At 42.8% G+C, this 288358-nt stretch overlaps 2 long non-coding RNA genes across 4 annotated transcripts; both read right to left on the bottom strand.

Moving 5' to 3' along the window:
• Positions 1-57347: 57347 nt before the first annotated feature.
• On the bottom strand, positions 57348-214096 carry LOC123846603 (uncharacterized). 2 transcript variants are annotated; one of them, XR_008506351.2, is made up of 5 exons: positions 212755-214096; positions 212209-212306; positions 60522-60657; positions 58615-58747; positions 57348-57715 (listed from the first exon to the last, which is right to left on the bottom strand). It is a non-coding gene; the product is annotated as an uncharacterized LOC123846603 (long non-coding RNA). The 2 variants fall into 2 exon arrangements; XR_010412494.1 differs by lacking the exon at positions 212755-214096 and adding an exon at positions 212591-212697.
• An 8-nt stretch (positions 214097-214104) lies between these two features.
• On the bottom strand, positions 214105-285758 carry LOC135364780 (uncharacterized). 2 transcript variants are annotated; one of them, XR_010412496.1, is made up of 5 exons: positions 285586-285758; positions 274790-274874; positions 233942-234072; positions 217699-217813; positions 214105-214724 (listed from the first exon to the last, which is right to left on the bottom strand). It is a non-coding gene; the product is annotated as an uncharacterized LOC135364780 (long non-coding RNA). The 2 variants fall into 2 exon arrangements; XR_010412495.1 differs by lacking the exons at positions 214105-214724; positions 217699-217813 and having other exon boundaries at positions 233276-234072.
• Positions 285759-288358: the final 2600 nt, after the last annotated feature.

Raw genomic sequence — 288358 nt, 5'->3', positions numbered from 1 at the left:
ATTATGAACAGCATAAATATCCAACAATAGTTAAGTAAATTAAGATTTGACATCTAAGTAGAATGTTATTTCACTATTTTTAATTACGTATACAAAGAGTTTGCAATAATTTGGGGCAATGTTTTTTTTTTTTTAAGATTTTATTTATTTATTTGACAGAGAGAGACACAGCGGGAGAGGGAACACAAGCAGGGGGAGTGGGAGAGGGAGAAGCAAGCCCCATGCTGAGCAGGGAGCCTGATGCGGGGCTCGATCCCAGGACCCTGGGATCATGACCTGAGCTGAAGGCAGACGCTTAACGACTGATCCACCCAGGCGCCCCTATTTTTTAATACTTCTGAATAAGCAGTAGATAAAGCTATATAGGCAGCATGAATTCAACTATGTAAAAAGAAAAAGCATATATAGAAAAAAAGAGTAGGGGCGCCTGGGTGGCTCAGTTGGTTAAGCGACTGCCTTCGGCTCAGGTCATGATCCTGGAGTCCCGGGATCGAGTCCCACATCGGGCTACCTGGTTGGCAGGGAGTCTGCTTCTCCCTCTGACCCTCCTCCCTCTCATGCTCTCTGTCTCTCATTGTCTCTCTCGCAAATAAATAAAATCTTAAAAAAAAGAAAAGAAAAAAAGAGTAAAACTATAAAGAAATAATAAGAGCCATTGTAAGGACAATGATAATAATGTTAGCAACTAGCACTTAGTGAGCATTTGCTATGTGCCAAGCATTGTTGTGCTTTACACACACTGATTCATTTGATGCTCACAACAACCTTATTATCTCGATTGGGTTATAATTATTCCCATTTTTAAGATGAGGAAACTAAATCTCAGAAAGTTTAAGAGACCTGCCTAGAATCACCCAGGATGTCCAATGACCGAGTCTGAACATTTTAAAATAATGAAAAGAGTCCCCCATAATAATCATCCTATTTCCTGGTGATATGATTATAAGTGATCCTTTCTGTGTTTTCCTATTTTCTGAACTGAATATGAATAACTTTGATAAACAGAAAGAAAAGTCTCATCTGAAAAGAATCTGTTGTATATAATTTAAGTTGACCAAATTCTTAATAACCATAGGATTAAGAAGAAATTGACCACATTTTGGGGGCACCTGGGTGGCTTCCAGCTGACCTCTTTCTAACATGTTTCCAGCAAAACTTTTAATAGTTTGAGAATAAAATCCATCCATGTTGAAAACCATATATATTGGCCATCTCTCCCAGAAAATTCTTCTATAGTTTTACCTTTTCCAGAATGTCACACTAGTGAAATCATATAATATAGAGCCTTTTCAGATTGGCTCCTTGTACTTATCAATAGCATTTAAGATCCACCCACCTAAGCTTGTGCATGGCTTGATAATTCATTCCTTCTTATTCATGAATAGCATCCCATTGTATGGCTACTCCACTATGGGTTCAGTCCTAAACTATGCCAACACTGTCTTCCATCCCTGCCCTCACCACCAGAACTGAAAGTATTTGGAGCATTTTGTATTGTTCACTCCAGGGGATCCTGATGCTATGGAAACCTGATTGTCTTCTGGCCACACTTCATCACCACTTCTGGGCACAGATATAGCAATAGGAGGAGTGATCCTGAGCACCAGTGATCCAAGGTCATTCCTATGCTCTATCTCTCAGACACAACATCCCTAATGCCCACTTGAGCAGAAAGATGTTGGTTAAAATTGTGGAGAAATTTTCCACCTGACTTTTATAACAAAAATGTTTTAAGCTTCTCTTCCTGTCTATGACATAATTCAAAATTCTACAAGCATTAAGTATATCAAGCATTAAGAAAGATGATCAGGATCCAATATCCCCAGTGGCTTCCCACTTCAACAGGGTAATCTGAGTTCAACTCAGGTAAGTACAGCTCGACCTGCAGCATAGCCTGCAAAGTCATGTGGTTGCCCTCTGTTCTCTTCCTCTTGAACATCTTTGCTCCTCCATGCAGTCCTCCTGCATGTGTGTCTGTCTGGATTGCCAAGGCTTCAACTCCAGCCCCAGCTATACCTAACCTTACAGCTATGGTCCCCATTACTATCTGACCAGTTTAGGCTCTCTGTCTCAATTCCCAATGTCTGTGTATAGTAGAAACCATCTGAAGTGTCTGTCCAGAGTTTGAACATGCCCTATCATCTACAAACTTGTGCATCAGCCATCCATGTTTAGAATCCAGCCATTGTTGATTAGGACAAAGAAAGACCCCAGAACCAAAAAGAACTAAACATGTTCTCTTTCTTGAGAATTTTGGAATGTAAATTAAGATCAAGAATTGGAAGCTGACAATGATACCAAATGAAGCACTTTAGACTAGGAGTGTTTTTCACATTGTGGAACACAATATTTTTCATGAAAATGAAAAAAAATTAGTGAATGATGACTATCACATTTTGTCAAAAAAAACTAAATAGAATAAAATATATGATATGAGAAAATAATATAGTGCATTGCGCATAGTAAGGATAAATATTATTTCATGAAACTTTTGTTTCAATTTTATATGTGCACTTTCTAGGGCAACCATAAAATGTAATTATTCCTGTGGGTCATGGTTAAAAAGGGTAAAAAGACCCTGTTCTATAGAAAATGACCATAAACTCCAGATGTTACTTTCTCAGATCCTTGTGCAATAGTTCTTTAGTGTGAGGGTAAAAGGGAACAGTTAATCCAGCTTGCTTTGTGTTCTATTATGGACCAAAATAACCTTAGCTAATACACCTGAAACAAGATTCTGTTTGGCTGAGCTCCATTCCAGGGTCCACCCATCATCCAAGCACCTCTGTTGCTATAATGAAATTACATGATCTGTAGGGCTGCCCATTCCAAGTCATGAGTCAGACAGGTTCTCCAAGAAGGTTATGTGCATGGACAGGAAATGCCAGGGATCCCACTGGACTATTTTCTAATCAAAAGTAGTAATCATTTGATGATGTGGAAGTGAGCAAAAGTTACAAGAAAAGAACCAGGTTCTTCTGGAATATGTACAGCTTAGGACATGCCTCACAATATCTTTCTGGATTCCTTCTCTAAGGACCTGGCCTTAACTTCTGTTTTATATTTGGATTCCCTTTACATCGAGTGTCAGCATATATATAAGAATGGGAATGCCTATGAAGTCTGGAATTGATACCAATTGGATTACTACTTAAGTCAAAAATCTCCCATCTCTGGAAATAGCTTATAAATACATATTTAGGACCCCTGTGTTTACATCTGTGCCAGATATATGACCCTGATTCCTTGGTCATAATGCAGTGGTCCAGGGGTGAGCCACAGGTCATTCACCATTTTCTTTCCAAATTTTCAAACTGAAACTGAGAGATGCAGGTCACAAGACAATGGCAGGAGATTGGGTACTATAAGCAACTGAATTTCCCAGGATCTGGACAGAGCCAGTTTTTAGTAGGAGAAAATAAAGGAATAAGTTCAGGGACAGATGGAGAGAGGATACTAGCAACATGCAAGTCTCTGGTTCCAATTTACTTGGGGACCCATTGTACTTCTGCCCTTCCCACAATTATATAAACAATACCCTGAGGGTCACTCAATGAATGCCAATTCATAAGCTCAGGAAGTCACCCAGTGCCACTCTGCACACATAACATTGCCATTGCTTACATTGTGTCACATTGCCTCTGAATTTCTTTAAGGCTTACAGGACAGAATCACCTTAAGGAACAAAATGTGACCCAAAAAATAAGTTTTACTACAAAATGGCATTTTCTTGGGAGATTCCACAAAGGATTTTCCTAGAGACTCTTAGTAAGAAAGCTAATTCAAGTTGCGTCTCTGTCACTTCAGAAAAATATTCTGATTATATTATAGTGACCTGTCCAATGCCTTTCTAAAAATAAATCTGTTGCCAAAGTTCAGAGAATCTCAGCAAAGCCAGATATCAAAGAAAGTGCCAATAATCAGCAATACTAAATGCCATGTAGTATGGTAGGCTGCTCCAGAACCCACTTAAAAAGTAAGGAAACTGAGGGGCACCTGGGTAGCTCAGTCGGTTGAGTGTCTGACTCTAGATTTTGGCTCAGGTCATGATCTCAGGGTCTTGGGACTGAGCCCCATGTTGGGCTATGTGCTCTGCAGGGAGTCTGCCTGAGATTCTCTCTCTCCCTCTGCCCCTTCCCCGCCCCCAAATAAATAATAAATCTTAAAAAAAAAATAAGGAAACTGAGATCCTAAGGCAACATCTTTGGGGGCACTCAGATGCTAAATGGCTGCGGTGGGAGTACAATGCAGGTCTATTTGAAACCAAAGCACAGGGTTCCCCCCAACCCCCAATCACTCTTGGATGTCTGCTGACAAGACAACCTTACCAAGGACAGCTCCTGGCTGCCTCATGAACAGTTTGTCATGTCACTTAACCGAAAAGGTATGGTAATGCTGGCTTACTCAAAGAATCTTCCTAGGGAAGACAGCTTTTATCACTGTTGGTCTTGATTGGGCCCCAGGTTGCTGGAGCTGTTCATAATGACTCCCAGTTAGAACCATTACTGCATGATGAGGTGTTTAATTTATAATGTGAATCAGGGGCACACGCTGAATAAACTGAGATGTATTTACAAGGTTCTTTCCAAGCCTACAGTACCTACTGGCTCTTCTTAGTCCCCACCCTGCCACCCCCCAGAGTACATGTTTCCATAGAAACAGATGCCTGGTGCTGTGAAAAGGAAATTTTAGTTGTGACTGGATCTGCAGGATGAAGCCCCCAATGCCTACGGAGGCAGCAACAGAAATGCCGGCTTCGGAGAGTTGCTCCTGGCAGGTAGTGGAGCCAGGCCTTGGGGTGCAGTGGAGTCAGGAGCAGGAGCCCTAAATAAAAGGGGTGATGAACTGATTTCAACAATCATGTGCCTCTATCCTTGAGAACAGCTGAGGGCACGTTCTTCCAGTTTCCTTGTGGGTTATGGACTTGCATGCCCTGCAGCCTTTGATTATGGTTCCCTTGGCGGTTCCCTCCTCTTGTCCCCATGGTCTCAGTGCTGAGTACACACTGTGTCCACATGCGCCGTCCATCTGGCACAAGGCACGATCGCAGAGGTGACCATGAGCCTCCTTCTCCCCAGTGTCCATCTCCCTATACCCAGATTTCACCGCCACGGGACACTTCCCTGTCCAACAAAGAGTTTATGAGCTTTGGCCTCAGACAGACCTGGGCTCAAACTGCAGTTCTTTCATTTACTGCTTGGGAGAGAGAGCTGCTTGGAAGGAAGCTACAGCAGGGTAGGGGGTTGAAGACTGGAGGGAGGTGGCCCTATTTGAGCAAGGGTGAGCACACCAAGCAGGGACATCTCCCTGAGAACACTCTCCTGTCCCTCACTCTCTGGTTTGTGTTGGAGCCATAATGCCTGGGACCCCTAAAAACTACCTCTCTCAGGGAACCAGATTGATCTAGAAGTCACTCTCAGATCTCTGGGTCTTAGATCCTTCCTGAAGCCTTACCAGAGGCCAGCCTTACAAATGGGGCAGCATCCTTGTTCCCACTCACCCTTATTCTGATGCACCTAAATACTTTTGTTCTGCCAGCCTGCAAGGCTCAGCCTCAGGCAGACAAGGCCTCTTACTAGGGCTACTTATGAGCTTGAATGGGTTCTCAGTCTCTAAGTCATAGACTGCATTCCAGCTTCTCCTGCAACTGGAGCCAGCCTCAAAGAGTTTGAGGAAAGAGCACATAGGTCATATGCTGGTGGGCATATGCGGGGGAGGGCACAGACACAGCCATCACTGGCAACTGAGACCTCCCAAAGTGAGTTCCCAGACCTCTCTCTAATTTCTTGTACTACTCTGCCTTTCTCTCAGTTCACTTTCTTTCTGTTCCCTTCCCTTTATTCTGCTTCTCTTTCTTCTTCTCCCTTTCCCTCTTGCCATCTCTCCCTTTCTCATCTTTTCCCATGCTGCCCCTATCCCTGACACTTGCCCTCACCCTGGCTTTGAATCTTTCTGACTCCCTCTATCTCCCACTTTTCTGTGTCTCCTGAAGTTATGGGCCCTCTTCCAGAAAGCTGGCAGAGGCCTACAGAGCCCCACCTGTTGGCCAAGCTCTACCGATCCTTCATACCCCAAAGAAGAAACCACGTCATCTCCCATGAGCAGCTTATAATCCAGGGGACCACAGATACCCCTGTGCTAAGGGAAGCTGGACAGCCCCAGGCTCACAGCAGAGTGCCCTAGAGATGCTCACTGCACTCCTGAGAGGGGCCCATCCTAGGAAGGCCATGCCATGACAGCTCAGCCCACAGGGGGAGTCTCAGGCAACTGCCAGCCCCCTTGCTCACTCATACCACCCCCACTGCTTACCACTTAATGCCAGTCCTTCAGGTGCTGTCACAAAGCTGTCACATAGTCCCTTTCCCATCCCAATTTTCCTGTGGCCAACAATATGGAGAGGGTGACTGGTTACCTCCCTGTGAGTCTGACTGGAGCTGTTTAAAGCCTCATTCCCCAAAGGCTCCAAGGAGAGCTGTGATCTTCGAAGAGGCCCATGTAATTATCCATGTGGGACCACCTACACGGGGGCCCTTGAGCATGGCTCTTGGCCTTCCCGCTCACGTGTAATTTAAACAGAGGCATTTTCTTCTCTCTGTTGAATTAAAGCTGAAGGACATGACCTTCTGTCAGCGCTGACCATGAGGAGCCCTGGGGGAAAGGCAGCCCCAGCCCTGGGTTTGGGTATTGCTAATGATTTCCTCTCAGCACCAGGGACAGCATCTTGGTGCAGCTAGGCCCAGCCTGGGGCCAGCATTGCTCCAGCCTTGCCTGACTTCCCAAAGAGATCCTCCGATCAGTAGCCATATTAAAGGAGAAATAGATGTGGTAAGAGCCATCAGACTTCTCCAATGACAGATGTGTAAATCCAGCTGGGAGGGACTGGGGCAAGTCCAGACAAACTGAGCCCTCCCCCACAGTCCCTGTTCTGAAACTTTCCACTCTGACTTGTTTCCTTCAGGCATATCTTTAAAGCCCTTAAGATAACTCTGGACAGGTGTGCATACATTTATGTGCGTGCATTTTCCTGGGCTCCTGAGAGGAGTGTCTGGGCACGTGTTCATTCGCAGGGATTTTTTTTTGTAGGATTTCTAGGACTCAATTAGATGAAGGCCACTATGAAGCACTCACCATAGGGCTTGAGTAATAATTTGTCTCCTTCCTCCTTCACTCTCTTTGATCTCTTCTTTAGAAGTTAGAAGAGGGTTGCTTTATAAACTCTTTTCTGTCTTATAATTGTTGTCATTCTCTAAATTACCACAGTAAGTTGAAATAAAGAGTATTTTACCTCCCTGTTTCCCAACACTGGAGGAGGGCAGCAGAACAGAAGTAATTGGCGAGTAGAAAAATTATTTCTTATTCAGTAAGATAGCTGCATCCACTCAAACCTTTTTTTCTCTTTTTAAGTCGCTGTACAAAAAAAAAAAAAAAAAAAAAAAAAAAAGGTTGTTTTATAGGATTTTATGTAGAAGGGAAATAATAGAAAAATTCTGTAGAAATCATTGACAAGCTTATTTTGTTTGTTCCAATAGGCAGGCAGTTTTCCTGTCAGATACCATAGAGGGTGAGTGCTTTGAATATACTCCTTTGGATATTATGAGCAATTTGCAACAACAATTACTTAAAATATTTATTAAAAATTTGGGGAAAGTTGTCTCCCAAAAAGTATGTAGGTAAGTATCAAAATGTCTGTTTCTGGAGGGTGGGTCTAATACTAAAAAAAAAAAAACTTCAAAACAACTGAATGGCCTGCATTAAAATTATAAAGGAGATCCATAATAAAAAGGCTCCAAGAATATGGAAGTAAAATTAAAACATAAGGGTAGTTTTGCCTTTGTTATACACATCCTCTTTAGGTCAGTTTAGTGGTCAGAGAAGTCTTGCCATATCTATGAAATATAGTCAGAACTTGAAACTTAAGTCAAAACCAGAATTCAGACTCTGATTCATCCATCTTTTTTTAATACCATGATCCAAAAGTAACAGAGTAGCACAAGTATTGATGTGCGTTTATGCTAAGTGTTGACCACATACCAGACACTGTGCCTTAATTGAATTATCCCAGCAACACTGGGAGGTGGTATCAGTACCCCGTTTCACAGATGAGGAAACTGAGGTTCAATAATTTGTTCAAGGTAACAGAGTATGAAGCAGTGTTGGTGCTGGAACCCAGGACCATCTGACCCAGAATCTAAGCCATAAAATTACACTCTTGTATTTGGAATAGCACTGTAGCTACCCTCAGTGGATGAGTGGAAGGCAGGATATCTCTGGGGCCCAGCCACGCATCTAATGCCCCAGACTCTGTTTCCTGGACTGATGAAACTGATCCTTGAGACAGGGACTGCGCATTATGGTCCTGAGAGAGGAGCATGCCAGTTTGTTGTTTCCACAATTCCCAGGGCCTTCCTACTCCCCACTTCCTATCCCTTCCACTCTTCTCAGTTCTGCAACACCACCTCTCAATGCTCCCCAGAGCCAGGAGGAAGTAATCTGGTGAAGCTGGGTTGGGGGGGTATAAATCTTAAATATCCACTTGGAGCTGTAGATGGAGGGAAAGAGAGATGCAGAAAGGGAGAACGGTGCTGCCTTTGGCAACTCAGAGGTTTGAGAAGGAAATGGAGAGAAGGCTTCCTAATATAGTTTCTAAGCCTTTATTTCCTCCTGGAATTACAAAGAGGATGTTCATGCTAGAATAACACCCCAAGAGACTATTTAGTTCAATTTTTTCAACTGACAGGTTGAAGGTGAGGCTCAGAGGCCAAGTGAACTTCCAGGGGTGGCAGAGCAGGTAAACAGATCACAGGTGGTTAAACAGCATGGAGGTGGCAGAGCAGAGACACAACGAGGAGGCAGAGACCTGCTCCCCAGCTGAGCATGTGATGCAGCCAACTGGCCCAGCCTCATGGCCACTGTGATGGTTAACCGATGTGTCAACTTGACGGGGCCACAGGATGCCCCAATATCTGGTTAAACATTATTTCTGGGTGTGTCCATGAGGGCATTTCTGGAAGAGATTAGCATGTGAATTGATGGATTGAATAGAGCAGATGTCCCTCCCCAACGTGTATGGACAGTATCCGACCTGTTGAGGGCCTGACTAGAACAGAAAGGCCGAAGAAGGTTAGATTCTCTCTCTGCCTAATTACATGAGCTGGGACAGGAACCTTCTGCCCTCAGCACTATAGGTTCTCAGGCTTTCAGGCCAGACTGGAATCTACACATCAGCCCTCTGGCTCTCAAGCATTCAAACCACACACCAGCTTTCCTGGTTCCCCAGCTAGGAAATGGCAGATCATGGGACTTCTTGGCCACCATAATCACCTGAGTCTATTCCTTACAATAAACTTCACTTATTGAAATTAACCTCGTATTGGGTCTGTTTCTCTGGAGAGCCCTAATACAGCCACTTTCACTGCTTTCCCACTCTATCGGAATATACATGAGAGACCACCCCACACTGGCTTAAGCAAAAAGGGAAGTTTATTGGAGGCTCTCGGTGGTTTGCCAAGCCGAATTTAAAGAAGACTCCAAGAACCAAGCTTTGGGGAGAAAGAAATCTGGATCATTTCAGCCTGAGATACAGAACCAAGAACTCAAATGCCACCAGGATTCCTTTTACCCATCCCTTATCTCTGCTTCTCTTGGAGCACTGGCTCTATTCTCTCCTTTACAGAATTGATTTCTACATGGGGCAAGGGACAGAGCTGCTGGCAGGTCCGCATTTATACCAAGGCAAAAAAGCCATTTCCAGAAGGACATTGGCTGGTCTCTGTGTCACATGCCCAGCCCTGTGTGTAGGGAGGTGGGAATATTAAGACAGACATCCCTCATTAGAGCCACATCATAATACTGAGAAAGAATCAATTACTCCAAAAACATAGGGATGTTTGAACAGAAAGGAGGCTCTTCCCCCCTCTATTTGTGCCATGTGCATGCAAATGGAGCAACAGAGCACCCAACAGTGACTGTAACTGGGTAGGGCCTTGACATAAACTTAGAAACTGCACATTGACCTTGTTCATGTCATAACCTTCCATAGAACAATCTGAAGGTTTATTTGCAGGAAAAGTATGTGCATGTTCTGGCCAGAGTTCAAAGGACAAATGTCCACACTAAAATGGTGAGTTGGTTTCCACAGGAGCATTCAGATAAGAGATGAGGCCACAGTTGTCCTAGGATCCGTATTGGATGGGGGTAAAATGTTAGGTATGAGGGGTAACATAGATTTTACTTCTCAATTAAAAATTGTTGGGGGCCTAGAGGCAGAGTTGCCTTGGAAGTCAGTTTAAAGCCTCTATTTCCAGATGAGAGAACTGCAGCCCAGACAGAGGAAGCAACTTATCAAAAAATGCACAGATTAGTATTTGGACTTAGGACTAGAAGCCAAAAATTCCAGAGCCCAGAACTGTGTTCTTTCCCTGAAGTTTCTCCCTATGAAGGTCCATTACTCTGAGCCACCCAACCTTAGGTGCTTTTTTCCAATCCCCTTAGATAGAACTGGGAGGAAAAATCAATAACCCCCTCCCCTCTCTAAATCTCCCTATAATTTCCCAGGATCATGGGACCCCAGCAGCAGCATGCTTATGGTAGGGATGGAGAAGGAGAGAAGGAGTAGCGTTCTGCTACCCCACCCCCAGAACAGGGGGGGGGGCTTCCTACCCTCCAGGGCAGCCCCAGACAGTGGCCAGTCACTTGGGCACCCAGCCCTGACCCCTCTGTGGCTGTCCTCTTACAGTGGAGGGAAAGAAGGTAGAGGTGGGGGAAAAATGTGGGAAGAAAGGAAAAGAAGAAACAAATAGTAAGGGAAAATGAGGGAGACAGAGAGGGATCACAGAGAGGGATCAAGGGGAAGAGGAAGAAAGAGAAGAAGAAAAAGACAGAAAGAGACAGAGAAACATGGATGGCCACACACACAGAAAGAGACCAAAGATGACAATGAGTCAGAAGTAACGACCACAATGATCTCAGGGTCCTGGGATTGAGCCCCACACCAGGCTCCCTGCTCAGCAGGGAGTCTGCTTCTCCCTCTCCCTCTGCCCCTCCCCCTGATTGTGTGCATTCTCTCTCTTAAATAAATAAAATCTTTAAAAAAAGGAAGTAAGACCACAGGGAGAATGTGAGTTATAGAATCATGACCCTACCGAGGATAAGGGCCTTATCCTTATCTGACCAGGAGGATGACCACCGATAAACCTCTGCAGAAGGAAAATGAGCTGAGAGTGAGTCTAGCATAATTTCCTTCCATGGATCACCCAATTACAGCTTTTTACTAACACCTAAATAGCTCTGCAGCCAGAAGCTGAGAGTGATACAAAGTCACTCCCCTACCATACTTGCCCACAGGCCCTGAGCCTAATTAGGGAAAGCTTCATGCAGTAAAAGGCCATTGACTGATGAGAATCATTCATCCAATATATTTTACTCTGTACCATATTGCCTTCCAGTTGGCAACAACATCATCATCATCATCATCATCATCATCATCATCATCATCATTACTCCCCCCCTCCTTCATGACTTCCTCTTCCTCCTCCTCTTTCATTATCATCATCACCATTATCACCATCACCACCATCATCATAATCACCATCATCATCATCATCACCATCACCACCATCATCATAATCACCATCACCAACAACATCACCATCATCATAATCATCATCTTCAAAGCAACTTTACTGAGTGCCTACTATGTGCTGGGCACAGTATTAAGTATATTGTGTACACTACATCTGATCTGGACAACAATTGTGTGAAGGAGGCCTATTTATATCCCAGTTTCGCACAACCAAGCCAAGCAATCACAAAAGTTAAGTAACTTTCCTGAGAACAAATAGCTGCTGAATGTCAGAGTCAAGCCTCATACCCATGGAGCCTTTTCTATTCCAAAGACCCTAGAATGAGCTTAAAGAAAAGAACAAGGGACCTATAGCACTTTGTCCAGAACCCTCCACCACTGCAACACTCTTCCCATTTCAGATGTAGGGACATTGCTAAGTATCAAAGGGGGCTCTTTGCCCAAAGGATTAACTGCCTTTTAGAGAAGTTTAAATGAATCTAATTCTGTTCAGTATGTATGTTCTTTGCACTGGGAGCCCACATGCTTCCCAGACCCTAATTGACTTGTACCTTCATTCATTCAGCAAATATTTGTGGAGTACCTGCTTTGTGTCTGACACTATTCTAAGTGTTCAGAATATATGTATGAACAAACTAGACAGAGCTTACAGTCTAGTGAAGGGAGATCAAATACAAAAAAATAAGCAGATCAATACGCAATATAAACACACATAGGATTAATTGAACTAAATGTAGATGAACAAAAAAGTAAAAGGAGAGAAAGCAATGGAATGTGCTATTTCAGATCCTGTGGTCCCTGGCAGCTCTCTTAAGAGGGGATATTTAAGCAGAAGCCTAAATGAACTGAGCAGCTGAGCTATGAGTACATCCAAGGGAAGATCAATCCAGGCAGAGAGAAGAGCAAGTGCAAAGTCCCAGGGGCAGAAGAATCCTGTTTGTGTTCAAGGAACAGTGAGGAGGCCAACATTGCTGGAGAGAAGATGAGAGTGGTGAGGATGAGGAAGACCCAGCAAAGAGACAGTGAATAAGCACCAATGAGGCAGGAGGGAGCCAGAGAGTGCAATATCCCAGAAACCAGAAGAAAAAAGTGTTTCAAGGAAAGAGGGATCAAAACTTTCTCCAATGATGTTAAATGCCCAGGTCCCACTCGCTTCACCTGGGCCTCTAAGAGTGCAGCTAAAGCAGTCGGGTCATGTGATAGCCTAGGTGAGAGGTGGAGTTTCTATAACCTGGCTGTCCTGACATCAGGCCTTTGAGTGGGACTCTGAAAAAAGGTCAATCCTGAGAAACTGCAGAGCAATCAGTAGCCCAAAACAAAATTCTCCAGGCCTTGGATATTTCTCCCAGGGCATGCACTCCTTCTAGAACAAGGAATGTGCCTGTATGCCACATGGTTAGTTGGAAATCACCACAGATCCTGTGGCCAGAGTGGACCATTGGATGTATCTCAGCCCCAAGTTGCTTAGAGTTCCAGAATACAAAAACATCTCAGTGTTATTTAGGAATACTGTGGTTTGTTAAATAACATACATGATATCAGAAAAATGGGCCAAGTCTAAAATCTGGCCTGTACTCCCCACTTCCACAGGCTTTCTATATCCCTTTCAGGTCACGGGCCCAGCTACAGGTCTGTCACCTACAAGTAACTGGGTAGAGTTAACTGACTTCAACATGGATGGTTAGGACCTAAAACTAACTATAATATTATAAAGATAACTGTTATATTCCTCTTCCTGGTTTTAGCTCTCCCTTGAATAAGTTTCTTGGTTCTAAACTAACAAGAATAGGAGCTTCAAAGAAAATTCTGAAGAATACAACTTCTATAAATGATCTCATTTCAAAATATTACCACCACTACAAAATCAATGCACAGAAATCAGTTGTATTTCTATACACTAACAATGTGACTGAAGAAAGAGAAATTAAGGAATCGATCCCATTTACAATTGCACCAAAAACCATAGGATACCTAGGAATAAACCTAACCAAAAAGGTAAAGGATCTGTACTCTAGAAACTACAGAACACTTATGAAAGAAATTGAGGAAGACACAAAGAGATGGAAAAACATTCCATGCTCATGGATTGGAAGAATAAACATTGTGAAAATGTCTATGCTGCCCAGAGCAATACACATTCAATGCCATCCCTATCAAAATACCATCAACATTTTTCACAGAGCTGAAACAAATAATCCTAAAATTTGTATGGAATCAGAAAAGACCCTGAATTGCCAGGGGGATGTTGAAAAAGAAAAAGAAAACTAAAGCTGGGGGCATCACAAATCCTGACTTCCAGCTCTATTACAAAGCTGTGATCATCAAGACAGTATGGTACTGGCACAAAAACAGACACATAGACCAATGGAACAGAATAGAGAGCCTAGAAATGGACCCTCAACTCTATGGTCAACTAATCTTTGCCAAAGCAGGAAAGAATATCCATGGAAATAAGACAATCTCTTCAACAAATGGTGCTGGGAAAATTGGACAGCCACATGCAGAAGAATGAATCTGGACTATTCTCTTACACTATACACAAAGATAAACTCAAAATGGATGAAAGACCTAAATGGGAGACAGGAATCCATCAAAATCCTAGAGGAGAACATAGGCAGAAACCTCTTCAACATTGGCCACAGCAACTTCCTTCAAGATACATCTCTAAAGGCAAAAGAAACAAAAGCAAATACGAACTATTGGGACTTCATCAAGATAAAAAGCTTCTGCACAGCAAGGAAAATAGTCAACAAAACTAAAAGGCAACCTACAGAATGGAAGAAGATACTTGCAAATGGCATAAGAGATAAAGGGCTGGTATCCAAGATTGATAAAGAACTTATCAAACTCATTACCCCAAAGACAAATAATCCAGTTCAAGAAATGGGCAGAAGACATGAACAGATACTTCTCCAAAAAAGACATACAGAGGGCCAACAGACACATGAAAAAATGCTCAACATCACTTGTCCTCGGGGAAATACAAATCAAAACCACAATAAGATACCACCTTACACCAGTTGGAATGGATATAATTAACAAGACAGGGAACAACAAATGTTGGAGAGGATCTGGGAAAAAGGGAACCCTCTTATACTGTTGGTGGGAATGCAAGCTGGTATAGCCATTCTGGAAAACAGTATGGAGGTTCCTCAAGAAGTTAAAAATAGAGCTACCTATGACCCAGCAATTGCAATACTGGGTATTTACCCCAAAGATACAGATGTAGTGAGAAGAAGGGTCACCTGCACCCCAATGTTCATAGCAGCAATGTCCACGATAGCCAAACTGTGGAAAGAGCCGAGATGCCCTTCAATGGATGAATGGATAAAGAAGATGTGGTATATTATATATACATATATATACATATATATATATATATGTATATATATATACACCATAGAGTATTACTCAGCCATCAGAAAGGATGGATACCTACCATTTATATCGACATGGGTGGAACTAGAGGGTATTATGCTAAGTGAAATAAATCAATCAGAGAAAGACAATTATCATATGGCTTCACTCATATGTGGAACATAAGGAATAGTGCGGAGGACCACAGGGGAAGGGAGGGAAAACTGAATGGGAAGAAATCAGAGAGGGAACCAAACTATGAAAGACTCTCGACTCTGGGGAAAAAACTGAGGGTTGCTGAAGGGAGGTGGGGGGGGGGATGGGATAACTGGGGGATGAGCATTAAGGAGGGCACGTGCTGTGATGAGCACTGGGTGTTATATGCAACTAATGAATCATTGAACACTACACCAAAAACCAATGATGTACTTACTATATGTTGGGTAATTGAATTTAAATTAAATAATAATCATCATCATAATAATAATCATAATAATAATAATGGAAAAAAAGAAAAAGAAATATGACCACCACTTACAGAGGGTTTATGGGGGCAGGAGTGCACTTGCTTTACTGGAACTAACTGGACCAACCTCAAACTAGGACATGTGAGCCTGGCTGAGTACCCGTCCTTAGGAGACCAACACTCCCCTAGCTGGCATCCTCTGAGGACATCAAGGATGTGTTTCTTACTATAAACCAGAACCAACTGCTTCATCTTTCTCTGCCTCCAATGTCTCATAAAACTCCCAGTTTTCACCTCCAACAACCAACTGGTAGAACTCAGCAAATTTTGAGTTCCCCTAAAAAGTCCAAACAAACAAAAGAATTTGTATACCAGATGGATGCACCCTAGGCTATCCTGGAGGACTGAGAAAAGGTTAACATCACAGATCCTACAACAAAAAGCTTCAAAAGCCCCTTGGGCATTTCTATTCTCCCAAGTTTTGGACTTCCTTAACCTTCCTTAACCTTAATCTTGGGCCCACAACCTGGCCCACCCACGCCACCCCCACTTCTCATTCCCAGACTTCAGGCTCTTCTTTCTTCCCCAATCCTATCCTTGTCTTCTGCATAGCAGTCCAGCAACTCCTTTTTTTTAAGAGCCATTTTAGGTTCACAGCTAAACTGAGGGGAGGGTACAGAGATTTGCTATATACCCTCTGTCCCCAACACGTGCATTCCTCATTATCAACATTTCCCACCTGACTGGTACAGTTCCCACAATCTATGAACGTACATTAACACATCATAATCACCCAAAGTCTATAGTTTAATTGGGAGTCACTCTTGGTGTTGTACATTCTATGGGTTTAGATAAATATCTAATGACATGTATCTATATCATATCTATATCAGAGTACTTTCACTGCCTTAAAAATCCTCTATGTTCTACCTATTCATCTCTCCCAAGCCTTGGCAACCACTGATATTTTTACTCCTCCATAGCTGTCTTTCCCGGAATATCATATAATTGGACTCATACTGTATGTGGCCTTTTTTAGGTTGGTTTCTTTCACTTAGTAATATGCATTTAAGTTCCTCCATGTCTTTTCATGGCTTCATAGCTCTTTTTTTCTTTTTCTTTTTCTTTCTTTTTTTTTTTTTTAAACACAGAATGACATTCCATTGTCTGGATATACCACAGTTTATGTATTCATTCACCTAATGAAAGACATTTGGTTGCCTCTACATTTTAGCAATTATTAATAAAGCTGCTATAAATATCAGCGTGCAGGTTTTTGCGTGGACATAAGTTTTCAACTCCTTTGGGCAAGTATCAAGGAGTATAATTGCTGGATTAAATGGTAAGAGTATGTTTAGTTTGGGGGAGCCTCAGTGACGGTTAAGCCACCAACTCTTGGTTTTGGCTCTGGTGGTGATCAAGGTCGTGGGATCTAGCTCTGCGTGGGGCTCTGTGCTCAGCGTGGGTCCCCTTGGGACTCTCTCTCCCTCTCTCTCTGCACCTCCCCGCTGTGTGCTCTCTTTCTCTCGCTCGCTCATTTCGCTCAAAATAAATAAATCTTTTTAAAAAGTATGATTAATTTTGTAAGAAACTGCCAAATTGTCTTCCAAAATGGTTGTGCCATTTTGCATTCCCATCCTCAAAGTATGAGAGTTCCTGTTGCTAAACTTCCTCACCAGTATTTGGTGTTGTCAGTGTTCTGATTGTGGCCATTGTAAAAGGTGTGTAGTGGTATTGCATTGTTGTTTTAATTTGCATTTTCCTGATAACATAGGATGTGCTTTCATATGCTTATTTCCCACCTGCATATCTTGTCAGGCAACCAGTGGGTTTTTTTGTTTTGTTTTGTGTTTTTTGTTTATTTGTTTGTTTATGTAACTTGAGCATGTTCTTGGGGAGCTATCTCCAGCTCCAGACACATAGGATGTCTTCTTTTTTCATTATAACCAAAGACCATTTCTTCTCCTTCTGAATCTGTGTGTGCACCTAAGACCCACATCTGAAAGACATCGTCTTTATCTCCTCCAATCATGACCCAAGGCCCTAGGAGACAATCATTATTTCTGACAATTGATACGGTTTGTAACATAATCTTGCACAGTAACAGGAACAGCTACCATACATTGGGCACCAGCTATGTGGTAGGCACTCTGCTAATCACTCGCAGTACCTAAATGTTTTGCCATCTGTACAAAAGCTGCAGGATATAGCTACTATCATTGCCACTTTATAGTTGAAGGAGCTGAGCCATACTGCTAATAAGAGGCAGAGCCCATTGTTCTGAGCACACCGTTTCTGGAAAAATAAGTATTGAATGTTCACACCCCTCCTAGCATTTCAGTGGTCCAGAAGCACGCTGTTCACCCCTCAAAGAGATCAAGAAACATCTCTCCCTGTCCTGACATTCATAGGGACAGATCTCTTGGTTCTGGAAGGCAACCTTTGCTACTTCGAAGCTCCTGGGTTCTATGCAATGAAACGTTTCTTACTGTTATTTTTTGAGCCAGTTTTTTTTTTTTTTTTAATTATAGACCAGAGGTACTGTGTGTTCCATGAACAGTCATCTTACTGACATGTTATTCTGAAGCTTGACTTCATTCACCACGACACATGCTGGTTATGAAATATACAAGCAAACAGAGTAGTAATGAAGTGAGGCCAGGGAAGGATTAAATTGGAATCTGAACTAATGCCAGCTAAGAGACCCTACCTCCACTTTGTTATGATTATTATGTTTAATAAACAATCACTCAAGCTCCACAGAAAGAGAAACTATCAGAGGCCCGGCAGGGGAGCCATAAAAGAAATGCTTTAAACCCTGAATAAAAACATGTTTGTTCAAACCCAGAGCTGGTCTTTTTTTTTTTTTCTTTTAATTCAAAATGAGTGCAGCGAACTGTTCAACACCTTAGAGGTATTGAGAGGCATAAAAGTGGAGCTAGAGTTTGCAGAGAGGAGGCAGGGGCCCACTCTTCTCCTCCTCCCGGCAGAGTCCTGGCTATGGAAGGGAAGACATGAGGGCTTCAAGGAGGAAGTCGGAGCATAGGTCCAACAGGGTTACCACCTGATGAACTCAACTGATAGCTCTTCTTTGTCTCCCAAATACTTAGAAATACTCTGATCCCCCATGAGGAAAATGAGCATAATCCACCCAGAACTAAAGAGATCAGTGCAGGAGCACCTAAAAGAATGGATGTCACCCCAGCTGAAGAAGGCAGACATGGACCTGGACCTCAAAGCAAAGCATAGTGGAAGGGGAAGCCACTGTTGTCAAATTATTAATATATCTGAGAAGAACTGTGTGTATGGGAAGAAGTTTGTCTGCATGAAACTTAGATAAGGAGAAATCATGAGCAACAATGTATTAACATTCCTCAGTACTGCCTGGTAGACAGAGTACACCTAGTAGATGAGTCATCTTTAGTCACTGGAGAGATCACTCTTTGCTATGTGTAAGTGACATTGAGGCGGACCTAACCAGACACCACCTGTGCTATGACTTTACACTTTTCCAGCTACATCTTGGAGGCAACTGTATTAATCAGGGGCCCACCAACACAGCACGGCACACTCCAACCAAGACAATTCAAAGAGGTGTGGATAGAGTAAGGAAATCACAATTGACTACTAACATTGCCCCCCTGGGACTGAAAGGGCAAGGAAAGGGGGCACTCATGAGAACCAAGAGGTAAAGAAGTCCCAGGCAACCTTTAGGGAAGGAGCCAAAGAAATAACTTACCCTGATCACACCCTCCTCCCTCTGATCACTCAATGGTGGTCTTCATTATACTACCCCAACCAGAAGCCAGTGGGAAAGAGAACATTTTGATACAATTCCTATAGATCATCTTCCCTGGGCAGAGAAGGCTGGAGAGAGAATTTAGAGGGACAAAGGGAAAGTGTCTAGTCTAGTATCATAGCAGAGCAAATCTAGCACATACTGTAAAATTAACATGAGGCTACATTTACATTCTGGCCCTGCCATTTAGAGCTACATGACCATAAGTCAGTTATTTCACTTCTCCAGCCTTCAGATACTACATCAGTAAAGTAACACTAGTATAATTTCCCCAGTGTTGCTGTAGGATTAAAGGTTGCATTAGACATCTTGTCTGCCCTCTCTCACATCCACTCTGATTACTTCTTTGTCCTGGCCATTGCTGAGGCAGGAAACCCAACCTAAGTTTAAGAACATGTTCGGGGGCACCTGGGTAGCTTGTTGGTTAGGCATCCAACTTTTGATTTTGGCTCAGGTTGTGATCTCAGGGTCTTGGGATCGAGCCCCACACTGCACTCTGAGCTCAGCAGAGTCTGCTTGTCCCTCTCCATCTGCTCCTCCCTCTTGTGCTCTCTTTCTCTCTAAAGTAAATAAATAAAATTTCAAAAAAAAAAAAATGTTTGTACTCAGCACACGGTGAACACGCAATAGACGGTGGTTCTGAAGATGATAATGATGATTCCCAATTGCTCATAGAGTTCCCAGATATTTGGGAGGGTATGATCTAGGTGGAAGGAATATCCATATCCATCACAACACAAAGTCGTCCGGCATCTGGTCTTTGGTGAGTTTGGGTTAGTATGAGTGAGTCTCAAGACTGATTGTGGGTGGGAGCCCTGATAGTGTTCTCAGGGCTCAGACAGAGCCCTAGGAGCCCCGTGAGGCTTGCACTTCCTAGGCCCTGGCCCATGCTGCTAGTCTTCCATGCTCTGACATCTCTGCCAAAACTCATATTTGTGTAATTCTAGAAGGAAACACCTGTCTCTGGAGGAAATGAAGCCCACTTGCCAAGGAGCCCCCCTAGCCAGTCCCATGGCTCTGGAATTCTTTTCCTCAGCTGCCAAGATTGTAGGGTCTTGAGCTTTATCCACATGGGGCCTTGGAAAGAAGAGCCAGCAATGAAGAGTCGGAGCTATTCTGAGAGTAATTGATGGCTTCACAAAAGCTTCCATCTGCTTTCCCACTGTCCACAGAATGGCCCTGTCTTTGAAAGAGCCTGGACCTGGCATCAAACCACATGAAAGGTCAGAACACAAACTTTTACTGAGGTCCACTGTGCCAAGTATTGGGCAATGTGCTTTGCATGATTTATTTTACTTAATCCCTACAACAACCCGACTTACCCTGCAGTCAGTAGCACTGCCCCCATTTTGCAGAGAAGCCAGAAAGGCTCAACGGAGTTATGTAATTTGCTCAAATAACTAAGCAGCAGAAATGACATTCGAACCCAGCTCCATCTGACTCCAAGAGCAACACTCCCCTATTTGGAGTAAGAATAGCAATGCAAATAACCCATTCTGTTTCAATCTCATAATAAAGGATGTTGTGGAAAGAGTAGGAAAGCAAAAATACTTAACTCAAGTATGTTCCATTTTTCTAACTTAGTATGTTCAATCCTCTTCTTATCTGCACTTCTAAGAGGAAGAGCAGATAGAGCAGTCCAAACAGCAAAAAGGGTACAAGAAAGAGGCTCCCAAGCTTTTGTGTCATCCTCAGTGTAGACCTGGAGATGTCAACTCCCAGGTCTCCTCCACCTGTGGGGGTTGTGGGAACCCAAATGTCAGAGGGGGAAATAGGCCTGCATTGTCTGAATGCAGCCCCATACCCTGGCTTCCAGGAAGCAAAGGTTGGCAAAATGCACTAATGAGAGGAACCCTTCAAAGCCCTTTCTGTGTATTACTGAGAGGCTCAATGTGACACTATGAAAGGCTTGCAATTGCTTTCTTTCACTGGAGATGTATGCCGTAGCCCACGTTTCTCCATTCTCATTTCCTCTCATAAATCACAGCAAGTACTGTGATTTGGAAACCGCGCATAGCATAAGCTGAATGTTTATGTGCCATCTCTTTGTTCATAAAACCTTCACTAATTACTAATGAGGCCAATAAATTTGGACAGCTACTCTTACCAAAAAACTATTTTCCCATTCGCAGCTTCCAAGGAGAGTCTGCTCTAGCTAGCATGTTCACCAACAGCTGAGCTCTGTGGACTCCGCTCCCCATCTCCATGAGCTACATAGATGGGGAAGCCATCCCAAGGTGTTTCCTTGGTGTTCCAGAACCAGCTCTGTTCATGATTCCTTTAGGTTTCACCACTGTGGGCTTAGGGCCCCACCTATGTGACACCAACAATTGTACTTTTAAAGAAAGGCATCCTGTAGGACTCTGGTGTGATCTCTGATGTGTCTAAGAAGTGGAAAATAAGCTTTAGGTATGTTGGTTTTCCCAAGACAATGAAGCACAAGTTTCCATTGGCATTTTTGAAAATAGTTTCCTTTATTTTTTTAAATTAATTAATTTATTTTTATTATTATGTTACGTTAATCGCCATACATTACATCATTAGTTTTTGATGTAGTGTTCCATGATTCATTGTTTGTGTATAACAACCAGTGCTCCATGCAGACTGTGCCCTCCTTAATACCCATCACAGGGCTAACCCATCCCCCTACTCCCCCAGAACCCTCAGCTTGTTTCTCAGAGTCCATAGTCTCTCATGGTTCGTCTCCCCCTCCGATTAATAGTTTCCTTTAAATATAACTATACGAACTTCTTTTTTTTTCTTTAGAGAGAGTATACACACAAGTAGCAGGGTGGGGGGCAGTGAGAGAGAATCTTAGGCAGGCTCCACGCTCAGTGCAGATCAAGCTCCACATGGGGCTTGATCTCACAACTCTGAGATCATGACCGGAGTCAAAATCAAGAGTCAGCCGCTTAACCAACTGAGCCACCCAGGTGCCCCTAACTATATAAACTTCTGATTTTATAATTCAGAGTAATTTTAACACCACACTATTTTCATGATAAAGGTTTCATAATTCATTTTAGTATCCGAAAGACCTAATGACAACATCTCTGCCAGCCCCCACTCTTCCTTTTCAGACAAACTAAGATCAATCTCCTTTCCTGTAAGCGCCCCCTACAAAGGCGTGACACAATGATTATTGAGGCTACGGGCTTCGCTAGACCATGAGCTTGGGATCATACTGTCTCAGAATCTCCTTCTGAATCATACTTTACACTTTGGCATCATAGCTTTGCCTCATGCTCAGGCTACCCCAAAAAAGAGTGATAAAAAGACCTGTCAGTATATTCAGTAAAGAATTTGAGGAGGACACTGCCAATCCACCACTCAGTATGTCCCACATAGAAAATGAAGTTGATTACTATATTTTTGTGTTTAACCTGGGCACTAGGAATCTTAGAAATGAATATTCAACTCATCAGTAGTGAATATTTAAGATTCTCCAGTCTCTACTTCTGGATTCTGACACACACACCCCAGCACCACCACCCAGCAATCGTGCCCTTGCGTCCTGATTTAAATTTTTCTGCTCCTGGGATTTATTTCTTTACAGCACGCCAACTTTATTTTACATATTTTTGAAAGCTAACTCTTATGTTTTGTGGCATCAAATAAATAAATATTGTTTAACGGGTATTTATATTGTTCTCCCTTTGTAACAAGAACTGATTGAATTAGTTTCCCACTAACTTCTGTGTTCATTTTAACACTTCAAATAACTTAACATCAAGCACTTAGAATTAGACTCTGCTTTATGTTGGAAAACAAAAACATGCCTGAGTAGGTTAAGAAAGTTATTGAAGAAAATCAATAAGCCTAGAGATTGTTCCATTATTAAGGTTCCATTTAAAGCTCCCATTTCACCGCGGGGAGTGAGGGAGAGTCAGGGAGCTGAGGTGTTCTGATTCACAGCAAAAGAATCTCTCTGTTTGTTGTATTTCTTTTTCTGTGCCACTGTCAGTTTTAGAGGATTACATAAAATTTGGGAAAGAATGACAGATGCCTGTCATTTTGAGACAGTTTTTGCAAGCTCAGCCTTTCTGATTTTAGTGTTCTTAAAAATGATTGGCAGGTGAAAGTGGAGTTCTACCAAGTCATATACTCTAGGAATAACCCAACTCTCCAAATATTTCCCGTGACTGATGGGCTTACACCTGCTGCAATACAGAAGATGCTACAGCACATCTCTTGACCGGCAACCTCGGGGCCCCAGCGACAGCACCCTGAACAACAGGCTGTAGGAGCTTCCGGAGCACATGGCCAATGAAGACATATGCCAAGTAGCAGCAGTTTAGAAAAGCAGTCCACACAGAAGGCAGGATATGTGCATCTTTGGATCTGGCACTCGAAGGAGGGACAGGATGGGTAAAAGATTAGGCATCTCCATTTTAAGGAAATGAGTGTGATTCGACAAGATCCTCAAGTCTTCAAGTATGAGAATGTAAAGTACAAAGGTAGGCTAGCCAAAGAAGAATCTGGAGACAAAAAGAAAAAAAATCTAAAGTACTCAGCCATGAACAACTGGAAAGACATACCATGTTCTCAGATAGAAGCAATCAGTATCACAGAAATCTTAAATTAATTAACAAATTTGATGGATTAGCAACAAAAAAAATAGCATCAGATTGTTTTCTGGAGCCATGTTCATTAATGATAATATATATTTGGAAGAATAAGCATGCAAGAACAGCCAGAAAAATCCTGAAAAGGAAGAGTGGGGCTGGCAGAGATGTTGTGGTTAAATAAATACTAAAATTAATTACAAAAACTTTTATGATTAAAACAGTGTGGTGTTGATGCATAAGTAAACATATGCCAAAAGGACAATAGGAAATCCAGATACAGACCCAATTTTATATGGAAATTTAGTGTACAAAAAAGTCAGTATCTCAAATCAGTAGAGAAAAAAAGACTATTTAATAAGTGCTATTGAGATAATTAAATAATGATGTAAGTAAGACTGGATCTATTCCTCATATCATGTTCAAATATGTATTCTAAATGGATCAGGTAGTTAAATGTAAATAAAATAATAAAGTAAAATCTTACAGGTACTTATAAAAGGGGGAATGGGAGCGAATGCCCCCATAATCTAGGAGTAGGGGAAACTCTCCTACCTATGACTTAAAATCCAAATGCAATAAAGAAAAGGATTTATATGCTTGGTATTACAATAAAAACAAACTCCAGGAAAAAATAACTATATGAAATTTCAAAAGCTGAATGTCAAATTGAGAGAAAGATTGTAATTTATATCACCAAGGGTTAATATCCATACTATAAAAAGGGAAAAAGACCAAGAAAAATCTCATAGAAAAATGGCAAGAGACTCAAAGAACCATTTCAGAGAATAGAAATGTCCCTTAAGCATAGGAAAAGATGTTCAACCTCTCAATTAATAAGAGACATGTAAATCAAAACTACACATATAAAATTTTTCAGGTTGACAGAATTCCAAAAAGTTTGATAACATACTCTTGAAAAGTCTATGAGGAAATAGGCATTTTTATCAATGGTTGGTGGGAATACCAAATGAAAAAGCCTATGTGGAGGGTAATTTGGCAGTAAATTTGGAGGGTAAAATTTCATGTACTTTTAACCTTTCATTTGGCAATCCAACTTCTAGGAATCTATCGGGATGGTACAATGGCAAAAGCAAAGGAAAAAAAAAAAACAATTCCATAAATCAACTGCAGAGATACTCAATCAACAAAAGCCTGGAAATTATCCAATGTCCATTTACAGGAGAAATTCTGAATGGATTATGGTGCATCTACACAGTAGAGTACCAAGCAGCCCCCAATCCTGCTATGAAATGATCTCCAGGATATATTATTGTCTGAAAAAGGCAATGCAGACAAAAGTATCTCTAGCATGTGATTATTCATCTAAGAAGAGGTGGATACGGATATAGAACTATTTGCTTTTATTTTTTAAATGGAAGGATAAACAAATAAACAAAAATGTTTGTTATTTGTAAGACTCAATGTAGAAACAGAAGGGCAAAGGTGAAAGAGAAAGTGTACTTTTTGGATCTACAGCTCTGACTATGGAATTCTGTAAAAATTTTTACATGATTATGAAACAAATTTTTTTAAAAATTTTAAAAATAAAAAGATGAATGAAACAAAGGGACACAGCTCTATGGTGGCATACCACTATCATGGGATAACACAAAGAAAGTACTTTTGGTGATTTCAAAACAAAGTACTTTGAACAGATGCAAAATAAACACAGTTGTGTAAAATCCTATGGTCCTGAATTTAGATGGAAGTGTCAGTATGAGCCCAAGATGATTTCAACTTTAAAATCGTTCCTAACTTTATTTACATATTAAAAAGCCTAGAAATAAAGATTAATCCGGCAGTAATGAACACCTTTGTGCCCAGATTGTGGTCTCAAAATACCACTTCCCACTAAAAGGAAATAGGACTCCTTGACTCCAGGTCTAGAGCAAGAAATGTATAAGATGTACTGAATATCTCTTAATACCTGAAACCAAGGAATATCTTAAAATCCATTAAGAGCCTGCCAAAATGATTGAGGAGTCACCTTGAAGAATTTCCCACTGGCCAAAATAGCATAATTTGAGCATCAAGAGGATATTAATACAATGGATTGAAACACTTCAAATATTCTTTTTTTTTTTAGATTTTATTTATTTATTTGACAGAGAGAGAGAGAGCACAAGCAGGGGAATCAGCAGAGGGAGAGGGAGAAGCAGTGTCTCCACTGAGCAGGGAGTCCGATGGAGGACTCGACCCCAGGACCCTGGGATCATGACGCTTAACTGACTGAACCACCCAGGCACCCCCACTTCAAATTTCTTAAGTCCATTAGTTCAAGGTTATGCTAAAGGGAAAAAAATCCCTTCATTGGTCAATTTTGGAGGATGCTAGGTGACTGACTCACTATTTTCAAAACTGGTAATTGAAGAAAAATAATCACACACTTATTTAACCTTTCCTATACAAAATATATCTCTGGGTAAGAAAACAGGTGACGAAGGGAAGTTTTTCTTTAAAGAAATGTTCTAGCCAGTAAATGAAGAAGGAATGATGTTATTATAAAAGCACAATTTGGGGCACCTCAGTGGCTCAGTCAGTTAAGTATCTGGCTCTTGATTTTGGCCCAGGTTCATGATCTCAGGGTTATGAGATTAAGCCCCACCTCAGGCTCCACTCAGCAGGCAGTCTGCTGGAGATTCTCTCTCTCCCTCTCCTTCTGCCCCTCCCTCTGCTCACACACTCTCTTTTCTCTCTAAAATAAATAAATAAATCCTTTTTTTTTTTGCACTATTTTACAAAACCATAATGGAATGATAGATCTAGGCAATGATCATCAATAGCTGTTAACATCATAAAAAGAGAGTCAACCTCATATTACATGGCAATTGATAGAAATACACATTACCACCTTTGAATCAGTCTTGCCAAAAAAATCAAAACTGAGTCTGATCAAGCCTCTAGATATAACTACAAATTTACAGGAAATACAGGGGACAGAGGACCATGTAATCAGCAAAATCCAGTTCTGTTTTATGGAATAAATGATAGAGTTTCCTTAACAAACCACAAAGGGGAAATAAGAGGAAGGGAGCACCTATAGATTAAACCAGGGGTCAGCAAGCCATGGTCTAGAGGCCAAATCTGGCTACCACACTGTTTTTGTAAATAAAATTTTTTTAGAACACAGCCATGTCCACTCATTTATGAATTGTGTATGGCTGTTTTTGTGCTATAATATGATGCTAGAGTTGAATAGTTGTGACAGATCACAAGGCCCCCGAAGACAAATAATTACCAAGTGGCCTTTTACGAAAAAAGTTTGCCAATCCTCTATTTTATTTTTTTAAGATTTTATTTGTTTATTTGTTTGCTTATTTGTTTGCTTAGAGAGCAGCAGGAAGGGCAGAGGGAGAGAGAGAATCTCAAGCAGACTCCCTGGTGAGTGCAGAGCCCAATGTGGGGCTCAATCTCCGGACCCTAAGACCATGACCTGAGCCAAAATCAAGAGTTGGACGCTTAACTGACTAAGCCACCCAGGCACCCCTGCGAATCCCCTAATTAAAAACTTTTAAATGATGTATCAAATAATTATAATACGTGGGCCATATTTTGATCATGATTCAAACGAAGAGTTTGAAAAATAAAAGGGATCGGAAAATGACAGTTAAAGGACATTTGAGAGAGTCTGACTAGTAGGAAAGGTAAAGGAGTAGTAGGCACGTGCATTAAGAGATCTGGGACTATGTGGTCATATAGCACAATTGCTGCTGGGAAGCCAAGAAGAGATGCATCCAAAAAAATCCCAGCACATTTGCTAAGGAGATACACTGAGTCACCTTAGTGGGAGCAATGTCAGAGGAATGACAGAAGTAGAACCCAAAACATATCCGAAGGAAATGAAATCACCACCTCGAAGCAATACCTGCACCCCCATGTCATTTCAACCTTATTTCCAATAATCCCACCAACGGATAAAGAAAATGTGTGTGAATACACACACACCCACACCCCCCCCACACACACACAGGAATATTAGCCATAAAAAAGAAGGAAATCCTGCCACGTGTGATAATGTGGATGAACCTGAGGGCTTTATGCTAGAGAAAAAGACCAATACTATATGATCTCACTTATATGTGGAATTTACGAAATCTGAACTCATAAATACAGAGAACAGATTGGTGGTTGTGGGGGTGATAGGTAGGGGAAATGGGTGAAGGTGGTCAAAAGGCACAAACTTCCAGTTATAGAATAAATAAGTTCTAGGGGTATAATACACAGCATGGTGACTAGAGCCAACAATACTCTATTTCCATATTTGAAAGTCGCTAAGAGAGTAGATCTTAAAAGTTCTCATTTCAAGAAAAAAAATAACTATGTGAGCTGACAGATGTTAACTAAAGTTATTGTGGAAATCATTTTGCAATATATGCACATGCTTTCCATCTTAAGCTTATACAAGGTCATATGTCAATTACATCTCAGTAAAGCTGGGAAGGAAAGGTAGAAGCCCAAAGCACATGAGCACTACTTTCTCAGGTACTCTCCTGAAGGGAAGAAATGCAGATTGCTCTTGTTAGAGTTTCAGCAGTTGAGAAAGGAGAGGGAGGATCTGGCAACTGGAGAAAGGAGCCAGCCTCTGAATGCTGAGAGAGACCTACGAGAAGCTGATAGTGGGGACTACAAGCCCTCAACCAGGAGCAGAATGTTGACTATTTCAGGCCAAAGCCTGTCAATTAAAACTCAAACCAAAACAAAAAACCTTGGGATTGCAGTCTTTGTAATCACTTTGGGTATCAAAAACTGGTCTCATCAAAGTATCTGAGGTGGACAAAGACAGCCAGCACTTAGCACAGAAGCTTGCACACATAGCACGTTGGCAACTTTGAATTAGAAGTCCAAGAAAGTAAGAACGTCTGCTGACCTCAGAGAATAAACGTTCTATTCATCACCATTTGGGCAAAGACCTCCTATCACGAGGGAACCCTCAGTTAAACCTGTGGACTTCAAAATCACACAGAGGGGCTATCTTAGCATCAAGCTCCTTTTCTCAAGGGGCTTCTGGTCTTTTTTGGAAAGAGCCCCTGTTTTTGCAGACCAGCAAGATCCCAGAACACCCTCTGCCCTACAAAGCTGAAATAGAAAGCAATTTGCAACTGAATAGCTCTGCTTTGATGATTTGGGATCCCCCTTAACATTGCCTTTGATGGGTTTCTTTCTGTCAGTAGCTACAATATCACTTTCTCTAATTAACTCTGATGTTTCCTTTGAGCTTTTTTTCCTGAGAAGGAAAATCATGTTTAATTCAGAAGAGCTATCATTACCTTGATGAATGGAAAACAGCTCCAAGCCACAGGCTTAAAGACAAGCAATAAAATCAAAATGATTACATCCCCCTGGTATGGCCCTATTCAAGTCCTTCCTACAGGTAGTTCCCTGGATCAGGGGTAGGGGGAGTGGGGTAGGAGGCATGAGGAATAAGGGAAAGGTTAAGGAAGGCAGCAGCTTCTAGACCAAGGTTTGGCCTGGGCTACAGCACCCAGCTAATAAAACAATTAGATAACCTGAAATTTACTGCCTATGGAGCAAACTCAAGGCATACATCTGCACACAAGCTTTTTTTTTTTTTTTTAAAGATTTTATTTATTTATTTGAGAGAGAGAGAATGAGAGAGAGAGAGCATGAGGGGGGGGAGGGTCAGAGGGAGAAGCAGACTGCCCGCTGAGCAGGGAGCCTGATGTGGGACTCGATCCCGGGACTCCAGGATCATGACCTGAGCCAAAGGCAGTCGCTTAACCAACTGAGCCACCCAGGCGCCCCTGCACACAAGCTTTTAACCTCACTAGTTCGTACCCACCTTCTCCCCACCCATGGATTGTTTTGTGAATATACTGATAAATGACCTAGTTTTCATAAGGCACTTGGCATCTCGGAAAAGCACAATTAATATTACTTCATTTTTCTCTGAGTACCTCTTCCCAAACAAGACCTGTTGGACCTCCTTTGGCATACACATGACATGCTAACTCATTCAAGTGTTATACCCAACTCAAACCAAATTCATACCTTACTTATGAATATTCCCAATTTTGATCATGCATGGAGAGGTTGGGAGAATGGATAATCTCAAAAGCAGATTATAAAGAATCATCTGCATTTGGCTTAAAAACCAGATGGGGAAAAAGATTTTCTCGCCCAGATTTCCTTGACTTATCTCTTAGGCAAGAATTATAGTCTATTGGAATAATCTGAACATGCTGAGTGCCTAGTAGAGACAGAGTAGCCACAGATGACCTAGGGACTGTTTAACCAACACACTATTGAATTAGAAATTTCTTCACCTTGGCGTGTTACAGTTCAAGGTCCATGTGTCAAAATCAAATGTTGTTCTTTCATTGACCATGCCAAAAATATCATAGGATTTTTGACAGCATTGGAGATACGAGTACATTCTCCAGATCAGATTCCTGCCAGCATTTCCCTGGGCCTGGGCCAGGCCTGAATCCAATCAGCATGAAGGGCTTGATACATACATCCCTTGGGGAGATGGCACCCTTGCTCTACAGAATGAACAGGTCATCAGAAATGTATAATGATATGGAGGTTTAAAGATAAGTCTTTTCTCTTTAATATTCCTTCCCCCATAGTCAAGTCTTCCATTTGAAACCAAACCAATACTTTGTGGAATGGCCCCCTATTGCTCAATCCTTGTATCTCTCTATTCTTCAAATTAGAAGTGACTGTTCACTGTTCTGCACTGGGAGACTTGGCCACACATCTGTTCCACAGACCCACCTGACCCCAGAACCCGTGGTTTAGGGAAACTGTGCAATACCATTTCGCTATGAGCCCCACTGCATCCCCACCACTGCTAGCTCCAAAATCCTCTGTTCAAATGTGATCTTATTGGCTCGGGATAAAATTAGACCATCTCCTCCCCATTTCTACATCCTCTATCCCATCTCTGCTTGAGATCAAATCAGTGCTTAAGCAGCCCCTTCAAATTGCTAACTTGTAATGAGCTGCGATCAGTCTCACATTCTTTCCCAAGAAGGGCTGACAAGCGAGCTCTCTCACATTCCGTACTTGAAGAGTCACCTGTTGTCAACATTTAACACTATAAAAATGTTTGTTTAATGTCCTCAATTTGATTAACATTCAACCTCATTTAGCATATTATATGAGAGGGGCTCCACAAGGCACTGTTTTTCTCGACGTTTTTTTAAAACACTTTGAGATAAGTAATAGTCTTATGACACAAGTAAGAAAATCAAGATCAATTCTAGTCGCTTTCAGCCAGATCACTCTCTGGCTTATTCTTCAGTCATGGAAGCATGAACCCAAGTCTCTCAAATAAGCACTGCACAAAGCTACCTGTCACTGCTTCACTGGAGAATTCCAAAAGTTCCACTGAGGGCGCTGAGCCGATCCCCCTCAATTCATAGTTCCCCGGAGGCTCGCAATGGTTCTTGGTAGCCAGCTGGTTTGGGTCCAAGTCAAATATTACTCTGGGACCTTTTATCCTATGACTTCTCCATTTTTAGTTACCAATTTTGCTTCATCTTTTAGTTGGATGGAGTGAGTCCTCAAGAGTACTTTATGAAATTATATTTACGTAGATTTTTTTTAAATCTTTCATATCTAAAAATGTCTTTCTACTATGTTCCCTCTTGACAAAGAACTTGGTTTGGTTTGAAATTCTTGGGTAAAAATGTTTCTTCCTTCAATCTTTGCAGAAATTGCTCCATAATTTGGCTTTCATTGATGTATAAAAGAATCATGGTAGTCTAAGCCTTATTTCTTTGTGGGAACCTATTGTAATTTCTTGGCCAGATACTAATTGGATTTTTTTCCTTTAAAAATGTGCTTATATATATTTTCTTCTGTAGAGTTTCTACTTATGTGTGTTTCTTTCACTGACTTCTTTCAAGAACTCTATGATCCTTAGTTTTTTTATTAAGATTTTATTTATTCATTTGACAGAGAGAGACACAGCAAAAGAGGGAACACAAGCACGGGGAGTGGGAGAGGGAAAAGCAGGCCTCCCGTTAAGCAGGGAGCCCAATGCGGGGCTTGATCCCAGGACCCTGGGATCATGACCTGAGCCAAAGGCAGATGCTTAACGACTGAGCCACCCAGGCGCCCCTCGATGATCCTTTTACATATAATTTTTTGTTGTTTTCTTCTTTGCTTCTGGAAACTTTCTATTATGCCTTTGATTATCACTTCTCTTACTTTTGCTCCTTTAGAGACTTACTTATCTGACTACTCTTCATTTTCTGATGTCCCTGTGTAGGGTTGTTGTATACCAATAGACAGGTTTTGTGGACAGCCTTTGACCTATTTTCTGCTTGTTTAAGAGACGGTAAGTCCGTCTCCCTGAACTATAACTTAGGGGCCAGATTGATGGATACAGCCTTTGTTCAACTCTAGTTCTCATTAGCCAAGAGCCTCTTGTCTATTATAGGTTTGTTTTATTACATAGATTTCTTCTAATTTTCAGGTGATCTAAACAAATTGCACGGCTCCTCACCTTCCAGGATGCAAAGTGCTACTGTGGATGTCCCCATCACCACTCTCTACATAATTGTCTTCTAGAATTTGCTTTCACTGAGTAGCTAAGGAACAGAGGCCACTATCTGTCACAGATAGGTTTTGTTTGGCCTTCCCAGTGCTTTAAAAAATGATAATATTATTGAGCTATGAATACTACCCAAGTGGTCTACAGATTTGGTGCAATCCCTATCAAAATCTTGACAATGTTTTTTGCAGAAATAGAAGAATCCATCTTAAAATTCATACACCATCTCAAGAGACCCCAAATAGCCAAACAATCCTGAAAAAGAATGAAGTTGGAATTCTTGCATTTTCTGATCTCAAAACTTACAACCAAGCAACAGTGATCAAAACAGTGGATATTGGCATTAAGACAGACATAACTGATGAAATAGGATAGAGAACCTAGAAATAAACCTATATACATATACATATATGTCTATATTATATATAGTACATGTATTATATATGTATAATTTTGTTAGTATAACATATAGTATAAATATTGATTAATATAGCTATATATAGTATATATTATAAATATTATACATATATATAACACACACACTATATATATATTGTCAAGTGATTTTTAACAAGAGTGCCAAGACCATTTAATGGGAAAAAGATGACAGTCTTTTCAACAAATGGTGATGGGAAAACTGGATATTCACATGCAAAGGAATGAAGTCGGACCCTTACATTATACCATATGTCAACTCAAAATCTAAGACCTAAGCATAACAGTCAAAACAATAAAACTCTTCAAAGAAAATGTAGAAAGAAAGCTTCATGGCATTGGATTTGGCAATAATTTCTCACATATGACACCAAAAGCACAAAGGATAAAAGTAAAAGTAGGTTAATTGGATTTCATCAAAATTAAAAACTATTTGCATCAAATAGTTATTGTGCATCAAAACAACACTATCAACAGTTTGAAAAGGCAACCCATGGAACAGGAGAAAATATTTGCAATCCTACATGTGATAAGGAGTTGATATCCAGAATATGTCAAGAAGTCCTACAACTCAACAACTAAAGACAAACAACTCAATTAAAAAAGCAAAGGAAGGGGGCGCCTGGGTGGCTCAGTTGGTTAAGCGACTGCCTTCGGCTCAGGTCATGATCCTGGAGTCCCGGGATCAAGTCCCGCCTCGGGCTCCCTGCTCAGCGGGGAGTCTCCTTCTCCCTCTGACCCTCCTCCCTCTCATGCTCTCTGTCTCTCATTCTCTCTCTCGCAAATAAATAAAATCTTAAAAAAAAAAAAAAAAAAGCAAAGGAAGGAATAGCTTTTCACCAAAGATATAAAGATGGCAAATAAGCACATGAAGAGGTCAATATCACTAATCATTAGGGAAATGCAAATCAAACCACAATTATGTAACACTTCACACCCCCATTGGATGGCTATTGTCAAAAAACAAAACAAAAAATAACAAATGTTAGTGAGGATGTGGATAAACTGGAACCCTTATGCGCCACTGGTGGGAATGTAAAATGGTGCAGCCACTGTGGAAAACAATATGGCAATTCTTCAAAAAACTAAACAGAGCTACCCAACAATCCAGTAATTGGACTTTGGGGTATATACTTAGAAGAATTAAAGTGGGGATTCGAAGAAATAGTTGACATCGATGTTCATAGCAGCATTATTCACAATAGCCAAAAGGTGGAAACAACCCAAGTATCTATCGATGGATGAATGAATGCACAAAATATGGTATATATATTCAGTGCAATATTACTCAGCCTTAAAAAGGAAATTCTAACATATGCTACAACATGGATGAACTCTGAGAGGACATTATACTAAGCAAAAGAAGCCAGTCACAAAAGGAGATTGTATGATTCCACTTATATGAGAAATCTAGAGTAGCCAAACTCATAGAAACAGAAGGTTGGCAGGAGCTGGAGGTAAAGGGAAAACAGAAATTATTATTTAACGGGTATAGAGTTTTCATTTTGCAAGATGAAAAAGTTCTGGAGATTGATTATAGAAGAATGTGAATATACTTAACGCAACTGAACCATACACTTAAAAATGGTAAAGACAGTAAATTTTGTTATGTGTACTTTACCACAGTAAAATTTTTTAAATAATTTTAAAAAGGAATAAAATGCTGACACATGCTACAGCATGGATGATTAGACACTGTACTTAGTGTAGTAAGTCAGACACAAAAAGACAAATACTGTATGATTCCACTTATATGCAGTTCCTAGAGCAGTCAAATTCATAGACACAAAGAGTAGAATCCTGGTTGAGGGGAGGCTACAAGGGAGGAGGAATTAGGGATTTATTGCTTAATGGGTAGAGTTTCAGTTGAGAATGAAGTTCTGGAAATGCATGGTGGTGATAGTTGCACAACAATGGGAATATACTTAATGTTACTATACATTTGAAAATAGCTAAAATGGTATATTTTTTGTTATATATGGTTTACAATAAAGAGAAAAAAACAAAAAGGAATTGAATATATTGCTAACATTTGATAATCAAGAGATTTAACATAAAGTAAAAGAAGAGACAACCTGATAATCCTATGCCTGTATTCAAAGACAGTTACAATTGGAAATGAGCAGTGGTTGTCAGAATAGAACTAGGATCACAAATTCTTCAGCTCATGCCAGTTCCCAGTTCCCCCACCCCCTTACAGCACTCAGCATATTGCCTGCCTGGACCCTGGAGCCATTTGGGTTTATGGTCCCTCATATAGAAAGATATAAGCAGGAGGCAATAATTTTTGACTCTTGGACCACATGGAGTCAGCCTCCTTGCAGAAAATTGATGGTGATCATTAAGATGTTTTCAACTTTTGTCAAAATCTAGGATAAGAGTGAGGAGGTGGTATAAAGAGTCTTCTTATCTTTATCAAGCAATTACATCCAGAGGCCAACTTGAGTGGGACTTTTTCAAAACCATTTTCTTCACTTTGTGGTTAGTGGAAAGTCCCATCAGATCCTGCCTCCCTGTTAGAAGTTGTTGTCTCTGTGTGCATGTGTCTATGAGTTTGTATGTCTGCAACTGGTATTTTTGAAGTATTTCTTCTTGCAAGTTTCAGTCCACTCTGACTGTCAATTGAGGATATCTAGATCCTATTTTTGTCACAATATTTTCTATCCCTTATAGTTTTATGTCATAGGTAATATTTATAAATAGTCCTGTTAGACCTTTATTCACTTTTGTGATAGTCTTGAACAAGACAGGAAAGAAATAAAAAGGGTGGGCCAGTTTCTCAGAGGCTTCCCTCCATACCGGTATCTATTATTTAATGAATAGCCTTTGGATATCACTGGGTCACCAGTCATAATGCAACTAACCATAGTCTAAGCCCATTCTTATTTCTCCAAATTGTCCTTAAAGACCATGTCAAATGATCCCATTTGTCTACTACAGTTCTCTGATTTATCACTGTAGCATTCCTATCAAAGACAGGGCTTTTAAAAAAAGTATTAACCTCACAAAATTCCTTCCATACATGCTATGATAAGTCTGGGAAAGGGCAAAAGTTGTATGTGGCTGTAGCTGATGGAGTTTAAGGGGAAGTGAACAGAGTTAGGGGATAGCCAGAAATAGGGTCAAGCCAGAGATGTAGATGTTCTCCTTTTACTCTGTTTTACTGGTAAGAAATTTGTCTTGGGAGTAATAAAAATATATATAGTTTAAAAACCTCTTTAACATTTTTTTTCAGATGTTAAAAAATTCAGCACTTTGGGATCTATAAGTAACTATGAAATAATGCTTTTAGCTTAAGCATTAGAGCCGTCTCTGGGTGGGTGCAGGATTTATTAAATAATAGCCTCCCATGTATCTTACCACCAAGTATCTGGCCTTATCAGATACCACCATCTATTCAAGAAAGCCAGATTAAGTCCCACCATGCCAGCTTCTTTGCCATTCATTCTCTGCTGCTGCTGGAGAGCCCCAGTGCCTTTGCACCCCTGGTAACCCTGCCAGCAGCCAGCGAGTGAACAAAACCTTTGTTCCCCATCCTGGCAGAGGAGCACAGAAAAAGAAAGCAGATAGAGCCCAGGGAAGTGTTTCATCTGGGGATGTGTGTGACATCTTATTCTTCAAAAGCCAGAGGCCCACAGCGTTAATGCTATCCCCAGACTAGGGAAACTGAAAATACCTGCTCAGATTAGGTCTTGTGTCAAATGGCAAACTGGAGATGAACCTGGACAGCACGGTCACAGGACTCGATGGGAGTGGCAGTGGCAGAAAGCCTCCTGGCCCCCACTTGGGTTGGCTGGTGGCCACAGTGGAGCAGGTAAGCACAGCTGGGATGGAGCCATGGAGAACTCAGTGGTCCTCTCAAGGGGGAAATGGCCAAAACCAGCACATGACTTGTGTGTGTGCGTGAGCGTGTGCACACGCCCACGCACGTTCAGACAAGACAGAGCATGGACTTAGGTCTGAGACCACACTATCGGCTATTAAAAGCGATATTATCAACCCAGTTCTGCCAGAAACAGACGTCATGCCCCAAAATCACAAAAATCCACAGAGTGCTTAATAAAGGAACTACTGACAAGAGGGTGTGCAGCATGTAGGGGAATGACTGAGGGAAACCAATTCTTGAGTTAGTAGAGGTACTCCCTTTAGGTCTGAAGGAGCCAGGGGAAGGAACAGACAGAGCAACCCAGAGACAGAGAGTACGCCATGCTGGAGGCCCCCTGGCCGGGCTGAGCCGGGGGTCCTGCCGGCAGCCATGCAGGGAGGGAACCGAGGAATACGGGTCCCTCCTCATTCCTGCCAGTGCTCTATGTCAGCCCAGCCTGAGGACAGGGCGTCTTGGTGCAGCCTGTGCAGCCTCCCTAGTCCAGAGCAAGGTAGACATGGGCAAAGAGAGGATCATGGGGAGCAAAGATAAGCTTATTAGCCCAGGGAAGGAAAACTGCTCCTTTGCAGTGAATACAAAGAGAAGCAAAAAGGGTAGGCCAGGACTCACAGAGCAGTCCTAGATTCTAAACACTGAGAGAATAGTTTTACATAATTCCTAGCAATTCCATTCCTATTTGTGCCAGATACTTTCTTTTTTGGATACTTCGCACATTTTATTTCTTTTAATCTTCACAAACATGACATAAATATTACTATTGGCACATTACAAATGAAGAAACTGGAACTCAGAGATGCCAAGTAAGTGAGGAGGGAAAACTGGATTTAAACCCGAATCGCTCAGACCCAGGGTTTTGTCTGCTGAACCCATGTGGTAGGCTGCTATTGGGCATGAATGTAAATAATCAATGTCAAGGGGACCATCAGCAATAGGGCAGGGTGGCCTCCTTTAATCAAACAGAGACCATGAACTCTGTCCAGAGGCAGGAGGGCAACCTGGCTGGGGGTGGCCAGCAGGAGTTGGAAGGTATAAATGGTTGGGTAGGGGGTGGTGTTCTTGGATGCACTAATTACAGAACAAACCCTTCTAAGCCACTTTCTAGACTAAGAGAGATTTTATGCCACTTTCATCTTGAAAAAAATTAAACATGTTGCCACATTATCATGAGATCCCCAGCACATCTTGGTCAACTTTTTACTAAATTCATCCTGAACAATGAGTGTGGGCATGGTTGAAAGCTGGACTGCTCTCTTAGCTTTCATTAATTCAACCAATATTTATTGAACACCTACTATGTGCTGGACACTGCTATACATCTTCAAGATACAATGGTTGAAAGATACAGTGAGTTCTCGGTTTTAAATTCTCTTCATAGAAATACCTAGTATGGTTTCTGTTTTCCAGGATTGAGAAAGAGAGCCAGCAAAGTGCCCTGAAGTGGTAAGGAAACAGAAAAAACAGGTGAGTGTGGCTTAGAAGCTGAAATAAGACATAGTCTCAGGAAATGAATTAGGAAAGAGATATCTGAAGAAAAGCAAAGCTGGCGGCATCACAATTCCAGACTTCCAGCTCTATTACAAAGCTGTCATCATCAAGACAGCATGGTACTGGCACAAAAACAGACACATAGATCAATGGAACAGAATAGAGAGCCCAGAAATGGACCCTCAACTCTATGGTCAACTCATCTTTGACAAAGCAGGAAAGAATGTCCAATGGAACAAAGACAGTCTCTTCAACAAATGGTGTTGGGAAAATTGGATAGCCACATGCAGAAGAATGAAACTGGACCATTTCCTTACACCACACACAAAAATAGACTCCAAATGGTTGAAAGACCTCAACGTGAGATAGGAGTCCATCAAAATCCTAAAGGAGAACACAGGCAGCAACCTCTTTGACCTCAGCCGAAGCAACCTCTTCCTAGAAACATCGCCAAAGGCAAGGGAAGCAAGGGCAAAAATGAACTATTGGGACTTCATCAAGATAAAAAGCTTTTGCAAAGCAAAGGAAACAGTCAACAAAACCAAAAGACAACCGACAGAATGGGAGAAGATATTTGCAAATGACATATTAGATAAAGGGCTAGTATCCAAAATCTATAAAGAACTTATCAAACTCAACACCCAAAGAACAAAGAATCCAATCAAGAAATGGGCAGAAGACATGAACAGACATTTTTCCGAAGAAGACATCCAAATGGCCAACAGACACATGAAAAAGTGCTCAATATCGCTCAGCATCAGGGAAATCCAAATCAAAACCTCAATGAGATACCACCTCACACCAGTCAGAATGGCTAAAATGAACAAGTCAGGAAACGACAGATGTTGGCGGGGATGCGGAGAAAGGGGAACCCTCCTACACTGTTGGTGGGAATGCAAGCTGGTGCAGCCACTCTGGAAAACAGTATGGAGGTTCCTCAAAAAGTTGAAAATAGAGCTACCGTATGATCCAGTAATTGCACTACTGGGTATTTACCCCAAAGATACAAAAGTAGGCAGCCATGCAGGGAGGGAAAGGGTACGTGCACCCCGATGTTTATAGCAGCAATGTCCACAATAGCCAAACTGTGGAAATGTGGAAATGTTGTTATAGCAGCAATGTCCACAATAGCCAAACTGTGGAAAGAGCCAACATGTCCATCGACAGATGAATGGATAAAGAAGATGTGGTATATATATACAATGGAATATTATGCAGCCATCAAAAGGAATGAGATCTTGCCATTTGCAATGACGTGGATGGAACTGGAGGGTATTATGTTGAGCGAAATAAGTCAAACAGAGAAAGACATGTATCATATGATCTCACTGATATGAGGAATTCTTAATCGCAGGAAACAAACTGAGGGTTGCTGGAGTGGGGGGTGGGGTGGGAAGGATGGGGTGACTGGGTGATAGACACTGGGGAGGGTATGTGCTCTGGTAAGCGCTGTGAATTGTGCAAGACTGTTGAATCTCAGATCTGTACCTCTGAAACAAATAATGCAATATATGTTAAGAAAAAAAAAAAAAGAAGAAGAAGAAGGTAGCGGGAGGGGAAGAAGGAAGCGGGGGAAATCGGGAGGGGTAGACGAACCATGAGAGAAGATGGACTCTGAAAAACAAACTGAGGGTTCTAGAGGGGAGGGGGGTGGGAGGATGGGTTAGCCTGGTGGTGGGTATTGAGGAGGGCACATTCTGCATGGAGCACTGGGTGTTATGCACAAACAACGAATCATGGAACACTACATCTAAAACTAATGATGTAATGTAGGGGATTAACATAAGAATAAAAAAAAAGGAAAGAGATATCTGGCTCAGAGGTGGAATAAGAGAAAAAAAATAACAATTGGATTTAACTGTGTGTTGTTGAAGGCCTTCACTAGTGTTTAATCGACTCATTTTCTAGGTGAGGACCAAGAACATTACACTGACTCATTCTAGCTGCCTCAAGAATTGGGATAAGGCAAAGTTTTGCTTTAGCTTTGGAATAGCTGTTTGTGTGATTTTTTTTTTCCTTTTTAATACCTAAAAATATTTGACTGAGTCATTCATTTCAAAGATTTTATTATTAAATATTTGATACATTGTATCTTACAATGTAAGATATAAACATAACAAATACCCACAAACTCACCACCTGACTTAAGTTCTAGAACTTTCCCAGTGTTACTGAAGTTTTCTGTGTGAAAATCTGCAGTATATTTATATCCTTCCCTCTCCACCTAAAGGTAAGCAAATTCCTGAATTTTTTATCATTCCTTTGCTTTTCCAAATAGCTTTCATACATATGAAGTTATCCCAATTTTTTGCTCGTTTGTTTTTTAATTTACAAAATTATTATTTAAAATAAATTAAACTTTTTTTCCCCTTTTTTTGGAGATTCATCTATGTAATACATTTAATTCTTACTGTTGTATTATTATAGTATAATATTTCTCTGTATGATCCTAACACTATTTTTTCCCATTTTCCTCTCAATTGACATTTTTTTTACAGTTTTCTGATACTACAGATAATACAACTATATAGCATCATTGTTCATGACTCCTTTTCCATATGCACAAGAGTGTCCCTGTGTTGTAGAGAATGTCCAGGGCATAGGGAAAGGAGTAGGGTCCTTTCAGCTTTGCTACCTAATGCCAAATTATTTGCCAAAGTAATTTTATGAAATCAACATTCCTCTAATAGTTTATAAAAATTAGCATTGTTCCACATTCTTAGCAATTCTTTGTATCATTTGACTTTATTAACTTCTGCTATTCAGAGAGATATACATTGTTATCTGATATTGTATTTAATATGTATTTCCTTGATACTGAAGAGTTTAGGTATTCCTTAATATGTTTATTGCCACTGCATTTTTTCTTCTGTAATATGACTATTTGTATCTTTTGTTCATCATTGTACTTTGTGGATCTCTCTAATTTTTATTGAGTGTGGAGAGTTATTTGTATATTCTGGATATGAATAGTTTGTTAGTTATATCTATGAAAAGTAATTTCTCGGGTGCTGGGTGGCTCAGTTGGTTAAGCGTTGGACTCTTGATTTTTGGCTCCAGTCATGATCTCAGGGTGGTGAGGTCAAGACTCGCATCAGGCTTTGCACTAGGTGTGGAGCCTGCTTGGGATTCTCTCTCTCCCTCGCCCTTGCCCATCCCCCACTTGTACACTCTCTCTCTCTTTCTCTTAAAAAAAAAAAGTAATTTCTCACAGTTTATAACTTGCCTTTTTTTCCCTCTTTATGGTCTGATGAGCAAGCCTCTTAATTTTATCATAGTCACATTAATCAGGTTGATAGTTTGTGCTTTTTGTGTCTTGATTAAGAAATCCTTCCCTATCTCAAAGTCATACAAATCTTTTCTTATATTTCTTACTATATTTTTTTAAGTATTTCCTTTCTGATGAACATATTTAATCCACCTAGAATTGATTTTTGTGAACTATATGTGAATCTAATTCCATTTTCCATATATATAATCAACTATCCCAACACAATTGTTTTAACTGGTTATTTTTCATAAAAGCTTGCAATACTGGTTCTATCACAATTCAAGTTGTCTATTTTTTTTTTTTTTCATTTCTGGACTCTGAGTCCTCTTCTGTTGTTTTGCTTATCGATTCCTTAACCAGTTAATCTTAATAACTTTGTAACAAGTTATGACATCCAGTAGGGAATTTTCCATCAACTTTTTCTTCCTATCGAAGTGTCTTTGACTCTACTTGACATCTTCTCTTAATAAGCTTAGTAATCAGCTTGTTTGGTTCCAAAATAAAAATCCTGTTAGGATTATTATTCAAATCAAAGGGGTCCTTTTGGGGTGGATGGGGAATTGGCATTTTAAAATTATTGAATCTCCCTTTCAATGAACTTGGTATATCTCTCCATCAATTTTAATTTTCTTTAATATAATAAAATTACAAAATTTCCTCAACAGAGGTCTTATTTGCCCTTTGCTCAATGGATTCTTTGAGTCATTACATTTTTGGTTGCTCTTATTAAATTCAACTTTTAAAAAAATGACATTTTCTATTCTTTGTTGCTGGTATACAGAAATACAATTTATTTTTGGATGTAAAATTTAATGGTAGCAAATTTCAACTCATTTTTATTAGTTATAAATATTTCCTTTAGAATATTTAGGGTTAGCTATATTTACATTCATATCAATATAAATAGTGACAGTGTCTTTCTACTTCTAAATTTTTCTTTTCTTGTCTTACTGCATTGGCTAGGACCTCAGCAATAAGACTGAAGCTACTTAAATTACTTCTGATTTTAAAGAGAATGGCTCTAGACTTTCACCACTGAATATATTATATGCAGTAAGTGGTTGACAGATACCCTTTATTGGATTCAGAAAGTTTCTTTATACTCTTGATTTTCTAGTTTTATTTTTTTTTACTAAATGCATGTGAACATTATGGATAGATTCTCTATCTATTAATGGGCTTTTCTCCTTTAGTTCTTTAATGTGGTAAAATATAGTAATAATGATCTAATGTTAGGTCATCAATGTTTTCCTTGGACAATTCATATCAGACATGATACATCATCTTTTTCGTGTACTCTAGATTCATTTAACAAATAATTTAAGATTCTGCATCTATATTCATGAGTGAGATTGGCCTGTAATTTTCTTTCTTGTACTGTCATATAGTTTTGTTATTTTTCTTAGAAAATGAGATTATATTATCTAGCAGAATTTGTATATAATTAGAATAGTCTTGTTGCTTGAGTGTTTGTCAAAATTCAAATGTAAAAAAACATCTTAGTCTTTTGTTGTTGCTGCTTTTGTTTTTTAAGTGGGGAGATTTTTTTTTAGCCTCTGGTTTAATTGTGTTGGTTTTTTATTTCTTCTTGGTCCAATTTTGATAAATTACATTTTCTGGTAATTCTGTTTCTATTTTCAATTTTATAGACAAGTCCCATTTGTGTATAACTTATAATTTTTCATCTCTGTGCACATTTAGGCATGCCCTCTTTTTATTGTTAATATCGCCTTTCCCCTTTCCTCCTTATTCAATCTTTCTGAATATTTTTCAAGTGATCTTCTCAAAGAACCAACTTTGCATTATATTTCCTTTTTTCTGTTATTTTCTGTCTTTAGTCTTTATTAGTGTTCAAATTTCTTAAGTTGGATTCTTCGTTTATAGGCTTAAAATGCCCCCTTTCCTAACATGAGCTTGAATTACCACTTCTCTGCATCCCACAAACTTCAATATTTAGTGGTTCTATTACTTTTCCATTCTAAGCATTTTCTAGTACTCATTAGGATTTTATCTTTGACCTGTGTATTATTTAGAAGAGTATATTTTTAATTTCTGAACATGTAGGGCTTTTCAGCAAAAAAAAAATGCTATTGAAATCTATTAAAATTGCATTGTTGATGGAAAATATGATCTGTTCACTAATCATTCTTTCACTTTTGTTGAGCCTTGAGTAATAGGGACAATTTTGATGATTATTACGTTGTGTTTGGAAAAAACTACATTTTTTCCAGTTACTGAGTGCACAGTTCTATACTTTTCCATTAGACTAAGCTTGTTAATTGGGTTATTTGAATCCTCCATATTCTAATTATCCTTCACTATTTTTTTTTGTGTTTGACCTTGTATCACCAGGTTATACAACTCTAGGGTAATTGTTTACACAGAACAGTCTTCTCAAACTGGTTGCATTACTATCACCCATGAGGTTTTTTAAAATGCAGATATGTGTTGCTTGCCCTCATTCTAATTGAATCTCTCTCTCTCTCTCTCTCATAAGGCTTGGGAAACTGCATTGTTTAAAGGTTCCATGTGATTATAATGAACAATCAAGATCAAGTAGTTCTGTTTTTTTGTTTGTTAGATTTCACTTTATTGCATTCCTACTGATGACTTGCAAAATGAATTCACCTATCCATTAAAAGCCAGTCCTTTCATGAATCTATGCAATGGGCAAGAGATCACTAATATCTTTAAGACAGGTATAGATAACTATGACTCATGACTCTGTGCAATTTCCTGAGAAGATGAGAAAAAGGAAATTTAGTCTAGGAATAAAAACTGTAGACAAAACCTAGTCCTGGGTCCTTGGGAGATTAGCAGGAGATTCTCTCCACTTGTGATGCCTTACTCCTCCTATTAGATAATTACAGGCAAACACAGGGCACTAGTTTGCCAGGGGATGTAAGAAAGGCTTCCTGCAACAAACCCCTTCCAGAAGAGAACTGAGCATAGGTGATCTAGTGCGGGGCAAGGACCAGAAGCATTAAAATCACTTGAGGACATGTTAAAAATACACAATCTCAGGCCCCACCCCAGACTTCTGAACTCAAATCAGCTTTTAACAACATCTCCAGATAATTTTTATGTGTACACAACTTGGAGACACATTCTAGAAATCAGACAGATTCTGCATCTCTAACAAGCTCCTCAGAAATGTCAATACTGCTGGTGCGAGGAACACTTGGAATAGCAGGGTCCCTATCACAGGGCGTGTAAACAGAGGGGAAAAACCCTTAAAACCATTCAGGGATGCCCATATCCTACTAATGGCACCAAGGATGCTATGTGAGCTGAGGATGTTTATAAAACTCAAACACAACCCCTCCCCCCAGAAAATGTAACATAATATGGAAGTGCACAGATACCCTCTCCGTCGACCAACAGAAGCATCCAATTACCCAAGGGAAGGATGCTGGAAACAATTAGAACTGCTCACCTTCTTTCTTGTTTCCTCTATGCATGACAGGCTGCTCTCATCTGTATGACTCAAATTCATTAATTTTCCTCCTCAAATTCTCATGGACAGAGTGCAGCCTCCTGCCCTTTTCTGCCTTTCATTTCTATCATTCTGTTGTCTATTATCTCTAACAACCACACTGGGGAAGAAATCCACAGAGACCACATTCTCCTATTTAAATGAGCAACATATTTTCAGTTTGTTTTGTTTTTGTTTTTGTTTTTGGATTTAGCAACTGACATACAGGCAGCACTCATGTAGAAAACAGCTCTGCCTGGTTGATCTCAGGTCTGCCCATTTGGGCGGCATTTCTGAAAGTCAAGCTAGTATGGAGGGCAGGCAGGGCGGAACTCCGACCTTCCTCAGGGTAGGGGTAGAGTAGAAGCGGATCAGGGGTCTCTGCCATCACTAACCTTTTGCCAAAACTCCCCGGTCCCTCCTGGTAGGGGTGAAGTTCATCTCTCAGATTCTTCAGGATAGGCTCCAAATACAGTATTCCCTGAGTTTCTGAATATTTAAAATTGTTGTGTATAGCTCTGTTAACTTTGAGAACAGTTTGTCTGGACAGAAAGTCCTTGGCTATCTCTTATCTCTCCTTGCATTTCTTGAAAATGACATTCCTCTTTGTTCGTGCTTCATGGGTTGCTGGAAAGAAATTTGTTGCCACTCTGATTCTCTTTCCTTCATCAGTTATATGATCTTTTTTGCCTGGAGGCCCAGAGTTTTGTGGGTTTTTTTTTCTTTATCTTTAAAGTTCAAGTTTCACCAGGATATGTCCCAGAGCTGATCATTACTGATCAACCTTCCAAGCATACAGTGTAACATTTGATATATAGCTTTTTTTTTATTTACAGATTTTTTTAGGTTATAATTTTAAGTATTCGTTTCACCCCAATAATGAAATTTCTTCTTCAGAGATTCCAATACTTGGTACTTTGGATCCTCTTTGCCTGGCTTTTGTAACTGTTTTTCCTTATTGTTGTTCCAAACTCTCTTAATTGTATTTACTTCTTTCTTCTATTATTTCACTACATTATCCTTTGGGGATGTATAATTCAGTCTTCATTTCTTAGATTATTTGTCCTTTTTCTTCAAATAATTTCCTAAATTTGATCAACTGTCTTTCATTTTTTAAAAAGATTTTATTTATTTATTTGTTGGTGGGGGGTAGGCAGAGGGAGAAGCAGGTTCCCCACTGAGCAAGGAGACCGATGCGGTACTCGATCCTAGGACTCTGGGATCATGACCTGAGCTGAAGGCAGATGCTTAAACGACTGAGCCACCCAGGCATCCCGTCATTTCATTTTTGTTTTTGTTTTTAAATTGTTTTAGTTCACATCTCTTATGAGTTTTTAATTTTGAGTCAAAGTTTTTAATTCTGAATCAAAGTGTTCTTTCATATCTGAAAGCCTTTCATACTATTTAATTCCTGTTGGAGCATTGTGTTACCATTCTCCTGTTTCATTCTCATTGTAGGGAAATGTTTTCATTAGCTTAATAATATGCATTCAGACTTTCTGGGTTTTTTAAGCTGTTTTGTATGAATGTTGCTTTTCCTTTTCTTTCATTTTAAAATGCCTTCTACTTTTCGGGGCACCTGAGTGGCTCAGTAGTTTAAGCATCTACCTTCTGCTGAGGTCATGATCCCGGGGTCCTGGGATCAAGCCCCACACCAGGCTCCCTGCTCAGCGGGGAGCCTGCTTCTCCCTCTTCCTCTCCCTCTGCTCTCTCTCTTGCTTGCTTGCTCTCTCTCAAATAAATAAATAAAATCTTAAAAAAAATGTTTTTTAAATAAAATAGCTTCTATTTTTCTAGGTCAGCAATTGACTTCCTTCTATGTAGAGAGGTAAAACTCAGAGTCCACTGGGCTTCTTAGTTCACGAGCATCCTTCCCTCTCTTGGTAGAGAGAGTACAGTTTCTTTGGGGATTGAATCCTAAGAGGCTAGAGTATTTTCTGATTCACCGATCTTCTTTCATTTGTATAGCATGGTTTATTTCCTCTATTTGCTTCCTTCTTCATCTTTACCACCTAGCCACCGAGAGAGACCTATCTTTTTCAAGGGACCTGTAAAAAGGAAGCCTTCCCAGTACTGCTGCTCAAGTCTGTATGTTTCACCTCTTCAGTAACCAGCACTCTGACTTATGAAGACTCAGACCTGTTCCTGCATATTCTCACTTATGGTAAAACCCTCTTTCTGGAAGCAATTTTATCAGGGCCCCTCCCACTGCTGGGATCCACTGCACTCCATTCTTTCTGCTCTGTCTCTCCCTGCCCACACTGACATGCCCTCCACAGCAAGATTTACTGTGGGTACTTATTTCTCCATTTACATTGCATTCTCCCTCTGAGTTGTGCTTCTAAATAATTCAGGGGTCAAAGAAGAAATCGGGGGCGCCTGGGTGGCTCAGTCACTAAGCATCTGCCTTCGGCTCAGGCCGTGATCCCAGGGTCCTGGGATCTAGCCCTGCATCGGGCTCCCTGCTCTGCAGGAAGCCTGCTTCTCCCTCTCCCACTCCCCCTGCTTGTGTTCCCTCTCTCACTGTGTCTCTCTCTGTCAAATGAATAAATAAAATCTTAAAAAAAAGAAGAAATCAAAATGAAAAATTAGTATTTTGAACAAAATGAAGATGAAAACACAACATATCAAAAGTTCTGGGATGCAACTAAGGCAGTACTAAAGGGAAGTTTATATCATTAAACAGGGAAATTTTAAAAATAAGAAAGTTCCCAATTCAATGACCACAGCTTCTACCTTAACAGCTAGAAAAAGAAGAACAAATTAAAAGCAAAGTAAACAAAAGCAAAGAAACAATAGAAATTCAATTGAAATCAGTGAAACAGATAACAGAACAACAGAGCAAAATCAATGAAACTACATCCAGAATATATAAATAACCAATAAAAAGGAAATAATTAAAAAATTCAAAATGGGTCAAACATTTGAGTGGATATCTCACCCAAGAAAATATATGATGGCAAATAAACACATACACATTGGTCAATAGTCATTAGCTTAACATCATTAGTCATTAAGGAAATACGAATTAAAACCACAAGAAGAGGGCGCCTGGGTGGCTCAGTTGGTTGAGCGACTGCCTTCGGCTCAGGTCATGATCCTGGAGTCCCTGGATCGAGTCCCGCCATCAGGCTCCCTGCTCGGCAGGGAGCCTGCTTCTCCCTCTGACCCTCCCCCCTCTCATGTGCTCTCTGTCTCTCTCATTCTCTCTGTCTCAAATAAATAAATAAAATCTTAAAAAAAAAAAAAAAACACAAGAAGATTCCACTATACACCTATTAGAAACTTGAAAATTAAAAGTTTCTGACCATAAAAACTGTCATCAAGAATATGGAGAAACTGGACCTCTCATTCACTGCTGGTAAGAAATGCAAACCAACACTCTATAAAACAGATTGGCAGTTTCATGAATTAAAGGTAACATCTACGAAGGGCGCCTGGGTGGCTCACTCATGCAGCATCTGCCTTCAGCTCAGGTCATGATCCCAGGGTCCTGGGATCGAGCCCCGCATCGGGCTCCCTGCTCAGTGGGGAGCCTGCTTCTCCCTCTCCCTCTGCCTGCTGCTTCCCCTGCTTGTGCTCTCTTTCTCTGTCCAATAAATAAATAAAACCTAAAAAAAAAAAAAAAGATACATCTACCATATGATCAAGCCATTCCATTCCTAAGTATTTACCCAAGAGAAATTAAAGCATTTGCCCATATAAAGCCTTAGACATTAGTGCTATCAATCGCTCCAATTGTTGCGGCTAGCAACTAGAAACAGTAGGAATGTCCATCAACAGGATAAAGAAATTGGTGTATGTCGATATGATAGAATACTACTCAGCCATAAAAATGAGGAAGAAATTAATACATACAACATAGATGAATCTAAAATAATTACAGTGAGTGAACGAAGCCAGACAAAAAAGAGCACGTCCTATATGATTTCATTTATATTTAAATTCCAGAAAATGCAAACTAATTGACAATAACAGAAAGCAGATCAGTGGTTGCCTGGGGATGGGGAGCTGGAAAGCCAGAAGGGGTAATTACCAATAAGCACACTGTAGCTTTGGGGGTGACGGGTATTTCACTATCTTAATTGTAAAATGTTTTCATTGGCGGTCTCACGGATATATACATCTATGCAACCTATAAAATTATATACTCTACATATGTGCAGTTTACTGTAAATCAAATTACTTCAATAAAACATTAAAAAGTTTGAAAATGTAATGCCATTCATTCGAATGTTGTAGATATAAATAAAAAGGGAACTTAAGTGGGGACATAAGTCTATGTGCTGGTACAAGTGAATTTGCTCCTACAGTGATTTAGCACAAGGACCCTAAACATAAAATATGACTAGAAAATACAATGATGAATATCTGAAACTTGAATTGATTGAACCAATAACTTTATTAACTCCTAGTTCTTACTGTGTTATTCCATACAAAATAGGTTATAGATGCATGGGAAGAGAGCACACCCATACATGCACCCATAGACCTATACAAATTTCTAAGATTTTTTGACTTTAACAGAAGCACAGAAGTGGCCCCAGACAGAAACAGGCATAGCCTATCATGATGGACTCTTGTCTTGGTCTTGGGGCCTATGTCTCCAGTGACACTTGCAAGTCAGGGAGGGCCCAGCCAGAAGTACAAAGAAGCCAATTCTCACTTTTGCCACTTTTTCTTTTTCTTTCTTTCTTTCTTTTGGATTTACATTGCCACTTTGAACAAATACATACACTGAGAAACTTTTCCCTTTTCTTGAAGGAAATGTTTATATTTTTACAAATATATTTACACTCTCCTCATCGTTGAACCCAATTAAGCAAGGCTTGCAATGGCAAGGTCACATGCTCATCCAGGTGAGAAAAGAGGAAGCAGTGCCAGCTGTCCCCCCACCCCCAGCTCCCCAGGGATCCAGAACAGCCCCACCACTGCTCCTGCGAGCAAACCTCAGCTGGTGGTGGTATGAAGCCTTTCGTGCCTTGGGTTCATTTGCAAAAGTGCAATGTCTTCTATGGAAAAAAATAGCAGTAATAACGCTCAGTGTCTCCAAATTAATTTAGCCACTTAAGTCATGTAAGAAACCAAAAGAAAAGAGGCATTTTTCAAAGCTGTATTCCATATAAGGAACAAAAGGTACAAACTACACTATTTATTAATAAGACTCTTGTGATTAACGGAGACTTAATGACAAATATATTGTGCTCCCAGAGAATCAGAACAAGCTTTTGGTCAATTTTCAACAGCAAATACCCCCACCTGAAAGGACATGTGCATTCTTACTATTAGATGAAACTGCTAACTTGCAAAGAGGATGCATTGGTTCTTGGCATATGTGTAGTATTTATAATGGAAGAAGGACAGACAAATACTTGCGTTCTTTTAGAAGAGGTATTTGTTTGTGTAAATGATTATTTTAGGAGATGCACATGGGTAGAAAAAGTGTCTTACAATTACTATTATGGAATTTAAAAATGCAAGCTTTCCTTCCCTTAAAAAAATTAGGACATAATAAATTAGGAAATAAAATAATAAAACGTCCTCCTTTTGATCAAGAAAAATATGAAATAAAAAATAATGAGTTTGCTTTCTAAGCAGAGAATCAGCTTCTATAGTAGGAAAATTGTAGAGTCTAAAGTCCTTTGTTTGTTCAGACCCCATGTTATAAATTGCTTTTCTTTGCTGATAAGAAAAGCTAAGAATTCAGAATATTCATGATCCAGGAAACTAAACAAAAACCTGCCCGTTAACTAATCAGGTTGAGACAAATACGTAAGACTAAAATGTGATTCTATTCAATCATAAGTGACAAATTCCCTAAGTTGTGTTTTTCTGTCATTCAATATAAGGAGATAAGTATTTTCTTGTCAATTTTACTAATTAAGACTATTACATCGACAATGCAATCTTTATCCTTCAGTCTTGAGAGAATTGCTAGGAATCACAGGAACGTTTTCGCAGGAAAAGCAGAACGTGAGTTCAGGAGGGTGGCATGCTTTTTTTACCTCCGTTTTCATTCATTGGGCAGAGGTATCACCAATGCATTTTTCTGTCTGTCTTTACTCCAGAAAGGTAGAAAGAGCTACAGCAGAGTCTGGTGTAGAGGATAGCTATCAGAATCAATCATCTTCCTTTGGCCAAAGAGTTACAAAATTATTAAAGGCATCTGACAGCGTCAAAATCGAAATATTCTGGAAAGCTTTGTAGGTCTAAAGTCCGCTCTGGAGCGCCCCCTAGGTGTGATCGCCTCAGGCCAGAATGTGCACTTCAACACCAATCCCATTTTGCTATATACTTAGAGAAGTATATACTTAAATATATACTTATAGTATATACTTATATACTATACTTATAGGGGCTCCTGGGTGGTTAATAATAGTTCCTGATCTGGATTCTTTGTTGAGGAAAATATGGATTTGATGATTTCAACCCAGAAGTACATGCCTGTTTAGTATTCTACAGGAAGAAATGGACAAAGGACGTGATTCTGTTTTCCAAGGATAAAGACACATACACGAGTCTTCAAAATGAAAGATGTGATAAAAGCAATGCTTTCACGGGACTGATAATGCCAGCAAAGACGGCTGCCATGACTTCAGGTGGCTTGGTCAACTGGCATATCTCAGTGAGAGAGTCAGTTATCTCAAATACTCTGAACCGGGCATGTCAGCGCTGCCATAGCTGGTGGTTAATGTGGAGAATGATACACCCAGGAACTCCCAAGAAGACTACAGTGTGGTGCAAGCTGCTTGATCACCAAGAGTCAGACTGTCTCCAAAATATCTGAGTATCTCTTTTTTCTCAAAGGGGAGAAAATGATGATGCCATTCTTAACTTATATCTAAGTTCTGCAGTAGAATGTGACAGAGCTGAGCAAAACCAACAAGTGGGTTAAGAATGCACTGGCCATTCCCTTTCACATTAAAACTCTGAACCTTCCACTATTTGAAAGTGATACAGAGAAGGCATGGAATTGCTGGATTCATTCATTGAACGAACTTACTGAGTGTCCGCCATCTCCCAGACACTTTTCTTTTCTTTTTTTTTTTTTTTAAGATTTTATATATTTATTTGACAGAGAGAGAGACACACAGCGAGAGAGGGAACACAAGCAGGGGGAATGGGAGAGGGAGAAGCAGGTTTCCTGCTGAGTAGAGAGCCCGATGTGGGGCTCAATCCCAGGACCCTGGGATCATGACCTGAACCGAAGGCAGATGCTTAACGACTAAGCCACCCAGGCACCCCTCCCAGACACTTTTCAATGTACTTGTGATACAGCCGTGAATAAAAATCCCCACCTGCAGAGACCTTACATTCTAGCATGTGTAAGGAAGAGAGGGTCTAGGGAAGAGAACAACGTAGTAAATAAGTGAAACCATAGTAAATTAGAAGGCAGTAATTTCTATGCTTAAAAAAAAAAGTGCTGAGCAAGTTCACTAGGGGTCAGGAATGCCTGCCAAAGGAAGATGATGGGGAGGATGGTGCAGGTTTCGAATTAAAATAGGGTGATCTGGGGCGCCTAGGTGGCTCAGTCGGTTAAGCCTCTGCCTTTGGCTCGGGTCATGATCTCAGGGTCCTGAGATTGAGCTCCCTCAGTGGGGAGTCTGCTTCTCCCTCTTCCTCTGCCCCTCCCACCTGCTCACATGCATGCTCTCTCTCAAATAAATAAAATCTTTAAAAAAGATAAAAAATAGGGGCTCCTGGGTGGCTCAGTCGTTAAACATCTGCCTTCAGCTCAGGTCATGGTCCCAGGGTCCTGGGATGCAGCCCCGCATCGGGCTCCCTGCTCAGTAGGAAACCTGCTTCTCCCTCTCCCACTCCCCCTGCTTGTGTTCCTTCTCTTGCTGTTTCTCTGTCAAATAAAAAAAAAAAAAATCTTTAAAAAAAAAGATAAAAAATAAAATAAAATAGGGGATTTAAGCAGGCCATATTGAGAAGGTGACAACTGAGTAAAGGCTAGAGGAGGTGAGGAAGGAAAGTATGCAGATAATGGGAGGAAAGCAGAGGAGACAGCCAGTGTGGAGACTAGGAGGAGGCTGTCTGGGTGCTCAGAGGGCCAGAGGTGTGGACTGGAGCCACTGTGCATAGGGCCTCAGGAGATGAGGTCTGAGAAGTCATTGGCTGGACCATGCAGATCTTCTTATGACCCTGGCTTTCACTGTGAATGGAGACTTTGCAGGGTTTCCAAAGAGTGGCATGGTCTGGCTTAGATATTACATGGATCAGATATTTTGGCTACTGTGTTGAAAATTGTGCAGGAGAAAGGGAGGGTGAGAAGTGGTTAGAAAATTATTAGCCTACTCCAGGAAGGTAATGAGATATAGAAGTCTCGAGCCCTGGGATGGTAGTAGAGGAGGTGGAAAAAGTTTTGTTCCCTGGATATGTTCTGAAGGTCGAAAGCCAATGGCATTTCCTAGCGGAGTAGATTTCATATGTGAGAGAAAGAGAGGAACCGCAACGGCTCAAGGCTTCTTTCCCTGAGCAGCCAGAAGACCAGCTTTGCCATCAGCTGAGATATGGGAGCCTGCAGAAGGAGCAGGTGGAAAGGAGCTCATGTTGGACCTGTGGAGTCTGAGAGGCCCAAGTGTAGATGTTGAGTAGACTGCTGGATAAGCGAATCTGAAATTTAGAACAGAGACCTCAGCTAGAAGTGTACATTTAAAACTTGTTTGGATATAGGCATTACTCAGTGCCGAGAGACTGGTAAAGGGGTTTCAGTAGAGAGGGGATCAAGCCCTGAGCCCAGGGGCATTCCAGCATTAAGAGGTCGGGAAAGGAGGAGGAAGCAGGAAAGGAGACTGGGAAGAGTGGTTGGTGAGATAGAAGAAAAACCAAGCCGTTTGGTGTTCCAAAAGCCAAGCGAAGTAAGGATACAAATGAAAGTAGGGGTGGGGATCAGTACAATGTGGGAAATGTAGCGATGCAGCAACTCCTATTTCTGTGGACAGGACTCTGACAGCCTGCTTCACCCACACTGTTCCTTGCTTCAGGAAGCAGGGTCCTGACTTGCTACCCCTGACCAGTAATAAGGGCCGTGTCTGCACTGACAAATCAGGTAGCTCAAGGTTCTCCATCCGTAGAACTTCAAGAATTAGCCTGGCCCAGAGTCACATTCCTTCAGCTACTAACTACAAGGTACTGGAACTCATTTTATGCAGTATATTACAATGCTGGCCACCTGTTTAGAGAGGAAAATTCCAGAGCTGGTTCATTTCCATAATCAGCTCCGACTCACTCCCTTTCCCCACTGAGGATGTCACTTAGTCCAGCACATTCCACATCCAATCCACTCAAGTTATGACACCTCATGAGCAGGGACTGTCTTATCACTTCTTCATCTCACTGATCCCAGTGCAGCAGACTCTCAATGAGCATTTTGTCAAATTGAACTGAACAACGGGTACTTGGATTATCATATGTCTCTCTCCTGCTAGGGCAGAAGGAAAAAAAGCTGTACAGGAGGAATCTGCATTCTTTATATGACCTTGAATGGAAATAGTATATTTGTACTCCTGTCTTGGCCTGTGAGCAGTGAGGTTTCCGATCTAGATACAAACAATTAAGGAAAGGCAGAAATGCCCCAGAAGCAGGCCAGCACTGGATAAACTCACGCAGCACCTCTGGCCCCTTGACAACAAGGAATGTCAATTTCACCCGGAAGCCTAATGAGAGGTGGTCCCATCTCCAGGAATGATGCCTCTCACACATCCTGGATTACACATCTGCTGAGTCACACACAGGAATCACCACGCGGCCGTGTTCCTTGGGGCCTGGAAGCTTGATACACCCTCCAATCCCTAAACCCACTTCCCCTTCGTGGAGCAGCACAAAGGCACCATGGAGTGCAGCTGATTGCCTCAATAATCCAAGAGAGGCATTTCAGGTCTCTGATTTGAGGACATTGTTGTAAATGTCATTTGCATTGAGCAGAACAAACTGCCTTCATTCCATCCCTAGCAGAATGCAAAGAAAAGAAAATCGCAGTTAAGGAAATTGTCAGAGGATGGCTGAATTCTGATTTAGGAAAAGGTATACAGTCTCTGAGTTCTAGCAAAGGCAAAGAGGAGACAGGGCCATAGTAAAGAAAAATATCACTTGGGTTACTCCCAACTAATAGGATCATATAAAAGTGAAATGGAGAATAAAAGTACGTGATGTTGATGGATGATGATGAGAATTGAGTTAAAGAAAATAAGGGCTTTAAATCATACAATTCCCCAAATAACATTAGAAACCAGGGAACCAGATGTGTTCAAGTTTATCTGCACCAAATCTGAAAAACACTGGCAAGATTACTAACTGCAATTTCACAATGACATGCTGGGGCCCCAAAAGCAATTCTGAAGACAGCTTGTCTCCTCGCAGAGATAACAGACTCAGACATAATCCAAGTTCCTTCAAAGGGCCAATTCAGGGGTCACAGCCAAGATCAAGTTTGTAATTATAATTTCACCTTCTGCTGGCAGACAGCATGGAGTTAGAGGAGACACTATCCAGAGGGGAGTAATTTTCTCTATAAAATGATTGTCATTAACAGAGTTAAAGGGAAGATGACCACGCCTTTGTGATTTTCCAAGTTCTGATTTTAGGCTACCGTATCAAGTAGTAAACCACAAAATTTAAGGGAATCCAAGCTATTATCATGTTGCTGCAACTTTATGATCTTATAAATACCAACTAAAATACCCACAACAGGCAACATTTCTCTTCTTTTCACACAAGAAAATTTAAGAGTGCGTGGTGAGTGCACTACCTAGCCAACCCTTGCTGTTTGAGAGAGGGCGGTGTTTAGACTCTTAATGCTGCAGTGCAGAAACAGGACAAGTGTCCTTGTGGTTAGGCTGGGAAGCCGGAGCAGGACCCCTACTGCTATGGGAGCGGGGTCTTCCCTGGATGTCTTTCCAGGAAGGAAACATTCACTCAGCTCCTAAAGGCCACACGGCAGGCTTTGCACCTGCAGAATCAAAAAAGGAAACCTGTACTCAATTAGATCAACTCTCTTGTAATATAAGAGGTGGTGAAAGCGAGAGCCAGACGGGCGAGTGACCCTCCCAAGATTACAGAGTCAGTTAAGGGTAGAGCCCACGTTCAGTCTGATGTCCTAAATATTGTGGTACAGTTCCTACGTCAATATATTCGTTGTGGGTGATCATACCACCAGCCACCCACCTGCAGTGTCTGATATTAAAGGCTATTAGAAGAGAGAGCTGTGGAGACAGATATCTGACTTGGGCTTGCTATTTCCTGCTTCTTTTGTACTAATTACCACCATTACTGCAAATATACCAAGAAAGCGTTTCTTAGCATAATCTTTATACAGAGCCACATATTATATTACTTTGGGGAGATGTCTAATTACTGCCCCCCCAATTCCATCAGTGAGGCTAAGCAATATCTGTGTCTTTCCATATCAATATTGTTAGCTTCTGTGCCACAAGCAGAGATGTGATAATTATCACATGCAATCAGATCCCAAGCATAGAATGCAGTTTTCAAATATTGCTGAAAACCAAATCTGCTACATTCTTATGAAACCAAACTTAGCCATAGAACTAACAACATAGGCTTCTGTTGACCTACCTATGATTTGACATCTAAAAGAAAGTAAAAAGAGTAGGATGCCCCGAACTCAGAAGTCAGGGAGGCACCAGTCTTTATTCTCTACGTGGGGAATTCGGTTTTCAGTTATCATTGGGCTGTCTAATGGGTGAAGCAAAGACAGACTCAATAAATATGCGTTTTTGGCTCTTTGTATGTACCTGACATGGTTTATGGCCACTGGGGCCTCATTTCCCAGCCCAATTTGAAAAAAGCCAGTCCTATCTTGCTATTAATGATACCCATGATAAGAGGGATAAGTGTCTCTGCTGTCAATTACATCTCAAAAATAGCATGTTTGGGTAAAAATAAGCAAATACATACACACACGCTTTCAACTGAAAACAAATAGTAATAGCTAATCTTGGAACCAGCTCTTCTTCTGACTGTGGTTTCTGTGCCGACTATTGATTTGTGTTCTCAGAGAGAGTCAGATCCCAGCAGTTGGCCTCAGATGGCAAGTCAGTCTAAGCAAAAACTATGATTCTTCATTCCTCAGCATCTGACATTTAAAGAGAGTGATGTCTAATAAAGGTTTCTTGTCTGAGCTACCCCATTAAAAGGAAAGTATCTATCAGTCAGTCAGTGTGGGTTCACAATACCAAAGAGCCCTGGGACCCAGTAGGAGCAGGGGAAATCTGCAGGGGAGGCCCCATCAGACCAGCCCCCGTCCCCCTGCTGGGATGTAGATAAGGTTGTAGGACTGAGGCCGCCCTCCAACAGCCTCAAATGAACCACCTAAGTGACTCTCCTAATGGTGTTTCTGCTCAACACTGGAGGGCCTCACTGTTTTCCTTTAATGTAGAGGGAGAGGGAAAAAAAATCTGCCCCGTCAAAGCCACACAAGGGAATTCTCTTAAAATAAACAGTGAAATTTAACCGCAGGCTTTTCTTTCCATGGACATATTTTAAATATATATAATGTTAGATGGCTGCAGGAAAAATGACAAGTGTCTGTTTTCGTTAGACTCCCCAAGTGCATAGATCTAATTGACAGCATCTCCTAGTCATGGAGGAACTTCCAGCTCCAGGGTTTCCATAGCAACGTGTCCCCACAGCTGGCACTGCACGGCTCCAAGTCATCATTCACAGGAACCCACGTTCTAGACACCCTGTTAAGTCATCCAGGAATTTCAACATCCCAAAGCTTACCAAATCCAATTTCCCAAGCAGGTCGAGTTTCCTGCGTTGTGGGCTAAGCTTCCAATTCAGAACTCCAAGGATTCTTTGTTAAATTTATACGGGTTTCTTTTTTCCTTCCAGGCTGTCCCTGCAGCATAAGTATTGTATATTTTAAGGCTATAAGTCTTAAATTGTCCTGGTTAACTCTCTTTCATCTCCCTCTGATGAAGTAACATGACACCCTTCTCTTCTGGGAGGTACCGCTCCCCATGTTCAGTCACCTAAGATGAACCATTGCAAGGAACACTAGGTTCACAGGTCCCCAGGTGAGGTGGGAGGAGTGAAGAAGCAAGGCCTCAGAGGCCCAGGAAGGGGCCAGTAGGGGCTGCGCTCTAGAAGGCTCTCCACCTGCCCCACACCCAACGGCTGAGGGGCTGGAGCCCCCCAGAACGGTACCCTTTCCTAATGCAAGCAAAGACGAAGGGCATATGCACAGACATGACAGTATGTAACACACTTAGCACACCTTTCATTTCATCCTCAGAGCCTGATGACAGAATTCTTATTCGTCCTAAATTATACTGAGTGAAACCAAGGTTAAGCACCATGCTCAGGGCCACACAGACTATAAATGGCAAAGCCAGGATTTCAAAGTAAGTCCTCCAGCTGCCATGCCCACTTTTGGCCCACCATGCTCAACAATGTAGGAAAATATGCAAACTGGGAGTGCCCTGACCTCTTCAAAGGGGAATGCCTGCTGGACACAGAAAGGGTGGGTTCTGCTCTTAAAACCATCCAATTAGAGGAATTTCTCACTAACTGCTACCTGCACAGGGCCCACTGGCACTTAAAAATCCTTTGTCCCTTAAATGTGTATGTCGCCACCTTCTGGGCTGTGACACAAACAGGATCTTCGTATTTCACCCAGACGAAATGACAGCCACCCTGGTCGTTCTCTGTACATAATGCTCTGTGTTCAAACAAGACGGTTTGGATCCATGCTAATAGATTCTTATCAGTTAATTGAATAAGTCACTGTTCATTTACCTGGCACCTCTGACGGGATCTACAAACAGCCCTTCACAATCAAGATCTTCCGGAAATTAGATGGATACGTGAGTGGCTTCCTTCAAACCATACCATGCCCACAACGGGAAAGGCATGCTCAGGTCTCATATTCCTATGTGAGGGAAAAAAAAAGTATTTGTTAAGCATAGGACGAGGGTAAGTTTAGGACTTACCCACTGTCGCTTCTCTTAATTGAAATATTGTGTCACAAGGGCTTTGTCTTCATTATTTTTTTTTAATAAAGGAAGATTTTAATACATAGGGGAAGTATCTAAGTATGAAGTCAGTGGCTGAATGAATTGGGGAGACTCATCAGTCACTAACCGGTCCTCAGAAATGAGGATGTCTAATGTATGGCCTAGCAAAGAGGTGCTGATGACCATGAGTGACAGCTGAGCGGCTCAGCACCTCCCCTTGTAATTCACATACAACAGACAGTGATGAGCTTAAAGGCAAAAGGGCTGTAGACACAGAGGTCAGTGTCCAAAGCTTTGAAATGTGACAGCTCAAATACAGCAAAGGAAAAAATTTTTAAAAGAAAGAAGAAGAAAAGAAGCCAGAAGACCATTTATTCTTCATTTCCCCTTGGGAAAAAGGGTTTTTTTTCCAGGCATTCTCCCAAGAATCCTATCTTTTCCCCCCCTCCTAACTAAATCATCTGGTCAAGAACGTATCTCAGAATGTGCTCTTTCTAGTTGGAAATTCCAGCCACCCAACTGCAACCAAACAGGAGGAGGCATGGGGGGGAGAAAAGTACTTGTAGGCTTAGAGCAGGAGAGCAGATAGAATCCACTCATTTATTCATTCTTTCAAACAAATATTTATTCAGTTCTTACTCTGTGCCAGACACTGGGGACAGAAAAATAAACAAAATATTCCCATGAAACACACACACTGGTAGAAGAAGACATAGTAAACAGAAATATTTCTGTCAGGTAGCCATAAGGAGTGGTGGAAAATAAAATAAGGTAATGAGGAAAGGGTTTTTATTTTATACAGGGATGCTACAAAGCCCGCTTGATGAGATGGCATTTGACCACAGACCAGAAGTAAGGAAGCAAGCCATCTAGATATGCAAAGGCAAGAGTGATACAGCAGAAGAAAGAACCCATGCAAAGGCCCTGAGGTGCTATCAGAGTTGGTACTGTTTGAGCCAAGGAAGAGGGCCAAGGAGCTTGAGGAAAGTGACCATGGGTTATAGACTGGGATCCCTAGGAGCAGACTCTGAGAATGAGGTGATCATGTAGGAAGTCTATTGCAGGGCATGTGCTCAGGACCAACACATATAAAAGTAAAGGGGAGGAAGCAGGATTAAACAAAAGAAGTTGGACCACAATGTGATCTTTAAAAAAAAAAAAAAAAAGATTGTATTTATTTATTTGAGGGAGAGAGAGTGCGTGAGTGAGAGCAGAAGCAGGGGAAGCAGCAGAGGGAGAGGGAGAAGCAGACTCCCCACTGAGCAGGGAGCCCGATGCAGGGCTCAATCCCCAGACCCTGGGATCATGCCCTGAGCCGAAGGCAGTCGCTTAACCATCTGAGCCATCCAGGCGCCCCCACAATGTGATCTTGACAGAGAACTCAGGTGGCCCCTCAGGGAGCTCACAAGTTGGATGGCCCCTTAGAGTTGCCAGGCTCTATGCCCATGTATCCACCAGTCATCAGATGCAGGCTGCCCCAGGACAAGGGCCTGGCCTTGGGAGAAGCAGCTTTCCCCATTGATGGGCAATTTCCACAGGGGCCTAGAGGCTGCAGGGAATAATTCAGTCCTGATGAGGGGGACACACCAGAGTGTTCTCCACACCAAGGGGGAGAGTGTCAAATGGGTAAGCACAGAAATACACCAGGAACCGGATTATTCCAAAGCCATTAGTTAAATTTTGGCTTACCATGGGCAGTCATTGGAGGATTTGAGAGGACTTAGATGTTAAAAGGATCCTTCTAGCCGTTGGTCTGTGACAGACTGTGGGGGTGGTATGTTACAAATAATCACATCATTGGTACAGCACTTAAAGGAAACAAAAACTGTGAAAGAGAAAAAAAAATAAGTTCTCAGTAAGGGTAGCCAAGTCCCCCCAGAGTCTCAGGTGTTGTCGGGGAGCCCCTGCCAGCAGCAGAACAGGATGGAAGTGGCAGCAGAGAGCAGATCTAGACAGAGGACACGAGAACAAGGCTCAGCCATTCCCATCTGGAAAAGCACTGGAAAATCTTTCACACAGATGAATCAGAGGTTCAAATAAACTTCTTAGTGTGTTTGGGGCAAGAAAATAAAGAGGGTTAGAGTCTCTTTGAGGGTTCTCAGGACAGCTGAGAAGCTAGGTCCTGGTGGTGCTCAGGAAAGGTGAAATTCCTCAGGGAGCTATGAAAGAGAGAATGGGGCATCCTTCTGGTCCGGGGCCGTGGTTCTCAGAGTTGTGTTGTATCACAACGGTCTGAAGAGCTCACAGAGAACACAGCAGCCCAGGTGCATTTCCACAGCTTGGCCCTGGGTCTCCGTACAGCTCCTAGTTTCCCGGTGAGGCTGGTTCCCACAAAAGTTACAGAACCACTGAGTTGGGAGATCCCTGTATGGTGTGCCAGTATTCGGACGGGCTCCCCTCCCAAGGAAAAAACAACCAAAAGACACCACCGCCCTTTGGTTCCCATTCAAAAATCAGTGTCCATTAATGTCCACATATTATATGCAGCATTTCTGTCCTCTACCAAAAGGTGGGTTCATTATTTATTTGAAAGAGCCTCCAAACTGGTGAGTCTGCTTGGTGACAGGAGCAGGTGAAAGCAGAGTTGCCAAGACTTTGCTGCTGAGTCTCTGTTGGCACAACCCAGGGACCCACGGGTTCTACATAGGATGGGGGAACTGGGCACAATATGGTTCAAACCTTTAACACCTTCATAAAGAAAAATAGAATAAAATTGGCTACAGATGTCCTCCAATCATGAAACTATCATTGGGGCATGAAGTAAAAGTTTCTCCTTATATTCTTTTAAGATTTATTTATTTATTTTGAGAGTGAGAGAATGCATACACAGTGGGGAGAGGCAGAGGGATAGAGAATCTCCCAAAGACTCCCCACTGAGTGTGCAGTCTGACAGGGGCTCAATCACACGACCCTGAGATCATGACCGCCGAAACCAAGAGACAGACGCTTAACCGACTGAGCCACCCAGGCGCCCCTCTCCTTATTTTTTGACAGAAAAACAAAACTCAAGCAATCTGATTCCTAAGCAGAGGGGCTTGAAGCAGACCCTACAGGGCTCTCCTTCCATGTTATAATTAGAGGGCCAGACTCCAGGGGCCCCGGCAAGAAACACAGTGACAGCCCACTAATCCCCTCTGTTCCAGTGAAAAAGTAACACTCCTACCTGGTGGTGTCATGGGTCTCAGGCTGCATAAAGGGACTTTTTGGTAATAGGAATGCAACTTTATTTTTAATCAACAAGGAGTGGAAGGGGATGGGGACACAAAAATTTATGACAGATCTAATTTCATTTTCAAAAAACTTATAAACACTGACCCAAGGTCTACACGGCCTCAGTCAAACTCCCATGGATTAGTAAAGCTTACAGAGAGGCAACTTGCCACATAAAACCTCAGAAATATGTCCACCAATTATCCAACCAATTGAAAGAACAAGGCTTTATCCAGAAGACCAAGAGCTGAATTAAAGCACTGTTGCTGGGCGCCTGGGTGGCTCAGTTGGTTAAGCGACTGCCTTCGGCTCAGGTCATGATCCTGGAGTCCCGGGATCGAGTCCCGCGTCGGGCTCCCTGCTCCGCGGGGGGCCTGCTTCTCCCTCTCCCACTCCCCGTTTGTGTTCCCTCTCTCGCTGTGTCTTTCTCTGTCAAATAAATAAATAAAATCTTTAAAGCACTGTTGCTCAGCAACTATTTGATAAGTAGGTAAATTAGAGGGCGTCTGGGTGGCTCAGTGGGTTAAGCATCTGCCTTCGGCTCAGGGCATGATCCCAGGGTCCTGGGATCAGGCTCCCTGCTCAGAGGGGAGTCTGCTTCTCCCCCTCCTCCTGCCCCTCCCCCCTGCTCATGCTAAGACTCTCTCTCTCTCAAATAAATAAATAAACTCTTTAAAAAATATATCTAGGGGCGCCTGGGTGGCTCAGTCGTTAAGTGTCTGCCTTCGGCTCAGGTCATGATCGGAGGGTCCTGGGCTCGAGCCCCGCATGGGCCCCCCTGCTCAGCAGGAAGCCTGCTTCTCCCTCTCCCACTCCCCCTGCTTGTGTTCCTGCTCTTGCTATCTCTCTCTCTCTCTCTGTCAAATAGATAAATAAAATCTTTAAAAAAAATAAAAAATATATCTAATAGAGAACAAAACCAAGAGAAGCATAAACAGAGGACAAGCGTTATTGCTACTATACTATTTATTAGTAAATATACTATACTAATTTTTAAACTAAGTTATATTAACAATGGAACAACTGGAGTCACAGGCTAAATTACTAAAGAACAGAAAAGGAGAAGTTACAGAAAGAAGACAAAACGCAAGAACTTTTCATATGCCATCAAGAGTTTAGAATACTGCATTTCACTGCATGTGGATGATTACATGTGAGTGCTCCTTGCTGCCTGCAAACCATTGCTGTAATTGTTACAAACAGAATATTGATGCTCCAACCCTCACTGAGAATAAAGACAACAGGGCCTGCACAACAAAAAGACTAGATAAAAGAGAAACGATTATGAAGCTGTGTGCTGCTTGATGGGGTGACTAACTGGGACTGTGGAAAGAAAGGCAGTTGAACAGGTAGGGGAAGGGCAGCTGAACAATAGGAAACCCACAGAAGAGCCCAGGACAGCGGCTGCGAGTGCAGGAACTCGGCACTGAATAAAGTGCTTAAGGGCCAACCTGCGGCAATCCACCACCACCACCCCCGCCAGACGCCCCCGCCTGTGGCCAATACGCCCACCACCCCAAATATTCAGAGACCCTGGAGTATGCCCACAGGAACTCTGCTATGAACATATATAGAATTAAGCAAAATCTATGATACATACTATCTGTGCAGTCTTCACCACATAGCTCTGAAGAAGGTCACATGCTGGTTAGTTAGTATAGCAATTGGGTTTCTAACCCAGCCAATCTTATCATAAAGCTCCCTTTTAACTTATTATTTAAAAGACTTTATTTATTTGTTTATTATCTATCATTTATTTATTTAGAGAGAGAGAACATGCATGCACACACGTAGGAGAGAACAGGGAGAGGCAGAGGGAGAGAGAGAATCTCAAGCAGATGCCACCCTGAGCGCAGAGGACAACATGACCCTGAGATCATGACCTGAGCGGAAACCAAGAGTTGAACCCTTAACCCACTGAGCCACCCAGCGCCCCAATGTCCCCTTTGAACTTTTCACTTTCATGTTGTACTGTATAACAGAGATGAGAAAAGGGAAGCAGAGCACAATAACTGTAACGTTAGAAGATAATTTTTTTAAATTTTAAAATAGCAAAACTTACAGGATCCTGACCCAGCAGACCACATGTGTCAGATTAGAGCATTAGATGATTCTGTTACAATATAAAAGCAGAAATAGTGATGCTGAGCATTCCACTTAAAAATCTTAGGGGAGGTGCGCCTGGGTGGCTCAGTTGTTAAGCGTCTGCCTTCGGCTCAGGTCATGATCCCCGGTCCTGGGATGGAGCCCTGCATCGGGCTTCCTGCTCAGCGGGAAGCCTGCTTCTCCCTCCTCTACTCCCCCTGCTTGTGTTCCCTCTCTCGCTGTCTCTCTCTCTGTCAAAAAATAAATAAAATCTTTAAAAAAATTTTTTTTTAATTTTAAAAATCTTAGGGGAAAAATGGAAAATAACAGACGAATGACATAACAAAGTACACATAAACAAATAGAAAAATAGTAAAATTAATAAATCTAAAACCTGGTTCTCTGGAAATACTAATGAAAGAGACAAACTTGTGTTGGGACGAATGGAGACAAAGAAAGAAAAGCCTAAATCAAAAAAATTTGAAAGAAGTATGGAGATGGAGCTAGCCAAGTACAAAAGACTGCTTTAAATCATAAAGGAATATCCTGCACACTTATAAAATTCTGCCATTGAAAAGCTCACTGAAAAGGATAATTTCCCATAGGACTAAAATGCAAAAATTGACACAATAAGTAGAAATAGGAATAGGCTAAAAATTGATAGATAAATTGGAAAATTTTTAAGGGATTACTCAGAGAAAGGGCTGTTTTCCTCTATTTTGCACACCGACTTGTTTTCACACCTGGCACTCCTCCAAGTGGCAGGCAGACGTGGCAGACGCTTTCGGTGAAGGGCATCGAGGCTGGCTACCCAGCTGAGAGGTCATGGAGGAAACAGAGATCACAGATTCTTTCTCCAGTCAATATACATACTACTAACAAGCTAGATACAGAATAGGAGCTAAAGAGACACCAACAAATGGCCGTAGAAAGCTTGGGCTCCCAAAGGGGTCAACCAGTTTATGGTAATTAAAGGCTCACTCAGGAAATCCCTGCAAGGGTTTCTCCTTGGCTCAGAGCTGTGCTTGGCCCTAAAGCAGATGATGAGGCTAGGACCAGAGCAGCCAGTGAGCCATGAAAGGACCTATCCTCCTCCAAACTCACAGAAAGAGGTCATGGTAGTTAATGTGGCTCAGTGTTCCTGAAAAGCAAGACAAGGAATCACAGTGGGCTATAATCTGCTATACTGCTCAGCCCTGGAACCCTAAAGTTTCTTTGGGGTTTTATTTTTTTTTTAATTTTTAAAAAGATTTTATTTATTTATTTGAGAGAGAGAGGGGGAGAGAACACAAGTCGGGGAGAGAGGCAGAGGGAGAAGCAAACTCCCCCCTGAGCAGGGAGCCTGATGCGGAGCTCGATCCCAGGACCCCGAGATCATGACCTGAGCCAAAGGCAGATGCTTAACCAACAGAGCCACCCAGGCGCCGTGCCCCTCTTTTGGGGTTTTCTTAAACAAAGGAACCTAAATACCAGGAAAGGGATAGCAGGAGCTGGTGAGCTGGCTCGGTGTGGGCTTCTTCATGCTGCCTCCTGTCACCAAGCTGAGGAGGGGGACAGTGGCTAGACTGTTGGGCTCTGCTCCTCCCCCATCCACACAGAAGTCCAGCAGCACAGCAGAAGGAGGCCATGGGCAACAGTCAATAATTTTTCTCAGTTGTAACACATTTTAGAGAAATAAAGATAAGGGCCCAAACCAGATTCTCAGTCAAGACTCCGAACTGTAGACAGTGGGGAGTTTTTCTGGAATTTTGGAAAAATCATGTACTCTTTGGAAAGGCAAGCTCAAGAGGTCCTAGGCTAGGCCTTGAGAAATACCACCCAGAGCCATTATGGTTCCAGTTAGAAAGTTGCTACTGCCCGAACCCACACCCACATCACCTCTGACTCTCCTCCTGCCACGGAGTGGGTGCCCCATATCCTGCCTCGTTGCCCAGATGGCTCACATGTGACTGGTAGAATCTAAGTTGCGTGTCTACACCCTAGAGCAATGGAAGTTGGAAATGTAAGGGGGTGGTGGTAGTGGTGGTGGTGGTTTTACGATTTGTTGCAAGAAAGGCAGGATTTACAAAATAGATCATTGTCAAACTCTGAAGGGAGACGAAATATTTAGAGCATCTGTGAACAACCAATGTTGATTATAACAGCTGTGGGCAAGGCACCTCAGTTCCTCTCCTATAAAAGGGAGCATACAATAATCTCCCTTAAGTGATCCGAGAATTAAATACGTCTGCACGTTGCAGAGACTGACGCGTTATTCTCCCTGAGCGTCAGTTCACAAGGACACTTGCCCTAAATGTACATGCGAAATGGATACTGGCTCTTCCTGAGTGTGTTGCCACCACAAAGACAGCACATTTGAAAATGTCATTCCATATTCTGTCCTGGTGTAGACAAAACATTACCCAAAATATTCACAAAGAGTCTGGCTGTAAAGTCAAAATAGCTAACCAGTGACCCAAGAGGACACCCAACATAGAATTAGAAGCCACATCGCTTCTCCTTAAAAGGGCAAGAACACAGTAATGCTGCGACAGATGCTGCACCGTGAGTTCATGTCTGGCCAAGCCATGGAACAGGCACCGTGATGACAATGGCAGAAACCAAGGCAGTCCCCAGACACTGAGCATGTCTTCCGTGCTTTTTTCTTTTCAACGTTATCACACTGACTTGGTACATCAATCTTAGAGGATGGACATTATGGGTTCCCTCGTTTACAGATAAAACGCAGAGGTTGAGGATGTTCAAGGATTACTCCAAATGAGGAGGCATTAAGAGTTTGAAGCCAACTGTAGCTTGACCCCAAAGCTTTGCTCTAGCAAATCCTTGCCAGCTCTATGGCCTTCTGTGGCTTGGCTGTAGCCACGTTTCCTTTGCCCATATTCCACCTGTAGTGTGACAGGGCCTGCATGCCAGGTGATTCCTTCAGCTCCCCCTTCTTCAGAACTCCATGCTCCTTCCTCGCACTGACATTTTCCTGTTTTTCAAACTTGGTGTCGGAGTGTGACACAGTGAGCTGGTCTCTTCCTTGCCACTGAGCTCTGGGTTCTCTCAGGGCTCTGCTAACCACTTTTGGCCTGAACCCAGGGAAGCCCACACCCGGTAGCTGACCATAAGAAAGTGGATGGATTAACCACAAAAGGGGCAAATTTCACTTTTGGTCTCTTGGTTTCAGAGCATCCCTGTGTAAAACAGTTAAGGATACCAAGCGGAAATTGTCAGTGCATTTCAAAGTTCAATCACTCCCCCACCAGGCAAGTGTTCAGTGCTTATTCTCCTTGTGATTTCCAGCTTATTAGGGCTGCTGTGATAGCAGTCTGTGCTTCAGATCATTACTACTTGCTCCTTAAATGGAATCCGTTTGCTAAATATAACCAGGAACCTTCAGTAGTTTGCACTAATTATGTTGGGCTGCATTGTTAAGGTAAATAACAGAAGAAACACACACACACACACACACATGAAAGCCGTAATTTTCCTGTTTGCCCCAGACAGTAAGCGCTTTGGGCATTTTTTAACAGGCTTATCCAGTTATCTGTTCAATGCGATGATGGATCATGGGTCCTGCTCCAATGAGAGGCTCACAGCTGGGCAACAATCAATCACACTCTCCCCTCCTACTGAAAGGTGAGGAGCTGGGATTCCTCAGGGTGTAGATTTCAAGTTGGGAATCCAGTCACATGTTTCTCTTGGGAGGAGGCCATGTAGTAGGAGACTGGTCTGATTATCAGAGGCTCTACCATGTTTTTTTTTGGACAGCCCAGAACCATAGAAGGGGGAAAGGGACCTATGTCCTAGTCTCTCTGCTATTCTGTGAAGGGAAACAAGAGCTGTCTGGTCCAACAGTCCAATAGTCACCTACCAGACCAGTGGCTTTCTAAGCTCTGTGGAGGTTAGGATCTCGGAGCATCATGGGATCATAAATGGAGGAGCATTTTTTGAGCATGGATTGAGATATGAGTGGCTGGCCAGTCTATGGCTCTCCACCACTTTGTCAACCAGAGGATCCTCAGGATGGCCTGCTTGAATCCAGCACAGAGATTATAGTCATCAGTACTGTTATAGCATTGTATGGCTAGCCACACTCATGGTGACAGAGCATCATGTATACAGAAATTGAATTACTATGCTGTAACCTGGACCTAATGTAACATTGTGTGTCAGCTATACTTAAATTGTAAAAACTTTTTAAAAAAAGAACACAATTTGTTCCCTGTATTTGTTCCATTATAAAAATGTCACTTGCCTTCTGGGACCTCTCTTTCTTGTGAACTTAGAATATACTTCCCCAAACTGCCTCAGTTTGGCCCACGGTTGCCAAGCAACATTTTCATTCCAAAGCTGTGATAGATGGAGTGGGTACTGAGGCTCTGCTGGGCTTTGAAGAGTGATTTTTCACAGGCAGAAGATATGTGAGAAAGACACAGCCCATATCCCAACTGGAGGTCAACACTAGACCAAATTCTAGAATAGGGATTGCTGGGCCTTCCCCAACACTTCATTCCTTTTAAAGGACACCTACAAATTGTCGTTGTTTGTTACTGGGTGGGATAACGGTTCGTTGTTATGTAAGAAAACATTTGTGTATTTTAAGGATGTCATATTATCAAAGAAAATAAGAGTAAAATGACATGGTGTTTGGAATTTGCTCTAAAATATCTCAGCAAAGGAGAGAGATACCTAAAGCAAATGTGGCAATATCTTCATAATTGTTGAATCTTGATGATGAAATGCAAGGGTTCATTTTTTTCTTAATTTCCTTAAGTCAAATTTTTAATTTTTTTAAATTTGTTTTTTAGATTATTTTAAATCTTCCTTCAACTACTGCATATATATATGTATATGTACCTCAACAATCCTTGGAGAGATTGCTCTCTCCCGTAGAAGAGAAATGATCTAGAATGCACATAGCCAAAATGCCCCTGTGAAATGCTCAGGAAAATCTGAAAATGTTGAAAGCTCAGATGTCTTTGAGGTGAATTTCATCTCTGGCCATCAGCATGTGATGAAGAGACCAACGTGCTAAAACAACATTTCCAGAAAGCTCTTCTGCACAACACCAGGCTTATGACAAGCTCCAAGCAAGAAATGGTTCCACTGTCATGTACACTTAGGAAACAGATGCACATGGGCTCCTGCTTAGCGAGTGGTCATGGCCATTAGCACTTTAAAGGCTCGGCTGAATCCTTCAGGGACAAAAGTAAAAACACCCTGTTGTTCTCTTACCTTGTTCTGCTGGAGAGACTGAGAGAGGAGGGAGAGGTCCCGGGCCCTGGGAAAGGAAAGGAATGTACATCCATCCGTCCCTCCGGGCCTTCAACATATACCAGACTTTGTGTTAAGTGGCTTTCCTGATGTCCTGTCTCAGTAAGTCCTCATTATGCATTTGCTCAGCACCCTGTATTTCCCCAACTGGAACATGGATAATGCTTTACTCTTGACTTCCTGTTCAGTAACTGATCTCTCCTGTCATATCGTGAACTGCCCATGGGTAAAGTCTATATCTTGTGTTCATCACTGATAACTGCCATGGTCTCCTTTTCATATAACATAATTCTTACCAAATTATGGATGCTCCATAAATATTTGCTGGGTAAACAGAGGTGCTATCTCATTGAATCCTCAGGACGGCCAGAGGAGATATCAGTCTCCCAATTTTATAGATGATGGCTGGAGACAAGTGGAGATGAAATAGTTTGTCTCAACTCTTTACAACAAGGAAATGGCATATCTGGCATTCAAAATCAGTTTTGTTAACCCTTAATGTTCTTGTATCCCTTCACGCATAAAGATTGTAAAACAAAATGGCAGCAATTCTGAAGAATAGAGTAAGGAAAGGGAAAAGTAGTAACTTTGCAGTGGAAAAACTTGCAGTCGCTACCTTACCCAAAGTTAACATGGCCTGTGATAAGGACGCCCTGTGATATTATGTGATATCCTCTGACAGGACGTGATGAGAAGGGCACATCTCCAGATTTTTTCCCCGCAAGCCCAGACTTCCCTCTAATCATGAGAAGACATCAGACAAACCTACATTGATGGACATTCTACAAAATACCTGACTGATACTTTTCAAAAGTGTCAAGGTCATATGAGCAAAAGATTGAAAACCATCAGAGACCACAGACTGGAGTAGACCAAGGAGAAACGGCAACAAAATGCAATGTGGAATCCTGGGCTGGATCATGGAACAGAAAAAGAACATTAGTGACATAATAGAGGAAATCTGAATAAAGTCTGAAGCTTAGTGAACAATATCTTACCAATATTCACTTCTTCGTTTTAGTAACTGTACTTTGTTTGTGTAAGATTTTAACATTAGGGAACACAGAGTTTAGGAAGGGTATTGTGTTAGTTGCACATTGCCGCCATATTAAATTACCACAAACTTAGGACTGAAATAATACACACTTACGATCTAATAGTTCTGGAACTCAGAAGTCTGAACTAAAACTAAGATTTTGGCAAAGCTGCATTCCTTCTGGAAGCTCTAGGGGAAAATCTGTTTCTTTGCTTCTTTTTATTATGGTGAATTATACCTAGGACAAAATGTACCATTTTTTCCATTTTTAGGTGTTCAGTTCAATGGCATTAAGTACATTCACATTGTTGGCAACCATCACCACCATCCATCTCCCGAACATTTTAATCTCCCCTTACTGCCACTTTGGACCCATGAAATGATATGTTTACTTGCCTTTTCCAGCTTCTAGAGGCTACCTACATTTCTTGTTTCATGGCCACTTCTATCTTCACAGCCTGCAGAGCAAGCAAATCTCTCTTTGGCTCTCCAATCTGCCTCTCTCCCTTAGAAGGACCCCTGTGCTCACACTGGGCCCATCAGGATACTGTAGGATAATCTCCTCATCTCAAGATCTTTAATTTATTCATAGCTGCAAAGTCCCTTTTGCCATGTAAGGTGACATATTCACAGGTACGAGAGGTCAGACTTGGACATACTGGGGGAAGGGCATTATTCTTTCTCCACAGGTATTTAGGAACCATGTATTATCTTTGCAACTTTTCTGTAAGTCTAAAGTTATTTCAAAATAAAATGTTTTAAAAACACAGTAATAATTGCATGATCATCTATGATATACATAGATTGCTTCAAAATACATATTCACAAATTCTCAAAGTTGAATAGGAACTTAAAGATTTTTCTGTTATTGACCAAATTTTGACAGTCCTTAAGGAATGATAATATATGGAGTAATAGGTAAGTTTATCTGAAAGTGACCCCTAGAGATCTTTCTGGAAAATGCTTGGCACTGAGTTTGCTGAAGCCAAGAGCTCCTCCAGCCACTAAGTGCAATATCAACCCAGGGCAATATGAAAGTAATTGATTTAAAACCTGGATCTTGCACAGCTGGAAAAATATTTCTTTCCCATTATCTTCCCACAAAAACAGCTTCTGGAATCAGAGGTCTTTGACCTCAGGCCAAAACCAAAGAAGTGCTCTATAAAGAAAGTAGTTGAGGGGCATCTGGGTGGCACAGTCAGTTAAGCATCTGACTCTTGATTTAGGCTCAGGTCATGATCTCAGGGTCATGAGATCGAGTCCCTTGTGGGGCTCTGTGCTCAGCTTGAAGTCTGCTTGAGATTATCCCTCTCCCTCTGCCTCTCCCACTCATGTGTGCTCTCTCTCTCTCTCTCAAATAAGTAAGTAAATCTTAAAAAAAAAAAGAAAAGAAAGAAAGTAGTTGATGTTCCGGGGGGGACACCTCCTAAGATGAGTGTGATGAATTTGGAAGGAGAAGCTGAACAGAGTGGAACCAACTCCAGAACTTTCCAATAAACACTGAAAAAAGGGGATAAAGAAAGGAAAACCAGCAGAACAGCTATCCTGGAGGAAGTTCACCTCCCAGGCAAGGACCTTCTTATTATTTGGGCCATCATGGGGGGTCCCCAGCCTTCCAGCCTGCTCTACTCCTACATACCTAACAAAGTAGCCAGCCTCTGCAAATGCCTCTCCCACTTACAGCGTAGCCACAATTGACCTGTCCAGGCAAAGAAGATGCCTGGAAAACAGACCCAACTTTATCTACGAATATGCAACAATTTGAGTGTATGGTAGTGCAATTTACAGAGGTGAGGAAGATGAGGGGATATTAGTTTGTAGGAGGTGATAAAGACCAGGAAACGGACAGCGGAAATTCAGAATTCTCTTTTAGACATGTTATTAATGTGGGTATCAGAAACCAACATCAATTCTAGAAAAAAATACAACTGTTTTCAACACTTCTCTCAAAATCAAAATCTCTCCGATCAAGTTAAAAACAAAATACAAGTATATGCTTTTATAGGACAAAACCAAATCCAAATAACGTTGGAAAATGAAAATTAAAAGTACTCCAGGTGATAGTGGCTGCCTACAAAAGAAAATACCCAAGGGAGGTAGCCATTTTAGTATCAAAGGAGAATTCAAGGCAAAATGCATTAAGCAAAGAAAAGGTTACTTTACACAGATAGAAAGTATAACGTATAATGAAGACTAACAATCATGAACTTTCAGAAGGGAATGAATTACACGGCATCAAGGTGTAGGGCCAAAACCATTAGGAACGCAGGAGAAAACTGACAGAAACCATTACTGTGGAAGGCTTTTAGTGCTACCAAATGTCAAAGACAGATTAAGTAGGCCAAACACAAATAAAGTAAATAAACAAGTAAATAAGGACATGATGATGGTAAACAACATGATGAATGGAGGTGGAGGAACTCTACGGTACACACTTGGAATAGTAATCTTAACCTAGCTCCTGCTCTTTCTCCCACCTGCTCACTCCATTCACATCCTCCTCTTCCCTCCCCCGCTGCTTCTGGTCACCTCATTTTTTCTTAGAAAAGTGAGGAAACTGAACCATATATATATATGGTTCAGTTTGCTCCAAACCCCTATAGAATGACGGAGAACATAAATAAATAATCAAGGAAGTTAAGGGGAAAAAACATTCTGTGTTGATAGAAGAAGCCCTTCTAGCTGCAGACCCCAAGTGGTGCTGTTGCCCTTGCCCAAGGCAGAGCCCTGAGCCTTCTAGGGGATGGTTTAAGAACCTCTCTATGACCCTATTATTTCTATTCGAGAGGCACAGCCTGCCTTGGCCACTGATGGAACTTGATAGCTCATCAGCCTTTGACTTTGGGATGAAGGAAGAACATTTTGTTATTATCTGAAAATTGCCTCACTATTTTTCCTCCCATGTATGAGTTTTGTTATGTATCTTACAGGGATTCTGGACAGTTCTTCCTGATCTAACATCTTCCCAGATGAGACCTGGGAAGATCTGGTCTTGGCCTTTTGAAGTCAGACAACTGTGAAGTTTGAGGGAACAGTCTGTCTGACCAACCTCACTTTCAGTACCAGCTGCAAATGTTAGAGGTTCCCAAAACCACACTTAGGTTTGATGATTTGCTAGAAGGACTTACAGAACTTCCTGATAGCTGTTGCAGTTACGGTTTATTACAGGGGAAGGATACAGATTAAAATCAGCTAAAGAATGAAGCTCATAGGGCACCTGGGTGGCTCAGTCATTAAGCGTCTGCCTTCGGCTCAGGTCATGATCCCAGGGTCCTGGGATCGAGTCCCACATCGGGCTTCCCGCTCTGCGGGAAGCCTGCTTCTCCCTCTCCCACTCCCCCTGTTTGTGTTCCTGCTCTCGCTATGTCTCTCTCTGTTAAATAAATAAAATCTTTAAAAAAAAAAAATTAAAAAAAAAAAAAAGAATGAAGCACATAGGACAGAGTCCAGGGGAAGAACCAAACACAGAGCTTCCCCCTGTCTTCTCCCCATGGGGCCAGGACACAATTACTCTTCTGGCAATTATGCCTAACAATGTGAATGGAGTATTGCTAACCAGGGAAGCTTACCCAAGCCTCGTGTTCAGAGCTTTCACTGGGGCTCCATCATTTGACTGCCTACATGGTTGATCTCAATCTCCAATCCCTCCAGAGTTCGATGGATCCTGCTTGTCCCAAAGCCCCCACCAACAAATATCTCGTTGCTGGTCTTTCTAGCTTGGCAGTCCCCACCCTAAGACTGTCTAGTGTGGTCAGCTCCCAATCTAAATAATTTTGTTAAACCACCTGGCATGACCCAAGGCCCCACCGTAAACAAAGACACTCCTACCAGGCATGACATTCTAAGAAGACAAAGGCCAGATCTCTTTTTAGGCAAGATTAAATTCTTTTTTTTTTTTTTTTTTTTTTTTTTTTTTTTTAAAGATTTTATTTATTTATTTGACAGAGAGAGACACAGTGAGAGGGGGAACACAAGGAGGGGGAGTGGGAGAGGGAGAAGCAGGCTTCCCGCAGAGGAGAGAGCCCGATATGGGACTCGATCCCAGGACCCTGGGACCATGACCTGAGCCGAAGGCAGTTGCTTAACAACTGAGCCACCCAGGCGCCCCAAGATTAAATTCTTGACTACACAGAGGTACGAGGCCTACAGCTCAGGAACAGTGTCTGGAGAGTTGAAAGAGACCAGGGCCAGATGATAATGACGTAAATGTTAATAGCACTAGCTGGGATTTACTAAGCTTTTCTATGTGTCAGGCACTGTGCTACCTCCTTTCATCGAATACCTCGCTGAGGTGTCACCCCACCACCACCACCACAGAATAGGTGCTGATATTCTCCCCAGGGTGTGGGGGGAGGGGGTCATAAGGCCATGTGATCAGTTGGTCAGGTGTGCTGAGACTTGGCTCCTCCCTCTGTGGCCTCCACTTTTAAAGGAGATGGGCTGAAGGTGCCTTGTATACAGCAGTGACTAAAGCATGGACCAGCCTCAAATTTCTAGTGTTGGTCACTTTGGGCACCTGCTACTAGATGAAAGTCCATGAAGGCAAAGAGTCTAAACTGTTTTCTTCATTCCTGTGTCTTCAACCCTGAGAAAACTACCTAGCACAAAGTGAACACTCTATACATCTTTAGTGAATAAATGAAACTTATCTAGCTAAGCCTCACTGCCTAGTATTGAAGATAGGAGAAAACATATCTACCACTAGAGATGTTGAAAGGATTAGTGTGTTAATGCAGTAAGGCCCCTGGCACCAGGAAGTGTCCAGTAAAGATACCAATTACTGCCAGGGCCATGATTATTATCCAGCTCAACAGGGAAGAAGGTTTAGAAACTGATAGAAGCCCCCTTCAGGAGTGGAACATGTTTCCAGTTGGAGTGGATCCTTCTTTGTGCCCCTGCACATGAAAATCTTGGCAGGGCCCCAGGCAAGGCACTCCAGAATTGCAGAAAGAAAAAACAAGAACAAAGAAACCCAACACAAAACAGACCTCGTTCCTTCTTTGCAAACTGTGCTTTAAGCAATTCCTATTTATTTTCTAGTTCTTCATCTCCACTCACATCTTAATGCTTCCTCCCATTTCATTTTGATTTATCTTGTTGCTGTTCTTGGAATTTTTAAGATGTGTAATAAGTTTATTTTTAGCTTTCCTTTTCTAAAGTTGGTGGCATTTAGGCCTATACAGTTTCCTCAAAGTATGGACTTAGCTATCTATCACAGATCTCGCCATGATGTGTTCTCTCTTTTTTTTTAAAGATTGATTTATTTATTTGAGTGAGAGAGAGACAGAGAAGGGGGGGAGGAGCAGAGGGAGAGAATCTTGCAGCAGACTCCCCACCGAGCGTGGAGCCCAACGCAGGTTCAATGTGGGGCTCGATCTCATGACCAGAGCTGAAACCAAGAGTTAGACACTTAACCAAATGAGCCCCCCAGGCACCCTCGCCATGATATGTTCTTATCCCTGCTTTCCATATTTTATTTCCTGTCGAATCCTACAATTAACAGTTAATTTTTTAACTAAAATTCCGTATTTTTTTTTTTTAAAGATTTTATTTATTTATTCATTAGAGACAGAGAGAGGCAGAGGGAGAAGCAGGCTCCCAAGGAGCAGGGAGCCCGATGCGGGACTCAATCCCAGTACCCTGAGATCATGACCTGAGCCGAAGGCAGACGCTTAACCATCTGAGCCACCCAGGCGCCCTAAAATTCCGTATTTCTTGATTAGGACACATTTGAAAGTATCGGTTGCACTGGATTCCCAGTAGAAAATCTAAGTCTTATAAAAACTAAAGGCCTGAAGTTGAAAATGAGACACACAACACTCAGAGGCACAGCTACTGCATTTCCATCACAAAACCCCCAGGCAACGAGGCGGGCTGATCATTTGTGCGGGTCCCTCCCCGGAGGTCCTCCTTTAACAGGAAGACCCCAGGCTGCACACCTCATTCTAGAGTGTTCCTGCACTGGGAGTGAACCCCAAACTGGTGCTTAGGGACTGCTCAGCTCACTGTGGTGCATCTGTTAGTACTTGCAGAGAACACAATTGGCCACTGACCATGAGAATGAGACCCCTGAGAGCCACACTCACTACACCTAAAAGGAATCTTTACCTTATCATATTGCTACTATAAACTCACCTTTAAAACATAAGGAATTCTGGGGTACTTGGCTGGCTCAGTCGGTACAGCATGAGACTCTTGATCTCAGGGTTGTGAGTTCAAGCCCCATGCTGGACATGGAGGCCGCTTAAAAAAATTAAAACACAAGGAATTCTATCTTTATAGTTACTTATCTTTTTAAATGTTTTAGGAGAGGTTCCGCTGATCCACCTCCTCCAGGATGATGTTTCATTCCTGGGTTCATTATGAGGCAAGTTATTCTCTTCTTCCCCAGGCCTTAACCCTGGGCTGCACCCGTCCTAGGTGGGCACTGGCTTAATCTATGAGATGAAAAGCCAGCACTGAAGGTCCAAAGCCCAGCGCCCCACCCCGGAATCAGGCCCCAATAAATCAGTAAGGCTTACCTTAGCAAGATCCCCTGAATTTCCAAAGCAAGAGACCCTGGCCAGGGATGGAACCACAAAATTATCCCATCTTTCCCGCACACTGAGAATTCCATCACCTCCACGAAGGCCCCACTGACTCACTGTGGGAGCTTGGGCAAGTCATTTAACCTCTCTAGATCTGTCTCCTCATCTACAAAATGGGTGTAAGAGCAATCCCTCTGAATTGCTGTGATGGTTGAATGGGAGAATGTATGTAAAACACTCAGCATAGGATCTGACACATAGTAAGCGATGAATGTTAGCTTTTCATTATTATTTTTATGGTGGTGGTGGTTAAACCCAGACAAGGTTCCCAGATACTCTTTAATGCATTCCCAGCTATGGAGTAGTTGCAATAGCCCTGAAAAACAAACATAATTTCATAGAAAAATGGGAAGCCTTAAGTAGAGTGCTTAGGGGAGTAAGAAAAAGAAAAGCAGTATATATCTACCTGTAAATATAACATAAATATTTGTTAATATATGATTAATATAGACATAAATACAAATAGCATTTTGGCAGGATCTCCTTAGGGTCCCAGAACTCAAGGTCCCCAAAGTTGCTACGATGGCTTCTTATTTATAAGCTTTATATCAATGTGATCAGCTGAGTATGGAACCAGGAGTCATTTGTAAGTTCTTTAAAGTGTATCACATGGGATGCCTGGGTGGCTCAGTCAGTGAAGCGCCCGCCTTTCGCTCAGGTCATGATCCCAAGGTCCTGGGATGGAGTCCCACGTTGGGCTCCCTGCTCAGCAAGGACCCTGCTTCTCCCTTTGCCCCTCACCCTGCTCGTGCTCGCTCTCTCTCACTCTCTAATAAATAAAAATATTTTTAAAAAATTAAAAATAAAAAAAATAAAGTATATCACATATAAGGTTCAGTCAGGAATTAATGAAGGAATTAATGCAGATGATGTCTGTCCATTCTGTGTTTGATTTTAAGGACATCATGCTCCATGTCTGACAATCAGATTCTGTACTACTGTGGGTGATAAGCGAGGGTCCCTAAAAAATCAAGAGGGGTTTCCTGCTTCAGCACCACCAGACAAAGCAAGCTGGCAACCACACACACACACACGGCTCTCAGATGTATTTTAGCCTCAGAATGTTCTTGAAGAATATTTCATTTATTTGCCAACATAAAAATCAATTGTTACATAATTAACAAAGCTTGGGATGCCTGGGTGTCTCAGTCAGTTAAGCGTCCAACTCTTGGTTTCTGCTCAGGTCATGATCGCAGGGTTGTGAGATCAAACCCCGCCTCAGGCCCCGAGCTCAGTGTGGAGTCTGCTTGAGATTTTTTCCCCTCTGTGCCTCCCCCTGCTCGCACTCTCTCTCTCAATCTCTCTCAAATAAAGCAATATATAAAATCTTTTGAAAAAAAATTAGCAAAGCTTATAGTTGTAGTGGTGGGTATTTAATGTTGTCTACGAAATTTAGGAAAATGAATTTGGGTGTGTAGATTAATGTGACCCTTTCAAAAAACAGTTTGGTTACACACACACATACCCCTTTTGTTATATCAAAAGTATGAGGTATATGTATATACTTTGACCTAGTAATTACAAGTCTAACACTGCATCCTCAGGAAATATGCTTAAGTACAGAAAAGTATTTATTTTAAGGATGTTCATTATACTCATTTATAAAAATGAATATTGAGAAAAGCCTAAATGTTCAAAAATGGGGAATTACCAAGTAATTTATATTATCCCCACCTATTGGAATATTATGCAGCCACTGAAGTTGTTTATAAAGAGTTAGTTATAACAATAATGTAAAATCAATGTAGGCTAAAAAATCATAGTTATGAAAAAATAACTAGGCAGAGTAAAAAACTGAAAGAAATTTGGTTCAAATGTTATCATGGCTTATCTTGGGACAGGAAGCTTATAAGTAACATTTTTCTCCTCTTCTTTTTTTGTTTTCTAAATTTTATAAAATAAAGGTTTTTTAAATGAAACAATAGACTTTATTTTACTTTTTAAGATTTTATTTATTTATTTGAGGGAGAGTGAAAGTGAGAGAGATCACAGAAGGAGAGGGAGAAGCAGGCTCCCTGCTGAGCAGGGAGCCTGATGCGGGACTCGATCCCAGGACTCTAGGATCATGAACTGAGTCTAAGGCAGAAGCTTCACCGACTGAGCCACCCAGGCACCCCTAGACTATATTTGAAAAAAGAAAAAAATGAAAGTCTAAGAACTAAAGGAGAAAAGGAAGAAAAAGAAGGAGAGGACATTTACTTTCTCCTCGCTCCTCCTCCTGACCCCTGACAGGTCCTGACCCAAAGGACTTATCCCGAGGAAGGGCTTGCACACTGTGGGTACCTCACCAAGATTCAGCATCCCTCCACATCTGGCTTACTAAACTCTTAATAACTGGCCAGCTGGGGTAGGATTGTACTGTTTTCCAGCTCCAGTACAGAGAACAGGGTCTGAATACTTAATAAACATTGAACTAAACAGAGTGAGACCAACCCATGCGGGCCTGATTCCAATCATTCTTTCCAAGGGGACTTTCCATTTCAGTACCCATTGCCCATCCCTGGTGCAAGACAGGATCAAAGTTTCTTGCTGCCTCCCAGGCTGACTTACCCAGGAATCCAAATGTTTAGTCTCTCAAATAGCCCAGGACCCCCAAGACTGCCAACCTGTCCAGTCCGTCGAAACGTATTGCCAAAAATACAAACTATGATTTGGATAGACTGAAGACAAATTCTTGGTAATTCAAAGGAGGGAGCAAATCAGTATCTTCAGGGTAAACTCTACTGCTGTGCCACAAGATAACCTTAGGTTCCTTCCCTGCAAATCTCCTATTTATCACACATTCACCTCTACTCCCACGTCAAAAGCTTCCCCTTGGACAGCTCACATTCCTGCAAATTGGTGTCTATTTGTAGCAATTTGGTTTATTATCACTGGTTCAGGGTCAATTTAGAGCAGATTTTGGCAGGCTTTTGTGATACCAATCTGCCCCGTTGTTCTCCTCATGGAAGACACCTGCTTTGCCAGGAAGATGCATTAGTTGTGGGTGACTGAGTAAGAACACAGTTAAGCTGTCAGAGTTTCCACTGATCCCTGCTGGGCCTGGAAACAGTAAATCTCAGGGATGCCCATCTTTTATATTGGCCACAGAACCTATCCAAAGGGTCCTACTGCATTCCTTCCCACATTTAGTGCCAGAACATTCAGTAAAGACATAGGGCACTTAGCAAAGAGATCAGGACTTGAGAGTTCAATGGATAGTCTCTAGGATGGTTATTTCCTCCCCCATCCTCCCAGAATCATGGAATCAGCCTACAGTCCAAAGAGCTCCCAGAAGTCTTAACATTGCCAGACAGGTTGAAATGTCCTTCGTGAGGGTTCATCCTGGCTCCAACTTGGGTCTTGGAGAGGCTTCTATTTTTTGATGGCCAAGGTAATAAAGAGAAATGCATCACACATATCCTCAGCAGAGGATGACTGTCTCTGGAGATGGAGGGGGTCACATATGAGACTTCCTGAACTAATAAATGATGTCTTTCTATCAACTGTGCCGGCCTTTCCCACCACGAGTTATTCCAATTATAATCAGAGCTTCCAAGAAAAAGGGAGGGACCAATTCTTGTCCTTGGTTTCCCCCTCCTTATCCAGTTCCCAAACTACCAGAGACTGCAGCTGCTCCGCCCCTGGCCTGTAAGTCCCCCTTCATATGTGATGTGGTTTTGTGGGAAGAGCTCAAGCTTTGAACCCACATCCACATGGCCACAAATTTGGCTCTGACCTTCACAAGCTGCAAGACCTCAGGCAAGTTACTTAATCTTCGTGTTAGGTTCCACCTGACACCTTAGCGTGTGGGTTTTATACAGTTGTATCCCCAAAGACCTGATAATGTCTTCAGAGATATTAAGTTCTTTTAAATTCAATTAAGAAGCATTAAGATAGTTCCTTCCTTCGTCCTATACCAAGTCAACAAGGTCATTCAGGTCTCAGCTCAAGCATCATTTCCTCAAAGAGCCTTCCTGACCACCCGCTCTAAAGCACCCCACCCTCAGGGGCGCCTAGGTGGCTCAGTTGGTTAGGCAACTGCCTTTGGCTCAGGTCATGATCCTGGAGTCCCGGGATCAAGTCCCGCATCGGGCTCCCTGCTCAGCAGGGAGTCTGCTTCTCCCTCTGACCCTCCTCCCTCTCATGCTCTCTGTCTCTCATTCTCTCTCTTGCAAATAAATAAAAAATCTTTAAAAAATAAAATAAAATAAAATAAAGCACCCCACCCTCAGTCAGTCATGAGCACATCACCTTTTAGACGTTATTTTATTTATACATTCATCTATTCGGTTAGTTGCTCATTTTCTGACCTGTGATTCCTACAAGCTTTGTAAGAGCTGAGAGCTTACCTGCTCCCGTTGACCACTACATGCAGTGTATACAGCAGTTCCTGAAACACTGAGATAAACATCTGTTGGACAAACAAAGTCAAAGCGTGGGCTCTAGCTCAGAACATGTCACAGTGTGGAGAGCGAGAGGCACTGACACTGTACTTTGCTGTGGGACCAAGGCTTCGGGAAAGCTTCACAGGTAGATCACGTGGCCCTCTCAGCCGGCGATGGCTAACTTCATACGTCAGCTTGACTGGGCAAAGGATGCCCAGATAGCTGGTAAAACATTATTTCTGGGTGTGTCTCTGAGGGTGCTTACGGAGATGAGCACTTGAATCGGTAGATGGAGTAAAGACCACCCTCACCAATGTGGCAGCCATCATCCAATCTGAAGGCCTGAACAGAACAGTAGGTAAAAGAGGGAAACATTTGCTCTCTTTGCTTGAACCGGGACATACATTTTCTCCTGCCCTCAGACACTGGCATTCATGGTTGCCAAGCCTTCATACTTGGACTGAATTACATCAGCAGCTTCCCTGCTTCTCTAGCATGCAGATGGAAGATCCAGGAACTTCTTGGCCTCCATAATTGCATGAGCCTATCCTATTATATATATATGTATTATATATATATAATATAAATATAAATTTATATATATATACATATATATAATAGGATTGGCTATTATATATATATAGGCTATATATATATATAGGCTATATATATATATTGGCTATATATACATATAAATATGTATATATAGATATACACACACACACACAGTTTGTACAAATATATATATATTTATATTTATATTTATATTTATATTTATATTTATATTTATATTTATATTTAGAGAGAGAGAGAGAGAGAGACTCCTATTCTTTCTCTGGAGAACCCCAACTAATAAAGCTCCCTAGACAGGAGGTCTCAGCAGGTGGCTCAGAGCTCAGGAGTAAGAGCTGCTTTGCACAGAATTCACCTTAGTATGCCTCCACAATCTCTCAAAGTCTCTGGTAAGCAGCTGATCAAGGGGAGAAGCTTCCATCAGATCAGACCATGCTGAGACCCTCTCACTCTGGACCCCTTAGAGGATATCCCCAAGTGCTTCACTGCATAAGTCCAGAAGTGAAAAAAAGAGTAGGAGGAAACCTTTCTTGGAAGGGATGGTTGGAGGCAGAAAGAGCCAATTGCGTGTTTTCCCAGCCACGGAAATGGAAAGCACAAGCCTTGGGCATGTGCCACGGAATACCTTCTGTCTAGCTGGAGAGCCAGATCTGGGCTCAGTTATCAAATTCTGCTTAACATATATTTGTTGAAAAAGAGAAAAAGAAATCGATCTCTAGGAAGAGTAAAGGTTTTTGTTCTTTAGAGGAAACTAAACCAAAGTGACATTTTAAAACACATAGGTAATCTGGATAAATACAAATATAAAAATAAAGTGCCATTTTCCCTCATCAAATTATAATAATTAAAGTAATTCTCCATACTGACTCAGGTAAGATAAAATGGCATGCTCGTACCTGACTACTAGGAGAATAAATTAGTATAGAAATTGTGGAAAGGCATCTGGAATCCTAGAAATATTTACTCCAGGTCTGCCACCTAATGTTTGCGCAAGTCATGTTTTGCATAACCCCAAGGGCTACTATTCGCCTTGCAAGAACTGCAATGCAGTTACCGAGACAATTTTCCAGTAGATAGCAGCCAAGTGTCTGAAGGAAGGGCTGCCTCTTTTTAATGTGCACAAGGTCGCCCCATCAGCTACTGGCAAGGGTGGTTTACATACATGGACGCAGTGGCTCCATCTCTGTGGAATCCACACGAAGTAAAACATTGCCCAATATGGAAAATGTTTTATTTACAAAGATGTTCATCACAGCATTATTCAAAAATTGCAAACAACCTAAATGTCCAATAGTAGAGAAATGATTAAATTAACTGCAGTGTACACAATTGAAATTTATGAACTGCTTATAATAACATGAGAAAAAGCTTCTGTGATCTTATCATTATAATTTTATACGAATGGATACAAAATTGTGTATACAGCATGATTACTACTATGTAAGGCAAACAAAAAGTTTTAAAAGCTATTCATAATAAAAACGCAGGACGGTAATAAGCCAACATATCCACAGTGGTTGTTTGGGGATGGTAGGTTTGCTGGTGCTTATTTTTGCCTCCCTAATTTACTATATTTGACAAATATTTTAATGAGCATGTATTCATTTTATATTGAAATCTCCACCAATAACTATTTAGAAGCAGAGAAGAGTTAGAAATTAGAGGCAGAATCCAAGCCTTTTGAAATTCTGTTGCTGAGACTTGAAGACACTAAAACACCTGATGTGGTATTTTAGTATTTGTGGAAGATCTTTCAGTACCTGGGCCAAGGAAATTATTTTACACCACCTGCTCCAAGAACCCCCTATAGGAGCAGGAGCCTAAAGAAGGAGAGAGACTGCAGATGACATGAAACTATACATAGAAAATGCTAAAGATGCCACAAAAAAAGCTATTCAAATTGATAAACGAATTCAGTAAAGTTACAGGATACAAAATTAATATACAGAAATATATTGCATTTCTATTCACTAATAATGAAGTAGCAGGAAGAATAATTAAGAAAACAATCCCATTTATAATTGCACCAAAAATAATAAAACACCTAGGAATAATTTAACCAAGGAGGGGAAAGACCTATATCTGAAAACTATAAGACATTGATTAAAGAAATTAAAGATGACACAAACAAATGGAAAGCTATACCACACTCATGGATTGGAAGAATTAATATCATTAAAATGCCCAAACTAGGGCACCTGGGTGGCTCAGTTGGTTAAGCAACTGCCTTCGGCTCAGGTCATGATCCTGGAGTCCCAGGATCGAGTCCCACATCGGGCTCCCTGCTCAGCAGGGAGTCTGCTTCTCCCTCTGACCCTCCTCCCTCTCATGCTCTCTGTCTCTCATTCTCTCTCTCGCAAATAAATAAAATCTTTAAAAAAATAAAAAAATAAAATAAAATAAAATAAAATGCCCAAACTACCCAAAGCAATCTATGGATTTAATGGAATCCCTATCAAAACATCAATAGCATTTTTCACGGAACAAGAACAAATAATTGTAAAATGAGTGTGGAATTACAAAAGAGCCTGAATAGACAAAGCAATCCTGAAATAGAAGAACAAAGCTGGAGGTATCAAAATTCCAGATTTCAAGATATATCACAAAGCTGTAGTAATCAAAACAGTATGGTACTGGCACAAAAATAGACACACAGATCAATAGAACAGAATAGACTTTCCAGAAATAAACCCACATTTTATGGTCAATTAATCTATGACAAAGGAGGCAAGAATATACAATGGAGAAAAGACAGTCTTTTCAATAGATGGTGTTGGGAAAGTTGCATAGCTATATGCAAAAGAATGAAACTGGACCAATTTCTTACACCATACACAAAAATAAGCTCAAAATGGATTAAGGACCTAAACGTGAGACTTGAAACCATAAAACCCCTGAAAGAAAACAAGCAGTATCTCTTGGACATCATCCTTAGGAACATATTTATGGCTATGTCTCGTCAGGCAAGGGAAACAAAAGCAAAAATGAACTATTGGGACTACTCCAAAATAAAAGGCTTTTAAGCAGCAAAGGAAACCAACAAGAAAAAAAGCAACCTAATGAATGGGAGAAAATATTCGCAAATGATTTATCCAATAAGGATTCATTATCCAAAATATATAAAGAACTTATACAACTCAACATAAAAAAAAATCCAATTAAAAATGGGCAGAGGATCTGAATAGGTATTTTTTCCAAAGAAGAAATACATGTGGCCAACAGGCATATTAAGAAGTGTTCAACATCACTAATCATCAGGAAAATGCAAAGCAAAACCATGTAATGTAAAATACCATATGACCTAGTAATTCTACTTCTAGGTATTTATCTAAAGAAAACAAAAACATTAATTTGAAAATATATATGCACCCTCATGTTCACTGCAACATTACAATAGTCAAAATATGAAAGCAACCTAAGTGTCCATCAATGGATGAATAAGAATATGTGATACACATACACAATGGAATATTACTAAGCTGTATAAGAAAATGAAATCTTGCCATTTGCAACAACACAGATGGGCCTTGGGGGCATTATACTAAATGAAATAAGTCAGAGAAAGACAAATCCTATATGATTTCACTTATATGTGGAATCTGAAAGATAAAACACACAACAATAACAACAACAACAAGTTCACAGATACAGAAAATAGATTGGTGGTGTTGCAAAGGAGGCAGGGAGGGATGAAGGAAGGTGCTCAAAAAGTACAAACTTCCAACTATCAAATGAGTCATGGGAATGTAAATGCCCTGCATGGTGACTATAGTTAACACTGTACTGCATGTTTGGAAGGTGCTAAGAGAGTAGATCTTAAAAGTCTTCATTACAAGAAAAAGAAAAAAGACAAAAAAAATTGTAACTATGTATAATGACAGATGTTAACTAGACTTACTGTGATGATCATTTTACAACGTATAAAAATTCCCAATCATCATGTTGTATACCTGCAAATGACATAATGTTAATATCAGCTCTACCTCAGCCTCTTCCCTGGCTCACCTTAACACTGGCCAAGGCACACCACTGAAGGAAATGCCATAAAGATGCACCAACACTTCAGAATGTCTGTTTTGTGTTAACTCAGCCTGCAAGACAAATTATTCCCTCTGTCCCAGCCCTGCTCTTTGCATTTAAGCTACAGCTTTTCTTCTCAACCCTATCCACTTGGGTTCAACAAAACATCAACTGCACCTAAGCAAAATGGCTATAGACCCCAGTGCAGCTCCTGCTCAATGTTGCAGAAGATGTGAGTGCCATGCCTGCACATGAACCCTTGTCACAGCTGGGCTCTGAATCCCAAACACGGAGCTCAGGCCTTAAGAACAGTACAAACCACTTCCCAGAGAGAACCAACTGGAGGATCCTGCCCAGGTTAAGCCCTAGCTCACCACTGTATGGGTTGTCAGGAGGGGCCTTGAGCTCACTTCTAGACCAAGGTGGGAGGTGCCCTGAGGGCTTCTCACACCTGCCAGGGGACCCCTGCACTGCCTGGTATAAAATGACAGGCTGGTAACTGCTTCATTCTGGAAGGAATGGGAATTTGATGGGTGCAATTGTAATTTAGGGTGCCATTCCAAGACTGTGGTCAATGCATCAGTCATGGCTGAACACAAAGAAAGGGGGCAAAGAGGGCACTGTCCTCTGTACTTGACTATCACTGTGCATGGGACAGCACTGCCCTCCATTACCCATGTTGAGTGCTTGAGAGCCATGCGCCAAGGAATTGCTCCGTCATAACAGTACCTCTAACTGTGCTTTCTTGTTCTTTCTTCTGGTCACCAACCAAGATGATTTTGAATGCTTTACTTTAGCTAATGGATATAACAAGATGCAATGGTGTGAATATGCTTTTACAAATTCCACAAACTGCCTACCATTCAAGCTCTTGATATGCCTGCTCTGGGAGCCATTTCCTCCTCCATCAGTTGAGAATAATGACATAAAATTTGAGACATGTCTTCTCACGGTAAAGAGAGGGAAAGCTATACAGGCATACTGGTATACTCATTTTATTGCACGGTGAGGATACCATATTTTTTTTACCAAATGAGGGATGGTGGCAACCCCGAACTGAGCAAGTCTATCAGCACCATTTTTCCAATAGCATTTGCTCAGGTTGAGTCTCTGTGTCACCTTTTGGTACTTCTCACAATACTTCAAACTTCTGAGTTTGATGACTTTGAGAGATTCAAGACTTCAGTGGAGGAAATACCTGCCGATGTGGTGGAAACAGCAAGAGAAACTAGAATCAGAAGTGGAAGCTGAAGATGAACCTGAATTGCTGCAACCTCATGGTCAAACTTGAACAGATGAGGAGCTGCTTCTCATGGATGAGCCAAGCACATGGTTTCTGGAGATGGAATCCACTCCTGAGTGAGATGCTGTGAAGCTTGTTGAAATGAAAACAAAGGATTTAGAATATTCCATAAGCTTAGTTGATAAAGCAGCAGCAGGGTTTGGGAGGATTGCCTCCAAATTTGAGAGAAGTTCCAATGTGGGTCGGATGCTATCAGACAGCACCGAATGCTACAGAGAAATCATTTGTGAAAGGAAGAGTCAATCGATGCAGCAAACTTCATTGTTGTCTTATTTTGAGAAATTGCCACAGCCACCCCAGCCTTCAGCAGCCACCGCCCTGATCCATCAGCAGCCATCAACACTGAGGCAAGACCAGCCACCCGCAAAAAGATGATGACTCGCTGAAAGCTCAGATGATGGTTAACATTCTTTAGCAATAAAGTATGTTTGTAATTAAGGTATGTACATTTTAGACATAATGCTATAGCACACTAAGTAGGCTATAGTGTAAACACAACTTCTATATGCATGGGGAAACCAATAATTCATTTGACTCCTTTTATTGCAATATTCACTTTATTAACGGTGGTCTGGAACTGAACTCGCAGTACCCCTGAGGTGTGCCTGTATAAAGTAACAGGACCTGAGCAAGTTGTTAATTGCTTTTTCTATGCCAGACACCATGCCAGGTGCTTTCTATTAATTACTGCATACAATCCTCAGAAAGATGCCTGTGAAATAGGATTATTTCCACTTGCTGATGAGAAAATTGTAGCTGAAATACCTAACATTGCTTATTCAAAATCACAGAGCTAATAAAAGGAATATTCAACCCTCCAACCCAGTGCTCTCTGCCAAATGACTACACCAACAGGTCTTTTACTATATAAATGCACACACACAGACACATCGCAGGTACCCACTTAGAGGTAGACACAGAGGGCAAAAATACAAATGGAAGTCTATATGGCTTTGTGTATACACACCCGTCTGTATACACATTCTCTCTGGACTGAATGATGGGGACATAGAAGGCTGAAGCTCTTCATCTTTGGAAGTATTCATATGGGTAAGTGGTTCCATATGGTCTACCCAATAGCAGAAAATCAAGTTGAAAGTGGGCAAAGCAGGCCCTTTATCTGCACTGGCCTGGATTCTTGGCTACCTGAGCTGACAGTTGGCACATGAACCCCAAGGAGCCCTTGAACATCTGCCTGCTTGAGGGCAGTGGCTAGATCTGTGGCCAGTCAAAGACCTGTTTAGGGTTCTGGGTTTTTCATTCTCCAATGTCCTGTAACCTAATGCCTGTCCCAGTGGGGGTATGCTTGATCTTCTGAGTTAGAATGCTGAATTAAGGTAGGACACTGGGGTCGAACACAATAGCAGCACTTGGCCTTTAGCCACCTTTATTGCTGGCACAGAGTGGAAATTCAGTAGGGGTTTGTTGACCAGCTGACTAATTGATTAACCAACAAGGGAGATCAGGAGCTCTAGCAGCAAATTCACTTCTGTGGGTAAAGATGGTTTATATATCTCGAGCCTGCTTCTCCTCAGAAGAAAACATTTGCAACTAATTTATCCTTAAACATATCATCTTCCCTAAGGATAGGCAAGAGGCCCTGGCTCAGCAGGCTGGTTGGCTCTCCCGCTTTCCAGATGGCATGGGCATCCTTGAGCTAGATCCACCTGGTAAATTCCAGCAACCCACACAGGCTCCATTCCCCAGAAGCTGCCTACAAACACAGGTACCTACCCAAGGCAAGGTGCTGGTCTGCTCACCTCATGCTGCTCCCATCTTCCTCATCCTCAGACTGCTGACCCCTCTCTATTATATCATATCCAGCTCTTTCCATCTGGCTACTCTTCTAATATCCTTTAGGCTTCATAGATTTGGCTTCTGCTCACATTCTGACTTTCTCCAGCTTGGTTTGACATCATTTGGAGCATCTGTTAAGAAACCCCTAGTTCAGCCATGACCCCTCAAAATCTCACTTAAAAAAGGCTCTCTTCCTGTTTGCAACCTGAATCTCGGTCCCCTAAGCACAGTACAGGCTAAGGGAAGAGCCCACACGCACTCCAACATGCACACAAACACCAAGAGAAGGAGGCAAGAGTCTTCCAAATATCCAGATTGCAAAGGGAAAGCACTCTTTCCCATGACTTGGCAGCTGTACTCCCCTGTGATGCCTCCAATTTAAATGTCAGTACAATTTGCCCTTATAAAAACACAGCTCCCCCCCGCCCTCACCAGGGACTGCATCTGTAACCACGGTAACAAATCCAGGTGCAGCAGAATTACTGCCATTTCTATGAGGATGGAGAGCACAGAGAGGGCAAAGGGAAAGAGAGGTTCTGACATGCATGCATCCTGGGGTCTGTCCAGAATCTACTTCTGTCCTCACTTAGTCCTGCTCTGGAGACACTAAGAACACTCCATCTATATTACAAGTAAAACGACCTCTTGCCAGTAGTAATACTCTTCTGCCTATTCTTCCACCTACTGTCAAAATCTCTATTCCATCTAGTTTATTTACCTAAAAGAAACAGCCAATTTCTGGAACAAAACAGTTAAGTCCATTGGTTAACTTGCCTAAAGCCGGAAGGTCTCTCTGGGCAACAGAGACCTATGTGTTTGAGCGTGTTTTACAGTTGAGTAAGATACTGTGCTCTCTCACTCTTGCTCCCTCTTGCTCTCTCTCTCTCCTCTCTCTCTCTCTCACACACACACGCACACACACACTCATGCATACACAGGCAGAGGGAAGGGGAAGAGGGAGAAGATGCTAAGAATTCCTGTTCTTGAAGGGGGGGAGATCGGAGGGGGAGACGAACCATGAGAGACGATGGACTCTGAAAAACAAACTGAGGGTTCTAGAGGGGAGGGAGTGGGAGGATGGGTTAGCCTGGTGATGGGTATTAAAGAGGGCACATTCTGGGGGAAAAAAAAAAAGAATTCCTGTTCTTTGATCACTTGACATGACACTTATGCTTTAAAAATAACTTATTTAATGCTAGCAACATTTATGCTTTTGCAGGTATGTTCCACGCTGTGCATATATGCATGGGTGCACATCTCTGCATGACTATATATATTTGTGTGTATGTACGCAGAGTAGAGGTTCAATGACTTGCCTAACCTACAGTAAATGGCAGAGCAGGGCGTGCTCAGGTTTTATGACTCCAAAGCTTTCTTTTCATCATACCATGCTGTCTCCCAAGTACAATTTCAAGGACTACTCAAAGGCAATCAATCAATCAATCAACCTAAATGGAATCTGGCTGGCATAAAAATACACCCCAGCCTAGGAAGCACAAATAAGCAGCCACCTCTGTTGAGTCTCCAATATGGGCTGGTGGCAGTGCTTACCCTCTCAAGATCAGCCTGTTTTGACCCCCCAAACAATCTGGGTGCCCAAACCTAGATGACCTTTTCCTGAAGGCACACAGGGAAATCACCAACTGTCAGAAATCCTGGGCACCTCTGAAGAGGTGGGAACATCCTCTTGAGGACAGAGCACAGATATAAGAAGCCAGAAATAAGGTATCAAGAAAGAGTCTGCCAGACTCAGGGCACACTGCCAGAGAGAATCTTTTCCAACTTTGTTGGGTCTCCTGCTCTCCACTTTGGCACCCACCCTCTTTACCTGTGACACAGTAATACCCATTTATTCTATTGTTGACTTTCAACTTTACCTGTGCTACCTGAGCACTCTGACCTTAACCGGTTCGGTTCCTAACTCCATTATTGACGTATCCTTGAAACTCCACTCTGCAGACATTAAGACCTAATCATTTCTGTGTTTGGACACAAAAATTTGGATCAACTCAGTCACGGCCACCACCATGGCAGGTGGTGGGCTCAGCTCCCACCACCTGCTTTGACCCACTTATCCCACTTTCCACAATGGACACAAAATTGACAAAGAAAATAGGACTGAACAACACAAATACTAACATAGAGGTGGCTAAATACCAACCAGACCATAACAATCTATAGAGCCTTCCATCCAATGACATCACTTTACACATTCTTCTCAACTACACATGTAACAATCTCAAGGGTAGGGACGCCTGGGTGGCTCAGTCGGTTAAGCGTCTACCTTCGGCTCAGGTCATGATCCCAGAGTCCTGGGATCGAGTCCCACATCGGGCTCCTTGCTCGGCGGGGAGCCTGCTTCTTCCTCTCCCACTCCCCCTGCTTGTGCTCTCTCTCTCTGACAAATAAATAAATAAAATCTTTAAAAAAAAAAAAAAAATCTCAAGGGTAGACTATATTTTAGGTGATAAAACAAGTCTTAATAAATTTAAAAATACTAAAATCATACAAACTATGTTCTATAAATGCAATTAAATTAAATTAGAAATTAACATAAACAAAATTTGGGAAATTCACAAATATATATAAATTTCATAAAACACTCCTAAATAACCAATGGTCAAAGAAGAAATCAATACAGAAATTGGGAAATGGTTTGGGATGAATGAAAATGAAACACAACATACCAAAACAAATGGAATGTAGCAAAAGCAGAGTTCAGAGGAAAATTTATAGCTGTAAAGATATATATTTAAAAATAAGAATGATACCAAATCTGCAAACTACACTTCCACCTCAAGAAACCAGAAGAAGGGACGCCTGGGTGGCTCAGTTGTTAAGCGTCTGCCTTTGGCTCAGGTCATGATCCCAGGAACCTGGGATCGAGCCCCATATCCAGCTCCCTGCTCAGCGGGAAGCCTGCTTCTCCCTCTTCCACTCTCCCTGCTTGTGTTCCCTCTCTCACTATGTATCTGTCAAATAAATCTTTAAAAAAAAAAGAAACCAGAAGAAAAGCAAAACCTAAAAGTAAACCAAAAGCAAGTAGAATGAAGGAAAATAAAGATCAGAGAAATAAATGAAACAAAATAGAAAAAAATATAGAAAGTCAATGAAACCAAAAGTTAGTTCCTTGAAAACACCAACAAAATTGATTAATTTTTAGCTAGAATAAACAAGAAAAAAGAGAGAAGATTCAAATTACTAAAATCAGAAATTAAAGAGGATATTACTACTAATCCTAAAGAAATTAAAAGGATTAAAAAAGAATACTATGAAAAATTATGTGCCAATAAACAGAAAACACAGATGAAATTGACTCCAGAAGAAACAGAATATTTCAATATACATATAACAAGTAAAAAAATTAAATTAGTAATAAAAAAATCCCATGAATAAAAAGCCCAGGACCAAATTGCTTCATTGATGAATTCTCACAACATTTTAAGAGGTAATTAAAATAAATCTTTCACAAACTCCTTGAAAAAATATGAGGAGGAAAAATTTTCTTCTTATTCTAGGAGACCAGTATTACCCTGATGCTAAACCAGGCAAATACATCACAAGTAAAAAAAAAAACAGACAAATATCCCTTATATAAATTCAAAAATCTTCAATACAACACTACCAAATAAAACCAGCAGCACATTGAAATGACTATATACCATGAGCAACTTGGGATTTTTCCAAGGAATGCCAAATTGGATAACATATGAAAATCAATCAAAATAATAAATCATATTAATATACTTATGCAATAAGGACACAAAAAAAAAAAAACATAGACTAGCTCTATAGACACCAAAAAGGCATTTGACAAAACTTAATACTGTTTCATGGTTTAAAAAAAAAAAAATTCAACAAACTATGAATAGAATTCTTTAACCTGACAAAGAGCATATATATACATATATATATATATATATATGTATATATATAAAACCCACACAGCTAACATTGTACATAAAGGTGAAAACCTGACAGCTTTGCTTCTAAAGGTCAGGATCAAGACAAGTATATTTGCTTTCATCATTTCTACCCACAATTGCACTGGAGATTTTAGGCAGGGCAATTGGTCAAGAACAAGAAATAAAAGGCAGCTGGTTTGGAAAAGAAGAAGTAAAATTATCTCTATTTTCAGATGATATTATCTTGCATATAGAAAACCCTAAGAAACTGACAAAAAACTATTAGACCTAATAAATGAATTCAGAAAGGTTGCAAGATAAAAGATCAATACAAAAATCCATTGTATTTTTATATACTAACAATGAACAATCCAAAATGAAATTAAGAAAAAAATTCAATTTACAGTAGTATCAAAATGAATAAAATACTTAAGAATAAATTTATTTATTTATTTATTTATTTATTTATTTATTTATTTATTTATTTTTAAGATTTTATTTATTTATTTGAGAGAGAGTACATGAGGGGGGGTGGTCAGAGGGAGAAGCAGACTCCCTGCCGAGCAGGGAGCCCGATGCGGGACTCGATCCCGGGACTCCAGGATCATGACCTGAGCCGAAGGCAGTCGCTTAACCAGCTGAGCCACCCAGGCGCCCAAGAATAAATTTATTTAAAAAGGCAAAATGTGAAACTTAAAATCTATAAAATATATTTACAAAAAATTAAAGACCTGTATAAATGGACAGACATCTGTATTCATGAACTGGAAGACCTAACATTGTTAAGATGGCAATACTCCCCAAATTCATCTACAGATTCAATATAATTCCTATCAAAATGTTAGTGGCCTTTTTTCCCCCCAGAAATTGACATATACATCCTAAAATTCATAGTGAAATGCAAGGGAACCAGAATAGCAAAACAGTCTTGAAAATGAAAGACCAAAACTAGAACTTGCATTTCCCAATTTCAAAACTTAGTACAAAGCTTAAGTAATAAAGATTGTGTGGTACTGGCCTAAGGATAGATCTATACACTGATGGAATAGAAATAAATAAACCAATATATTTATAGTCAATTGATTTTTGCTGACTGTATCAAGGCAATTCAGTGGGGAAAGAATAGACTTTGCAAAAAATGGCACTAAGAAAATTAGAAATCCACACGTAAAAGAATGAAGTTGAACCCCTACCTCATACCACAAATAAAATTTAACTTAAAATACATCAAAGACCTAAAACAGTTAAAACTATAAAACTTATAACATAGGGGTATATCCTTATGACCTTGGAATAGGCAATAGTTTCTTAGATATAACACTAAAAACACAAGCGACAAAACAAAAATTAGATAAATTCAGCTTCACCAAAATTAATAACTATTGTGCATCAAACGACAGCATCAAGAAAGTAAAAAGAGGGGCGCCTGGGTGGCTCAGATGGTTAAGCGTCTGCCTTCGGCTCAGGTCATGATCCCGGGGTCCTGGGATCGAGTCCCACATCGGGCTCCCGGCTCAGCGGGGAGTCTGCTTCTCCCTCTGACCCTCTCCCCTCTCATGCTGTTTCTCTCTCGCTGGCTCTCTAAAAAATAAATAAAATCTTTAAAAAAAAAAAAAAAAAGAAAGTAAAAAGATAGCCCGCAGAATGGAATAGATCATTTGCAAAATATATCTGAGAGAAGTCTAGTATCCAAAATACAGAAAGAATATTCACAACTCAACCATAAAGAGACTAATAATCCAATTAAAAATGGGTAAAAAATTTGAAGAGACATTGTTCCAAAGAGAACATGTAAGTGGCCAATTAGCACATGAAAAGATACTCCACATCATTAATCATTAGGGAAATGCAAATCACAACCACAAGATGCCACTCTGTACCCCTTAGGATGGATATAATCAAAAGGACATAACAATAACAAGTGTTGGCAAGGGTGTGGATAAATTGGAACCCTCATTCATTGCTAGTAGTTGTGTAAAATGGTACAGTCACTTTAGAGAACAGTTTTATAGCTCCTCGAAAAATTAAACATAAAATTACCATATGACCCAGCAACTCTACTTTTAGATATCACCCAAGATAAATGAAAACACATATCCACAAAAAAAACCTACATGAGTGTTCATAACAGCATTACTCATAATAACCACAAAGTAGGAACAATGCAAATGTCTATCAACTGATGCATGAAGAAATAAATGTTGTAAATGCATACAATGGCATGTTATCCAGCCATTAAAAAAACTGATACATACTACAAGGATGAACCTTGAAAACATGCTAAATCAAAGAAGCCAAACCAAAAAAAAAAAAAAAAAAAACCTATTTTTTATGGTAACATTTATGTGAAATGTTCATAACAGGCAAATTCATAGAGACAGAAAGTAAATTAATGGTTGCCAGAGGTTGGGGGGAGTAAGGAATGGGGAGTAACTACTAATAGATATAAAGTTTCTTTTGGGGGTGATAGAAATATTCAAAAATTAGACAGTGGTGATGGTTGCACAACCTTATGGATATACTAGAAAGTACTAAATTATACACTATATATATATAAACTTTTATATAAAAGTATATAAATTTTACGGTAACTCACCTTTATTGCAATTTTTAAAAAGAATACATTAAATAACCTCAATCTAATCACAGGGAAATATTAGACAAATGCAAAATAAGAAATGTTTCCTTTTTTATAGGAAGGAAGGTATCCTTCAAAAATGTCAATGGCATAAAACATTATAGATTAAAGAATGATCAGCAGGCATAACAACAAAACGCAATACCTGATACTAGACTGGATCCTATACTCCAGGGGAAATGCTTTAAAGGATACCAGATCAACTGCTTAATTGGAATACAGGGTGATGGGTCTGATGAAATAATTACATCAATGTCAATTTCTGAAATTGAGAACTGTGTTGTAATTATATACGAGAATCTCCTTACTCTTTGAAAATATATACTGAATTAAGGAGAGAGACGTTTCTTTATCTAATCATCTATAGAGTGAGAACATGCAAATGATACAGCACATAGGGTAAAAAGTTAATAGATGAAACTAGGTAAAGAGTATATTGTACACCATACAATTCTCATTCTAACAGTCTTTCTGTACGTTTGAAATTATTTCCAAATAAAAAGTTTTTAGAAAGGAAATAATACAGAGAGTTCAGAGGCTGTGCTTTTGAGAAGAGTGAGTCACCATCTTATTTTCTAGTTAGACTTCCTGGGCTGCAGAAACATGGAGCTTGAAAGTTCCTGCCCAGAAGTGCTTGGAAAAACCTGACATGTACTCCCTAAAGTGTGGGTGCAAAAGAGTTTGCCAACTCTTGCCTGGACAAGTCTGAACAACCGCTGGGCAAGGAAAGAGGACAACGGTGGCTCAGCCACAGCTTCACCAACCACAGGAGAGGGAATGCAAGCATTCCCATGGGGCAAGTGGACGTTGTGGGAAGTACAAATAAATAAATACATAAATTAGATTCTGCACAAGAGGGTGGTCTAGTAAGATGTGAGAATCCCAGGAGTCTTCCCTCACATAGGGACTGACAAGAGTCACAAAGGGGATGACGTACATCAGAGGTCCTTGTGCAGGGATTTCCAAAGAACCTAGAAAATTGTGTTGAAAAAAGTCTTCACTCAGGCTGTCGAATGCAGCAGAAGGAAAACCAAGCTGACGAGGCTTTGTTGAAATTTGTGACCACTAATCTCAGGGTGCCATCAGGGCTGCTGCAATCCAGCAATCATCACATTTCCCAGTCCCTCCTCTTCTTTACATCTTCACTCCTCTCCTCAGACCTCCAGCACATTACTCATTCCCAGAAGATAACCTTTATAGTAGGCAGTGCCAGGCCCTGTCCAGAGTCCTCCTACTCCCTTATACTGAGTAGCTGTGGTGACAATACCCAACAGCAAGCCTTCAGCCTAGATTCCTGAACTCCATTTCTCAAACTTAGTGAATCCAAAAATCAAAATTCTGTTTTCCACCAACCCCCAAATAAGCCCTGTTTCTCCTGCAGCCTTTGCCATTTCAGTAAATGACAGACCCATCCTCCCAGTTACTAGTGGAGTCCTCTGGAGTCCCTTCTTTCTTCTTCATCTCAAATGCTACCCAGAAACAAACCCTGTTGTATTTATTTTCAGAAGATCCAAAATATGACTATTACTCATTCACCTCCCTAGTCTAAACCACCACCCTGTGTCACCTAGATGACTGCAATTGCCCCCTAACTGGTCTCCCCACTTCTGACCTTGACTCTCTATAGTCTATTCACTCAGCAGCCAGAGAGGTCACAGTAAAAGTTAAGTCAGATCACATCCTTCTACCATGCAAGCCTCTCCAGTGGCTTCCCTGCCTACCCGAAGTTACAGCTAAAATCCCTGCCATGACCTAACAAGCCTAACATGACTGCCCCCGCCTCCAACCGCCTCTCTGCCCCAACATCTGCTATTCTCCATCTTGCTTGTTCCTCCAACCACACTGGGCATCTCGGGCTCCTTGGATATTTGGTCTCCTCTGCTTAGCTGTTCTTCCCCATATCTCCCCAGAGCTTACTCCCTTATTCCCCTTAGGTCTGTTCTCAAATGTCACGTTACCAGAAAGTTCTTCAATGTCTGCTCTATAGAAAATAGCAAACCCAGTCCCAGAAATCCTCACTCCTCTTTCCTGCTTTACTTCTCCCCACAGTCCCCATTATACTCAGATATATTATATTTTTATTAATATATTTTACCTTTTCCTGCTTGAACGTAAGTTCCATGAAGGGAGGGACATTATTGTACTTGTTCATACCCAAAGCCCAAAACAGTGTTTGGCATGAATTAAGAACACGATGAATATTTGTTGAATAAATTAATAATTCCATCCTCCGTGCCCAAATCCGGGAGGACCCACAGTCAGCGTGAAAGTGGGGAGGTAGAGCAATGTTAGTGAAGAGTTAAAGAACAGGCACGGCCCCTACCCAACACTGATCAATGAGCAGAGTCAGGCCTGAGCAGGGCAGACAGGCTTTCCTGTGTATGGGCAGGAAGTTTTGATTTAAATTGGTCTCAACTTATTAATATCTGAAGACAAGACTATTCTAATATCCGAACAAGATCAGAAAGGCTGCAGGACTTCCCTCGATATGATCCTATGGTGGGGAAGGGAGAGTTGGCAGAACAGATTTAAAGGCCATGTGGGAGAATACTAAAGCAATTTCATATGCTCCCTGCCCACTGCAGTCCATTTAATAAACCAGGTGCCCTTTCTGACTGCTGATGCAGGAGATGGTGCAGAGGGAAGTGTCGGGACCAAATCGGAACACAAGCAAGTCCCCACTGGTGTGGCAAGATCCCTCTCCTTAACGAGGTCGACAGCATCTTGCACAGTGTGAAAAAAAGTCACGTGTGTCAACTGAGTCCTTAGGGGCAGGTGCCTTTCCCATCCTGCATTGGAGGCAAAGCTAGGATTTGCCAACAAAGCCCCGAGTCTATCTTGAGCCTCCATGAGCTGCAGGCAGTTACTGGGGCTTTGATTAAAGCATCGTAGCCTTGAAAGTGCCCTAGAGAGGAGGGGCTGATCATCTAAAAAAAGCATGCTCCAAATGTGTGAGAAGAAAGGCTGGCATGAGGAAAGGGTATACAGATGGGAATCTACTGCGTGTACAAGAAAACTCAAGCAGCATAGCACAGCAATGAAAGAAAAGGGATGTTAGGAGTTACAGAGAGACAAGAAGGGCTTGACCTGAAGAACACCTTTGGGGATCAGGATTCTTTAATCCAACCTATATGATTGTACATCCTGCCTAGCTCCAATGAGCATGCCCTTTATATCTTCACCAAAGTCACTAAAAAGTGTGTACTGCAGGAGAACTGGAGTCAGAGGATGCACGAAGCCCCTGGAAACCTTCCTCCAACTTGACCTCGATCAGTTAATATAAACTACGTGGAGTGGACAGTCAACACGGCCCCCTTACTTACCATCCTGGCTCCAACCGGTATTTTTCAATTTTGTCCACTGGAAGATCATAAGAGGCCCTATCAAAGGTCTTGTTTAAACCAAATAAAGTATTTTTGCTAGGTACTGCACTTCTGAAAATCTCCTCAGTGACAGAATCAAACTCTCCATCAACACACATGCAATGTGTATCCCTCACTTACATCATCATTCAGAGGGAGCAACCTACACTTACGTAATATAGGATTTGTGTACTTAATAGTGCTTACAACATGACAACACACCAGCCAGTATTCTAAGAGATTTGTAGTTACGAAATCACTTCATTCTTATCTCTAGGCACAGAATGGTTAAGTAGCTTCCCCAAGGTTAAACAGTTAGTAAACGGCAGAACGGGGTTTCAATCCCCAGCCATCTGGCCCCTAAGTCAATGTCTTTTAAAGCCAATTAAGCCTGAGATACAGATGCTAAATCCTGATTATACAACCATTCCTTTTTCCTTCTGAGCTACCTGCCCCGGAAGATGACTCCAATCCAACTGATGTCCAAGTTCTCATCAGTATGCATGTTGTTTTGTCCCCCTTCACAAGCCTTATTTGCCTACCTTTATACCTTCTATGCCAAGGATGGCCCTTCTTTTTATAGTCCTTTGCAAAACATATCCACCACTGCTCTCTTCCACCCAAGGTCAATGCCATGCCCTTGCTTTTCACTGATTTCTAAAGGCTCTTGCATGCTTTGTACTGCATTTAAAGGTTTCTTTAAACTCTGAGCAAACAGGCTGGACAGGGGTTGAGTGAAAGTACAGTTAGTCCTGACCTTATAATAGATTCTTGAGATCTCTGGAGGTCCAAGGGTTGTATAATAATTCTCTAACCTTTTAAGCTTTATAGTCCCCACAAAACAGTTACCCCCAGTAACTGAGATTCTAAGAACATTTGCAGACCTCAGTATTAACAGCATCACCAATGTAATAAGGCACACATCTGTAGTCTTCGGACAAACTGTTATGGCTTCGTCTGTTATCCAGCACTGGGCCGGGCTCCACACAGGGATGGTCCTGAGATTGCTATTTCAAAAGCCTAGACTGCTGACTCTCTAGGCTATGGCAGGTGCTCCTGATAACTCCCCCATGGAAGCCAAAAAGAAGAGCTTGGATGTTCAGTCTATCCACAGCAAAAGCCCCATGAAAATTAAGGAACTAAAATGGTTCACAAGAGAATAAGCATAGCATATAGAACCAATGGAAAGCACTTCCATAAACTCTAACACAATGGATGGAGAGGATACTTCGTAGCTTCCAACCAGCCTCCTAGAACAGTTGTCTTCAACACTTGGTAAGTAAGTAAATCATCCCCCCTTGAGGGCTCAAGTAGGGACCTCTGGAGACAATTCATGAGACCCAATGCCATCCTATGGCTGCCTTGTTGTTCACAAAAATAAAATGTACTGGGGCACCTGGGTGGCTCAGTCAGTTAAGTTTCTGACTCTTAACTTCAGCTCAGGTCGAGATCTCAGGATCATGAGATCAAGCCCTGTGTTGGGCTCCATATTTAGCAGGGAGTCTGCTTGAGACTCTCTCTCTCCCTCTTCTTCTGCCCCTCACACCCCCGGGTTCACCCTCTTAAAAAAAAAAAAAGAAAGAAAATATACAGTGAAGGTCACGGAAGAGTCCTCCTGATTCATTATGTAAAAGGTCCAGCACAAGCTCCACTGTGAGTGCAAGGGGATCCCAACATTCTGCCAGCAGAACCAGCCTGAAAGAGGATAAGCTGCCTTCCCACCAGGAGAAATGCCAAGGGCTGACATGCCTGAAGCCACAGAGGAAATGTCTCATATTCTTAACACAAAGGAAGAAAAGGAGAAGGAAGGAGGAAAAGGTGAGGACAACAAGGAGGAAGATGAGAGGAGAGGGAAGGAAGAGACAAAAGGGAAAGGAGAAGAGGAGAACAGATCTTTACTTGAGTCAAAATATAATTATAAACCATTGTCAGAAGCTGATAATTTCTCTTCCTTATTTTCCTTTTCTCATCATCCCAATGACCATCTTCTCTGTCTTCTTTTTTAAATAGTGAATTGTTGTTGACCTCTTCTTTGCCTTCTTTTGGGCTTAGATTATCATGGCATGAATCATTTCCCATTGAAGAGTCTTCAGATTCCAGTGTCCAGTGAACTTGAATATATGCTATGAATACATAGTGAGGAGTTTGGAAGTTGTTGCTCCTCTCCTCACAAGAAAAAGGCTGAACAAAATGAAAATCAGTAACTCTTCTTAGACTCATCAGAAAATGCAGGGCATGGAGCAAATTGCTTGCCCCAAATCTGGAGAGATGAGCAAATACAAAGAAAGAAGCCCTACCAGGAAGGAGCCAGAGTCAGAGCCTGGTAGGAACACTTCAAGGGTACTCTGACTAGTTTCCGGAGGCTTTGTGTAGACAAGCTTGAGAGAAAGCCTGTTAGGGATCCTCCTTTTGGGGAATGGGGTGGGAAACACGTTCATGAAGTTTAACTCCAGGAACCCTACCAGATTATCAGGGTGAGAAAGCAGAGAAATATCTCCTCATGCTTCAGGCAGGAGAAGGGAAAATAATCATTTCAAAACACCCCCAGAGCTTTCTGTTCTTATTAACAAAGATCTGCCCTCAAGGGAAACTATTTTAGCAGATCTCAACCAGTGTGGGGTTTACCCAAGCCTAACCAGCAAGGACGAAGGGGTATATCCAACTTTGGCCACCTCTAGTCTTCCTGTGTCAACTAAGCGGAGAAAGGAAGGAGCTGAAATGCACTTGTAAATGTCATAGCATGGTGAACAGGACCATCAAAATACTGAGACTTTCTCATAAACAACTAGAAGGCTTCTTCTCCCACACCGCCCCCCCCCCACACACACACTCTACCACATACCAACAGGGCTCCTCTATAATAAGAGGAGATTACAGCTGAGAAGAACTGCAAAGCTCAGATTGTGTTCCAGAAAGAGTCGGTAGGGAAACTCAAAAACAATTTGCAAACCCAAACAAGGACATTAGAGGAAATTTGAGCCTCTGACACCTAAAACTACAGCATATAGTAAGCAAACAGCCTAACTTCCAGCCAGATAAATATAAACCTCATACTAATAGCATAGTTACCTCATTTCCTTTTACCCAATATAGCATGTTCAGCTTTCAAAAAAAATTACAAGTCATTCTATAAAGCCAAAAATACTTAAAGTTTAAAAAGAACAGTCTGAAGATGCAAACCAAGCATCAGAATGAGAATCATGTATGGTAGCTATTTTGGAATTATCAGATTGGGAATTTAAAATGACTATGATTAATATGCTAGGAACTCTAATGGAAAAAGTGGGTAACATTTAAGAACAGAGGGGTAATGTAAGCTGAGAGATAGAAACTGTAAGGAAGAACTGAAAGGAGGTGCTAGAAAACAAAAATACCGTAACAGAAATGAATAGTGCCTCTGACAGGCTCATCAGTAGAATTGACACAGCCAAGAAAAGCACCAGTGAATTTGATGATATGTCAACAGAAAAGTCCCAGAATGAAAAAAAAAAAAAAATGAGAAAAGAGAACAGCATATCCAATACCATGGGACAATTAGAAAAGGCGTAACATATATGTAATGGGAATACCAGAAGCAAAGAAAGAACAGAACAGAAGAAACATTTGAAGATATCATGGCCAAGAATTTTCCAAAACTAGTGACAGAAACCAAACCACAGATCCAAGTGTTCAGAGAACACTAAACACAATAAATACAAAAAAACAAATAACAAAACAAAACAAAACAAAACTACACCTGCATATTTCATATACAAAATGTAGAAAATCAAAGCCAAAGAGAAAATTTGGGAAGAACTGGGGAGTCTGGGGGACACTAGCCTACACAGCAACAACCAGAAGAATTACATAGGACTTCTCCTCATAAACCATGCAAACAAGAGAGAAGTGAAATGTTTACAGTGTTGAAAGAAAAACACCAAGCTAGAACTCTGTATCCTGAAGTGAAATCATGCTTCAATAGTGAAGGAGAATTACTTGCTCAGACAAAAATTGAGGGAATCTGTCACCATTAAACCTGTTCAATTTGAAAAGAAATTATTCAGAAGAAAGGAAAATCACAGAGGTGGGAAATTCAGATACATGCAAGAGAAAGGAAGAGCATTAGAAAAGGAATAAATGAAGGTAAAGAAAACTTTCTATTTTTCTTATTCTTAGTTAATCCAACAGATAGCAGTTGCTCAAAATAATAAGAGCAAGAATATAACGGGTGACTGTAACTTACAGGTAAGTGAAATGAATGACAGCAACGTTGTAAGGGACAGGAGGGAGGGATTTGGAAATCTCTTGCACCTGTGAAGTAGTGTAATGTTATTTGGAAGGGGATGTAGATTAGTTATAAATGTATGTTACAGACTCTAGGGCAGCCAGTAAATTAAAAATAACAACAACAACAAAAACAAAAAGCAAAAAAACAACTTTAAAAGCCCATTATTCACACAAGCACTTTCCAGATAACAGCCTTCTCCCCTATCCCAGGATTTCTCTCAGAACCCTGGAATACATGAATCAGGAACAACGGAGAGCTGGGTACCTAGGACACAAGGGCCCACATCGGTGACGGGATCCCCGACGGCAACGGGGGGAGGTGGTCTTGGATGCCAAAGGAGACCAGCACTGACCAACACCATCCACCACTCTCACAGCCTCTCAGATCAGATCCAGTCTGACCTCGGCTCATGGATGGAGAATAAGTGTCTGCAGATTTAGCCAACTTCACGCTTTCTGCACTCTTCTCCAGCACTTCCTGAATCTAACAGAAGCAATCAGAAGCCACCTTGAATAAGTCCGACACCTCCGTGCACCACCCAGAATCTGAGAGCACAATACATAGTCTTCGGAGGGACGACTCTGGCTCCTGGCTGGATGCAGCCCCTGGGCTTGCACACTCAGTCCCCACCCTGCTCACCTGCTCACAAATGGAGCCTGACAATTCTCCTCCTCTTCGACATCATCCCTTCTCTTGCTACTAAATTATCCACAAATGTGATGTTATTTCTCCCACATTAAAAAAGCATTAAATAACTTCCTTTACTCTCTGTCCCCTTCCAGCTACTGCCCTAGTTCTTTCCTTGCCCTTCACAAGAAACTAAGAAAAGTAATTGTATTGACTTGCCGTTTCTAATTTCCTTCCACCAATTCTCTTTTGGATCCACTGCAGTCAGGCTCTCCACGCCCCCCACTTTTGTCAAAGTCACCAGTGACTTCCAGGTTGCCAAGAACAATGGGCAATTCTCAGTCTTCCTGTGACTCGACATTTGCTTTTTGTCTACACCCCTCTGTTTGAGTTCTCATCCAGGACCTCGGAGTTAGACTCCATCCATATTTACAGCCCCAGCCTAGATCTCCCCGACTTCCAGACTCACATCTGCAATTGCCACTGGGCCTCGCTGCATAGATGCCTAAGCTCAAACCTAGCAAGGACCAAACTGCGGTCCTGGTCTTCCCTGAGTCTTTACCAGTGTAACCAACGGCAATTCATCCTGTGAGTAGGTCAGACCCACGGCTTAGCCTCATCCTTACCTCCTCTGTTTCTCTCACTTTCCCCACCCCATCTATCAGCAAATCTGGTTAGCACTCCTTGAAAATATACCCTGAATCTGACACATCCTCCCACATTTGTTAGCACCCTAGTCCAAGTGACTATCATTTGGAAAATTTCAGTAGTCTCTTAATAGATCTTCCAGCTTGCAGTCTTATTGGCCTACCATCTATTCTCCATGTTTTAGCCAGAATGAGCTTATTCAGACAGGCTACCTGTTCACAGACTTTGTAACTGCTATGTCCTCTGTCTGGACTATTCGTATACACCGCTTACCCCCTCACATCCCGAAGTTCTTGCTGAAAAACTCTTTCTCGGAAAGCCTTCCCTGACCACCCTATTTAAAATGGACTCCACACTCGGAACTTTCCTTCCTCACCCTTCCAGCTTTGTCTCCATAGCATTTACCTACACACTGTTTCTCTCCTTTATTTTGTTTATAGTCTGTCTCTCTCCACTGCATTTTAAGCTCCAGGAAGGTAGGGATAGCTCTTTGTTTTGATTATTGCTTTGCCCCAACTCCTAGAATGATGTTTGGCAAATGGATAAGAATAAGAAGAAATTCATAACAGATGCTAAGTATTTGTTGAATTAATGCTTCAATCCTTTTGCTACTTAATCCTACATGCCTAACTCTATTCTTCAAACATCTTCCATAAAATTCTCTCAACATTTTCTTGGAGATTTCTGACTTCTTTTAAAATTCAGGCTACTCAAAGCTGACAATTTCTTAGAATCCATTAGCAACCTCTGGTCTTTGCAAAAAACTAATCACAGACATCAGTTACAATTATAAATGAAAATTGTTTCCCTCCAGTAAGATGGTGCTGTTGATGTGGCATTCCAGGAGCATGCTGGAGCAGCCTGCTTACCTCTGCAGTTCTAGAAGCATCTCCACGTTGCATTGCCTTCAGACATTCCCCCAAATTATTTAAATTGGTTCCCAGTCATCTTTGGTGCAACTCTGGAGTCTTTCCCAAATATAGCAAATGCACACATATATGCACAGAGGAAAAATTACGGAATTAAAATGGCTTAGTACTTCTTAGCAAATTCTATCAGAGTCTAGTAGCAAGTGTTTCCAGGACTTTGTATCCGCGGCTTTGTATCCATAGTTTTAAGTTCCAACCTGCCTTCACCCACGGCCCACCAAAGAGTAAATAAAATTTCACAATAATTACTCATAAAAAATGTTCTCACCCAAATTAAGAACAAGTAAGGCAATTGCCCAATGTAAGAATGTAATTATATAATTAAAATTTAATAATTATATATTAATTTTATTGATATGGCCTAATTTCCATTCCCAAAGTGTCCTATATCATTTTATCATATGGCATTGTTCTTTTTTCTTTTCCTTTTTGTGAGCAAAGGAAACACGAAGTCAAAACATATCCATTCATAGGGACGCAAAACCCAGTTCCCATTTCCCAGGATGCACTCAGTGGCAACCTGTCATGGAGTGCCCCTCCCTGCGGTGTCTTACTCCACTGGACGTGCCAGGGACTGGTTCTGCCAGTGAAAGAGAAATCAGCCTCGAGGACCTGGTCCTAACAGATGCCCCTCTCCTGAGCACAAAGACACTCCTAAAATGCATTCTATTATGTAGACCCAGAATTTCCCTCAGAGAACTCCTAAGACCTATGGCTATGAGCAACCTAGCCAACTTTTCTCCACATGGCCAGAAGTGCCTGCCATCATGGAGTCTGACTTACCCTACCGCAAGGCTGAAAATTCTGATACAGGCGGAATACCTTTAACCCCCCTTCCAGAAATGTTATGAGGAGACAATTACCCTGAATTTAAGTAAGACATAAAAATTTTCAATTACATAAACTCTTAAACAGTTTTTTTATATAATTCTTTAAACAGGATTCTAGTCATCCCAATTTAAGTTTCTGAAGAGGTGTGATTTGGTTGCCATATTTCCCTTAACAAAAAGAATTGAAAACATTCACCTTTACATGTCATAGAAGGGACAGTTGCCTAGAGCTTTCATTGCCTTGTTTTTCCTGGCCGCCACACTACCCACCTACATCTTGTATTTGCAGAAAGGGCTTCACCACCATGTACTCCCTAAAGCCACAGCATCAGCTTAGACAGACCAGTCTCTATGACCACTGAAACTCATACTCTCCATCATCAAGAAATTCTCTGAGGGCTTTGGCCTTTGACTTTCTTGGTTTCCTTTCCCTTTCTTAATTTAACAGAATCTCTTGCTTGTTCACTGTGCACCCCAACTATCCTGCAGCCCTCTCAGGGGTGGCTACCTTTTTCCCCACAGGCCTTGTACCACCGAGCCTGGAGGTAGGGTCAGCATCCTTCATTCTCCTTGTTGAAATGCCTTTCCTCCCTCAAAAACCCCAGCTCTATTGAAGCCCAAATCATCAGACCTCACCCCCAGTGCCCTTCATCATTGTGGCCATCTGCCGACTCATGCTCACTTCTCCTCATTTATTGAAGATTTGGGGCTCTGGATTAGTCTTCCTTTTTCAACACGACTTACATAATTATTCTTGGAATACACAGAGCTGGTCCAAGCAACAGTCTGTCCTCTCAGTTTCTGGAAATCCTTCACTCCACCCATCTTTCCTTCCATGCTACTATTATTAATACCAAACAATCTCAATTTCATGGATCCCCTCTTTATCTAGCCTCTACCTCCACACTTCCCAGCTCGCTAATTTCAGTATTGCCATTCCTGCCAATTCTCTAACCTTACTGGGATCTGGAATTCTTGATCCTTCCCCCTTTACATTGTCCATCATGGCCCTCATGTCTTCACTCTTCCCCTTGCCTGACTTTGAGCCCACAGTACAACAGATTTACTGAAATCTTTTGTTAACACCCTTAATATCTTGTACCTCTCTGATTCCATTATATTCACTAGGAAGAAAAAAAGATCTTTCTATTACTATCTAAATATCTTCTGCCTTCACATGCACACTGAAGCGGCTAAACCAGGAATTGGCAAACTACAGTCCTTGGACCAAAGGTGGACCACTCCCTGTTTTTATAGTTTTATTGGAATATAGCCACATTCATTCACTTATGTATTGTCTGTTTCTGCTTTGACACCACAATGGCAGAGTTGAATAGTGTGACAGAAACCATATGGTTCACAGAACCAAAAATGCTTTATTACCTGTCCCTTTACAGAAGAAATTTGCCAAATGCTGTGTCAAACCATTCTTTAAAACAATCCACAATAATGCTCAGTGGCCTCACTTTTGGTTTATGTCTTCAAAACGCAAGTCAATATCTAATTTTAACAGTCATGACTGCTACATTCCCTAATATATCTTACCTGTTCCCACTCTCACCTGATGACCTCACCTCAAAACAGAGACAGAAAACACATGCAATCAAATAAGAGCAATTTCACCTTGCATCACTAAATTCATCTCCATCTCCTACATCACCTCTCTATCAACCTATCTTCTCCAATCATGCATTAATATTGCCCATCTTAAAAAGAATAATACAATTTCACTTGACCATGTATCCCCTTCTGGCTTCTGCTCATTTCTCTGCTTGCCTTCGTAGAAAAATTCCACACTCACTGTATCCACTTCCTGCCTCCCATTTTCTCCCCACTGCTTGGCAAAATGGCTTTTTATCAAGGCCCCTAAGACATTCATACTGCTAAACCCAATGGTTTATGCCCAGTTCTTCTTGTATGAGGCATCTCAGCAGTGCTGTAGGAGCCTGATTTTGAAGTCTTTCTTGAAGGATCATCTTCTCCCGGTTCCTGGGGCTCTACCCCTGGATTTCTTCCTCCCTCAGTAACAGCTCCATCCTAGTGTCTTTGCAATCTCCTCATCCACTGACAGATCTCTAAGCATTAGTGAGCCCCCGAATTTTGCTCTTGGCCTTCTTGCTCTCTGTATCTCCCCTCTCAGCCTAAGTGAGCTCATCAAGTCTCATTGGTGTAAGTGCTTTCTTCAGGCCCTTAACTCCCAAACCTATCACTCCATCCTTGATTTCCATCTTGAGCCAGACATCCAACCATCAGACACTTTTACTTAGATGTCCATTAACCACCTTGAACTCACACTGGCCAAACATTAACTTCCACACCCACCCCCCTATAGCTGCTCCTCCCCAATCCTTCCCTTTCAGAAAATGACAGGAGCACCCACTCAGTTCCTTGGGCCAAAAAAACAAATAGTTATCCTTGTTCCTTTCTTCCACAATTCACATCCAAACCTCATATAAATCCAACTCGTTTAATGTCTACAATGTAGTAGGAATCACGTCACCATTGACCATCTCTTTGGCTAGACGAAGCCACCAGTGCCTCCTATCTGGACTAAAGCAGCAGCCTAAGGCTTCCATGTTTGCTATTCTCCAGTCCAGTCCTCACATACGGCCAGAGTGGTCATCCTAAACTGCGAACCAGATTGCACCATCTCCTTGCTGAAAACTGTCCAGTAGCTTCTCATTGACATTAGAGTAAAACCAAACTCCTTAACATAGTCAAAAGGCCCCATGTTATTACATCCTTGCCTCTATCTCCAAAATCCTTCCCTTCCCCTTGCGCCTCTGCTCTGTCCCCCAGCTTGTAGCCTTCTTTCCATCCTTCCAAGCTGCCCACTTCCTCTCATCAAGATCTTCTCGGAATGCTCCTCAGCTAGGTCTCCAAATAACTGTTTTCTTCTCAAATGTCACCCTTCAGAGAGACCCTCCTTGACAACCTGAGTTAAAATGGCCCCTTTCTCCAATTTCCATTATTTTTCTTCATAGCACTTACCAATTCCTCAGAACATGATTTATATGTGCACATATATATATATGTGTGTATATATATATATATTTGTATTTGTTTGCATGTTTATTTTCTCACCAAATTAGTCACTGGATCCTAGAGGGCAGAGATTTGGCTATTCTTCTGCCTAACATCTAAACCAGCACCAAAAATAGAGTAAGCTCACAATAAATATATATCATCTGACTGACAAATGTAATAAAATGTAAAGTTGGTTAATTTAATACCTAATCCTAAGGAAGCTACAATTTATAAGATTATTTTGTATTCAGGTAATGCTTGAACTTTCTAATTTTGTTGGCTCGTGGATAGACATATTGCAGCCTTGAAAAACCACTGATTCCTACTCTCTCAGGTAGTTAAGACTCAGGAAGAAAATCACATATTTAAAGTGACATTGACCCTTCATACACACATATTTATCCTGACCAGGTGCAAGCCCTCACAGGTACAGACACATTTAACACCCTTGAAAGTCAATTTTTCTCCTTGAGACACAGGGACTGTTTAGGAGAGGTACCAGTTTCCTTTAACAAATAGACCATATAATCACTGATTTGCTCAACATTTATCATTCTCCAGGCACTGTGCTTCTCTAACCCAATATTCTTCTCCATATGATTTTTCTCCTACATTTAAAACAAACACACACAAAAAGTTATGTTTACAGAAATACACAGTCAATGATTTTAAAAGATTTAAACCTCACCCCATCCTCATGTTAGTGGAGCTTTGGCTTGCTAAATCCATACGGAGGAGGAGCAATGAGACAAAAGGGATAGAGCTGTTACCCGAGGCCTCTTTCTGCCCAGGACAAACCCCATGGGGCTGAGAAGCAGGGGTAAACCCTTATAAAGCTCTGCCTAAAACACAATGTTGCCATGTAAGGCTTCAGGGCCTGAGCTTCTCTGCTCCAGTCACTGGGCAAGGCCAAAATCCACCACACTGTTGAACAGGCCCCAAAGACTTAGAGATTACGGTGCCTCTTAGCCCTCACATGCGTTAGCTGCTCTGTGGTACCACTTACTTTCTGGAAGGCATAGATGCGCGCCCGCACGCACACACACACACAAACACACACACGAAGCTCTACGCAACTTTCAGGGGTCTTCAACTGCCATCTCTCCAGTTAGGAGCCTTTCACTCCAGAAAGCCTCAGCTCACACCAGAGTGAAGACAAATGGCACGGACTGTGCCACAGACTGTACCTGGGCAGGAATAAACTGATCCTGCACTACCCGTATCACCAGAAGTTTCAATACTCTTGGGACAAAACACACTGCCGTTTCATGAGCATTCCCAGAATCAGCCAATCACCCCCTAGTAATAACCTATCCCTCCGAGATAGTTAGATCAGACAGCCTGCCACTGAAGTCGGGGAATGCATTTTATAATCTCTTCTCTCTCTGACAGGCTCGGGGGCTGACTCCATTTTCCCAAAATGGCCACAAGCATGTCTTCTATCCCACCCGCTCCCCTTACAGTGTGCTGTGGACACCTCTCCCCTCGTGAACTGAGGTCTGTGTTTCCTCTCCTTGGACGTGGACAGGTCTCTGTGACGGACTCCGCAAAAGGAACACAGAGAACGTGATGCTGCGTGAGGCTAGGGTCGTCAAAGGCGATGCAGCTGGGTTTGGTTCTCTGGGAGCCCAGCCACCATGCTGTGAAGGAACAAGCAGTTGGGGGGCCGGGGAGGGGTCTACATAAAGAGGCCTGTGTGGAAAGGAACCCAGACCCCCAGCCCGAAGCCCAGCAGATGGTGATTCAGCAGCATCAGCTTCCCCCCACTAAACCCTCCTCAAGCTGCAAGCCCTCGAGCTGAATGGATTCTTGTCTTGAGCCACGACATGTAGGGCTGATTTGTTAGACAATGACAGTTAACCAAAGCAGCTGCTGTTGCTTCCCCCTTCAGGCACGTCCTCGCTACCACATAGTCAAGGTGGCGCCTTCTCTGTGTCCCTCTGTGGACCAGGTATGGGCATGCTTGACTCATTCACCTTACTCCGAATCAAAATGTTATTTGTCCTCTCAGGACACAAAACTTAGCTCTGCCCGCCTACTCGTTCCCACACCTGCCCTGCCTTCCATCCACTCGCCTCGCAGGAACCAACCATTGTCTACTCCCCTGTCCAAGTGGTTGTCAGGTATACATAAGAACCTGAAAGTCAGGCCACCCTCAGGGAAGACGAAAAGAAAAGGGATCGCCAAAATCTGAGGGACTCTGTGAGAGTTATAAATGGGGCGGGGAAGGGGGGCGCAAACTAAAACCCAGAGCCAGTCATCCAGTAACACATCAGGGGCTGGGGACATCACAGAGAGTCAAAATGTGAGAACCTAAGCAGGGTTGCAAGCAGGAGTCAAGGGTCAAATGAAGTTGGGACATGTTTGCAAAGGTGGGGAGGCAGTGCAGTATTCTACAGGTAATCAGTCCATGCGGAGTGACTCACAGTCGCAGTTGCCACTCTTGGCAACAATTATTAAGGTCAGTCTTCACAACTTCCTAGACCCAGTAACTTGATCACCAAAAGGAATGAGGTTAATCAGAAATGTGTTCTCAGTAAAATCATCTGTATCCTGGTAATCACACTTTCTCTACAGATCCTCTCAGGCCATTATTTGCTGTGTGTGTGTGTGTGTGTGTGTGTGTGTGTGTGTGTGTGACAAAGCAGATCCTATGTTAAGGGTCACCACTGGATAAAGCTATGTATAAGACAATAAACACTGACCTACCATCTCCAAATCATGGGCCATGACCAGCTGTGAGACTTTAAACATGTTACTGAATTTTTCTGAGCATCTGTATCCTACTTTATAAAATGGAGATGATAATCACGGTATTCATTCTCAAAGGGCTTTTTAAGATTAAATCAGATAACATAATTAAAGCATCAGGTACAAACTGAGGGTTTTAGAGGGGAAGGGGGTGGGGGGAATGGGTTAGCCCGGTGATGGGTACTGAGGAGGGCACGTACTGCATGGAGCACTGGGTGTTATACGCAAACAATGAATCATGGAACACTACATCAAAAACTAATGATGTACTGTATGGTGACTAACATAATACAAAAAAGAAAAAAAAGAATATTCACAAAAGCATGACTTAAGAAAAAAAACAAAAAAATTAAAGATATTATAGCAAGAAAAAAAAAAAAGCATCAGGTACCTTTAGTTTGTGATTCATAAATTCTGAATTCCCTCCTTGTTTCCCGTGTGCAAAATGTGGCAAGCCTGCCCAGGACTGCCAAACTAAGCCATTTGTCCTCATGCATTATTCAGAGCTTCACCCAGGCATGTCCCGACTCCTGGGGTTGATCCAATTAGTCACTCATAGGCTGTAGCTTTAGGGGGCTTGACACCATCCTAAGAGCTCTCATCAGAAATTCTCTCCTTTCCTCTTTTTCCCTGATAGCTACAATCTCATTTTATTGCCAAACAAAACCATATTCCCCTTCTTGGCTGGGTCTAAAGCAACCAGTTTGCCACAGAGCCTCTCAGAATATATCCCTGCAAAGCAATCCCACCCCAGAGTCAGGGCCTGACTGAACTTGATGACGGTGACATTCTTAATGAGAGTCAGACAGCAAGGCCTTCAGAGGGTCCGTCCCAGTGGAAAGCACAGCAGAAAACAGATTGGTTAATCTTCTATGTGGCTCCCAATTTTCCAAGCTTTAAAGCATAACAGAGCTGAAAACAGCCAATTTTTCTCATATTTTCACTTAGGCATCCTTATTTTTTTTAAAGATTTTATTTATCTATTTGACAGAGAGAGAGACAGCGAGAGAGGGAACACAAGCAAGGGGAGTGGGAGAGGGAGAAGCAGGCTTCCCGCCAAGCAGGGAGCCCGATGCGGGGCTCAATCCCAGGACCCTGGGATCATGACCTGAGCCGAAGGCAGAAGCTTAATGACTGAGCCACCCAGGTGCCCCTAGGCATCCTTCTTAAACCAGTTCCTTTCCACAAATGTCTCATCTTTAGGGACATATAGAGTGGGGAAGCCAGGGGACACCCTGGGACAATCTTGATCTTCTCTGTCTTCTGAATCTGCTGCTGTATTCTGCAGGTCCTGGGGTGGGACCATCACAGAGCAGCTCTCCCTTTCAAAGTACAAATATGTCCTAAAGAAAACAGGATCAAAGTGTACTTTGTCCCTGGCAATGTGCAGGACTCAAGCCTGTATCTTAATAAAGAATCTCTTTAACACCTGCCTCACATAGGAATAAAATTCAAAGGTCAGTGCAGATGGAGTTGTGCGTTCAGGGGAACTCTCTACTAGGGGAATGGATCCTGGAGAAACAGCAACAGCTTGTGCTCCATACAGCAATGGTGAGAGCCACCAATAGTGAAGCTGCACAGGGTCATGAAAACAGCTGCCCTCTGGTGTAAGGTCCACCTGGGTTGAAATCCCAGCTCCTCTCGTGACTAGCTATGTGACCTTTAAAACTCAACATTGACATCAATAGAATGGAGAGGATATAAACTGGACTCTGAATTCTACAGAAGGAACTGCAACTCCAAACCCCTAGGGGAGGCAGAACGGAAACACAGCCAGATCTTCAGGAAAAACAAGGACCCATGGGATGGGAGGGTCTGCAACAGGAAGATGGTTGTTCTCGAAGTCTAGGTTGCAATTTCACTTATCTCCCCAGTGAAGGTTTGATTTAGGAGAGAGACAAGGCCACAGGAACTGTGTAAACTAACTGGAGTTGAACTTCTGGAGCAAAACTCAAGATAACAAAATTGTGAGCTCTTAGGCACGGTGATACCTAATTCCCAAGTCTATGTCCAGAGACCAACTGGTCTCAGCAAGAGGGCTTTAAGCTAGAAAACAAGAGAAATGGCTGCAGCGAACAGTGAATCTTGTCATGTACACACACACACACACACACACACCACGACACAGGGCAGATCTGTTCTCTTACAACACAATTGCGGTACCCTTATCATTTCTGTTGCTGAACTCAGAGCACAAATAGAACTCAGAGCTTCAGCCATCTTTGAGAGTATTTTTCCAGTGTCCATAATCCTTAAATTCTAACCATAAAACCCAATGCTTATAGGTCTTTTTACCATTCCTCTATATCAGTGTCCAGAAAAACTGGTTTGAAAGATAAACTTTATGATAACCATTTGGATTGCCACTGAGTGACTGGAGCCTTGCAGGTACCCATTTCCAACTTGGAGAAGGAAGGAAAGGATCATCCATGTAGCCTTGACTCTGAGCTAGTGTCAAGTACTTCTTTGTTAATCTTTGAATTGTTTTAGTTATAGGTAGTCAAAACTGGTGTTTTCAGTAATCCAGCAGGGGAAAATTCAGCCTGAAAATCCAAGGGTGGAGAGCTAAGTGCTTTAAATGATGATTGGTCTAGGACCAAAAAGAAATGCCTAAATAGGCCCATAGAAAAAGTGCCTGTACCGAGAGCAGCTAGGACTTTTCAATGATAACAGTGGTCATGATTTACTCAAATAAACTAATTGATTTGATCATAAACAATACTTACTGTTTTTGACATCCAACAAACAAAACACATAATGTATTAAGATAAATTAAAATAGTATGGGAACTATGCTTATGTGGCATCACCACGTCTTAACAGGAAGGAACTCAAATTGGGAACCAACAGATGGAAGAGTTTGTCCTACCTAAAAGATACTGAATTGGAGGGAGAAGTGGCAGATGGTGAAGGATGTGATCAGAACTTTCACCTTAGACTTTCTTCTGACCACCAAGTAAAAGAAATGGCTAATGAAGTGTAAATTACAGAAACTTGAGAGAAAATTATCCTATCATCTCATGGTAGCAAAGAAAGGAACAGTTGGGGAGATGAATGTAGGTACTAGATTTGGGAAGGGAGATGTCAGAAATTTAAGAGAAAGAGTGGCCAGGATTATAAATCATGATGCTTTTTCAGGAAGGAAGTAATGCTCCAAAAAATGTGATTATATTTTACATTTGTAAATGACCCTGGTGAGAAAGAAAAGGTGGAGTGCTCCATTCAAACATCATGCTCGGGGTCCCTGTTAGGCAAGACAGAACCATGTCATGGCTAAGATCTTGGCCCTGCTGTTTGACCAACAACATTTGAACCCCGGCCCTACCCCCTTACAACCCCCTTGGGCCTATTAGCTAACATTTCAACATTACAATTGTCTCATCCATTAAAAAAGGATATATAATACCATTTTTTCTGTGCATTACTGTGATGATTGAATAAAATAATATATTTCAAGTGCCTGGCACTAGTAAGACACAATAGATATAGCTATGGTGATCTGTTCTGGCCAGCCTCCATTCTAGGCAAAGAAGGCATAAAAGGATAAGCCTTGTTCCCTGCCCTCGAGCAACTGTCTGCTATTTTAAATAACAAAAACGCAATGGGTAACGATTAGCACAATGTAGCTATAGCTGCCTCAAACCCTCCCAGGAATTAGATGTGGAATAAGTTAATCATTTTGTCAGTCAACGAATCAAACTCAAGAAAACATTGGATCTGCCCACTGAGCAGTAACTAATTCAGATTATTAAAAAGAAAAACACTCAAAAGATGAATAGGAAAACATGATCAAGACTGATGAACAGAAACATGAAAAACAGGGAAGAGGGTGAGCTGTTGTTTGCAAAATGCTAATACTCTCATTAAGGCTTTCTCAGTTACTCTGAGAGCCTAGAAAAGTCCAAGGAAGGGAGAAACATAGAATTAACTGTGACTATGAATAGATGATGAAAAGTGGATTTGCTTCTCTCTGCTCTAAGAGCATGGCACTTGGACTGAGAAGAACAGAATTAACCTGCCATGAGAGAATAAAAGGCTTACATTTATTAGGTGATTGTAAAGGCACCCATGTTCTCTCAGTATTTTCAAATCTCTTGGCCAACATATTGGAGCTTAAAGAACAAAGAGAATTTTCAAATGGAATCAACAAGCTTCTGTCAGTGATCTTTGGGAAACTAATATAAGATGGAAAGTTTCTCACAGACTGGAAATGGGCCAGTGCTATTCCAATTTTCAAGTAGCAGAATTCTGCAAACCACAGACAGGGGGCTTGGCAAAGACAGTATGCTGTCATAAATGTCATGAAAGAAAAAAAAAACCTCAAAAAAGAAAAACATTCTTAAGGAAAAGGGGATAAATCAGTGTCCAGTGCAAGAATATGAGAGACTAGGGCTCATATTCCTTATGCCAAGTGCAATTCTAGATACTTCTATATACACAAGCTTATTTAATTTCCCAAGAGCCATAGGTATTATTCTGTCCACTTTTTATAGATGAGGGAACTGGTATACAGAGAGAAAGATTAAAGAATGAGGAATATTTGGCCCATTTTAAGGATGTTCAGGATTCCGCCCTTCAAGAATGAGCACCTGGCATTCTGGAAAAATAGAAACATCCCAAAGTTGGGGCGCCTGGGTGGCTCAGTTGGTTAAGCATCTGACTCGTGGGATTTCGGCTCAGGTCATGGTCTCAGGGTCTTGAGATCAAGTCCCATGTGGGGTTCAGTGCTCAGGCAGAGTCTGCTTGGGATCCTCTCTCTCTGCCCCTCCCTTCCCTGCTCATGCACTCTCTCTCTCTCTAAGAGGAAGGAAGGAAGGAAGGAAGGAAGGAAGGAAGGAAGGAAGGAAGGAAGGAAGGAAGGAAGGAAGGGAAGGGAAGGGAAAAAAATGATCCCAGAGTCTAAGGAGGAGTCAGACAAACACACTGGATAGAAAATTATACTTGCCATGTCCAGGACAGCATGATAATCATTGAAGTCCTATGAAGATGTTGTGGCAGAGCCCTTTTGCGATTCCTTTCCAGCCTGTAGCCTACTCCCTTTCCTGAGAACTACCACCCCACTCACAGAGATGTACCTTTGCACTCCTATTTGACATAACTGATTGAACCAAATCGGAGCCAATGGATTGTCCTCAACAGGAGTTTGGAATTTGGAGATAGGAGCCAACCTCTGCTATATGCCTGGATGAGGGAGTAATGAGAAACTAAGCTGGAAGCGGCCATAGTTGGCCTTATTCACATGCACAAAAGTGACGGGTATGCACAGATGACAGAGAGGCACAGAGGAGAGATGATTCAGCCCTGAAAAAACAGAACAGCTGTGGCTCCAGATGTTCTCTCAGGTCTGGACTCTAGTCTCCTACATTCCTTGTTCCTGCATGCTCCTCGGGTATTCCTACAGATCCTTTTAAAACTTTACTTTCAGTGCTTACACTAGTCTGAGTGAGTTGGAATAAGTAATAACCAAAATGCCTGGTTTAGATCACCATGTCCTGTTATGACAAATATGCTCTCCTCCTGAAACATGAGTCAGAACACAAGAAAGTCTTATGATATATACCCTGTACATGGAAGATGAATTTCACCCACATCACCTGGGAGCAAATAAAATCAAAAGACAATGGACTGCACATCTAGAGACTTTAGAGACCTGGGGAAAAAACTGAAGAACACAGAGCAAATGATTATATTTTAATTTTCTTCTTCTTTCTAAAGATCATAACTTTGTAGAAGAAAGAAATATGGGGGCACTGGGGTGGCTCAGTCGGTAGAGTGTCCAACTCTTGGTTTCAGCTCAGGTCATGATCTCAGGGTTGTGAGATCAAGCCCCACATTGCACTCCTCACTCAGCATGGAGTCTGCTTAGGATTCTCTCTCTCTCCCTCTGCCTCTGCCCCTCCCCCTGCTTGTGCTCTCTCTCTCTCAATAAATAAATAAAATCTTAAAAAAAAAAAAAGAAAGAAAGAAGGAAAGGAATATGCAGCATCAAGAAAGGAGAAGCTAACACTAGAGTCAGTCTCCTGACTTGGGGCTTTGCCCAAGAGAATTGTTGAGTCATGGCAAAGGATAGAGGGGATTTTATAAGGAGAGGGAAGAATGTGAGACAGTAGTCTTAAAAACAGGATCAAAGATGATGATCTGCAGTATTGTCAAAGAAGGTGAAAACCTCATCAAAAATTATGCAAGTGGAAACTACAAAGTCACCAGACTTTACACAGACAGGATCCTCAGATTCAAATAATAGGTAAGGAAATTAAGATAAAAATATATCATCATTCCAGAAAAATGGCACTGTGAGGGAATTCATGTAAGTCCCCCTCTCCCTATTTCCTCTTTCCATCCATGAAAACCAGGACAGGATTGAGAAATCTCACAACAGTGAGCTCACACTTTAGGTCATGATCTAGTGATAGCCTATTTCTTCTCATATGAGAAGCTTAAGGGGGACAATGGACCAGCTGGCCTCAGTCCCCAATCCTATTATTGGAGTAGTACTCTGCTGATATGATTACAAAAAGAGGGATTTTTTAGAAGATTTATTTATTTATTTGAAACAGAGAGAGTGCATGTGTGTGAAAGTGGGGGGAGGGGAGAGGGAGAGGATCCTAAGCAGACTCCCCACTCAGTGAGGAGCCCGATGGGGGGCTCAATCCCATGACCCACGAGATCATGCATACCTGAGCTGAAATCAAGAGTCGGACACACTCAACCAACTAAGCCACCCAGGTGCCCCTAGAGGGATGTTTTTCTGATACTCACTCCAAATTGAAGAGAACTCTTTGTAATGAACCATATTCCATATTTGGAAACACTTGATATTCTAAAAAAAAATAGAAATAATAAGCGTTTTCAGTGGGGCAAACTGAGACTCCAAACTTCAGCAGCACCAAGAAGTCAGCATCACTCAACTCTGGTTGGACATGAGGATTAAGAATGTTCCTTCAAGAATTACCCAATCCCAAATCCAGAACTTGGGTGATCCAAGCTCTTTCATTACATGAGCAACAAAAGCAGAACATCAAAACATCGTCCTAGGAAACCTGATCTCTGAAAACATTTGAGCAAACAGGAAAGAAGTTTAAGATCATAATGAGCTACTTCCATGGCATCTTCAAAAGAGGAACAAAATACATTTGAATCTCACTATGGAACAATTTGAATCAGTATTGGATGTGGTTAATAACAGAACTTATTAAAAAAAAACAGAACTTATTAAAAAATAAAATAAAAAATAACAGAGCTTATTTTGCAGAAAATCAATTAGTAAAATGGAAAACATGTTTGAGATACATACGGATGTCAAAGAAATTAACACAGTGGGAAAAATGTGAACAAAGGTTTCTTACACCTACATTCTGCCTGGCTCTTCTGGATGATGGGAATACAAAAATGAAGAAGCCACTGATACCTGCCCTCAAGGTAATCACAGCCCAGTTAGGGAGGTAAAAAAAATTAAATAGATAGTAATCTAGATATTACTAAGTGATACCAACTTACTCACCCAGAAGTGCAAAAATATAGTTTTTCTCATAGTATCCACAGATGCTATACAAAAAGAAAAAGAAGATACCAAAAATATTTTAGTGCACTTAAGAAAGAAGAAATTTTATAGATTTTATTCCCAGGACAGACATTAATACAACCCAAAAATCTAGAAACTAAGCATCAGCCTCCTAAATTACAAGAAGATAAAGAATGCTTCAACAGTCTATTGTGGCAGAAAAGGTAAAATCTATAAAATTGTATATCACAATCTATGCGATATAAACACAACTGTACACAGAAAGATAGGTACCATCAATGTTTTTACCATTTCTAATATTATGGTCCCATTAGGAGATAGGAGTAGTAAATGAACTATTAAAAAAAATAGAAAACCACAGAAATAGTACAATGCAAATAAAAAAGACAGCGCAAATCTCTTCAAGAGAAAAAGAAACATTATTTTTAAAATTATAAAGCCCTTCTCTTTTCATATCCTGGTTGCATAAGTAAGCCTTTACCTGGTTGAAGGAATTTTATTAATATCACATACTATTAAAAGAAGAAAGAAAGCAAAGAAAATAAAAAGGTTTGGGAACAAAAGGACATCTTGAAAGTAAACAAAATATGGAATTGCTGTAATAAAAAATTCAATAGAGTTACAGTTCTGGATAAGAAAGACTAAGTATAGTCCACACTGTCTCTTCCACTGAATGCAGCTATAAAACCTGACAATGCATGGAGCAGTTACTCAAGAAATCTGAAAAGTAAACAGCAGGCAGCTGAGGAAGAAGACCAGAATTCAAAGTGGCACCAAACTAGTGGTAAATTTTTCTTCTGATCCCCTCTGACCTTTCATTAGCCTAGTGCTGGGGCGGGGACCTGAGATCCAAAACTGTGCACCAGGGTATAGAAAGAGCTGCAGGGGAGGCCCTTTAGTTCAGCTCACTAAGCAGAAAAGGAAATTCCTAATGCTCAGAGAAAGTGTGGAAATCCTGTGGGATTGATTTTCTTCTTTTCTCCTCCATTTACTGGTGTCCCAGCCTTAAGCAATCTCCTTGTGGTGGCCATAGGAGCCAACAGAGACCAAAACTCCTGAGAGAGGGGAGCCCTGTTTTGCAAGCCATGGAGTCCTGGTCCCAAGAAAATGGATCAAACTCTTATTAATTTTTTTTTCCTCCCTCAGCCCTCCTGCTGCTTGTCTCTGGAAGCAGCAGTTGAAGACACAGGGGAGGGTAACTGAAGCCCCAGCATTTTGGCCTAAGGATTAAAAGGGAAGCCTCAGGGGTGCCTGGGTGGCACAGTCGGTTGAGGGTCTGACTCTTGGTTTTGGCTCAGGTCGTGATCTCAGGTCATGAGATTGAGCCCCTCATCAGGCTCTGCACTCAGCACGGAGTCTGCTTGGGTTTGTCTCTCCCTCTGTCCGCCCCCCACTCTCTCACTGTCTCTCTCTTGCATTCAAATAAATAAATCTTTTTTTTAAGATTTTATTTGTCAGAGAGAGAGAGAGAGAGCACAAGCAAGGGGAGTGGCAAGCAGAAGGAAAGGCAGTCTCGTCACTGAGCAGGGAGCCTGATGCGGGACTCAATCCCAGGACCCTGGGATCATGACCTGAGCCAAAAGCAGATGCTTAACCAACTGAGCCACCCAGGTGTCCCTAAATAAATCTTTTTATACATACATATATACATACATACATACATACATACGTAAATGGGAAGCCCCATGGAACTGGAAAGTAACAGGCAAGAAATTGCAGAAAGGGAAGAGCTAAGGCAAGAGACACCCATGCAGTTTATTAAATTGATTCCTGGGCTCACCCCAAAACTGTTCATGTGTGGATCAGATTTTAATCATCCTACCCCAAAATTTGAGAATGGGACCAACAAACATCATTGCCCAGCTCTCAAACTGACCATTAGGTGGCAGACATGTGCAATAGCACCAAATTACACTGAAAAAGCTTTGAAAACTGAGTTAACTTTGAAACCAGAGCACACTGAAGATGGCAGGGATGTGCAGCCTGAATCTAAACAGGTTGTCTACCTGTTAAAACAAAAATAACATTCTCCATAGGATTTTTTTAAAGATCCAGAGCCTCACAACATATTCAAGCTGTCCAGGATAAAATCCAAAATTATTCAACATACAAAGAACCAGAAAAATACCAGTTCACAGGGGGCAAAAATTAGTACATGCTAATGCCAAGAAAAAAGAGTTGTTAAAATTACGTGACAAAAAATTTGAAGCATCTATTATAAAAATGTTCCAACAACCAATGCAAACATTCCTGAAACAAATGAAAAAAAAAAGAGAAAGTCACGACAAGAAACAGAAGACATAAAGAATCAAGTGGAAATGTTAGAATTGAAAAATACAATCACAGGGCGCCTGGGTGGCTCAGTAGGCTAAGCGGCTGCCTTCGGCTCAGGTCATGATCCCAGGGTCCTGGGATCGAGCCCCGCATCGGGCTCCCTGCTCAGCGGGAAGCCTGCTTCTCCCTCTCCCTCTGCCTGCCACTCTGCCTACTTGTGCTGTCTCTCTATCTCTCTGTCAAATAAATAAATAAAATCTTAAAAAAAAAAAAAAGAAAAATACAATCACTACAATTAAAAAAAAAACTCACTGAAAAGTGTCTATATCAGAATGGAGATGACAGAAGAAAGAAAGAATAAATAAACTCAAAGAGAGACCAATAAAAATTATTCAGTGTGAACAACAGGGAGATAATAGATTGAAAAAAAATTCACAGAGCCTCAGGGATATGTGGGATTAATTTAACAATCTATTAGAGTTTCAGGAGAGAAGAAATAATGCATAACTGAAAAAAATATCTGAAGAAATAATGGCTAGGGCACCTGGGTGGCTCAGTTGGTTAAGCGACTGCCTTCGGCTCAGGTCATGATCCTGGAGTCCCAGGATCGAGTCCCACATCGGGCTCCCTGCTCGGCAGGGAGTCTGCTTCTCCCTCTGACCCTCCTCCCTCTCGTGCTCTCTGTCTCTCATTCTCTCTCTCTCAAATAAATAAATAAATAAATAAATAAATAAAATCTTTAAAAAAAAAAAAGAAAGAATGGCTAAAAACTTCCTATTTGGCAACAGACATAAACCTACAGACATGAGAAGTTCAACAAATCCCAAATAGGACAAACCCAGAGAAATCCATGCTGAACATATGATCAAACTACTGAGAACTAAAGCAACAGAACCTTGACAGCCACAGACAAGCAATACATTACTTACAGGGAACAATGATTCCAATGACTATGGAAATCATAATCCTAAAAGAAATCAGAAAATATTATGGCTTGAACGAAAATGAAAACAGAGCATACCAAAGTTTGTGGAATATAATGTATTTGTAGATAAATTTTAGCATTCAATACTTATGTTAGAAGAAAAAAGCATGGTAACTATCACTTTATTGCATCTCATCACCAAATTTACACTCCATTGTATATTCTGTGATGAAAGAATTAATTTAAGTGTTTTTCCTTTAAAGTGAACATGATGTTCAACTTCCTCAGTAGAGGACACTGGAGGAACAGTGCAGGAGGAAAGGGCTCTCCTGAGGCTTTCAGCTGCTGTGCAGGGGAGGGAAGGAGATGAGGATATAAGTGTGTGTACATCCGGTGGAGCTCTGTCCCAGTCACAGGCCCAGAAAGTGTGTTCACTTGGTGACCTATTGCTCTCAGTCTGATAGTAATATTTCCACTGTCCTACTGACATAGAAATTAATGTCCTGTAGATTTCCTTCCCTCACTCACACTTGAAGGCCTGTCAGCAGCTGGGGCTGTCCACCTGTACCAATACCTGAAGGCCTCCCACCTACAGAGCACCTGAAGGCTTCCTGTCCCTGTAAGTACCCAAATGCCTACTGCCGGCACTCTGTGGCCCACCTACACTCCAGAAGATTGCCACTGAGCCAGCTCCCTCTGCAAGTCCCACCTAGCTCATCTTTGCCCTGAAAAGTTCCCGCTGCCACTTCATATTCATTCCAGTAGTTATGATTCTCTAGGCATAAAGAGGGATTTCTTTAACTTATAAAGACCACCTACAAAAAAAATCTACAGATAACATCATACTTAATGGTGAGGAACTAGATACTTTCCCATTAAGATAAGGAATAGGAAAAAAATGTCCCCTACTTCTATGCAACATCACACTGAAAGTCCTAGCTAATGCAATAACACAAGAAAAGGAATTTCAAAGTATACATTGAAAAGGGAGAAATAAAACTGTCTTTGTTTGCAGATCACATGACCGTCTATGTAGAAAATCTCAAAGAATCAACAACAATAACAAAAAACTCCTGGAACCAATAAGTGATTATAGCAAGTTTGCAGGATATGAGATTAATGCACACAGTCTATTGCTTTCTACATAAGGGCAATGAACAATTGGAATTTAAAATTAAAAATACAATGCCATATACAATAGTACAAAAAAAAACAAGAACTTAAAAATAAATCTACCAAGATACACACAAAATCAGTATAAGTAAAACTACAAAACCTTGGGCACCTGGGTGGTTCAGTTGGTTGAGAAACTGCCTTCGGCTCAGGTCATGATCCCAGGGTCCTGGGATTGAGTCCTGCATCGGGCTCCCCCTGCTCTGTGGGGAGCCTGCTTCTCCCTCTGCCTCTGTCTGCCACTCCCCCTGCTTGTGCTCTCCCTCTCTCTCTCTCTCTCTGTCAAATAAATAAATAAAATCTTTAAAAAAAATGCAGACATTTAAAAAAAACTACAAAACCCTGATGAAAGAAATCAAAGAAGATTTAAATAAATGAAAACATATTCCATGTTCATAGATAGATTCAATATTGCTAAAATGTCAGTTCTTCCCAACCTGATCTATAGATTCAGTGCAATTCCAATCACAATCCCAGCAGTTATTTTTTGAGTATCAACAGTAATTCTAAAACTTACATCAAAGACAAAAGACCCAGAATAGCCAACATTACCCAACTTCAAGACTTACTATAAAGCTACAATACTCAATATAGTGTGGTATTGGCAAAAGACTAAACAAATAAATCAATGGAACAGAAGAGAGAGCCCAGAAAAAAACACACACAAAGATAGTCAACTGATCTTTGACATCGAGCAAAAGTAATTCAATGGAGAAAAGATAGCCTTTTCAACAAATGCTACTGAATCTACTAGACATACACATGCAATCAATCGATCAATCTAGAACTGACCTTACCTCTTTCACATAAATTAACTCAAAATGGATCATAGACAGAAATGCAAAGTACAAAACCATAAAACTATAAAATAGGGGGAAAAATTAGGTGATCTTAGGTTTGGTGATGACTTTTTATTTAAAACACCAAAAAGCACAATCCACTAAAGAAGAAATTGATAAGTTGAATTTCATTAAAATTAATAACTTCTGGGCACCTGGGTGGCTTAGTCAGCTAAGCGTCTGCATTCAGCTCAGGTCATGATCCCAGGGTCCTGGGATGGAGCCCCACCTCGAGCTCTTTGCTCAGCAGGGAGTCTGCTTCTCCCTCTGCCCCTAACCCCCCTTGTGCGCTCCCTCTCTTTCTCTCTCAAAAATAAATAAGTAAAATCTTAAATAAATGAATAAATAAATAAATAAAATTAATAACCTCTGCTCTGCAAAAGAGAAAAAGAGTAAAAATATATGCCACAGAAAAAGTGGGAGAAAATATTTTCAAAACACATATCTGATAAAGGACTTGCATCCAAAACATACGAAGAACTCTTAAAAACTTAATAAGAAAACTATCTAGTGTATACAGCATTGTTTACAACAGCCAAGATATTTATTTATATTTATTATCCATCAGTAGATAAATAGATAAAGAAGATGTGATACACACACACACACACACACACCATGGAGTATTACTCAGCTTGCCATTTGCAACAATATGAATGGACCTAGGTATGCTAAGTGAAAGAAATCTGACTGAGAACTACAAATACCACATGATTTCACTTATCTGTAGAATCTAAAAAACAAAACAAACAAAAAAACAGAAAGAGACCCAAAAATACAAAGAACAAACTAATGGTTGCCAGATGGAGGAGCAGAGATGGGCAAAAAAGGTGAAGGGGAGTGGGAGATACAGACTTCCAGTTATGGACTGAATGAGTCACGGGGATGAAAGGCACAGCGTAGGGAATATGGTCAATGGTATTGTGATAGCATTGTATGGTGACACCTGATAGCTATGCTTGTGTGCATAGCATAACGTACAGAGTTGTGGGATCACTATGTTGTACCCTGAAGCTAATGTAACATTGTGTATCAACTCTACTTCAGTCAAAAAAAGAAAACTACCTAATTAAAAATGGGCACATAAATCTGCACATGAACATTTAGCAGCTTTATTCTTAGTCGACAAAAACTGGAAGCAACCAAGATGTCCTTCCAAAGGCGAATGGGTAAACAAACTGTGGCACATGCATACGATGTAATATTTTATTCAGTGGTAAAAAGAAATGAACTATTAAGCTACAAAAAGACATCGTGGAGTCTTAATTAAATATCACTTAGTGAAAGAAGCCAGTCTGAAGAGAATGTATCTTGTATGTATAGGACATTCTGGAAATGGCAGAACTATAGACATAGTAAAAAAAAAAAAATCAGCGGTTGCCAGGGGTTTTGGAGAAGAGAGGGAGGGATGAATAGGAGGAGCACAGGGGACTTAGCAGTGAAACTATTCTGCATCATTCTATAATGTAGCCACATGATATTACGCATTTGTCAAAACTTATGGAATATACAACACAATGTGAACCCTTATATCACATATGGACTTTGTTTAATAATATTGTATTCCTATTGGTTCATCAGTTTGAACAAATGTATCACTCCAATGCAAGATGTTAATACTGGAAATTGTGAAATGGGGAGAGGGTATATGGGAACTCTGTACTATCTGCTCAATTTTCAGCCAACTTAAAACTGCTCTGAAAAAATGTTCTATTAATTAAAAAAGAAAAAACAGAGAGACCACAGACTGGGAGAAAATACACATATTTGATAAAGAAGTTGATGCCAGAAAATATAAAGAACTCTTAAAACTCAACAGTAAGAAACCAAATAGTGTAATAAAAAAGAAGAATACATATCTAAAGAGACAAGCCACTAAAATAGTCAAATGGCAAATATCAACATGAAAAGATGCTGATCATTATTCATTATGAGGGAAATTTTAATTAAAGTGACAATGAAATACCACTATATGCCTATTTGAACGGCTAATATTTACCAAAAAAAAAAAAGACAATGTCAAATTCTGGAGAGAATATAAAGCAACTAGAACACTCATAAACCACTAGTGAGAATTTCCTAGTCACTGCTAGTAGCTTTTTTCATAACCACAATACCAAGAAATACCCAAATGTCCTTCAAAAGGCAAATAAACAAACTGCAATTCGTTAAACAATTGACTGCAACTCAGCAATAAAAGAAAAAACTCCTGATAAACACAACATGGATAAATCCCAGATGTATTATGCTAAGTGATAAAAGTCAGTTTCAAAAAGTTACACACTATATGATTTTATTTATATGACTTTTCTTAAAAATAAAAAATATAGAGGGGCACCTGAGTGGCTCAGTCAGTTGAGCATCCGACTCTTGGTTTCGGCTCAGGTCATGATCTCAGGGTCCTGGGATCAAGCCTGGTGTCGGGCTCTGTGCTTAGTGGTGAGTCTGCTTGAGAATTCTCTCTCCCTTCCCATCTCCTTCTCCCTCTACCCCTCCCCCCCTAAAATGAATAAATAAATCTTTTTTAAAAATTTAAAAAATAAAAAATATAGGGACAGAAAACAGATTAGTGGTTATTAGGATAGGGAGGTATGGGGAGAAGTTGACTACAAAGGAGCTGAGATAACTTTTTCTAGTGATGGCAAATTCTCTATCTTGATTTTTTTGGTGGATATATGGCTATATGCATTTGTCAAAACTGAGAGAAGTTTAACTAGAGAGTTTTAATTTAATCTATCCTTCATTATACATGATATTGTATGTTATGTACATAGTATATACCTTACATTGTATTTGTATATTGTACATATTATATGTTAGATACATTACCTACTAGACATTATCTCTGCATAATCTGACTTTAAAAACCATGCACAGGCAAATTCTGAAGGTGATGCACTCTTGTCAGCTGGACAGCAAGTTCTTTCTCTATGGGGACTCTGAGAGGCATGCCTCCATATCCACCACTGTCTGCCCCACACGCCAGCAGATCCACTTTTCCATACGTGTTCAGGGAGCACTTCCTCCAGGGATCTGGTGAGTCTCCCTTCCTAAGAAGAAACCTAAGAGAGGGAGGACAGTGGGATAAACTACAGACTCCATCACTAGAGTTGGTTTTAAGGCCGCAGCTGGTACTCATCAGCTTCCATCTCTACTATCTAAGTTCCTTTTGCCCTCAGCTCTCATCCCCATTGGATAACAGAAGCTTTAACTTTTGTTTTTTAAGATTTTATTTATTTATTTACTTATTTATTTGATAGAGAGAGCGCATGAGCTGGGGGGGGGGGGTTGGGGGCAAAGGGAAAGGGAGAATCTTCAAGCCAACTCCCCAGTGAGTGCAGAGCCTGACACAGGGCTCAATCCCCTGATCCTGAGATCATGACCTGAACCGAAATCAAGAGTTGGATGCTTAACTGACTGAGCCATCCAGGTGCCTGGAGATTTAACTTTTCTTGCTGATCAAGGTTGATCATGAGATGATAACTCCCTTTTTTGCCTGCTGATTTCTGGATGCAGGGAACCCAAGGGGTCCAGGCAGCCAGACATAGCTTTTAGTTCAATGGACGCTTGCTTGTACCCCTTTTGACCTCCAAGCCTCCAGATCTCAAGAGTGGCACATGGGAAGCTCAAATTTCTCCAGTGGATCATTGGCAATGAAATCATAGGACCACTCTTGCTTCCACACCTTATCTATACTCATTTATTGTTTATAATGAGGACAGAGCATCACATAATGTCTCTGATCAATGCATGTGCTGTTTTCTGGATGACAGTGCCCCATCTGTGTAGAGCATTCCTCTTGAATGGTGCTTCAAAATTCCTGCTGGTAGCTCCTGGGTGGTGAGGTATATAAATACAACTAGTGAATCCTATGATCACGGATCTACTTAACACCTCCTTCACAATAAAGTTGTTTCCCTGATCAGGTGTTACGGCGTATGGGGTTCCATGGATAATGGTTCTGGCTGGGGTCCATGGGTTGGAAATCTGAATCTATAAACAGAATAGGTATCATTTCTTGGAAGAATACAATTCTGGCTATTCTAGAGTAGAAGGGACTAATAGAGTCAACTTGTTACCCAGTGGATAATTATCTTTTCAGGGAATAGCACTATCCTGACTACAGAACATAGGTCTCTATTGCTGGCAGACTGGACATTCAGAGGCGGCAGTAGCTGAATGGCCATGTTGAGTCTGCATAATGTTAGGGTCTTATATAGCCTCCATTTCTCTGCCACTGAGGCCACTTCATTTGTGTGCCACCATTGTGGCCAGCACAAACAAAATTAGCGTCAGCTGGCTGAATAATTTTGTCTAAGTGGTGGCTTAGTGCTTCTTCCATGGTGGATGCCCCTATTCTAAAAGGGAGCTATGATGAGGTTTTGGGTCTTGAGGTATCAATGTCAAGTCAAAATTCCCCAAAATGCTTGGGTATTTCCCTTTCTTCAGAGTATAGTCACTTGAGGAAATGGTCATAGACTCTTTGGGAAGCGTACAGAACTGATTACAGTGCCTAATTGTGGTAGTACTGCAGTTCTTTCCCTGGTGGTCTGGCCTCTTCAATTAAGGGATTCCAGGTCTAAAAACTGTTGCAGGTCCAGAAACTGAGAAAAGACTGAAGCTTTTTATTGCAATGATCACCATCAGCCTCCTGCTTCTTCATTCTTGTGTTCTGATTATCGAGGTTAAGCAGCCCCCTCCTTGGCTGCCTAACTATTTTAGCCCTAGAGATGCCATGTTCTAGTAACCACATTCACCTCTTTTTGCAAGCCAAGTCTTCTTAGTTGCCCCTCTGACCCTGCCAACTGTTATGTTCATCTCAGCTCCAGCCACCCCACACCCACACCCACACACCCACTTCTGATAGCTAAGCACCACCACCTGGCCTCTATGGCTTTGTGGGGAAGGGAAAGACTATCATTCAATAGCTGTTAGTGAGTTGTAATCTGTGACAGGCTCTCCAACTATTAGCCCCAGACTGCAGAGGACGGCTACAGCGGACTTCTCAGTAAGTGCATTCCTGGTGACCTTAGTGAATGTGTGCCCAAGGCCTTCTGATAGAATGTAATCTTCTGGTGGTCCTTTAGCCTCAGATAATATGTCCATTCTAGCACGCCCATGTCTTGATCCTTTTAATCCCTTCCTGTACCATCTGCCACAGAAATTCAGGCATTTCAACATCACTCAATGTGGGCCATTGCTTTTTCCAACTTCTAAGAATCACCTTCACAACAACTTTGCCCCAACCCCTGCGTTCCTTCCAGGAAATTGAGCCCTCTGTCCCTTATCCAATCTCACACTCTTGCCTCTTTGATTGAGCACATTGAGAATCCAGTCTCACAGATACTCCCCCGGCCCCTGGCTAGGATATTCAATTCCCTTAGGTATAAATGCCTGCCTTCTTTCTGAGGCTCAGCGCATCCCCTACTGGATTATGATGCAATTCAATGCTGGTTATAAGCCTGGCAGCCAGGAGAGGAAGTAGGTCATCTCCTGAAGGGGTAACCATGACCTTATGGGGGAAAGAGCTCTGTACTCCCAGCCCACAGTGGGGCAGGGGGTAATAGCTCTTAACAGAAAGTGTTAGGGCACATCTACAACCTCAGAAGGTTTACAGAAGTCTGAGGAGACAAATTCTTTGGGGAATCCATCCAGACCGTCCCTATCTCATGGGTCAGAGTCCTAGGTTTTCCCAGACAGGGACCTGACCTCAGCATAAAAGAACCACCTTGGTTGAGCATTAAATGGTCTTTGAAATACAGCCACTTTTTCTTTGTTCACTGCATGAGAAAAGAGCTTTTCTTCTTCCTACTAAAGAGACTGTCTGGCTCTAGCATTCAATACTCAATTGCTAATTAATTGCTCTCAGCCTTTCATTATCTATCTGTAGGGTGTCAATGAAACTTAGTAACAACCACTCAATTCCATTATCCTAATATTTATCATTCCTCCCATGTATTCCAGACACCCGGATCCTCATACTGATCAGTGCATTCTCCTACACTGTGGCACCAAGTTACCACACTGAAGTTTTAACAATTGGGCTACGAGTTCATGCCAGAGTCTGTCCACGATCCCACTGATTGCCTGGGATGGGGTGGCATTGTCAGCTGGCCAGTGACCTGATCTAAAACTCTACCTTACTGCTTGTTCTCTTGGAACCATAGGGCCAGTTAGAGTTCTCTAGGGAGCAGACACTGAGATGAAGATAGAAATTCAGAAGATGTATTAGGGAATAGCGCCTATGGAAAAAGCAGAGAAGCAGCAGACCTGGGATAAGGAAGCAGTCAGATGGCAATGCCATGTGACAAAGTCTCTGCCAGCTCAGCAAGGAGCTCCAGAGCAAAGACTGGACACTGGAGGGGTGCCTTATGAGGCAGAAATGTCTAGGCTCCTGTACAACCGCTTGCTTAGTCACCAGCTGAAGCCTAGCCCACCAACAGTATGACCTCAGCTACCCCTGCCTTCTTCAGTCATTGGTTGGCATGCCCTGGGAAGACTGTGACCTCAATTCAAAAGCTGAAGTGGACACTAAAGGAGTTAATAGCTGGAGACTGTCCATTAATCTCACTCCTCAAAGTGCTGAAAGAAACCAGAGCAGTGACTGCCCCGGCAGTTGAGGGCAGGTATTGACTGGGAATGGACAAGAGGGAACTTTCTGGAAAATATTCTATATCTTCATAGGTTTCTGTTACATCACTTCATGCATTTGCCAGAGCCCATCAAACTGTACACTTCAGACCTGTGTGTTTTACTGAATCTAAATTATATCACAATTTTTAAAAAGGAAAAAGACCACAAGCACACACACAATGCAATACCATGACAACTCATGAGAATGGGTAAATGGAAAAGATAGACATTCCCAAGTGTTACTGTAGATGTGAAGCAATCACAACTCTTTACACAGCTGGTGGGAAGTAAATTGGCAGAAACACTTTAGAAAGCAGCATCAAAGCTGAACATATCACATCCAATGGCACAGCTATTCCTCTTCTAAGTATAGTTCCAATGGAAGCATGGGGCGGGGCGGGGGGGGAGAACATGTGTTTATGTGGTGCTATCAACATATACTCACCAAAAGATACGTACTAGAATGTCAATAGCAGAACGACTCGAAGAGCCATCAGGAGTAGAATGTATGAATGGAATGCTAAACAGCAGTGAGAATAAACCATCTACAACTAAATGGAAGAATGTACGTGACTCTCACAAATGTGATGTTGAACCACAAAAGCCAGATTATTTCTATTCATATAAAGTACAATAAGGGGCAACATAATCTATACATTACAATTAGAATATTGAACAGTGACTGGAACAGAGAACAAAAGGGTTGCTTAGGTTTTAGTAAGTTGCTGCTTTTTCTTTTATCTTAGTTCTTGGAACATACCTGTTTGTGAAAATTCATCAATTTATACACTTATTCTCTGTACATTTTTCTGTATATAAGTTATACTTCAATACAATTTAGGAAAAGAGAGGGGTAGGTTGCCTAATCTTACCGAAATATCCCAGAGTATTTCTGGCTTCAGGGGCAGCTAACTCCAAAACTTTAAATAATGGTATTATATTAGGAAAAGATCTGATCCTCACCCTTCCACTCCTTTCCCAAACCCTCCCCTCTTTTTCTTTCCTCCCCTTCTTTCCTCTCCTTCTCTTCTTCCTCCTCCCCCTCCTTCCTCTCTCTCTTTTTCCCTCTCTCTCACACACACACGCACACACACATACCTCTTCCCATGTCCCAGCTTTCTTAGCTTGGCCTCCTCCTGGGTGAGGTTCAGTCTTAAGCAGCCCCCACTGGCTGGTGACAGGATGGCTCCAGGAGCTCCAGACAGATCAGATCAGCCACTCCAGCAGAAACAAAATTTCCCATTCTCAGTAAATATAATAAACATCCCAGGATCAAGACGCCTGAACCAACCAGGATCCCCTGCCTATTCCAGAATCAATCACTCAAGCCAGAAGAAAAAACACCCTAGGTGGCTAGCCTCTATCATGTGCTTACCCTTGGAGACAGTCTCACCCAAACACTGTGGCCGAGAGTGGAGGAAGGATGGTGTTCCTAAGGAAAGCAGAAGTGTTATTACCAAACAAAGGAAGAATGGCACATCCCAGACTATGGAGTCCACTGTATTCAAACAGGCATGGGCTTAATGGCCTTCAGGAGACTACGTACAGCCTATCTTGCTTTCATTCAGTTTTAAAATGGCTCTTCCTTGCTGATGAATCCATTTGCACCTATTTCTAAGGGTATTCAGATACCTTTTCTTCAATGATTTAACAGAAAACATGTTAGAGATTAACATAACAATAAAAAATTTTTAAAAACATTAAAAAAAAAAAGAAAAACACATTAGACTCAATCTATTATGTCCCTTGTTATTTCTCATCTAAGTCATAACCCTCTATGGTACTTTTCTGAGTCCTTTCTCAGATGGAAGCCCCCAAGGAAACCCTCTCTGTTCTTCTACTTGAGAGTGAAATTCACAGGGTTATTCAGGACTTATTGTTGAAGCCATAAGGGTCCAAAATCGTAACTGCTCCGGGAGTAAGTCATGTAATAGCTTCCCATCATCCTGGTTTTCCTTATCTATAAACAGAGTGAGCCAGTACTTACCTGGGTCTCAGAATACTCGGGAATGCTTTGTTGTCTCAGAATTCTTTTACATTTCCCCTAGCAGGTCCATAGAACCCATATAATTTGGAGTGTGTATCTCTCTATTGATCTTGGATATCGGGGGGGACCAGAAGTGCCAAAATACTGGGTTGGAGGTCATAATATGTGGAGGGCTCACCAGGAGAAAAGGAGACATCCCTGAAGAAATGTCACTGACCTAGAGGTGAGGCTCCCCGGAGCCAGCTGCTGTCCCTGGTTGTCCTGATGAGAGAGCCAGCTGGAACTCAGAGGTGCCTACTGGGAATGGGGCCTGCCAAAGGTGTTCGGTAACGTTCCTTCCAAATCCCCAGTCCCCTCCTCTCTGGTCTTACCTGGCTTGGAGCAGGCTCAGGGCTTCTCCTCGCCCCCCACCCCACTGCCACTCCAGCTTCCTAAGGAATGTGCATATTCCCCAAGACCTTGCCCATCCTCAGGATGCTAAACCAAGGCACAGCCCACCCAGGCAGCCCTGGGGTCACCAGGTCTAGAGGTGGCTCAGGAAACCAAACTGCCACTTCAGGGAACGCTGGTCCTGGAAGGTCGGAACCGTGACCCTCAAAGATTCGTGCTGGAGGTCCACTGGCTCCCAAGGGTCAGTACTGACTCCTCAACACTTTCTTTTTTTTGAAGAAAGTATTGGCATTGGTTGCTTCCCCACCGCACCTGCTGCACACCGTAGAGGCGCCAACATCACCCCCCACCCCTTCTCACGATGACACCCCCAGTGTAATAGCCTCATTCAGGAAAGGGGAGAAACGATCCACGAGGCTCCACTCTTCCAGGCACATTTTGTCTAGAATACTGTTCAATGTCTCCTCCTGTCTCCTCTGTAGATAAGGGGGCCTTTCACTAATGCCCCTGATGAGGGAGACTCTGAGCCTCTGGTCAAGGCAGACTAGAGCAGGAAAGGGTTTCTTATGTGTTAGATACTGTGGCTGAGCATATCACAAACATTTTCACACTTAATCCTCAAACAACTCTGTGAGGCAGATTATCCCTAATTTATAAATACACAAAGGCTCAGAGTAATTCTCCTCAATACACACACAGGTGTCAGAGCCGCAATCCAAGCATGGGTACACCTAACACTAAAGCTCATGCCTTTTCATTCATCAACAAGCAGGTATTTATTTATCCCTTCGTATGGGCCAGACACTGTTAGGAGGCAGTGAGAAACAGGAGATCCAAGGGCAGGCCTCGTGAAGTCCCCTAGAGAAGGCAGGGGGAAAGAAGAGCTGTAATTTAGCTATGGGGACAGATGGGGGTCAGGGAAGTCGGTGCCGAAGTTGCAATTTCTAAAAAATTATTGCACAATTGACCTACCATAAACTGCACATATCCAAAGTGCACAATTTGATTAAGTTTTGACAAGGTCTACTCCCATGAAGGCTCCACCTCAATCAAGATGATGAACATATTCAACATCCCCAAAGTTTCTTCCTGCCTCTTTATAATTCCTTCCTCCAGCCCTTCCCTCATCCCCAGGCAACCACCAATCTGCTTCTCTCACTATAGATTAGTTTGCATTACAAAGCATGTACTCTTTTGGGGACCGGGGGTCTGGCATCCTTCACTCAGCAGGATTAGTTTGAGATTTATCCGAGGCATTGCATGGTTCAGTAGTTTCTTCATGTTATTGCAGAGTATTCCATTGAATGGATGTGCCACCACTTGCTTACACATTCATCTACTGATGGACATTTGGGTTGTTTCCAGTTTGGAGCTATTACAGGTAAAGTTGCTATTGGACATTTGTATACACTTAAGTGAGATGAACCCATGGGCTGGAGTTCCCAGTGACCCTGTTAGACTTCTCTCTGCTGAAGAACTTTGGTCAGGAGGATGCCTGGCCATCGCTTAATTACTTCCTCCAGGCCCCATCCTATACTATTTTCGAGGATCTCATATTTGCTTCCCAGCCAGCATGCTCAGTATGTGTTATTGGGGAGTGTCTATCACTTAGACAGTCACCGATTCTCATGTTGATGCAGAAATATGGGTCATGGTTTCCTATTTCGCATCTTATAGAGATACTCAGTGGACATCTCCCGCTAGGACTAGGAGCCCAAGTCAAAGCAGAGTCCAAGATCAGTCATTAACACAGCAGAGCCAGGGCAGTCAGGAACCAAAAGCCAACTGATGTGTCAGTCAAAACAGGGGAGAACTGACTACAGATGTCAGGGGCCCAAACCCAGAGTGTCAGGGTCAAGGTCCACTCCAGGCTCTCAGCCAAGGGAAGTGGATGGTCAAGATCACAAGACGAACTCACCAGTAGGCTTTGATCAAGGGCTGAGTGCACCCAGATTCTGCCCCATCTTGTCATACGTCCTTGTAATGTCATAATTAGATATACCACAGTCATCTCCAATGACAGAGGTTTACTGCAAGTAGCGTGGGAAGTCACCTGATGAGCCACAGCCCCCCTGGCCCACCTCTCCCATCACCGCAATCTGTCAAGCTGGCTTTCTTGGAAGCCAGAAAGAGGTTTCACACCATTAAAAAATCTGAGCTCAAGTAAAATTCTTTCTTGGAGCTCACCTAGCATATATCCTCCCCAAGAGAGCAGATGTGGTCATATCTGATGTCCACTGCTCCACCAGAACCAACGGAATTACGGGCTAGCCATCATCTTAGAGGTAGTGGGCCTGCCTTCTGCCCATCTCATACGTGGGTTCTTTTGTGTCCACTTTAAGTCTGGTCAGTCCCAGGCTCAGCCAGATGATACAAAATAACACAACTGATTTCAATAATAAATCATGCAAACGTTCCCATACAGCATATGAGGAAAGAGCTGGTTGGGACCACTTCCATAAAATTTGGCTCTCTACTGGTCCAGTAGGCATGTAGTTTCATGGACATTCCCCTGCTTCCCCTTTATAGATCCTTCTCTGAGGTTATGACTGGTCCCTAAGATGAGCTGCAAGGAGCCCGTAAGTTGGCTCAGCTACCAGAAACAGAGGAATATGGGACTGGAAAGACCCATAATATACATGGAGCTCAACGCAGAGACACCCTATTTCATCTCTGTCACTAAGGAATGCTCAAGGTTGCTGAATAGCTGGCAGGGTTCCCTACCACTTACCTGGGCCAAGAGCCCCTGAATTTTGTTAATCTGTAAGTCCTTCGATGGACCTCTGGGTACAGCAGCATTCCAGCCCAAGCACCTGCCTCCTGATATTAGTACTGGATGGAGACACAGCTTCTCTCATATTGCAGTGTAATGACTAGCATAGCTGGTTTCACACTTAAATTGAGCATGTCTACCCTTGATGGCAGCATCCTACACTCTTTCACCTGTGGACAAGACTGACCACAGTACCTTGGGGATTCCAGCTGCAGGTCATGGGCAGACTTGCTAAGTGGGAGGTATGCTTCAGTGTGGTAAGGCAAGAATTGCCCAGGCTTTAGTGTTGCCTGTCTGGGATTTTATTTCTGGATGCCCCTTGTGCTAGCTGCTTATCTTTGGGCAAGATACCTACCTTCTCTGGTTCCTTAGGAAAGATAAAAACAATGACACCTACTCAAGGACTTTGAGGATTACACATGAGAGCGTATATAAAGTGCCTGCCAAGGGGCCTGGCATCAGCAGATACTAACTGTGCATCTTCCTCCCCTCCTTCACTTCCTGCTCTTCTCTGTCCTCATATATCTGAGTTGGAAGCAGCCTAATGATGTATTGCTGTCATCTTGACTATGGAAAGAAAAACGTTAAGAATTAGAATGCACCAGGCACACTTGATATTCTACACCAGACAGGTTTGTTTACAGGTGTCCATAGCTCTAGCGCGAGGTGGGCAAACAGCTTAGGCCCCTTCCCATCTGGCCTGGCCCCATAGGTATCCTCAAGATACATTGCACTGACAAACAGCATGCTCAAGGTGGCAGAGCCAAAGATCAATTCCAGTGATAGGTAAGAATGATAGGATTTCATTCACCCCTGATGTTTCTGGTGCAGGACTCATGAAATGCTGTGCATCTGTCACCATCAAGGGCCGAGAAGCCAAGGGCTGACTCTGAATACCTGTCCTACCTTGATCATGTAAAACAGATTATGGGTAAAGTGAGAGGATGTGCTCCATGCTTGCAATATTGACAAAATTGAGCAATTCAGAGAGTACGAGAAGAAAAATGAGAGACACTCAGCAGTGAGAGAACACCCTCAACTTCCTTTTTTTTAAGATTTATTTATTTATTTTAGAGAGAAAGAGGGAGAGAGAGAGCATGAGCAGGGGGAGGGGCAAAGAGAGAGACAGAGAATCCTAAGCAGACTACCCACTGAGCATGAAGCCTGACACGGGGCTCAATCTCACGACCCCAAGATCATGACCAGAGCCGAAATCAAGAGTCATTTAACCAACCGAGACACTCAGGCACCCCTCAACTTCCTTGTATTTTTTCCCTTATTCCAGCTGTACGGTTTGTCCTGGACCAGCGACCAACTCCTTCTCTCTTTCTAGTCATTGTTGTGTTTCTCTTAGCAGGGGGAAGCAAACTATGCCCCACGGGCCAAATTCAGCCTGTCATCTGATTTTTATAAATAAAGTTTTATTGGAACACAGCTATGTCCATTTGTTTCTGCATTCTGTATGCTTACTTTTGTGCTACAATGGCAAAGTTGAGTAGTTGCAGCAAAGATCTTACGGCCTGAAAATACTAAATAGTTAATATCTGGCTCTTTACAGGAATGGAAAGCTATACTTCGCTGGAACACTATAATCCTCAAAGTTGAATTAGTGTAACATTTTTTTAAGCCTCAAAATTTAATGAGTTTAGAGCCCTCTGGATTATGCAGAGGAGTTTCTGGAAGATTTCTCAGAAAATATATTATGTTTATACATACTGTGAATCTCCAGACGAATGGGTATTTTAGTCTGAGAGTTTAAGCCTCATTCTGAAAAGAAAATGAGCCTGAGGCAGAGGTCTTACATGCTATTACTTTATTAGGAAATGCAAACCCAGGGAGCATGACAGAAGGACAAGGGGGAAAAGGCAGGGAAAGCAAAGAGGAAAAATGAGGTTGTGTTGCCAAGCTGGCTGCCACCAGACAGGGCCAGTCCTGGCTCCTGAGTGTGTGCTGTGTCTCAGGATTGCCTGTAGTGAGGAGAGAAAAGGGATAAATTTATCCATCAGCCTGTGTGGGTTCAGAGTAGGGACCTATGGTGATGGCAGGCAGTGGAAGGCGCAGGTGCCTGCTTGAGATGAGGTGTCTGCCTGCAGTCAGAATCCATGCAGAGCTGCTGGCCAGAGGTACAGCTAGAATAAGAGAGGGATGAAGCAGAAAAGATCTGGGGGTGCACATGAGTTCAGAATTGTGGGTTTCCCAAAGCTATTGAACCATGGAGTCATCTTTTTTACAAGTACCCTACTGTCATGTCAAAGAGCCCCTTCATTGCTCACATGGTCTTTAACTAACAAGGCTACACCTGCTCTCTGAACTTCCCCATCTCCCTGAACAACCTGCAGGCTGAAGCCTCCTTTCTCATCCCTGCACCACCACTCACCCCTCCCAAACCCCTGCAAAGCCTGTGACCTCTTCTCAACATCGACCTCCCACCAAGAGAGGCAGCTGAGCTCTGTGAAAAGGGCACACACATCCCCTGGGCTCAGATCCAAGTTTGAAAACTATCTCCCCACTCACCAGCTGGGGGAGCTCCAACAGATAATGCAACTTGAATGAGTTTCAATTTCTTGGCCTCTGGAATGGGGCTGGCAGCACAGGGTGACAGGAGGAATGATGAGGTAACTCATGGAAAGAGCCCTGCCCACCACAGTTGCACAATATGCTGTACCTATTCTTTGTATTATTATTATTATTACTACTGCATTATTTGATTTCCTGGGCTTACATGTTCATCAGCTCCTCTCTTCCCTATTTCCCTTTCATACCTTAGTTCTCCCTCACTTCTTTTTCCCATCTTTCTAAGTCACCTTCTGCTATGGACTGAGCTGTATCCCCTCCTAAATTCATATGTTGCAGCCCTAACCCCCAATGTAACTATATTAGAGATAGGGCCTTTATGGAGGTAATTAAGTTTCATTAAGTCAGATGGTGGGACACTGATCCACCCATAAGCTAGGAAGAAGGTTTGCACCAGAAACCAACCCTGCCAGAGACTGATCTTGTACTTCCAGCCCCCCAGACCTGTGAGAAAATAGATTTCTGTTTTTAAGCCCCCCGATGTGTGGTACTTTGTTACGGCAGCCTGAGCATGCTAACACACATTCCCCGCCTCCTCTTCTTGCTCTGAAATGGAGGAGTCTTCAAGGTAATAATGCCTCAGTCCTAGGCACTCTCCCTCTCCCCCACCCCAGTTCTAATCTCACTCCCTCCCTTGACTTTACCTGTGACTCACGAATCCGTATCTCCAATTCTGACCTCACCTCTGAGCATTTAGAACCAAATTTTGAAATCTCTGTTTGACATCTCCACTGGGGTGTCCCCCTGGCTTAGCAAACTCATCATGTCTAAAATCGAACTCATCATTCTCTCCCTGAGAGCTCTTCAATAACTTTTTCTTTCTGCCAAATCCTTTGTAGAACAAGGCAGGACATAAAGAGAAGCGGATAGTTGTACAGAAGGGTGGAAAGACAGGCAGATAAAATTCAAGCTAATATTCAAGCACTCATCATACGTGCTCTATACTACACAAGATTATTTACATGGATCCACTGGTTAAGTCTGTGTAATCACTCCCATTTTACAGATAAAAAAATTGAGGAAAGCTTAAGCAATTTGCCTGGGATCACAGAGTCAGTAAAACCAAGTTTGGAAAGCAGGCAGTCAAACTCTAGAGCATGGCTTCCAAACCAGGTCACTGGACTTCATCCAAAGAATCTTCTCTCCTCTGTCTGGATAACCCCATGCCCACTCATGGCCTGTCTCTGCTCCTGACATGTAGGAAAATAACAACACATGTTCACACTATTTTCCTGCCTGCCCTCCCTCCGCTCCCCTTCTGCATCACCACCCACTTTACCAACATTAGTTCCATAGCCTAGAACAGCCATGCTCTCCCCTCGGAACTGATGCATGTGTCAGTGTGTGAAGCTTCCCCTCATCCCTCCAGGCATAATTCATCACTCCTTCCCTGTGCTCCCTCCCAGCGCATTTTATTTTTCCAGCTATCAAAGCACATATTTCTCGGTATGACAGTTTGTGCTGTGTCTGCCCTGCTGGCTCGCTGGCTAGTTCATCACTGTGTGCCCCATGCAGAACAGAGTGCCTGTCACAGAGTAGGAGGTCAGTCAGTGCTGTCACTGAGGGTGAACTGGTCACAGACTTACTAAAGCTCTGGCCACTTGGACCAGTGGCGTGAAAAGGAGCCGAAGAGGATCTGTGATTGTGGCCAGGAGACACAAGGGGTACACATGGGAAACTTCCACAAAAGGGGAAATTTTTTAAAAGGGGGAAAATCGTCTCCCAACTAGCCTCACAGACTCATGAAATCAAGCAGGCTGATGACAGAAGTGTGCCAGCTTCCTGGCCCAGCTTCACCCTAAAGGCAAAGGGGATTGTTTTTTTCTTTGCCAATGAGCAACCTGAAACTAGAAAAGCTAATGGACTTCATGGGATCGGGTAGCTCAGTGGTGGGGAGGTGGCGGGATAAAGCCATTTTCTGCTTAAGAAATATTCGCATGTCCTCAAAATGTCCACATCGCAGAGACACACATGAGAATTCCTCAAAGGTGTGAGAATATGTATACATCACAGCGTGTGAATATGGGGTAAGTTCTATCCACAAATTTAGAGTTGCAAGAAACATTCATTTCTCTATAATTTATAAACCAAATTAAATTTGTGTGCCACTGGGGTTGAAGAAACTTCCAGCTCAAGACCTCCCAGTAAAGACAGCACATTAAGCATAAACATCTAAAGCACCCTCTCCCACAAGGCCATTAAAACCACAGCAAAGACATTTTTGCTGGAAAGAAAGGAAAGAAAAGAAAGAAAGGGAAAGAAAGAAAAGGAAAGAAAGAAAGAAAGAGAAAGAAAAAGAAAAAGAAAGAAAGAAAGAAAGAAAGAAAGAAAGAAAGAAGGAAGGAAGGAAGGAAGGAAGGAAGGAAAGAAAGAAAGAAAGAAAGAAAGAAAGAAAGAAAGAAAGAAAGAAAGAAAGAAAGAAAGAAAGAAAGGAGGAAAAAAGGAAAGAAAGAGAAAGAAAGAAAGAAAGAAAGAAAGAAAGAAAGAAAGAAAGAAAGAAAGAAAGAAAGAAAGAAAAAGAAAGAAGAAAGAAAACCAAAAACACCAGGAGAAGAGGAGAGAAGACAACATCTACCTAATTTTGGAGGCTGGAAAGCAGATGGGTGGATAGAAACCGACTTGGCAGTTCCAAGCCAACAGTGGGGAACACCAAGAAACAATCTAAATAAGAATGCAGACTCCATTCTGGCAGTACCCCCTAGCACCTCTGCAAGCGAGGTAGAATAGTGGGAATGACTAAGAAAAGGAAGAGCATTTGAAAGCTGTGTAACTGTCAGATCCCAAGCTGACAGTGCAATGTTGTCAAGATGACACATTAAGGAACCCAACTGCCTGCCTGCAAGTCCCAGCTGGCCACTTACTGCCTGAGAAGATCTTGGGCAAGTTCCTTTACCACTCTATGCATTAGTTCCTGCATCTGAAAAATGGGGTATTAACACTTCTTCCCTCTTTATTAGCTAAAATCTATAAAATAGACATATGTGCCAGAACTGGCACATAGTAAATTCCAAATAAATAAAATACATACATACATACATACATACATACATACATACATACATACATAGATCACCATTACATACCCCTGGGCAATTGCTTCTTCTGCACCAGAGACAACAAAAGAAACCACATGTGACTATTAAAACACCATGAGGGACACCTGGCTGGCTCAGTAGGAAGAGCATGTGTGACTCTTGATCTTGGGGTTGTGAATTCAAGCCCCACATTGGGTATAGAGATTATTTAAATAAACTTCAAAAAGAAAAAACACCATACACAGTTAGGGACAGAGTAACACAAGGAAAACAGGGAGATTAGGGAATCTTACATACTAAATACTGACCAGCCTATTTCTCCTTGGCTCCCAGAACTCTGGCAACCAGCCCACATCTTGCCAGTGAAATTTGGAATAGCATTTTTTGAGAAACTGACCAGCCCAAGAGGAAAGAATCAACCACACCAAAACCAGAGGCTCGCCAGTAGATATTTCAGACTAATAATCCTACAGTGAACCTCACAGTCCAGAAGCCACACCCAAGTATTCAGAGTTTGTGATCATTTCTTAAACCACTTGACTTCTAAACTGAGCAAACAACCAAGGACTCCCAGACATGGGAGACAGTCTCCAATACAGAACCCAGAGAACTTGACACCAACCAGCAGAAAAGAGCAACTGGTGGGGCGCCTAGGTGGTTCAGTCAGTTCAGCGTCTGTCTTCGGCTTGGGACATGATCTCGGGATCCTGGGATCGAGCTCATGTAAACTTAAATATTTAACAATAAAGTGCAAGTGCTGAGAGGAGAAAAATGGATGTATGTTGTTACAAGATTCTTATACAATACATAAAATGGTATAATATTCTACTTGGAGTTAGAATGTCATTGGTTATAAACATATACTATAAATACTAACGTAACTAAAATAACACAACAGAGATAGAGCTAATAAGATAAAGGAAGTGAAGAGGGAATTTAAAAAATATATTCAATTTTTTAAAAGGCAGACAAGGAAAGAAAAACAAGGAACAGATGAGAAAAATGAAAGCAAATAGAAAATTGGTAAATTTAAACCCAATCATATCACTTATCACACTAAATGTAAATGGTCCAATACTCCAATAAAAGGTGGAAGTTGTCAAATTGGATTTTGAAAAAGTCAGACCAAATAAATGCTGCCAATGTAAAATTCACAAAAAGGCTAAAAGGGAAAGGGTCAAAAAAAATATGCCATGCTAACACTATTCAAAAGGATTTCAGAGCAAAGAATATTACCAATGTTAGAAAGATTTCATAGTGATAGAAGGTCACTGAGAGGACATAATTCTCCTAAAAGTTTACCCATCTAGTAAAATTTCATAATAAATGCAGCAAAAATTGATAGAACTTCCTGGAAAAAACAAGAAATTCACAGTTTTCGTCAGAGATTTCAATGCATCTCTTTCAATAAACTGAGAGAATAAGTACCCAGAAAATGAGTAAGGATACAGTAAACCAAACAACATTAACAATAAATTTGACCTAATTAACAGTTATAGAACAGTCCATCCAACAACTGCAGATCACAGTCTTTTCAGGTGAGTGCAGAGTATTTACTAAGATAACCGTATTCTAGGCAATAAAACAAGTTTCAAAAAACTTTAAAGGATTTAAGTCATACAAACATACCTATGTTCTCTGATTAAAATGGCATTAAATTAGCAATCAGTAAGAGAAAGATATCTGTAAAATCACTAACTATTTGGAAACCAAGTAATACATTTCTAAATAAACCATGGGTCAAAGAATAGATATAAAGGTAAATTTAATATTTTGAACTGAATGAAACTGAAAACACAAGAAACCAAAAGTTGTGAAATGCAGCTAAAGCTATCAGATGAGGCAGCCACTCCATTCCTAGGTATTTACCTAAAAGAATTGAAAGCAGCCATAAAAAGACTTACACATACTGTATGATTCCTTTATGTAAAACTCTAGAAAATCCAATTCTAGCCTGTAATGATAAAAAGAATATCAGCAGTTATCTGGGGAGGGTGGGTGTTGGCAAAGAGCAGAAGGAAGGATTATAAAGTAGCCCAAGAAAACTTCTAAGAGTAATGGATATGTTCATTATCATGACTGTAGCAATAATTTCATAGGTCTATTTGGATTCGGGAGTACTTATGTGTTTGTTGTCCAATCAGTATACCATCTCTTCTTGTGAAGGTCCAGAAAGCATCTCTTCATGCTGTTTATTGTCAAATGCACCATTTTTATCTAGGTTATTTCCTACCACACACATGCACGCACACACAAAGATAGCAACACTGTTATTACTCAGAAGGTGTGGCTATGGCTCTTTGGAATTCAATCGTATTGAAATAAGATATTTTTGCTCCAAAAGTTCCCTAGTTCTATTTATTTAATCCTGGTGACATCCTTACTCATACCTTTATATCATCTATTATATCATCCGTAATACTGGCTTCCAATGACTTTCTTATAAGTCATTACTGTGCTTCATTGTTAATGACCACAAATGCAAGTCTTAACCAGAGTGCACAGAAATACGTGAGAGGTAATTCATGTTCTAATCATTTTTAGTTTACTGTTTGATATTTTATAGTGTAGAAGTAGACCATCACTCTTTCCAACCATGTCTTCTCTTGAATTCCTTAGGCTGCAATCACTGCATTCCCAGAGCGGGACCTCCATCAGTGTTGGCCACACATCTGTCTTCCATACACTACTTCTAACAGAGAAGTAGGAAACAGGCCAATGGATAGAGAGAAAAGAGTCATCTCATTTGCATAAGGAATTTCTGCCCCTCATCCTGCATGACTTCAGACCATCTGGGAGAGCACATCACCACACCAATAAAGGGCATTGATAAGAAGGGCTTATAGCGTTCCAAAGCAATAGCCTTGAAAGTCCTCAGCGGATACAGGCACAACCAACCCCAGGGACTGCCAGACACCCATCATAAAGCCTGCAGAGGGGATGGTAGCCAGGGATGAGGAGGTGCATAGTATAAAGGACCCTTGTCACCACCCCTGCTGCCCTGCTGCTGAAGATCAGAGGCAGCACCGAAGATGAAACACATGTTGTGACACACAGACCCTCACACAGGTCAAACACATCAGTCAGAAGTAGACTGTCAGGGGTCACCTGAGTGGCTCAGTCAGTTAAGCGTCTGCCTTCAGCTCAGGTCATGATCCCAGGGACCTGGGATTGAGGCCCACATTGGGCTCCCTGCTCAGCAGAAAGCCTGCTTCTCCCTCTCCCTCTGACTGCTGCTCTACCTACTTGTGCTCTCTGTCAAATAAATAAAAATCTTAAAAAAAAAAAAGAAAGAAAGAAAGAAAGAAATGGACTGTCAGTAGTCCAGAATCATGAATTCATTCTGTATCTAACATAAGTGAGGGTCACCAAAAATCAGCATATTGATACCATTCTGGTGGCCTAATCTCACACAATCCCATAAAACAAATACCATGGTAACCAGCAGGAGTAATCTGTTTTCCAGACCACTCCTCTGGAACCTGAGTTTGGCCAGTGAGTCCAGGATAACCCCGTAGATGCAAGGTTGAGGTGAGAGGCTCCTCGGGGCATCTGGTTGACTCCACATACTCCACGTTGCTAGAAGGTCAGCAAGTACAAAAGGGAGAAGCAGGGACTGGAACCACCATGAGTCCTGGTCCAGTTTCAGAGCACACCAGCAAGATCCCACCAGTTCTGGCCCAGTCAGTTCCAGGCACTGGAGGGGGACTTAGAAAATTTCTAGGTATGCAATTCTAGAACCTGGGACCCACACAAGACTAGGTCTGGACTCAGAGGGCCCTGCCAACCCTGGCAGAGAGCGACACAGACAGTTTCAATGAAAGCACCCTTCTGAAGCTCAGGACCTTGGACAGGGTCCCCACTTCCCATGAATCATTGAGAAAGAGCCTTCCTTCCTACCTCAGTAGGATGACACAGAGTACAGCCCCAGGCAACCTACAATGAGGATGTAATGTGAGAGAGAAATAAATGCAATTGTTTTGAGCCACTGATTTTCAAGGGTTGTTACCACAGCAACTTAGCCCATCCTGAGTGATGCACAGGATGATAGCTATTACCAGACACAGAACTATCGGTCCAGACCAAAGCAACGTAATTCAACAGGAAGATATGTTGAGGGGTGTCAGCACCAATATGCCTATGGTTGTTATCAGTTTTTAAATATTCTTGAATTCATAATGTTTTGGTGAGCCAAACCTAGAATCTTATGTTTTACTTGGCAGGACCATGAGATGATGTTCTTTTATCAGAACACTAATTTCACCCCCACTGAAGTGTTCTTCTTTGTCCTAATCCTAAGAGCTAGCCATTGGTCACATGAATTTAGAATCAGAGAATTGACAGTACTTTGATCCTCCTGCCCATATTCCTGCTGGTAGCCAGTGTCTTACTCATACTACAACCCATGCACTCCTGAACCTCACCCCCCCACACAGCCTCTCCCACTGATTTCTCCAGAGGTGCTTTTATAAAACCTTAGTGACATGGAAGCTGAATAATGAACCAAAGGCCCCATTCACCTGATCTCCACCTGGATTCTTTCATCTGCTAGGAGTAATAATGCCTTTCCTTATCCTAGTAATCAGCCTTCACATTTATTTAAATCTAGCTTTGATAAAATAATAAAATATTTAAGGAAAAAAGAAAATTTAATCTCATTCCTTACAGGGGTGTCCTTCCTGCCCAAGTTTGCAACAAACGGACCTACAAATGGTGCTAGTAAAACAGCAGGGAGGCCTCCATCTCCCACCATGATGGCTACTGACACCTTCCCAGCTTAAGGCCTAAATGGACCCTTAAGAACCAGCCATACTTCCTTCCATGGCACAGGACAGGTCAAGAATTCCTGCACAAATGGAAACTATATGTCATTCTTCCTGGACACAGACTGCAGCTGTTTCCGCTGAGGTCCTACTCCCTCTTCAGAACTGCCATTAGGCAAAAGGGTGGGAGGGCAGGGGGCCTACACTTACCAGTCCTTCCACTGCTGTCCTGACCTCTGATCTTTTCTTGGCAGGGGTGGGGAGTGGGGAGGGGTGGGGAGTGGGGAGAGGAAAACCCATTCCTTCTCTCCTTATGTTCCCCCGAAAAGCCTTTAACGATATTTCTTCAATGTTTCAGGCTTCAGAAAAATCAAAACCCCAAAGTGCTATGTCTTAAAGCCATTTCTGCGTTGGGCCCTGTAACACAGTCTCCCTCACTCCCTACATCCACCAACCACGTCAGGGACCTAACAGTCTATCTACCTTCATGAACTGGTGTGCAAAGGCAGAGAAATACAGAGGGAAACCCTGAAATTAATGTCCCTCCAAAGAGCAGAGAAAAATAGGGTAGAACTGCCTCAGGTGAGTACACATTAAAATATACCCATGCATATACAACTCGGGGACCCACATAAACAAGGATCAGAGAGTAAAGAACAGATGATTTGCACCTATAATTTTCAAGTGCAATCAAGTCCATGCAGAATTCCTTGGACCATTTCTTATGAATCTTTGTAAAGAATCTGAGTGTTCAGCAGATGTTCTGGTGGATTTGGAGCATGTAACAGGTACCTCTGATAAGTGGTCCCTTTGTCTAATGCAGTTACTTCCCTGGATCGAATCCCATTTCGGGGCTGTAAAGTGCAGAGCCAACAATGTAAAATGTGCCTGCAAAGTGAAGTAAAAAAGGTTTATTCAGGGACTTCTGAGCCCAATTGTCTGTAATGAAACTCTCGTTTCTGCCTCTGCCTGGCCTCAGCTCTGACTCTGGAGCCTCCCCAGCACCACCACGCTCTCCCTCCACACTCAGGGCTATCATTAGTTACAGCCGTTTTTGCCTCAAGTCCAGCACTTTGCAGGCTTCCTGCATTTCCCAGTGAATGGCTTAAAGAAAGAACATTTTGCAAATTACTACCCTGTAGGTCAAAATTGTCAATTCTTCCTTAAAAACAACTGCAGCACCCCATTTTGAAAATGACTATTGTTATATAGTACTGTAAGGAAAAGACCAACATTATTGAATAGAACCATCAGGAGCAATTTAGACCCATTTCATGCCTGCCATATTTATCCCTACTCCTTGGCGGAGCTGTGGTATGTGAGTATTTAACATCCTTTGCAGTGAGGAGCATCAGGCTAGCTGTGCATTCTTAATGGGTCTGCCTCTACAGTCTGGGAATGAATGGGGGACCTAATTCCAAATGTAAGTACTGTCTTTGACATACATAGAAAATGAGCTGCTGCAAAGTTGGGCAGGGCCCGGGGTGGGTGTTTCTAAAAGTGTATGCAAATGCAGAGAACTCACTCTGCATATAGAAGCGAGAATAACTGGGCAGGTGTGAACTTTGTGTGCCATGGAGCCTGAGGTACAGGGAAATGAGAGGTGTGTGGGACCATCCTGATGCCATACTCTAACAGTAGCACGTTCAACGTAGCAGGCGATTTATTGCATAGATGCGGCTGGTTTGCAAACCACGCTCTGCCGTGTGCAGACAAGCCATGGCAGGAACACCCCACAAAAAGTAGTTTAAAAGGAATCCTATCTTGGGGCACCTGGGTGGCTCAGTCGGTTAAGCGACTGCCTTCAGCTCAGGTCATGATCCTGGAGTCCCAGGATCGAGTCCCACATCAGGCTCTCTGCTCAGCGGAGAGTCTGCTTCTCCCTCTGACCCTCCCCCCTCTCATACTCTCTCACTCTCTCATTCTATCAAATAAATAAATAAAATCTTTAAAAAAAAAAAAAGGAATCCTATCTTTGGGGAGCAAAGAAGGGGAGAAAGTAGGTTCAAGAGTCAGGCTTTTGGAGGGCACTAGAGGAAACTCCCAGTACTTGACTTCAGCTTTAGGGAGGAAAGCTCCAGGCATGTGTGGTCAAGGTAGGTCAGCTGGGGGCTGGTTTGCATGATGGCTGCTGGCTTTACTCACGTGCCTGACAAGTGTGGGCTGGGCTGTTGGGCACTCGTTTCTCTCTCTACGTGGCTAGCTTGGCCTTTTTCACAAGCTTGCACACAAATCCCAGTGTAGGCGGGTATGGATCCAGGCTATGCTCACATCACATTTGTTGGTGTCCCACTGGGCCAAGCAAAGTGATGACCTGGCCCTGAGTCAACATGGGAGGGGTCTATACAAGGGCATGGATTCAGGAAGGTGTAATTCACCAGGGGGGTGGGAGGGTACTTTTCATGTAAGAACTGACCACAAACTATACAGTGCTGTCTGGCCCTGCCTGGGAAGCTCTTGTGGAACAGGCCTGATCCTGCTTCCTCCTTCCCCTCCAACCCGTGGTTCATTGTGCAGCTGGCTGGAAACAGGCAGAAGCTGCTACAGGAAGCCAGAGGTTTGTCCAAGGGGCTGGACAGAAGAAGCTCTCAGTAATGACGCTTTCCTGAGCTCTGACACAGCCACTGGGTGATCACTATGATTAACAAGGAGAGACATTTCCGTGGCATCTTCCCAGGATGGCCTCAAGCAGAAGCACCAGCAGCCAAAGCTAACTACTTGCTACAAAGCCTTGCTCACCAGAGAAGTTTCCCGTGCATCCTAAAATATAGCTTGCCAGGTCCTCACGATGATGTCCAAGGTGCCATGCTCAGTGTTTATTATTTCACTTAACTGTACACACGCAACCCTGCCAAGTAGCAATTATGAAGCCCATTGGACAGATGAGTAACCTGAGGCTCAAAGTAGAGCAACTCAAACAAGTCACAAGGCTGGTGATTCCAAAGCAACCATGTCTTTCTCCAAAGCCCGGGTTAGACTGCACACCTCTTTGCCTTTACAAGGCTGTTGGGGGTCTAGATTTCTATCCCAACTCTGAGAACCTTAAGTGTTCTAGCCCATGGCCCTGTTGACGTTTCGGAAATGATGCTGACATTTCAGAATAATGGAGCAATTGAAAATGTTGGCTCTGGACTAAGATTCCAAGGGCCTGAATAGACTGCCTCTCATTTAGGGCAGTTTTCTAATCTGTAATGTAAGATCATCAGAGTCTTACCTTAAAGGGCTGTTTTGAGGCTTAAATAAATGATAGAAAGTTCTCAGAAAAAAAGTGCTGGGCACTCAGGAGCACTCAATAAATATTCATGATTATGATTATTATAGGTTGGGTTCCATCCTGTCCCTCAAGAGCAGCTGAATGGTATCTTATCCCAGCGGGGCATGGCAAGGTTTTAATATTTAAAATAGTTCCTACCTGGTACAGGATAAGCGGTGACCATTCTAAACAGACCTCAGCATTCACAGCCAGCACATCAGCCCCTAGTAACAGATGAAACTGAGTCCTCAAGCTATGGACCTGACCTGGGGGTGGGGAGAGGAGCTGGAGGGCAGAGCGGGCCAGAGAGGCTGGAGAAAAGATTCCCAAAGGCTTCTGGAGCTTAGAGCCAGCCCCAGTGGGGGAGAGAGAGCTGGGAGCAGAGCCCCAGCCCTGAGAGTGGATGTCCTGGGCAGAGACCCTTCCCAAGAAATGGATATAGGCCTCAGAGGAAGACAGGATCCACTAACCCTGACCAGACTCCTGGATGGGTCTGGGACTAGGAGCACAGCTGGAACCACACTAAATGGGTGGGATGAGACCAAGAGACTGCAAATCCTTTACCCTGCCTGGCTCAGATCTGGATTGTCTCAGGAGCCTATCTGCCTACAGAGTCAGGGGGTGGTGGTAGAGGGATGCAGGGGAGTGGGATGCAGGATGCAGCTCTTCAAGGAAGAGCCCCTGGTCTGAAGGCCACTGTCTGATAGGGAAGAAAGTGATAATGGAATAGAACTCGAGTCTGAGACACAAGAGGACATGAAGGCCCCTCATCAGGACTTCTGGGGCTGGAAATCAGGCCACTGAGGAAACAGGCCTGTCAGATCTTCCCTGCTGAAAAGCCACCTGGGACTGTGGACCCCGCCACAGGTGGAGACCCTAATCTCTCCCAGCAAAAGCACGCTGTACTAAGAAAAGCAGGAGCTGCAACTCGACAGTTTCGGAATTCATCCCATCCCCCTCCCTTTGCCCACTCCAACCCTTCCTTCCCCCTCCCTATGCATTGCATCCCATTAATCACGTGGTCCTACTTCACTGATGACCATCTTCAGACTGAGGGTAAGACTCTGGACGCTGCTCTGCCCCCTAGCCCTGTCAGTCTCCACATTAGATCATCATGGGACTGGAGACACTCCACCTTCCCAGGCCAACAGCTTCTTGCCAGGAGGGGTATCCCACTCTTTGTTTTGGGGTGAGATTGGCTAAAAGCCTCCTAATCAAGCAGAATCGCCCCAACAGTGCCTAAGTCCAAGCCTCTTCCCTCCTGCCCGCACCCTCCCGGCCCCCAGTCTTCTGATGGACAGTTCTGTGTTACTGGAATGCAGAAGAGAGTTTGCCAAAGAGAAAAAGACACAGGGACGGATCTTTGCATGTCCCTCTGGATGTGTTTAGGATGCCTTGGCTGAGCCGCTGCAGCGGGGGCAGGGGCTGATGATTAATGACTGGCAGGGGCAGGAGCTCTTGGAGATCATTCGGCCACTGGCTCCTGGAGAAAATTCGGGGCAGCACAGCCAGAAGGCCAGCCTGCAGCAAATGCAAAAGGGCCTACCTCACTCCGGAGGACCGGCGGAGTGGGATTTGGAGTCATAGAAACCTGAGTTCCAGGCCCAGGCAGGCTGACCTTGAGTGCATTCCTTAGCTCAGAGCCTGTTTCTTTGTCAGCAAAATTGAGATAAAAATGCTACCACCACCAATTCTTAATCGCAGGAAACAAACTGGGGGTTGCTGGAGTGGGGGGTGGGGTGGGAGGGATGGGGTGGCTGGGTGATGGACACTGGGGAGGGTATGTGCTATGGTGAGCGCTGTGAATTGTGCAAGACTGTTGAATCACAGATCTGTACCTCTGAAACAAATAATGCAATATATGTTAAGGAAAAAAAAAAAAAGAAGAAGATAACAGGAGGGGAAGAATGAAGGGGGGGAGATCGGAGGGGGAGACAAACCATGAGAGACGATGGACTCTGAAAAACAAACTGAGGGTTCTAGAGGGGAGGGGGGTGGGAGGATGGGTTAGCCTGGTGGTGGGTATTGAGGAGGGCACGTTCTGCATGGAGCACTGGGTGTTAGGCACAAACAATGAATCATGGAACACTTCATCTAGAACTAATGATGTAATGTATGGGGATTAACATAAGAATAAATAAATTAATTAATTAATTAATTTAAAAAAATGCTACCACCACCACCCCCAGCCAGGATCTGAGGAGGATCAAATAAAATCACCTAGATAAAGGGTATGTCCTGCAGCTGGTGCTCTGTAGAGTCCCACTCCCGTCCTCCATCCTCCCTTCCCGTCACTAAGACAGTGACAACAAATCCTTTCCTTTCCCTCCTCAGAGATGCCATGGAGCTAGAATTTTAAGCAGCATCTCAGGCTCATGCTGGCCAGTATTCTGCTACCCCAGCTACTCACCTGGCTCAACGGAGCCTCCCCCTACCCACCTCCTCCCTCCCATTATTTAGCATAGTTTCCATCTCCCATCCAGGCCATTTATACAGTGCCTGTCAGTGCCTCTCACCTCCCTAACCCCTTCTAAGCACCAACATGAAAAGAACTGTCTTTTTTCCACTCTGCCTGACCACCTCTGGATGTACAAGTCACTTAGCACCAAGAGACATTAATGAATTTTCTCCGGTTCTGCTGAGGTTACCCACCATAGGCCATTAAAAAGATACTCATTTTTAAAATATACTTGACAGTCTGGAAGATATATTTGAGATACCAGAAAACTGAGCCCATTATGTGACATTTAGAATATATAGTGCAGTGATACATTTCTAAAATATGCAGTATACCTTATAAATTTATATTGCATACATGGCACTTAGATATTTTGTATTATTTTTCCTCCATGGATTCGGTTTCTAGATGATTTCCCTGTTTGAGTTTCCCCTCCTTATTATTGGGCCCCTGGCCAACATAGCAGGGGGAAAAAAAAAAAAAAAAGACTTGAATGCAGAGTTCAAGGTCAGTTAGTTGTTGATTTCACACCAAAAGAGCAGCAGGGGAACCCAGAGAGTTAAAGTGTTTCCATTTGCCAGGCATACTCACAGACAATTTTCCAATGATTACATGTGACGAGCAGGTGCTCCCTGACCCATTTTATAGATGAGAACACTGAGGCTGCAGCAGTGAAGTCACTTGCTCACAGTCATGCAGCTAATGAGGGGCAGAGGAAGGATGACAACCCAGGTCAGCCAGATATCCAAAATGTACCTGCACGTGCAGTGCCCCACGGCCTTCAAGAAAGAGCCCCTGGTCTGAAGGCCACTGTCTGATAGGGAAGAAAGTGATAATGGAACAGAACTCGAGTCTGAGACACAAGAGGACATGAAGGCCCCTCATCAGGACTTCTGGGGCTGGAAATCAATCACCTTGGCTGGCACAGAGCTGAGACTCAGATGAGGCAGGAGGAAACGGACACAGTAGCTAAACACAAAATGCAAACTCCTTCACGTGGAACGTAAGGTCCTCTCCAATCTCGTTCCTAGTTTCCTGTCCCTCCTCCTCTCTCCTCTCCTCTCCTCTGCATCCATATGCCCAGACAGGTCTTCCCGCCCCCAGAAATGTCCTGTCAAGTCCCATGGCAGAGACTTCCTCGCTGTCATTTCTGCCTCTGAGAGGCCTCTCTTACTCATTCCCTGTTTGGGTCCTGCTCATCAGCCTCACTCCTCCTCCAGGTCTTTGCCAACCCTCCACCCACTGTCCCAAAGGCTTTCCGACTAAGGGACATCTACACCATGTTCCTGCTGTCTACACTTCACTTCCACACAACAGTGTGTACTAACCCTGAGCTCCCACTTCGCCCAAGGACCAGGCCCAGAGTATGTGTTCAGTTAACACTTATCAGATGAAATGAGTGAACATCTGGAAACCAATGGACCCTTCTTCGAATTTTGGGTTTCTCCATTTTTTACCAATTGTTCAGAGTCATTCTCCAGGGCTGCCCAGAGAATGTAGACTTTTGAAAAAAGTCTTTCTTCTCTGGGTAGTACATTCAACTCCAGTTTCTTCCCTGGATGCTGCAAAGATGGAGACTCTTCTATTATCCCACAGAGACTGGAATCCAAGGCTAATGGAAATGAAGAGGCAGGGGAGAGGAAATGCAGTGGGCAAGCCTCTCTGATTGCCCAAGGTGCTTCGCATTTCCACGGCCATTCGCCAGCCTAGCGGAGCTGCCTCACCCTGCAGAAAAAGAACCCACAAGTCTCCATAGCTCTGAGCCAGCTCATTCTTCCCAACATTCACCCTGTCTGTGACTGCTTATGGACTGAACTCTATTTCACCCATCCAGCCTCTTCTTTCTTACAGACCCACGCTGGTGGGTCCCCGGATATCTCTGGTGTCCCCTGGCTACCTGGGTTGTGATGCAGTGAACTATCTCTTGTTGCAGATCTGGACAGTATGTCATAGGACCCAGTAGGCACAGGGAAGCATAGCCATGATGACTTCACCTTCGAGCTTGCTGAGGCTATTGGCTGAAACAGAGAAAGGACTCAGATATTTCTGGTAAGTGGATCAGGTCTGATGTCTTGAATTTCCCACTGGAATGTAAGCTCCTTGAGGGGAGGGACTTCAGTGTTTTTTGCTGTTCTGTTTCTAGTGCAAAGAACGATACGTATCAGGAGTTCAAAAAATACTCCTATTGAATGAATGAACGAATGAAGAGATGGATGGATGGATGGATGGATTTAAGGGGGGATTTTGAATTGGGACTAAAGAAAGAGAGACAGAGTGTACAGTGGCCCCCTTGTAAAAGGAAAGAGAGGTCAAGGCTGAGCACAGAGCACACCCTGGCACCCTTCTTGATGATCTGGGGTTCACGCCCTGAGGGTGAAAGGGTATGGGACCAAAAGCTGAAGAAACTGGACTTCAAAATGAAGAGGTTTGGAGAGACTCCAGGCACAAGCAATGCTGCTTCGGACCCACGGTGAAACACAGCCTGTGGAGAAGGCCATCTCCTATTTCTGCATCAGAGCAGGGCCAAGATGCTGCGCACGGTCTGTCAGGACCACAGAGAGGCTCCGCCCCAGCTGGTGGGCAGCTTCTCCCTGCAAGGGGCCCCACAGCAGGGCAGCAGTGAGACATCTCCCTCAAGCTTCAGAGGCCTCCAGGAGAGTCTAGAGAAGAGCCTGGGATTTACTGCTAAGCCCAGGAGAAGCAATTCTTGGGCTCCCAGAAATACCTGGGGAAGCTGAGTCACTGAGGGAGGCCTGCAGCCAGTCGGGGTCCAAATGCTGGGTGAGCAAGGCTGAGACTTGCAGACACACAAGTGCTCTAGGCCTCCGGCTGGTGGGACACAAGACTTCCAGGATACCCTTAACTGTCTGGCCCACCAGCCCACAGCCAAAGATGTGGTCTTTGGAAGCGCCAGACTGAGAGAAAACCACCTGTGAGCAGAGGCCCGGGCCTGGAAAACTTGCTCAGACACCAGGGGAGTTGGGGGGGGGGGGCGGGGGGAGGCGTGGAGGGGATCAATGCCAGCACCACTTGGTGTTCATGAGCTCTCTCCACATTAGCAGAGCACTTCCCTTTGCAGGATGTGGCCATAACCCCCTGGCAGCCTCATCCCTGCCCTGCAGCCTCATCCCTGCATTGTAGCCTCATCCCTGCCCTGTAGCCATGTTATGAGAGTTTTGCCCCCCAACCAGCCAGGCAGTGGTACAGACAAAAAGTGGGCCTGACAGCATGAGCTGAGCTGGATAAATATCAGAGTGAGCCCTGGGTCAGGCTTTCTGGAGTTGGGGATCCCAGTGTCACCCCCATTGGAGGTCTCAGGGTCTGCCCCACCTGGTCCCTGATCAGGGTAGAAGGGGTATCAACAGCAGTAGGCCCCTGACAGGGAGATTTCTGAGACTAAGATAGCAATCTTAGATCAACATATGCCTTTCTGATGGTTGGACAACCATGGCCCCCAAGACCCCTCTTTCCTACCTCCCCAACATTAGCTCAACGTATCTGGCTACCATTAGCACAGGAGTCCAGATCAGACACCAGCTGGCCTAGTCAGGGCCAGAATATCAGCTCAGGAAGAAGGTTCAGGCATATTCACAGAGCATGTACTGGGTCCCTGTCAGAGGGAGCATCATCCCCTCTAATGACCATAGCCTTGCAAGCCACCAAGAATCGAACCCATTGTATAGATAGAAGAGTAAAGCCCAGTGGACTCCCTTAACTTAGCCAAGGCCCACACTAGTGACTTTTCAGCTGAAACAAGACTGAGCTCCCTCTGACTCCTGCCGTTTGCAAACCCTTTCTGCTTCTCTGTGACCCCAGGCTTGGGCATTGCAAGGCAGCTTTAGACAAGACAGAACCACCTCCCTCCTACCTCTCCCTTCTTCCTTCACAACATGCAGGCCTCTGCCCTCATGTCTCCCTGAGCCTCTCCAAGTCAGCACACTAGGATTTCATTCCTATTCCTCCATTGGTCATCTTCCCAGTCATATGTGCTCTGCTCCAAGATGCAACACTGCTAATCCGAGCCACGGCCTTAGTTCGAGGTGTCATCCTCATGTCCTCGCCTTCTCCAGCTTCAGACATCCCTGCACTGGTCTCATAGGGCGCAGAACCTCTATCAGCCCAAGCCATGTTCTCCCAAGCTGCCCCCTCTCCGATGGCAGGCTCGAGCCCTGCCCTGCAAATTCAATTATTAGATCACTTGCTTACAAACTCAGTCTGTGCTCTCTCTCTCTCCTCCAGTACTGCTTTTATGAACCCCTTTTTCTATTCCTAAAAGCCAGCTCCACCAGCTCCTGGTCTCTGAGGCCTACGCCTGTCATGGCCAAAGCCACAGCTGGAAGAATACTCAGGTCACTGCCACTCCCAGGAGGGCACTGCTTGCCCCCAGGGTTCACCACTCTGAGACTAATCCCCAGCAGGCCTCAGCTTGGTTCTACCAGGCCCACCTTCCACTTGGTTTTCTGCGAGGAGAGAGAGAACAGAAGTTTTGAGCTTGGGTACCACAGTGGACCTCAGATTCTCAAAGGGACTAAGCAGCACAGAGAGATCTCTGCTCTTGCCCACAAACAGATACAACTGTCATTTATGGTGCTTTCAAGGAATTGCCAATCTTCCAAATGTAACATTGAGCCTGAATCCAAAGCTGGACACTTCTGCAAGATCTCAACTCATAATAATAATCATAATGATGATAGTAACAAGAGTAATAATAATCCTGAGTCAACGCTAACACTGTATCGGAATTGAGAATCAGACTGTAAGTGGCTTGCCCCAGCTAATGGACCACTGACCACTGACCAACGACTGTGTGCTGGCCACCCTTCCAGAAGCTGGAGGATACAACAACGAACAAGACAGGTAAAGAGCCCTGCCCTCAGGGACCTTCCCTTCCAGGAGAGTGCCTGACTCGTGCTGCTATCCCCAGGTGGAAGAGGGTGGCAAGTCCAGAGTGTCTGCTAAGCCCCAGGGAAGAGCCAACCGGGCGGGGAAGGGCATGTCTGGGGCCCTGGGCAGCAGCAGGTGGGCCAGGAGCGTGAGGAGCCCCAGCCTGTGCAGCCCTGGGAGCCTCAGGCACGTGACAGCTTTCCACTCAGAGATGGCTCTGCCCGCACCCACCTCATCACTCCAAAGGCCTTCAAGTCTCCAAAGATTTCCTGTTGCTTTGTCCTTAAAGTACACTCTGCTGCCCTTGCTGTTTACAAAGGACAGAAAGTAAACCTAAGTGCACAGAAACTGGCACTCAAAAGGCTTTTAGGACCTCGGTGCTACACAATTGGCCAAGCGTCGAAAAAATGCTGACTGGGTTTTGAGCAAAGCCACACCACTCCTCCGAGGCTTCAGCAGGAAGCGCTGTGCGGACCCAGGGAGTCCCATTTTACAGCCACAGAGGAGAGGAAGAACACATGGACAGGGGGACTTGAGCAGCCCCCAGGATGCCCAGAGTTAGTGGGTTTGTCCCATGGGGACTCTGATGGTGACCCATGGGGTTTACACGCCCTGAGCCGAGCCCGGAGGCTGGTGGAGGGAGCCAGACCTGAGCCCCTTCCATCCTGCAGCGTTGTTCAGTGCAGACTCAAAGTGCAATATCCTCCGGCGGTTTCTTTCCCTTGACAAAGAGTTGGAGACTCAGCTGAGCCCAGGGATGGGGGGAAAGGGGAGGTTGTGGGGAGGACCCTATAAAAGCTCCAAAAGAAGAAGGCGAAGTTGGCAACAGAAACAGGGCCTTGGAAACAGCCAGAGAGATGTCAGCCTTGAGAAGTACAAGGTACAACCACCAGAACAGAAGCAAGACATACAAAAGTGAGGTGTGGAACAATAATCCACCAGGCACAAAGCTGTGGGGTGATCAGGAATTGCTGAAGAACCTAATAGCAAAGGGGAAACGCTCAGAGCATCCTCCCAGGGGCTCCTAGCTGGTGACCACGCGACTGCCCATGTCGGGGTTCTCTGTATGAGCTTGTGGCACAGCAGACCTCCTAAACCTGGGACCCATGAATGGGTTTTCTAATTAGTACACGAAGGTTGCATGCCATTGATCTGAAGAAGCTAAGCACACATTTTTAGACTTAAGTGCCATTTTAAAAGATTATGCCCACATTAATGCAAGATGGCTGGTATCGTGCTTAACCACAACTCTTACCTATCCACATGGTATGAACCAGTCTCATGTTGGCTGGACTTCTGTTTACTCACTCGAAAAAGTTGGGGACACTCTGGATAACCTCTGCAAGAGGAGGAGTTCAAATCTGCAGACTGCGGTATCTCCCCGCACCTGCCAGTCCTCTTAATTTCCATGGACTGGGAAAACCAACCTAGGATATTTCTGCAGTGGTTCTAAATTCTGATTCAGTCACAGAGGGCAGGAGGCATTGCTGATATGTTATAACTCCGGCTTCCATCCACAGTCTCTCCTGAAAAAGAAATCAGGCAGTAGAAGCGAATGACTGGGTATTCAGATGGCACAGTGGACCAGATTTGGTTTGGTAGAGATCGTGTTGGTTTGCAAACAGCGCCCCATACACAGAGGGCAAGAAAAGAGTGAAGAAAGAGGCCACTCCCAAGTTGGTAGGTGGCAGGTTTAATAAGCAAAGGAACTTACTTATGAGGCTTGCTTGGGTGGACACAAGCCGAGTAGATCTCTGCACTGACCCCCAAAATCTTGAAGTTTATGTGGAAGCCTTCACTGCACTCAGGTGTGTGTATCATCCAGTCATCTTTTTTTTTTAATTCTTATGTTAATCCCCATATATTACATCATTAGTTTTAGATGAAGTGTTCCATGATTCATTGTTTGTGCACAACACCCAATCATCCAGTCATCTTAACACCTTACTCTCTCCAACTATGCCCCTGAACAGCTCCCACCATGGAAATGGTGAGCAGAACATACAAACCAAGGACAGGGGATGGGGAGGAGCCCCCAATCACTGGGATCCAGCCCTAGGGTCAACTGGAGGCCACACCCTTTCGATGACCTCCTCCAGCCGACCTGAATTAAAATGCTGAGACGGGGGCGCTGAAAGCTTTGCGAAGAGAATGTTTTTCCCAGGCCCAACAAGCCAATTGAAGTGCATTCATTTGAAATTTAAAGAGAATGGAAAAAATAGTCTAGATAAAACTAAATCTAAATACTCTGGAGGATAGAAACTTTAAGAGAAAGAAAAACCCACAAGCATCTTCAACCAAATTGATAGTGTGTGTTTGTTTAAGCAGGGATATACCCACACAGCTATTCATTGTACCCTTTTGTATTACTTGTGAATATCCCAAACATTTCAAAATAAAATGTTAAGAGAAAAAGGCCAACGAAAGAAAGAAAATGGGGGAAGGGAAGAAAGGAAGGAATAAACAGCAAGGTTTCTAGGAAAATATCACTGGTTAGACGTTCTGAACAACACATAGCTATGCATTCTCACTCAAACTAGGATCCAGATCCTACAGATGAAAGCATTGGTCTACACATCCAGGCAGTTCAACAAACTTCAAGTTAAACACAAAGAGATCCAAACCTAGACATATAATAAATTGTCAAAAGCCAAAGACAAGTTGGCAAGGTTGCAGAATCAAGATCAATATACAAAACTCAATAGCATCTCTATACAATAGCTGTGAACAATCTGAAAATGAAATTAAGAAAATAATTCTACTTACCATGACAGAAAAAAAGAATAATATTCCTTGGTACATATTATAGACTAAGAATACTTGGGGCTGCATTTAACAAAACTACAAGACTTGTACCCTGAAAACTTCAAAATATTGTTGAAAAGAAATTAAAGGCCAAAAAAAAGGAACATTTCATTCATGCATCAGAAGGCTTAATAATGTTAAGCAGCAAAACTCCCAAACCGAACTACAGAGTTGATAGGATACCTATTGAAATTATAGCTGTCCTTTTTTTTTTTTAGTTGCACAAATTAATAAACTGATCCTAATATTCATTGGAAATGCAAGGGAAACTGCTATAAAAGTGTAAAAGTGGATGGAAATTAAGATGGACACATTACTGTTTCAACAAGGCTTGACTTTAAACCAAACACAGTTTTCTCTTCCTCATTCTCAAAGCCTCCCCCTCCTTTTCACTTGTTTTTCCCTAGAATCCTTTGTTCCAGGAACTCAGTACTGATATTGACATCTTGCTGACCTCAATGTATACTTAGACTCCGATGACCAGCGCCCAGGGCTTGTTAGCAGACCTCCTTGAAGACCACGAACAGTGACTGGCCGCATGTGTCAGATTCCTATCGAAACCACCCGGATCCTGTATTTTCCTATAAAACCCCTCAGCCCAACCAGGACAGGTCTGCAGTTTTGAAGACTTCAGCCCTGCTGCAACCTCTTTTGCCTGGCAAAGTAATGAAACTATGGTTCCTCTTTATCCCCAAACGCTTCCTGTTATATTTCAGCTCCAGAGCACAGAAGTCAGTTTCAACAAGACAAGGAACTCAGAATAGCCAAAACAAGCTTGAAAAAGAGAATACAACTGGAATACCCAAATTTCCTGATCTTACAACTTTCTAAAAAGCTGCAGTAATCAAGACAATGGATAAATATGGAGATCAATGGAATAGAATTGAAAGTCCAGAAATAAGTCCTTTACGTTATAGTCAACTGATGCTCAACAAGGTGCTAAGATGATTCAATGGGGGTTATCATAGTCTTTTTAATAACTGGATATCCACAATTAAAAAGAATGAATTTGAACCCCTATATCACAACCATATACAAAACAATTCAAAATGGATCACAGACCTAAATATAACAGCTAAAACTACAAAACCCTTAGATGAAAACATAGGATCTTTGTGACCAGGAGTTAGGCAATGAATTAACTTTGATTATTTCACATGAATACTGACCACATCACGGCTTGTAGGATTCCACCTATGAATTCCCAGGATAGGCAAACCTCTAAAGATAGGAAAGTAGATCATTGTTTGCTTGGGTCTGGGTGGAGAGGGGCAGGAATGGGGTGTGACTGCTAATGAGTATGCTATTTCTTTTGGGGGTGATTATGGGTTTGGGCTCTTTTGTTCTAAAATTGGATTGTGGTGATAGTTACACAACTCTGAAAATACTAAAAACTATTGAATTCTACACTTTCAAATAGGTGAATTTTATAGTATGTGAGTTAGATTTCAATTTAAAAAAAAGACAGAAGAGGTTTATGGTACAAGAGTCTTTTCTAGGGGATGGGCCAACAGGTTTCAGAGTGGTGATTCTCTGGGGCTAGGGCTTTTGAGGAGTTCCAACTCAGTGTGCTCCTTCCGGTGGCTATTAATGTTGCTAGTTTTCATAGCTACTATGGTTACAAAGCCCCTAGTTTTCAAGACTCCTATGACTCTAGGGGGAGGGAGTTGGGAATAGGGGAGGGGACCATGCCACGGAGTTCACTGTTCTTACTAAGGGTCAGTCATTATTCTTGAATAAACTTTCTTTAGATCCTTTCTAGCCTTTGGTTAATTTCCAGAGTTCTGCAAAAGTTGATTTTGACAGTTTTTCCAGTGTTTTTGCTGCTTTAGTAGAGGAACGGGTTTATAAAGGTCCTCACTCTAGGTTCTAGAAGGTTCTAGAAGTTCTGGCCCCTCTTCTTCAAGGTATTTATCATCATTGAATCTTATACCTATCTAGGTGGTTTCTTTATGGATGTGTGTCGCCCCCATTGATCAGGAAGTGTCACGAGGACAATTTCTACAAATCTACCAAGGTACCCCCATCGGTTCCCATATTCTCCTTCTTTCTTCCTGTTACAGTGAAGAGACAGTCCCCCCCTTCCTGGCAAATGCCAATCCCCATGCAACCGTTCCTGCTCCTTTGAGAACCCACCCCAGTGATTCCCCCTCTTCTCACATGCATCTTCCCTCTCTACTGAATTATTTCCAACTGCATTAGAACACATTTTGTCCCTAACTTGGTTTTTGGTTTTGGTTTTCGGTTTTAATATACCCAGCTTGGACCTCACAGCCTGCCTCCAGCAGATGCCTCCTTCCTCTATTTCCAAGCCAAACTTCTTTAAAGGTTTGGCTATAAGCTCCGGTTCCATTTCCTTCCCTTTTACTCAGTATTTAAACCATTCTTAGCTGCGTTCTTTTTTTTTTTTTAAGATTTATTTATTTATTTGAGAGAGAGAGAGAGAGACAGCCTTCAGGGAGGCACAGAGGGAGAGCAGCAGAGTCCCCTAAGCACGGAATCTGACGCAGGGCTCGATCTCATGACCCTGAGATCATGACCTGAGCTGAAATCAAGAGTCAGACACTTAACTGACTGAGCCACCCAGGCGCCCCCTTTGCTGTGTTCTGTCTACTAAGAAGCTAAAATGGCTCTGATATTTTCATTTTATTCTTTCAACAAGCAGTTATTGAGTACCTAACACCAGCACCAAACACTGTTCTAGGAACAAGATACAGAACACAAACAATAAGATAAATAAGACATACAAAGTCTTTGGACATTTTCTTTACAGATTGGCCTCCCATCCATATTAGACACAAATGGCCACCAACTCCTTGTGGAAATGCCTTCTTTCCCCGATTTCCAGGGCACCTGTCTCCTGTCTCTCCAGTTACTACTTTTCAGACTCCTTTGCAGGATCTTTCTCATAGTTCTAGGCTTTATGATTGAGGGGTTTCTTTTTTAATTATTGAGGTGAAATTCATATAACTTAAAATTTACCATTTAATTCCAGTCTTTAAATGTGAGATTTCCTTTGGAATTTTCTTTTCTTCTTCCCCTCTGCTTTTTTTCATAGAGGACCTCATCTGTTCTTTTAATTTTAAGTGCCTTCTATTTGTGTACTCCCCACTTATACATGCAGCCTGAAACTCCCCCGATGTCCAGACACCAACAAACAGCCTCTGCACTTGGTTATTTAACAAGGACTTGAAATATGCTATTTTTCCCTAAAACTTGTTCCTCCTGCAGTATCCCTATGGTACCAACCTCCACCCAACTGCTCCACTAAGAAACTTTGTAGATATTCTGGATGCTTCCCTTTTCCTCACAATTCATGTCAACTTTATAAACCAATAACTCTCAGATTCATTCATGTCTTTCCATTTCTACCAATGAGTTCTCACCTTGCAAGATGTTCTCAACTGTTGTCCCCACATCCAGTGGCCTCACCCCTACCAAGTCTAATCTCCACATAGCAAAATGAACTTTATCCTCCCTGACCAAGTCAGGCCTCCATGTATAAGCTTTCATAGCTTCCTCAACATCTTTTTTTTTTAGAAGTAAAGCACATTTTTTAAAAGATTTATTTATTTATTTGTTTGAGAGGGAGAGAGAGTGGGGAGAGGGGCAGAGGGAGAGAATCCCCAAGTAGACTCCCTGCTGAGTGTGGAGCCCAATGTGGGGCCCAATCCCACGACCCATAAGGTCATGACCTGAGCCAAGAGTTGGATGCTCAACCGACCAAGCCATCCAGGTGCCCCTCAACATCTTGATTTATTTTTTACTATTGAAATTAATTAGTCATGATTAGTTTTTTTTAAGATTTTATTTATTTATCTGACAGAGAGAGAGAGCATAAGCAGGGGGAGTGGCAGGCAGAGGAAGAGGGAGAAGCCGGCTCCCCACTGAGCAGGGAGCCCGATGCAGGACTTGATCCCAGGACTCTGGGATCATGACCTGAGCTGAAGGCAGACGCTTAACCGACTGAGCCACCCAGGCACCCAGTCATGATTAGTTTTAATTCTCCCTTCACCCAGGAGAATGTAAACTCCATGAGAGCAGATAGAATATTGGCCTTGTTTTCAGTTGCTTGCCCAATGTCTAATAAAATTTCTTAAACAGAGTAAGTGCTTAATAAATACTTGCTAAGGATGTTGAGCAAATGTATCTTCTTCCTCAGCTTATTTTACAACTTAGCAAACAGCACCGATCACAAGTAGCCAGTTATGGGAACAAAAGTCATGAACGTCATCCTTGATACAATTTTTTCCCTCATCCCTTACCCCTAAGCCATCATCAAGGCTTTTATATTCTACCTGAAAAAAAATTATACCTAAAGTCTAACTACAGCTGACCATCTCAACATTCATTATCAGACTCTTTCCTGGACTCCCAAAATAGTTAACTAACCCACTTCCATTCTTGCCACCCTCCACACCACCCTCTGTTCAACAGCCAAGTGTTTCACTGCCTCCTTCCAATCCATAAATAGTCTCCTACTGCTCCTAGGAGAAAGTCGAGATCCTCAGAAGGCACACGAGGCTCAATCCCTCCAGCCTCATCCAGTGCGTTTTCCTTTTGTTCCCTTTGCTTTCTCTGGGTACTTTGGATGTGCACCGGTGACTCCATCTGAAGAGCTCACCTCCTGACACCTTTACCTGATTGTTCCCTGCTCATCCTTCATATCACAGCTGAAATGCCACTTCCTTTGGGAGATCTTTCTCACCCTTCCCAGGTCGGGTAAATGAGATTATCAGACACTCATAAGACCCTGTACTTTCCCTATACTACATTTACCACAACTATCTTCAAATAGTTCACTTCTGCATTTATTTAATCCCTTTCTCTTACCCTAAGAAGGAATCTCATCTCCATTGAGGCGCTATAGTTCACTGGTTAGGAGCACAGCCTCAAGAGCCAGGCCTCTGAGTCTGAACACCAGTTCTGCTGCTTACTGGTGATGCGATCTCCACCAACTTACTCAGATTTTCCGTTTCTCAGTTTTCTTATGTGTAAAATAAATTAAAATGTAATGACACCTTTCTCATAGTGTTGTGTGGATCCAAGGAGCTAATTCATCTAAATCTAATAGGATATGCCTAATATTAATAGGTCAAATGCTAGAGATGCCTGGGTGGCTGTCGGTTAAGCATCTGCCTTCAGCTCAGGTCATGATCCCAGGGTCCTGGGATGAGTCCCACATCAGGCTCCCTAGCTCAGCGGAGAGGCTGCTTCTCCCTCTCCCTGCCACTCCCTCTGCTTGCCACTCCCTCTGCTTGTGCTCTCTCTCTCTCACTCTCTGACAGATAAATAAATAAAATCTTTTAAAAATATGGCAAATGTTCAAAAATATTAGCAATTATTGTTGTTACGTGTAATAACAGGAAATATAGGGGATTTAATTCGAACATAATAGTAGTCACTTATTAAATATGAGGAATACTGTGAAAAAGAATAAATCTGAAAGACTTGAAGAATGACATCCATGAGAAAGGATAGCAAAAACAGCAACAACAAAAGCAATTAAAAATATGTATCTGTAGGGCGCCTGGGTGGCTCAGTTGGTTAAGCGACTGCCTTCGGCTCGGGTCATGATCCTGGAGTCCCGGGATCGAGTCCCACATCGGGCTCCCTGCTTAGCAGGGAGTCTGCTTCTCCCTCTGACCCTCCTCCCTCTCCTGCTCTCTGTCTCTCATTCTCTCTCTCTCAAATAAATAAATAAAAATCTTAAAAAAAAATATGTATCTGTATAAAATCCAGAAAGAAAGACATAAAATGACCTATATGAAAAAAAAATTACCAAACATAATGAGGGACATAAAATAAAGGCTTGGATAAATAAAGAAACATGCCCTCTTGGATGATTCAGTGTTGTATAGATATCAATTAACAGAAGATAAAATGTATAAAAATCTATAGGCAAAAACATGAATTGGGTAATAGGATACCATGATAAACATAGATCACTTGCTAAGGGAGATGAATGCAGAAGTCTTCACAACAGCTATAACCCCTGAGGAGTGTAAAGAATTCTAACAGAACTGGGACAGAACAGCATTTTGGAATAAAAGGAGAGAGAGAGTGGAAAGGCACTAGAACCAGAGTTCTAAATTGGAAAGTTTTTAAAAGTCATTAACTCAGCCAGTGAGTAATAGGGGACCTAAATACAAGTGGCTTAAACACAAAGGATATTTACCACTGTACATAACGAGAAATCCGGAGAAGAAGGTCCCCAGCTAAACACTGTCAGGACCATAGAAGGCTTCCCTACCACTCTCTCGACACCGCCCACATGGTCTGAGGATGGCTGCAGTCCTTCCAAACATCAAGCTCTCCCAACATCATGAAAGGTGGGAAGAAAGGGGCATTTTTTTCAAACTACTCTTTCTTCTTATGAGAGGAAAACCTTTCGCACAAACCCCCCAGTGAATTACCACTTGTGTCCCATTGCTCAGAACCGTTCATGTGCTGTTCTTTCTGTTGTTACATCATCAACCACCCCAAAACATGGTGACATAGAACAAAAATCATTTTCTTTTACTTTCAGAGTCTGTGGATCAGGAACTGGGAATGCTCTGAAGAGCTGGGGGCTCATTTGGAAGCTTCTGCACTCCCCTGCCTGACACCTGGGCTGGAAAGACTCAAAGTTTGGGCTCAGCTGGGAGTGTTGACCAGCACACCCACATGCATCCTCTCTAAGGGACTTGAGCTTCCTCACTGCATAATGGAGGAATTCCAAGAGGGAGATCTTGGGTGAATAAAGTGTTACAAGAAGATTGAATATAGGCTACATGGTCTTTTATGACCTAACCTCAGAAGTCCCATAGTGTCACTACCTCCAAATTCTACTTGTTGAAGTGGTCACAACTCCGCAGATACAAGAAGAGAGAACATAAACCCTACCACTCGATGGGGGGGCGGGGGGGAATGTCAAGGAATTTGAACTTTCTATATCAACCCCTAAACCAATCCTGATAGGTTTGGTTTCACAACAAAGAGTATCTTGAGTCATTGAATCTGCCCTTCACACCACCACCAACTCAAGACATCAACCCCCTTTTCAAATACCCTTACTTGACTAGCCAACCAGCTTTCAATGACAGGGAGTGCCTTCTCTTCCTAAAATAATCATTTTACATTTGGACAGTTGTTTTACAAGATCAGTCCACATCCCAAGCAAACTACTTTGCCTCATGTTAGGCCACTCTGGTCTGAGCCGAGGATGGGAAACAGGAAAATGGAGGAAGGTGAGATAAAATGATGGGCTGCTTGATCAGAGTCATCAGATCATCAGAGGGTTTAGACATGCAAGAATTGTGGTTTGGTGGACTGTAGCGTCCTTTGTCTCTGTCAAAACCACAGTGTCCAATGACCAGACACATTTTAAATAAATTAGTCTGGATTTTATTCACTTGCCATCAGCACCACATTTATGATGTGGCCTTTGAAAAGGCTATCAGTCCCTCCTGGAATCCGTTCAGTGCAAGGAACTGTCAGATTTCCTAGCAAGGTCTGGATCGGGAGGGGGAGACACACCAGTTGTAAGTTTCACTCCTTCTCAATTTTCCTTCTAAGTGATTGCTCGGGCATTTGAAGATGTAGATGTAAGAGCAGAGTCTTACCTGGCTGTCCTGCAGGCAGCTCTTCCTGCACGCATCCCAAGCAGAATTCATTATCTCCTTCACTGAAACTTGCTCAGACTTCCGTGTTTGTAATCACAGTCAGAGGCACCGCTTTCTAGCTGGTAGCTGAGCCAGAAATTCTGGAGGAGTTCTTAAATTCTCCCTCTCTCCTTACCTGCCGACATTTAATCTTTCACTCAGTCCTGTCCAGACTGCCCCACCCAATGTTCCTTCTCCATCCCCGTATTTACTGGTGGGCTTCGGGCACCACGGTCTCCTTACAGGCCTCTTGCTACCTCATGCCTGGCCTCCCTCCTCCAGGGCCTGCCCCTCCTCCCCGCTGCCAGAGGAATCCAAGGCCATGGCTTCCCCCATAGACTTCTGCCAGCCCCCAACCCCATGCCTACAGGATCAAGCCCCACCTCTTTGGCTCTTTCCACAAAACCCTTGATGTATAGCCTGGCCACAACCTACATCACCAGTCTCATCTCCTGACACTCCCAACTCATGGGCTTTCTCACCATTTATCAAATATGCCAGATTTCCAATTATTGCCTTCAGCTAAGGTGTTTATTATCTCTGCCTGCAAATACACATTACCTCTACTTTGCATAAGGCTACATGCTTGCAGATCTAAATTAAACATCACCTTCTTTGCTTTAATTATTGTTATAACTATATTCAGAATTTATTGAGCACGTACTGTTGCCTAGCCCAGGCACTAAACATCATATGTGAATTGTCTCATTTAATATTTACAGCAACACTGTGCGTTATGCAAATGAGGCGCTGAGACTCGGAGAGGTTTGCTTGCTCAGGTTCACACAGCTGGAATCCTGAAGCCAGTGCTCATAACCACTGCCAACCCCACTGGAGGCAAAGTGCAGGGAGCGCTTCCTGATGATCTTGGCCACGAATGTCTACAGCCCTGCTACCACTCCTAGCATGAAGTAAATACGATACTGATTTAAACAAATAATGGTTCAGAAACACATATATTTACAGGACAATCTAGAAAACTTGAATACTAATTGTATATTTGATGATACTAAGGAATTATTGTTCATTATTGGTACTGTGGTTATGTTGTTAAAAGTCACTGTCACTTAGAGATATATTAGACTAGAGATGAGACGATATGAAGTCACAGTTGCATGAAGGGACAGTCTGTAAGGGTAGGTAGGTAACACCTTTTGGTATTATGGTGATAACTATTTAAAATAGGAGATATGTACATGGAGTTTCATACAAGTATTTATTCTACTCTGTATATGTCTGAAATTCTCTATAATAAAAATATTCTGTAGATTTCCTCAAAACCAATGAGCATGTATGTTCATCCTCTTGCTTTTGGATTGATAGAGAGCAGAGGACATTTGAGTCTTAGCTTTGAATCTGCAGCAATCACAGAGTAGAAACTCAGCTAATGTTTCTTGAATGATGAGGTAGTAACTATGCAGGTCACTTCCAAAGGCACAGCACAGCGTTGCCTATCCTCCAGATTCTCCAGCCAATGACACCATGGCCACCAGCATTATGGATGGGCCCCCTGGGAGAGCGGAGGCCAGCTGCTAGGGTTGGACATGCTGCTCCTGTCTCAGCTTCCTTGAGTCTAATCTATTTCCACACTGATCTGGTTCCTCTTGAGTTCCTGCGTTATAACCCTTGGAAACCAAATTGGTTACCCTGTAATTCCTGGATGCCCTCGGGTCCTGAGGCTCACACTGCTCTAAATGCTCTCCTTACTTTTGTGACTTAGCCCCCAGTTCCCAGCCAGGTCCAGCTGACCCCACAGTTTGATAAGAAAAGGATTTGGCTTTAACCCTTAAAATGTGATGGCTAGCCTCCTCCCAATAGTTTGGTTTGACCACTGGTCCTGTTCTGGATGGGAGTAACTTGAGGTTGGACAAGTTTTCTTCAGAGTGACACAGATTTGTGAGCAGAAGGCAGAGATTGCATTTCAGAGAAGATGGACTCATTCAGTACCACTCCTGCCTCTCCCTGGAGGTACTTTCATCCGATGGCCAGAGCCTGCCTATCTGGTGTGTGTACTTTCCAAGGCTGAGGCTGCCCGGGGAATGCAAGGCAGCTTTAGCATTCCTTTAGCTGTGACAGGTTAGGCTTTTGCTATGTTCAAGTCACCATGCTCCACGGTCACCAACAGCTGCCCCCCGAGAGTGAGGCAGGGCGCTCCCTGCTTGAGGTGACAGGGGAACGGGGGCGGGGGCGGGGGCAGTAGCAGGCAGACTTGCTGGGGCCAGACAGTGAGATATTACTCCAATCCGTCAGTCTCTGGGGAGCCTCACAACAACCCCCAAAGCAGAAAGAGACAGGCTGATGGGGAGGAAAGCACAGCAAACCAAGAAGCACTGGAATCTGGCGTACAAGCCCCATAAGCAAGATGTTCGCAGGGGTTCCATTGTTTGAGGCTCCATCCTCTTAGATGCTGGGTAAAGAACACAGGCCCTGGCTATATCTGGTCCAGGTCTCCATCTGAGAGAGATGGGTAGCAGCTCAGAAATGCCTAAAGTAGTGGCATGTGCAGGGGAGGGTGTTCTAGAAAGAACACAATGCACAGTGGTGAGGTAGAGGCTGTGAGGCAGCATCAGGTCCCTTCAGGAATGAAGGACTTATTCTCCCAACTGCTGGGGGCACTACAACCCAATTCCCTCTGCTGTCCTCTTCAGGGAGGGACTCAGAGGAAGGAAGCCTTCTTGCCCGGGCCATGTCCCCCTCCCAGAGCAGCTCATATCCAATAATGATGCACACAGCAGTACAAAGGCTCAGCTCTGTCTCCCCGAACAGGGACAGCTCTGAAGACTCATCGCATCTTCCGATCTCTTTGTAGAGTCAGCTGAGGTTTCCCTTGAGACTCTAACACAGATCAACCCATCCATCTAGCCAATCCTGCTTCCCTCCTCTCCCTCCCTTCCCTCTCCTTCCTGCCCCTTGTCTCTCTTTGCCTCCCCTTGTCCCCCCTGGTCTCACTTCCCCGCCCTTTCCCCAGATGCTGATCCCAAAGCACTCCCTAATAAGCCTTCTGAGTTCAACATTCCCACTCTATATGTTCCCCTGTCCCCTGTATGCCAAAGACTATGAACAGAGCAGGTGACAGAGAGCAGGTAAGATGCAGTCCTCACCTTTCCAGAAGCTCACAGGGACACACGTCTGTATGGTCTTGATTGTTTGGTGCAGATCACAGCATGATGGCTAAGAGTAAAGCTTTAGAGCGAGACAGACTTGGTCTCAAATACCATCTCTGCCATTTACTAGCTGTGTAATTTTGAAAAAGTCATTTAACCTTTCTATGCTTCAATTTCCTCAACTGCAAAATGTCAATAATAACACCAACTGAACTGGTTGTCATAGGGATTAAATGAGATGTGTGTATAAAAAGAGTTTATTACAGCATTTGGCCATATAAACAAGGCTACACATCCAAAAATTGAAGTACATTAAGGAAGAAAACCACGTAGACAAGGGAGGTTTCATTCTATCAGAAACAGAAAAGAAAGGCTTCTCAGAGGCATTGAAGGCTGACAGTTTGTTTTTGCAGACACGTAGGGGAGGACATGACAGGGATTCTGGGCTAAAATGCCAGTGGGCAGTCCATGACACAGCTTCTCTCAACCCGCCATTAAAACCCATGACAGTAGAGAAAAACTGCAGAACTATGTAACAAGGGGTTCCAGGCATCAGCCAGTCTGAGAGGAACCCCCGACACACACACTTCGCAGCACTAGAATAGCAAGCATCCTCAGATGGCCAGCCCCGTGCACCCTGCCCTCCCTCAGCCTGGAAACCTGCCTCCCTCAGCCTGGAAACCTGCCCTCCCTCAGCCTGGAAACATCCTCCCTCAGCTTGGAAACCTGCCTCCCTCAGCCTGGAAACCTGCCCTCCCTCAGCCTGGAAACATCCTCCCTCAGCTTGGAAACCTGCCTCCCTCAGCCTGGAAACCTGCCCTCCCTCAGCCTGGAAACATCCTCCCTCAGCCTGGAAACCCGCCCTCCCTCAGCCTGGAAACCTGCCCTCCTTCAGCCTGGAAAGACTCCTTGGAAAGATTCCTTGGAATGAAAGAGAAATGCAGTAAAGAAGACCCGTCAGTTAGAAAGTGCTCAACTCCAAGTGACAGAAACCCCACCAAACGCCTTCAGGCCTAAGGAAATGTGTTCTCCTAAGACAGCAGTACACGCGTGGGGCTCCCATCCTTGTTTTGTGGTGGCCCTGGCTTTGCCTCCTCCCTGTCTTAGCTGGGCCTCATGAGGCCTCCCCTTGGCTACAAGCCAGCTTTAGCACCTCCAAGTGTCACATCCAGACATGACATAGTCTGGACACCAGAAAAGGCACTGTCTCTTCCTTGTGCTTCTTTAAAAAAAAAGAAAGAAAAGAAGCCTTTCCTGGGAGTCCCCCACATCTGGTCAGAACCACCAACAGCAGTAACTTACCATATATGTATACAGTATGTTTTCCCCTTACCTTTCCACATCTTCATGTGCTGGGCTAGCCCATTCTTTTTTAACATCTGTACAGGCCTTCACTGGGGGAATGAAACCAAAATGACTAATATAGACAAATTGAAACCCACCTTCCTGGGGCAGAGGATTGAGTCCATCTTCCCTAAAACATAGACTTCAGGCAGAGGGTGAACACACTCACAAAGCCAGGAACCTGTGAATCAGGAAGCCACTGGTTTTAAAAATTAAAAAAAAAAAAAAAAAAAGAGCTAGCTCAATATACAAAAACTGGAAAGTTAAGGAGGAAGTGTTATGTAAGATGAATAAGTTACCATTTACATAAAACACAAACAAAACTCTGCGTGTGTGTGTGCATATGTGTGTGTGTGTGTGTGTGTGTGTGTCTCCATAGTAAGGGATGGAGAAAAGCCTTGAATGTTAAGCAAAGGAGTTCAGACTTGAAGAATCATAAAATAAGGACAGCAGAGCTGAGCTTTCAAACAGTTGGTGGGAAAAGTTGTACAAGGTAAACTGAGGTAATCAGGCTTGAGTCAGGGCAACTGAAGGTTGCGAGGGTACCATACAGTTGTAGCAAGGGTCGATGAGGCATGGCAGGAATGGGTAAGAATTTTCAGAGGAGCGATCTCGAGTGATTTGGTGACTGTATATATAACCAGAAAAAAAAAAATACCTGACATTATTATAATAATAACTGACGTTAACTGAAAGTGCTTACTTTATGCCTGATAGTTTTGGAAGATGACAGATAGATAGATGATAGATACATACATACATACTCATTCAAACCTTTCTCCTATTCCTAGGCAATAAGTACCATTTCAGTCCCCATTTTACAAATGAGGAGACTGAGGCACAAACAAATTAAGCCACTTGCTCAAGGTCAAGGTTAAGGCATGGAGTTAGGGGATCATGTCCCTTGAGCTGGAGCACTTGCAAACTAAGGGATTCGTCCTTGAAGGGAAGAGGGGAGAAAGGAGTGCAGCGCTCACAGGACTCCCCCAGCAAGTGCCTATCTCCAGGAGTGTTGGTTATTCAGGTATTCCTTTATGTATTTATTCTTTATAGCCTAAATATTCTTAAACCATATCCTGCTTCCCAACAGTCTGTCTTTCTGGGGTGCATGCAATGCGAACTTCAGAGTGAATTTTCAAGTGTGATCCTTTTAAAGCCTTTGGTGGTGTCTAAATCAGTTCCTCCTTCATGTCCCTGTCAGCCCCTCTTTCACTGTACAAGTCCTCTGTGTTTCAGGCCTCCAGGCTTGTTTTGCTCCCTGCGGATGGTGGATGCTGTTTCCCTTAGGCTCTCACAAGCCTCTCAGGGGAGTCAGGCTGTCTCTTTCCCAAGGCCACTCAAGGATTTCTTATGAGTATCAGGGTAACGTGGTGCCCCACCATCTTGAGCGCATGGACCCAGACAGCCTGAGAGCTGTAACAGAAACAGCACCCTGCCTCTCACTCCCCGCTTCTCGTGCCCTACCTCCATCCTCACTCCCACCCCCACTCCCCACTTCCTATGCCCCATTCTATCTCTCACTTCCCATCCCCATTCCCCACCTCCCAATCCCTACCCTCCCTTGCTCTGAGAGGAGTCTTGATAGAGCCAGCCAAAGGCAGCTTCCATGATAGCCATTTCAACTACTTCCTGATTAATAGCTTTTGCCATATTATACCTGCAAGGCAAGAGCCCAGCCTACCAGGGCCTGAGTGTGGCTGAAGGAATCCCACAGGCACACAGAGCTGACAAAACCACACACTATGGGCACTGCCTCTCTGGGGTCCTTGGTGCTCCCTGGCTCCCCTGTTTCCTGAGTCAAAATGCAGAGGAGAAGGCCAAAGCAAAATTTAGTGGCAAAGTCTTTAAATATAAATGTGTCTGCTATTGAAAATGAAGAGCATAACTAAGTTGATTATTAACTTAAGGAGATTTTTAAGAAACCAAAGGAAATCAAGAGAAATAATAAGTAGAGGCGCCTGGGTGGCTCAGTCGTTAAGCGTCTGCCTTCCACTCAGGTCATGATCCCAGGGTCCTGGGATCGAGCCCCGCATCGGGCTCCCTGCTCTGTGGGAAGCCTGTTTCTCCCTCTCCCTCTCCCCCTGCTTGTGATCCTGCTCTCACTGTGTCTCTCTCTGTCAAATAAATAAATAAAATCTTTATAAAAAAAAAAAAAAGAGAAATAATAAGTAAAAATAATAAATCCAAAATAAGGAGAAAATATAAACAAAGCCAAGAGATTATATTTGGGACAAGTATTAAGAGAGATACATTCAGGAAAATCAAATCAAAATAAAATATATATAAATAACCAAAATTACAAATGAGAAATAAGATGTAATTACATAAGAAGGATACTTACAAGTTATATATAAATATTTAAGTCTATTCTAGCAAAGTTGAGAAATATCAACATTTAATGAGTTCCCAGGAAATAAATAAATTACCAAAACAATTCGAGAAAAGTGAATATCCTGAATGGATCATTAACTGTGTAAGAAACTGAGTAAAGAAGGAGTCCTAAACAGACTTTAAAGTCATATTTTTAATTTTTTTCCAAATAAATTAATTCCCCTGTTATTTAAACTATTCTGTAATTAGACATGTTAGAAAGCTAGCACAACTCAGATACCAAAATCAGATAAACACAGTTCATCGAAAGAAATCATAGAATATGTGGTCATACTAAATTCAAAGTTAAGTACTAATGCAGTCTAGCCGTACAAAGGGAAAGATGGCATGAACAAGTAAAATTTGCCACATATATGATTTGATACATAAAATTGAATGTTTTGCAACATGTTTGCAAATTCCTTGACACTCCTTCTATCAAAGGTGGGGTCTGTGTTCCCTTCCTTTGAACCTGGGCAGGTGGTCCTTTGTGTCAGCCTGAACAAGTAGAATGTGGCATAATGATGCACCATGACTTCCGGTGCTAAGTGTGAAAAGGTGGTGCATATTTGCTGGCTTCTCTTGGGACACTCACCCTGGAAACCTCTAGGAGAAGTGCGGTGACTCTGGAGCCCCATGCGGAGAGACCACACAGAATGAGAGATGCCCACAGAGCCCCAGATGCTCCACCCGCTGTAGTGTGAGTCTTCCCAGCTGCAGCCCCAGACATGGGAGGTAGGAAGCCTTTAGGACTTCAGCTCCAGCCCAGCCTCTGTCTGTCTGACTGCAAACACATGAACTGCCTCGTGGAGCCTGGTTAACTCACAGATTCATAAGGAAAATAAATGGTGGTTACTGCTTAAAGCCACTGCTTTGGGGAAATTTGTTACACTGCAATAAACAACCAGAACATATCTAATCATTAAACTTAATCAATTAATATAATAATGTGATAATATTCATATGTGACCCCTGCAATGGCATTTGATAAAATATCCATTCCTTATTAAAAACTCTTAGCAAGTGAGAAAAAGAGAGTCCCTGGGGGCCCCTGGGTGGCTCAGTTGGTAAAGCGTCTGCCTTCGGCTCAGGTCATGATCCCAGGGTCCTGGGATTGAGTCTTGCATCAGGCTCCCTGCTCACCAGGGAGCCTGCTTCCCCCTCTCCCTCTGCCACTCCCCCTGCTCCTGCTCTCTCTCTCTCTCTCTAATAAATAAATACATTTTTTAAAAAAATTTTTTAAAAAGAAAGAGAGTCCCTGAGCATGATCACAAATCTCTGTCCAAAATATGAACCAACACTATGCACACTATGAACCACTAGAGACATTCAAACCTGAAGCGAGAAGAAGAATATCAAAATTACACAACAGTGTTCTGGACATTCAAGCCAATACCCTAACAAAGAAAAAATAAATAGGAGATGTAATATCATCAAGGTGTCTACCTCGAAAACTTAAAGAAATTAAAATATTATGAAAAAAGGACCAAGTCACAATTATCAAAACCTGTGTACGTGTGGACCTGTCAAAACTTAGTTAAGCAATCTCTCACTGTGTTGTGCTTATCTAAGGACTTCTGCCTTAACACCAAACAAACTAAACAAAGATTTGAGATTGTTGCTTGTACAAAACAGCTGAGGGGATGGAAGAACCCAACAAATAAAAGTCTCTAAATTTATGGGTATCCACACTCCCTAGAAAGCAGTGGAAAACGGGAGGGGGGGGAGAGAAGAAATGGCTCAGGTTGATAGTGGGTGTAGCAGAGTGCTTGGGCCCTAGAGCTAGCCTGCCTGGGTCCAGGTCCTACCTCCCCACTCACTCCCTAGTGGACTTATGCACATTATTTAAATGTGAGGCCTCAGTTTCCTCAATAGCAAAGTGGAGGCATTAACCATGGCACCCAATGCATATGGTTGTGATAAAAATTAAGTTGTTTTCTATACATAAAGTATTCAGAACAGTGCCTGGCAAATAATAAGCAATAGTCATTACTAACTTAGGCTAGGGTCTCCATCTGACTCAAAGAAGTAGGTCATTGTTTTTCCCCAAAGTGACTTTAGAATTAAATGAGAAATAACTGTGCATATATCCATTAAAATTTAAAATACATATAACCTATGCTTAGGCACCTCTAAATTTAAGTAGTTATCCTACAGATATGTACGTATGTTTGCAAAATTTGTAGATACAAAGTTATTTACTATGGCATTGTTTGGAATAATCAAGGCCCACCTAAAATGTCCATCAATAGGGGATTCATTAAATACATCATATAGCACATGCATAAAATAGAATGTTACAGTCAGTAAAAAGAACAAGAAATATCTTTATGTCCTAATACATGGAAAGAACTCTAATTTACACTGATTTTTTTAAAGTTTCAGAATGGCATGCATAATATTCTACCCTTTGGTAAAAGTTATAAATGTATGTGTGCATATATGTGTGAATTTACATATTATAATTCATATAAAATTCACATACTATAATTCACATACCTTTATGTGTACATATATACATATATATGTATGTAATTGTATTTATTCCCATATATATGCACAAATATATATTTCAGCTTACATCTACGTCCAGCCTCTCTGGGGTACACACTAAAAATAGGCAAATGGTTGTCTCCTGGGAGGTATGCTGGTTGGCAGAAGTGTGGAAAGGAGTCTTATTTTTCACCATGTATCTTTTTGCTCATTTTGAATTTTGAGCCTATATTATAATAACTTTTTTTTTTTTTTTGACAGACAGAGACAGTGAAAGAGGGAACACAAGCAGGGGGAGTGGGAGAGGGAGAAGCAGACTTCCCGTTGAGCAGGGAGCCCAATGAGGGGCTTGATCCCAGGTTCCTGGGATCATGACCTGAGCCAAAGGCAGATGCTTAACGACTGAGCCACCCAGGCACCCCAATAATAACTATTTTTAAAGGCATGTGCAGGAACTAAAGAAAATCACTTAGTTTAGCCCCATTGGTAAAACCTAAGAAATGTAAAATTATACAACAATGAAATAATATTTGCCTATAAAAAGGGCAAAGTCCTCTTGATTTGTTTTAAGATAAATAGTTTGCTCTTCATGCTCACAAAGTGGCAGAAAATGGGAAATCTCATATAACACTTGTGGTAGTTAATCACTACAACATTTGGTAAGGCAATGAACTGACAATTTTACATGAGTAACCCACTTCTAGAAACCTCTGCCTAAGAAGTTAACCAAAATTGGCGGCAAAGATTTATGTGCACATGTAAATCTACAAGACTAAATATACAGTATTTAAAATAATGTTTTTGAACTATATATAACAAAATAGATATCATGCTTTGGGGTTTTTTAATAACAGTAATACTTGTTCAAATTACTTAAGCTTATTTCTCATGATAAAAATAATACCCGAACACTTGAAATAATGGATATTACAGGGGAACCTCATGAGATAACATTAAATAAATAAACAGTATATGAAACTATGCAGTGCCATTCTACTTTTTCCTATATTTTTATGCAAATGCATGTCTGTGTGTCTTATTGGCACCAGGAAGCTTCTTCCCTGCCACATATCCCATAACTATCACATCTATGGCTCTTGACAATGAACAAAATATGGCAAATCATTTAGATCAAAGAATCTTAAGGCTATTTTTGTCAATACAGCATCACAGGAGTAAGCTATGTCCCTTCTAGAATCTGATGCTATGAAAGGGACACTTACATGAAGGATGCACCGCCCTATTGCGATATCCTCTCCATTGTCTCAACCTGCATAATACTGACCTTCACAGCACCTTTCTGCTACTCCAGGGCTCAAAGCCTGGAAACTACATTTCAGAGACTCCCTTGCCAGCAGTATCATGGTTGGATTTGGCTGCCAAGAGGCATTCGTGTGAGATCTGGAGAAGCAGGAGCCATTATTCTGTCCCACAGCAGCTACAGACAGGCTCGTGGGCATCAGCAGATGGCTGATACGTGGATGCACCAGCAGCCTGCGGGTCATCCCCTAAAACTGATACACATAGCAGCTACAAGCTGTGGAATCACCAGTAGCAACCCCTCTGGGATTCCTGCAGCCTCTGGTCTCCAAGCAAGCTGCTCTAGGACTCCTGCTTTCCAGATTTCTTGAAAGCCAGCAACACCCTCCTTGACATCTACTCTACTTGCCCTGCTCTTCAAAGGGTTCTGTAAACTCCCAGTTTCCTATATTAATTCTCTTTCTGATTAAAATACCTAGGGTGGGCGCCTGGGTGGCTCAGTTGGTTAAGCGACTGCCTTCGGCTCAGGTCATGATCCTGGAGTCCAGGGATCGAGTCCCGCATCGGGCTCCCTGCTCAGCAGGGAGTCTGCTTCTCCCTCTGACCTTCCTCCTTCTCATGCTCCCTGTCTCTCATTCTCTCTCTCTCAAATAAATAAATAAAATCTTAAAAAAAAAAAAAAATTAAAATACCTAGGGTGGCCACTCTATCCCCAACTAACCCCTAGCTGATAGGACTTCCAAATGCAGATTTCTAGTGTCTCCATAACAATCCACATCCTGTTTAAAAAAGCATTGGCTAGAATGAAAAATAACAACACGGCTGTTGATATCCATTAAAATGTTTATCTTCTCGACATTTCCTGATCTAAAATATGGCCAATGAAGATTTCTGGAACTGTGGCATTCCTAAATCCTAGGTGTTCAGGAGGACATGTTAAAATAACGGTTCTTACGCAGGGTGATTTTGCCCCTTCCTGCTCTGGGACATTTGGCAATTTTTAGAGACATTTTTGGTTGCCACATCTGGGGAGAAGGGGTTTTGTTACTGGCATTTAGGGGGTAAAGGCCAGAAATGCTGCCGAACACCCACCCTATAATATACAAGGAAGCCCACACAACAGAAAATCTTCTGACCTAAAATGTCCCTGATGCCAAGGTTGAGAAATGCTGCCTTAAATCTTTTTCATCAATCTTCCAGGATCGTTATATCAAAAGCTCAAGTTACACAAATTTTATCTTCCATGTGATAAGGGAAGAGAAATCTTTGTAATTAATTCCAAAAATGGGCCACAGTCAGGACCTGTGATATAGATGAGAGAGAAATGCAAATTGTAGAAAGGGATATCCTTCTTCAAAGCTGCTTTTAACCCAGGTAACAAAGGAACCAGAAGAGGGCTAATAAGAGAAGAAAGAGAAGAGAAAAGACTCTCAAGCACAGAAATTAGGCCTTCTCACTCTTCTGCAAAATAATGAGTGCTTATTTCTGTGTGCCCAATTATGGACGCCTTTTCTTTCTCTCTTTACACTTTTTTATATTTTTCCAAATTTTATGTAATGATCACACATTACTTCTATAATTATAAAAAAAAAAACCTCAATAAGCATTATATCTAAAATGGACAGAATGAGAATACGCAGCCCTTTCAAAGAAATACTCTAGTTATATTACTGCAAGCACTTTACATCATCTCTGAAATCCTCATGGGGAATACAGACAAATAGAAAAATTATGCAACTCCCACCAACCTGATTGTTCTGCATTATAACTACACACCTTCCCACCAAGTTTTACTAATGAGATTTCTTGAATTTACCCAAGATGATCAGGAATGAATTGTAAATTTTCCCTCAGCGATAATGGGGTACAGACAAGAATCACACCCTGTTTGGATCAAGAGCCTGTTGTTCAGAGAACACAGAGGCCTCTTACAGGAGGAAAGAGGCCGTCCCCTCCTCTGTATCCCACAAGAGGCAGGCCAGGCGATCAAACTTCCTGAGCATGAAATTCTGTCCTCTCGGAATTATGTGCCCACTAAGAGCAACACTTTACTGCGCAATGGTATTTGTGACCCAGGCTAGTTTTTAATCTGTGGATTTCAAGGATGCAGCTCATTCCTGAAATTTAAAGAGCCATAAAATATCTATTCTGTTATTTTAAATATATGAATTATTCACATACCTTTGGGCAGCACCTAGAACTAGGCTAACTGGCATTCTCTCTCTTCTTTCCAGCAACTTCCTCCCTCCCAGCTCTGAGAGGGAGAGAATAACTATAGCAAGAATGCTCCGTAGCCATGAAATGGTCCATAAGATCCCTTGTAAGCATTCTTCAGCCCCTCCTGACTGCTCACGAGGAGTGGTTAACCTGTCCCCAGAGGGGCAGGGGGTTTGCTGTATCCACTGCACCACCTTGAGCTTGGAGTGGACCAGCATCCAGGGTGGCTGGACTCTCCAAATAGGTGTCCCACTCCCAGTGCACATCTGATAAGACTGAATGAGTAGGTGGCAGGAAAACATAACTTGTTATTTACAATCTCTCCCCTATCTTCTAAGGAAAATAAGTTCTAAAAGACCCCTTTGTTTGCCAAGGGGGGATAACAGGTATGACGATGCAAGATTGGAGACACTAGGAGAACGACAGAAAAATTGCTCACTCAACCTATGAAGGGAAATAAAGATGGGGAATGATGGAAGGGAAGAAAGGTGAGCCTGGACTGGCAAGGGAGGAAGAAGTTTCAAGAGCATTTAAAAGAGGGACTTGGCGAGGGGAGAGATGGAGAATGAGGACAGCTCTACATCAAATGTTCTTACATAATAAGTGATGTAACCTTATCTCCCATTTCCCCTCAAGATCTTTATTAAAATCTAGACTTCTTCTAATGAGCAGGGCCTTGCACGTTGTAAGTATTCAATAAATATTTATTAAATTAATAAATAACTCAACAAAGAATTGTTTAATGGAGTTGGATTTTTCTCTTTGTGGGGTGCACACAAAGTGCCGAGTTTTTCCTCTTGCAGGCTGTTCCGCTGTCTTCATAATCATGGTTTTTAAGGCTGCATAAATTCCAACTCGCTGACATGCTATAATTTACTTATTCATTGTAACTTGATTGTTTCTTCTGTTTTTCTAGCAGAGACAATGCTGCAGTGAATATCTTTGGACACACAGCGTTTTTGTGCATGCATATTGACAAATTGCTTTCTCAAAGGTGTGGGTCCCAGTATACAGTGACTTAGCCATGAGGCAGGTGGGGAATCACAGTTGGAATGGAGTAGGAAACTCAGAGAAGGCAGGTTTGGTTTGAGCCCCAGCTCCAGCCAATGGTCTTCACAGAAGCTGGGTAGACACATGTACTGGTCATTACAGAAACTTTTCCGAGGCCACCCCAGACTGAACCCAGTGCTGTGTCCTGAGAACACAGAACTGCATTCAAGAATCTTGGTCTGGTGGGAGAAGCAACATGTAGTGATTAAAATGATTAAAATCACCTTAGTGATTAAAATGTAGTAAGATGAGGGCTATTATAGAGGTAAGCTGAGAGTGTTTTTGTCAATACAAGATACCACGATCTTATCTAACCTGGAATGAAGAGAACAGAGAAAGTTAGAGAAGGCTCCTGGAGGAAGGCTCCATAATCTTTCTTAGAGGAGAAATCGAAGAATCCAGTTGAGGAATGGGAAATATAGTGATTTCCAGGCAAAGAGAAAACCACTCACAAAGCAAAAGCATGAAAGAGAAAGCACTACAGGGCAAAGCGCATAAAATATCATGTGTATTTGGGAATTGGGAACAATGAATAGGAGTGGCTAAGAAGATAAGCAGAAGATAGATACAAAAGTTCGTTTTTTTTAAAGATTTATTTATTTATTTTAGGGGGAGATGGGGGCAGGAGGAGCAGACAGAGGGAGAGAGAGAATCTCAAGCAGACTCTGTGCTGCACTGTGTCAAGCTCAAGGCTCAATCTTACAACCCTGAGCCGAAAACCAAGACTCAGACGCTTAATCTGCTGCACCACCCAGGCACCCCAGATATAAAGTTTCCTGAAAACACTGCTGGGAGTTTGGACATCACACCACAGGCAAACTGGTCACAAGCCAGGGATCGACTGACATGATCATATTTGCCTCATGTAAAGATCGCTGGAGGGTGAGGAAAGGCTAGAGCCAGGGAAGCAGAAATGAGTAACCCAGAGCTACATATCAAGGGATGGCCTCAGTAACAAAAGCATCATAGAAGGTAATGATCTCCAATCACTTCTCAGGGAAGGCACACCCAGGTTCAACAGAACTGCAAAGCTCAGCCACACCCACAAATATTAATTCTCTTGACTTCCATAGAGCAAATACCTTCCTCTCACTTTTCTGATTCGGTTCTAGCATGATTCCTCAGATTTCCAGCTTTTTGGACTGCTGGTTCCATTCTCTGATAATACCTTCTGCTGAGGGCTCCTCGATGCCACCTTGTTACTTGGATCATTTCCATAACTGCCTACTAATTTCTCCCTGTATCCTGACCCAGATTAACTCAGAAAACTGTCTCCACTGTACCTTGATATGTGGAGATTTGATCCACCAACTGGTATCTTCATAGCATGTTGGGCAGTAACATTACAGCTCCATGTATTTGTTCTATGATGAATTATATTAGTCTGTGTTCTCCAGAAACACAGAACTAATAGGAGATACATATACACATACACACACATATTTGTTTGCATATATATGTACTTATGTATATGCATATATATATGTATATGCATACATATACATACATACACACTCATGAAGAAATGTACTGTGAGAAATTGGCTCATGCAGTTAGGGACAGTGACAAGACCTGAAATCCATAGCCAGCAAGCTGGAGACCCAGGATAGCTAATGATGTAAGTTACAGACCAAGTCCAAGGGCCTGAGAACCAGGGAGCTGATGGTCTAAATGCCAGCCCAAGCCTAAGTCCAAAGGCAAGAGAAAAGCAAAGTCCCAGCTTAAAGACAGGCAGAGAGAGAGAGAGAGAATTCTTCCTTACTCAGCCGTTTTTTCTATATAGGCCTTCAGTAGAGTAGATGAGGTCCATTCACTGTAGGGAGAGCAATATGGTTCACTCCGTCTACCCATTCAAATGATAATCTCATCCAGAAACACCTCACAGACACCCCCAGAATCATGTTTAACCAAATATCTGGGTATCCCATGTCCCAGGCAAGCTGACACGTAAAATAAATCATCACAGAAACTAAGAGGACCTCAGCCAGTCTCTGGAGGGGTGCTGCCATTCAATAGGGTAGCTGCATGCTTGAAATATGGCTAGTCTGAATTGAGAAGTGCTGTAATAGCAAAATACCAGCCTGCAAAGACTTAGCACCAAAGAAAAATGGGTAAAATAGCTCATGAATAATTTTATATTGATTACATATTGAATGACAATATCTGGATATATTGGGTTAAATAAAATATATTATTAAAATTAATCTTACCTGTTTCCTATTACTTTTTTAATGGGGCTGCTACAAAATGTCAAATCATATTATGTGATTTGCATTCAATTTCCATTGTCCAGTGGTGCTCTGGAGGGCTGGGTAGAAGTACCTGTTAGCAAGGGTCTGTGGTGGCATCAGGGGTCCAGATAAAAAAGTGAAAAATTCAGAATACAGTTTTAAGCTTAATAAAGCACAGATGGACTAACAGGGGAACTGAGGCTTTGGCCACTGAAATGGGTTGAGCTTGCATTGTTGGGATGCGGGACCACTGTGGCTCCCTAGGACTCCCCTGATGTAGGCCACCTTGGCTTTGACCTCATAACTCCAGGTGTCATGGACACTGGCCTGGCTCAGGGACTATTCTCATGAGTCCCCCAAGAGGAGGTTCTCCATAATGCCATCAGCACCCTGTGGTGGAAGGAAAATGCTGACACTTCTCTTGTCTTCTCCTTGCTTCTTTGAGTCAGGTAAATTCTACTCAGGAGGACCAATAACCCTCTCTGAAGCAATTTTTGTCCTCTCTAATCAAATACATTATAAGTTTGTGTTTTCAACTGGATAAAATCCTAAGGCTGCCTGATTTGAGCCAGAGGCCCCAATGCCCATCTCATTGCACAAATAATAAGCCTTCCTTCGCTTCTGTTTGCTTTTCTAGATACTAAGAGGTAACAGAATTAATTCCTTTTACCGAGAAAATTTCAAATCCATTTGTAAATACTGGTTTGGTTCTTAAATGGTGCTTGAGAGGTGATATATCATTAAAGGCTGTTTAGGTTTCACTTAAGCAAGAAGCTTCTGAGGCAGGCAAGAGTGATGCTGCTGGAGGTGTGTGTTTACAGGTCTTATTAAGGACTTTAAGCACCTATCAGTGCTCACCCGGGCCTCAGCTGGCAAACACCCAGAGCATGAAGCAGGAAGCTACACAGGGGAGGCTGGTGGGAGTTGAAGAGCTTCCCAGAAAAGTAGGAAGATAGGAAGGAAGAACAAATAGCAGGTGAGACTGGAAACGGCCACAAAAAGCCTGTCTCCAGCCTATTTCTGCCACCATGACCTCATGGAGAGGTCCCAGCCATGGCGAGCTGGGGATCCTGGGTCCTGCGACAGTGGGACTTGGAGAGGTGAAGTTCCCAGGATGTCCCAATGCCATGTCTTCCCTGCCAAGCAGCCATCACCACAGAAGGGACCTCTTCAACCTCTCCAGGGACCCCATGTCTCCGCTGGCCCTTCCCGGACAGTCCTCTGTCCCTTTCCTTGCCATTTCACAGGATGAGGCTCCTTTAGCAAAACACAAGTGATGAGATGGTGACTATTAGCCTGTCAGCATTTCTAGTTTGTCCCCTCTCTGAGTTTGCTAAGAATTCTATCTCTTTGTTTCCCCACTCTCTACTCTCCACCAACTGTCCTGCTCTGCCACACGGGTCCTCAGGCTTCTGTGATAGAACATGACAGGGAGTGGAGGAGGTCAACAAGAAGTGTGTGGGGTGAGCACTGGAGGAGGATGGGAAAGACTGTAAGGAGAGCCAAAGGAGCTGACCAGAGGGCTCCGTGCTGAGAATGGAGCTGAGGTCTCTGTGCCACATTATGCCTCTGTGGCACATTATGGGTGGAGGAGGGAGGACAGCTAGGCCCTCTGGGGATTGGACCTAAGATGCACACATCTGAATTTCAGATTAAGAAAATCAAACTATGCATGGCCTGAAAGTTCATTTCTTCCAGGAGTACACGAAGGCTGCCTTCAAGGTGTAAGGACCTGAGGCAAGCATCAGTCAAGAAGGCTCTTGGAATACCCCCAGAGCCACAGGGATACTGTGGAGACCTCGTTAAGGTTGGAAGTAAATTTGGGGGTTGACGTGTTCAGACTGACACATTGTACTTGGAGCACTGGAGTCACGTGTGACAGACAATGCAATGTGCCTGTCCAATGCCCACTACCCCCTTCTCTCTTACTGCCAAAATCCCTTGGAGTGGCAATGTGCCAGCTAGAAAATTTCATGTTGCAATCTCCCTCACAGCTGAGAGGCAGTGCCCATGTGCCAATGAGACATGAAAGAGTCTGCAGTAGAAATCTAGGTGTCTTATGTTCCCATAGATAGCCCTGCCTCTTTCCCCTAGTCACTTCCCTGCCTGGGATGTGAACAAGAGGCTACAGAGGGAAAAGCCACTGTTTCATCACCAAATGGTGAGCCTGAGAACAGCAGAAGAGAAAGAGGAGGAGCCTGGTGTACAGATGCCACTATGTGGTGGCCACCCCACACCTGGACTCTTATCCCAGATGGCTAGCTCCATGAAAAATAAACAAACCCTCCTCCTCCTTTAAGTTACTCCTTTTCAGATTTCTATAACTATCTCCTGACAGACATAATGCTAGGTGCATTCACTAAAGTAGAGGAAGGATCTAGAACACTCATTTAAATTGCCAGCTCCACAGGCACCCAGGTTCTTAAGAACTCATTGTTTGGGGCTGCTGGGAGTTAGTACCAATGAACCCTGTCTCCTGACCCCAAAGCCATGGCCTGGGAATATCAGTCAGGTCTCCATTCCCTGGAGACTTGGCTGTCACCATGTCACTTACTATGGAAGCACTGGCATGAAATTTAAGGACACAGTGGAAAGTAGTATACCAGGGTTTGTAGAAAAGGATTTAGAGTGATGTTTAGAATATAGAATATGAGAAGATATTTGCAAATGTCTTATCAGATAAAGGGCTAGTATCCAAAATCAACACCCAAAAAACCAAATAATCCAGTGAAGAAATGGGCAGAAGACATGAACAGGCATTTCTCCAAAGAAGACATACAAATGGCCAACAGACATATGAAAAAGTGATCAACATCACTCAGCATCAGGAAATACAAATCAAAACCACAATGAGATACCACCTCACACCAGTCAGAAAGGCTAAAATTAGTAAGTCAGGAACCAACAGAAAGGGGAACCCTCTTACACGACTGGTGGGAATGCAAGCTGGTACAGCCACTTGGGAAAATATGGAGTTTCTCAAAAAGTTGAAAATAGAGCTACCCTACAACCCAGCAATTGCACTGTTGAGTATTTACCCCAAAGATACAAATGTAGGGATCCAAAGGGGCACCTGCACCCCAGTGTTTATAGCAGCTACAACCCAGCAATTGCACTGTTGAGTATTTACCCCAAAGATACAAATGTAGGGATCCAAAGGGGCACCTGCACCCCAGTGTTTATAGCAGCGATGTCCACAATAGCCAAACTATGGAAAGAGGATAGATGTCCATCAACAGATGAATGGATAAAGAAGATATGGTATATATATATATACAATGGAATATTATGCAGCCATCAAAAAATGAAATCTTGCCATTTGCAACAATGTGCATGGAACTAGAGGGTATTATGCTAAGCAAAATAAATCAGAGAAAGACAATTATCATATGATCTCACTCATATGGGCAATTTAAGAAAGAAAATAGAGGATCATAGGGGAAGGGAAAGAAAAATAAAATAAGATGAAAACAAACTGAGAAACAAACTGAGGGTGGCTGGAGTGGAGGTGGGGCGGGGGGGGCGGGATGGGGTAACTGGGGGATGGGCCTTAAGGAGGGCACTTGATGTACTGAGCACTGGGTGTTATATGCAACTGATGAATCACTAAACTCCACCTCTGAAACGAATAATACACTATATGTTAATTAATTGAATTTAAATTATAAAAAAAAGAAAGGTTAAAGGGCAAGAACAAGGGTTACTCAGAAGATAACTTCTGTAGCATGTAGCACAGGAGTACATTAAGAATTCTTGTAAATCAGGGCTGCCTGGGTGGGTCAATTGGTTGGTTAAGCATCTGCCTTCGGCTCAGGTCATTATCCCAGGGTCCTGGGATTGAGCCCAGCATCAGGCTCCCCGAAGCCTGCTTCTCCCTCTCCCACTCCCCCTGCTTGTGCTCTCTCTGTCTCTTGGTCAAATAAATAAATAAAATCTTTTAAAAAAAAAAGAATTCCTGTAAATCAATAACATATGCACAACCCAATAATAACATGATTTTTAACTTAAAAAAAAAAAAGAATGATGTTTAGAAGGCACCAGAGAAGCACTGTAAGCATGAAGTGGCCCTGAGACAGAGGGCTGCTCCCCCCAGGACAGCTGGTGTGGCTTCGCACTGCAGGATATATTCGCAGACTCGAAGCCATAACTACCGCAAGTTCTGTGTGCGGACAGGGAGGCCCATCCACCAGATCATTATGTGTGCTAGGGAGACAGAGCCCACACATTATAGGAACAGACATAACTTAACACAGAGAGTTGTTAACCAGGTGTAAAGTAGTTAAGCAGGTGCTTAAGTGTAACAAGAGGTAACAACTGCAGGGAGCAGCTACTGGGGCTACGACCAGAGGAACAGAGGGGAGCAGCTGGAATGATTAAGACTTAGCAAAGCAGAGAAGGAGACCTTTGAGCTGAAACTCAAGACTTTGGAGTAGGGGGCACCAGCCAGCGATGGGTCTCTGTGGCCACAAGGAGTGACGCAAGGTGCCGTAAGTCCAGTTCCATGAGAGCTGAAGAAACTGCAGACGGGATTCAGCAGCTGCTACAGAAAGGAACTGCCTCTGCTGGGGTGAACGGGCCTCCTGGGGGAAAGGAGCATGTTCCCACCCCCTCCTCCAGCCCCGCAGCAGCCTTCCAGTGCCCCCTACTGGAAAAGCCGAGCAGAGCAGCTGACAGAGCAGGAATGCACCCGCTGAGTCCCAGCTCCAGCATCACAGAGCACAAAAGGAGGAGGCACGTGGGGGCGAGAGACAATTATTTAGAGACAATTATTTAATAACTTGCACAAGGTCCCTGTAGGAGATACTCTACAAACAATGTTTGCCTCCTTCTTCTGAACGAGGCTAATCAATAGAGACCAGAAAATAGGTCTTAAGAGGCTCCGAAGGCACCTGGGCGGCTCAGTCGTTGGGCATCTGCCTTTGGCTCCAATCATGATCCCAGGGTCCTGGGATCGAGTCCCGTGTAGGGCTCCCTGCTCAGCGGGGAGCCTGCTTCTCCTTCTCCCACTCCCCCTGCTTGTGCTCCCTCTCTCACTGTGTCTCTCTCTGTCAAATAAATAAATAAAATCTTAAAAGAAAAAAAAGAGACTCTGAAGCATCTAAACACATTGAGGGGAGGGGGAAGGGAGAGAGTTGTAAGTAGTCAGAAATCAATAAGCAGCATTAATCTTGATTCCCAGGAACCACCCCATCTCCCTACTGGCAAATCGAATCAGGTTAGAGGAAGTAGGAAAAGGGATGGAAGCTTGGCAGGAAATAGCAGCTCAGGCTGAAGAAGCTCAGCCAGAGCAGGCTGGAGAAGCCAAGAGAGGCCACTGGGGTTTCACACCTCAGAAACGGAGCTTAATCAGGCATGGTTCCAGTGGATGGAGATAAGCTGGTCCTTGGCCAACACTGGTTGAAGAGTTGGTCTGTACTGTGCTTCCCAGGCAGAAGAGGGGCCCCAAGCTAAAATCCTGCAGACATGGGTGCTGGGCCCTTGGCATGTCCTGGAATTGATTCAGGAAGTGAGGCTGGTCCAACAATCGCTTTGGTTGTGAGAACCAGAAGGTTCAAGGGGTTTCAAGTTCTCAGGGTCCCTTTAAACTCCTCACAGCAGAGACATTGGTCTTGCAGGGGAAGGAGATTAAATGCTTCCTCTCAGCGTTATGCGCTTGTCCATCCCCTGGTCCTGAGGTTGGGAACAAGAGTATGAGTAAACTCAACCGGGCACCTGGAGGCTCCCAAAATGCTAACACATATTCAGAGTAAAAGAAGACAATGTTGGGAGGAGGGACATGTGAATGTGAGCAGAAGGAGGTGATAAGGAGCTCACTGAGGGATTGAATGTCTTTTGCAGAGTCCATTATATTGTTTAAGTGGTGATGGGATAAAAATACTAACTTTATTAATATAATGCAGCTTTGCCCCAGCCTCCAGCCCATGCTCACTGACTAGCATTCGGGCCTGGCCTGATGCAGTTTCTCCCCCTCCCCACCCTCCAGGGTCCCCAACCTTGCCATACCACTACTAGGGCTCTTGTGTGGGAGAATGGAGAGGAAGAGACAGACACGGAGGATGGAGCCCCTGGGGGTGAGAGCCCATGGCTGCGTTCAGGGCTTTTGAGGACCAAGGTCTGGGGAAGAGCTGCACTGAGGGAACAATGTAAGGAGGAAGAAGAGGAGAATTTTAAAAGTATTGCCAGAGACCACACTTTCCCTTTTTGGGCCCACAGATGTATAAGAAAAAAACATAAATTGTTTGGAAATTACTTTTGGCTGTATACGCTGTGTTCTTTTAACCACAACACTGCTGTGGGAATAAACCACGGGAGTGGAAGCTCTATAGTAGTCATGAAACCCATCTAAAAAGCCCCTCAGAGATATAGGAACTGTCAGAGAATCCCCCAAGCCTTTTCTACTTCTATTTCCAGTCCATTTCTTTGGTGGGGCCAGCTCTGGGCTCGGCCTTCCTAGGCCTCCTAGACTCAGCTCCTTCCTCCCATGCTGTTCCACAGGCCAACCCAGAGGCCGTTCCCTATTTAAGGAATAGACTGGTACTGTCCCTACAGGCCTGGACCCTGCTTTCATTCCCAAGGGTAGTTGTCATCAACAAATCGCAACACACACATATACACACGCCACTTTCCTGGACAGAAGTCTGCCAAGCCAACCAGTGCAGAACAGCAAAGGGTACTAGCAATTGCTCAGGTGACATCTTTGTCTCACATGGTTCCATGGCTTCTCTGAGTCCCCTAGCTGGAAGATGAGACCCTGGCGCTCACTGGACCATCATCACTTCCTTATAAGGAGAAAGCAGTCCAGGTCCTCGTGTGAAATTCCAGTCCCACCTCCTGGGAGAAAGAAGGTGCACTTGGGAGAGGTACCCTTGGAACAACTGTGCCATTAGGAATGGGTGGTTTCTGAGAACCAGGAACAGCGGAGAAAGTGACAGTGCTTGGAAACCAAAATCCAGTCTACACTTCAAGTAGCAAGCCTGGTTAGCGTCATCCCCTCCTGTGCCAGGTACTCATCTTTCAGCTCTAATGTCTTGAGATCCTTCAACATTCTCACTCTATGCAACACACTCTCATCAGAAAAATTCTTTGCTTTCCATCTCCCCCACCAGCCTCTGAGCTCCCCGAAGGCAGGGCCATGTTTTGGCCTTCTCTGAATGCCTGGCACCTTCCCAGCCCTGGCCCATGCTGGGTCTTGAGTAGATTTGAGTTGAAGTGAACTGACTGTCTAAGTTGGCCACTATGCCGCTCATTCTCAGAACTCTCCATCTCTGGCCTACATCAAACTTTCCTGCAACTGCCTCTTCAAAGGCAAGAACATTCCTTCCAGATGAAAGCCTTCTCTTCCACTGTCACGAGCTCTTTTCCTAACTCTCATTATAGGAGTTTCCACTTCACTCATATGGCCCTCTAAGTAGAGGTATTTTCTGGTTTTAAATAAAAATCATCCAATACCCAAAAGTCATCCAAAACCATCCTTGTGTGATGGAGAGGACACTCGATGGGGTGTCAGGACACTTGAGTTACAGTCACTGCTCTGTGGCCGATCTACGTATGATCAAGACCCAGGTGCTCTCACAAGGGCTCCGTTCTTGTTCACACAAGGACGGAGCAGGGAAAGCTGGGGTGGCAGACAGATTGTCTGACATGCCAAAGATCTTTGCTTAGGGTTTTCCTCGAATCGTCACAAGCATGACACTGACAAGGCTTGGTTGTCAAAGTGGCCTCTAAGCAGGCACAGAGGTTGGTAAGATGACAGTTTAGGGGACAAGAAGAGGAATAGAGAACAGGCTGTATTTGTCCCATCTAAGGATGAACCCAGGACAAGGAGGCCCTGAAGGAAAATATGGGCCTGAGATGCAGGCTCTGCCCTGCTTGCCCCAGTGCTTTTAACCCTGCTGGATTCCTCACTGGCCAGACTTACCTTGCTTGAACTTGTTCACTTCTCATTTCCTCTCAGCCAGCGCTTTTCAAATAAACACCTTCCTATAAAGCTTTCACTTTCGTCTGCTCCGTTACAAATGGCCCTAAAGCCAGAAAAGCCACAGCAATGAAAAGTCACTCTCAGCTCCCAAGTCCTGCATGGTGCTCGGGCACTCCTTCAGGAGCCTGGCACATTCCGCCCTCCCCGCACGGCCACCCTGCGTTCCCCCCTGACTCGTAAATCTCAGAAAATGATGAGGGCCTTCCCAGCTCCGTGCTTGCCAAACTCGGAGAAATCACAGAAAGGAAAGGAAGCTGGTGTTAAAAACAGCCAGCAACCAGTCAGTGCTTCATAGCAGGAGTGGAAAGGAGCTGACTTTCAGTAACTCAGCAACCACTCACTCGCCAAGCACGGAGCACATGGTCCACACTATGGGGAGTGTGAAATGATTTCTTTCACACCGCCTTATTGGAACATTCCCCATCGACAGCAATCACTCACCCTCCCAAAGAGACAGGCTAGGAGAAACAACATAGGATAGAGAATATGCAGGATGCACAGGGACATAAAAACACACATAGGCACACCCAGAAATTCAAACACAAACGCCCAGGTAAGCACACACTCAGTACATACAAATCCTCGGGCACCTGTTCACAGGGATGCTTAGATTCAGAAACAAACTGGCATTCATCCATTTGGACCTAGGAACGCAGCCTCAAACACACAGATGTTTAGTTCCAGACCCAGGCACACCACACGCACCAACACTCCTGGGCATATCACACCCGGGCCCACAGAGCCCAGAAAAACATAGAGACACTCAGAGCATAAAAAAAGAAAGTGTAAAGATATGCATAGCCACCCTAAACTCCCAACACTCAGGTGCCAAGGCAGCAAAAGGGTTTCTAAGAGGGGAGTGACCTGTCAGATGTCTAGTTCAGTGATTACCCCTAGGGACAGTAGGAGGGTGGCTTTTTGGAGACGGGGAGTAGGAAGGGCTTTTATTGTACTCACTGGGGATGAGAAATGAGCAGGATTTGAGCTGGGGCCTCAAAGGAATGGATTCCAGAGACATTTTTAGTGCAAGTCCCTGAATTGAAGAAATTCAATCTACCTAGAAAAGGGGACGAGGAGACTGTCTCTTGGGCTTCTGGCTTGGGCAACAGGCTATCACTCACTGCAATGGGCAGTACTGGGTAGAGGGTGGGAGGACAGCCAGAATGACCCCCATCAGTTAGGTAAACAATGAACTGAAAGTACCCTGAGTACCGGTCCCTGGGGGCATGGCCTCTGACCAAGATTTGGGGGGCTACAGCTTACAACCTGAGCCTCAGTGAGCTTTCAGATCCCTGTCCCTGGCATTCTGTGGTCAGAAAAAGATGGGCACATTGAGTTCTGATGACAGGAAGAGCAAGGAGCCTGACCAGGGGCCGGAGGAGCTTTGGTATGACTCAGGACTTTCCAGCCTGCAAAGCTTCTGATTGATCAGTTTCCTCCAGATCTCCCAATCATTGGGGCTGCCATGAATTGGCTATGGTCTAACAGCTTGATCCTCAACTTCCCTTAGGACCCGGCCCTCTCTGGAGTCACAAAGACACTTTGGGAGGTGAAAGTCACCCTGTTCCTCAGCTCTCCCCCAGGGTTTCTTCTGCTTTGGGCAAGAAGTCGATGGCTGCCACTAGGATCTTACTTTTGAAATCATTTTTAGCCTTAACAGTGTACTTATTTAAAAGTAAGGGGGAGGGGTGCCTGGGTGGCTCAGTCGGTTAAGCTTCTGCCTTTGGCTCAGGTCATGATCTCAGGGTCCTGGGATTGAGCCCTGTTTCTGGCTCCCTTTTCAGCGGGGAATCTACTTCTCCCTCCCCCTCTGCCCCTCACCCCTCCCTCCGCTTGTGTTCCTGCGCTCTCTCAGATAAATAAAATCTTTATAAATAAACAGAGATAGACAGATAGATAAGGGTGTACCTGAGCAAGGACCTAATAAACACCTAAATGCCACCTGGCCCCAACAACAATGGAGAACACCCTAGAGCAGGTGAACAAACTCCGGGATGAGCTCTGATGACCAAGATTGAAGGGGAGCCTCCTTGCAAAGGCAGCAGCTTAACTGGCTGCATTTTGAGCATTAAATTTTCCCTGTGAAGGATGAGAGGGAAATCCTCCCCTCAGGCCTAATGCCTGGGAACTGGGTGTGACTTTAATAGAAATCAGATCCCAGCGGAGGAAACACCAGCGAAGTTCTGAGGGTTTCAGAGGCACTCAGCCCTTCCCAGGAGAATTTGGTTTCTGTTCAGCCTCTGTATTCCCACCTGCCCCGCCTCGGGGCCCCCTTAGCTGGGAGTCCCTGTTGTTCTTAGCACATGGGAATAACAGAGACCAGGGTCCTTAGGATATCAGTCCTGTAGAGGGACAGCTCTGCCTCCAGCCCCCCAAGTGCCGAGCGAGTTCACCCAGACAGACAGCCCAGAGGAAGAGAGAAGGGAGAGCAGACCTGAGGATAATGCTCTGGGGAGCAAGGGGTCCTCCTTTCCCTCCCCCCTCCTTCACTCAACAGACCTCTATTAAATGATGATAGACAGTGTGATGCATGGGAGACAGAGAGATGCCAGGAAGGGTTGGTGGTCTGCTGGTCCAGGCAGATTGATAAAGCAATATTTTTAGAAGACCGTGTGGTTAAGCGCTAGTAACAGTACACACAAGGAGCAATGAAATTGCAGAGGAAATGGTCAACACCTTTGTATTTGTGTATGTTGGAAAGGGAGAGTTATTTAGACTTCATGGAAGCAGAAGGGAGTCTGGGCAGGAGAAGGAATGCACTGAAAAGCACAGTTTGGGAGGTATATGCTAAGGGGTCTGAACATCTGGGCCATTTGGCTGCTAATACCCAACCACAGTGGGAACTACACGTCCCCAGCCCTATCAGGCAGTATGAGGAGAAGCTGCCATGATCTTTCCAGAGTCTTCCCTCCTAGGCCAGGCTGAGCCATGGGATCACCTTCCTGGGATATTTGGATTTAGAATGGAGAGAATCCATTCATCTTTAGTGGCTGAGGCTGTAAGATAAAAAGGGAAGCAAGGAGTCAACCCCAGAAAAGAGCACTCATAAGAGGTGGAGGGGCCCCAACCACATTCAGGTCCTGGCTCCGGGGGTTCCTGACGCGATGGCTACCCTGACCTGCTCCAAGGTTTGGTCGTTCAGGAGGTGCCACAGAATCCTTCCAATAAAGTTTCGTCTTTGATAAACCAAGCTCTAGCTGGGTTTTCCCACTTGTAAGCAAGAGGTTTTCAATGACAGTGGAGCATGGTTGAGATGAACTTATGGCAACTGCACTGGGATAAAGAGAAGAGGGGATATTCTAGAGAGGTTTCCAGGGCAGAAATCAAAGGGGCAGGTGGAAAATGAAGAGGTAGGAGATTCTGAAATGTCATGAAAGCCAAGGAAAAAGATCCTTTTAAGAAAAAAAAAAATCATACTCAATGATACACCCCCCAAAAAGGAGGACAAAGAGGTCCAATATTGGAAAGCGGTGATTGGGTGTAGCAATTCAGAAACTCCTAACCAGACAGCTATGGGTTAAGTAGGAAATGTGAGGAAAGGAACTTAAAAAAATGATCATTTACTCAGCTTCAAGTCCACTAAAAACATCAACCAGTATTATTTTCATCCTATAATTCTGGTGTCCAATATTGTCACGATAATTCAACTTGATGGAAGTAAAATTATTCTACTTTTTGACAGCAGCTTTATGTCTCCTACTTCTGTTTTTTAAAATAAGTTAAATACCGGGGCACCTGGGTGGCTCAGTCCTTAAGCGTCTGCCTTCGGCTCAGGTCATGATCCCAGCGTCCTGGGATAAAGCCCCGCATCGGGGTCCCTGCTCAGCAGGAAGCCTGCTTCTCCCTCTCCCACTCCCCCTGCTTGTGTTCGCTCTCTCGCTGTCTCTCTCTGTCAAATAAATAAATGAAATCTTTAAAAAATAATAAAATAAAATAAGTTAAATATTTTGTTTCATTCAAAGAAAAATGTTTTTTTCTCATCAGCCACAATAACCCTAAGCTAATAAATCTTTCCTCGATGTATATATTTATTAAGTTTTTATTTTTTGAATAGTTAACACATACACATGACTTCTTCAAAAGCTCATAGAGTATAAAAGAGTATGAAGTAAAATGTGAATCTCTTTGTCTTATTCATTCTCCCATTAAAAGCAGTTACCAGTTCTAGAGGTAGTCTGTGCACAAGAATATAGGTATATGGGTGGTTGCCAGAGGGGAGGAAGGGAGAGGGATGGGTGAAGTGAGTGGGAGATATAGATTTCCAGTTATGGAATGAATAAGTCACAAGAACAAAGGGTCCAGTATAGAGAATACAGTCCATGGTATAATAATAGTGTTGTATGGCGACAGATGGTAGCTACACTGGTGGTGAGCATAACATATAAAGTTGTAGAGTCACTATGTTATACACCTGAAACTAATGTAACATTGTCAATTATACTTCAGTAAAGAAAAAACAATAACTTTATTTTTTTATTGAAGTATAATTGATGCATAGTGTTATATTAGTTTCAGGTGTACAATGTAATGATTCGACAATTCCTTATATTACTCAGTGCTCATCGTGGTAAGTATGGTCACCATCTGTCACCAAACAATATTATTACAATCTTATTGACTATATTTCCTATGCTGTACTTTTCATCACTATGATTTATTTATTTTGTAACTGAAAGTGCATAACTCTTAATCACCTTTATCAGTTTCATCCATTCCCCCCACCACATATACCTGCCCTCTGGCAAACCTCAGTTTCTTCTCTGTATTTAAAAGTCTGTTTTTTGTTTGTCTCTTTTTTTTCTTTGTTCATTTGCTTTGTTTCTTAAATTCCACATATGAGTAAAATCATATGGTATTTATCTTTCTTAAAAAATACTTAAAAAGTATTTAACTTTTTTACTTAGTATTATACCCTCTAGGTCCATCTATGTTGTTGCAAATGACAAGATCTCATTCTTTTTAGGGTGAATAATATTCCACTGTACATACCACATCTATATTCATTCATCTATTGATAGACACTTGAGCTGCTTCCATAATTTGGCTATTGTAAATGATGCTGCAATAAACATAGGGGTGCACATAACTTTTTAAATTAGTTTTCTTTGAGTAAATACCCAGTTGTGGATCCTAAGTATTTCTATTTTTTAAAATTTTTTGAGGAACCTCCATACTGTTTTCCAGTGTCTGTACCAATTTGCATTCCCAACAGTGCATGAGCATACAAAATAATGAAACTAGACCACTTTCTTATACCATACACACACACAAAAAAAAACCCTCCCAACTAAATGTGGGACCTGAAGCCACAAAATTCATAGAAGAAAACATAGGCAATAATTTCTTTGACATCAGCCATAGAAACATTATTTCTAGATACATCTCCCCAGGCAGGGAAACAAAAGCAAAAATCAACTATTTGGTACTACAGCAAAATAAAAAGCTTCTGCACAGCTAAGGAAATCATCAGTAAAACAAAAAGGGAACCTACTGAATGGGAGATGATATTTGCAAATGATACATCTGATAAGAGGTTAATATCCAAAATATATAAAGTACTTACACAACTCAATTCCAAAATGATAAATAATCCAACCAAAAAATGGGCAGAGGATCTGAATAGACATATTTCCAAAAAAGACATACAGATGGCCAATAGACACATGAGAAGATGCTCAACACTACTCATCAGGGAAATGCAAATCAAAACTACAAAGAGATATTACCTTACACTTGTCAGAATGGCTAGAATCAAAAAGACAAGAAAACTTTAAAAAAATATACAGGTATATGCATTCCCTTTTGACATTTTTTTTTTTTTTAAGATTTTATTTATTTATTTGAGACAGAGAGAATGAGAGACAGAGAGCATGAGAGGGAGGAGGGTCAGAGGGAGAAGCAGACTCCCTGCCGAGCAGGGAGCCCGATGCGGGACTCGATCCCGGGACTGGATCCCGGGACTCCAGGATCATGACCTGAGCCGAAGGCAGTCGCCTAACCAACTGAGCCACCCAGGCGCCCCTCCCTTTTGACATTTATATACACTGTTCCTTGCCTTGTTTTTTCTACTTCATACAGCTCTGAGATTGATCTTTATCTGTGCATATATATCACCCTCTCATTTTGAAATGGCTGTATGGTATTTTCTTGGATGGATTTACCATATTTTATTTCCTTAGACCCCTATGGATGAACTTTTAGGCTGTTTCTATTATTTTGCTGATATAATCAGGCATGTAGTAAGTGTTCTTTGTTTGGGCATATCTATAGGACAAACCCCTATACCTGAAACTGCTAAATCAAAGGGAATGTGCATTTACAATTTTGATAGGTAGGCTCAAACTGCCCTCCCAAGTCTACCAACAATTCATGAGAGTGACAGTTACAGGACACTCTCACCCGGCACAGTGTGTCATGGTGCTTTTGCTCTTTGTGAATTTATATTATACTGTGGGAGGCAAAGGGTTAACCTCAGACGTGGGCTAATGGATCAAGGACCTCAGAGTCCTGTTTCTCCAGGAAGCACAAAGTTAAGCAAATGTGGAATGTTGTGTCTGTCTCATCTGCAGTGTGGCACTGCTCTTGGTCTGGGGGACCCGTGAACCCACATGCAACCTCAGGTTACCATGAGGACAAGGGTATAAAAGAGTGTCGGAGGGATCCACACAGACCTGGAGGTTTACCCACCTAGGAAGTTGCTTGGTCTTCTGAGGAGATGAAGATGTGTGCAGCTATATTGATGAGGGAGCAGAAGGCTAGCTGAGGAGAAAGCATAAGCTGACACCCTGCCACCTACCCCTCCCCCACTCCTGGGTGGGACTTGTGCTGCTTTCTTCCAGGAAGCTCCCAAACTGTCTTACTGTTAATGCTTTACTAGAGGGGAAAACAACCTTAACTTGACAAAGGCGAGGCCTCAGGTATCCTGTAGGTCGTCTTTAGCATATGAAATTCCTTTGAAAACCTCTCTTTTTCCTTACCTCCCCCAACCCCATAGTATAGAATCAATTACTCCTCACAACCCCAGCGCCGCTCTTTCTGCCCATGGTCCTGCCCCCGTGCTTTAATAAAACCACCATTTTGCACCAAAGATGTCTCAAGAATTCTTTCTTGGTCATTGGCGCCAGACCTCACCGCACCGAACCTCACCTATATTCCAAAACCACATCAATATGACTTGTCCCCTGCATCCCTTCAGAATCTAAGTGACATCAGTATTAGTTTAAAACCTGCTGTAACGCGTCGCATTGCCATGGCTCCCCGTGATGGCATCGGCCCTGCTGGCCAGGGTCTGCCCTACGCGGAGTACTCGCTGCCGGTGACCAAAGGGCCAGACGCGGACGTCGACCAGGGACTGAGCCTTTCATCCTACTATAAAGGAGGATTTGAACAGAAAATGAGTAGACGAGAAGCTAGTCTTATTTTGGGTATAAGCCCATCTGCTGGCAAGGCCAAGATTAGAACAGCTCAGAGGAGAATCATGATTTTGAATTACCCAGATAAAGGTGGATCTCCTTACCTAGCAACCAAAATAAATGAAGCAAAAAACTTGCTAGAAGCAACCACCAAACACTGATTGATGCTTCAGAATCATTCTGAAGGAAAAAAGGGGGGAATATAAAACAAAAAGTCCTGCAAAGTAGTCTAAACCACGGTGTTCATAATTTTCATACATGTACTGACCACAATCATTTATTCCACAATCAATGTGTATAATAATAAAAGATTAACAATCTAAAAAAAAAAAAAACCTGCTGTAACTCATGAATCTATGCAGGTACACAAATCAATGGTTTAAATTTACACTTATTTTATTATGAGTGAGGTGGAGCATTTTTTTTCTACAAGTTCAAAGACTTTTTTTCTACTTTATGAACTATCTATCATGTTCTGTGCCTACTAGGGAGGTTATGTTTATATTCTTGATTTATAAATGCTCTTTATATGTTACAGGATGGGTCACTTTATTGTATGTGTTGCAAATATTTTTTCCAGTTTTTCGTTTGTTTTCTGACCATGTTTATAGTATTTTTTACCATGGAGAATCATTTCATTTTATGGTTATACGTCTCCATCTTGTCTCTTAAGACTTGTGGATTTTATGAAGTCCTGTCAAAGGTCTTTTTTATTTTAAGTTTATAAAAGTTTTCTGTTTCCTTCTGGTTCTTTTATTTTTTTCTTCCCCTCCCCCCCATTTTTAGTACTCAATATATCTGGAATTTTTATTTTGGTATAAAGAGTTAGGTAAAATCCAACTTATTTTTTCCAGATTATTACCTAAGTCAGTGCCTTGATAATAAAAGCTTTCATACTCTACCACAAGGCACTGTTATAAGCTCTTTTTCAGAGTTAGAAATATTAGACTTTCAAAATGCTTACAATATCTCTCAGCAATATAGAACAGATTATGCCAGTAGAAAGCTAGAGACATCTAATGCTCTATTCCACCTTTTTATTAACTATTCCTAAGATACACAATATAAAAGGATTTGTAAATTTTCAACAGGTATTGAGACTTTAATTTAGGTAAACATCTGCCAGATGTGCAAAGGATTGTCCACTAGCCAATACAAGATAAAGGAAAGTGCCTGTCCACCCACCCCCATGCATACCTCTTCCTCAAAAAGAAGAGGCTTTCCCTGACCACATGGGAAGACACAACCAGAAAGGAAAGGAGCCACTCTCTGAGGCTCCAAGGTGTTTGTGAATTCCTCTCCACATGGGTAGCTTTTTTTTCCCCCCAGAGTTCTAGACAGTTTAGTTCAAAGACACTATTTCTCAACCACATAAACCAGAGGTATATGTGGGTTTGGGGTTAAGTCTCTATCCATGGTAAAGAGGTCAGCAGGAGGCAAGGGCTGGACTTTGGAGAGCCTGGTGGGTTGGACACAGATGGGTATGCCCTTAGGAGGCAGAGATGGGAAGTGATGAGCATGAGTTCTTCAGTCCTGTCTTACAGAAACAAAGCTACATTTTAATTCACATTTTTTAAAAGCCCTCTTGAGAGCAAATGTCAAAGAAATCAAGCAAGACAGTTCTTAGTGCAATAGATTTACATATCATAAATAATTGCTAAACATCAGCAAACGTGGTTGGGGACTGTGCATGCCAGCCATCCCATAGTTTAAGATCTGGGATGATGATTCTAATGGCAACAAACTAAATGTGAAACAGTCAATGCAAATTGATCCACCAGCTAATGAGAAAACAGCAGACCTGGACAGACCTTTTACCTTCCAAGGAAACCGGGAAAACATCGCAGTTTATAGGAAGATGTATGGTATTGGTCAGGGATCTTGGTTGCATTAAATGGAAAGCAATTATAATTACCTTAATCAAAACAGGAAACTTAGACGTAACTGATGGCTAGGGGATAAGGGTTGAAAAGAGGCAGAAACCAGCAAATTCAGAGACCTAAAGAGCAGAATGCATCAGTTAGACTCTTATTTAAATGCTACACAAATTGCCTGGCTGATTTAAGTGAAAATAAATTTGCTGGCAGCATCTTTAAGGGCCCAAGAATTGACAGAAAGACTGGGGAATCTGGCTCAGAAAATGGTCAGGATCAAGAAGAGACATGTGAATTCTGCATTCACAGTCATGTGGATTCTTTCCACAGGATGAGTCCAAAGATGGCACATCCACCTCAGAGGCTAAATGTGGGGTGCCTAAGTGTCACACAAGTCCCAAGTGACAACAACCCAAAGCTACCACTGGTACCATCACTTCCACCCCTGGAAACTGGCCATGGCTGTCACCACTGCAGACAAACTGTGAATTCTCTACTGGCCCAGGTATTAGCATCACTACCTTCAGAATCTAGGTAAGTCCATCTTATTGGCCAAGTCATGTGTCCAGCTCCTGGCTTTTTTTTTTTTTTAAAGATTTTACTTATTTATTTGACAGAGAGAGACAGAGCAAGAGAGGGAACACAAACAAGGGGAGAGGGAGAAGCAGGCTTCCTGCTGAGCAGGAAACCCGATGTAGGGCTCGATCCCAGGACCCTGGGATCACGACATGAGCCAAAGGCAGACATCCAATGACTGTGCCACCCAGGCGCCCCAGCTCCTGGCTTCTTGCAGGACCTGACACTTCATATCTGGCTTTTTAACTTCCATTGTGGTAGACTGACTCAGCACCTACCCCCCTCCGCCAAGGACCATACACTGGGCAGTGAAGGAACTAGCCAAATGACCACTCAATCAACACCCTAAAAGGAATGTTCTGGGAAGGACATCATTGCCACTCCTGCTAAGCACCAATATTGTCACCCCTGGACACCACTGCTACAGCCCCTGCCTCTAAAAATCACTTGGAACCAAGTCCTGGCTGCCAGGGGAAGGGACAGAGGGAACATCAAACCCTCAGGCTTCCAAAGAAAAAGACAAGCAATAAATAAAGTTCCATTAAAAGGAGACTATAGAACCCAAAATTCAGGAGGGGATTTTTTTTATGTTTTAGAAAAATATTTTTTAAACCACATGCTTTGGTTTTTTCATTTAAGTTCAAGAAAACATGGAATCTATAAACCAAAAGAGAAAGAGAGCAGGGTCCTGGTTAAGGGAAAGATACAAAAGGATTAATAAGTGGTGCTTGAATGTAGTATTGCTTTCGAGACTGCAGAAGAGAAACCAGTGAAGAGGAGGAAAGGCTCAAAAGACTTCCCTTAGTGCACAGAAGAAGAGCAAAGAAATAAAAAGATGAAAACCACAGATGCTATGAAATGAAGAGCCACAGAAACATAAGCAAATGTACCGGAAAGGGAGCCTAAGACCTTGAAAATAAACAATCATCACAGATATAATAACAGAAAACTTCTCTGAAGAGAGATAACAGCTTAAAGTTGTTCTCTAAGAAACAGCCATAATTAATAAGAAGGAACAACACATAAACAGGTGACGGGGGTTAAGGAGGCACTTGTCATGATGAGTACGGGGTGATGCATGGACGTGTTGAATCACTGTATGTACACCTGAAACTAATAGAGCACTGTATCTTAACTACATTGGAATTAAAATAAAAACTTAAAAAAGAACACATAAATATATGCCAATATATCCCGGTGACTTTCAAAATTACAAGAATAAAGGAAAAAATTCTATGAGCATGAAGACAGGGAAAAACTGACGGCACACACACACACACACAAAAAAAACAGAATAAAATATCAAGCTAGATTCAGACTTTTCCTTTCAATCACACCAGATGACTGCCCTATCCTTAGCAGAACACCTGCTTTGAAAATACTGGAGCCCATCTAAATACAAATCACACTAAGAAATTCAAAACTAAGATATGAGTAGTGAGCACTGAAATTCCATAAGCAAGCTTTGTGTAAATACTTGTAAACAGGCTAAAAAGAACAAAATGGGGGCGCCTGTGTGGCTCACCTCGGTTAAGTATCTGCCTTCCACTCAAGTCATGATCTTAGGGTCCTGGGATTTAGCCGCACATTGGGTTCCCAGCTCAGCAGGGAGTCTGCGTCTGCTTCTGCTTCTCCCTCTCCCCCACCCCTCTCCCCCTGCTCGAGCTCTCTCTTTCTCAAACAAACAAATAAAACCTTAAAAAAAAAAAAAAAGAATAAAGTGAGGGGCACCTGTGTGGCTCAGTTGATTAGGTGTCCAACTCTTGATTTCAGCTCAGGTCATGGTCTTGAGGTTGTAGGATTGGGCCCAGCATGAAGCCTGCTTGAGATTCTCTCTGCCCCCCCACCCACTATGTCCCCACTCAAGCTGTCTCTCTCCCCACCCCCCAACAAAAAAAGAATAAAATGAATGTCAGGGCACCTGGGGGGCTCAGTCGTTGAGCGTCTGCCTTCAGCTCAGGTCATGGTCCCAGGGTCCTGGGATCGAGCCCCACATCAGTCTCCCTGCTCGGTGGGAAGCCTACTTCTCCCTCTCCCACTCCCCCTGCTTGTGTTCCCTCCTTTGCTGTGTCTGTCAGATAAATAAATAAAATCTTAAAAAAAGTCAGAATTTATTTGAAAAGAGAAGATAAAAATTAACAAAACTACTAATAATCTTAATCAAAATGGCTTTTTTAAAGAATGTGAAATTTAAGGGAAAGTAAATATGTGTTTTCCTCATGCTAAAGTTAAGGAAAAAGAAATTTTTTGATGCTAATTGAAGGAAACTATAATGAGGTATTTTTAATTAAATGTATTTATTTGTAGAACTTAAACCAAGTTGTGTAAATTGTAAATCATTATAAGAGAAAGAAATTTTTAATAAAACATTACATATAGTGTTGAAACGATTTGAAGTAGGAGTGTTAAAATAAAAAACTGAGACTGGCCTCCAAAATTCCCTGAGCAGATAAAACCAGTTTAGTCATACAAACAAAGCTGAAGTCAGCTTATTTTGCAAGACTAACTTCACCTGGGTCATTTCTTGCTTTTGCTTCTGGGAATAAGCAAAACTTGAACTACTTCCCAAGGTTGACAGGAAGTAACCACTAACCAATTTCCTGTCATTTAAAGAAATTCTAATATTATAACCAATCACTGTGATGGAACAGAAGGCAAGCTGAGGACAAAGCAGAAGCTGACATCCCACAATTCCCACCCCCACCATGGGACATACATGACATTCCTCAGGCACTCCTGGCTGCCCTAAAGCTAAGGAAAGGAAAACAAATAGTTAACTTATAGAGATCACAATCCTGCAAGACATGAGTCTCCCTCAGTTTACAAATGTCTTAGCAATTTACAAGAACAAAGCGTTTCTATCAATGGCCTAGCTTCCAGAAGGAAATGTAGATGTCCTAATAACCTGCAGCCCATCCACAGATACTTGAATTGGGCAGAGTGTGAAGTTCCTCCAGGAAGTTCCCAACTATCTTAATGTTAATGCCTTACCAGTGGGGTAAACAACCTTAACTTGACAATGGCAAGGCCTCCGGTATCCTGTGAGTCTTCTTTAGCATATGAAAGCCCTTTTGAAAACCTCCCTTTTTCCTTACGTCTCCCAACCCCATAATACAGAATCAGCCACCCCTCACAACCCTCATGCAGCAGCTCTTTATGCCCATGGTCCTGTCCCCGTGCTTTAATAAACCACCATTTTGCACCAATGATGTCTCAGGAATTCTTTCCTAGTCGTTGGCTCCGGACCTCACCCCACTGAACCTCACCTATATTCCAAAACCCCATCAACTGTGAAGAATAAACAGTGACTGCTTTCTCACCGTATCAGCTTTGTAACAATATACCCCTGAGCCTCACTCCGTGTTTTGGTTTAAGTGAGCCCAGTTTGCAAGCTGTCTTTTTGGGGTGTGTACAATACGCTTTTACTAATTACTGCTTTGCCGATTCATTTGTTTTATTTCTGTTATTTCTGAACTTTAGACATTCTATGGCATCAGGAGTGGGATCCAAAGAAAACCCCCAATGAGTCAGGTGGGTGAGCGAACAGGTGCTGGTACTTGTTAAAAGCAAATAATTTAAATAAATGTAAGATAAAAGTTTACACTAAGTTAATGGATATTCCTTGAAGTTCTAAATCATTTCCAAATAAGATAAACCTTAAATGCTAAATATGGTTATCTACTTTGGCTTTTTAACTTTTTATAGAGAGAGAAAAGATATTTGGGTCTATTGAGTAAACATGTTTTGTTCCACACTGAAATATTTACTACAAGGAAGAAAATACTTCTAGGAATTGTGAAAAGTATTTAAAATTGCTTATCTAGGGGAGCCTGGGTGGCTCAGTCGGTTAAGCATCTGCCTTCGGCTTGGGTCATGATCTCAGGGTCCTGGGATTGAGCCCCATGTCAGGCTCTCCGCTCAGGGGGAAGTCTGGTTCTATCTCTCTCATGCTCCCTCTGTGCTCTCCCTCTCTCTCTCTCAAATAATAATAAAATCTTTAAGAAAAAAAATATATAATTGATAATCTACTACAGGATACTAAATATGATAGTTCACAATTGCCTGATTCCTAATATTCACTGGAAAGCAAAGATTACCAATAGTTAAAATTTATAATCGATATGTAAAAATAAAATTACTAGAAATAATAAAGGTAAAAAATGACTATATATGAAAAGCAAGTAAGGAAAATAGAATATGGTGGGATTTTATGGATAAGGAAAGATACGAAATCATGAGTTTTGGGGTTTTTTGTTTCTTTGGTGTCTTTTTGGTTTGGTTTGGTTTGGTTTTCTGGTAAAGGAAAAAAGAAGGTAATTATGTCCTAAAGTAAAATGATTGTTCCAGAATAAGAAAGGAAAAGGGACAAAACCTAAATGGATATAGAAAGTTGTAAAAGGTTTGTGGAAAAGGAATCTTGAGAAAGGAATTTTATGTGTAGTCAAGCTAAGATTGGGATGGATTTATTTTTAAAAGAGAGAATTTTAATATCAAAAGTATACTGATGCAGAATTAAAATTTGGTTTTCTCTCTTTTAAAAGGATAAAGTGGGGGTTTTTTTTTATAAGATTATTGGTCTGCTTTTTATTAGGAATTATAAATAAATTTTCTTCACCTATAACGTAATCTGCCTAGGAAACAAAGATTGTGTTTCATGAATATATTTCCTGTGCTTAACATTGTCTCTTTCAAGTCTTTGATTACTTCAAAAAATAACCGAGACATCTCTATTAAAAGAGCTAAGATTTTTTACAACTATATAGCTTTCTGTATTTGGCTTTGAAACCTTTTATTTGTCACTTTGGTTGAATGAATGAGTCAATTGCATCTTGTTTTAGATCTTTATGGCTATTTTTAAGGCTTTTGTCATTCACAATTATTCTTTTACTCTTGATTCTTCTTTAAAAGCATTCAGATTGGGCGCCTGGGTGGCTCAGTCGTTAAGCGTCTGCCTTCCGCTCAGGTCATGATCCCAGGGTCCTGGGATCGAGCCCCACATCAGGCTCCCTGCTCTGTGGGAAGCCTGCTTCTCCCTCTCCCACTCCCCCTGCTTGTATTCCTGCTCTCGCTATCTCTCTCTGTGTCAAATAAATAAAATCTTTAAAAAAATAAAAAAATAAAAAATAAAAGCATTCAGATCATTACAAACAAAAGTGCTTCATCCTCAAAGAGATTCATGGAAAAGACCCTAACAAGTACTTTACAATGCAGGTTTCTGGTGACTTTTTTTTTTTTTAAAGATTTATTTATTTATTTGAGAGAGCGAGAATGAGAGAGAGAATGAGAGAGAGAGTATATGAGAGGGGGGAGGGTCAGAGGGAGAAGCAGGCTCCTTGCTGAGCAGGGAGCCCAATGCAGGACTTGATCCCGGGACTCTGGGATCATGACCTGAGCTGAAGGCAGTCGCTTAACCAACTGAGCCACCCAGGCGCCCAGGTTTCTGGTGACTTTAAGACCATAACATTGAACTGGGTAAGAATTTCTAAACTTTTAATGGAAAACTGATTGAATCATAAAGCTGCTAACCCAAAATGAAGCAAAACAATTAATTACATAATGCTGAATGAACTGATGAAGATGATTATAATTTTTATGACTTCATTTAAAACACTGCTAGTTCTCTCTGTGATGAGAACCTTTTCACAGGCCTGTACTGAGTTCCGTGAGGATAAGAAACTCTGAAGGGGAAAAAAAAAAACCCACAAACAAACAAATAAACAAAAACCATTGCTAGTTCTTTAATATTTTGTCTCCCAGATTCAAGGGATTCCTTTTTCTCCTCTCTTTTAAGCTATCTATAACTTAAAACAATTTTGGAACAAAGTTTGAAACATCTGTCTTTTGCTCCCTACCTGATCCCTCCAGAATTTGGAAAACTCTTACTAAATATTCTTGTTTTTCATGACAATGTATAAATTTGCATGAGTTCAAAAAGAATCTGTTTTTCTTCTAACAGGACACAACTGGACAAGGCTTGGCTTCCTAGCCTCAAGAGGGTTTTGAAAGTCCAATCTGAAATTCCTTATGAGAAGTTCCAGCAAAGCAGATTTAAAACAGCCTATATGGTCAATCACTATTCTTGCCACACTTAGTAAATAATCAGGCCAAGTTTATTGAAACTAGACTTAACTTGCAAACAAATTAGTCTTACTGTGGTTACTTTTGATAGAAATGGGGATAATTAAAAAGAGGAAAAATTGTTTCAATAATACACCTCTGTAGGTAGCAGATTCTAGTGTTGTTGTCTTTGAGGGTTTGTTTTCTGCCCATCAACTGGACTAGATCCTGAATTCGTCCAAGTTTCCTCAAACATTTAGCTAGAACTCTCCAAACTAACATTTTCCATTTCCTCTGACTCTTCTGACTTGGAATCACTATAAAAGTAAAACTGCCCTTTTCCTGAAGCCTTGCAACTAAAGCTGGACAACTTGATGTAACTTTCATAGAAATCAGCACAACAGCTCATGTGTGGACAATCTCCATGCCTGTTGCTATGCAGCCACTCCGAAAGCTCACTAGGGACATTCACACTGAGAACCAGGAATATCTGTCAGATCGCTGCTGCCTGCCTTCACTCTGTCTAAAGATGCTTAGAACCCGACACCTAGAAATTTTCTCAACTGGCTGCCCTCCAAACTCAGAAACTAAATTTATCATTTGCTTAAACTATTAACCTTTGTTTTCCTTCTGTTTCCATAGAAATGGCTCTCATTAAATAACTGATTGCTCACATCATAATGAGACCACACAAAGGTGAAAATTCACCTGCAGTGCTGCCTCCTTAACTAAAACATCCTCATATTCATCCTGTCTTAAGTAATTGTGAGGATATGTGTTCGCCAAGACATCGTGTTGTGCTTATAACCCATTTGAGTTATTCAATTGGTTAAATCTTGACTCCTAGAGTCTCTGCCCTGGGGAATTTCAAAATCCTTGGCTATTGTTCTCCTTGGGGTCATCATATGAACACCTCTAGTGTGTTGTATATTCTCGAGGGTTTTAAATGCCCTGCCGGTCAGCTCCCACTCACACGCCACGTGGTATCCATGAGGATTGGACAACCGGGTGAAATCAGCCATAACCATATAAATGATGAAGAAGTGACTGGTGTGGGAAACAAAGGCAGAAGAAAAATTATTAAATTTTACTATCTAGAGCCCACTGACAAGTCCTTGAAACAGGCAGAGTGACATTCCTCTAGGGACTCAACTGCCTCGATGTTGACACTCTGCTAAGGGCAAAAGGTAGTCCTAACCCAACATCCTCCCCTCAATCCTGGATCCTGTAAGCCTACTTTAATATAGAAAAATTCCTTTGGAAAATTCCTTTATCTCTAAACCCCCTAAGATACGTGTTGGCAATCATCCCCCAAGCATATGGCCCACTGATATATATCTGAAGGGTCTCATGACTAAGGTTTTATTAGACGGTAATAAATGACTTTTTTCCAACAATAGCTAGCCCCCTCAAGGTCCTGGAAACCTTGCTTCCAATTCCACAGAGACTTACACTATCCCCAACCCCCTCCCAACTTGAAAGTCTTTAATGGGCCACTCCTTATGACCCCAGTGCAGCTCTTTCTGCCCATGGTCCTGTCCCCGTGCTTGAATAAAACCACCTTTTTGCACCGAAGACGTCTCAAGAATTCTTTCTTAGCCATTGGCTTCGAACCCTAACGTCTTTCCTACATCAGTGACTACACAGCCCTCCGGCCTGACAACTCAACTAATGGAAACAGCAAATGTGTGATTCTTCAGCCTGACTACATCAACAGTGGTAACAAGAATAACACTATACCTGTTGGTCATATTCTCAGCCTGCTGAGAGAATGACCAAAAAGGGGGAATTCTTAAAGCCAAAACCAAACCAGAGACCAGCCTTGAAAATTCCCTGAGCAGATAAAACCAGGGTAGTCATACAAACAAAGCTGAAGTCAGCTTTTATTTTGCAAGACTAACTTGACCTGGGACATTTCTTGCTTTTGGTTCTGGAAATCATAAGCAAAACTGGATCTATTCCCCAAGGTTGATATGAAGTAACCACTGACCAGTTCCCTGTCATTTAAGAAAATTCTAAGATTATAACCAATCAACAGTCACTGCTTTCTCAGTGTATAAACTTCTTTAGAACAATATACCCCTGAGCCTTGCTCCACGTTTTGGTTTGAGTACTTCTGGTCTGCAAATTGTCTTTTTGCTGTGTGCACAATAAACTTTTACCAGTTACTACTTCCATGATTAACTGGTTTTATGTCTATAATTTTTTAATTTTTGACAGGAGCTATGAGTAGGTCTTTGGCAAAACACAAAACAAGATGAAAAAATGAGATTGGAATTTCAGCTCGACAATAAGTGTAAATCAGTTAAATACCATCCTGAAACAAAAAGACACCTAATGCATATCCAAATAAAAGTGCACCTACACCCTATTTTCAAAAATCTAAAAGTAACACAGAAAGTTTAAAAGTGAAAGACTGGACAAAGGTAAACCAGACAACAAAAGTAGAGGCTCGTCGCTCATATCAGACAATGTAAATTCCAAACCAAAGAAAATTGTTAAACTGAACAAATAGGATTGTATTACTTTGGGTGAAGGTACATCTACAATGACATTCTGTTACAAAAAGAAAAACAGTTTATATGCCAGGTAACATAACATTAAATATAATAAAATAAAATCCATTGGAAATAAAAGATGTCAAAAACAAAAACAAAAAGCACTATATTACATTATATTAGCTCCTATATAACTTAGAGTCTTTGAAAGGCAAAATAGAAAAGAAACAAAAAGGCTTAAAGTAGTGGTTTTCAAACTTGAGTCTCAAAAGTGTCTGTGGTGAGGGATAATAAAAGATACTGAAAAGGCAGTTTGGACCATCCATCCTCATCTATTAGCATCCCACAAGACCTTGCATTTGAAAAACATAGCCTGGAGAAGGCAATGGGGTTGAATACGCTTCATTGTTTTTAAAAATGTCCATGACATTGATTCAAAAGTCAGGTTCTAAATTCAGTGTAGGTCAGTATTTAGGTTTAATGGCTGCCTTGGTCAAAAAGCTACTTACAAGAGCCCACAGAACCACATCAAAGAATCAAACGGTGCCTGCACTCCGTGAATCTATTCTGCAAAGGTTTTTTTTTGCTAAAATTCTGTTAGTAAATTTCCATTATCCCAGCTGTCAATCAGTTATTCATGCCAAATAATTGGAAGGTGATGTGCTTTGATTTTTTTTTAACCAAATAAGCTCAAAAACAACAACATCCTTTGAATGATTTTTAAAGCAAGTTAGATTTTATTTTTAAATGAGGTTTTTGGGTATGTATATGTGAGAAGTATTGTAATGACACATACTGTTTTCAGCCACAAAATCAGGTAAGGATGAAACATTCCAGACACATGCTTTCATAATGCTCTTTCCTTAGCACCAGATTCTGTCAAAAACCAGTTTCTCAACTTGTTAAAACATCACCTCAACCTTGAATGGACACATTAAATGGGCTAGTTTCTTCAGAAATGTCTGCTGGGTCACCAGAGGGAAAACAAATCATCAAAAGTTGGAATGCTTATCTTTCTGCATGAGCAAAGAAATGTATTTCACTTTATCTTTAAATCTGATGAGTCTTTGAAATCTTTTACCATGAGATAACCACCTCTCCTCCACGAGGGACAAATAATACCTATGGTCACGGCCCTTCTCTTCTGAGTTTGTTATAAAGATTCTCCCACTTTTTTTAAACTGTATCAAAAACACTTCTGATTTGAATTTGGTGTATTTCCTTATCTATGATGGAGGCATTAGATACATTTCCCATGGGATGCAATCCGTGACTCACCCTAGGACCCATTTTATTTCAGTAGAAGCAGCTGCTCCATCTGTAACTACACTTACTCTGTTTTCCACTCCTCTCCTCCATAAAACAGTGGGGTTTTTAAAATTGTTATTAAAGAAGTAATGTACTGTTGAAAAACTATCTTCTTGAGCACACTCAGAGAATGTATTAGAGTGACTCACCATACATGCACAATGTGCTTTGTGCATTTAATTACTGAAAGATCATCTTGGATACATTCTTAACTGAGACATCTGTACTTTTTTCCAACTGTGTTTAGAAAACCTCCCATACTGAGCAGTTTGTTCTAAAACTTGTTTCTTCAAGTTTATAGCAATGGATTTTACCTGTTTTCAAACACTTTTTGTTTGGATTGGATATCATATAACTTAAATATGGCTGAAAAAATACAGATACTTGTCTTCAGGTTCTGAATGCTTAGTTTTAAATGCCTGGCTACTGTAAGGGCGTCCCATTACTTACAGTTAGTTTTCACAGTACAGTATGTATTTAGACTTCTTGCAAGATCTGATTACATCATGGTTCCTTCGACCTCTTGGTGTGATGGATGAAGACTTATACTAGGCAGAAAAGAAATGTTGTTCAGCTACTTTGGAGGTTTTGTGGGTTTTTTGCTATTGTTTACTTGTACTAGGGTCATTTTGCAAGAATCTTTATAATCCACTTTCCATTTGGAGGGCAGAATTAATTAGTTTTGTTAAAACGAGAAAATCTTTAAATTTACCTAGCTGGGAACAGATAAATTGTAATGTATCACAATATGCTAAAAGCTAATAAAAACAGGATGGAGATGCCATCAACCTTCTTGTTTGGAAATGTCCATAGATCTTTTAGGAAGACTTACTTACAACACATGGCAGGTAACTTTCTGGCATCCGTTATCTAAGGCCCAAATAAAATTGTGTCACAAACAACACAAAACCCTAATGACATACAACAGTAAACACTTCTTTCACTCAAAAATCTGAGTGCATCAGCTGATTTGCAGCTGGACTTGCGCATTCATACCTCTGAGGTCAGCTGTGGGTCAGCGAGGAGGTTCTGTTGATCTTGTCTGGGCTTGCTTACGTGTCTGAGGGTTGACTGACTGTCAGCTGGTCTAGGGTGGCCTCAGCTGGGATTATTGGAGGAGCTTAGATCTTTCCACTTCTCATCTTCCAGCAGGTATGCCCAGATATGTTCTCATGGCAATGACAGAGGGCAAGAGTGAGCAAACCCAATCCTGTAAGACCCTGCTTATTACAGTGTGCTTCCATCTCACTGGGCAAAGCAAGTTATATGGCTGAGCTCAGAGTCAGTGAATTGAGAACCAACAGTGTAGATGCAGGGAGGGGTGAAGAGTTGGACAATTCTTAGAATCAATCTACTGCAATCAGAGTGGCCGTAACAGGGGTACAGTAAATATTAATAAAACTTAATTTGTTTTATTAAAATAAAAACAGATCTTTTATTATTTACTTTCTAAAACCTGCATATCCTCTGAAATATGTACAAACCACTTTTGATATCATTGGTTCTCAAGGGCCTAAATAGTTTAATGATTTAGTAGCTACCTTGATTTTTTCCCCACTGACACTCCTTGCTATTTTTAAGACCACAAATGAGATTTCAATAAATGTTAAAAAGTAAAAATTTATAAACCAAAATACCATAGCCACAAAAGAAGGCACCAAAAATTAATAGTATTCCTTTTAAAAATAAAAGGAAAGACAAGACTTGATCATTTTTAATACAACTTTTTGAAATAATTATATGGTATCAAAAAGGAAATAAAAATCCCCATTATAAGCTATTTTTTTAAACAATGCAATGGCGAATATTACTACACATACATACACAAGGGATGTGGTCAAATGTATCATTCAAATTTACTGCTTTAGAAAAGAAGGGATAACATGAAATGCATTATTTGACTTAAGAATTCAGAATAAGGGATCCATGGGTGGCTTAGTCAGTTAAGCTTCTGCCTCAGGCTCAGGTCATGATCCCGGGAGTTCTGGGATCCAGCCCCACATCGGGGTCCTTGGTCAATGGAGAACCTGCTTCTCCCTCTGCCTGCCACTCCCCCTACTTGTGCTCTCTCTGTCTGACAAATAAATAAATAAAATCTTTTTTTAAAAAAAGAATTCTGAATAAAAGCACATCTAAGAAATATTTTTTAAAAATGAAATAATAAAGATAGCAATAGAAAATAATTATTTATAAAACAGAAAATAGTAGAACTAAGCAATACATTCGAAGACTGAATTTGAGGAAGAAAGAAAAATCTACAATATGCAATAAAAAAAAGAGAAAGAAAATTCACATGCACAATATTATAAGTTGTGAGAAAAGGACAAAAAAAAGAGAGGCGGGGGATTTTTTTTTTTAAATAGAGAATTTTATATATATATATATATAAAGTCCATGTACATGGATTTAAAATCTTAAAGGAATGGGACACTTTAATAAGCAAATAGAAATGATCAAAACTAGCCCAAAATGAAATGAGAGCTTTGAAAATTTTCAGGCAGGAAAAAATTTGAAAATGTCAAAGAATTGTCAAATAATTAAGTCCAAAACAGATCATGGCACAGATAATTTTCCAGGTGAGTTCCTTCAAATCTTTTAAGAGATATTTCAACTACCTTCTAAATGACTGGAAAAGGAGCACAAAATAAAGGGAAAGCATAAATCAATTACAAACTTAAAAGCAATTATCTGTGAAATTGAATCCACAATATATTCAAATAAATATACAACATAACTATGTAAAGAATCATCCATGAATACAAGGAACATTTAATATTTACAAACCTATTAAAATACTGTGTCCAGGGCGCCTGGGTGGCTCAGTCGTTAAGCGTCTGCCTTCCGCTCAGGTCATGATCCCAGGGTCCTGGGATCGAGTCCCACATCGGGCTCCCGGCTCAGCAGGAAGCCTGCTTCTCCCTCTCCCACTTCCCCTGCTTGTGTTCCCTCTCTCGCGGTGTCTCTCTCTGTCAAATAAATTTTAAAATCTTTAAAAATAAAATAAAATAAAATACTGTGGCACATTAATAAGTTACTTTTTAAAATCTACATTATCACCTGGATAGGGGTAGGAAAAGTGTTTGAATCAATATCTTGTTTATGCTGGTGATGAGGGAGCAGAAGGCTAGCTGAAGACAAAGCATAAGCTGACACCCTGCAACCTCCCCCCACCCCCACTCCTGGGTGGGACTTGTGTGACATTCTTCCAGGAAGCTCCCAACTGTCTTATTGTTAATGCTTTACTAGAGGGAAAAACAACCTTAACTTGACAATGGCACGGCCTCAGGTATCTAGTAGGTCCTCTTTAGCATATGAAAGTTCTTTTGAAAACCTCCCTTTTTCCTTATCTCCCCCAACTCCCAAATATATAATCACTACTCCTCAAAACCCCCGTGCTTCAGCTCTTTCTGCCCACGGGTCCTGAGCCTGTGCTTTATTAAACCACCATTTTGCACCAAAGACATCTCAAGACTTGGTTGTCAGCTCCAGACCTCACCCCACCGAACCTCACCAATATTCCAAAACCACATCACTGGGGGTGCAGTGTGGATAGCCTCTTAGGCAAATTAAAAATTAAAGTTTATTTCTTTAATGTGACAAAAACGATATATGTCAAACCAAGACAATTTATGATTCAATTTAAAAGCATTTCCAAAAGGATGCCTGGGCGGAACAGCTGGCTAAGCATCAGACTCGGTTTCAGCTCAGGCCCTAATCTCTGGGTTGTGAGATAGAGCCCCAGGTCAGGCTCTGTGCTCAGCAGGGAGCCTGCTTAAGACCCTTCTCTTTTTTTTTAAAGTAAAATAAAATGAAAATGAAAGCATTTCCATTAAATTCAGTAGAAAGAAAAAAATGCTTGTCATGATCACCATTATTTTGCCACTGTTTGGGAATTTCTATTCAGCAGAATAAGAAAAAGGAAAAAAATAAAATAAAAACAAAAGACAATAAAAATAAGTATAGTAAATAAAAACAAAAAATAAAATAAAGTATCATAGATAATGCCTAAAGATATATATAATTTATTTTCAAAGATCAACAAAAACCTATTAGAACCAAAAGAGAGCTCAGTAAGTTAGATAATTACAAATAAATATGCATAATCCAATAGATTTTTATATACCACAGGAAAATACCTAATAATTAATGTGTATTCCACATTCCATAATCATAATCATAACAATATAAAACACTTGATCTTTGATTAACAAAATGTGAAGAAACCTACTAAGTGTTTTGTAAAAATAAAAGCTATATCACAAACATAGGTGAAAAATTAAAAGCAAAATTAGCTTTAAAGCTTTTTAAAAGTTTATTATTATTATTTTTTATAATTGCTACACCCAACATAGGGCTTGAACTCATAACCCTGAGATCATGCTCTTCTGACCAAGCCAGCCAGGTGCCCCAAAGAGCAAAATTATTTTTAATTTTAATGGAATGCTAATCAAAATTGCAATGGAGTTTTTGAGTATCTCACTAAAATAAATATATTTTACTATAAGAATAAAGAAAGGAAAGTATCTATATTTCTTTTTTTTAAGATTTTATTTATTTATTTGACAGACAGAGACATAGTGAGAGAGGGAATTCAAGCAGGGGGAGTGGGAGAGGGAGAAGCAGGCTTCCTGCAGAGCAGGGAGCCCAATGTGGGACCCAATCCCAGGACCCTGGGATCATGACCTGAGCTGAAGGCAGACGCTTAATGACTGAGCCACCCAGGCACCCCAGTATCTATATTTCTTAAAGAAGAGTACAATGTATTTCCAGCCATATAACTGTGTTACTAATGAAGAATTAAGACATTAATGAGGGGAAAAATTGACAAGCTCAGAAAATGATCCAAGTATTTTTAAGTACTGCTTATATAAGAGAGGGATTTGGAACCAGAGAACCAGTACAAGAGTTTTATTTAATAAATAATACTGAGAAAATTATTTAAACATTTAAAAATAATAAATTAGATTCCTACCTCATACCACACACTAAAATAAATTCCAAAAAATCAATAAGCTAAATCTAAGAAATTAAATAATTGAAGAAAATTGAAGTGAATAGCTATCTGTTCTTAGAGTAAGGAAGGTCTTTGTAATCATAAGAGCAAATGAAGAAACAATAAATGTAATTATAAGAGCAAATGAAGAAACAATAAATAAATAAAACCTCTAACAAAATGGGAAAGATATGGGTAACCTACTCACCAGATCAAGAATTAATATGCTTCCTATGTAACAAAGTGAGGGAGAGCTCCCATAGGTTAACAAACGCTCCAACAGAGAAATGGGCAAAGGGCCTAAGTCAATTTATAAGATAAGAAAATCAATGGAAAATACAGCTAGTCCCCCACTTATCACTGGGGACACATTCCAAGACGTGGAATGGATGCCCAAACTCGCAGAGTCCCAAACCATATATATATATATATATAATGTTTTTCCCTATACATAGGTATCTATGATAAAGTTCAACTTATAAATTAGGCACAGTAAGAGATTATCAACAATAACTAATAATAGAATAGAACAATTTTAACAATATACTATAATAAAAGTTACGTGGATGCGGTCTTTCTCTCAAAATATCTTACTGTACTGTACTTGCCCTTCTTGTGTTGATGTAAGATGATAAAATGCCTACATGATGAGGTGAAGGAGGTGAATGATACGGACCTGGAATGCAGCGTTGGGCTAACACTGAACTCCTGAGCATGTGATTCGTCAGAAGGAGGATCATCTTCCAGACTGTGGTTGACCCAGTGTAACTGAAACTAGGGGAAGCAAAACCACAGAGAAGGGGGCTATTGTAGACACTAGATAAAATAGTCAACCTCGTGTGAAATCTAAGAAATGTAACATAACACAAGGATGAGGTGACAGTTTCACACAGTAAATTAGCAACGTTGTTTTGTTTGCTTTTGCTTTGTTTTGTGTCATTTGGTACCTAGGTTAGCGAAGCGCAGCAGAATGGCCATCAGTTTCTGATGAGAATGTAAGTGGGTCCATTTGGAACTGCAGATCTGGGCCTTTCATCAGGTCCGGCTCTTTCGGAAATAACTCTAAGGAGATAATTAGAGATGCACACAGAGGTGTTTGTACAATGATGTTCATCACGGTGATACTTATCATTCAAAATAATTAGTGGCAACCTAAATATCCAACAACAGGGGAGTGCAGCAATAAGAGGTAGGTTGAATAATCTGTGGTACGTCTAAATGGTGAAGTAGCTATTAAAATCACAAATGGAAGATTATTTAATGAGGTAAGAAATTCTTCACAATATAGTATTAAATGAACGAAGCCAACCCATGCATGCAGTGTGATGGCTAATTAAAGAAAGAGAGAGACTTAGGAAATGAAAGAATATGCCATAATTTTAATTTTGATGATAATTTTCTTTTCTGCATTTCTAGTTTTCCAGTGAACTTCTATTCCACTTACAAATCAGAGGGAAAATAATAAATCTTCTAAGTTTACTCATTCAACATTTTTAAAAGCACAATGTTCTGCAAGGTTAGCGGTCTTAGCAACTCTCCTAAATAATCCATTGTTCCTTCAGAGAGATTGAAGTCATCTGTCTGGAATTCCAAAAGCTGACAACAGTCATTTCAGACCCTCCAGTGTTCTTTCTCGCAGATGTAATAGAGATCATCATGTACAATAATGGCAGAAAAAAGTATACAGTGGAAGTTTGGATTCACATTTTAAAAAAGAATATGTAATGAATCAGAGTCAAGTGGCAAAGAAAAAACCCACCAAATTAAAACATTTCTTAATCTCACACTGCCAATAGGTCTATCGTATTGGCATTAAAATTTCTTTTTAAATCTGTTTGGCACTGATTTAATGAAGCACAGAGAAACAGATAAAGCAGGACAAGCAGCCATCATTGGTCCCCAGGGGGACTGTGCGCTGCCCTCCTTCAGCCTGAGAGAGCCACCAGGAGACAGGGTCATTCAATATGGGGAGCTGTTCCCCTTGTCCAGCTTCCGATTGCAGATTCCATCTCCAGGCTGGGGGGCAGTCCGTTCTCAGAGCAGCGGAGCTCCAGTTATCAGGAAACCATTTATCCAGAATCCCCAAGGTGTGGACGGCTCTGAGCCAAAAAAAATAGGGAAAGGAAGAGGCTTGGAGGGGAAGGTGAGGCCAGTCCAAGACAGATAAAGAGCCTCTGAGCCCCGCATCAAGGTGAGAGTAAAAGGCTGAGGATCAGGCCTTGGGTGTGTCCTCGGGGAGGGGGAAGGCTTGCATTCAGTCTCATTGAACCTCCTCAGTGGTTCTGAGCAGTCAAGAGACAAGAGAGGGTTGAAAGAAGCATCAAGAGGGTTGAAGGCATTTACTCAAAGTCACACACCAGGAACCAGTGAGCAGGATTTGAATGCAAATCTGTTCTGCTGCCTTGCTGGGCTGATTTCATCCTCACCCTTGGCGGTGGCGCAGTGGCCTTCTAAGTGACACGTAGCCATTCGAGGCCGTGCAGGCATCCCCCCCCCCTTCCAGGGTCACACAGGTTCAAGGGACAGCAGTTTCACCTTCTCTGTCTTTTTCCTCCTCCCCCACCTTGTCTCCGCTTTACTGCAAGAGTCTCGCATTTCCCAGCTTGCCCTTCCACGTCCCCCTTGCCTGGATGGCTGCCTGCCTCTTGGTTTTCTCTCCATAACCTACTCTTTCTCCGGGCTGTGTATCTCCTCCCATGCAGCCAGATCTGCCGACCCCCAGGGTCTAGACCCTGCTCCCTGACCTCTCCTTTTTTGCTTTCCATGTGCCCCAACAAAGTTCTGAGCTGTACAATCAATGTATAGAAACTCTCATAATGCAGAACATTTTCAAGAAAAAGATAAAAGACCTGAACTCTCTCCCAGGAATGAACTACATATAAAATTTTACCAAATGAAAGAGAATGATAATGAATACAGCTAGAAAATAGAGACCATCCAAAACAAGGAGAGCTCCCGAGATCCAATAAATTTAGAAAACAGAACATACTCTCTGTCCTGTTCACCGTGCATAAGAGCCTGAGGCTGGGAAGAGTCCTCCCATTAAAGGGCCATTTTTTTTAACCCAAATTTCTTTGACCACAGAAGCCTTTTCATAGGACATGTGTTAACATTCATAGACCGCTAGTTATATGGTAATAAGTTACACAGTTTGAGAAAGGCCGATGCTTGCTGATGTGCATAATAACGTAAGTAACAGTATGCCAGGAGAGGCTGAGCAGCTCTGCTCCAGCCATGTTGCCCCTTCTGGTCTGCCTGCCCCCACCAACACCCACCTCAGAGCTACCCCACCCATGAATGGATGAATGAGCAGGGAGGTTTGCACTGCACAGACTTGGATTCAATCCACTGTGACAGGGCAGACTGACTAACTTCTCTGGGCATCAGATTCCTTACTGGTCAAATAAGCATCATGATACCTGAGTCTGTAACACACCTGGCATGGCCTGGACCAAACGAATATCCCCATCACACACATACACACACACACACACACACACACACACACACTGACTGATCCATACTGAATTGGTCTCTTCCCTCTATCAGAATCAATACACTCATTGCAGAGGCTCTTCAAATTGTTTCAAATGGCTTCAGGTTTAGCCTTGCAAGCACTAAGTTCAGCAAGTAGGAGTCTATTTTTTGAGTTATTTCCATTTTCCATTTGTTAGTGACAGATGCATGCAATTACTGGAACTTCAGGAACAACACTTCCTTCCAAATCACTGCAAATACCAGAGACAGAACACCTTCTCCTCTTGGCTGCTACCCTGGGGTAGAGGATCAGGGTTCTTGACACTCTACACCTTTGATGTAAGAGAACAGCTTCCAAGCTCACTTTCCTGGAAACCTCCTCCCTTCTTGGGATTTTTCTGTGCTCAATGATTGCGTCCCATGTCCCTCTGCAACCCTCCTTCTCCCCCACCAGTTCATTTTAAAGCTGCGCCTCGAGGCCTTGTTGGGTTTGTGGAGTCATCCTTCTGTCCTGGCACACCTGTCCCATCTCACGACAGGACTAGGCAGCAGCCGGTTAGCTTCCAAAGTGCAGTAACTCAGTTTGCAACCCAGATCTGAAGAACCACCCTTTGATCTCAGAGAATATAACACTGTAAGTAATGACCCAGGGAGACTGGAACTTGGAAATACAATTACATTTTCCTTGTTACTTATTAGAACTGGATCAGGCTCTCCTGTGCTCCTCAAGTCCTCGCATTTTCATTCCTGCATAAACAGAGTCCCTAAGCTCACCATGGCATACTCTTCTTGCTCTGGAATGGGAAAATAGCATCTCCTGACATAAAACTCCTGTCTGAAAACTCCCATCAGAAAGAAAAGTCAAGAAGGAGGTATCCAAGAACCTGCCCGAATGAGCCCCTGGGACTTTAGGGTTGACGGTTTGCTGCAAAATAGAATTGTAAGCAGCCACCCCCACGTCTCCCCGCCGAGGGCTTGGTCCTGCCCTTCTGCTCGGAGTTGGAGAAGCATGGGCTCGAGAGGGACCTGGAGGAGAATGCCTGCCCCACTGTGTATTGGCTGTGGGGTCCTCAAGCAGCCTGGCTCTAGGCAGGAATGGACTTCAAATTTCCGAGCCCCTCTTCTCTTTTATCGTTCACAGGTTACCCAACACATTCAGCCACCGCCACGGCAGGAAGGTGCCTACAAGATCATTGCAAGGGGGCAAGTTGTGTTGTCAAAGTGTAGCTTAACCTCTGCATGGACCCGAGACCCCAGGAGGGGCCAGGAACAGCAGAAAGGGTGTCCTCTTATGGGCTGCTGACCCAGCCTCCCCTCATATTCCCTCAAGGGTACCTTCCACTCCACACGGAGGGGCATGCACACTGGGCAGAAGGAGGGAAGACCCAGGGAGAACCAGGTCTGGATGAGAGATTAGTCACGCCCGTGGCTGGGCTTTGCCTATAGGAATGAGGCTCCCTCTGATAACAAAGGTCCCCTTAGGAGCAGCTTGTGAATTATTTCCTTTATGGCCCAAACATTGCAATACATTCCTTTTCCCCTACACCTATCGCGAAGTCTGGAAACTCAACAGTTCTCCTCTGAACCCCTAAGTGATGCCTTAACTCTAGCCCTCTCCTCCCCAGACCTCCACCCTCAGCTACCAAAGTGAAGTTTCAAAAACAGGAATCTGGTCATGCTTACACTGTGGCCCAGGCCCATCATCTCCCACAAGAGTCTTCCCCAGGATCACCCACACTGACCCCCTTAGGTTTTCTCTTGCTATATTCCATAGCCACACTCCATACAACAGCCGAAATGATAAGCTGAAAAACAGAAATCGGGTTATGTCATTTCCCAGATTAAACACCATCACACTCAGAAAAGAACTCAGGTCATGTGGATACACCCTCCCTTCTTACTGCTCCTTCTGCTCAGCCCCTCACTCCTCCACTCCTGCCACATTCAGAGGACCCACCAAGTTCATGTCAGCCTTTGGCCTTGTCACTTCTTCGGACTGGAATCCATTTCCCCCACATGAACAGAGTAACCCAGCTCCTCCTGGGCCATTAAGGATCTGCCAGAAACAGAAGTGCTTCTGGAAAATCTACACTCCTCAGAACCCAAGCACATATTCCAAATGGTGGATCAGGTGGGGACTTTCCTTCCACAGAGGTCTTCAATTCATATTACTCAGCATAGCAGAGTGGTGCCCAACCTATGGGGCTGGACTCCCCAGGTTCAAATCCTGGCTCACTGCTTACTAGCTGTGTGACCTTATTTTTTTTTAAAGATTTTATTTATTTATTTGACAGAGAGAGACACAGTGAAAGAGGGAACACAAGCAGGGGGAGTGGGAGAGGGGGAAGAAAGCTTCCCGCCGAACAGGGAGCCCAATGTGAGGCTCGATCCCAGGACCTTGGGACCATGACTCCAGCCGAAGGCAGACGCTTAATGACTGAGCCACCCAGGCGCCCCTAGCTGTGTGAACTAAACAAGATATTTAACCTCTCTGAACCACAGTCTCCCCCTCTGTGGAGTGGAAATACTAATAATAGTATAGCTGTGTCCCTGTAGGCTAGTGTAAGAATCAAATGGATTACTAGAAGGAGACTATTTGAAAAATGGGAATGACAATAATAGGAGTTACTCCAGCAGCAGTGGAGATTAGACCATTTATTCCCATTTCGAACATATTGTAAACAATTGGGAATCCTGAGTGCCCAAGTCCTCCCTTGGCCATCCCTGTCCTACCCATTACCAATCCCAGCCTTAACCTTATGGGCAAATAGAATTTTGGATATTTTCAATGCTTTTGTATAACATAGACTTGGGGGCTAAAGGGCTGTTTCTGATCTTTATTCATCTTTTCATTACTGTCATGTATTTTATTGATTTTGCATTGAACTATGTTTTCAACATTTTTAAAATGAGACTCTTGCTTCAGTGGATCCCAGATCCTAACATCTGGTGAATTACAAACAATTGTGTGGGTTTCTTTTTCTTCTTAATTTTAATTTAAAAAATCGATAAATAATCTGTGATGCCTTTAAAAGATATTAAATAACACAATGAACTTGGGTTTTATTATGAAGATATTTTCAACAGTGACTGCACAAAAATCACAGGATTTGTAAGACCTCGAGGTGCTGGGCTTTCTGGAAAACTTCTCATTAAGATCCAGAATAGAATTGGAGGGCCCATGGACAGCATCCAGGCCATCAAAATTTTTGCAAGAGAATAAAGTTAAGGCAAATTAACAGATTTACTGGTAATTACTTTTTTTCCATTCAAAATAAACATAGCTTTTGGGCTGCCTGGGTGGCTCAGTTGGTTAGGCATCCGACTCTTGATTTCAGCTCAGGTCATGATCTCAGGGTCATGAGATGGAGCCCCACATTGGGCTCCCTGCTCAGCGGGGAGTCTGCTTGTCCCTTTCCCTCTGCCCCTCCCCCTGCTTGTGCTCTCTCTCTCTCTCAAATAAACAAAAACATAAAATTAAATAAATAAAATCTTTAAAAAAATAAATAATTAAAAATAGCTTTTGAGGTAGCTTTGGAATAGTCCCAACTTTACCTAACATCAATTAGAATACACTGCTGCTTTTGGCCACCAAAATGTTTATATCTAGGCCATGTGTGAAGAAACAGTGAGAAGGCAGCTTTCTGATCCATGGCAGAAACAGCGGAGGCCGCAGGCAGAAGCCATGCCCCTGGAGGGCAGGCAGCCCATCGAGGGGGTTGGGGGTGGGAGAGGAAATGCAAGTCTGAGGCTTGGAGGCTTGACGAAGCCTGTGTCCCACCCGTTTTTAGGCATCAAGGGACAGAGATAGGAGAGAGCCTTCTGATTTGCTGCCCAGCGCCCTCTCCATTTTCCATGGTAAAGGTAAAAACCCAGAAGCTCCTTCATCCGCCAGCCAGCAGACAGGATGCTACTCCAGGTGGCCCCCTTGGGTTGACTGACAGTCTGGACTAGAGCTCAGGTTGAGCACAGTGGCCCCTCAAGTTGTCCCCCAATACAAGTTGTCTCTGTAGATTCAGTGAATTCAGGGAGCTCCTTTTCTGCTGGCTTCTGGATTTGAAGATAGGGGGAGGGATACCTGGGTGGCTCAGTCGGTTAAGCGTCTGCCTTCAGCTCAGGTCATGACCCCAGGGTCCTGGGATCGAGTCCCGCATCGGGCTCCCTGCTCCGCGGGGAGCCTGCTTCTCCCTCTGCCTCTGCCTCTCTCTCTCTCTCTCTCTAGCTCTCATGAATAAATAAATAAAATCTTAAAAAAAAAAAAAAAAGATACGGGAAAGACGATACGCATGAACTCACATTTTGTTTAAATCTGGCTCAGCCAGGTCTCCGAATGACCATTTCTGACCCTGTAGTCAGACTCAACTATACACAGGGCAGGATAATAGGTGGCCTATTCCAACTCCACTACCCCATCTCCCACGTCGAATGCCGCCTGAGACCACTCACTGCCCCTGTCCAATGCCTGCCCCTTGACAGACTTCTGCCTTCACCCTATCGTTGACTTTCCTCCAGATCAGGCCATGGCTTGAGGGGGCATTTATCCGAGTCTTAGTTCCTCTGGCTCTGCCAGCCCCAGGCCGGTCTAGGAGTCATGGCCCGGGCCAGTCCTCAGTAGCTGAGACAATACTGCCATCTTGTGGTCGGAAATTCTGCCTGCGGCCAAAGCCGCCCCCGGCGGGCCAGGAGGAGCTTTTCTCAGTCCTACAGGTGGGAGTGGGACAATCCTGGGGGCACCCTGCCTGCAGGAGGCTCACGGACCAGCAGGACACCCAAGTAACCCACAACGTACATACACTGGGTGATACAGCCCATGACAACGTCAGACCTGCCACACACAAGGGTTCCAACCCAGTCAGCACGTACTCAGCGTGCAATACTCCAGAACCAGGTGGTAATGAGAGGCATGCTGGCAACTACAACCCAGTGAGCAAAGTGCCAATTAAAGTAGGTATGATAGCTGTGGGAGCTCAGAGAAGGAGGGACAAACAGCTGAGGAGAAGGTAAGATTTCATAAGTGACACTGGGCCAGAATCTCAAAGAATACTTTGGAGTCATCAAGGAAACAAGGTGAGGAATGAGCAAGTCAGAATTTCTGAGGCTTGCAGAATAGATTCAATTTAGAGATGGAGTACTAAGTGTGGAGGGGACATTCTCATGGTTTATTTGGCGAGGGGCAAGGATGGGGGGGCACAGACAGGAAAAGAGTAGAAGACAAGTCTGAAAAGAGAGAGCTTTGAACGCCACAATGAAGAGTTTAAGCTGTATTAGATTGCAGGAAATCACATGACAAAGTTGTATTTAAGAAGAAATGACGCGGGGCGCCTGGGTGACACAGTTGGTTGGGCATCTCTTGGTTTTGGCTCAGGTCGTGTTCTCGTGGTTGTGGGATAGAACCCCACACTGGGCTCCTCATTCCGTGGAGAGTCGGCTTGGGACTCTCTCCCTCTCCCTTGCCCTTCCCCACCACACTTTCTGTCTCTCTCTAAAATAAATAAATTAATTAAAAAAAAACAAAGAAGAAATAAGGCAGCAAAAATAAAGCACGAACTATATGCATAGAAAAACAACTGAACAGATATTCACCATAACGTTAGCAGTAGTTATCTCTGGGGCTTGTGCTTATTTGTACGTTTCTGTCTGTCTGCTTGTCTGTGTAATCTATTTTAATGAATTTGTACTACCTTTTTTTTTTTTTAAGATTTTATTTATTTATTTGACAGAGAGAGACACAGCGAGAGAGGGAACACAAGCAGGGGGAGTGGGAGAGGGAGAAGCAGGCTTCCCGTGGAGCAGGGAGCCCGATGCGGGACTCGATCCCGGGACTCCAGGATCATGACCTGAGCCGAAGGCAGACGCTTAACGACTGAGCCACCCAGGCGCCCCTGTACTACCTTTTTAATGAAAGAGATAACAGTGCAAGTGATGGGATCAGGAAGCTGCCCACGGTCTCTCACTCTGATGGGCAGTCTCATCCATGAGGAAGCTCCTCCCCCCAAGGGGGTAGGTCCGGGAACCCAGTAAAACTCAGGATCAGAGACTCAGCATCTGTCACGCTGGGAGGATCTTGGGAATCTACCCAACCTTGTACTTCAGATCAGAGAAGTGAGATCTGTTGAAGGGGCAGCGGCTCACCCAAGGACACACAGCCCCGCCTGGACCTCAGGATTCAACCTCACTCCTGCTGCACTCAGGGCCCCTACTTTCTCTTTGCTGCTCACCACCGCCCATCGCTGCGTGGCCAGAAGCTCACCACACACAGCAAGGACCCACAGCTCCGTGAAGCCCACAGGTAGGTAGCAGCCACGCTCAGGTGGTGTTGGCGGGTCTTCCTGTCCCTCTGTCACACGAAGACATACTGTAGAGCTCCGCTTGAGAAAGGAAACAGTTGAGTACCAGGACTTTCATATGATTTCATCCAATAGGTCTCAAAGTGTGCTGCTGGGAGTTCCCACAGATGCAGTCTGCGAAGTCCAAACTTCTTCCATATGACTACTCAGGCACAGTTTGGGGCTCCTGGGTGCTCAGTCAGTAAAGCATGATCCTTCGGCTCAGGTCATGATGCCAGGGTCCTGGGGTCGAGTCCCCCGTCGGGCTCCCTGCTCAGCAGGGACCCTGCTTCTCCCTCTGCCTGTCGCTCCCCCTGCTTGTGCTCTCTCTCTCTGTGTCAAATAAATAAATAAAATCTTGAAAAAAATACTAAGGTATAGTTTGGCTTCTTCATTCTCATTCTTGCATGAGCATACAAAGGACCTTCCCAAAGGCAACCTGACATGTGATGTTGCAACACAATGAATGCGGCTTCTGAGATAATTGTCAAATGAACGATGAAAAGGAAGGTGCGAACTTGATTCTACTGACCTTCTCCATTGAATGCCAAGGCAGAGATGAGAAACCAGCGGTCTTCTATCCGGCTAGACATTAGATAAAGTTGCAAAGATATAAAACAATGCCACTCTTCTCATTTTTTATTCTAATTTTTTTAATGGGGAAATAGAGTTCTTTCAAATGTTATTATGTTTACAGCTTATCGTTTTATTTCTAATAAGTTCACAAATTAGTATATATATATCATTTTGCATTTCTAATTTATCATATCGTAAATGTCATTGATGTAATTTACATAAGTTAAAACTCTTTGGGATTGCCATTAATTATTATGAGCATGAAGAGATCCAGAGACCAAAAAATTTGAGAACCTCTAATTTGACTTTCCAGCTTATCACTCTGTGGCCTTCCCGGCCCCTCCCCCGCCTCCCACAGGGCCCAGACTTGATCTCCTGCCAGTTTCCCCCACCTACAGGGGACGGTCCTCCTCTGTCATCCCTTTACTCATGGGGGTACATCTAGCACCCTTCCACAGTGCTCCCTCTTTCCCTTTCTCTTTCTCCCTCTCTTATTCTCCCCTGCCCCTCTCTCCCCGGGTGCCCTCCCTCCCCCTTCTCTCTCCGCTACCGCAGGTTGTGCCCTTGGCCCCAGGCAGGGCTGGACTGATAACATTCTGGGCACAGAGTATCTTTCTTCCTTCTCTTTTGTTTTCCTGCCACCGGTGGCAGCCTTTGAGTCTGCATCCTGCAAACTACCTGCCCCTCCAAGTGCTTCTCAAATAGCACTTCTTTAAGGGGATCCCAGACTGAGGAACCTGATAGAATAAGGTTCACACCTGCCTTTTCATTATTCAGCTATCATTTTGGGAGCCCCAACTCCATGTCAGATGCAGAGGATCCAAAGAGCATGACATGTTCCCTCCTTCTGTTCACAGTTCCCAGGGAAATGAAGAAGGAGCTAATGGTTCTGTCAAGGAAAGCCAGGAAATGCTTCACAGAAGATGTGCATTTGACAGGGCTCATCCAAGATGAGGAGGAGTGTACTGGGTGAAGAACCAAAGACATTTTCCTGCTGAGAGGAACATCCTTGCAAAGACACACGAATGTGAAAATGCACCACATGCTTAAGGAACTGGATGGATCAATGTGCATAGACTACAGCGTGCATGTGTGTGTGAGCGTGTGTGTGGATGTGCATCGTGTGAGTGTGTACATGAGTATGTGGCATTGTGCGTGTGTGTGGCTGTGTGTGCACGTGTGTGCGCACGGATGCATGTGCCTGAGGGCACGCATGCATGTGGATGTGTGACCATGTGCGTCCCTTGAGTGCATAGGTGCCGTAGTGCATGTGTGTGTCCACGTGAGTGTCTCTGTGTGAACACAGTGATGAGGAGACAGGAGTGTCTCATGGGAGAGAGAGGAGGAGGAAAGGGGACTGTGCTAGACATGTTACACGTTACCTCGTTCAGTCCTCACCCCAACCTTGCACCCCGAGCGTTATTACACCCATTCTACAGAAAGGATTGTTGAACTGCCAAAGGACATACCATTCGTATGTGACGAAGCTCTTATTTGGGCCACACCTGTAACCAAGGTCAACCACAGAGACCTGACCGCAGAGATTGGGACACTGGAAGGTCTGAACAAAGTCCAGCTCTTCCTACACACCCACCTCTCAAGTGGAATCTCACTGAATCCCTGCGTGCGGGCACCTCAGTAGACATTGTTTATTTTCCAGAGAGTCCCTCCCGCCCATGCCAGGCCAACTCCACACCTGTCTCTGAAGCAGAAGTTAATACTTTTTACAAAGTTTTTCCGGTGATTAATTCAGAGAGCTGACAGGAAAACCTAAACTGGATTTCAATCTCTTAGAACAGCCCGATGGGAAATAAAGTGGGAGGTCAAGGTTTGAGGAAGCTGGGAAGGACCCTCAGATCCTCTCCTGCTCCACAGGGCCTCTGAGAGCTTGGTTTAGCTAGACACAGAAATGTCCGGAAGAGGTCAGGTGCTGCCAGGCTCGCTGACTGTCCCGCGTCCACTGTTAGATCAAGTTCACTGGCCTGGTGACTTGGACTGGATGCGCCCCTGCACCTACCCCAGCTCCGCGAACAAGGAGCACTCCTTGCAACAGGCGCTGGGACGCGATTCCTGTGCCAGACACTGGTGAGGCTTTCAGACATTCTCTCCCTTAAGCCATATCTGTTTCCTATGGTCTCCACTGTATTTTCTATATCCCACGTTATATGGAATAAAACTGTATCATACATGATGTATTACAATTTCATTTAGTTTTTATATACTTAAATATTATATGCATCCCATGTTACCTATTGTATATTTTATTTATATACATATTTTTACAGTCATTTGAATCAGTTATTTATCATCCCATTTTTCAGATGAGAAAATGGAAGCCCAGCAGGCTTGGATAACTTAGCTAAAGTCCTGCAGCTAGTAAGTGACGAACAGAATGCAAATCGACCTCTCCCTGCAACACAGGGTTGTGCCTTTTCCTCTGTATCGGTTCTTTGGATTGGTCTCATTCTTAGTCACAACTAGGGTGTGTGACCCCAGGCTGCCTAGACCCAAGTCCCCGCCTCTGGGCAAACTCTGCAGCTCCCCAAGCCGGACTCTGCCACCGAGTCGGGACACGGCCCTTTCTCCACAGGCTGAGGGTGGTAGCAGCATTCTAGACGGACTTTTTAAATCCTGGCCTGAAATCATTCAGCAAATTCTGATTCATACAGAAATAGAATATTATGGAGCCCTTAAAAAGCATAGTTAGAGTGTTTTTATGGCTATGAAAATAAATGCTTATATCTAAAACTAATAATAATAATAATAGACAAATACTTATATTTATAGCATGAGATCACCAATATAAAAAGAAAAAAAATTAAAAGAGGAAAAGCCAGAAAGGAAAGTCACCAAATGCTAACAGTGGTTATTTCTAGATGATGGACTTACCCGTTGCCTATTTCTCTTTTTTTTTTTCTTAAAGATTTTATTTATTTATTTGAGACAGAGAGAATGAGAGACAGAGAACATGAGAGGGAGGAGGGTCAGAGGGAGAAGCAGACTCCCTGCCGAGCAGGGAGCCCGATGCGGGACTCGATCCCGGGACTCCAGGATCATGACCTGAGCCGAAGGCAGTCGCTTAACCAACTGAGCCACCCAGGCGCCCCGCCTATTTCTCTTTTTGACTTTTCTGTATCTCACAGTTTCCCACAATAGACATGCATGGCTTTACAATGGGGGGAGGAGGGTGGTGGCATATTTAATACCTGACTGTGGCTTGAAAACTGTGTGGCACCCCTTTCCCAGGCACCTCAAAGGCCCGGACTGGAGCGGTTCCATATGGAGAGCCTGCCCCGGAGCCTCCCAGCAGGCCTCTGCGCCCAGGAAAACAAGGCCTTCCGCGGGGGTGGGCCTCTGGGTTTGATTTCTCTGCCCTCCTGTTCTCCTTTCTCGCTTCACCTGAATAGGCCCTGGAGAAGGGCCAGACTGCAGCCTGCATCCAACCCTGCCCTCCCCCGCCAGTCTGCATCTTCAACTCTGCAGCCTCCAAACCAGACACCCAGCCCCGACTGCTCCCTACAAGCACCTGCCCGGTGTCGGCTTCCGTTCAGGGCGCCTCTGAAATCTCCCCTGCGCTGTGTTGCAGTGTGTCCCACCCTCTCATAGGACAGTGCCCAGAAGAGCACCTGGGAACCCAGAGTGTAAAAGGGACTGTCGCCTCCCCGCTCTTGTCGGTTGCTGTCACCCAGGACCACGCATGAGGCTTTAGCAACAGCCCCTGTGAACTCACTTCTTCCTTTGACATGCATTTAATCAGGGCTTCCGGGGGCCGGGTGGTGGGGGAGCGGGGGAAGCTGAGCAGCCCCTGCCTGGAGGGGTCAGTTCCACTAGGGGAGACTCATGACAACACACTGGATTAGCAGGAGGACTGATGCCACTTCTGGTGGGGTGGCCTGGTGAGGGGCAGACCCCGTGTCTGGGAAAGGCTGGCCAGGAACACTGTGTCTGGGCTGGATGCCTGATAGATGAGGGGTGATCAGACAGAAGAGACACAGGTCAGTGTTTTGTGCAAAGGCAATAGCATGAGCAAAGGAACGGACACACAAATGCGAACGTGTGAGGTGTATGGCAGGTGGTAAAGTCGTTAGAGTTGAACCTCCAGTTCTGCCTGCAGGACCGAGGAGGTAGGAGTCCCTCCTTCTGGCAGAGGGAGCCTGCTGGGTCCTTAAGCAGAGGACCTGGGAGCAGGCTTGTTCTCAGGAGACTGCAGCCACACAGGAGACAGACCCGAAGGTGGGACAACCGCGGGGCAAGAGGGGGAGGGGGCGGCGACATTCTGTCTGTCCTGCCCCCTACACTGCTCTGGAGATCTAGCATGGAGTAAGAGCCACATAATTATTGGGCTCTAGTTCTGAAATGAGAAATTCCAGGCTTTCACAGTCCCGGCCCTGCTGGGGAAACTGCCCTGAGTGGCCAGAGAGTCCCATGCCTGGACACTTGGCATTGGGAACCAGAGAAGTTTACGCCCATCTCCCTGGAGGCCCTGGCCTGTGACTATGAACCTAGAAGAAGCTGGTGGTCTTATTTGTCACCACAGACTACAGCATAGAGCGAGCTATTCTGCAAGAAATGAGACAAAGCTCTAGTCACCAAAACAGTGTGGTACTGGCACAAAAATAGACACATAGATCAATAGAACAGAACAGAAAGCCCAGAAATAAACCCACAATTATATGGTCAATTAATCTTTGACAAAGCAGGAAAGACTATCCAATGGGAAGAAGACAGTCTCTTCAACAAACGGTGTTGGAAAACCGGACAGCTATGTGCAAAAGAATGAAACTGGACCACTTTCTTACAGCACACACAAAAATACACTCAAAATGGATTAAAGATATAAGTGTGAAACCTGAAACCATAAAAATCCTAGAAAAGAGCACAGGCTTCTTTGTAAGTTCTTTGACATCAGCCATTGCAACTTTTTTCTAGATATGTCTCCTGAGGCAAGGGAAATAAAAGCAAAAATAAACTATTGGGACTACATCAAAATAAAAAGCTTCTGCACAGTGAAGGAAACAGTCAATAAAACTAAAAGGCCACCTACAGAATGGGAGGATATATTTGCAAATGACATACCCAATAAACAGTTAATATCCAAAATATACAAAGAACTTATAAACGTCAACACCCCGAAAACAAAGAATCCAGTTAAAACATGAGCAGAAGATATAAATAGACATTTCTCCAAAGAAGACATCCAGATGGCCAACAGACACATGAAAAGATGTTCAACATCCCTCATTATCAGGGAAATACAAATCAAAACCACAATGAGATGTCACCTCAAAGCTGTCAGAATGGCTAAAATCAAAACCACAAGAAATAATAGGTGTTGATGAGGATGTGGAGAAAGGGGAACCCTCTTGCACTGTTGGTGGGAAGGCAAACTGGTGTAGCCACTGTGGAAAACAATATGGAGGTGCCCCAAAAAGTTAAAAATAGAACTACCCTATAATCCGGTAATTGCACCAGTGGATATTTATCCAAAAAAATGCAAAAACACTAAATCAAAGGGACACATGCACCCCTATGTTTATAGTCGCATTATCTACAATAGCCAAATTATGGAAGCAGCCCAAGTGTCCATCGATAGGTGGATAGATAAAGAAGATAGGGTATATAGGGGCGCCTGGGTGGCTCAGTTGATCAAGTGTCTGACTCTTGATTGCGGTTCAGGTCATGATCTCAGGGTCGTGAGATTGAACCCGTGTTGGACTCTGTGCTGGGTGTAGAGTCTGCTTAAGACTCTCTCTCCCTTCCCCCTCTGCCCCTCACATCCCCACTCATGCTCTCTCTTTAAAAAGAAGAAGAAGAAATGGTATATATATGTATATTATATAAATACATATATAACACATTATATATGTATTTATATAATTTCTTATATATGTGATATATATATATATAAAATGGAATACATTCAGCCATCAAAAAGAATGAAATCTTGCCATTTGCAACATGTGGATGGAGCTAGAGTGTATTATGCTAAGCGAAATAAGTCAGTCAGAGAAAAACAAATACATATGATTTCACTCATATGTAGCATTTAAGAAACAAAAAAATGAAGGGCACCTAGGTGGCTCAGTTTCTTAAGCATCTGATTTCTTTATTTTGGCTCAGGTCATGATCTCAGGGTCATGGGATCAAGCCCCGAACTGGGCTCTGCACTCAGTGTGGAGTCTGCTTATCCCTCTCCCTCTGCTCCTCCCTCTGTGTGCTCTCTCTCTCTCTCTCTCTCATAAATAAATAAATAAATAAATAAATAAATAAATAAATAAATCTTTAAGAATAAATAAAGACATCCACTCTCCTCTCACTCCTCTTGTGTTTTTAAATGTCACTCAGAAGTCATTTATTCCTTCCAGTAGAAACCTCTGTATTCATACTTTATCTACCAAGTTCAGCAGCCTGATTTTGGGAAGTATTCTATCTTAAAAAAAATTCTTGCTCAGATCTTTCACCTGTTCCAGATTTTTCAGACTTCAGTACAGCAGCATATTGGTTGGCCCCATTTAAGAGAACAGGAAGAGGGCGCAGCCAAGCTTCAGCCTGACACAATTTGGCTCTGGAACCTTCTGGAAACAGGCTCCAAACCCAAGAAAAGGTGTAGCCTTTCCCAGATGGATGGAGTTCTGCCAACTTTGACCCAAATCTGCATCCCAGGTATGCTGGATGAACAGGAAGATGCGTGCAGCTGGGGGGCACTGGAAGAGGCCCATTTCTTCTTTGCAAAAGCTTGCTGTAGCCCCAAGCCCCTCATCCTCTGGACTTCTAACCAAAGCGTCTCTAGTCAGCCAAGGCAAAGGCCTACCTCCACTCACAGAATTCAGGTTCGCAGCAGGTTCGCAGCAGATTTTCTCCTTTAGACACAAACCAGAGTTTCAGGAAATATTTCAGCATAAATGTCCTTCCTCCCTAAGCTGAAAAGTCTCCCTTCCATTCCTGCAGAAAAAAAAAAAGAAAACTTGTTTTCTCTCCTCTCTGGTTTCAGATGGGTTACACTATGAGGCCAGTTCTCCTGGTTTGGGCAGAAATTCCGTCCCGGCCTGGACCTCCACATCCTTTTCTAATGAATGCCCCCAAACCTTTCTACAGAAGCAGCCTCAAAGTTCAGAGCAGAGGTGAAGGCCCAGGAAGGGTCCACACAGCTGCCAAGACTGCAGAGGGGCAGGAGGGGCTGTTGGTTCGAGGAAGAGGGTGGCCTCTTCGACTCCTGCAACTACCTTGTGTCCTCCATGGGTGCGTGCAGAGCCTCTCAGGGTGGTTGGCTGCTGCAAACAGGCAGCATCCTTTTCATCTCTTCTGACAGAGCACGCTCCACTGTGCCTTCACTGAATGTTTGCTGAGCACTTAGTACATACCAGACACCCTCTTCGTTCCAACTTTTATGACATTGATTTTTCTTCCTCTCTGGAGCAGTCAAGCGTTTTCAGGACTCAAAGTCTCTTTACCCTTCAAACCCCTCCAGTGAAGAAAGGCACACCAGAACAGTACACACGATGAATATTCTGTCTGGTTTTGGTCCAGAGGCAGCCAAATGGTCCGCTTTGTGGGGTCAAACCATGACCAGCCAAGAAAGAGACACTGAGGAACGTGGCCAGATCTCAAGACTGGCTCCATGAGACTTCCCCAAGTAGATGTCCCGAAGCTCCTCGAGCTCTCCAGGTGCTACACCTCTCGCTTGCCCCGTGGCAGGTCCCACCCTGACACCCATCCGCCTGAAGGGCGGACCAGGCCTGCCAAGCGAGAGGGAGGCCAAGGCACCGAGATCCCTCAGCAGCTCCCTGGGGTCCTCTCTGTCTTCCTGCCTTTCTCCACCGGGACACCAGGGAGGCCCCAGGGCCTCTCTCTGTCACACTGGCACAGGGGGACCCAAGGACAAGCACCACCCATTCCAGGAACACAGGGCCTGAGAGGGACAGGTGACCACTGAGAACAGGGCTGTGTGTAGCGTGTGGTGTCTGTGTGGAGTACGGGGGCACAGTGCGTGGTGTATGTATCTGTGCCATGTTGTGTATAGTATGCGTGTAGTCTGCGTGTAGTGTGTGGTGTTTGTGTGTCTATGTGTAACATGTGTGGGGATGTGTGTGTGTGTGTGTGGTTTCTCCAACATGTGCTCTCCGTTCTGGAAGCAATGGAGCTAATAACCTTCATGCCGCATGTGGAAAGATGGTGTCTGGCCCCGTATTCTGCTTAGCTCACCTCGAAGCCGGTGTCCGGGAAGCTGCCCAGCAGGCGGGCCAGCCGCTGTGTGGCTCACTGTCTGCTGGGCACTGCCCCCCGGGCAGAGAATTCGGTGCCGAGGCTGGACGCCGAGGATAGCTCGGGCAGCCTGGGAACCAAAGCCCGGGCCTCCTGGGGCTCACGGAGGGTGTGGTGCCCTAGAAGGAAGGTTCCTGTTCTCCTGGATCAAGCTTCCACACAGGACCCTGGGGGGCTTTGTCCCCATGCCTCCAGGGGACCGGGGAGTCTCTCAGGGGCCAAGCCAATCCTGCTGCACTGGGAGGAAGGCCGCTGTCTGCAGACCGCTGTCCTCTAGGCCTCCTAGCCTCCCGTTCGGAGCCGCGGCTCTGGCTCGGGGCAGGAAGCCTGCCATTGCACTTTGTGATTCTGCCCCGTGGACCCTTGGGTGGGTTTCCAGACTAGCCTGCCCTCCCCCCACCCCTGCATCCTGATGCCTGCTGGTCCCCATACTTCCTCCCCATGTACTCCTTGGATTCCCTCCTGAGAGGCAGGGGCTGTGAGAGATGAACCCACACCCACAAATAGAGGCAGGGCTCCCCAGTGGCACGTCCAGCCTGCTCTCAACACGGTGGTGAGATGGAAGCAAGCAGAAGCCCCAGAGATTTCCCATACCTCTGAGCAAGGAATGGTCTGCCAGAGCCCAGGACCGTCTTCCCAGGTGGCACTTCCCGGGGGTGGGGGGCTTGATAGAAGGATAAGAGGTCCCTGTGCAGAGGGCAAAGCAGGGTGAGGCTGCCTCCTTGGGGGATCACCTACCCCCAGCAAGGAGTTAGGAGGCACTGGCAGGGCAGAAACTCATGGCCTCTACTCTATCCAAAATCTTTCCCTCTCCCAAATATCTTCCATGATGGACAACAAACTTCAAGGATTGACCAGCAGGTGCTGCTGCAGGGGTCTGACCCGAGAGAGGCCGAGAGAGGTGGTAAGATGCAGCTGAGGACTGAGGACCAATACAGGAAGGAGGCCAGCATGCATGTCCCCAGAGGGAGGACTTCCCCGTGGGCCAGGGCTGGTCAGCCTTCACCCTGCTCTGTAATGCAAATGAGCCTTCATGCAACACACCGGAGAGTGTGTGAATGATGTAGGGGCTGCAGTGAGGTTCCCTGTGAGCGGTCCCACGGCCCCTCCCAGATACGGGGGCTGAAAGCGGGAGGGCAGGCCATCCTACCACCAGGACAGTCGGGATTCAAAAACCTCCCCACACTGAGGAGCCGACTACAAGGAACTGCGCAGAAACAGAGAGAGGGCTCCAGCTAAAAACATTGGATAAAATGGCAGTGGTGGAAGATGTTCAGAATTGTTACAATAAAACGCTGGTGGGGCAGGGGGACATCTGCATTTGCAGAGGACAGGAGAATATAGGGCTACAGAAGTTCATGTGAAAATCCCTAAGGTCCTCAGCCCCGGCTCCATGGCCCCCAGGACCAACTAACGAGCTCCTGGTCCTCAGAGGCCCTCCCGATAAGCTCAACCATCTGGCAGGCTTAGAGTCTTCTCCATCCCAGCCCTGTGATTCCACAGCCACCGTGGGAACTGGATTCCTCTAGGACCATTCTATATTCTGAAATTGTGTCTTTGATTTGGGCATTAAAATGTTATTATTTATGTTAAGTGATAGCAATAATAGATGATGGTTTTTTTCAGTGCTTACATGTGTCATAATAAAAGGTTGACAACGTTGGGTTAGTATCTGAAATTCTTTCTGGAAATGGGGCTGGCCTGTGAAAGCCAGATCTGGGGACTCTTGATACAAGGGATGTGTAGGCTTGGATTCCTACAGCCATGGCTCAGAACCCCAGATTCACTGCCCAGGGGTTTGCTTGATCTTAGGCAAGCTTATTCGCTTCCAGGGGATGGCTTGGGAAGTGTTAGTTTTCACATCCTTAAAAAAAAATTGGATGTTTTGATGCACAAAACTTAATTGGATCTTGATTAAAAAACAAACAAAAAAAGGCCAGAAAAGACATTTGAGGAACAAGTGGGGACATTTGAGTATGAACTGCGTTTTAAATGATATCAAGCTATTATTAATTTTCTCAAGTGTGAAAACAGCATAATGGTTATGTGGGAGAAGGTCCTTATTTTTAGGAGATGCATGCTGAAGTATTTAGAGGTGAAGTTTTATGAGGCTTGCAATTTCCTGTGAGATGGTTCAGGGCAGAACAGAAAGGATAGAACAAGAAGCAGATTCAGCAAAATGTTAACAATTGTTGAATCTAGGTGAGAGATATATAGGTATTCACTATATTAGTCTCTTAAATTCTCTATAGTTTAAAGGTTGGTATAATAAAAAGGGGGGAAGGCTTTAAAAACACCTTATTTGCTCATTTGTTGGGCAGATTAAGTAAAACGATATATCGGAGAAAGGCTTGTCTGAGAATAAAGCACAGAAGGACAAACTTATAACTCAATCAACATTCTCAGGATCCTCGTTCTTGCCCCACCCCAAGATGGGCAGCAGAAGAGGGTCTTGGTGAAATCCTGTCCAGGAGATTTATCACCTTCTAGGATATTCTCAATTTTCAACCCCAGCAATAAGCTTACCATTGTGTTTCTGGAACCCCAAGTTATGTAAATTCTATGTATCCATGGGGCTCGGTACCTGACCAAGAAGTCCTGGAATTAACAAAGGACTTCTAAAGCAATTATGAAAGACAGAGTAGGAGGGAGAGATGGAAAGAGTGGCAGAGAGACAAAGAGACAAGGAGAGACAGAGAGGCAAAGAGATAAGGAGAGACAGAGAGACAAGGAGAGACAGAGAGGCAAGGAGAGACAGGAGAGACAGAGAGATGGAGAGACAGAGAGGAAGAAGGGGGAGGAGCAGCAGCGTCAGGGGAAAGAGAAGGGAAAAGAGGAAGAGGAGAAGGAAGAGGAAGAAGGGAAGAAGGAAGAAAGGAGGAAGAGGAGAGGAAAGGGGGAGGGAGGGGAGAAAAGCCCCTGAGCACAACCATGATCACTGGAAGCTTCTATGAAGGCCAGATAATCAGACCAGGGGCAGATGAAAAATGCCTGCCCATTTAGCTTCACTACCAACTTTGTTTATTGCTAATCCTTCTTGTCATTGCTCATAAGCCTCAGCATGGGTTTCTACCTTTATGAAGGGCTACACAACCTCTTAATAGAGACCTACACATCCAAGGACTTGTTGTCCTTGACCATTCAGAAGCTGGGTGTGTGCCCAGGTCTGAGATCCACATGTCATGTGGATGACAGACTGACTTCCAGGTGACTAGGGGGAAATACCCTGTGCTTCAGGGATATCTGAAGGCCCAAGGGGAGGAGATGGGACAGCTACTCAGGCATGAAGTGAAGACAGTGTATTCATTGCCATCTGATACCCTGGTCCTTGCCAGCATGGGAAAGTGCTGGGCTTAAACCTAACTTGGCAAAACTGAGTAGGGAATCAAAGGAAAGTAGTCTCAAAGCACCTGTGATACCTGATCTGGTCATGAGGTCCTTGGAAGGGCTCCCTTTAAGGAGAGGAAAGGTGGGCTCCTGCAGTAATCTCCAACTAAAGACTAGGGAGTAAACATGAGAACCAGACTGCCTGGGCCACAACTTCTGGCAATAGTGCAAGACTCGTCCTAGATTGGTAATAAGTTTCCCATTCTTGACCCAAGACCCAACCCCAGAGCCACCTTAAAATGGTGCTCAAGGGAAGCAAAGAGTCAAAATTCCTACTGAGATGGTGGTAGCATGGTTCCCTGAATCCTAGAATCCTCCCTAAACTCTGAGAGGGGTCACCCATCTCATTTCCTTTATATTCTCAGCTCTTCTAAGATGTGGCCATCAACACCACTGCTCGCAGAGCCCATCCCTCCCAGACCCTAAGCTCCCTACGAATCAGGACTCCAGGAGCTGAGGTTGCTGAGTCAGAGCTGGCCCTTGTCACTTAGTCTACCAGCCTCATTGCCTGCTTTAGTCTGACCTTTCTGGCCTGGAGTTTAGATGGCAAAGTCAAGTATGCCTCTCCTTGCAAAGAAGCCTCTATCTTCTTTTCCATATTCTTCCATTTCCTCTGGTTCTTCCCAGCTCCCCTGTTTCCTGTCTGAGTCATTCAAAGCCCATGACAGACTCCATGTTGAGAGGAAACCAAGGGTAGGAGGAGTCTTTGATACATAGCCACAGGGTGTCTCTATAGCCCCACTTCATAGAGGAAACCACCCAGAGGTTGCGGCCATTCCTGTTCATTTCCAGCCAGAGTCCTTTCACTTCTGAAATTCCTTGTTGGGTGATTTGTCTTCATTTGCATGGTAACATCTGTGATTCAGGGATTGGCTCTCCTTCCAAATTGTTACTCTAGTTTGCCATTCTTTTATGCACACACTCACTGCATAAGCATGCGTTGAGCTGTGACTGTGGCCATGCCCTGAACTAGACCCTGAGGATAGGTACTTCTGCCACTGCAAACCAGGGAGCTCTTACCAAAGATCAGCACTAACCTGTCACTTTCCTACTCAAAACTTCTAGACAGTTCCCTTTATTTCATGAAGTAGCTCTGTACCTAAGGGAGTTATTTAGAAAGAAACTAACTGGTATCTGTATCTCCTTTCCCAATCCCCACTCCAGGAAAGAGAGCCCAGTCTTGTTTCTGAAACTCTAAGCTGTCTTTCCCGTCACCTCTCCCTACTCTTGGGACAGTTTAAGAGTTTTGTGCGAATGTATGAGTGTGTGTGTCTGCACATGAGTAAGTGTGTGTATACGTGTGCACACGCACTGCTATCCGCCCATTAAAGAGAATTAGTCTTTCATGTGTCCAGTAAGAGGAGAGGATAAAGTGAAAGCTTTCTGAAAAGAGGCAGAAGCCCGCAGAGAGGAGACACTTCCAGCCGAGGATGGGGATAAGAGCTACAACTGCATTAGGCAGCTGGACAACAAGATCACCAGAGGGAAGACAGACCCGAGTTCTTTCCCAATTTTTCTGACAGCAGATAAACTTGAGATTCTTCGATGGAACCATGGAAGAGGGGATGAAGTCTCATTTTAATTGCTACTGTGTCTCCTGCCAGCCTGACAGGTGGGGCCTCGGGGCAAATTAAGCCCGATTAAGAGAAATAAAGGAATGTGTTGCTGTGGACTGATTCCCACTGCAGGTCAAAACCCCCTGGCTGAATGCTTACAACTCTCCAGGGTCAGATCCCATCCTGAGTTTCTAGTCTAATCCACCCCTGCACTGCCTAACATCCACCATCTACAATGTTTAAAAATATACTGCACTTTCTCACTTTTGCCTTTATAAGTTCATTTCCCCTGCATGTAATGCTCTTCATTCCTTTGCCCCCTATTGAAATTCCACCCAGTTCTTCGAACTCAAGGGGTACCTATTTTATGACACATAACTGGATCCTAACTCTAGGCAGAAGTGATCTCTCCCTTGTCTGTACTCCTACCTACGTTTGCTCATACCACTGTGAGATTTATCATGGTCTGTCTTGTTATAAAAAAAATGTACATTTGTCCCCACTTCCCTACCAGACTGAAAACTCCTTCAGGGAAAGATTAGTATGAATTTTATTCTATACTAACTTCCAGTGCCTAGGACAGTGTCCCACACAACACAGATTCATAATAAATATTTGTTCAATATATTAATGAATGGTTGATTGAGTAAACAGATATGTAAATACTTGGGTGGGTGGATGGATGGATGGATGGATGGATGGATGGTTGGGGTGGTCTTTCAGTCCTATATATAAGAATGGAGCTTAGCTTTGCATGGCCCCAAATTAGTGTTTGAAAAGACATCCCTATGTAAGCTGAAGACCAGGACTTGAAATACCTTATGTATGCAAAGAGGGAAACTAAGAAGAAATTTCTGCTCCTTGAGTTTGGGAAGACATGAGTTTGACTTCATTTCTCAGTTTTTACCCAGTTCATATTTGGATAAGTCCCAGAAAGCTGGGTGAGAAAAAAGAAGAGGAACAGATAAAGCATTGGGACCCAAGCAGCAACCTTGCCTCCAGCCATTGTTCCTGCACACAGAGCTAAGGGAGCCTAGAACACAAGCCACAAACAAAGTAGATTTGTTGTAGAATATGGTCTTTTTGCGCATCCTGCATTGTGATGCTGCCAAATTCACTGACTCTCAAATAAAGAAAGGCAGCAGATGAAAACTGATCATATTTCATCTTGGAAATTCCAGAAAGCCCCTGGAGCTGAGCACTTCCAGAGTTGTAGCATTATTGTTTTAATCAAGAGCCATACCATGGTGTGTAATATGGTCCTATTTAACTTCAGGTGGAGAGAGACAGGTGGGGAAGGGAGGGAGAGAGATAACCGAGTCAGAGAGAGGAGGCCAAGGGAAAAAGGGAGGGAAGGGAAGAGGGAAAGACAGCTTCAAAGCAATGGAAGAGGGTGGAAGGACTTATCTCCCAGACCAGCTTGGCACTTTTAGGGATGAAGGGACAAGATTGATGGTGCCCTCAGCTGATTCTTCCAGAGCAAGGTTAGTGTGCTTTGGGTAGTCTCACAAGTGGAAACAATTTCATTCAATCATTTTATTATTTTTATTCAATAATTCAAGTGGCAATCCAGATAGGGAAGGAAACTCACATCTACTGAGTCTGCAATTGTACTGTGCCATTGACTCATTAAACTCTCAGGACTTTATAAAGTAGGTACTAATGTTTCTGTGTATAGATAAAGAACAGGGACTTGATGAAGTCAGCTGATTTAGCCAAGGTCATCCAGCTGGTAAGTGGCAGTGTCAGAATCCATCTCTATTCTGTCCTACTTCAAACCACCCCACTGACAAATTGATGCCACCTCCACAGCTCATTATGTCCTAACCCATAAAGTAGACTTGATGTGTATTAGACAATTCCTTTAAGATTCAAACCTTGCAGATTCTTACAGTAAAAATAAGGATAGTGTTTGAAAGCTGTTAAATAATATCATGTTCAGGATATAGGAGATGGGAAAGTCTTGCCCAATCCCAAGGATTCTGAAGACCCAGATAATGACAATAGAAGACAGGAACCAAAATGTCACTTTCTTATTGTCAGGGATAGTGTCTAGAACCCAGAGAGTAGAGCTCTGTTAAATCTGGCTCCAATATTTGGCTGAAGGTTGAGCACAAGCCAGACCTTCAATTCTTTCCTATGTCACAAAGCAAAACTTGTTACCTTATCATTATCTGGTCATCATGTAGAGCTATGCTCAGGATACTCCAGTGATAGCGAGTGATTTTACAGAGTGTAATCTGAAAGTGCCAAAGGAGATTTTCCCACTCCATGCATAACCATTAGTGAATGATGACCCTGTCCCCTAGTAAACCATGCAAAATCAGTATCTTTGCTTCTCCTTCCTCAAAGAAAACCTAAGAAGATTGTGAGCAGAGAAAAGCTTTGGCACATGTGAAGGTAACTGTGTGTTTCCCCAACCCCACTTTAATATTCAGCTATTTTAATAGCATAAAAAAGGACCCAAATATGCATGGCACATGTAAAAATAGGAATGGACCCCAGAGAGGCAACAAGGGTATGGTTCTGCTAAGAACAAGTTGGCAATGTGAAACAGATAGTGCATCTGTATGGTGGCTGAAGGAGGTTCATCCTATTTGTCTTACCTTTGAGGGATGAATAAGCTCAATTTCCTTTGGTGGAAACAAGGGACAAAAGATTAATTGAGGCAGCCAACCTACCACCATCATGAGTAACCCATACTAACTAGAGTCACCAGCAACATGAGCTCTACTGCTCCCAGGACAGAGTTTCCTCATGAAGTAGAGCTGATAGGTAGAACAGGTGCATTTGGAAACACTCAGTGACCTGAGACCCAACTGGTAGGATAAACCACAGACTGGAAGTGCTCAAGAGTTTTCAATATCTCAGGTCCAATACACTCCTTTTTCTTTACCCTCAAATCAAACTGGCCCACATACACATGGAATAATTATACACATTCTTGTAGACTCCTCCCAAACTCTAAACAAGTTCCTCTCTCTCCTGTGATTGCCAGAAAATTAAAAACTCAGCCTCTGTTGTGCATTTTATAGAAAAATGCTAGAAGACTATGTTGGTATCAATGAGACGGGGAATTTTCAGCATAAGAGAAAGGAGATACAGATATCAGGTTGATAAGTAAAGGTTAAGTAAAAACTCAGTGATCCTGAATTAGAATTGGAAGTAGCACTATGAATTCATGATGTCTTTTATTTAAAAACAAACACCCATTTCCTAGCTATGTTTACTGAAAACATCTAAAAACAACAACTGATCCAATAGCAATGAGCATCCCTAGCACTCAGATGGTGGTCTCCAAATAGCATTCCCCATGAATGGAGTCAGAGTCAGAGTTCCAAGGAGAAATGGCAGATTGTGGATCAGAACACGAACAAGATTAGTCTATTACATCTCGCCCAACCAGAAAGTAAGGAAGCTATCAGTGACTAGTCGGGTCCATCAACTGGACTCAAGCCAATTTGAATAGGTTCTCCCAGGCATTGATGAGACATTTGAGCATGAGTAAGGATAATAGCTTCAACCAAATATGTTTCAATCCATTGAGTTCCATGATAGTGCTCAACAGCATCAATAGCAGCATGGAACTAGGTTCCATGATAATGCTCAATAGAAGGGAAAGATCTACATTGGTTACCTTTGAAGGATGTTATAGAATCACTATTTTGAAAGTTTATAAGTAAATGGGAAGAATTAAGCATAATTCTCTTTCCTATACAAAGGAAAGAGAAAGAAAAATTGATTTCTGGGTAATCCAACAGCCAATGAATTGAAGTTTTTCTTTGTAGATGTTTTCCAGCTTATAAATGGAGAAAATGAAGAAGTTAGAATGACACTATGTTGCAAGCTCTAATGAATTAATGGGCCTGGGCTATGATCATCATGGCTGCTAATCATGAAAAAGAAACAACCAGACACTCCATGCCTTCCAACAGAAGTCACAACACCACCTAAGTATGTGGTCTTGCCATCAAATCTCCCCTGTATCTGGTCAAGCCTCTGTATCTATTTACAGGCAACGCAAGGGACGAGGAACATGGAATCAATTCCATGAGGATGCCATCAGCCAAACTGAGGGAAACTCTATAAAGAGATGACAACAACAACAAAAAGCAATGAATTAAAAAGAGGGCTTAAAAGTCTGTAGTTAATCTCAAAATAGGGACCTCATTTGGATCCTGATTCAAATAAACTATTTTTAAAAATCACATTTCGGGCGCCTGAGTGGCTCAGATGGTTACGCGTCTGCCTTCGGCTCAGGTCATGATCCCAGGGTCCTGGGATCGAGTCCCACATCGGGCTCCCCACTCAGCGGGGAGCCTGCTTCTCCCTCTGACCCTCTCCCCTCTCATGCTGTTTCTCTCTCGCTCGCTCTCTAAAAAATAAATAAATAAATAAATAAATAAAATCTTAAAAAAAAAAATCACATTTCTTAAACATTCAGGGAAGTTTAAATGTTAACTGGGTTTTTATGTTGAAGGAATTATTATTAAATTATTAGATGTAATAATTATATATATTTTTACAAGGCTGTATCATTTGTCAGAGATTTGCTTCAAAAGAATCCAGAAATAGAATAAACAAGGTCCGCCATTGTTGATAATTATAGAAACTAAGTGATAGATACATAGAGGAAATGAATTTCTCCTCTCTGCCTTTGTGTAAGTATTAAATTCTTCATAATGGAAAGGTTTTTTTGAATAAAAGAAAAGGTAGTTTCTTCCACCTTTTTGTGTTTGCCTCTCTTAATATATTGTTGACCTAGATAGGTTTGTCTGATTTTGCTGAATCAATACATCCTAATTCTTCTTTTAAAAGCATAATACACAAAATATTTCTAAACACAAAACATCTGATGAGAAAAATTTCCCATTCATATTACCTAACTTAAGAATTTCTATGTACTTAAATTTCTTTTTCTGATTAGGGTCTCTTATCACCTCCCTCCCCCTACCTGTTTCAGATGCCTTTCCAAAGGTGTGATCATCCTGTACAAGGAACCAACTGCTGGGTGCAGCCCCACTCTTCTCCTGACTGATATCCCTCAATCTAGGAGCACTACAACTGGAAGAGTGCCTATGCCTCAGTAAAGAAAAGGGTAGATAATCACTGAGCAGAAGCAGGAGGAGGTGGTGATGCAACCTTTGCTATCAGGCCGACCTGGGTCTTCACTCTGCCTTTTACCAGCTGTGTTCCTTGGGCAGATGATTTCAACTTTCTTACCTTTCACAGGCTTTTCATGAGGAATGCGATGATGTACATAAATATTGAAAAGAGGTCCAGACATAGGGAAAGTGCCCAAGGTAGGCAAGATTCTTTCCCACTGGAAATGGAGGACAGCAAAGACAATGGGAATTCCAGTGGTGATAAAGAAGAGACCCAGGGTCAAAGTGAGCCCAGAGACAGTGTTGAAGGTACAGTACAATGGCCAAGGTGACAGCAAAAAGAAAGCTACTGAGGGTAAAGTAGGGACTACAGGAAATCTTAGTGTGGACCCACAGGGTATGTCACCAGGTCCCAGGAGATGGGGTGGCCCCCCTGCTCTCTCCACACACCTATCCTTCACTCATATCCAGCCACCTCAGCACTGACCCCATGCTGTTGAGCTCCTGGCCAGCTCAGCCTCTCCACTATGACCCATCCTTTGGCCTTCCTCCCTATGCCACTTGCAGACTCCAACTGGCATTCTTCCCTAGCACAACCTCCTTGTGCCTAATAATCTCATCCATGGAGAAAAAATGCTTAGATAAACAAATTCAAAGGATCCATGGAATCAGCTTTGGAAGAGCAAAAACTATAGGCATGCCATGCAGAGCCATAAAGAGCCAGTGTCCTCACTACACATAAGCCAAGACTCCTGGTCAAGCCAGCTTCCTTGTGCCTCTTTTCTGCCCCAGGACTTTTTTTTTTTTTAATTTTACTTATTTATTTGAGAGAGAAAGAGAGCAAGAGAGGGCACGAACAGGGGGTTAGGGAGAAGCAGGCTTTCTGCTGAGCAGGGAGCCTGACGCGGGGCTCAATTCCAGGACCCTGGGATCGTGACCTGAGCAGAAGACAGATGCTTAACCCACTGAGCCACCCAGGCGTCCCTCTGCCCCAGGACTTTTGCACAAATTGGCACACAGATTTCTAGGCAAAAGAGGAAAGTAGAGACGAAACAATGAAGGCTAGACTGATGATGTCTTTTTCTAACTTAGCCTGCAGGGACAAAGTGACCACAAAGTTGTTTTCATGAGCACATGTCAGGCTCCAGACACAGGCTGAGATGCTGGGGGCCCAGGTAAAATGGTGGAACAGAGTTTGGGCTCTATTTCATCCTGGCCCAGGGCTCACTTAGCTTTAGGAAGGGTGAAGCATATGAAACACTGAACCCCATTTGGAGAGCACTGGGAGGCAGGAGTCAGAGCAAAAGTGAGGCTCTAACAAAGGTCAGGGAGGGTCACAATGGTGAAGGACCTCTCTAACAGGATAGCCAAAAATGACCCAACAAGAAGAAAATGAGTGGATGGGTTGAGATCACATCTGACACTCCCCAGGGACTCCAAGATCTCTAAGCACAATTAGGAGGCTGAGATCCTGCCTTTGCCACGGAAGTAATCAGCCACCAGCATTTGGGTTATTAATGTTGAAGTGATTGCTTGCTGACGGTCCTGGGATCCGTTCAGATCATACACACATATGGGGTTAGCTCCTCTTCAAGGAGATTCAAAGAAAAGAGGCACCATCTTAGGCACTGAGCTGTGGTTCCAAGGACACAACTGCTTGCAGGAAGGACAGAGTTTATATCTGGCCAGGGAAACCAGCTATAACCACACACAACAGCCCACAGTCTAAGGCCAAAGGAATAGCACAGACAACAAGAAATTTGAAATTCAGAAAAGCTCAAGGTCAGGGTGTGCTGAGGAATCCAGGAAGGCATCTTAGGAAAAAAAATGTGTTTGTTCTTTTCTCTGAACATTTATGGAGCACCTCCCAGGAGTGTGCCAGGCATTGCTCCAAGCTCTGAGGACAGAGAGAGAAGTCAGAGTTGCCCTCAAGAGGCTCAGAGCCTTATAGGGACAACTGACTGTGGACCTGTGACAATCTCTCTGATTCAGGTCCCTAAGGGGGCTGGGGGCACAGGAGAGGACCATTCATGCCACCTAGGTGGGACGGAGGCACAGAGCCTTCAGAAGGTGACAATTGTTCCAAGCTTAAAGCAAAAGAGCAGGGACAGTTCAAGCAGGGGGGGCAGAAACGACAGAGAACCCAAGCTGTGGTGGTCTGTCCATGGAAGGTCTGTGGGGTTAGGGGGCTGGGCTGGAGAGAAAAGGTGGGGGCGTCTTTGAGTCCTTATAAAGCAGAAAGTATCAGAAATGCCACTGGGACTCCTGCCTCTGGGGAAAAGTTGCTCCAGTCAGAAGAAGGGCTGGAGGGGGAGTACGGAGCATCAGGAATGAAAAGGCTGTGTCTCTGTGGGCTCTGGGCAGCCTAGTACCTTCTCCTGGGCTCCTGTCTCTTCCTCTGTTAGGCAGGAGCCACCCTGCCCCTCCTCCTCCTCACCCCAGATATAAGGACCCAGTGAAATGTGGTTTGTGTGAGTCCTGGGACGACATTTAAGTGCCTTCCAGGAGCTAGCTTAGCTCGTTGCTGCGAGCTCCCAGAGCCGGCCCGATTTGTTCTGGGCGGCTGAGAGCAAACAAACAACCTGCTTAATAACCACCCAGTCAGGACTGTATCCAGGAGTGCCCGGCCACTCTTTAGGTGGAAACCAAATCGAACTGATTTATTTTAAGTGAGAGTTACGCAAGTCATCACCAAGTATGGATTTAAGCTTTAAGAATTAATGAAAGGAAAAAAATTGCGAATGTGCCCAAACCACAATTCAAATGAAGCTTTGTCCTTGAACAATCGTAATTTAGGATTGTCATCTGCAGGTCTGATAATGAAAAGGAGACTTTATCCAGCCCCCTTCTCCAAATAATAAGAATTGATTTTTGACCCAGGCCAATCTATTGTTCCAGATCATTACCTTCAGAGAATAAATCATTTTCTGATGCAGTAAAACTGGTTTCTGGGGGTTTGGTGTTCCAGGCGGCCGGTAATGCAGAACGGAAAGCGTCTTTCAGCAGCGAGCAGCTCTGGGGAGAACAAAGCGGCCTGCCTGGTCTGATTCTTCAGGCTTCCTTTCAAGCATCTGAATTCCAGCTAGACCCAGGTGCTTTCTAAACAATCTGGTTCTGGCCCTCTGGTCCTGAGGCCCGAATTTCTGCTTTTCCTTCAGGAATGCCCTCTGCTCTGCTCTATTGCAGCAGCTGACCCCCGGGGCCCCGAACCCAAGAGCCGGGCAGTGGGAAGTGGCCAAGATCCCCCGCACTCATTCGGAATCACAAATCTGAAATGCCATAAGCAAGCCTCATTATTATCCATAAGAAGTCAGCATGGTAAGACATTCGGGAAAAATACATTCTTCTTCCCTCCACTGTGAGCGGCCGAGAACACAATGGTACTCTTCTATTTCTTATTCCAAGTAACAAAGGTGTCTCTTCCCTGCTGGGGGGGTGGAGTGGGGGTTGGGAACTAGCACAGATGCAAAGGCTCTTAGCAAGTGACAGACGAGAAACAGAAGCGCTTAAAAGGCCATCCTATTTGCTTCTCACAATCATGGTATGAGGAGAATATTGTTGAACCTTTTGTACAGATTGAAAAACTGAGGCTTCACAGGTCTTGGTGACTCTCTCCAGGCTGCACATCTTTAAGACTTAGCGTCACAGTTAAAATCCAGGCCTCTGGAGCCCCAGCCTTTTTCCTTCCACCAACCCAGGTGGAAACTAGGAGAAGGTGCTTCTGCAGTCCATCTCTCTGGAGACTAGGATGGGAGAGGGGATGCAGTCCCAGGCACAGTGGGGATGACCACAGCAGGCCTCCTGAAGCCACTCCCAAGTGCCAAGTTCTTGTCAGACACGGGGTCATGTGGGTGGGACTTTATGAGACAGCACTAGCAGGCAGGGCCCCATACTCAGTGTGGGGACCCTGTGGTGGGAATGACTGGCTGCCAAGGGGGAACATGGCTGAGATGTCTTATATCAACACTACCCTTTCCCTCCTTAGCCCGTCAGTCTCCCGTGTAATCCTGGGATTGGCCAGGGTGTCTCCTTGGCTCTCATGGCTTCAATGTTCAGAAAACCTCAAGTCTCAGCTCACCATAATCCCATGAACTGCACCCCTCCCATAGAGGTGAATCCCGGGTAGCCGTGTGTGTTCAGAGTAAACCAGGACACATGCGCACACACACATGTGTACTCAGAGTCTCACCAGGGTGACAGCTGAAACATTTAACAACTGGTATGACATGGGACCAACCAATCAGAACAGACAATGTCCATGAAAGTTGGACCCACTTCCCTAGTGCACTCATCAGGGGAACGCTGCGCTGGCCCCACGGCTGGTTGTATCTGGTATGGACTCTGAATTTCAGCCAAGCTGATGAGATTCTGTCTCTGAAAATTCAGAATTAGGAGAAAGAGAGTTGGGTTTTTAATGGAGAAGAAGTAAACTGGAACTGTGGTTGACCAGTATTTTATATCCTATGGGCCAAGAGGCAAATAAAGACCAACTACAAAAGAAAAATAAAGTTGACCAGTAAAAGAGGCAGAAGGGAGAGGCTCTTCTCATGGGCTCTTCAGCTCAGGGTCTCCCTCCCTTCCTAAGCCCAGACTTATTTAAAAACAACAATTTCCTTTTGCTTATGTATCAGCAAAAACATTATATTATGTCCCATCACTCAGATATGAGAACAAAATAGCTTTCTTATTTTTCATCTCTATCCTCATCTTCCTTGACATCGCCTCCCCACTACTGAAGCAGCCCTTCCTGGTTCTCCACGTCTGCATAGGTGTGAGTTGGGGAGGGAGGGGCGTTATATTTGCCAGTCAAAGGTGAGTCCATCTGTTTTGAGAGAAAATGGCCTTTCTCAGGTTAAATCCTAGGAGCGAGTGTTTAGTCTTGTAGGATATGTCCTCCCCTTTTCCTGGCCAAGGTCACCTGGGTTGACAGCCCCAGTGGCCTTTGGGGGAGGCTTTTCTTAAATATCTCCCCCCTTTTCATTTAAATGGGTGTGAGTGGCTTTCTGTTACTTTTAACCATTCTTAATGAACACAGGACTAGACAAGAAGCTCCTCCTTGGATCTTTCCAAGGACAGCGCTTGTGGCCTCTACCTTCTGAAGGCACCAGGTATAGGGGTTTGACCTTTGATTCCATCTGTCTAGTGACTCCTCTTCCTATGTGTGAACAGAGGAGCCCCTGGGCTGGCCTGCTGCATCCACTCCTTCTCGGGGGAGCAGGAGGTTGGCTGGACTCTGACACATGTGCCTCTTTCATTTCCTGTGCCTTGTTCCTTGCAGAGCAGGGTCTTATCCCATATGCCAGGTGCTAGACGGGGCCTGACACTCTCTCCACCTGCCCAGTTTTCCCTGTTCAGTTCTGACCCTGTTGCTTGTGAGTCAAGCCCCCATCACAGTGCCTCTTATCTGCTCCATTGTCACGGACTCCATAGAGATCATGGCCCTGGGAACCTACCTCAGGGCCCTCCAGCCAGGGCAGGGAGAAAAGCAGGATTGGGATCACTACCCACAGGGAGTACCAGCTCTTTGGACACTGTTGCTAGAAAGCTCACCCCTTCTGCTTCCTGGGTCAGGTCTTTCCCCTGCTGCCAGCTCCAGCTCACTGCCCAATTCTGCCCACTCCACCCCCAGTCCCAGGGCCTTCTGTGGCCATGTCATCCCAGGTCACCAAGCCTCAGCCAGCTCACGTTGTTTAGGATGCAAGCTCCTGATTGCCCTGAGATGCCCATAAATCTCTCCTCAAGAGATCTAGAAGGACACCAAAAGCTTCTTACCTCCCCCCAGAGATCATTCTGGCCTCAGCTACTTGTGGTTTGAAGGCACAGGAGGCAGGCCTAGAAACTTCCTCTAAGGGTCCTCTGGTCCATCAGCACCAGCTGTCCACCCCTAGCGCTCTGTCTCCCCCACAGGGGCTCTGCTCTTCCTCATTATGGCTTCACTGTGGCTGGGTTGATTGAATCCACCTCTGCAAATCCCAGGGGTTGGCCCGGGGGGAGGGGAGAGGAAGGACACTGAGTGACTAGGGTGCCATCGATGGGCAGCAGTAGCCATGAGCCCTCCGGTTTGGGCATTGCAGGGAAGGGCCAGGAGGAGTAGGAATACTGGGCTCCAGCACATTTGCTCCCCAGAGGCAAGTAGGATCTCTAGCTGACTTTCCCACAAATGCATCTCCATCTGGGATTGAGTGTCTCTGATTGAGTTTAATATCTGGACTAGAAAATGTATTACCATTTATAAAGTCATCTTTAATAATTTCATACCATAATCTTCAAAATTTAATAAGCCCTCCAGAGATAATTAATAAAAATGTGACCTAACAAAAAGTAAAATGTAATAGTATAATATTTTCAGATATTAAAAGGCTACATGTCCAATGACCCTTCTCCCCCTTGGCTTTCTCCTCAGCACTGTCCTGGGGGAGGGAGATAAGATTTAGACCAGAACAAAGAGGTAAGGTAAATTCTTACCTTTGAGCCCCATTCCAAGAGCTGGGTGCTTAAAAGGGAATGGTTTTCCTTTGAATTTCAAAGGATATATTTGACTTGGATAATCAGGAACCAGAGCTCTGTGAATACAGCATAAAGTTGAATCAAAAACATAAGAAATAACAAGTGTTGATGAGGATGTGGAGACAGAATCTCATCAGCTTGGCTGAAATTCAGAGTCCATACCAGATACAATCAGCCGTGGGGCCAGCGCAGCGTTCCCCTGATGAGTGCACTAGGGAAGTGGGTCCAACTTTCATGGACATTGTCTGTTCTGATTGGTTGGTCCCATGTCATACCAGTTGTTAAATGTTTCAGCTGTCACCCTGGTGAGACTCTGAGTACACATGTGTGTGTGCGCATGTGTCCTGGTTTACTCTGAACACACACGGCTACCCGGGATTCACCTCTATGGGAGGGGTGCAGTTTAAGTCAAGGTTGAGATTGAAGGTATAAATTTGGATTAAATTTTAATACCCAAAAGAGATCTGAAAGTTACAGATCTGACCAAGATGCTGTTAAGGAGGGGAAAGAGATTCAGCAGGGTATGGACAAAATAAGTGACTGGGGGGAAAAATAAAATTGCTCATGTTCTTACTCCTCTGGGTATGTAACCCTCTATGGTATGTAGCCAGCCAGTTACAGGAAAGCATCAACTCAGTCATCCACTCCCTGAGCCTCCAGATGGGCTGGTAGAGACAATTCCCTCCTGTGTCATCATCTCCTTAAGGAACTGAAACCATATACAACCGGTGCCTTTTCCCCCTATCTTCTGTGAATGAGAAGAAGATGAGAGAGGTGGAAGATGGCAGAGGAGTAGGAGACCTGGATTTCGTCTGGTCTCAGGAATTCAGCTGGATAGGGATCAAACCATTCTGAAAACCTCCGAACTCAACAGGAGATTGAAGAAAAGAATAGCAACAACTCTATGAACAGAAAAGCAACCACTTTCTGGAAGGTATTTTCTGATTTGTTTAGAGTATATTTTCTGGGGACGTTGTTACCCTGTTAGGATTTTGTTCTCTCATTCATCTATTCTCTTCTGGACAAAATGACAAGATGGAAAGAATCACCTCAACAAAAAGAGCAAGAGGCAGTACCAACTGCTAGGGACCTACTCAATACAGACATTAGTATGATGTTGGACCTAGAGTTCAGAATGATGATTTTAAAGATACTAGCTGGGCTTGAAAAAAGCATGGAAGCTATTAGAGAAACCCTTTCTGGAGAAATAAAAGAACTAAATCTAACCAAGTCAAAATCAAAAAGGCTATTAATGAGGTGCAATCAAAAATGGGGGCGCTAACTGCTAGGATAAATGAGGCAGAAGAGAGAATCAGTGATACAGAAGACCAAATGATGGAAAATAAAGAAGCTGAGAAAAAGAGAGATAAACAACTACTGGATCACGAGGGCAGAATTCGAGAGATAAGCGATACCATAAGATGAAACAGCATTAGAATAATTGGGATCCCAGAAGAAGAAGAAAGAGAGAGAGGGGCAGAAGGTACATTGGAGCAAATTATAGCAGAGAACTTCCCTAATTTAGGGAAGGAAAGAGGCATCAAAATCCAGGAGGCACAGAGAACCCCTCTCAAAATCAATAAAAATAGGTCAACACCCCAACATCTAATAGTAAAACTTACGAGTCTCAGAGACAAAGAGAAAATCCTGAAAGCAGCTCGGGAGAAGAGATCTGTAACCTACAATGGTAGAAACATTAGATTGACAACAGACCTATCCACAGAGACCTGGCAGGCCAGAAAGGACTGGCATGATAGATTCAGAGCACTAAACGAGAAAAATATGCAGCCAAGAATACTATATCCAGCTAGGCTGTCATTGAAAATAGAAGGAGAGATAAAAAGCTTCCAGGACAAACAAAAACTAAAGGAATTTGCAAACACAAAACCAGTCCTACAAGAAATCTTGAAAGGGGTCCTCTAAACAAAGAGAGAGCCTAAAAGCAACATAGACCAGAAAGGAACACAGACAATATACAGTAACAGTCACCTTACAGGCAATATAATGGCACTAAATTCCTCTCTTTCAATAGTTACCCTGAATGTAAATGGGCTAAATGCCCCAATCAAAAGACACAGCTATTGGATTGGATTAAAAAACAAGACCCATCGATATGCCCGTCTGCAAGAGACTCATTTTAGACCCAAAGACACCCCCAGATTGAAAGTGAGGGGGTGGAAAACCATTTACCATGCTAATGGACATCAAAAAAAAGCTGGGGTGGCAACCCTTATATCAGACAAATTAGATTTTAAACCAAAGACTGTAATAAGAGATGAGGAAGGACACTATATCCTACTTAAAGGGTCTATCCAACAAGAAGATCTAACAATTGTAAATATCTATGCCCCTAACATGGGAGCAGCCAATTATATAAGGCAATTAATAACAAAAGCAAAGAAACACATTGACAACAATACAATGATAGTGGGGGACTTTAACACCCCCCCCCCCCACTGAAATGGACAGATCATCTAAGCAAAAGATCAACAAGGAAATAAAGAATTTAAATGACACACTGGACCAAATGGATTTCACAGACATATTCAGAACATTCCATCCCAAAGCAACGGAATACACATTCTTCTCTAGTGCCCATGGAACATTCTCCAGAATAGATCACATCTTAGGTCAAATCAGGTCTCAATCAGTACCAAAAGATTGGGATCATTCCCTGCCTATTTTCAGACCACAATGCTTTGAAACTAGAACTCAATCACAAGAGGAAAGTCGGAAAGAACTCAAATACATGGAGGCTAAAGAGCATCCTACTAAAGAATGAATGGGTCAACCAGGAAATTAAAGAAGAATTTTAAAAATTCATGGAAACCAATGAAAATGAAAACACAACTGTTCAAAATCTTTGGGATACAGCAAAGGCAGTCCTAAGAGGAAAGTATATAGCAATACAAGCCTTTCTCAAGAAACAAGAAAGGTCTCAAATATACAACCTAACCCTACACCTAAAGGAGCTAGAGAAAAAACAGCAAATAAAGCCTAAACCCAGCAGGAGAAGAGAAATAATAAAGATCAGAGTAGAAATCAATGAAATAGAAACCAAAAGAACAGTAGAACAGGTCAACAAAACTAGGAGCTGGTTCTTTGAAAGAGTTAACAAGATTGATAAACCCCTGGCCAGACTTATCAAAAAGAAAAGAGAAATGACCCAAATTAACAAAATCATGAATGAAAGAGGAGAGATCACAACCAACACCAAAGAAATACAAACAATTATAAGAATATATTATGAGCAACTCTATGCCAGCAAATTAGATAACCTGGAAGAAATGGATGCATTCCTAGAGATGTATCAACTACCAAAACTGAACCAGGAAGAAATAGAAAACCTGAACAGACCCATAACCAGTAAGGAAATTGAAGCAGTCATCAAAAATCTCCCAACAAACAAAAGCCGAGGGCCAGATGGCTTCCCAGGGGAATTCTACCAAACATTTAAAGAAGAATTAATACCTATTCTTCTGAAACTGTTCCAAAAAACAGAAATGGAAGGAAAACTTCCAAACTCGTTTTATGAGGCCACCATTACCTTGATCCCAAAACCAGACAAAGACCCCATCAAAAAGGAGAATTACAGACCAATATCCTTGATGAACATGGATGAAAAAATTCTCACCAAAATACTAGCCAATAGTATCCAACAGTACATTAAAAGGATTATTCACCACGACCAAGTGGGATTTATCTCTGGGCTGCGAGGTTGGTTCAACATCCGCAAATCAATCAACGTGATACAATACATTAACAAAAGAAAGAACAAGAATCATATGATCCTCTCAATAGATGCAGAAAAAGCATTTGACAAAGTACAGCATCCTTTCTTGATCAAAACTCTTCAGAGTATAGGGATCGAGGGTACATACCTCAATATCATAAAAGCCATCTATGAAAAACCTACAGCGAATATCATTCTCAATTGGGAAAACCTGAAAGCTTTCCCCCTAAGGTCAGGAACACGGCAGGGATGTCCACTATCACCACTGCTATTCAACATAGTATTAGAAGTCCTAGCCACAGCAATCAGACAACAAAAAGAAATAAAAAGCATCCAAATCCGCAAAGAAGAAGTCAAACTCTCACTCTTTGCAGATGATATGATACTTTATGTGGAAAACCCCAAAGACTCCACCCCAAAACTGCTAGAACTCATACAGGAATTCAGTCAAGCGGCAGGATATAAAATCAATGCAAAGAAGTCAGTGGCATTCCTATACACCAACAACAAGACAGAAGAAAGAGAAATTAAGGAGTTGGTCCCATTTACAATTGCACCCAAAACCATAAGATACCTAGGAATAAATCTAACCAAAGAGGCAAAGGATCTGTACTCAGAAAACTATAAAATACTCATGAAAGAAATTGAGGAGGACACAAAGAAATGGAAAAACGTTCCATGCTCATGGATTGGAAGAACAAATATTGTGAAGATGTCAATGCTACCTAGAGCAATCTACACATTCAATGCAATCCCCATCAAAATACCATCCACTTTTTTCAAAGAAATGGAACAAATAATCCTAAAATTTGTATGGAAACAGAAAAGACCCCGAATAGCCAGAGGAATGTTGAAAAAGAAAAGCAAAGCTGGCGGTATCACAATTCCGGACTTCCAGCTCTATTACAAAGCTGTCATCATCAAGACAGTATGGTACTGGCACAAAAACAGACACATAGATCAATGGAACAGAATTGAGAGCCCAGCAATGGACCCTCAACTCTATGGTCAACTAATCTTCGACAGAGCAGGAAAGAATGTCCAATGGAAAAAAGATAGTCTCTTCAACAAATGGTGTTGGGAAAATTAGACAGCCACAGGCAGAAGAATGAAACTGGACCATTTCCTTACACCACACACAAAAATAGACTCAAAATGGTTGAAAGACCTAAATGTGAGACAGGAGTCCCTCAAAATCCTAAAGGAGAACACAGGCAGCAAACTCTTCGACCTCAGCCACAGCAACTTCTTCCTAGAAACATCACCAAAGGCAAGGGAAGCAAGGGCAAAAATGAACTCTTGGGACTTCATCAAGATAAAAAGCTTTTGCACAGCAAAAGAAACAGTCAACAAAACCAAAAGAAAACTGACAAAATGGGAGAAGATATTTGCAAATGACATATCAGATAAAGGGCTAGTATCCAAAATCTATAAAGAACTTATCCAACTCAACACCCAAAGAACAAATGATCCAATCAAGAAATGGGCAGAAGACATGAACAGACATTTTTCCAAAGAAGACATCCAAATGGCCAACAGACACATGAAAAAGTGCTCAACATTGCTCAGCATCAGGGAAATCCAAATCAAAACCTCAATGAGATGCCACCTCACACCAGTCAGAATGGCTAGAATTAACAAGTCAGGAAATTACAGATGTTGGCAAGGATGCGGAGAAAGGGACCCTCCTACACTGTTGGTGGGAATGCAGGCTGGTGCAACCACTCTGGAAAACAGTATGGAGGTTCTTCAAAAAGTCGAAAATAGAGCTACCATATGATCCAGCCATTGCACTGCTGGGTATCCGAAGGGGTACGTGCACCCTGATGTTTATAGCAGCAATGTCCACAATAGCCAAACTATGGAAAGAGCAAAGATGTTCATCAACAGATGAATGGATAAAGAAGGTGTGGTATATATATATATATATATATATATATATATATATATATATATATATATATATACACACACACACAATGGAATATTATGCAGTCATCAAAAGGAATGAGACCTTGCCATTTGCAATGACGTGGATGGAACTGGAGGGTGTTATGCTGAGCGAAATAAGTCAATCAGAGAAAGACATGTATCATATGACCTCACTGATATGAGGAATTCTTAATCTCAGAAAACAAACTGAGGGTTGCTGGAGTGGCGGGGGGAGGTGGGAGGGTTGGGATGGCTGGGTGATAGACACTGGGGAGGGTATGTGCTATGGTGAGCGCTGTGAATTGTGCAAGACTGTTGAATCTCAGATCTGTACCTCTGAAACAAATATACAACATATGTAAAAAAAAAAAAAAGAAGAAGGAGAAGATAGCAGGAGGGGAAGAATGAAGGGGGGGAAATCAGAGGGGGAGACGAACCATGAGAGACAATGGACTCTGAGAAACAAACTGAGGGTTCTAGAGGGGAGGGGGGTGGGAGGATGGGTTAGCCTGGTGGTGGGTATTAAAGAGGGCATGCTCTGCATGGAGCACTGGGTGTTATACACAAACAATGAATCATGGAACACTACATCAAAAACTAATGACGTAATGTATGGTGATTAACATAACAATAAAAAATTTAAAAAAAAAGAAGATGAGAGAGGTGGGGAATGGAAGAGAACTTATATGGTGTCAAGCTTGGTGCTTCCCATTGTTGTCTCTCTAACACAGGCAACCCATTCAACAGATAACAAAATCAAGCCTCCAAGAGGTAAAGCAATTAGTTGAAATGTTCTTCACTTTACACCCAGGTGTGTCTGACACAAAAGTCACACTCTTTCCTCTATGTCACAAATAGAAGAGATTACACTGCCCCTGCCTAAAAACAAACTATTCTCATCTTTCTCTCCATGATTTTCCCAATTCATACCACTCTGCATAGGCCCTCCTCTCCCAACTTCACCCCTCCAGAGCCTGACTTTGTCATCACCAGTGATGCATTTCCCAGTATTTTCCTAGACATTGGGAATCATGTCAAACATTCTCAAGCCTGATCCTACTTCCCTGTCCCCCATGGAGAAGGTGGCCACAAAAGCAGATCATTTTCATGAGGCACAATTCTGACCTCACTGGACTGTGCCTTACCATTTGAAAACATGCCAGACAGACAGAAAGTCAAAGTCTTCTCTATAAAATGCCCCTATGTTTTCACAGGTACAGGTCCCCAGATTTGGTCAACCAGCCTAGAGACTGTGTATCCCAAAGGGAATTTCTTCCAGGATTACTAGGTCAGGCTCAAAACAGCTCATTTCCTTTCCAAAGTGTCTCCTTCCCATTCTGCTACTCCAAAAGTGGAGTAGCCGACTAGACTTACTTTCCTGTCTGAAACAACCAAAAAAGAAGCAGATTAAATGGATGAAACAATGGCTTTCAAGATGTTGGATATCTGGCTGTGAAGGACTGTGGTCCCTGAAAGATGGGAAACCAACATGGTGAGCTTATTGCCTTGAGAGAGCTTCTAGGGAAAGGCCAGGCAGAGCCACCAGTCACTTGGAGTTGAGGAGACAGCAGGGAGAGCCTTGGAAGACCACGGGGCCTGGAGTTCACAGGACGGAGGGCCGATGAGGACAGAGGTGCCGAGAGAGACTCCCAGAGATGTGTAGATGGTCTCCTCAGATAGTCAGCAGACTTCTGATCAATGTGTGTGTGTGTGCATGTGTGTGTGTGTGTGTGCATGAGTGTAAACCACCAGAGGCATGGGTGGGAGACATCCTCAGGGATTAGAGGGAGAAGCACCCAACAAGACCAGAAAGTGTCCATTCCACCAGCCAGTCTGGAAAACCAAAACCATGAAATGTGGTTTCTGATTTCAGTTCTGGGGGTGAAATCCCCAAAAGCGATTTGTCAAGATCCTGCCTCTCAGTGCCAAGCATCCCATGGTGCTCCTTGGTGGCTGTCACACTTCTACTTCCACTGTCCCCATCTACCTCAGTCCCCCCCCATCTACCTCAGTCCTCCCCACATCTATCTCAGTCACCCACTACTGGGCGACCAGTAAGTGGGTCCCACCCTTACTGGCTGTCCCTGTAGCTTCTGGTGCCACCCCACTGCAGAGCTGGGATTCTTTCATTCCTCATTTCTAACCAATGCACTCAAGAAAGAAAAAGTGTTCTAACACCCCAGCTTTGGATTTTTTCTTCCTTGGTCAGGGTTGACCAGTAAGAGAAGTTTTTGTTTTCTTTTTTTTATGATTTTATTTATTTATTTGGGGGGGAGGGAGGAGGAAGGAGAAAATCTCCAGCAGACTCTTGCCGAACACAGAGCCTGATGCTGGGCTAGATCTGATGACCCTGAGATCATGACCTGAGCCAAAATCAAGAGTCAGATGCTTAACTGACTCTGCCACCTAAGTGCCCCAAGAACTTTTTCTTACAGCTCTTTCATATGCCTCTGTTTTAGATGATTGGACACCTCTACTTAGGGACTTGGCACAGACCTTCTGGAGACTGGTTAGGAACAGATTAATGCTGATTGGCCACATTCAAGATTGTCACTCCACACTGCCCCTGTGCAGAGTGTCTGCACTGTGGTGGGCATGTGAGGGCCACTCTTCTCTATAGTGATCACTGCCCAAAAGGCGATCAGGAGAAGGAGAAGAGAGAAGAGGAGGAACAGAGCAAGGAGGCGAAGCAACAGTTGATCTGCCAGGCTCTGCCCATTGCAGAGGTGGACTGCAGTAGCACTACACCCACGTGGATGGTCCTGAAAGACCAGAAAGAAGGGCGATCCTTGCAGCTGTGCAAGCTTTCAGGAATGGATCTCTGATGACTTTGCCTGAAAGGAGACATGAAAATGCACACACGGCCAGTTCACCGAGTCTTCAGAAGCCACCAATCATTTCTACTCACGCCGCAGCAGCAAGCCTGGCTCTCCATGAATTGTTTCCCCAACTGAAGCGGGACAGTGTGCCGGACTCTGTCAGTGGAGAACAAGCCCCTTGACAATGGCTTAAAGCATGGACAACTTAAAGGACACAAAACATTAACTGTAGGAAGTCCAACCAGGAAAATGTGCACAGGGAGGAGGGAGAAAAATAACATTTATTGAATACTTGCTCTTCAAGCCTTTCATTATCTGGCTAGCTGTACCTAGTACAATTTAAATAGTTCCAGCAGATCTTAGTAGTTATTAATAGATCGTTCTACAGGTGTTGGATGTGTTCAACTACTATCTGCAGTGCCTTGCATTGCTGATCTTTGGGTTGGAACACGTTTCCCTCATTGCTCTTCTCTGCTTATTCCAGCTTGCTGATAATTTTAGACCCAGTGCTGTCATTTGATTGGTCTTAAGGGACCCCTCATTCCTCTCCACCCCAGGTATTGTCCTCTTTACTCAGTGTGCTCTGCGGATCCTCATGTCTCTGGCATTTCATTCAAGTGTCTGGGTCCATTTTACTTCATCTCTACTTCATTTTTGTTTCTTCATAGTTTCTCAGAATTCTTTGTGGCAAAAGAAGTGCTTCACCTCTTAAAATATTTAAGGCCTTGAATGAGGAAGTATATTCTCAAAATACATAATATTATTTGATGAAATAAACTCTCCAAAACAGGCATTGGTATAAATACTTGTACACCTTTATTTTTTTTTTAATTAGAAGAGATTTTTAGGAAGTGATAAAGTTTCAATTCTTGTTGACATACTCAAACACAGGCTACCTCCACTTCTTATCGCCAAAATTCATCCTTTCAAAGTGTACACTTCAGTGGGTTTAGTATATTCATAGAGTTGTACAGCCATCACCACTATCTAATATTAGAATATTTTCATCACCCTAAAAAAGAAACCCTGTACCCAGTAGCAGTCACTACCCAGCAAACCCTCCTCCAAGCTCTAGTAAACATTAATTGACTTTTTGTTTCAGTGAATTTGCCTCTGCTGGGTATTTCATATAAATGGAATATACAATATGTGGTCTTTTGTGACTGTCTCATGTCAATTAGAATAATGTTTTCAAGGTTCATCCATTTGAAGTGTGTATTAGTACTTCATCTTTTTTTATTGTCGATAATATCCCATTGTGTGGATATACATTTTGTTTGTCCATTCCTCAACTGATGGCCATTTCAGTGGGTTTTGCTTTTTGGATATTATGAATAATGCTGCCATGAACAGTCATGGGCAAGGTTTTGTGTGGGCATATGCTTTCATTTCTCTTGAGTATATACACAGGAGTGGAATTAGTGGATCATATGGTAACTCCATGCTTAGCTTTTTGAGGAACTTTCAAACTGCTTTCCAAAGTGATTGCACCATTTTACATTCTTACCAGAAATGTATGGGGGTGATAGCCAGGGGTGTGGTTGGCTTAGTCACTGCCCCTCTATCAGCAATATGAGAAGGTGGATGATAGGCAGACAAAGGAGTCACCAGGTCACTAATGCTTATAGTGGAGTGAAGTGAAAAAAATATATAAATAATATTAAAGCATAAATAATCTTACTGAGCACCTCAGATTTGCATCTTGAGAAATAAACAAAGATGTCTGTTTTTTTTTTTTTTTAATTTAAGATTTATTTATTTATTTATTTGAGACAGAAAGAATAAGAGAGAGAGAGCACATGAGATGGGGGAGGGTCAGAGGCAGAAGCAGGCTCCCTGCCGAGCAGGGAGCCCGATGCGGGACTCGATCCCGGGACTCCAGGATCATGACCTGAGCCGAAGGCAGTCGCTTAACCAACTGAGCCACCCAGGCGCCCCATGATGTCTGTTTTAAAAAGCGGGGTGGTGGTGCACATACTCATTACTGTTGAAAGCAAAGCCTGACAGCTGTCATAGCTCCCTGCCTGGTCACACACAGACCCCCATGAAGACCCCTTCCTAGTCCCCACTTCTCCAGCCCAGGCCACCCTTCTCTCAGCTACCATGTTGGCATGAGAGAAGCAGCCTCTACCTTCCTCTATTTTCTGTTCTGTCTTAGCATTGTGGTACAAATTCTGTACCTTCACTTGGGTTTGCCCCTTTGAATCTTAAAAGCCTGTTTGGGGAATCATATAGTTGAAATTTGACTATTTCTGGCTGGTGTTCTTCCTATTTATCTTACTCATCCTGAAGACCACGTGAGTGTCTTGATTGACTAGAGGTGGGGATCAGGCAATGTGTACAAAGAAATGGCAGGGAAAACAATAAGAATAATATTTCAAATTATTATTGTACACACCAAACACATACCTGAAAAATATTCATGTGAGAAAAACCTGTAATAGACCTATGCATTTTTAAGTGTGGTTAGGGGCTGTTTCATCTTGGAGAGGAAAAATAAATATATTAGGTAATCCCCAGTGACTTGTCTCAAAGACACAGCATCTTTGCCTCTGTTCCTTAAATCTGTTCTTTTCATTCACAGCCAGCTGGTTCAAGTCCAGTGAGTATCTGATTCAGGTAAGAGACGTATTACTTTTAGTATGCCTAATGATTTTGGTCTTTGATTCTACTGTCTTGAACTTATGAAAACTACATTTCTTATATGTACTTTCATTTTTTCCCATCTTCCCCTAATTTTTATAAAAGAGGGACAAAATTCCACAAAAAGCTCAAGTACTTGCATAAAGGTACGCTGCTGTATAGACAAAGAAGGTGTGCAGTGGCCAAAACCAGATTGTTGGCAGGTGGGCCACAAGTCCCAGCTGAAAGGGTCATCTATCAGCTAATGGGCAAATGTGTAAGTTCAACAATGGCAAGGTTTCTTCCCTTTGTTAAATATTGTATTAGAAATGTTTAATTTGGGGCGCCTGGGTGGCTCAATCGGTTAAGTGTCTGCCTTCGGCTCAGGTCATGATCCAGGGTCCTGGGATCGAGCCCTGCATCGGGCTCCCTGCTCAGCCTTCTTCTCCCTCTCCCTCCCCGCTCATGCTCTCTCTCACTATCTCTGTCTCTTTCTCTCTCAAATAAATAAATAAAATCTTTAAAAAAATGTTTAATTTTATAGAAGTTCTAGATGACCATTGTAAAAAGCTAAATAATAGAGTTGTGTAAGGAAAAAGTTAATTCTCTTGCTCTCCCACATGCCCCTTTACCTCCAGCGTATGTAGATAACCAATGTTAATTGCTTGGTGTGTTTCTTTCCACACCTTTCTCTACACAAACAAAAATGTCTATAAACATATGTATGCAAATGCTTGGTTGTATTATTTTTAATCTCAATGGATTCATACTATGGGCATTATATTGCAACCTGCTCTTTTAGTCAATAGTATACCATGGACTGCTTTCTAGACCTCTGCATAGAGATATAGTTAATTTTACCTTATGTATAATATTTCATCTTATGGATTTTTTCAAAATTTATTTAACCATTCCCCAAGATGAACCTTCAGATTAGTTTCAGCTTTTTGACACCACAATAAATTTTCTTGTACATTTACAGAAAAATAAATGACCCTATAATTTCTGTAACAAAAGTAGCCAAAATTGGTTTTCCTAAGTCAAAGGATTTGTGTATTATTTATATTACTAGATATCATTGTATTACTTCCCAAAAGTTACAGAAATTCACAGTCCCACCAGCAATATCTAAAAGTATTTCTTACTATGAAGGTGTGTCATCAATTGTTTTAACATTTGCCAATTGGATGAAGAATGGCATCTCATTTTCATTTACCTTTACCTGCTTCATTAGTTAAGATTAAGCATCTCTTCAAATGTTAATTGGATAATTCTGTGAATTGTCTATTCATATCCTTTGCCTGTTTTTCTGTTGAGTTATTTGTCTTTTTCTTACTGTATAGTTTTCTATTGCCACGATAACAAATTACCACAAACTTGGTAGCTTAAACAACACAAGCTCATTATCTTACAGTTACAGAGGTCAGAAGTGAGAAATGGGTCTCATTGAGCTAAAATCAAGATGGTGACCAATTGTGTTCCCATCTGGAGGTCCTAGAAGAGAATCTGTTTCTTTGCCTTTTCCAACTTCTAGAGGCAACCCACATTTCTTGGCTTCTGGCTGTTTTCTACATCTTCAAAGCCACCAATGACAAATCAACTCCTTCTCACATTGCCTTCTCCCTGATTCTCTGTAGCCAGGAAAGGTTCTTTGCTTTTAAGGATTCACCAGATGGAGCCCATCTGGATGATCCAGGCATATGCCTCCAACTTAAGGCCCATTAATCACATCAGCAAAGCCATTTTGCCATATAAACCAACTTACTCACAGGTTCAAGGGATTACAGCATGGGTATCTTTGGGAGCCATGAGACTGCCTTCTACATTTAACAATGTATGGAAGTACTGTATTTAAAAAAAAAAAAAGGTGTTAGCCATTGTCAGCATAAATGTTGCACACGTGCTTTAACCCTACCATTTGCTTTTTTGATATTGTCTATGACTCTGCTCTCTTCAGACTTGCGAATAACTTTCCATTTCATCCACCTTAAGGCTGTGTAATTGTTGCGAGGTAAGAAATAGTCTCCTGCAGTTTCCCGATTCAAAGCATCAGCAGCTTGAAGAACCAGAATCACAATGTAAGTTAAATTCACACCCCTACCAGGTCTCTTATGGGAAAGTCAGCATAATAATGGTGATGCACTCTGAGAATGGGGTCATTTGGCTAGACTTAGCTACATCTGAACACCTGGAATTCCCCAATCCTTCTGAGTCACCCTTTGCCAAAAGAAGTCTCCCTTCTTCCCTCAGTGACCATGCATATTCTGCCTTGCTTGAAGACCCTTGAACTTACTTGGGATCAAGAGGATTCTAATTGCAAAAGGTGTCTCATTCTCTTTAAGATCTACTCTCCGCCACTCCTTCTTGTGTTTTTTTTTTTTAATTTCATTTATTTGACAGAGAAAGAGAGAGAGAGTGAGAGAGGGAACACAAGCAGGGGGAGCGGGAGAGAGAGAAGCAGGCTCCCCGCCGAGCAGGGAGCCCGATGCGGGGCTCGACACCAGGACCCTGGGATCACGACATGAGTGGAAGGCAGACGCTTAACGACTGAGCCACCTGGGCGCCCTTCTTGTCTTGAACACCAATAACTAAGACCAGATCCCAGCATAACCCAGGGGTATGAGTTTAATATGACACAATGTGGAGCTCTAATGGTTTCAAGCTCCTAATTACAAAGGGAGAAATTATTCTACCAGAGACAGCTGGAAGCTGAAATTCCCACACGGCAATTTTGAGCTCCAAATGCCATTAAAGCAGCATGCAGTAAGGGAAGCCAACCACACACACTGGGCTACCTGATCCTGATTATCAAGGGGAAAAAGGATTGCTGCTCCCAAATGGGAACAAGAGAAGAATGTCTGAAATAATGAAATGATATATGTAAAGTGCTAAAGCAAAATAACTGACAACCAAGAATCTTGCACGAGAATAAAAATCCTTTCTATCCTTCAAAATAAAGACAACATACATCTTTTTCAGATAATCAAAAACTAAACAGAGCTGCATTAGATGAAACACTAAAGGAAATTCTTCAGGCAGAAGAAAAATAATTCTAGATAGAAGCATGGATTTCCAAACATAGAAGAGAATTCCACACATACAGAAAGACAGACAGATCTCAGTGAATACTGACTGTATGAAACAATGATAATGACATCATGTGAGGTTTTAAAATACATGCAAAAAAATACATGCAATTAAGACACATAAAGAAAATAGTATGGGGTGCCTGGGTGGCTCAGTCTGTTGAGCATCCGATTTTTTATTTTGGCTAGGTTCGTGATCTTTCTTTCCCTCTACCCCTCCCCCTGCTCATGTTCTCTCTCTCTCTCTCTTTAAAATAAATAAATAAATCTTTAAAAGAATAGTACAAAAAGCTAAAGGTACATTAAGGTAAAGTACTCTAAATGCCTTGACTAATTAGAATGTGAAAGATAATTTCTTAGACTTTCATAAATTAAGGATGCCTACTGTAATGTCTCCAGTAACCATTTAAAAAACTGTAGAAGAATATAATGCTATTAGACTAATAGAAAAAGAAGGAAATAAATAAAAACTGCGAGAAATAAAGCAAGAAAGGAAAGGAACATAGAATTGCTGGAATCAATAGAAAAATGCCACTAAGATAATAGATTTAAATCTAAATATATTACAATTACATTAAAATAAATTAACTAAATACTCCAATTAAATGATAGATTATCGTATGAATTAAAACTCAACTATTATATGTTTCTTACAAGAGATAGACCCAAACAATATGCATATAGAAAAGATGAAAGGAAAAGGAAAAAAAAATGTACCATACAAACACTAACTAAAAGAAAGCTGGTATAGCTACAGTAATGCCAGAAAAAAAATAAACTTCAGGGCCAATGTAAGTGATAATGTGCAATATTTCATAACAGTAAAAGAATCGATCATCAGAGATACTGGAAAAAGTCTCAAATTGTATATATCTAATGGCATGGCATCAAAATACATAATTCAGTAATTGACAAAACTAAAAGGAAAAAAAATGAATCCACGATTTTAGTGTGAAAAATTTTATTTTTTTAAAATTTTTTAAAGGATTTTATTTATTTATTTGACAGAGAGAGAGAGAGAGATAGTGAGAGCAGGAACACAAGCAGGGGGAGTGGGAAAGGGAGAAAGAAGCAGGCTTACTGCCGAGCAGGGAACCTGATGCGGGGCTTGATCCCAGGACCCTGGGATGATGACTTGAGCCGAAGGCAGACGCTTAATGACTGAGCCACTCAGGCACCCCCCAGTGTGAAAAATTTTAACACACCTCTTTCCACAACCAAAAGAATAAGTAGACAAAAATTCAGAAATAGAGAATACTCAACCTTATTTAGCACACTTTACCTAATTGACATGAAACATTGTATCACAAACTGCAAAATATGCCATTATTTTCAAGTGCACATAGAAAATTTACCAATATCAACCATATAGCGTTCATAAAGCAAGTGTCAACAAATTTTAAGAGGTAAAATCTCCAAGTATATTCCTTGACTGTAATGAAAGTTAAGTTAGAACTCAGTAACAAAAAATTAACTAGAATTTCTCAAATACTTAGGAATTCAGCAGTATACTTCTAAATAGCACATAAGTGAAAGAAAAAGTTACAGTGGAAATTAGAAAATATTTGGAGCTGAATGGTAGTGAGAACATGGCATATCACAATGTATTGCAATTCAGTAAAAACTATGAATAGCAGGAAATGTTTACCATTAAATGTATACATGAGAGAAGATAAAATACCAAAAAATAAGGATCTAAACATCCATCTTAAGAAGCGAAAGAAGGAACAGCAAATTAAACTCCAAGAATGTGGAAGAAAATAACAGCAGAAAATAATAAAAAGGAAATAAATGAGGAACAGAGAAAAATCAAGAAAGCTTAAAACAAAGCTTTGAAGGCACTAATACAATTTACAAATCCCTGGGAAGACTAAACATGATGGGGGGAAAAGAAGGCACAATAAATCAATATCAGAAATGAAAAAGGGGGGGCGCCTGTGTGGCTCAGTCGGTGAAGCGTCTGCCTTCGGCTCAGGTCATGATACCAGCATCGTGGGATCAAGCCCTGCATTGGGCTCCATGCTCAGCAGGGAGCCTGCTTCTCCCTCTCCCTCTGCCTGCCTGCCTGCCTATTTGTGATCTCTCTCTCTCTGTCAAATAAATTTTAAAAAACGTAAAAAAGAAAAAGAAATGAAAAAGGGATATGCCTGCACAGCTGACAGGCATTAAAAAGAAAATAAGTGGAAATAATGATAAAAACCCTTTTGCCAATATATTTAAATATGTAGATGAAAAGGATACATTTTTTAAAGACCCAACAAAATAGAAAACTTGAGTTGTACAATGCATTTTTAAAGAAATTAAATCCATAACTAAAAACCTTTCCTCAAAGAAAACTTCAGGCCCTGAGAGCTGCACTGCTAAGTTCTTCTAAACATTTAAAGCAGAAATAATGTCAGTCACGCCCAAACTCTTCCAGAAAACAGAAATTGGAAACACTTCCCTACTCCTTCTATGAAGCAAGTATAATCTTTGAATCCCAAATCTGACAAGGTCATTACAAGAGAAGAAAATCAAAGTTAATCTCTCTTACATGGAATCAAAAATTGTACAAATCTAGCAATATATAAAAATAATAATACAGGGGCACCTGGGGGGCTCAGTCAATTAAGCATCTGCCTTCGGCTCAGGTCATGATCCCAGGGTCCTGGGATCGAGCCCCCGCGTCAGGCTCTCTGCTCTGCGGGGAGCCTGTTTCTCCTTCTTCCTCTGCCTGCCCCTCTGCCTGCTTGTGCTCTCTCTGTCAGATGAATAAATAAAATCTTTACAAATAAAAAAAAAATAATACATCATAACCAAGATGTGTTTATTCCAGGAATGGAAGAAAATTGGTCATTAGACAATCAATTAATTTCATTTACCACAAACAGAATAGGGGAGAAAAAAATCACATTATAATTTCTTTAAAGACTTTATTTATTTGAGAGAGAGCATGAGCAGGGGAAAGGGGCAGAGAGAGAGGGGGAAGCAGACTCCCTGCTGAGCAGGGAGCCCAATGTAGGGCTCAATCCCAGGACCCTGGGATCACAACCTGAGCCTGAGGCAGAAGCTTAACCAACTGAGCCACCCAGGTGCCCCATAATTTAATAAATAAAGATAAGTCATTTGATAAATTCAACATTCACTCATAATAAAAACTCATAGCAAACTAGAGTTACAGGGGAATCTTTTAAATCTGTGATAGGTACAAAAAACCTACAACCAACAATACACTTAGTGAAATCCTAAAAGCTTTCCCTCTGAAGTTGGAAATGAAGCAAGAATACTTGCTGTCACAACTCTATTCAATATTATAGGAGACATCCTAACAGTGCAATTAAGCAAGAACAATAAATGAAAGAGTTAAGGATTGAAAAGAAAGATGTAAAAGTCATTACAAGCTACTACATAGGCTATGATATATATGATAGAAAATACATGAAAATATATAGATAAACCATTAAAATTAATACATAAATTTAGCAAAGGCACTGGATACAATATCAATACACAATTCACAGTTCATACACCAAAAAAGTAGTTGTAGCTTTATATTCCAATGAACAAGCAGAAAATGAAATTTTAAAATATTTCAATTACAGGATTATAAAAATACTATAAGATATAAAATATAAACCTGAGAATAAATTTAACAAAGAAGTTACAAGAATTCTATGCAGAAAACTACCAAATATTGTGAGAAATGAAAGATGACCTAAATAAATGGAAGGACACACTGTATATATGGACCAGAAGACAGTCTTATACAGATATTAATTTCTCTTCAAATTGGTCTAGAGATTCAATGCAACTCCTATCAAAATTCCAGCAGGATTTTCCAATTCAGTTTGGAAGTTGTTAAGCTGATTTTTAATTTTAAATGGAAATGCAAATGTCCAAGGAAAGGGAAGAACCTCTTGAAATAGAACCAGGTAGGATAATAAATATAAAAACTTAGAAAGCCAAAATAATTAAGGCAGTAATTAAACCAATAGAACAGAACATGGAGTCCAGAAATAGGCCCATACAATGTGACTGCTGGTTTCTAACAAAGGTAACATTCTATGCCAGGGGGGAAAATGATGCTGTTTTAATCAGTGTGGAGCTGGGTAAATTGGAAAAAAAAAATCAAATCTTGACCTCTACTTTACACTATCCACAAAGAGTAAACACATTTGGATTATACATTTAAATAAAAACATAAAACAATAAAGCTTCTAGATGATAATATGGGGAAATTTCATCATTATCTTGGAATAAAAAAAGACTTCTTAAGTAGGACCCAAAAGGATCCAACCACTAATTTTAAAGGAAGTAATTGCTAAACTGGATCTGATTAAAATTGAGAGCTCATTCTCCAAAAGATACTATTAAGAGAATCAAAAACAAAAACAAAAGAAAATCAAAAACAGACCTTAGAATGACAGAACTTCTGCAATATACATATATGTAACAAAAGACTTTAATCCAGAATATATAAAGATCTGTAACAAGTAAATAGGAATAAGACAATGCAATAGAAAAGGTACTTCATTAAAAAGTGTAGACAACTGTCCAATAAACATATGAAAATCTCCTCAACTTCATTAGTGATCAAGAAATTATGCATTAAAACCACATGAAATATGGTTTCACACCCACCAGAATGGCTAACTTAAAAAGATTAGCAATACCAAGCATTGTCAAGTATAGCAAGTGGAACCCTCATATACGTTTAAATAAATTATGGTTCAGTAGATCCACACAATGAAATACCCAGTTTTTTAAAAAGCATGAGGTATTTATATGTACTTACATAGGGAGAACTCCAATTCATATTTTTAAATGAGAAGAGGAAAAGGAAGAACAGTGTATTATCTCATATGTATTAAAAAAATGAAAGGATACAGGTATGTGTATATATTTACATATATTAATATACTTACAATGATATAAACTTTTTTGTAAGTATACCCAAGAAAGTGTTAGTAGCAGTTTCTCTTAAGGAATAGAACAGAGGATAGAGGGAGGCTTTAATAATTCATAGTGTTTGAATTAACATGTGCATATATTTCTTCATATGTGTTTGTGTGTATGCATACTCATATACACCACACATGTACACAAACACACACACACATTCATGCATTCTTTGCTTTAATGTCTAAATCTTGTTTTAAAGTTACTGTAAACTTTTATATGTTGGCAGACGTTTATTTAAAAATGACTTGGAGGGCACCTGGGTGGCACAGTTGGTTAAGTGTCCAACTCTTGGTTTTGGCTCAGGTCATGATCTCACGGTCATGAGATGCAGCCCAGCATTGGGCTCCGGGCTCAGCACAGAGTCTGTTTGAGATTCTCTCTCCCTCTCCCTCTGCCCCTCCCACTTGTGCACTCTCTCTCTCTAAAATAAGTAAATAAATCTTTAAAAAATGACTTGAGGTTTAGAATATCAACCTAATGCTCTAATTCTGGTAATGATTAGATAATAGCCCAATCTGCCTCTGAGGACAGGCTTAGTTCAGGGCAATAAAACACTTCATCCCATTCAGAAGCATAGTCCTGCTACATGCAGGTCACCAAGGTAACTGCAGAGTGGAGAGTCAAAGCAGAAGTCTAGACCTACAGAGGGAGTGAGGGTTCAGCTTAGTACACTCTGGATGCCTATGATTTGACCAAATAATTCATACACTATTCATTCTACTAATAGAAGTGATCCAGAGAAATTCCAGATCCATCATTGCCTATCCCCTACTACTACCCTTGTTTTGATCCTAACCTTATTCCTGATCCATCCCAGTCCTTCCTGGTTCTTAACTCTGGTTCACTTTCTTGGCTTTATCTCTGCTTTTACCTAACTTTTATCATTTCAACACTGTCTGGTTTTTTGATTTGCCTTTTATTATATCTAAAAATTTGGTTCCTTCAACTTTTAGCTGACTTGGGTAGGTAACCACTCTCTACTATTTAAGACCCAAATCACAGTCCTAATATCCTTGGCCACAACCAAGCTAAGTCTACATAGCATCTACAGGGGAGTTTTAGTACTGACTATATCTGGGCAAGAACTTGCTTCTTCCTAGCCCACAGCATCCCTACTCTACTCATAGGACAACCTTGAGCAAAGGTGTATCAGAGCCTAGGATTTGCAGCCAGTTCAGCAGAACTCAGGAAGGGTAACTGGGCTAATTCTACCATCTGTACTTTCACTAAATGTATTACTTGTAAAAAGCCCACAAATTATCTAAATTTATATAGAAAATAACAGTATCCCTTGATAAACAAATAACTTTATTTTTAAAATACTATTATGAAGAATAAGTGAATGGGATATGGTGGCTAGATACAAGATAATTATATAAAGATCACTAGACTGTTTTGTTCTGGCTTTTATTTCCCCCTGTAGCAGTCAGAATTCTTAAATGTACACAACAAACTTGGGTTAGTTTAAACAGAAAAGAAATTTATTAAAAGATATGAAATCTCTTAGAGAGTCAGAGAGTCAGGCTTGGCATTTAGTCAGAGTCAAATTACTTCACGGAACTGGAGCAATAGAGTCACCATTGCTAGGAAAAAACATTACAGCTTGCATCATCAAGCCCATGGATACTAGGCACTATAGGTCACAACTAGAAAATGCTTCTGCAAACTTTGTGTAGCTCCTTCAAACCATGCCAGACTTTCAGTACGTCTTTCTATGTCATTAGCTTCTGACTCAAAGTCTGAAAAAGTATAACTAAGTGGCAAAGCCAGAGTCAAATGAGTGAGTCTCAGCTACAAGTGAGGCAAGGAAATTTCAATATGAGAGATGGTCTCTGCCTCCCACTAAGATGCATAAAGTGGGAAATTCCTCAAAGATAGAAAATAAGTTCAATGCTCCTGGGTAGCCAGAGAGAATGAGAAATGTCAATTGTAGTCCACTCCTTAATTATCCAACATCAACATACGACTTTCTCCCTTAATCTTCCAAATCACAACAATAATGATCCCACCAAGAATAATGAAACTATCTGTCCCAGAAAGATGTACTCATGATCTTCCCTAAAACAGAGACAATACAAAGCCTTATTAGATACTTCACCCAACCCCTTTTCTAGGCTTACCGAAAAATGGCCATTCCTCCTCTAGTTCTGTGATAATCATGTATTGACATTCTGTAAATCATGGACTAAATGGTAGAGTTCAATATCATAATACACCGTACATAAAATTACCGAAAAAGGAAGATGAAGGAAGAATATAATTAGCTAAAATATATCATTATATCTATGATACTGCAAAGAGAAAGTGCCTGTATTTGTACTTCCAAAAAATACCATGCTTCCTTCTAACATAGTGCAACTAGTACAAATAAGGGTATGCTAGCCCTCTTCCCAAAAAGGGATGACCCAAAACCCATAAGTTACTAAATCCATATTTGGATGATATTTATTCATATCATTTAGTCACAATTCCCTTTTGCTCTCCTGGGTAACCTAAACTATATTACAGGACTAACTCCAAATAACACATATAACACCAACTAGTATGGAGAGAAGAGAGGGAAAATTGATCAGTAGATAAAAATATACACATATAAACATAAAGATGAATATTATGGACACTGCAATCCTCATTTCTACAACTTGGTATGAGGCCATATTTAGTGATTAAAATTTTCTGTTTCCACTATCCACCCTTCACTTTTAGCCAGTCTTTTAGCTCATTGTAGCTCTTTTCCCAGGTATTTCCCAGCCCATCCTAACTCTGTCTAGCAGTACTCAGCAAGCACTTGGAGAATGCTTGCTGGAAAAGAAGTCGTCAGCCTGTAGGGCAAGTATGAGGCTGAATAGGTAAGATGTGGGAGACAGCTCTGCCTGCTGCTGATACCTGCTCACTGCATACTCAGTCCTTCTCAGGGCTCAGTCCCTTCTGTCCAAGGCCTACAAATGCCTGGAAGGACCCACTGGCATAGGATGAGGTCTGGTGACATGTGACGGCACATAAGCTCTATGAAGCAGAAAACAGGTGTGCTTGGTCTGTTCCTAGAACCCAGTTCAATGTTTGATTCATGGTGAGAAGGCCAGATGAGGTTTGAGTCCAGAGCATAGATCTAGGACCAGACAGAGCTAGATGTGATAACAATTTCTGACTCTTGTTAGCTTTGTAAATTTGTGCAAACTTCTTCATATCTATGAGCCTCAGTTCTTTGTAAAATGGAAATAAAAACCACAACTCCTTTAAAGAGTTATTGCCATGACTAAGGGAGACAATGCACGCAAATACTTAGCATGGTTCTGGGACATAGTGAATGCGCAATATATTCAGGTAATATTTTTTTTGCCATAGATGCACGCAACAGTTTTTTTCCCCTCAATAAACAAGCCCACAGTCAGGGAGCCTGGGGCCCCTAGCTCAGTCTGGTGTGCCAGCGCTGTCCCCAGGTCCCTGCCAATTCTGTTTTGCTTCTAATAGGCACTCTGGGACTGAAGAGGGTCCTTCCCCAGAGCCCTGCCTATTTTCTTGGGCTCAGGTCACCTCCTCTAAGTTTTTACATGTCCCAGTCTTGGCAGTATCTGGGTCTGGCATCCCTCTAAGCATGCCCCCAGGAACAGAGAACTCCTATTGACTTAATCATCAGTCAGGCTGTTGAGCCCTGATGCCACTCTCAGGATTCCCTGCCCAGCCTTACCTGAGACCGAAAGCCTCCTACCTGTCATTCTCTGTGGACAGACGGCCAGCCTCTCCTAGTTGTCCTTTCTCTCTTCATTCTCAGCATACCCGAGGGCTAAGCTGTACTGGGGAAGAAAATGGACTAATTCACTGAAAGTCAGTTTGCCAAAGTCAATTCGTAAATGATTGAACCACCAACTTATTGAGAATTAATTTTCGCTTTAGTTTCATCATAGGTTTCTTGCAGCTATTTAACTATAGAGCAGAGTGCTCAGGTCAACTGAATTTGAAATCCTTCTGTGTTTCACAGCTCAAAGGCAGAGCACTGCTTAACATGAACAGCATCTAACTATGAACAGTTGGACTTTCTTTTAAATTCAGTTCCTATCTTCTTTATTTTTAAGTATCTTTCCCTAACCCTTACTTTGCTTCGGAGTCTTCTTTCCATGTGCCTCTTGCTCTGATGGCAGTGTCCGTAGCCAGTCATCTAAAATACGGTTGAGGGTTGGACACTATTCAGTGAATTGGTCACTAAGTTATTTAATGATTCAGCAAATTTATTTTCAGCAAATTAACTTTTGGTGAATTGGCTTTGGCAATTAGCCATTCAATAAATTAGGTTTCATCGAACTGACCTAGTTCCATTGGCAATCTAAGTTCCCAAGTGATATTTCAGAACAAAATGCCAACTGGTAGCAAAGAAAGAGTCACATTTTTCTTATACTCTAAGAGAACTAGGACTCACTAACTCTTTTTTAAAAAAGATGTTATTTATTTATTTGACAGAGAGAGACACAGTGAGAGAGGGAACACAAGCAGGGGGAGTGGGAGAGGGAGAAGCAGGCTTCCCGCGGAGCAGCGAGCCCGATGCGGGGCTCAACCCAGGACCCTGGGATCATGACCTGAGCGGAAGGCAGATGCTAACGACTGAGCCACCCAGGCACCCGTGGAACCTGCATTTAAATCCAGAGGCCAAGACACTGTTTCTCTGGTAGTCGTCAAAGCTTGATCTCAGCTCAGATGGACCCTTGGGAAAGATGGTGCCTGGGCCACAGTCTAACAGTGTGGAACAAAGCCATGGCCCAGGAGTAGGAATAGGAGATCAGAAGGGAGAGAGAGGAGAGAGAAGAAGAGGAATGGTAAGGTACTGAGCTTCTGCTCTGTGCTAGGAATTGTGGCCAGAACTTTCTTCCCCATAGTCCCAACGCTGAAGATATGTCTCAGTTGCACCGAGAAGGAAACTCAAGCCCAGAGAATTGTTCAGGGCCCACAGCCTCAAAGTAGAGCTAGGCTTAGCATTCAAATAGGTCTGACTCTAGAGCCTACAGAAATTGGGCTCAAATTTGGGTCTGAGGCAACATTCAAGGAAGACCCAAACCCGGAAAAGAATCACTTGACTCTTGCCAAGTGTTTTGCGAGGAGGGGCAGAATGTTCTAAGGACAGCCCCTGCCTCCTGGAGGCTGCCAGGCACTTGCAGTCCTTTTATAAACCCCTTCTCAGCGGCCAAATGCAGCCCACCAAACCATTTAATTTGGCAGAGCAAACATTGGTTATCAGTTAGAATGTTTACCAAATGTCAATTAGTACTTTGCGGTAATTGATGTCTAATTAACATACCGTCGCCTGTTGTTGGATGCCAATTAAATGTCTAAACAGTCCTTTCTATTTTATTACATCAACAAGACAGTAATTGTACATTTCTCAGTTCAGTAACTTTGGAGTTAATTTTACTGTGAGCCTTTTGGAATATGGAAACCCAGGGAGAACTCTTAGGCAGATATTTAATTGTTATGCGGCTTTGATATCGCTAAAGTCTACCTTATGTTCTCTACCTTCCTGGGAAATCAAATTATTCCTTTCTGTAAAGGTCAGACTCCACTGGAGGTGTCAGTGCCACGCTTGGGCGAACACATGTGACAGAAAGGGGCTGGACAGGCTGAGGAGGGAAGGGCGAAAAGCACTGCCTCCGCTTCCCTCCCTCCCTCCCCACCCAGACTGACCGTCTCTGGGAAGGGGCTCACTCACTGCAGGGACTCACAGCCGAACTCGGGCTCCGGGCCACCCAGGAGTCTCAGCCCCTGCATGAGGACATAGCACGGACACTCCTCAGTTCGGTTTGGAGAGAGGCCTTGGCTCTCGGCTACCGGCATCCCATGGAAATGTAACAAGGGCTGTGTGGAAACTGAGGCATTGCAGGGCTCACTGCAGGGCACTGCAGCCAAGCAGAGTCCACCTGGGTCTGGGGCATGTCCCGAGATATGAGACACAAGGGATGATGGGCCACTTAGTAAGTAATTGTCCTTCAGCTCCAAACCCACCGTCCTGTCTCAGCTCTACCATGCTGAAGCGGGTACCCAGCCCGCCACACGCAGGCGTGGACAGTGGCTCCCATCAGACTCTGCCAGTAGGGGACGCTGCGGAGACGGTGAGGCTGGAAGAGGGAGCCAGGGGTGCTCCTTCCCGTTTGCCTCCTGCTCCTGGGAGGGTCTCCCCAGCATCGTGTCTTCACCCTGGCAGAGGCAGTTCCTTCCTGGAGCAGGAGCTGAGTTTGTCTGCGGGTTTTTCGTCCCATTCTACCTGCCCTGCCAGCTGGGCAGAGACCCCACTGCAGCCCGTGCCCCTCCCCAGCAAGCCGAGTTCCAGCTCCAAGATTGGAGTCTTACTAATTCCATTACTCCAGCCCTAGGAGTGGTGTGACGTCTGGTTTCTTCCAGTCACTTCCTCTGGGACACCCTGGAGTCCTCTGACCCTTTCAGTCATGCAACAAACAACTTTGTATCTAGTGAGAATCCTTCATATTCAGTGCTCTCTGCTCGAATGACTCCTGCGGCTCTGGACCCCTACAGAAGGATTGGACCAGAACCAGGAGGCGGCCTTGCAGAGGGCAGCGTGAGAAACACCTGTACCAAAAGGAGAACAAATGAAGGGTGAGGGTGAGGAAGCCCACCTGCTCAGGTGTGATGGGTGGGTTAGCCTGTGGGGTTGAACCCAGCTCCGCCTCTTGTTCTCTGTGTGGCCTTGGGCAAGTGGATTAGCCTCCCTATGCCTCAGTTTACTCATCTGTAAAACAGAGGCGATAGCAGTCCCTGCCACCTAAATTTGCTCCGTCTATGTAATGATATGTTAAGTGAAGGCATTTGGCAGAGTGCCTGGCATGGCAATGTGCAGTGCATGCTGCCTATTATCGTGATGATGGTCGTCATGATCCTCATCAGAGGGCACTTGGAAGGAGTAAGGAAAGTGATGTGCAGAAAGTACAACAGCTTGCCCAGGACCACACGGCCAGCAACGGCCAGCTATTGCATTGAGAAGAAGTGATGCACTCAGCTCACCTGACCCTGAAGCCTGCGAGCGGGGGAGCTCTCCGGGCCACGTCAGTGCATAGCCCTGGCAAGGGCTCCCAACCCCTCCTGGAACCTGGGAGGCACCCTCCCGCTGCCCAGGGGAGCTCTCTGTCCCTGGGGTTGAGGGCTGAGTCTGTGGCCCTTCCCACATCCTCAGGCTCCCCCAGTGGCACTTTGCACTTGGAACAGAGCCGTTGGGCAGAGACACCTCCCAACCACCGCCCTAAGAAGCTGAGCGAGGTGACCACTCCTCTGAGCAACCTGGAGGTATCTCCAGGCAAAGGACAAGCTCCTTCAAATGCCTTGGAAAGAGCCACCAAACAGTGGTAGCAGGGGCTCTGCAGACATGACCACTGCAGAGGACCCCAGCTCTGGGCCGTGTGGCTGCCAGTCACGGGGAACCCTTGGCAAAGCCTAAGTGATATGGAGAAGGGAGAGGAGAAGGTGTGGATGCTGTCGTGTATGAAATGACGTGAGCTCCTGCGAGCAGCGCGACGCCCAGCACGTGTAACCTACAGGTAGTCAGTAACTGGCGGCTCTCGGTCCCTGGACTTCTGGGCATCGCGACCCTCCTGATAAAATCTTGTCCTCCCTCCAGGCCCTGCACGGCGGCTCTCAGCCATGCCTGCACCTTACGCTGCCCCCTCCCCCAGTCAAAACACCACCAATGACCTACCTGATCTCAAAATGAAATTAGAACTTCTGGGAGCAGGGTCCGGGTTTTAATAGGTCCAGAAAGTTGTCACTGTCACCTCATGCCTCTGCCCCAAATAGCTGGATATTCAGCAAGGTCGGGGACCATGGACATAGGGCTGTGATTTTCAATACCGGCTGAAACATTAGAATCAAAAATCCTAGCTTGTGGGCCCTACTCACAGGGTCTGCTCCTACACAGCTCCTCTGGCAAGGGAGGAGGTGGACCCGCCAGCCACAGCCACTGAAAGTCCTGAAGGGCGCTTGTTCTAGAAATCAGCCAAAGATGGGCTCCGGGTATTGGCCTCTAGGTTGTGTCTTTCTTCACTGCAGGCTGAGACCCCTTAGCTCAAAAGGGGTCTGCTCAGAAGCCTGCAGGTGCCAAACGCAAATATGTACATAACCAATTATTTTAAAAATAGTCGAACAAGCAAGTTTTCAGCCATTTGGAGCTTGCCTGCTTTGCATACCCCACCTCACCCAACAGCTGTTACCTGTTGATAAGATTGGGCTTTGCAGCTAGAAGGTGCCAAGCTGCTAAGGCCCTTCAGAGTTCAGACTCCCCACCATGCCATGCTGCTTAGCACCTCACCAGACACATAAGCTCCCTTCCAGACTACTTGCTCTCCCAGGGAGTTCCCTTGCCCCCTCCCCTCTGAGTAGTGACCCTGAACTGCCACAGCCGCTAGACAGATTCTTTTTTTTTTTTTTTTAAAGATTTTATTTATTTATTTGACAGAGAGAGAGACAGCGAGAGAGGGAACACAAGCAGGGGGAGTAGAGGAGGGAGAAGCAGGCTTTCCACTAAGCAGGGAGCCCGACACGGGGTTCGATTCCAGGACCCCAGGATCATGACCTGAGCCGAAGGCAGACGCTTAACAACTAAGCCACCCAGGCGCCCCCACTAGACAGATTCTTGCTGCAATGAGCTTCCTTCCCTGAAATGCAACCATGTCCAAGCTTCATCCAACAGAAATCACTGTGTTACTGCATCTTGAAGTCATACCTTTTTCCTTGATTGCCCCCCTCCAATCCCTCACACCCTTACAAGACTGCAGCCTCCTGCACAGAAAGGACAGGTGTAGATTGAGGGACCCACATCCATCCTTTCATGACAGGCCAAGGAAGGGGGGATAGGCCCAAGACCCCTCTACTGGGAAGGCTGGAGGCAAGGAGCAATGTAGCCTGGCCTGATGGGAATTGGAAATGCACTCTAGGAAACACTCCCCCTGGGACCTGTAAGTTATTTTTGTGCATGGGATGAAGCCAAGACTTAAATGTTCTTGTTTTCCAAATATTTTGCCAGGGATTGCAACACTATCAGTTAGTTAATTTTTCTACTGTTTTGAAATGCCATTTTTATTATGAACTGAATTCTGATATTACTTGAGTCTATTTCTGCATTTTAATATTGCCCACTAATGTAACCATTTCTCCACCAGTACCATATTCTTTCAATTATTGTCCCTTTATAATAGGTTTAATATCTGTAAGAAGCTTAATATCTGAAAATTTTTCAGCTCAGGATTTTCTTGGCTGGTCCGCGTTCATTATTTTCGATGAACATCTTTAAAAGTTAAAAAATAAAATAAGGCCCCAGTAATATTTTAATTGAACTGGAATTCTATTTATCGACAGCCCTGGGAGGATTGCCACCTTCAGAGTGTTGAGTGTTCTGGTCCCTTCATTCACTGGCTGAATAAATCATTACTGGGGCTCCTCTGTGCCAGGTGTAATGCAGCTGCTGGGGTGCTGGGCAATGTCAGCAACAATTCCTGTCCTCTCAAAGCTTATTCTGAACGTTATATTTATTTAAAGAATTATTCTACACATAGGTAAGCGTTGAATTCTGGCTGTGAGTGCAAGTGGGTCTTGGCTAATAAAGGACATGATCAGGACTCACGACTCCATTCCCCACTTCTCCTATGGTGACTACAGGAAGAGAGGGCTACTAGCTCACCGTCCCTGAAGAGCATACGGGAGCTGCCCTCCCTTGAGTGTGTGTGATCAAATGGAGAGCGCATAGGAGCCTGTTTAATGACCCAGAAGAGTAGCTGGAAATAAAATGTCTGAGTCCTGAGGATCATGGCAGATGGGTTCACCTTAGGAAGTGGACTGAGATCCTGGCTTGTCCAGGCACCTTTCTTACTGTCTCCCAAAGAAGGTAGGGAATAACTTGCAGACAAAGTCAGCAAGACCCAGAGACTCTTCATGGAGGGTAAAACTGTGAAGGGCCCCTAGACTCCGCAGCCTCCCCATCTCTTGGCCTGGCCTCCTGGAGCTATGGCCTCATTTCTCATGGGAGCTGTTCCTGCTTGACCCCTCAGGCTTCTCCTTCCCAACCTGCTCCTCAACAGAGGCTTTCTTTAAAGCATACCCTTTTACCCTTGGCTCAAATCCCTTCTCAGGGCCTCCACTTCCATCTTCCTGTCCCCACTGGCTATTATCTCCTTCCTATTCACTCAGATTCCAGTCCCTAGCATGTGGCTTCCAGGCAGACCCATCTCCTAAGCAGGCACTGTGCTCATGCAGGTTATCCCACATGCACAGTGAGGCTACTAACTTCTCTGGGCCCCCGGGCTCACCTCCTTCATTCTCCCCAAGAAAATTAATAAGAGGAAACCTCACTGAAATGGAATCCAGAGGCTGGAAGGGGGAGCCAATGTCAATGTCAATTACAGGAAAAAAACTGTCAATTACAGATTCTAATAGAAGAATCCTAGACTGGAAAGGACCATCACTTTCAGGTCCCAACAAGTAAAGATGTACATTTCATCTCCTGCAAGAAATCGACCACCCTTGCAATGAGAAACCATCATCATTCTGAAGTCCTGCTTTTCTACAATGGACTTCCATTCAAAGCAACTCCTCCCAGTTTCCTCCTTCTTCATAAAATAACATTCTTCTCCTTTGTTCCTTGGACTTGTTTATGATTTTGCCACAGGTTGCATGTCCTAAACTGCAATTCCCTGCTATTCCCAAACAAATGCATTTTTTTTTTTACGGTAAAATACCTATTTTATTTTTAAGGTTAATATCCCTTTCCGGCAGACATTCACCAAGGGCTGACCCTCTGTCCATCACTGAGGGAGATGCAGGGACGCAATGATGGGTCAGACAGGGTTGTGTATAACAGACAAAGAAGTCGGCTTCAAAACACTCCCAGAACAAAAAACAAGCCATTAGGAAAACCAGCAACTCACAGGAGAAGACTCCCATGACCAACAAACATAAGACAGAGGCTCAGCCTCAACAGTCATGAGGAAATGCAAATGAAACAAAACGTCATTGCCTTCTAGTCAGAGTGACGAAAACTTAAAAGTCTCACAACAGTAAGTGTTGGTGAGATTTGAGGGCTACATGGAAATGAAATCATTTAGGGGGGTTGTGTAAACAGGTAGAACACCCCGGCGAGAACTCAGGCAATGATTATTAAAGTTGAGGGTGCAGAGACCCCACTTACGTATGGGCCAACAATTCCACCACTACCGGTATATCTGCTGATGCCTTCCTGCCTGTGAGCCCAGGAGACACATGCAAGAACATTCACTGTAGCAAATTTGTAATATTGAAATACCAAAGACAAATCCATTCATGGGGAGGAAAAAGGGTAAGTAAGGTTTATTGTTAAAATCAAAAGAACTCCGTTGTTAAATGGTGTTGGGAAAATTGGACAGCCATAGGCAGAAGAATGAAACTTACACCAGACACAAAAATAGACTCAAAATGGATGAAAGACCTAAATGTGAGATAGGAATCCATCAAAATCCTAGAGGAGAACACAGGCAGCAACCTCTTCGACCTCAGCCGCAGCAACTTCTTCCTAGAAACATCACCAAAGGCAAGGGAAGCAAGGGCAAAAATGAACTTTTGGGACTTCATCAAGATAAAAAGCTTTTGCACAGCAAAGGAAACAGTCAACAAAACCAAAAGACAACCGACAGAATGGGAGAAGATATTTGCAAATGACATATCAGATAAAGGGCTAGTATCCAAAATCTATAAAGAACTTATCCAACTCAACACCCAAAGAACAAATGATCCAATCAAGAAATGGGCAGAAGACATGAACAGACATTTTTCCAAAGAAGACATCCAAATGGCCAACAGACACATGAAAAAGTGCTCAACATTGCTCAGCATCAGGGAAATCCAAATCAAAACCTCAATGAGATGCCACCTCACACCAGTCAGAATGGCTAAAATTATCAAGTCAGGAAATGACAGATGTTGGCAGGGATGTGGAGACAGGGGAACCCTCCTACACTGTTGGTGGGAATGCAAGCTGGTGCAGTCACTCTGGAAAACAGTATGGAGGGTTCCTCAAAAAGTTGAAAATAGAGCTATCCTACGACCCAGCAATTGCACTACTGGGTATTTACCCCAAAGATACAAATGTAGGGATCCAAAGGGGTACGTGCACCCCAATGTTTATAGCAGCAATGTCCACAATAGCCAAACTATGGAAAGAGCCCAGATGTTCATCAACAGATGAATGGATAAAGAAGGTGTGGTATATATACACAATGGAATATTATGCAGCCATCAAAAAATGAAATCTTGCCATTTGCAATGATGTGGATGGAACTAGAGGGTATTATGCTAAGCGAAATAAGTCAATCAGAGAAAGACAAGTATCATATGATCTCACTAATATGAGGAATTCTTAATCTCAGGAAACAAATTGAGGGTTGCTGGAGTGGTGGGGGTGGGAGGGATGGGGTGGTTGGGTGATGGACATTGGGGAGGGTATGTGCTATGGTGAGCGGTGTGACTTGTGTAAGAATGATGAATCACAGACCTGTACCTCTGAAACAAATAATATATTATATGCTAAAAAAAAAAAAAAAGAAGACAGTAGGAAGGGAAAAATGAAGGGGGGGAAATCGGAGGGAGAGACGAACCATGAGAGACTATTGATTCCGGAAAACAAACTGAGGGTTTCAGAGGGGAGGGAGGTGGGGGGATGGGTTAGCCCAGTGATGAGTATTAAGGAGGGCACGTATTGCATGGAGCACTGGGTGTTATACGCAAACAATGAATCATGGAACACTACATCAAAAACTAATGATGTAATGTATGGTGACTAACATAAAATAATAAAATAAAATTTTTTAAAAAATAAAATTTAAAAAAGAAGCACTCCGTTGTTGCTCAAAGGAACAAAACATTTACACAAATCAATACAGATAATTCTCAAGAGTGTGATGTTGAATAGAGACTCCATCCAGTTTCAGGAGGCTGGGAGCAGACGGAAAGCGAGTGGGGGATTGGGGTTTTAGTTGTATTTTCTAATTTTTATTTCTTCAAACAGAAAGATAAAACGAATGTGGCAAGCTGTTGTTATCTATTAAATCTGGGTTGTGAATACATATTTGTTATTTTCTGCGGTTTCCTAATGTTTGAAATGTTTCATAATAAAACATTTAAAAGAATATTTTATAGCACAGTCCTTAAGAAGTTTCCAGACTCCTGGGGACAGGAGACAAGGAGACAACTATTAAAACTGATAAATAAAGGGCACAGCACAGAGAGCCAGAGCATAGACAAGGTAACTGCCTGGGAGAACTTGAGGGAGGCATCACAGAAAGAGTGGCACAATTTGGGTCCTGAGGGATATAGAGGAGTTTTCTAGTTGGCAGGGGTCAGGGGGATGGCTGGGCACCTCAGGTAGGCGCAGGTGCAAAGCCCAAGCATGGGAAAAGCATGATGTTTAGGGGACCTAGATTGGTCCAAGAAGTCTGGAGATGCGGACACACGAAGGTGCTGGGGCCTCATCTTATGGGAGTGGAAGCCACCAGTGTATCCAAAGGGGAGTGGATCCTTTGCATTCCTCAAAGTTTTCTCAGACAAGAGTAACTCAAGAGGGAAAAATATAAATAAATAAATAAATAAATAGGCCTGTAGCAATGCAGGCATAAAAAAGGACAAACCTAAGAGCTGTATGGAAGGGAACCCCACATCTGTGGGATCCATACTGATCCGCCTTCCTAAAACACTCCAGCAGGCTCTGGGCCTGACCCTGCTTCACCCAGCCTGCCTCCCTGTCATCAAGCATTGCTGGCAAGTACGAGTCGCCAGACTTCTGACAGTGACTCATGGAGAACCACCATTTGGGGACCATGTGGTTCAGGGGGAGTCCATGGCCCTGGTGTGGTTGAGCACAGCAAGTATTTTGCTAGGCACAGGTTGTGTCAGGGGTGAGCACGTGGCCCGATCAGTGTCAAAGGTCCGGCAATGGCACTTTTAGTGGGTGCTTAGAAAGGGACACTGTGTTTCCCCAGAGCCTGACAGGATGAGTACACTCATCCTGGAGCCTAACCATGACGGAGAGCCCGAGACAAGACCCAAGGTGGAAGGGAATGGAGTACAAGAAGGAAAAATGAGAACTAGCCCCCTCTTGGCTTCCTGTAGGCTCTAATCAAGCCACACCTGAACTCCTTCTGCTTAAGCCAGCTTGGCTCTAGTTTCCTGCCATCTACTTGAGTCTATCCCATGGCTTCTTCCCTGGCTCAGCTTGGAGTCAGTTTCTCTGTATTCAATGTCAGGGCCCTTGCGTGGCCCCTAAGACCATGGTCTGTCTCCTCCTTGGCCTGCTGGTGCCCAGGCTGATGACCTGCAGTGTGCATCTCTCTCAAGGACCTGCTTGGGTCATTGCCAGGAAGCCCTGGCCCTAAATGGCCAAATGCCCGTTGAGAGACCGGAGCGATTGCTTGAAAGACTCCAGGGGAAGGGGCACGAAGAGGCAAAAACACCCTTTTCCCCAAGAAACATGCAAGTTACACACCACCTACTCACCCTCTTTATGGATATGGGGCCTTCCACCATGGCTGCGTGGCAACTGGCATATTTTACATCACTCCTTTCCAGTGGTGACAGACACTTCTCTTCTCATTGCCATTAACATAGAAATAGCTCTAGAATGACACCAAGCCTCACCGAGCATCGCTATCCATTTATCTCATTATAAATGAAACTATCTTGTTATCTGGGTAAACTGGAAACTGGAACGTTCTGTGTCAGATGTCACGGGGCAGTTGTCTTATTATTTCATCATACCTAGAGGAACTGGAGTGGCTGCTAAAATCTGCTCCTGTTTTTTGAGTTTTAGAAGCCACATATCAAAATAGAAGCTTGGACATCACATGCAGTGAGTGAATCCTATGGGGCCCCTACACAAGGGTACATTTTCTGATGACAACTCCCAGGTATGCATTGTCTCTGCACAAAGCAATGCCCAGGGAAGACACAGGAGAAGGGCAGGGGGAGATGGGCGGCGGGGGGTGTGTGTCCAGAGATGGCCAGAAAGTCCCCCAGGTCACTCACTGTGTCCAGGTTGGCTCTGAGGTTGGAAGGGGAGCCCGCATTGATGACCAAAGGCCAGATGTTAATAACCCGCATGAAGCCTAGGGAGGTCCACCCACCTGTCAAACCAGAGAGAGAATCTTGTGACTCGGCCTTGCCTCCTACTTCTCTGAGTTCTCGCAGCAAATACGCACGGGACATGGCCTGTCCACCACACCTTGGCCCACTGCTCCCGTGATGGCTTTTCCTGGCCGGTGACGAATTGCTTTGGGACACCTGCCTGCACTGAGCCCTCAGGCCCCCGGCCACAGTGCTTTATGGCTGTCGGAAAGGAAACCACTTATCCGGCGTGTGTGAACTCAAGGCAAGTTGGAATCTTTAGAACATGTTCGGCTTAAGTTACAGGAGGACCAGAGTTCATAATACTTGGAAACACTGATCTCATGGGGAGCAGTAGCTTCTGTGACTTCAGAATGGAGACAGGACAATGCCCCCCCTTCCACCCACCAGGGGAGAGAAGACAGAATCTGAATCCGTCGATGCGGGTCAATCATTCCCTGAGCAGAAGGCTACAGGACTGCGAGATGGCTAATAACGTTGTAGCACCAAGCACTGAGCAGATCTCATCTAGAAAGTCCACAAAGGAATTGTGCAAGACTGTTGAATCTCAGATCTGTACCTCTGAAACAAATAATGCAATATATGTTAAGAAAAAAAAAAAAAAGAAGAAGAAGGTAGTGGGAGGGGAAGAATGAAGTGGGGGAAATTGGAGGGGTAGACGAACCATGAGAGACGATGGACTCTGAAAAACAAACTGAGGGTTCTAGAGGGGAGGGGGGTGGGAGGATGGGTTAGCCTGGTGGTGGGTATTGAGGAGGGCATGTTCTGCATGGAGCACTGGGTGTTATGCACAAACAATGAATCATGGAACACTTCATCTAAAACTAATGATGTAATGTATGGGGATTAACATAAGAATAAAAAAAAAAAAGAAAAGAAAGTCCACAAGGAATTCCCTGCCCACCAATGTTGGGCAGGAAGCCTGCTCCTCACCTTGGACTGGTGTGTAGGCCATTTGCCTGAGCCCTGACTCCCCATCACACACACACACACACACACACACACACGCACACCACAAATCAGACATCGTGCACTCACACCATACACACCTTCCTTATACCCTACACACACCTCACATACCCTACACACACATACCATATGTATATGTATATACCATATATACCACACATACACACAATATCACATGAACATACCACACATACACACACACCAAAACTCCTTTCCTAGGTAGGACAACAGCAATCTGCCTTGCACAGTCTTCAAGATATTATCGTCCCAGTGATGTCCTTTATGTCCAGGAATTGGGCTGTAACTCATTCAGGCCTGGGTGGTAAAGGACACTAGTCAGTCAGCTTGCTGCACAACCAGCACAAACTCTCAGGGGCGTATGGCCATCTTCACACTTACGAATGTGGGCCTCTGAGTATCGCTGGCCAGGCTGGGCTCAGCTGGGTAGCCCCAGGGCAGTTGTGCTCTCCCACGATAGGACCAAGCCTGTGCTGCTACATGTGCTCATTCTGGGGCCCAGCATCTACCTGGGGAAGCGGGTCTGATGTTGGATCCCCAGAGTGCAAGAGGGCAAAGCCAGTCCGTCAAGCACGTTACAAAGCCTTGGCTAACCTCATGCCACTGGCCGCAGTCATATGGCCAAGGCCAAAGTCTGGGGCCAGGAAGAACACTCTGCACAGCATGAGGCATGGTTAAGGGCAGGTATAGGATCCTATTATAGGTTGGTGAACGATCAGGACCACCACTTCAATCTACCAGGGGTAACTTCTCAGGGATTTTATGGATGAGATCCTCAGATTTCTAAGCAGTTAGCTGACAACTTTCACAAGAACACAGGAGTTTAAAGCTAGGGATAATGCAGAAAATCAGCTCTTTAATTGGGTACCTGTTGGGGGGCTTGCGCTCAAGAACTCAGACCCGGGAAACTTTTTATCACAATGGGTCATGGCAGGGCTATGGAGAGCATGGACGGCCCAGGTTGTAAATGAAGGTGTGGGGAACAATAGCCCTGGCACCCTGCACACATACACCCACTCACTCAAAAGAGACCCCAGAAAGTGCCCTCACCCCTCTGGCCAAGTGAGGTTATAGTGAGCAGACCGCATTCAGTGAGGAATTCAGCTGTGCTGGACTGGCGCCCTAATCTCAGACTTCTTGCCTCCAGACCATGAGAAAT

The sequence above is a fragment of the Mirounga angustirostris genome, unplaced genomic scaffold (assembly GCF_029215605.1).
Source record: "Mirounga angustirostris isolate CCGP_5_RB_7025 unplaced genomic scaffold, mMirAng1.0.hap1 SCAF_6, whole genome shotgun sequence".
In the NCBI taxonomy this organism is placed as follows: Eukaryota; Metazoa; Chordata; class Mammalia; order Carnivora; family Phocidae; genus Mirounga; species Mirounga angustirostris.
Note: the sequence above shows the minus strand (reverse complement) of the source record. Positions and strands in the feature narration are given on the sequence as shown.